Source organism: Homo sapiens, chromosome 6, assembly GCF_000001405.40.
Source record: "Homo sapiens chromosome 6, GRCh38.p14 Primary Assembly".
In the NCBI taxonomy this organism is placed as follows: domain Eukaryota; kingdom Metazoa; phylum Chordata; class Mammalia; order Primates; family Hominidae; genus Homo; species Homo sapiens.
In genome coordinates, this window is record NC_000006.12 from 54,573,566 (window position 1) to 54,844,670 (window position 271,105).

General features: G+C 36.3%; 1 long non-coding RNA gene and 4 pseudogenes across 1 annotated transcript, besides 3 other annotated features; 3 read left to right on the forward strand and 2 right to left on the reverse strand.

Annotated features, from left to right (window-relative positions):
- Positions 29,024 to 29,651, reverse strand: RPL10P10 (ribosomal protein L10 pseudogene 10; annotated as a pseudogene).
- LOC107986606 (uncharacterized) lies at positions 48,774 to 228,266 on the reverse strand. The gene is made up of 3 exons (XR_001744176.3): positions 228,172 to 228,266; positions 82,039 to 82,112; positions 48,774 to 51,663 (listed from the first exon to the last, which is right to left on the reverse strand). It is a non-coding gene; the product is annotated as an uncharacterized LOC107986606 (long non-coding RNA).
- On the forward strand, positions 50,962 to 51,958 carry RPSAP44 (ribosomal protein SA pseudogene 44; annotated as a pseudogene).
- Positions 162,902 to 163,403: an enhancer, noted in NCBI's record as "H3K4me1 hESC enhancer chr6:54601265-54601766 (GRCh37/hg19 assembly coordinates)". NCBI's record gives its function as "activates a minimal SCP1, AML or CMV promoter by ChIP-STARR-seq in naive H9 embryonic stem cells {active_cell/tissue: H9 hESC(naive)}" and the evidence as "EXISTENCE:reporter gene assay evidence [ECO:0000049][PMID:30033119]".
- On the forward strand, positions 196,909 to 202,141 carry KRASP1 (KRAS proto-oncogene, GTPase pseudogene 1; annotated as a pseudogene).
- On the forward strand, positions 212,822 to 212,927 carry RNU6-1023P (RNA, U6 small nuclear 1023, pseudogene; annotated as a pseudogene).
- Positions 250,439 to 250,939: an enhancer, noted in NCBI's record as "H3K4me1 hESC enhancer chr6:54688802-54689302 (GRCh37/hg19 assembly coordinates)". NCBI's record gives its function as "activates a minimal SCP1, AML or CMV promoter by ChIP-STARR-seq in naive H9 embryonic stem cells {active_cell/tissue: H9 hESC(naive)}" and the evidence as "EXISTENCE:reporter gene assay evidence [ECO:0000049][PMID:30033119]".
- Positions 250,940 to 251,440: an enhancer, noted in NCBI's record as "H3K4me1 hESC enhancer chr6:54689303-54689803 (GRCh37/hg19 assembly coordinates)". NCBI's record gives its function as "activates a minimal SCP1, AML or CMV promoter by ChIP-STARR-seq in naive and primed H9 embryonic stem cells {active_cell/tissue: H9 hESC(naive and primed)}" and the evidence as "EXISTENCE:reporter gene assay evidence [ECO:0000049][PMID:30033119]".

Here is a 271,105-nt window from a genome sequence, read left to right on the forward strand (position 1 = left end):
TAAGTCTTGTAAAGCATCTTTCCATAGGTCTTCAGAAGTCTGTTGGTAGATTTAGGTGTCCACACTCATTGCACACCTTTGCTGCCTTTACCACTGCTGTGTTATAATATATATTGGTTTTCATTCATGTTTCCTGGTTCATAACAGATATAGCCCTTGTTACAGTCTTTTATTACAATGTTGAGTGTGTTGGGTCTCAGGGGCAGGCCTCAAGAAACAGAATCTCCTGTTTTCCTCTCACTTGCTCCAAGGCAGGACTCTAATCTTCCCCCACCTTTCTGATTGTAAGACTTAAGATCCTTCAGAGAGGGTCCCATCCTGTACACTTAGGGAAGGAATGCTGACATCATGAAGCTTCATAAGAACCCAAGAGACTGGGTTCAGAGAGCTTCGGCATATCTGAACGTGTGGAGGTTCCTGGAGGGTGACGCACCTGGGGAGGGCATGAAAGCCCCATGTTCCTTTCCCTATCCCTTTAAAATATCCTCCTTAATAAGCCAGTAAACATAAGAAAGTGTTCCCCTGAGTTTTGTGAGCCCCTCTACCAAATTAATTGGATTCACAAAGAGGATTGTGGGAACCCCAACTTGAAGCCAGTTGGTCAGAAGTTCTGGAGGCCCAGACTTGTGACTGGGGGAAAGAAAGGGGTTCTCTTGTGAGGCTGAGCTCAACCTGTGGGATCTGACACTATCTCCAACTAGGTAGTATTGGAACTGAATTGAAGAACACCCAGTTTTTGTCTTCTGTGTGGTGTGTAGGGGACAACCTCCTATACCTTTAGTTACAGAAGTCTTCTATGTTGATAATTGTTGTGATGGTATGAGAGCAGAAGAAAAACACGGTGGGAGAGAATTTTTTCCCTACACAACTACTGATTCTCAAATTCTCGTAAGATAAAGTCAGAAATAAATTACAATAATGGATAAATCTAATGCTCATTTCTTTTAAAATATGCCATAGAGTCCTAGCATACACAGTGCCACATATCATACTTGTATCTGAACATGCAGCTTGACTGCAGGTCCTTAGATCCAGTGTAAATATCCTCCTAAGCTCAGGTGTTGTGTGACTCCAATTTCTTGCTTCATTGCTTTAAACCAGATATGTCCCAAAGCCTCAACTAGTAGGTCACAAATGTATATGGTAAAAATTTATTTTTATGGTGTATCTTTATCTTAAATATGGAATGATGGAAAACTTTATGAATAAGATAATTAGATATCTGAGGTTTAGTGAAGTTGATTGAAAAGATTTTAAAGATTTTGAGCTTTAGCCACATACTTCCAAGAGGAGTTGTAACTGCCCCATCCAGTTTTTCAAGTTCAGTGTCTTTTCTTCTTCATATTATACACATAACTTAAAAGGCGATTATTGCCAAATTTAACTTTAATGTCATTTTTCTTTTGTGTGGCAACATTAATCTTATTCCAGATTATTATTCTTATGCTTTCCTTCTGGACTTTCACATCATTCCTCTGTTATCACATTCCTTCCTAATGATCTTTTATAGGTGTCCTTTAAAAGTCTAAGCTCATCGGTCCCATGGGATTTCCCTATTTGTCTTTTTTATATGTACCCCAGTGTTTCTCTCAGATTCTTTTTTTTTTTTTTAACTGAATTATTTTTTCCTTTTTCCTTGAAGAGTTTCTTAGTCTTGAATTACTTTCCGTTTTGGTGTCTCAGGTCATGAGTTCAGATGTACTTTCTCAAGTTTTTTCCTTTTTTAAAAAAATTTTGTCTAAAGTCAGGCCCAGAGTGAGAATTAGAGTAACATTGTGCTATTTCTGTATAAAGTAAATAGAAACTGGCTGTTTTAAAGAAAGGAGCAAGATGAAGCTAGAGTAAATGTTGTCATTGCCTAATTGCCATATGTAATATTTTCTTGATTGGTTTAGCACAGGGTTTTTATAGAAAATGGTGTTTTCTCTGATTTTTAATTCTATTTGTGAAATACATTAACAGATGAAAGCAGCAACAGAATGACCTCCGATATGGAAAAATATCAGGGATTCTGGATTCCTGGGAGAGTAAGAAGTTTGAATTATTTAAGGTTTTAGGTATAATAAGCAGATTATATATACTTAGAGATTTTTGACAGCTGACTCGGGTCAAAAGATTACACAAGGAAGTTCTGGAATATTAAAGCTTGAAGGATTTCTAGAGTTCATGTAAGAACAAAATCTTCTGTAGATAGGAAAAACTAAGAGACCATTTGCAAAAATGCCAGATTAATTCCAGGTGTCAGTTTATTATAACTAGGTAGTTTGTGCCTTTCAATCAAACTCTATATTTTTATAAAATAAGGTGATTGTTATGAAATATATAATTTATGCAATTGAGTGACTTCAAGTTTACCAAAATACAGGTTGATCAAGCAAAGCTAGGTTTATTCCTACCACCATCAGAGGAACACCATTTTGACAGCCTTAAAACTTTCTCCAAAGGGGTGTAGTGGTCAAGAAGGATATTTATAGGGTGTAAAGGCCTGAGCTAGAAATTTAAAGCCCAGTTTAAAAGCAAGAGCTGATCGGGATTTAGCAGATTTTATCACATAGTAGCTTGGACTTCTGAGCACAATAAGGGAAGAGTCTTCAAATAGTAAAAGCTGTTAGTCTTGATAAATTAGCTTTTTTTTTTGGTTAGTTCACAAACATATTCTTAGTGCAAATATTCCTTGAAGTAAGTAGCTAAATTATTTTTGCTTAATTCCAGTGTTTTTTAGCATAGAAATGGTAACGTATACCCGGTCCCAATATAATTTAACACAGAGACCAAATTATATTTATTTTAGTTCTCACTACATTCTCGAGAGTTGCTGTACTCCAGTAGTTCTCAAGCTGAGCTACACATCAGAATCATGTATGCCACTCTAAATATTTACAGGTGTAAAGGCTCCCCTGAAGATATTCATTCAGTAAGAAAGGCTTCTGTATGCTTACAAATCTCCATACTTTATTCTAATAAGAAACCAGAGTTGAGAATTTCCAGATATTGCGTAAACCTTAGGCATGGCTTAGAGTTAACTCATGGGTCATGGAGGCAAACCAGCCACTATAGAGTGTGCTAGCATGGCCAAGCCCATTAGGTGCCGACATCCATAAATTTGAAGATACATTTGCAAGTAGTAAGAGAAGTACCAACACTTATCACAGTCTTATCCAACTGGCCTGGGGTTCTCCCACTGGCACAGCAAAGCCAAATGCTGACATGGAGATATCGGTAAAAATGAGGCATTTATTGCTGGGCACCAAGCAAGGGGAACCAGGCAGTTCATGCTTCAGACCTGTATTCCCAGGTAGCTTACAGGTAAGGACTTCTTTTTTTTTTTTCTTTTTTTTTTGAGATGGAGTCTCACTCACCCAGGCTGGAGTGCAGTGGCGCCATCTCGGCTCACTGCAAGCTCCGCCTCCCGGGTTCACGCCATTCTTCTGCCTCAGCCTCCCAAGTAGCGGGACTACAGGCGCCTGCCACCACGCCCGGCTAATTTTGTTTCTGTATTTTTAGTAAAGACGGGGTTTCACCGTGTTAGCCAGGATGGTCTCAATCTCCTGACCTCGTGATCCGCCCGCCTCGGCCTCCCAAAGTGCTGGGATTACCGGCGTGAGCCACTGCGCCGGGCCACAGGTGAGGATTTTTAAAGGCAGGGAGGCAGAGGCTACAGGAAAAGTTATAAATCAATACATGGAAGGTATACATTGGTTTGACCTGAAAAAGCCAGACATCTGAAAGAGAGGGCAGAAGGATGGGTCACAGATGGATTCAAAGATTTTCTGAATTGCGATTGGTTAAGGATATAAAATGTTGCCTAGAATTTGGGATCAGCAGAAAAGAATGTGAGCTCAGGCGGGTGGGCATGACCTCCTCTAGGCCCCTCAGGAGGAAATTACAAATAACCAGTGGTCAGAGTTCAGTGCTCAGTTTCCTCTTATCTGAGGTCTACGTGCCAGCGAATCTTCTGTTTGGTGGGATCCGGGTTTCTGAAGAACACGTTGGGGACTATACGTTAAGATGTTATCTTCAGTTTCTACAGGGAGCTGAAAATTTTCTGATTCTAACTTCCCTGGCTATTGTTTTAAGATACTATTTCCTTCTTGTGTATTCAGTTGTTCATTTACTTCTCAGAGCTAGCTAGGTGCCTGATATTTCCTTTGAAGGAGCTCAACATTTTTTATTTCCAGGAGACACTTCAGCTCCAGTAATATATGCTATCACTGGCATTCTTTCTTCTAAAAATTCTTTTCTGTAATGATAATGATAAATTACAGGTGGGTGCCTTCTATAATTTATTTTTTAGTAAGCATTACAGAGTTGATATTAATCTAAATATTCCTGAGCAACTATCATTTTCCCCTTTTATAACTAACATTCATCCACTTCTAACATTTTTATGAGCATCTGAAATGATATTTCAGTTTTTCTTCTTTTAGAATCTGATGTATTTCCCCATTCTTGAAGATCAACTACATAAAAATAAATAATAAATGAAATCTCCAGACTTTCAGAAACAATACATAAACTATGGTCAAATGCTTTCTTATTGTGTTATTACATATAATCGGCACCTAAAAAATCTGTTGAATTAAAGCTAAGTGACTCCGTTTAATGTCTGAAGTTCTCCATAAGCTAGCTTTTCACATCCTTTTCTTTGTCGTATGATCTACAATAGTGAGGCTGAACTTGCTGCATATAGAAACTATTTTCTGCCCATAAATGTTATCCAGGTTGGAACATGTTACACTCTCGTTGGAGGGTATAGTTTTTCAAATCTACAAAGCACTGAGATTTAATTCTGTGAATGAGGGTTGCTAACGGCCCATTCAGTTCAAATTAATTAGTAAGCATCTAGCATATCTTCTGGGAGGGGAGCTTAAGGCAATTTAGAAGCTGTCTGCCAGAGAACTTGCTGGTTGGGAAAAGACAATTACAGAATTTTCATTCAGACTAGAGGCTTCATGCTGCTGCATAATTTTTGTCTCCTGTTTTGCCAAGAGGAGGGGGAAGAAACGTGGATGTCAGGGGGAATACAGCAGGGATGCTTGGTGTTGAGCAATCTAATTTAGAATGCTAAAAAGACAACTTAATGCCTACTCTCTGATTAGGATGGAATTGATCAGCTCTCTCCCTAGAGAGAAAAAAATGAAAGAAAGCTACCTTTAAAAAGTTGGGAAGAGGTTCTGGAGTTTTGGGAAAAGGCAGGCATGGAAAACATTAAGAGATAAGAATGAGTTTTATTATAAAAGGTGTTACATTTAAATATAAAAAGAAGAATATGGTTAAAAAGAAATGAGTGAAACAGAAGCGTTCCAAGGTATAAATATTTTTACAAAATATATTTAACTTCTAAATTAATTGTTTAAAAAATTAGTAATTGTGTTTGTTTATAAATGTCTAAGTATTGTAATGAAAAAGAAAGCTAGCTTTGTTAAAGGCAAAAGAGTGATTTACTAAAGCTTTTGACACCTTATGTGGCAGACCAGGTCTCACTAATACAGGCCTTCATTACAACTGTCCCAGCGCTGACTGAGTAACTAGGTCAAACATTAAAAGCTGATTGAGCCAGTGCCCTTATACAAAGGCTGGAATGTAACAAAAAGCCCACAAAGAGTTTTGCCTAGGCTTTTCCTGGGCCTTGAAGCGTGACAAGATAACAAAGGAATTCTTAACAGCATCCTTTAAGAATTAAACAAGTTTTATTGGGGGTCTGAAGAAACTTCCCAGGCCTGCACAAACAAGTTTATTGGGGCCTAAAGGAACTCTCAAAACCTTTATGATTTAGTAGGAGAAATGATAATGGTAATCACCCCAGGATCAAGACCCATTTAGATTAAGTAAGCTTACTGAGGCTCCAGGGGAAGTTCTTCCAGACTCAGACCTCAGTTATAGGTTAAAAGAAGTTAATCATTTATGTCTTTAGACGAATGCACACTTAGACGTAGACATATAGCTTAGAAGGTATATAAGCTCTGGAGAAGTTTGTAATATTGAGTTGGTCTGGCAATAATTTCTAGGCCTTCTCCCATAACCGGTTGCAGAAAATAAAACTTTCTTCATCTGCATCTTGTTATTGGGCCACAAGAAATAGCAGCCCAGCCCTCAGTTTGGTCTGGGAACACTTGGACATTCATTGGTATCTCACTTTTCTATGAATCCCCCACGATGCCTGTTATAGAGCTTTGCACTTAGTGGAAGCTCAATACACATTCTTTCTTATGTATGTACATGTGTATGCATGTAAACTTTACATACAATAAAATGTATAGATTTAAAACACACAATTCTATGTAACCAACACTCTAATCAAGAGATAGAACAATTCCACTACCAAGTTAATTCCTTCCTGTCCCTTTCTTGTCAGTCCTCACTACCCATAGGCAGCACCACTGTTCTGAATTCTATGGTCATAGATTAATTTTGCCTGCTTTTGTATGTCATCCAAATGGAGTATAGTATGTTTGGCTTTTTTTGTTCAGCAGGTTTTTATATATATCCATGTTATTGCTTTTATTAGTTCATTGCTTCCTTTATTGCTGAATAATGTTCTGTTGAGTAAACGGACCACAATTTGTTCTTCTATTCTCTGTTAATGGAACTCAGTTCATCAGGTTGTTTCTAATTTGGGACTATTTTTAATAAAGTTCCTATAAATATTCTTGTATTATTCTTTTTATGAATGCATACTTTCACTTCCCTTGGGTAAATACTTACAATTGTAATTGCTAAGTAGTAGGGTAGATGTATGTTTATAAAAAAACTTTGAAGAGTTTGGTACTATTTTACATTCCCACTAGCAGTGCATGAGAATTCCAGTTTTTCCACATCCTTGCCAATGTTTTATGTTGTTAGCTTTTAAAATTTTGTTTCTTCTAGGGGCTATGAAATGATATCTCATTGTGGTTTCAATTTGAATACCTATGATGACCAAAGCTATTGAACATCTTTTTATGTGCTTAGAGGCCATTTAGAAAACCTTGTTTTGTGAAGTGTCTTTTTAAATCCTTTGCTTCTTTTTAATTAGGTTGTTTGTCTTCTTATTACTAACTTGAAAATATCCTTTATATGCAGGAAACAAGTCTTTCATCAAATATGTGTACTTAGAATATGTTTTTCCAATCTTTTTTTTTTTTTTTTTTGAGACGGAGTCTCGCTCTGTCGCCCAGGCTGGAGTGCAGTGGCAGGATCTCGGCTCACTGCAAGCTCCGCCTCCCAGGTTCACGCCATTCTCCTGCCTCAGCCTCCCAAGTAGCTGGGACTACAGGTGCCCGCCACTACGCCCAGCTAATTTTTTTTGTATTTTTAGTAGAGACGGGGTTTCACCGTTTTAGCCGGGATGGTCTCGATCTCCTTACCTCGTGATCCGCCTGCCTCGGCCTCCCAAAGTGCTGGGATTACAGGCGTGAGCCACCACGCCCGGCCGTTTTTCCAATATTTAGCCATTCTTTTTTTATTTTCTTAACACTGGTTTTTGATAAGCAGAGATGTTTACTTTTGATGAAGTCTAACATATTATTTTTCTTGTAGTTCTTTCTTATTTTTATTTTTTTTAGAGACAGGGTCTCATTCCATCACCCATGCTGGGGTGATATGGCACAATCATAGCTTACTGCAGCCTCAAACTCCTTAAATCAAGCATCCTCCCACCTCAGCCTCCCAAGTACCTGGGCCTACAGGTGCAAGCCACCACACTCAGCTAATTTTTTTATTTTTTGTAAAAGTAGCAGTCTCTCTTTGTTGTCCAGGCTGGTCTGGAACTCTGGGCCTTAAGCAATTCTCCCTCCTTGACCTAAGTACAGGAATTACAGGTGTGAGCCACCATGCCTGGCCTATAGTTCTTTTTGTATTCTAAGAAAATTTCACCCAACCCATAGTCACATAGTTATTGTCCTATGCTTTGTTTTAAAAGAATTACAGCTTCCACTTTTGTCTTTACATTTGTGCTTCATACTGAATCAAATTGTGGATTGTATGAGTTAGAGCTGTCTACTTGTTCTAGAACCATTTGTTGAAGAGATTAATTTATCCTCTGAATTTGGGCCAGTACCTTTGTTGAAAATCAATTGACCATCATTATTTTTTCTCTTCCATTAGTCTATATCTCCATTATTTTGCCAACATCATGCTGTTTTAGTTACTACTGATTTTCAATAAGGCTTAAAATCAGAGAACATGAGTCTTCCAACTCTATTTCTCTTTCATTAAAAGTCTTTGTTAGCCTTTTCTAAAGTTTATTTTCTCTGCTGAGATAGCTCATCTCTTTATTTATTATGTCCATTTTTTTAAGTCCTGAATATGTCTATAATAGCATTTTGAAAAATACATGTCTGCTAATTCTAACATCTGAGTCATTTCACAGTATCTCTTTATTGACAACTCTTTTCTCTAATCATGGGTCGTCTTTTCCTGGTTCTTTGCATGTCCAGTAATTTTTACTGTAGACTAAATATTGTGGCTGATTCATTGAAGGGAGTCTAGATTGTATTGCTTTTCTTTAGTGTTAAATTTTGCTCCGGCAGGCAGTTAAATCACTAGAAAATAATTTTGATTCTCTTAGTTTGGATTTACTTGTTGTTGGGGTAAGTTTGTTTCAGTGCTTCCTAGTCCTTGGGTATTGTCATTGTTTCAGTAGGTGATTCTTACTCAAGGTATGGTCTTTCCAGGTTTTCCAGTGGAATTCCCATGGTGCTCAGTAAGCTCTGTCTATCCGAGCTGGGTCAGAACTCTAACATCTCCTCATCCTACAAGACTTCTGGTATTGTTTTTAGCTCCCAGACCCACTGCAACCACACTATGCTATGTATTGTAAACCTTTGTCCTGAATGTGTGCAATTCGGTCCTCAGCCAAGGACCTACAGGGAGTCACCTGCAGACTTCTAGGGTATCTCGTGTGAAGATTCTTCCTCCTTGATTTATACTCCTACCAATTCTCTAGTAGCCTCCTCCCCAGTCCTGATCTCTGATCTGTTCTTCTCATCATGAAGTGCTCCATTCACTGTTTGAGCCTCACCTCCCATTTGGGCTGTTTGGGAAATTGATCCCAGATGAAAGCTTGAGTGAATGTGGGCTTATCTCTTTTAATTCCTTTCTCTCAGAAGGTTCTGAACTGCCCATATTCAATGCCTGAAAACAATTGCCTCATATGCTTTGTCCAGTTTTATCGTTTTTCACACTGGGAGAACAAGTCTTTTACCAGTTGCTACATCCTGGAGAGATGAAGTCAATAAACACTTTAAGCATTTTAAGGGAATCAGTGCTGTAATTGTAAATGGAAACTCCAGAAGAAAGCAACCAAACTTCTATGAGCATCCGTTGTAAGCACATTTTGTAAAATAGCTCAGTGTCTGCTGGACTTTTGTATTACTACAAAACAATATTCCGTTTCCTTAAAAATACTTCATTTATCTAAAAACTAAATTTATAATTAAAATTCACCTTTACCTCAAAGACTTAAAGCTCAAAGTTTAGCTTCTCCACAAAGGTTCTCAATACTAATCACTTATGTTGCATTATTTTTATTTTTTTTTTCTTCCTTAGATGTCAAATACTTGCTTTTTATCTCTTTGTTTTGTATATAGGTTGCTCCAATTTTTCCTCAGTTTACAAGTTCCATTAGATAAATTCTTTTTGTGTAGCCTGCACTTCATTCAAGAAGTGGCCTTGTTTAGAATATTTGTGAAAAGGGCAGCTCTAACTCTTCTTCCATGCCTATGATCAATGCAATACTTTTGAATGCTTCATTAGTCTAGAAGCAAACAGAATCAATTCCCTGTTCTTAACTAATACTGACACTTGGAAAATTCATCACATGTTTTAATCTGTAGGTCTCACCTTTCTATAGGGCTGAAGACAGATTTTTAAATATCTGCTGAGTGACTTTAACTGGATGTTCTGCTGGCACTAACTCAAAAGTCCAAAACCAAAATTTCCTCTTTCTACTCTCCAAGATTTCCTTTCTTCCTATGATTTCTATTACATCCCCATGGAAATCCAAATTAGAAACCACAGAATGTTTTTTTTTTCTCATCTTCTCACTTACTTCTCACTTGCAATATGATTTATTCATTGTATTTTGGAATTTTTTTATCCATTATCTTTTCATTCCTATTGCCATAGTCCTATTTGAGGCCTTATCACTACTTCCAGCAGGATCATAGCAGTAATTTTCTGAATAAATTTGTACCTCCCTCCTTCACATGCTGCCAGGCTATGTTTCTAAAGTAGATTTATAATATCATCTTCTTACACAAAAATTTTTGCTAGCTCACTGTCACTTGTGGGAAAAAGACCAAGTTTCTGAACATAGCATTTTCACTTTTAACATTTCACTCATACCTCTTTTTCAGGGCTCAGTTTCCACTCTGTTTGTTTTTCCTCTCTATCTGGGATGGCATGTTCTTGGCATGCCTATTATCAGTTCTAAGTTTTGCTACCCAGAACAGGTATTACCCATCACAGTGCACATTGCTGTATTCTGGGAGTCCACTATCAGTGAATTAATTTGCTGCTTCTCCTCTTACTATAAGTTGCTAACCAGGCACTTCCAACCCATTCCTCAACTCTGATTAAACTGATCAACTTAATAATACAAATGCTCTGAAATCTTTGCTATTGTACTTCTACTTCTGCTATTTTCTTATACCAGAAAAGTCTTCTTTCAATGTGTTCTTCATCCAAAACCCTCATAGTATTTTTTAATGTAACTTTTTAATGTTTTCACTGTTTTCTTCTAAAAAATATTTATTACATTAATTAGGCTTCATCTGTATGCCAGGTAATATGCTAAATGCATCATGCATTTTTATTATTTCATGAAATTCTCAAAAGAATACAAGGTACTTGATATGGTGTGGCTCTGTGTCCCTACCCAAATCTTGTCTTGAATTGTAATCTTCAAGTGTCAGAGGAGGGGCCTGGTGGGAGGTGTTTGGATCATGGCGGGGGGACTTCCCCCTTGCTGTTCTCATGATTGTGAGTTCTCAGGAGATCAGATGGTTTAAAAGTGGCACTTTCCCCTTCGCTCTCTCTCTCTCACCTGCTTCTCTGTGGTAAGACATGCTTGCCTCCCTTTCCACCACGATTAGACATTTCCTGAGGCTTCCCTAGCCATGTGGAACTGTGAGTCAATTAAACCCTTTTTCTTCATAAATTACCCAGTCTCAGGTAGTTCTTCATAGCAGTGTGATAATGAACTAATACAGTACTCTTTACTGTTTTTTATATCTTATTTAGTTAGGTAAATGTCCTATATTTACTCCTAGATTAGAGTTTCTTCCAGAGCAGGATTCAGGTCAAGTTTATTTTTTTCCCTCCCATATAACTGTGACTTGCAATATACAACTTGCTGAACTAAATTTGTCTTCCTCTTTTTCTTGCTACCTTATTGCTTTCTCTCTCTTCCCCTGTATTTTTTTCCTCTATTTCTAGTGCATTTACTGTTTGGAGATTTTTTGGGTAATTTTAACTAAAGTTTCCTGGGGTTTCACCAGTCTATGAATACAACCTGTGAAACAAGTTAATAATCACTTTTCACCAGCTGTTATCATCATCGAGTTGATGTCACAAATATCTATGTATACCCAAGGTGACTCATTAGTTTTTGAATAGTCCTCTTATGTTCTTTGTTATTCTCTGAAGTTTTTTAGGGCCATCTTCCCACTAATGATGCTCCCGGAACACATTATTTCCTGGCTCTACTCAAACTATATACCTAAAGTACACATCCTATCCCTCAATGTACTGAAAATAACTGGTATTCTGAGGAGATGAGTGGAGAATATACTTACAATACCTGTTGTGACCTACCTTGTCACTTTTGACATCAAATTAGAACTGCTTTTACTTTTGAGAAAGTGTCCTGTTAACACAATTACTGTACCTTATACTTATTACTTCTCCATAGGGCATTATTTACAGACTTTTGTGTTTGCCTTTTCCAGCCTCCATTCCACAATTCTCTCCCAATAACCCCAGTTTTTAGATGAGCATCAGTTATTTAAAAAATTTTCAATATCTTCTGTGTAGGGCTCCATACCTCTGCTACCTGCTTGAGCACCTGACTCAAGCCAAAGTCAATCTAAACTATCCAACGTTATTGTAGTCACACTATCAGTTTCACATGTTAAAATGTGACTTAAGGCAGTCTAACTGGAATAAACCTTTATATTTCCATGGGGGCTACTAGGAAAGAGGCTTGCCATTTCCAGTGGGTTTAAAACTACAAAGATGGAGTTTCTGCAGCCATTTTGGCACCAAAATGAAAGTTTTTTTTAAGAGAAGAAGTCCAAAATGAAGTGAAGCCAAGAAATGGAGAGAGAGAGAGAGAGAGAGAGAGAAAGAGAATACTAGAAATTGATGATATGATGTTAACACCTTTGTATAGCTGAATCTAAAACTGGACTTTTCTGTAATGCTGGACAATAAATACCTTTTTGCCCAAGCCAGTTTGGTCTGAATTTCTCTTACTTGTAGCAAAGGAGGCTAACTGAAATGGATTTAGGCATGAATCCACCAGGCCATTCTCTAATATGGAAATCATTGCAACCACATAGTACGAATTGAAAATGCCATATTCTTATTAATACCATTTCAGACCATCCGACCATCTACTCTCAGAAATAGACCGTTGTCTCTGAGATTGGTGCTTACCTTAAATCAGACAATTATAAAACTTTTTCCAGGATCCAAAATTGGGGCCAGAGATAATGAGGCAAAGTCACCTCTAGTAGCAATGTTTTCAGCCATGTGGCACAAGCCTGTCTGATGGAATAAAACCTAGAAGGAGAAGAGAAGCAAAGTCTAGAAACATGTGGACTTTTCAATAAATTCCTTTTCCCCAAGCCAGCTTGAGAACAGATTAAGACAAACAACAAGGAAGTGATTAAGCAAGAATTAAATCCAAGTCTGTTGGATCCCAAGGCATATTACATCATTACTTTAATACAGTGATACTTCCTTATGTTTGCTTAGTGCCTGATATGGTGCTTGGTAAAGTGAATCATTTTTGTTAGATTTGTATGCTACACTTACATTTGATAAACTGTTTTCAAAAAGATTTATCCAAAACTGTGTAGGAATCCCTGGAACAAATGTCACTTGGTTATATTTCTGTTACTCACTTCACTGGAGAAGCACCCTGGCTATAAGGATGGCATTTGTGTCTGTTTCCTTTTGGGAATACCCTTTGGGGCCATATTGCACTCCCTGAACTATAAGCTGAGATCCTGCTCTCAGGTAAAATTTCATATATTGAACAGCATCAAGTGATTCTATATTGAGAAGTAAATGCATGATAATGAAAAGGAAAAAAAAGCTTAGAATGGGAAGAGTCTACCTGCTCTTTTGCAGAAAGGCCAACAACTTTTAATAGAGCAATTTTTTAACAAATATTTTTTTCTCCTCCATAATTGAAAAAGTGTCTTTAGTCTGAACTTCCAACACTGGCAGACTCTGAATGATATGTATCATTTTTATGACCAAAACTAGGTCCAGTGATAAGGTATAATATAATTTCTGTAATTTATTTCTTATTCTACTTCAGCCTATAATGATCTGGAGAAGAAAATTAAAAAGTTGTATTTACATTAAACTTCTAGCCTTACATGGTCTATTTAAGTTCCCTGGAGAAAGAAAAAAAAGTTCCTGAAAATGAGTGATTAATGCTTCCAAGAAAGGCATATTGAGGGGTCAGCTCACAAACAGGCATTTTTATAGAGAGGGTCTGAAATAAATTTTTAGAACCTCCTTCTGTCTCAATTTAATCGTTATGGAGTGGGTAAGTAGTATACTTTGTCCAAGAGGTTTAGACCTAGTTTTTCTTCATTTTTTGTAGCAGCTTATAAAAATATCTGAAGAGGAACTGAGTTACATTTTTAAAATTCTGTATCTCCTGCCATTCTGATTAGTAATCTTCACCCATTCTTACCTCAGGGACGGGGGTGTCTCTAAGGAAATCTTACTCCCGTTTTTCTCCATAAGAAGATTAGCAATCAGAGCACAGGGTCTCTTGGGAAAGCAGGTTAAAGTGGAAAAGCTGATGAGAATCCTCTGGATGGAGTTTCCTTTTCAGTGAGCTTCTCAAACATAAATATGTTATGGTTGATAATTTGGAATAAGTATTTAATGGAGCAAAAATTATCAGGGAGGAACATTCTCTAATGAATTTCAATAGATAATACACAGATTTTTCTATTCTATTTTTTTCTGCCATATCAACTTTCAGTAGGCCTGATGCAACAGAGAGAACATGAACAAAAAAAAAATGCTAACTTAATTTCACAGAGAACCAGGATATATATATGTAGTTTTAGGGAAATGTTCTAATTTCTCATGTTTTAGCAATCAATGTTAGCTACTTATTTAGCATCCACTTTTTTTTGACTCTTGAGATATCTCTATTAGAATAACTGAAATGAAATTATAAGGAAGTAGAAGAGCCTTTGAGTGTGTTGCAGAAGCTGTCTTTATCATCATATTTTTAACAGGGAATTGGAAAATAAAGATGTGAGGATCATCTTTTATGTTCTGCAATCTGAATATCTGAATCTGAAAGCAATTAATTTTTACCTAATTGTAGTTAATTCTGGTCTAGATTGTGAAAATAAGTTTTCAAACAAATTCCTTACAATAGTCTATGTTGCAGCATACTGGCTCAATCCTAACCTCTACTATTACTATTTAATACAAAAATACGGGCTTGGCAGAAAAATTAAGACAGCATCAAAAAAACAGGCATAGAACTCTTCTTTCACAATGCCTATATCCCACTGCCCCCACTCCCACTGACTGGATTCAAGCTCTGTTTCTCTCTGGAAATGGAAGGTTAGTATAAAAATCTAAGGGCACATATTTGATTCCTTCTCTTTCACAACTCCCTGTGAGAATGCTCAGCTGAACTTTATCACAACAGTGCAAGACACAAAGGAACTAAGGGCTTCTCTGGAGCTAGAGCAGGTGAGGGGTGGGGAGCCCATCTAACTCCTCACTGCCTGCCTATTCTCCTTGTCTGGAGCTTGGTCATGAACCTTCACTGCCACCTGTTTACCTGTTAAAAATCTCTTCTGGACCCCCAGAGTCCTTTAGGAATTTACAAGGACATAAGGACATGATGAAGTCACTCGTATGTGTTAATAAGAATTCATATCAATTTCAGTCTAGAAAGAGATGTTAAATATAATAATCATAATAGCTAACCCTTGTGTCGCTATTACTGTGGGTCAAGTAGTATCCTAGCACAAAATTATACATTTTAATAATGTGTGTGGGTTGTAATTAATTATAGAGTATGACTAAGGCTGATATAGTTAGCATTTATTCTCTTTTGTGTGTCTTTCTGTGCTATGGAGTCCAGAACACTAAAATATATTTTCCATACTCTGAAGCCATGGTTTTGGATAAAAGCTAGTTTCTACCAATTAGATGTATTCATATGAGATTTTGAAAGCAAAATAAAACTGCAGCTCTATTTTTGCTGCTGCTTCTACAGGCAAACAATGTTGTAGTGATATGGCTATTCATAATAGTTTTTCCTTTGATACCTGAATTGTTGTAACAATGGTATACCCTTGAATTCAATAATTATAGTGATAGCCTCCTGATTGCTACTTCTCTAGCTCTTCAAATGATAAGACCTGTTTCTTTGCACTAAATTCCTTTCTTCTTAAAAAAATTTAGTGTAATTTCTGTTTGAGTTAGAACTTGACTAATACCATATTAGATACCATGAATGTCTTCATGCAATAGACCTGTAGGAAAGGACATCTGTAACTGGTATCTAACCTGGTAGGATCTGAAGACAATGCTAATCAGCTTGCAGTTGGAAAATAAAATATTGGCCCATAGAGTGCAAAGGCAAAAAAGTTACTTAAATTATTGTTAGTAATTGCCTGTAAGAACATTCCCATGGAAGGCAGGTTAAGTGAGGGTAAATATAGGACGTAGTGTGAATGGGGATCACAGGTACTGTGGAGTGGGTAGATTCTCACAACACTGGCAAAATAAAAAAAAATTATTTGAAGAGGATGAAAAGAAAAGTCACAGACTGGGAGAAAATATTTACAAAATATATATCTGATAAAGGACTGTCATCCAAAATATCCAAGAACATTTAAACTCCAAGAACATTAAACAATAAGGAATCAAAGAACCTGCTAAAAAATGGGCAAGAGATCTGAACAGACACCCATCTCACCAAAAAAAAATACAGATTGCAAATAAGCACATCAAAAGATGCTCTATATCATATGTCATCAGAAAACTGCAAATTAATCAGCATAATATGTCACTCTACACCTATTAGAATGACCAAAATCTAGAACACTGACACCACCAAATGCTTGTGAGGATGTGGAGCCACAGGAACTCTCATTTGTTATTGGTGGGAATGCAAATGATACAACCACTTTGGAAGACACTTTGGTAGTTTCTTACAAAGGTAAATATATTCTTACCATATGATCCAGAAATCATGTTTCTTAGTATTTACACAAAGGAGTTGAAAACATACGTTCACACAAGAAAGTCTGTATATATGTTAATAGCAGCTTTTTTCATAATTGCGAAAACTTGGAAGCAACCAATATTTCCTTCTGTAGATGAGTGAATAAATAAAGAGTGGTGTGTATCCAGACAATGGAAGAATATTCCATCCTAAAAAATTAAAAAATGAATTGTGAAAGAAAATGGAGGAAACTTAAATGCCTATTATTAAGTTAAGAAGCCAGTCTGAATACATACTATATAATTCCAGCTGAATGTCATTTTAGAGAAGGTAAAACTATGGAGACAGTAAGATAAGCAGTTGCCAGGGGTTAGGGAGGAGGGAATGATGAATAGGCAGAGAGTGGAAATTTTTTAGGGCAGTGAAACTATTCTGTATAATACCAACATGGTGGATACATGTTCTTATAGATTTTTCCAAACCCACAGAATGTACATCCCTAAGAGTGAACTCTAGTGTAAACTATGACCTTTGAGTGATAATGATGTTCCGGTGTAGGTTCATCAGTTATAACAAATGTAACACTCTGGTTTAGGATATCCATAGTGGGAAACCTACGTACCTGTGAGGATAGGGGAGCATAATGGAACTCTCTTTACTTTCTGCTCAATTTTGTAGTGAACTTAAAACTTCTCTAAAAAATAGAGTATATTTAAAAAACAAAAACAAAAAGAAAAATTCATAACTCTTTGCCTGATCAGAGGACTAGGGATTTTCTATCGATGGTCTAAAGGAATCTCACAGCTAATATTTCTGAAAATGAGACCATCAGATACAATGGATTAATGAAACAATGTAAATTGAATTAATAGCTTCACTATATATTTTATGTGAATTTTTGGATATCTATTGCGAAGGATAGAAATACTAAGAAATTGAATTTGAGTATTTTGATAAATAAGTCTGAGCACTGTTAACCAAAATGTCCTATTGAGTCATCCTTGATAACAAGAGTGTTTTTTTTTTTCTTGTTGTCTTGGTATGCTAGTCTGACCTGCATGAAGGCTCTTCAGTGACATCAATTAATATATTTTCTTGAGGAGACATGAACTTTCCTCATGCCCATGTCTTACCACTCATAGCCTCCAACATGCTCCTCTACCTCCTACTTGGCCCTGAAGACCAAATACAAGGTATGACCCAAAACAATTACAAAATTTTTCTAAATTATGCGTGTAGAAACTTGAGAAATGTGAGAATCTATTCTAAGAGTTCCAGACCTAGGAAAAAGGAACATAGGTTTCAATTAAGTTGAGTTTAATATGGGAGCACATGCCAGAGAGATTATGGATTTGTTGTACTAGCCCAAGAGGGTGAGAGTGGCTCCATATGCTTTTTGGTTGACTAAAGTCTGCATTCAGTGGTGACCTGCACTAAGTACAGCTCAAGTACGGCAAGTCCCAATAGGAGAATTATAGGGCAAGACACAGGGTCATGAAAAAAAAAGCCATGACCTCTTTTACAGATGACTATCCTGTTTTGAGAAAGAATTCCTGGCTTGACATTGGTTCCTGATAGAAGCCAAATGCCTGACCATGAGATATCAAGTGATCACATGACTAAACAGGACCACTATCTGATCCACAAAGTCACAAAGTTAGGGATCAGCAGCAGCATTCCATTTGAAAGTGAAAATTCAATTAAAAAATGGTCAAATTCAAGAAATCATACAATACCAAACAATAACAATGAAACAAGCAGTACCAACAATAACAAATTAGAAAATTTTAAAAATAAAAATATAATAGATACATAATAAAAAAAATTACAAAAGCAAATAATTTTAAAAAGAAAAAGAATAACAATCATAACAATCAAATGCCTAGGAATAAAGATAACAAGAAATGAGCTGAGCCGATATTTTAAAAAAACAATTTCTTTGGAAAAGCTTAGTATTCAAAGACATTAGTTTTAAAGAAAAAATATACAGGCAAATACTAAGGTAAACATTGAGTAAGCTATCAATTTTTGTCAAATTCAGCTATAAATTTACTAGAATACTAATATGAATACAGAAGAAAGAGAATGAGAGAGATAGCAGGGAGAGTCATAAAAGGAGGGAATTAATGTTTCAGGATGAGAAGCTTCAACACCTTAATATGTACATTGTTACCAAAGGTAAACTAAATGAATTTCTCCCAAAATGGCAGTAGATATGAGTTCCTCTTTCATCATTCTTTCTCTATTTTTTGTAATTTTTGTCTTTCTTCTTTTGAGGTAAGGGATTTGACAAAGTGGTTATTTAGGTGAAGACATTCGTTGAGTAACCAAGTTAATTGTGAGAAAGATATCAATAAATATTATAAGGTGCTAGCAAGTAAATCACTGTAGTATATTGACATAGAAATAGAAACACATTAGCAAACAAAATGTAAAGCCCAGAAACAGGTCCAATATAGATATGAGAATTTAATATTAAATATATCTGACATTACCAATAAGTGGAATAAAAATGGATTACTGAATAAATGGTTTGAGGATATTTGACTATCCACTGGGGAAAAAAGTGTCTTTTGCAAATAAAGAAGAGATAAAATGAATTTCAGATAAATTAAAAATTTAGAGAAAAAGTAGAACTGTAAATGTCATGTACTCGAACTGTAAATGTTCAAGGATATGTTTATAATCGTAGGTTAGAAATAGCCTTTTTGTTCTGACTTCAAGGTGCACATTTTTTTAAATGCTGCATTTGGTTCATATTTTTAAATTATATTTTTCAGAAGACATGAACAAAGTTGAAAAATCAATGAAGAAGTGAAAATATGTATATTTATTTTAAGTGTTACAAAATGTGACTCTCCTTAGAATATGAGGAGTCTCTACAAATTATTAGAAGAATGACAAATAGCCCAAAAGTAAAACAAAGAATTTAACTTTGAGAAGATGTTTGTCCTTTTTTTTGTACAAATGAGTAAAAATAACAGAAGTAAATATAAATATCAAATAAAACAGATGAAGGGTTGCTATTAACTATGGGAATGTAAATCAAAATAAGAAAATATGACTTTGGATAAAATTGAAAATCTTTTTCATGCCTCATATTATTAAAAGTGATGGGAAACAGACACTCATACAGTTGGGTTGGGGGTACAAATTGGCTAAAAATTACAGAAGGACAATTTTGTTAAGTGTAACAAATGTAAAATGTGACTAATCAATTATAGATCTAGGAATTTCTTAAAGGGATACTAATAGAATATGTTCAAGATGTTCAGGACTATTCATCATAACACTGATAGCAATTGTTAAAAATTTTAAATATTCATCTATGAAGAATTAAAAACGTACAATACATCCTTAATATAAAGTAGTCTTTAGCTGTGAAAAAATAAGATACAGCTGTTCCTTATATACACAAATGGAGACATGTATGCAATAATTAAGGCAAGAAAACACGGTGCAGTATAGTAAATATGTGTGTATACACATAGGTAAATTCATACACATAGGTGTCATAAATATTTTATATATATAAAATTCTCATATGATATATATTAGACTGGGAATAGTAATTTATATTACTGTTGGGATTTGAGGGGAACATGTTACTCTATTACCAATTTTTGTAAAAATCTGTTTTACATATATAATTGTAAAATTAAAACAATTAAGTATTTTAGTTATTGGGAAATGAACCTCATTCCTAACTAATCCAGTACTGTTGAGAATAATGTTAGCTAACATTTATTGATATCCAGTTGTGAAGCACTCTTGGCAAGTTTTTGTTTGTTTTTTTGTTTTTGTTTTGTTTTGTTTGTTTGAGATGGAGTCTCACTGTGTCGCCCAGGCTGAAGTTCAGTGGCGCAATCTCGGCTCACTGCCAGCTCCACCTCCTGAGGTTCACACCATTCTCCCACCTCGACCTCCCAAGTAGCTGGGACTACAGGTGCCCGCCACCACGCCTGGCTAATTTTATTTCTGTATTTTTAGTAGAGACGGGTTTCACCGTGTTAGCCAGCTTGGTCTCTATCTCCTGACTTCGTGATCCGCCCATCTCGGCCTCCCAAAGTGCTGGGATTACAGGCTTGAGCCACCGCGCCTGGCCTCTTCTCAAGTATCTTACATGCCTAATCTTATTACTCCTAACAATAGCACTGGGAGTAAACTCCCCAGATTTCAGAGAAGAAAAATGAGTCACATAATACTTTAAAAGTTTGCTTGATCGGCCGGACACGGTGGTTCATGCCTGTAATCCCAGCACTTTGGGAGGCCGATGCAGGTGTATCACGAGGTCAGGAGTTGGAGACCAGCCTGGCCAACATGGTGAAACCCCGTCTCTACTAAAAAAAAAAAAAAAAAAAAAAAATTCGCCAGGCATGGTGGCGAGCGCCTGTAATCCTAGCTACTCGGGAGGCTGAGGCAGGAAAATGGCTTGAGGTTGCAGTGAGCTGAGATCATGCCACTGCACTCTAGCCTGGGCAACAGAGCAAGACTCCATCTCAAAAAAAAAAAAAAAAAAAAATGTTTGCTTGATCAAACAACTAGGAAGCTTGGGAGCCAGGATTCAAAACTAAGCAGTTCAACCCAAGAGTTATTTTCTAAACATCTATCTTGTATTGAGGGTGAATAAAAAATATCATACTTTATTTATAAGATGGAGTTAAGAGGTGTCCTGTCCTCACCCCAAAGATGTATCTTCTTTATTTAGATGATGGCACAACCTTTGTTAGAAAATATGCAGGAAACCAGTGCCTACATAGTCACATAGACTGACATAGGCCAGGCATGGTGGCTCATGCCTGTAATCCCAACACTTTGGGAGGCCGAGGTGGGAGGATTGCTTGAGGCCATGAGTTTGAGACCAGCCTGGGTAACATAGCAAGATCCCATCCCTACAAAAATAAAAAATAAAATTAGTGGAACGTGAGTGTGTGCCTGTAATCCCAGCTACTCGAGAGACTGAGACAGAAGGATTGCTTGAGCCCAGGAGTTTGAGGTTACAGTGAGCTGTGATTGTACCACTGCATTCCAGCCTGGGCAACAGAGCAAGACTCTAATCTCTCAAAATAATTAAAATTAAAAAGAACTGACATATTTAATTGTAGTGTAAGCTAGATTCTCCCTATAGTTCTCACCTATTGATCCAAGTTCTAATGTCTAAAACAACAATGAATCGAAAATAAATATACTCCTTCTTTTATATGGTAGTCTTTCAATCTCTGGATGAATAGATAAATAGATTTCTTCTTTGTCTTTACTTCATGCTAAATAAACATATCTTTATTTCTAATATAATATTGTTTCAAAATTGTACAGCCTGGTATCCTTCCTGGATATGCCAGTTTGTCAAGTCAATAATCTGGAGGAGACAATTCCTTTCCTTTCACCAGAGTCCTTAGGCTGAACAAAATGAGTGGAATGGCAAGTAGACAGAAAAAATAAATACAATCTCAGAGTCATATAAAAATACAGTTAGCCCTTTCCACTACCAAAATGCGCAGACACCAAAATTCACTGAAACATAATCATTAAAGTAACATCTGACAGCATCGGTGCACGTGAAGATTTGCAATGGATGTTTTCTAGAATAAAGAGAGACCAGTATTAAAGGAATTCATTTGTCTAAAAGCAAGCAAGCAAACAAATGGAAGGCACCTCCTGTATAGTGCAGGGTTAGTGGAATATACAGGAAATTAGAAGCAATAAAAAGCACAGTATATATGTGATGCTAGAAAGTATTCTTGTAGAAATTACTCATGTATTCACTATACATTGATCATCTTCCATGTGCCATACACTATACCAATATCCCAAAGAGCTGATAATCTGGTGGGAGCAGATGGATGCATATGAGTAAACCAAAGTGCAATGAAAGGTGGGAATACAAGTATAGACAAAGTACTGTTGGAGCCCTGGGAAGGCACATGTACTTGCCCAAGAAGGTGGGGTTTGTTGGTAGAGAAAAAAGAACTCATAATCAAGAATTATAATTATATTGAGAAAGAAGTTGAGAAGTCATTCCCAAGTTGTGAGCAATAGGGTGATGAAATGAAAATTGCAACTCAGGAAATATTTCTACGACTGGGTATAGGGATAAGCAGAAACAGGGAGACAGCTTGCGGCCTTTTGCAAAATAAACAAATGCTCACTAGAACTTAAACTAAAACTATGTGGAGAAAAAGTATAGAGTCAAACATCAGAGTTGGGAAAACAAAGTATATTTAAACCTATTTAAATTATAACGTAGAATTTTAATCTAAATGTTTACTTAGGCAGCCAAATTACCAACTATATTGGTTTTCTTTTGCTGATGCAATAAATGACCAAGTATTTAATGGTTTAAAACAGCACAATTTTATTATCTTCTAATTATGTAGATCAGAAATTTGACATGGATCTCACTGGGCTATGATCAAGGGGTCAGTAAGGCTATGTATTTTTCTGGAGGCTTGAGAGGAAAGTCCATTTCCCTGTCTTTTCTAGCTTCTAGAGGTCACCCACTTTCTTTGGTGTATGGCCCCTTTCTCCAGCAACAACTGGTGGAGTCCTCATGCTGCCACCCTCTGATTCTTCCTCTTCTGCTTCCCGCTTCCACTTTTAAGGACTCCTGTGATTATATTGAGCTCACCTAGATAAACCAGGATAATTTTCCTACTTTAATATCAACTGATTAGCAACCTCAATCTATCTACAACCTTAATTTTTCTTTGTCAAATAACCTAACATACAGAATAGGACTTGAATATCCCTGGGGGCTGTTGTTATACTTTCCATCCCAGCAAACCAATGAATCTTAATAGCTCTAATACAGACTAAATATACAATGATAACATTTATTTAAAAACATGACTTCTTTTTGTCAAACTGAAATACAATAGTTACCCCTTATCCACAGGGAATACATTCCAGGAGCCCCAATGGATACCTGCAAACTGAGAATACTGAACTGTATATATACTATGTGTTTTTCCTACTCATACATACCTATGATAAATTTTAATTTCTAAATTAGGCACAGTAAGAGATTAGCAACAATAACTAGTAGTAAAATAGAACAATCACAAAAATATGTTAGCATCACTACTCTTGTGCTTTGGGGTCATTATTAAGTAAAATAAGGGTTATTTGAACACAAGCACTGAAATATCATTATAGTTGATCTAATGACTGAGAGGGCTACTAGGTTACTCATGGAAAGAGAAAGTCTACAATGTGGATCTGCTGGACAGATAATTCATGTCCAGAGGAGGAGAGTGCAGGATAGCCAAAATTTCATCATGCTACTCAGAGTAGCACAATTTAAAACTTGTGACTTGTTTATTTCTGTAATTTGCCATTTGATTTTTTTTTTTTTTTGGACAGTGAGTGACTGAAACCATGTAAAGTGGAACCATGGTAAAGGGAGACAACTGTTTAGGAATATTTAAAATAATAGATCAGGCTGGGTGCGGTGGCTCACGCCTCTAATCCCAGCACTTTGGAGGCCAAGGCGGGTGGATCACTTGAGGTTAGGAGTTCAAGACCAGCATGGCCAACATGGTGAAACCTCGTCTCTACTAAAAATACAAAACTTAGTAGGGCATAGTGGCGCACGCTTGTAATCCCAGCTATTTGGCAGGCTGAGACATGATAATCACTTGAACCCGGGAGGCGGAGGTTGCAGTGAGCCGAGATCATGCCACTGCACTCCAGCCTGGGTGATAGAGTGAGACTTTTTCTCAATAATAATAATAATAAATTAATAGTTCAAATAATTGCAAAAGGCAGAATGAATTAAGTGGATATACAAATAAGATCATATAAGAATTTTGGACCTCCTGAAAGAAGTTTAATGCTCTAACATCTTCATTAACCAAGCTGCTTTTATTTCAAAGATTCTAAAAGCTACACATTAAAAATTACTTAAAAGAAACAGGGAAATAAAAGTCTGTGAGCACTAGAAAAAGGAACTTTATAATGTTAAATCTATTTCTCCATCAACACTGACAACTTGTAGTTATTAGAATATGGGTTTGAAAGATTAAAGAAAACAAATTTTAGGCTGGGTGCGGTGGCTCACGCCTGTAATCCCAGCACTTTGGCAGGATGAGGCAGGTGGATCACGAGGTCAGGAGTTCCAGACCAGCCTGGCCAAGGTGGTGAAACCCCATCTCTACTATGTAAAAATACAAAAATTAGCTGGGTGTGGTGGTGGGCACCTGTAATCCCAACTACTCAAGAGGCTGAGGCAGGAGAATCATTTGAACCCAGGAGGTGGAGGTTGCAGTGAGCCGAGATGGCGCCACTGCACTCCAGCCTGGGCGACAGAGTGAGACTCCATCTCAAAAAAAAAAAAAAAAAGAAAACGGATTTAAATGTAGACACTCATTAATTGCCAGAATTTTTAAAATGTGTCTTCTGAGTCATTCATCCTATAGAAATGGCACATAATTTTATTTAGATAAAAAATAAGCAGTCCAATGAACTTGAGCTATAAAATTCATAGTAGAGCCATTTCAACAAGCTTATTTTGAAATGGTAGTGTAAGATCCAACTTTATATATTTATAAAGATAGTTATTCAATTTTTATAATTTGATATTCTATCTAACGAAACCATTTCCAAGTCAACCTCAAATGAAATGAGGCTGAAGATATATTTAACGGATTTAAATGACAAAAGGTTTTCTCCTAAGGAAAATTAAGCTGAGTGATCTTATGAAAATGAGTTCATAATTGATGTTGTAGGCCACAGCGAAAAATTATAAGATTGACATATAAATATTTTAGAATTAAAAAGCATATTAGCTAAAATCAGATGTGATAATTAAAACTTGAAAAGTAGCTCAAGATAGAGAAGAAATGCAGTGTATCCAACAGAGGAAAAAACTTAGTTGGAGGAATCCCTAAGCAGAGTATAGAGGCTGGTTTGCCTTTACGGGCATTGGGATAGCAGTTTCCATTTGATGTAAAGTGAACTCAAATCTCTGCGCACGTGCTCTCTCTCTCTCTCTCCACACACATACACGCATGCACACGTGCATGCACACACACACTTTAATTCTACCTCAAAATATTAATGACCTTGGTGAATGTGAGTCTTGAGAAGCAGCCAGCTGGATACAGAAGAGTGAAACACAGTGTGAATGAAAGACATTGAACAATGCTTTGAACCTGTGCCCAGTAAATTGAGCAATGAGTGACTGTATTTTTATAGATCATCTAATCTCTCTTCTATAAATTATTTTGCAATCTATAATAATAGGCTAAGTGTGTGCTCTGTTCTTCAGTGATCAGGTGAGAGAAGATATAATCCCAAGACACTAAATGGGAGACACATTATGAATAATTAATATTTCTAACAATATTTTGGGATTATCAGCTTGTTGGGATATTAGTATGAATTATCATAATTTCTAACTTTCTGAAGAGTTCAGATAGTGTTAGTTCTGAAATTGATAGACTTATAAACATTCCTAACACCCATAGCATTTTTCTATCGATATTTTCTATGTTTGCATAGATTTTCATGATTTTAAAATGCTTTTATAATCAGGCTCTTGAGAGAACAAATTAGCCCTGACATTTCAAACTCGTACAGCAGAAAGTTCCTGAGAAAACCAATGATGAGAAATTTCTTGGGAAGTCATGAAAGAGACTTTCAGGGAATCATATAGTAAAATCACAGTGGACCTCAAAGTCTCCCAAACAAACACGTTCTTCATTCCACAGTGATCTCAGAGTTGTGATTTATCCAACATTTGGAGGTCATGGCCTCCTTGTCTTCCTATTTCTACTCTCACTATTCCCCCATCCCTGATTGTATGTCTCCCCCTTGATTTTCTAGTATATACTCTGAAGAATATAGTGGACCATAGGTTTTGATGAGGGGTCAAGTAAAAGAGGACCCTTAAACATACTTGGTGGAAGTATAAATTGATACTATTCGGTTGGTGCAAAAGTAATCACAATTTTTTGCCATTAAAAGTAACCACTATTACTTTTGCACAAACCTAATATATTTCTGAAAGACAATGTGTCAGTACCTATTGAAAATCTTATTTATTTATTTATTTGAAACAGGGTCTCACTCTATCACCCAGGCTGGAGTGTAGTGGTGCAATCATGGCTCACTACAGCCTCTACCTCCTGGAGTCAAGTATTCCAAGTAGCTGGGACCACAGGTGCGTACCACCACATTTGGCTATTTTTTAACATTTTTTTTGTAAAGATGGAGTCTCTTCATGTTGCCCAGGCTGGTCCTGAATTCCTGGGCTCAAGCGATCCTCCTGTCTCGGCCTCCCTATGTGCTGGGATTACAGACATGAGCCACCATGCCCAGCCAAGAGGTTTTTATATATTCACCCAGGAATTGCTATTCTGAGAATTTATCCCAAGGAAATAGAAATATGGACAGAGTATAGCTACAATGGTGTTCATCACAAAATTGCTTCTAAAGCTAAATATTGGAAAGCAGCCTAAATTTCTAATACAGGACAAATTAGAAAATAAAGAAGAAACCATGGTACATTCATACAGTTCATACTATGTAGTCATTAAAATTTTGTTGTGGTATAATATTTAATAAAATGCAAAGATACTTAAGATATTATAGTAAAAAATTCAGCTTAAAAATAATATGATTCAGTGGCTCCTTAAAAAAACTGTATATATGAAAGACACGAATATAGACAGGAATATTCTTAGAAGGAAATATGGCAAAATAAGTATAGAGTTCTCCAAAGTGATGTGTCATATCATTTTAAAGTTTTCTCCATGTTAATTATCAGAATTTTTCAAATTCTTTATGAATAATAACTGTAAATCTGGCATATAAAAGTGGGTATTGAAAAGGAATATAATAGAAAACCAATTTAGAAATGATAACTTTGACAGTACCAACCAACATTTCAACTAACAAGTTCTTTGAGGTCTATCTATTGTAGGTGGAGAGACAATGTTTTTCCATAGAAATACTAATACAGTTATTCATCAGTTCACTGAAGCAGGCTGACAATAAAATCTTATAAATATTATCAAGGTAGCAAAGCCATGACCAAACAAGTATGCTCACTCTTGATTGCTGATGACAATGGTGGAGATATTGAAGAGTTTGGTGAGGGTCTGGTATAGATAAAATATGAAGTGGTATTTTTTTAGCAAATGATACATATGGCCTCAATAGCAGCTACCTATACTCTAAATAAGGAATATTTGAGCAGCACATTTATCAGCAATTACATACATTTTAGTTAAATGAAAGATAGCTCTTGAATATTATTTTATTCATAATAAACTGCAAAATAAAACAGCACACACTAAGACTAAATTCATATTTTATTCTTAAGAAAAAAATGGAATTTTCTTTTTACCACGTTTCTCAATTGTGATTCACATGTATTCAAACTAATTTAAAAATGACTTTTTATTATATTTCTATATTCAACCCATTATTGAAAACAGTTAAGACAATTCAAGTTAAATTAGTAATGAGATGTCATATTTAAGATTTATCCTCCAGAATACCCATAAAAATAAGATTGTTATATGATCCAACCACTAAAATGTTGATAAATAAAATATAAATATAAACATAAGAGTAAGGTATTATTAGAAGCCAAAAATTGATTTAAAAGATTTCTTATCATTAACATCTAAGACAATATTTCTAAACATTAAGAAATTTTTATGGTTCTAAAAATAAGATTGACCCCCTTTCATTTGCATTCTAACTTTTGTAATATGTGTGACATATTGCTGCAAACAAGTCTGTCTGCTCAGAATAATCAGGAATGAATAATTCATCACAGATGCTGCAGATGTCGAGGACATCCTCTATTGTGCCCACCCTTTAACAAAAATAAACTCCAAAGCTGTTTGACTTGCTTCCAGTTCCTTCCAAACAGAGCCCAGCGAGAAACTGCCATTGATTTTTTTTAGAGTGAGTTGTGGAGACGGATCAATGCTAGGAAGAATAAAAACTGATTTCACCTTGAAGAATTCAGAAAGTGTTAGTTCTGAAATTAATAGACTTATAAACATTCCTAACACCCATAGGCATTTTTCTTACTAATATGCTACTCATTGTATAAAGCCAACTCTGTAATAGTAATGGGAATACTTCTTTTTCCAGCCAAGGCTTAAGAGTAAAATTCCTGCTTACTCTTTCTGAAATTCTTACAGTTATCTATCCCAGCTGCTTTGCTTGATTCTGTTTCTGCTATTGATTTACTTTTGGGCTCAATATTAACATGGGTAATAGGGTTTTGGCTTTTCTTTTATCCCAGGCACTCTAGCATAAAACACTAGCATAAGACATTTATGGGATAGGTGTTAGTTCACCCTTATCTAAAAGTCTGGAGACTTTTAGATTTAAAGAAATCACAAGCCCAGCTTCACGAGGCTATTAAATGGTAGGTCTGTATTTGCTTAAATTTAAGTCTTACTTACTATTTATTTATAGGAAGTAGGATTTATTGGTGGGCAGAAAGAGGAGAGGGCACAGTGGAAAGTCTCATGAATGTAGCATCTGCCACTGGTCCAGGAGGCCACAGTTGAGGATGTATTAGGGCGGTGCAAAAGAAATTACTTTTAATGGCAAAACCCACAATGACATTTGACCCTACAGCCATCTGGGATGAGCTGCTTCTCAGCCACCATGCCTTCAAATTCATCTGACTTGAACTTGGTAAAGCCCCACTTCTTTGAGATGTGAATCATTTGCTGGTGAGGCGACTTGAACTTGGCCCTGTATAAGGCCTCAGTCACATGCTCCTTGTTCTGCAGTTTGGAGTGAATGGACATGTGAATTGGCTCATGCGAACCCTGGCCACAGTGCCCTGAGGCTTTCCAAAGGCATCTTTCATACCCATCTGGAGCCTGTCAGCTCTAGCGCAGGACAACATCTTACTGTTCTGCATGACTTGGAAGGAGTAGAACCACACTTGGATATGAAAGCCAATTTTGCTGCAAGTTTTTATCATGTATCTGTTGGCCCAAATGTGGGCATCCTCCAGGACTTCAGAGAAGAACTGCTCATATTCATCTGACACCATGTGGCCTCAGAGTGGATACTCATCCATTTTTGCTTTCTTCTGTCCCAGGTCAAAAATGCAAATCTTGGCATCAGGGACACCTCTGCAGAAGCCAGACTTTGGGTATGTTTTGTTTTTACAATATCAGTAATACCTAGTGGAGTGTTCCATGGAGATACCAGAATTTTAAGTGGCATGCCAAATGAAAAGTGAGGAAGTCTTATTTAATATACACTTTTTAATTTTATTTGTGGCATCAATATATTTTATACACTTGAATTTACATAGTGTATAAAATAAGCCTTTTTGGGTATCATCTCTTTCTACCAATCTGCCAAATAGCAGAGGTATAGGTTGATTCAGTTAAGAACAGAATAACCTTGGTTAATAGGTGGTTGGTGGTATCATAGATTTGTATATTTCTCATGATGCCAGTATTTCTCTATTTTTTATTAACTACAATAATTAGAAAATACAGATTTTTGAGAAAATCCTAATTACTCTATGGATAAAGCTTGAAATAGAATCCTCTAAATAATGTAAACATAAACAAATTATTTTAAGTCCATTATTTAAGCAAGAATATCTCCTTTTAAAAATCATTAGTTTTCATTATTATTTTTAGAGAGAGGATTTTGTTCTGTTGCCGAGGCTGGAGTCGGTGATGCTATCATAGCTCACTGTAACCTCAAACTCCTGGATTTAAGAAATCCTCCTGTCCCAGCCTCCTGAGTAACTAGGACTGCAACAGGTGGACTGATGCATTCCTTTTGCCTGGCTTCCCAAAGTGCTAGGATTGCAGACATGAGCCACCTTACCCAGCCCGCTTTTTAAAAATTGATTTTATCTTTAGAGTAGTTTTAGGTTTACAGCAAAATTGAGCAGAAGTCACAGAAATTTCCTGTATAACCCCTGCCTTGACACATAAGCAGTCTTTTCCATTACAGCATCAACATCCCCTATCAGAGTGGCACATTTATTACAACTGATGAACCTACACTGACACATCTTTGTTACCAAACCATAATTTATATTAATTAGGGTTAACTCAGTGTTGTACATTCTATGGGTTTGGGAAAATGTATAAGGACAGGAATTCACCATTATAATATTATACAGAGTAATTTCACTGCCCTAAAAATGTTCTGTGTTCCACCTATTCATTCCTTCCACCCGTCTAGCCACTGGCAACCACTAATCTTTTTACTATCTTTATAGTCTTGCCTTTTCCAAAATGTCACATAGTTGGAATCATAGAGTATGTAGCCTTTACCTATTGGCTTCTTTTACTTAGCAATATGCATTCATTTCTTTCATGTCTTTTCATGGCTTGATAACTCATTTTCTTTCAGTGTTGAATCACATTCCATTGTCTTTATGGGCCACACTTTACTTATCCTTTAATCTACTGAAAGATGTCTTGGTTGCTTCCATGTTTTAGCAACTACGAAAAAAGCTGTTAGAAATGTTCATGTGTAGGTTTTTGTGTGGACATATGTTTTCAACTCTTTTGAGTAAATATTTCTAAGTATTGAGAAATTATTGTATAATTTCTTAATAATAATTAGCAAGGAGCATGATTGCAGGGTCATATGGTAAGAGTATATTTAGTTTTGTAAGAAGCTGCCAAACTGTCTTCCAAAGTGGCTGTAGCATTTGCATTCCCACCAGCAGTAAATGAGCGTTCTTACTGCTCCACATCCTCACCAGCATTTGGTGGTGTCAGTTTTCTGGATTTTGGTCTTTCTAATAGATATCTCATTGGTTATTTAATTTGCAGTTTTCTGATGACATATGATGTAGAGCATCTTCTAATGTGCTTATTTGTCATCTGTATATTTTCTTTGGTGAGGTGGGTGTCTGTTCAGATCTTGTGCCCTTTTCTGTTTGTTTTTTTCTGTCTGTCTGTCTCTCTCTCTCTCTCTCTCTCTATATATATATTATATTATATATATATAATATATATTATATATATATTATATTATATATATATAATATATATAATATATATATTATATTATATATATATAATATATATATAATATAATATATATATTATATTATATATATATAATATATATATATAATATATATAATATATATATATTATATTATATATATATAATATATATTATATATATATTATATTATATATATATAATATATATAATATATATATTATATTATATATAAATATATATTATATATATTATATATATATAATATAATATATATATATATTTAAGTTCTGGGACACATGTGCAGAACGTGCAGGTTTGGTATGTAGGTATATGTGTACCATGGTGGTTTGCTGCACCTATTGACCCATTATCTAAGTTCCTCCCGTTTCCCTCCAGCCCCCAACAGGCCCCAGTATGTGTCGTTCCCTTCCCTGTGTCCATGTGTTCTCATTGTCCAACTCCCACTTATAAGTCAGAATATGCAGTGTTTGGTTTTCTGTTCCTGTGTTAGTTTCCTGAGGATGATGGCTTCCAGCTCCTTCCATGTCCCTGCAAAGAACATGATCTCATTCCTTTTTATGGCTGCATAGTATTCCATGGGGTACATGTGCCACATTTTCTTTATCCAGTCTATCATTGATAGGCATTGGGGTTGGTTCCATGTCTTTGCTATTGTAAATAGTGCTGCAATAAACATACATGTGCATGTGACTTTATAGTAGAATGATTTATATTCCTTTGGGTATATGCCCAGTAATGAGATTGCTGGGTCAAATGGTATTTCTGGTTCTAGATCCTCGAGGAATCACCACACTGTCTTCCACAATGGTTGAACTGATTTACATTCCCACCAGCAGTGTAAAAGCATTCCTATTTCTCCACAGCCTTGCCAGCATCTATTGTTTCCTGACTTTTTAATAAGTGCTATTCTGACTGGCATGAGGTGGTGTCTCATTGTGGTTTTGATTTGCATTTCTCTGATGATCAGTGGTGTTGAGCTTTTTTTTCATGTGTTTGTTGGCTACATAAATGTCTTCTTTTGCGAAGTGTCTGTTCATATACTTTGCCTGCTTTTCAATGGGTTTGTTTATTTTTTTCTTGTAAATTTAAGTTCCTCGTAGATTCTGGATATTAAACCTCTGTCAGATGGGTAGATTGCAAAAATTTTCTCCCATTCTGTAGGTTGCCTGTTCACTCTGATGACAGTTTCTTTGGCTGTACAGAAGCTCTTTAGTTTAATGAGATCCCATCAATCTGGCTTTTGTTGCAGTTGCTTTTGGCATTTTCATCATGAAGTCTCTGCCCATTCCTACATCCTGAATGGTATTGCCTAGGTTTTCTTCTAGACCAGTGGAACAGAAAAGAGACCTCAGAAATATCCTCACACTTCTACAACGATCTGATCTTGAACAAATCTCACAAAAACAATCAATGGAGAAAGGATTTTATATTCAATAAATGGTGCTGGGAAAACTGGCTAGCTATATGCAGAAAACTGAAACTGGACCCCTTTCTTATGCCTTATACAAAAATTAACTCAAGATGAATTAAAGACTTAAATGTAAAACCCAATCATAAAACTTTTGCCCATTTCTTAAGCAGGTTCTTTGTTTTCTTATTGTTGAGTTTAAGTGTTCTTGGATATTTTGGATAACAGTCCTTTATCAGATATAGCTTCTGAAAATATTTTCTCCCAGTCTGTAGCTTGTTTTTTCATTCTCTTGACAGTGTATATTTCATAGAACATAAATTTTTAATTTTACTAAAATTTAACTTTTTCATGGATCATGCCTTTGGTGTTGTGTCTAAAAAGTCATCTCCATACCCAAAGTTATCTACATTTTCTCCTATATTATCATCTAGGGGTTTTATAGGTTTACATTTGTTGAAAAAAAAAACTATCTTTGCTATGTTGTTGGCAAAGATCAGTTGATTGTGTTTATATGGGTCTATTTCTGTGTTTTCTACTTTGCTCCATTGGTCTATTTGTCTATTCTTTAGCCAATATCACACTGTCTTTATTACTAGAACTTCATAATAAGTTTTGAAGTTGGGTAGTGTCAATTCACTAGGTTTGTTCTTCTCCTTCAATAGTGTGCTAGCTAATCTGGGTCTTTTGCCTCTCCACATAAATTTTAGAACCAGTTTGTCAATATCCCCAAAATAACTGCTGGGATTTTGATCGAGATTGCATTGAATCTATAAATCAAGTTGGGAAGAACTGACATTTTGACAATACTGAGTCTTCATACCCATGAACATGGACTATCTCTCCATTCATTTAGTTCAGTTTTCTGCATGTAGATCTTGTATGTATTTTGTTAGATTTATACCTAAGTATTTTACTTTTGTGCATACTAATGTAAATAGTATTGTATTTTGAATTTAAAATCCCACTTGTTCATTGCCGGTATACATAAAAGTGATTGACTTTTGTATATTAACTTTGTATCCTACAACCTATTTTAACTGTTTGTTATTTCCAGGAGTTTTTCTGGTCAATTCTTTTAGATTTTCTACATAGACAATAATGTCATGTGTGAACAAAGACAGTTTTATTTTTTTCCCCAATCTGTATACCTTTTATTTTCTTTCCTTTTCTATTTCATTAACTATCACTTTTAGTACAGTGTTGAAAGGAGTAATGAGAGGAAACATCCTTGCCTTTTTCCTGATCTTGTGGGAAGGATTCTAGTTTCTTACCATTAAGTATGACGTTAGCTGTATATTTTTTGTAGATACTCTGCATCAATTTAAGGAAGTTCCCCTCTGTTCCTAGTTTAATGAGAGTTTTTTTTTCTTTTTTATTATAAAAGTCATGAATGGGTGTTGAAAATATTATTTTAACAATTCTCTTTTCTCAAGACTTCAGTAGAAATGTCCAGACCTTAGCAACTAAAGTGTAGTCCACAAACCAGCACCATCAGCATCACCTGGAAGCCCATGAAAAAATGCAGAATCTCAAGCTTCACCTCAGACCTACTTAATCAGACCTGCATTTTAATAAAATGCTGCAGGTGATTAATATGCATATTACAGTATGAGGGGCACTGGCCTTGGTCATTTTCTTAATCTTACTGTCTAGATCGTTAGTCACCTTTCTTTATCCTCTGCTTTTTCAGTGGAAGGATCATTGACATGGAGCCATACTGACATTGAATTAGGAACCCAGCACTTGCCAATTACATAAGCTTTAACAATTAACTCATTTTTTCCAAGCCACGATGCCTCCCTTGTAGAATGAGAACAATACCTATGTTTCACAATTATTGTGTGAATTAAATGGTGTTATGTATGTAAAAATTCAATATAGTTAGTATTTGACAAATGTTACTTTCCTTTCTATCTGTCCATCATGTCTCTTATGCTAGAGAGACATTGTTTTATAAAGGTTTTGACTCTTTCATGACAATCTTTTATTCTTCCTTGTCCTTCTCTCCTAATTTTAGTTTACTAGTCTTTCCTTGTATGGTGTTTTGTGTATACTTTTTCTTTTGTTATGCAGGGTTTTGCATCGTCTTTCCCTACCTATTCCAGCCTCCAAAAGTAGACAGCTCTGAACACACTCCGATCTTTTCTGCTTCAGAATTTTCTCCAAATCTTGGCAAGACTGCTTAACACAACCTGCAGCATAGCCTGGGACTACAGCGAAGTTAATATCTGAAGGGGTAATGCTCATGGGGTATGGGAGTCAATGGGCTAAGTATTCTTGTCTTCTGTACTTTAGAGGGAAAATATACATGCATTCTACACATTTTGTCAGAGTCATAAATGAGATTGCCTCATTATGTACCACAGTAACCAGCTCCGTAGCTTCCCTTCTTTCCTTTCTTTTCTGACTCTACTCAATCACCTTGGTTGCTGGAATCACTTTCCATTAAACTATCTACATCGAAGTCCTTGCTTCGTGCTCTGCAGTTAGGAAGATCTAAACTAAAATAAATCATGGTTTTTTTGCTCTCAGCATATACAAAAAGGGGAATACTTGTCCATCAAAGTATTTGTGTTGGCTCTACCATAATACAAAAGTGTGATTTGGAAAGGCTGCTCAGCCAGGGATTAAATTTCATAGCACTTTCCTCAACTTGCATGTAGGTGGAGCCAAGAGGATTAAACCCAAGAGGGTTAAAAAAGAAACTCTGCAGCCGGGTTCAGTGGCTCATGCCTGTAATCCTAGCACTTTGGAGGCCAAGGCGGGTGGATTGTCTGAGCTCAGGAGTTTGAGACCAGCCTGGGGAACACAGTGAAACCCAGTCTCTACTAAAATACAAAATAAATTAGCTGGGCGTGGTGGCATGCACCTGCAGTCCCAGCTACTCGGGAGGCTGAGGCAGGATAATTGCTTGAACCCAGGAGGTGGAGTTTGCAGTGAGCCAAGATGGCGCCACTGCACTTTATCGTGGGCAACAGAGCAAGACTCTGTCTCCACAGACACAACAACAACAACAACAACAACAACAACAACACGAAAGAAAGAAAGAAGGTTTGCTTTCTCTACACTTTTGTTTTAACCATTTCTTCTGAATTTTTACAAATAAGCATAAACTCATGCCTGTAACCCCAGCACTTTAAGAGGCCAAGGCAGGAAGATCACTTGAGGCCAAGAATTCAAGACCAGCCTGGTTAGCATGGTGAGACTCCATCTTAAAAACAAAACAAAACAAAACAAAATAAGCATAGAGAACTTGTAAACTGTGTGGTAAACATGGCAGAGTCACAAAAGGCAAGGAAAGAACACCATTGGGAGAGGAGCTAGCTGCCTGTTAGGTACAGCTGTTTTGAATATTCCATTATTAAGAAATAAACATTTATTATGTTTAAAGCAGTATACATCTGGGAATTTGGGTCTGTTTATTACAACAGCTGTCATTATTCTGATTTGGTCATTAACATATTTTTATGCTCCAAACCATTTATAACTGCTTTAGTGGATGCTTATCACTAAGGGTATCTATCCACTCACTTTTCATAGTACTCCACACAGTGCTCTTTGCTGGATCTGTTATTTGCTTAAGAGTGAAAATTGTGTGGAATAGTTTCAAATTTCTGTTTTTACCAAAGCTAAACAAAGTCTTCTTCACTTCAACTAAAAAGAATAGGCTTTGTGACAGAGTTACCAGGAGCTCCACTTGACATCAGACAAAATGAGCCTTGATCCCTCCATTCATTCATGCATGCTTCATTCTATAAATAGAAATTGAGAATCTCTTGTATGCCAAGTATTCTACTATGCTCTGAACTCAAAAAATAAATAAGACATGGTTGGGTGTGGTGGCTCATGCTTATAATCCCAGTGTTTTGGGAGACTAAGATGGGAGAATCACTTGAGTCCAGGAGTTCAAGACCAGCCTGAACAACATAGTGAGACCTGTCTCTACAATCAACCAGTCAATCAATCAATCAATGTTGCTGGAAATAATAGTGTCCATCTGTAGTCCCAGATACTTGGGAGGCTGAGTGAGAAGATGGCTTGAACCCAGAAAATCGAAGCTGCAGTGAGCTGTGATCATTCCACTGCACTGTATCCTAGGTGACAGAGCAAGCCTCGGTCTAAAAAAAAAATTAAATTAAAATTAATTAAAGAATAAGACATGGTCCTTCCCTCAGAGAGCCTAAAACCTAGTATTTAAAGAGAACAATTATAATAAAGAGTTCTGGGGAGCCAGCACTATGAGTTGTCTAGTCAAAATGACTGAGTGTTATTTTTGGCTCCCTGATGTATTCACAGAGTGATTTTAGTAAAGTTATGTCTTTTCTGTGCCTTTTTGTTTAATACGTAAAAGGGAGATAATGTCCCTTTTAACATTTTGTGAGGACTGACTGAGATTTTGTAGAGTTCTTAGAATAGTTCTTAGTAACTTGCTACATATCAATAAATGTTAGCTTATTATTAAATATTGGGACCAATATACATGCAGGACCAGATCTTATAGGGTAGTGCACATCAAACATTAGGGTTTATATGAGTTACCTGGAAATCTTATCAAAGTTCAAATTTTTACTTAGTATCTCTGTAGTAGGACCCAAGATTCTACATTTCTAGCAAGGCCCAGGTGATGCTGAAGCTTCTGGTCTTGAGAGCACATTTTGTGTAGCAAAGACAGTGCTGCCCAATAAAACTTTGTGTGACGGTAAAATGTTTATATCTGCTATTCTAATATGGCATCTTCTAACCACATGTGGTAACTGAAATGTGGCTAGTGCAACAGAGGTACTAATTTTTTTAAAAATGTATTTAATGTTAATAAACATAAATTTAATTGGACACATGAGGCTAGTAGCTACTTGTATTCAACCTCATGGTTCTAGACCAGTAGCTTTTAAGACTGGTCACACGTTCAAGCAAGGATCAGTAACCCAGAATAATACTGAATATTGGGTTACATCATCAACATAATGAAAATATCTCTAGAAGTTTGAAATTGGATTGAAGACTACGAGGATAACTATTGTTCTTTAGAGGTTCCATTTACACTAGTTTTGCTTTAATAGTGGACAAGGTTAAAACCAGCTATATTCAATGTCAAACTATATCAGTTCAGCTCAAGGTAATTGAAAACCCAAACTGATGTGGCTTGAACACCACTCATCTCAAATAACAAGCATTTTAGAGGCTGACAAGTGATGATGCTTGGTCCAGCAGCTCAGCGGCCAGGTACTATGTTTTCTTCTCCAACATTCCTAGCCTGTTAGCTATTGTCTTCAACCTTCTAAGATTCAAGGCCCAAGAACACTGAATATGCTTGTGGTGTACGTATTCAAGAGAAGGTTGAGAGGGCCAATCAACCCGCATGTGTACTCTTTTATCGTACTACAAATATCTTATTATCTCAGAAAGTTGAAAAAAAAAATATTTAGCTGGGTACATCGCCATCCCAAACAAAACGAAAATTTTGGTGGCAAGTTAGAAGATAAAATAGATAATGGTTAGGTAGCCAAGAATGTCTGACACACAAACCTAATTATCATTCACATGTGAAGAAAAAGAAATACATTTTTCCAAATAAGCAAAACCTCAGTAAGATACATCAATCATTCATATTCAATATGAATTTAAAATATAAACTCATGAATAATAAAATTATGGCACAAAAGGATTGGCAGTGAGCACTGACTCCATTTGAATGATAGATATAAATAAATGAAATTATTATGTTATTACATTGAATACAAATGCTAAATTTTGTTGTGAAAAGCCTCGTGATATCAAATGATAATCACTATTAATATAATGGGTATAAAATTACAACCAGTTAATATCAGAATATTGGTAGAGTGGTGGTAGGCAGGAGAAATGTAGCTTGCTATTATGTTATGGTGAGAAATGTAGTTTATGTATTTAAGTAATTATTTTAAAGGAATAAAAGTAAATACAAGTAGAATTTAAACAGATTATGTACCTTCGAGATTATTGCAGGGACAGAGGGGTCTAATTTCAGAGATCAAGAAAATGAATCCAATTTTTAAAAAATAAATTAAGCAAGACAAAAAGAAATTAAGGAAGCATTTAGCAGAATGTTTGAAATAGAATGATAATATGCCAAGTATATCTGTTACAGCAATAAATATAAAAGGAAAATGACCACTGGAAAAAAACTCAGTTGAGTTTAAAAATGGAAACTCTATTGTATGTTATATGTAATAATCATATCACACACAGAAAATTATTTAAATATGTAGACAATAAAAAATAAGCAGAGAAATGCCTAGCAAACCTATACACAAAATAAGAAATAATACCGGTAAAATAATTTATAATATATAATAATATATAATATATACTATAATAAAATATTAACTAGGAGAAAGCTATTTTATAATTCTGAGATGACTTTGCAAACATTACAATAATACTGAAGATTTATGTGTCCTTTAGCATCACACTGAAATATAGATGAAAAACTACTAGAAATACAAGGAACTGTCCTTGCATCCCAGGAATAAACCCCACTTGATCATGGTGGATGATCCTCTTAATGCATTGAATTTAGTTTGCTAGTATTTTGTTGAGAATTTTTGCATCTATATTGAATAAGGATATGGGCCTGTAATTTTCTTTTCTTGTAATGTCCTTGCCTGACTTTGGTATGAGGGCAATGCTGGTCTCATAAAAAAAAAAAAGTTTGAAAATATTCTCTCCTCTTTGATCTTTTATGAAAGTGATTGAGGAAGATTGATATTAGTTATTCTTTATATGTTTGGTAGAAGTCAGCAATGAAGCCATCACATCCTAGGCTTTTCTTTAATGTGAGACATTTATTAATATTACTAATTCAGTCTCCTTACTTGTCATTGGTCTGTTCAGATTTTCCTATGTCTTCATAATTCTGGGTAGGGCATATTTATCTAGGAATTTATCCTTTTCTTCTGGGTTATCCAATTTGTTGGCATATAATTGTACATAGCAGTCTCTTATGGTCCTTTGTATTTCTTGGTACAAGCTTTCTTTTTCATTTTTTATTTTATTTATTTGTCTTCCCTCTTGGCAACATTTTTAAAGGACCACAGTTCACATTTTCTGCTCTCCACTATCGCATCAAATGCTGAGCCCAGACAAATTCTGTTGAGACTATTTCCAACCTTTTAAGCATTTCAACTATCGTGTATGTTTCTAATGCTATTTACACTTTTACAATTTCAAGTAAAATAAGGAATATTTTCTTTTGTTTGTTGAGTACTAAATAACACTAAGAAAACATCTAATGAAGGGATGGAACAATCGTAGCAGGGCACTATTTATCTAAATACATAGTTGATTTGTATGCAAACAGTTATTGCTGTGGTCAAATATGCCTGGGAAATACTGGCATGAACAGATTTCCTTACTGTAGAACCACTTAGAGATCTGAAATATTTTAACAGGTGTGGGGAATCCTCAACAGAGGGCTTTTATTGCTTGTCCTCATCACAAAACTTAAAAAATAATTTTTTAAAAAAGCAAGATCTTTTTTCCCCCTTAGATTCTCTGTGGCCTGGCTTTTCACTGAATAAGTGTTGAAAAATTATATACCAGGAATAAAAAGCCTGGAATACCTGGTGAATTCGTGTCTCAGCTAATTTGGTGTAACTTTAAGAGGACACAAGCAGATAAACAAATAAAAAGAAATAATGTCTTTAGGCAAGAAAAATACTCTTCAGTTCTTTACAGCCTTGACTGCTCTTGTTTACATAATACTCAGCCTTTTCACAAATTTGTTACCTAATTTGCTCTGAAATATGTGAATTTATAATTCTGACTAAAAACAAACATCATGGTTGATTAAAATGAAATATGATGCATGCTATTATCAAATGAACTACATGAAAGAACAGCTCATTATGACCTAATGGGTTTCATTCCAAGAATGTATACTGTAGTTCAAAATTGGAAATTGTACTGATAAAATGCATTTGCACTGTCTTTATAAGGGAAGAAAATTATTTCAATAGCCCTCAAAAAACTTTTGATAAAGTTTAACACCTAAAAAAAAAACTAAATAAACCCATGATTAAAATACAAATAAAAAGATGCATGCCATGGGTTGGGGGGGCCAGGGCCAAGACAGCTGACTAGAAGCAGCACCGTTTCGAGGCTTCCACCGAAAAAAACCATAATAAGCATGTGAAGCCTTCACCGGCAGCCAGGGTATCCAGATTCTCTCATCAAAATTGACTAGAAGGCTGGTGTGACCCACAGAGAGAAGGAAGAACAATGTGGTGTGGCAACCCACCTGAGAGCGACACAGGGAAGGGGAACCCCTCCCGACAGCCAAGGGAGGCAGTGACTGAGCACACTACCCAGCCAGGGAAACCGTGCTTTTTCCACAGAACTGTGCAACCGATGGATCAGAAGATCCCACTCACAAACCCACACCAACAGGGCCTGGAATCCCAATCCCAGAATGTCCACATTCTTACTGACTCTCAGCTGGAATCTGCTTAAGCCTACCAAACTCCCCAGGGGGAGGGGTGACCAGCACCTGCTGCCCCTGTCTGCTGTCTAAGCCTTTTGAGCTCCTTGTGGGAGGGACAGCAGCCAGCACTGGGACTAGCAACTGCCTGACACACTAAGCTTCCTGGGCAGGGGAAGGTTGGCACCCATTTCTGTAACTCTAGGCTGCACTTTCCCAATGCTGGAGCCAGGGAGGCTGGACTGCTTGGTCCCAAGACTTTTCCCCACAGCTCAACGCACTGGCTGTGGCAGTCTGCAGCCAGAGTGCCTCTTCAGGTCTAACCCTGACCCATCCTTCCTCAGTGGGTGGGGCTTCCCTGAAGGATCTCCAATAACTCCAACCAGAGGCTCAGAGAGAGAATTCAGATCTCCTTGGGCCTGAGCCCATTGGGGAGGGGTGGCCACAGTCTCTGCAGACCAGCAGACTTAGCCTCTCCTCCTGGTATTTCTGAGAAATCCAGGCAGCCCAGAGGAGTGGTTTTGCCCCAAGCAAAACACACTCTCTTCACCAAGGGACAAAGTGGTTCGTTAAATGGGTCCTGCTCTTCATGCCACCCAACTGAGTGAGACCCCCAACAGGGATAGTCAGACACTCTCTACAGGAGCAATCCTACTGGCATTAGGTTGGTGCCCCTTGAGGTCAGAGGTCTCAGAAGAAGTAGCAGGTACCCATCTTTGCTGTTCTCTAGCCTCCTTTAGTGACATCTCCAGGCACGGGAGCAAATCAGATGAATAAGACCTGAAGTGAACCCCCAGCAAACTGCAGCAGGCCTACAGAAGAGGGACCTAATGAAAGAAAAACAGACAAGCAGAAAGCATCAGCAACAGCAAAAACATCAACAACAACAAAAGCCCCCACAAAAACCCCATCCAAGGGTCAGCAGCTTCAAAGACCGAAACTAGACAAACTCATGAAGACAAGAAAGAATCAATGAAAAAATGCTGAAAACCCAAAAGGCCAGAGTGCCTGTTCTCCTCCATATGATCACCATGTCTCATCATTGAGGGCACAGAATGGAACGGAGAATTAGACGAGTTGACAGAAGCAGGCTTCAGGAGATGGGTAATAAAAAACTATGATGAGCTAAAGGAGCATGTACTAACTCAATGCAAAGAAGCTAAGAACATTGATAAAAGGTTAGATGAATTGCTAACTAGAATAACCAGTTTAGAGAGGAATATAAACGATCTGACGGAGCTGAAAAACACAGCATGAGAACCTTGTGAAGCCAAATCGACAAAGTGGAAGAAAGGATATCAGAGTTTGAAAACCACCTTACTGAAATAAGACATGCAGACAAGAACAGAGAAAAAAAGAATGAAAAGGAATGAACAAAGCCTCCAAGAAATATGGGACTTAATAAAAAGACTGAACCTATGATTGATTGGAGTGCCAGAAGGAGACAGGGAGAATGAACAAGCTGGAAAACACAGTTCAGGATATTATCCAGGAGAACTTTCCCAACCTAGCAAGGCAGGCCAACATGCAAATTCAGGAAATACAGAGAACACCATTAAGATACTCCACGAGGAGATCAACCCCAAGACACATAATCGTCAGATTCTCCAAGGTAGAAATGAAGGAAAACCTGTTAAGGGCAGCCAGAGAGAAAAGCCAGGTCACCTACAAAGGGAAGCCCATCAGGCTAACAGCAGACCTCTCACCAGAAGCTCTACAAGCTGGAAGAGATTGGGGACCAATATTCAACATTCTTAAATCAAATAATTTTCAACCCAGAATCTGAAGTTTGAAGACACTTTGAAAGACACTTTTAAGAAAGTGAAAGGCAAGCCACAAACTGGGTGAAAATATTGCCAAATATATATATATCCAGCAAAAGACTTGCATTTAAAATATATAAATAATTCTTACAATCCAGTAAGAAAAACATATTAACTTTGAAAATGGACAGAAGATTTGATGGGCCTTTTGTAAAGTATAATTTTAAAATGACTAAGAAAACAAGAAAATGAGCTCAGTACACAGTAGTTTTTAAAATGCAAGTTAAAAGCGGAATTAGATACTGCTATTCATCTACCAGAACGAGTAAAAGAACTAACGATATCAGATATTGGCAGGAATTTGAAGGAACTGGTATTCTTTTCTATTGCTGGTGGATTTATAAAATGATACACCAACTTTGCCACACAGTTTGGCAGTGCTTTAGAAAGTCAAACATATAGGTACTATATGATCTTGCAATTCCACTCATGGCCATTTATCTAAAAGAAATGTTCACAAAAAGACTCATGCCTGGACGTTCATAGCAGCTTTATTTATAATAGTCAAATTCTGGGGAAAACCTAAATGTCTATCAACAAGAATATGCAAACTGTTATATATTCGTATGGAATTCCTCAGCAATATATAAAGGAACAAACCACTGATACATGCAAAAACATGGGTGAGTCTCAAAAATATCATGTTGAGAAAAAAGTCAGATGCAAAAGAGTACATTCTGTATAATTCCATTTATAAAAAGTTCTGGTTTGCATAAAACTAATATATAGTGGTAAAAATCAGATAATCAGTTCTTTGGGGATGGTGATTAGAGTGGATTAATTGGAAAGAGCTATGAGAGAACATTTTAGGGTGATGAAAGTATTCGAGATGAGAATTGGGTTAGTGATTACACAGGTGTGTATACATTTGCCTTGGAATTTCAGTTGGGAGTTAGATGGCAGAAAGGTGGGCCTGACACTGCTGGGAAGATCGTGACTAGAAATAGTGGGTTTGTGCAAATATAGGTTCCATTGATTTACAGGTAATAGTAGAAAGTGAAGGAATAAATATTGCTGAAGCAAAACATAAAGAATGAGAACAGGGCCAAAGACAGAAGGCCCAGGAGCACCTCCATGTGAGAAGAAGGGGAAAAAAAATAGAGCCAGCAAACAAGAAAGAACCAAAGGTCAAGGAATTCTACTTCCCAAAGCGAGTAATCTTTCTTATCCCCTAGGATGAATCATTGTTTGAAGAATTTAAATTAGAATGCCTTTACTAAGTAACTTAGTAATCAGAACCATATTTGGCATGGAAAAAGAGCACAGGCCAGAACTCTGTTCTGCTTTTGTGATTCTGTATGAGCTATATCCAACATTTTTATCATAGTTAACAATCATCAGTAATTTGTTTCTGCTATTAGTAATTACAGCAGAAAAATCAGTGATGGAGATGTCACAGCTGGTGGGACAAGGGGATTCTTTTCCTGATGATTTTCTTCATCTGTCATGGAAAGAAGGATACAGAGTGATTCAGAAATAAATGGTGCTTTAAACATGATAAAGCTCTTTTTAAGTGTAGTAAAAAGTCATCTCACACAGGTGTCTCCATGAAGTTCTAATGAGTTCCATGAGAACAAAGAGAGTGTGCTTCATTCATCTTTGCCATCCTCTTAATAACTAGTATTGAAAACCTACTATGGGCCAGTGTTCTGATAGGTATTCAGCTAAAAAGATGAATAAAATGGTACCAAGTCTTCCATTGCTCCAAGTGTGAAAATCCAAAAACCCATCCAAATATGCCAGGACAATTTTTTACGATGGGAATAGTGCCAAAAATGTATAAAATATTGAGAAAATATTTCATTGTATATTCTTCTACACGACAATTTAGCCAGAAAGAAGACCCAAAATGATAAAAACCATTCTCTTCCTTCCTCTTATAGCAAAGAGATATATAAAAGTATTAGATTTGGTGAGATTTTCTTCTTGTTTGTATAGGTTGGAGAGGATTTCTAGAATTGTGGATGTCACATAAGATTTCATAAAGCAATTCTCAGTTATTCTATGCTTCAAAATAGAGCATGCAGTCATCACAAACTTAAGTAAATACCAAATTGTTGTTTCAGGAAAGATTTATTACTCTAGTTCACTGTAGCTGTTATTGTGACTTGTGATGCATAGCAGAGAAGTCTGCAGCCCAGTCCCCAGCAGACCATAATTGTTGCCTGTGCACCCATATGGGACATTAACATTAAGAAATAGCTCTGTCCTTCATAACACCTGCTATCATCTAATGATGAACATGCCACAGCAAAATTTTCCTTTACCAATACAACTTTATGAATTTTCATTGTTTTGAATTTTAATAAAAGATGCTTTTTTCACTGATTTTGAGCAAAATTTGTTCAATACTTTGGAATCTCTTGAATTGATCTTACAAATGAATTGCAGCAAACAACATGCATGCTAATTGATAATGTTGAGAAAATGACAATCAAAATGATTAAGTGAATAAAATGAAATTGTTTCATGTTTTTGTGATTAACATTTGACATATGTCAGTTGAGATATCTGATATATGTCAACAAAACAATCATTAGACTCCTCTCAGCAAAGTAATGCCACAAAGTACATCATGCTATTATAATTCTGCCAATGTATTCAGTGTGATTTCTAAATATAGAACACTCTATAGGGCACTTGCTGTTCAAATCACTATGTAGCTTCCTTTGGTTCTGTATCCAGAGGTCAACACATGGTGGAACGAAGAAACCCAGTTTCTAATTCCAAGCTTCCATTTACTCCCTGGGAAAGTCTATTTAGAACACACAAGTAGACTTTTCCCAAACTATGGCCCTAGCACATGCCCCACCGATTTCATATTTATCCTTGGGAAAGCCACATTATCCGTCTTTGTGATATTGCCTGTGTTAGTAACTGGAGTTCATAACTATTGTCAGTGTATGTGTATTAGTAAAGTAATTTGTTTGTTGCTGTGCGCAGGCAAGTTCAGCTCTTTGGGATGAATATGCTGCAAAGCTGTGTTCTATGGACAAGTATTTCTATTAATATACATTTTTCCAGTAATCCAATATGAAAAAATTAACACTATTTATTTGTATTCATGTTCCCAAACAGACTTGATTTTTGTAAGTGATATGGGGTTTAATCACAATGTAGGAGAAAAACCATCAAGTCTAATGTCAGAAGTCTGAATTCAGCCTCAATTCCACCAATTAGTTCTGTGAACTTTCATGAACTGTTAAGCAGTTTGGGCCTCATTTTCTTTATATATAGTAACTAAGTAATACTGTTAACCTTCTTATTTCTTTATTACATATTGGATTTTTTAAATGTAATATGGTATACAAAATTTTAGGAATTATTATTGCCATTGTTGCTTTCGTTGGTAATAGCAGTAGAAACTATTGATGGCAGAACACTGGTATTGAATGTTTTGTTTTGTCCAAATAAGACTATGCTGTTAAAAAATCTCAGCCTAGTTCTGTATAGAATATAACACTGAGGTAAATTAGATTTTAATATCACTGTTTCACAATCTTTTTGGGTCTTACCTATAGAATTAACAGTCCAGCCTGCTTGAAATGAAGCTTTTCAGCCTGAGAGAAATGATTATTACTCAAACTAAGGATTTTTTTTTTATCAGGAGTGAGTGTTCTACATTAGTTGCTGGATCTTTTCTCACCTAGGCTGAGAGATTACTGGCAGTGGTGTGAAACAGGTGGAGGAAGTGAAATGAGGGAGTAAAGTGGGTGCTCTTGGCTGTGCTTTGAATCAAATGTTCCTTAAAGTCTTTTAAAAAGCAGAGAGGAGCTGGTTTGCAGCTTGAGTTCTCTGCAGAACAAACTCTGAGTTGGAGTTTAACTAAAAGTTGTTTATCAAAGTATCCTTTGGATCAGTCTCTGTAGAACAGAGAGAGGAAAGCAGCATTGAACAGAGCAAGACATTGAGTTGTGATGCAGGCCTAATGAACTTAGGTTAAAAAAAAACTTATGATAAACTTATTATAAAAGAACACAGATGAGTTTGGGAGCCAATCCTATCAAGGTTTTAATACTGACTGCTTTTGCAGTCTCCCCTCTTGTGGTGGATTGGGTACTGGTTAATGATGTGAATTCTGCACTAAAGCCACCTTTCTTTGTCCACCTTCTAGCTGTGTGATTTAGTGAAGGCTAGCTTGCTTCTCTGGACTTCAATTTTCTCATCTGTAGAATAAAAGTAACCACCTGCACACATAGAGTGTGCCTCAGAGACCCCACAGAGAAGCTCTGGATTTAGAATGACCCTTCAGAGTGACAAGGATGTGGGCAGAGATGGCCCAGCCTCTGCATGCAAGGAGTGATCTGTCATTTAGAAGTGGACTGCCCTGGGAAAGGGTCTGACTTTTATTAAAGCAGTTGGCAGTATCCAACGCAATCGCTGGAGGGGCTGGCAGCTGAAGGCTCTCTACCAATGCACAACCATAGCAGGGGCAACAGGTGTCTTCCTGAGAGGTAGTCTAGGCACAGTGCATGGCCCACAACAAGCCCCTCCGAGCTGAAAACTTTCATAGCTGGAGGGAAGGCAAAGGAGAAGTAAAGGAGTGGGGAAAAAAGAAAATGAATGCTTATTTAATATTTGTTATGTTCCACACACTGGACTAGGCACTCTCTTGGTTATCCCATTTAATTCTTAAAACTCTCTCTGTGTGCAGGTGGTTACTTTTATTCTACAGATGAGAAAATTGAAGTACAGAAAGCAAGTTAGTCTTCACTAAATCACACAGCTAGAAGGTGGCCAAAGAAAGGTGACTTTAGGGCAGAATTCACATCATTAACCAGTACCCAATCCTGCCACAAGAGGGGAGACTGCAAAAGCAGTCAGTATTCAAGTCTGAACAGGATTGGCTCCCAAACTCATCTGTGTTCTTTTATCTTAATATAACCTAATGCCCTATCTGATCTATTTGACATGAAGATTATCATTGAATATTGAACAAATGTTTAATGGCCATCCAGCTCAACATGCATTCTAGAGTAGCTTTAGTGTTTTGTTTTGTTTTCTTATAGTAGTTGTTGTTTTTCTCTGTCTGTTTACAGTGCAGAGAATTTCTAAAAATGTGAAAACACTTATCAGAGAAATGTTGTATTGTGTTACAAATCAGGATAAATACCTTGGTTTTTTGAGTAATTCAAGCAAAATCTAATGGAAAAATGATGGAGAAGAGAGTTCATTCAAATACTCCCAGTCCAAAAGCCAATTAACATTGTTATCCTGATATTATTCACTGTTTAATACAGCAGAACAGTTTTATATTTCTGAGTGAAGTTATGTTTTGTGAAATGAAAAAGATTCTTATCAGTTAAATCAAATGAGTTCCAAATTGCAAGCTGCTGATATTATGGCTTTCATAATATGTCTTCAATAACACAAGGAAATAGGAGAGGCAAATATTTCCATGTGAAAATTGCAGTAATGTTCAGCAACTTGTAATAATTAACTCTCTCAAAATCTGGTGCTGTGCCAGATAAATTATTTCAAAACCACACTTTCTTTTTTCATTTATTTTATTTAAACTTATCATTTATCACGTTAATAAAGCATTTTCACTGAGGCTGTTCTTTAAAACACTAAAACAAAGATTATTAACCCAAATTGTCCAAATGATAGATTTTAAAACATGTCCTGAAAGCAGACAAAAATAAATAAAAATAAAAGCACCTCTTCAAGATTTTAATAAGGAAAAAAAAGGAATGTTCTCAATATTTCTACAGCAATTCTACAAACTTAGAAATAGGACAAAACCAGCACATTATCTAGGTAATAAAATGTAGCATCTTTACATTCATTGCATGAAATAGTGACATGCATTGATGTACAAAACACATGTGTTTCAAGGTAAGTCAACTCTGATTAATGAAAATGTAACTGAACTTGAAATTCAAAGTTAAGGGCTCTATACCAAGCTATGCCACTTACTAGTTATATGACCTGACTGGATAAGGCATCTCTCTAAACTCTAGGTTTTTTATTTTTAAAATGAGAATATAAAATAACTAATTCTTGTGGTGTTGGTAGTATAAATTTAGGCAATATATGTAAAATACACTTTATAAACATTCAACATTAAATCCTAATGCCTGTGTGATATTATGATTCATTTCCATCTGTGGTTCCTAGTTCGTAACTTTCATAATCATTGTCACAATCTTGGTTATAATGTTGGAGAAATTTAGGGCTCAGAAGCAAGCCTGAGGAAACAAAAGCTTTCTCTCTGAACTTCTGTCTTCCTTTTACCCACCCGAGATAGGACTATAGTCCAATTATAGGTCATAAAACCCTCATTCTAGAGAGGGTCCTGCCCCCTACTCCAGAGGAAGGAATGCTGTACAGAGAGATCAAGAAGAATCTGAATGGACAAGGCTTGCTGAGTTTAGGCCACATCCTTTTTGTCCAATCACATTTTGACATAGTTGTCCATGCTTTAATCATTGACAACCAATGAATTCTCCATAAAAGGCCCAAAGGATGGAGTTCCAGGAGCTTCTGGAGAGCTGAACACATTGAGCATGACAGGAAGGTGAAAAACTCTTTCACATGCCAGGAAGTTGGTGCACCCCAACTCTACAGGGACAGAAGCTGCTGCACTTACAAATCCTCCCAGACCTCACCCCATGTATCTCTTCATCTGGCTGTTTATTTGTATCTTGGAAAATATGCTTGATAGTAAGCCAGTAAATATGATTCCCTGAGTTCTGTGAGCTGCTCTAACAAATAAATCAATCTCAAAGATGGGATCGTGGGAGCGCCAACTTGAAGCCAATTGGTCAGAAGTTCCAGAGGCCTGGAATTGCGACTTCAGGGAAGGAGAGGATGATCTTATGGTGTTGAGTATTAACCTGTGGGATCTGACACTGTCTCTGGGTATATAGTATTGGTACTGAATAGGAGGACACCCAGCTGTTGTCCACTGCTTGTTGTATGGTTAAAAACCCCTCACTTTTGGTCAGAGAAGTCTTCTTCTGTGTTGATTATTATTGTGGTGGTGTGAGAGCAGAAGAAAAACCCATTTAAGAGAGTACTTCCCAAAGCACTGTGTATACAGTAAACTGTGGTCCAATGGGAAAATACAAATTAATATAGCCAATAACAGTGTATGAGAAGCTCTTTCTCCCAAAACTCTTGCCAACACAGTACATAGCCAAAAATCATCTTTTTATTTGATAGAAGTATGACATATTTTGTTTTAATTCATATTTCAATAATTTTGAGTGAAATTGGACAACTTTATACACCTTTAAAATATCTTTCTGTTATGAACTGCCTGCTCTTCACCTTTGCTGGATCGATGTATTTTACATATTAATTTATAAGAGCTCTTTAAAAAATAAGGACATTAATATATTTAATATGTCCGACAAATATTTTAGACATTTTTTTCTCTTCTCATTTGACATTATTATTGTCATGTAGTTATTTTATGTTTTATGGAGTCAAGCTTTCTTTATGACATCAAGCTTTCAACTATCACTTAGAAACAATTTCTCTTATTCTGTTTTTACAAAATATGTTCTACATTTCTGTCTAGTACTTTTATTGTTCCCCTTTTTAAACTTATATTATTGACAATATCAAGGATTGGCAAAGATTTTAAAAAACTGGTCTGCTCATATATTTCTGGTGGATTTATAAAATGGTACATCAACTTAGTAACACAGTCTGACAGTGCCTTATAAAGTGAAACACATACTTTCTAAGTGATCTAAAATTCCACTCCTGGTCATTTACCCAAGATAAATGAAAGCCTATGTTCACAAAAAGACTTATGCATGGATGTTCATAGCAGTTTTACTCATAATAGCCAAATCCTGGAAACAACCCAAATATCTATCAACTAGAGAATGGGCTTTTTTGTGCTACCCAGAGAGGGGTCCATATGGCGATGTTCTAGATTCCTGTTGTAACTTAAAGGGAAACTTTTACAGTGTACAGAGCCCTTGATGTCCTGCAAATGGAGGAGGAGGATGTCCTTAAGTTCCTTGCAGCAGGAATCCACTTAGGTGGCACCAACCTTGACTTCCAAATGAAACAATACATTTATAAAAAGAAATGTGACGGCGTCTATATCATAAATCTGAAGAGGACCTGGGAGAAGCTTCTGTTGGCAGCTTGTGCCATTGTTGCCATTGAAAACCCTGCTGATGTCCGCGTCATATCCTCCAGGAATACTGGCCAGAGGGCCATACTGAAGTTTGCTGCTGCCACTGGAGCCACTCCAATTGCTGGCCGCTTCACTCCTGGAATCTTCACTAACCAGATCCAGGCAACCTTCCAGGAGCCACAGCATCTTTTCTTTACTGATTCCAGGGCTGACCACTGCCTCTCACAGAGGCATCTTATGTTAACTTACATACCATTGCTCCACGTAATACAGATTCTCCGCTGTGCTATGTGGACATTGCCATCCCATGCAAGAAGGGAGCTCACTCAGTGGGTTTGATGTGGTGGATGCTGGCCTGGAAACTTCTGCACATGTGTGGCACCATTTCCTGTGAACACCTGTGGGAGGGGATGCCTGATCTCTTCTTCTACAGAGATCCTGAAGAGACTGAAAAAGAAGAGTAAGCTGCTGCTGAAAAGGCTCTGACCAAGGAGGAATTTCAGGGTGAATGGACTTCTCCATCTCCTGAGTTCACCGCTACTCAGCCTGAAGTTGCAGACTGGTATGAAGGCATGCAGGTGCCCTCTGTGCCTATTCAGCAGTTTCCTTCTGAAGCCTGGAGTGCTCAGCCTGCCACAGAAGACTGATGTGTGGCTCCCACCGCTCAGGCCACTGAACAGGTAGGAGCAACCACTGAATGGTCTTAAGCTGTACTTGCACCGGCTCTTAAGCAATATGGAAATAAACATTAATTTTTTTAAAAAAGAGAGAGAATGGATATGCAAACTGTGACACATTCACACAATGGAATTACTCAGCAGTATAAAGGAACAAAACGCTGTTATATGCAAGAACATGGGTGAATCTCAAAAACATGAGAGAAAAAAAGACACAAAGGAGTACCTCCTGTATAGTCCCATTTATATGAAATTCTGGGATGGGTAAAAACTAATATAAAGTGGTAAAAATCTGACTTCTGTTGACACCCAAGATAAAGGAAGCTCTCTATAGCCTTTCTCTCTCACCAATGGTCACCAAAAACTCTAGAGAGGATACAGAAAACAGCTACTTAAAGACTGAAGTAAGCCCAATGGGAAGGGAGTAAAATCTTGAAAACCAACTGGTATCATGGGGAATTTCCTGAATTCTTGTTTCCTCTTTTATCTTCTGGCTATGATGTGAGGGCAGGTGGGGTCCTAGAACTGTGCAGCCAGCATACAGAGTAAAAATGGGAATAAATACCTTGCATCAAGCAAAAATAAACAGCATGGCAGACATCTAAATATAAAGTACAGTTAGCCCTTGAATAATACTGGTTTGAACTGTGCTGGTCCACTAATATATGGATATTTTTTAATAAATATATTGAAATTTATTTTCAAGATTTGCAATAATTTAAGATAACTCACAGACAAACCATGTAGCCCAGAAACATAAAAAAAAGTGGTGTAAAAGTTAGGTATGTTATCAATGTGTAAAATATATGTAGGTACTAGCCTATTTTATTTACTATAAAATATACACAACTCCATGATAAAAAGTTAAAATGTATCAAAATTTACACAAACACAGACCATATATGGCACTATTTGCTGTTGAGAGAAATGTAAACATAAAAATGCAGTATACAATTATAACTGGATAAAATTACAGCACATACCATACTACTGTAATAATTTTATAGCTACCTCCTATTGCTATCGCAGTGAGCTCTAGTGTTGCGAGTTTCCACTTAAAATGCTGTGTGATGCTAGTCATCTCCACATGAGCAGTTTGTCTCTCCAATAAATTGTGTATCACACTAAAAAGTGATCTCTTGTGGTTCTTGTGTATTTTTCATGTTTACTGCAATACTGTAAACCTTGAATAACACCATGAGACCTATACAGAGTGTCACTAGTGATGCTAAAAGTGCTCCCAAGAAGCAGAGGAAAAGTTGTAATATTACAAGAAAAAGCTGAATTGCTTGATATGTACCACAGATTGAGGTCAACAGCTGCAGTTGTCCACCATTTCAAGGTAAGTGAATCCAGTGTAAAAACAATTGTTTAAAAAATTTTAATTTTAAAAAAAGGAAGTTTGTGAAACCATCCCTGCAGCTACACCAGCAGGTATGAAAACATAGCACTTTTTGTGAAATATATTTTATCTCGTATTGAAAATATAGCTTTTATGTGGGTGCAGGATTGTTATAAGGCATACCTATAAACTCTAATATGATTTGAGAGCAAGTAAAGTCATTATATGACTACTTAAAGCAAAAGGAAGGTGAAGGATCTAAAGCTGTAGAATTGAATGCCAGTGAAGGGTGGTTTGATAATTTTAGAAAGAGGTTTGGCTTTTAAAATGTCAAAATAAAAGGAGAAGAAGCAACTAATGACCAAGAGGCTCCCTGGAAACCAGGGAGTTTCCAGATGCCATTAAGAAAAATCATTGAGGAGAAAGGATATCTGCCTGAGCAGGTTTTCAATGCAGATGAAAGATAATGCTCTATTCTATGGGGAAAAAATGCCACAAAGGACATCATTTATTAGTAAGGAAGAGGAGTGATCACCAGGACTTCAGGCAGGAAAGGACAGGCTAACTCCACTGTTTTGTGGAAATGTAGTCAGGTTCATGATCAGGATTGTCCTTATCTACAAAGCTGCTAACCCCCAAGCCTTGAAGGGAGAAAATAAACACTAGGCAACAGGAACACTTCTTCTGGATGGGATACATCGATGCTTTGTCCCTGAAGTCAGGAAGTGCCTTGCCAGTAGGTGACTGCCTTTTAAGTTCTTATTTGGCAAAAATACCAATAAATTGATAATGAACAATGCCCCCGGACACCCAGAGTGTCATGAGTTCAACAGCAAAGACGTCAACTGTTCTGCTTGCCCCCAAACACAACGTTATCTAATTCAGCCTCTAGATCAGGAGGTCATAAGGACCTTTAAGGCTCATTACACACAGTATTTTATGGAAATGATTGTCAATGCTATGGAACAGAATCCTGACAGAATATCATAAAAATTGTGAAGAATTACACCAGTCAAGATGGCATCATCTTTATGGAAAAAGCTGTAAAAGCCCGTTAAGCCCAAAACAATAAATTCCTCCTGGAGAAAACTGTATCCAGATGTTGTACATTACTTAACAGGACATACAACAGAGCCAATCAAAGAAATCATGTAAGAGATTGTGGATGTGGGAAAAATGATGGTGGGTGGAGAGGAGACAAAGTGTTGTCTCATATATGAATCTTGGAGCTAATAGATAACCATACCAGAGGAATTAACAGAAGATAATTTGGTGAAGATGAGCACTTCAGAACCAGTGCCAGAGGATGAGGAAGAAGACATAGAAGAAGCAGTGCCAGAAAACAAATTGATATCAGGTAATCTGGAAGATGGGTTTGAATTACTCAGCACTGCTTTTTATTTCTTATATGATATTGAATACTGCATAGTATTTTTAGAGAAATTTTGAAAAAGCAAAAAAGTCAGTTAGAAATTATAGTGTAGTTCCATAAAATTATACTGAATATGCCTGCCTCTCTTGCCTCCCCTTCTACCTCCCCCAGTTCTTTGGCCTCTGCCACCCATGATACAGCAAGACCAACTCCTCCTCTTCCTTATCCTCCTCCTCAACCTCCTCCTCAACCTACTCAACATGAAGATGTTGAGGACAAAGACCTTTATGATGATCCACTTCCACTTAATGAATAGTATATTTTCTCTTTCTTATGATATTCTTAATGGCATTATCTTTTCTCTAGCTCACTTTATTATAAGAATACAAAATATATAATATAGCATACAAAATATGTGCTAATCAACTGTTTATGTTATCATTAAGGCTTCTGGTCAACTGAAGGCTATTGACAGTTAAGGTTTGGGGGAATCAAATGTTATACACAGATTTTTGATGTATGGGGGTTGGTGTCCATAAACCCCACATTGTTCAACTATACAAATTTTAAAAATACATCTCAAGATATAATCTTTGTGACCTTGGGCAAGACAAACATTTGAGCTCTAATGAGCAAACTCATTCAAAATCAATGGAATGATTCATAAATAAAATGAATAAACTGGACTTCATCACAATTAAAAAGCTCTGCTCTTTGAAGAGTTTTAAGAACTTTTAAAATACATTAATTTTTAAGCCACATCGGAAGAAAATATTTCTGAATTAAGTAGCTAGTTAAGGACATGTGTTGAGAATATGTAAGTGACTCCCAAAATTAATAATAAGAAAACTTAAAACCCAATTGAAAACTGGGAACAGTTTGAGCAGACATTTTACCAAAGAAAATTCAAGAATGGCTAATAAGCCCATGAAAAGGAGTTTAACAGCATTTGTCATTAAGGAAATGCAGCTCAAAAACACAATGAGATATCACTACATACCTCTTACAATGGAAATAAAAACATCCAACAATACCAAATTCTAGTGATGATGCACAGCTACTGGTACTCTCATACATTGCTGGTGGGAATGCAAGATACTACAGTCGCTTTTGAAAACAGTTTTACAGTCTTATAAATTAAATACATCCTTACTATATGACTCAGCAATCCTACTCCCAGATATTGGTCCAAGAGCAAAAAAAAAAAAATATTCACACTAGGAAAACTATATGTAAATGTTTATAGTAGCTTTGTAGCATAATCATAACAAAATTCAAACAGCCCAAAGGTTCTTTTGCTGCCAGATTGATAAACAGATGATGGTACATTCATTCATACAATAGAATACTATTCAGCCACACAAAAGAATACATTATTTATAACTCACAATAGGAATGAATCTCAAGTACATTACTTTCAATCAAAGAGTCTGGACTCATAAGGTTACATACTGTGTGATTCTATCTACATCACTTTCTGCAACAGCCAAAACTATAGCAATAAAGAAGAGATCACTGGTTATCAGGAGTTAGCAATGGGAAAAGTGGCTACAAAGGGCAACCTGAAGGAATTGGTAGGATAATAAGATTTGTTGATTGTGATGTTGGGTGAATATGGGCTTACATGACTCCGCATTAATCAAAGCTCATTGAACAATACATCACAAAGTAATTATTTTGGTATAGATTAATAAGCTAGTGATCCAAGTTAATTTCTTCCCCTATGACTATCAAATCTCAAAAAGAACAAATGGTCTGGGCATGGTGGCTCATGCCTGTAATCCCAAGACTTTGAAAGGCGGAGACAGGTGGATCACTTGAGATCAGGAGTTCGAGACTAGCCTGGCCAACATGGCGAAAGCCTGTTCCTACTAAAAATACAAAAAAAGCCGGACATGGTGGCACACTCCTGTAATCCCAGCTACTTGGGAGGCTGAAGCAGGAGAATCAATTGAGCCCAGGAGGCAGAGGTTGAAGTGAGCTGAGATCGTGCAACTGCCCTCCAGTCTGGGCAACAGAGGGAGACCCTGTCTCAAAAAAAAATCATAAATGAAATAATTATATGTAAATTCTTCAAACGTAAATTTAGAAAAAAGTTAATTATTTTACATACTGTGTACTACAGCTTTAAGCAATGCTTGTATTTCTTTTTAATGAGATGAGGTCTCACTCTGTCACCTAGGCTGATAACAGCTCACTATAACCTCGAACTCTGGGGATCAAGCAATCCTCCCACCTTAGCCTCCCAAAGTGCTGGGATTACAAGTGTGAGCCACTGTGTCCACGTATAGAATGCATTTTTTACCTATATATTTTTTTTTATGTTTTCGATTTTGGAATAAAATGTTTTTCAAATGTGTCATTGACTGAGCTAAGGGATGCTCAGATAGCTGGTAGAACATTTCTGGATTTCTGGGGTGTGTCTGTGAGGGTGTTTCTGGAAGAGCCTAGCATTTGAATCAGTAGACTGTCAAAAAGATCACTCTCACTTTACTGGCATCATTCAATCTCTTGAGGTTCCAAATAGAACAAAAAGGAGTAGGAAGGGCAAATTTGCTCTACTTTTTTGAGCTGGGACATTCATCTTCTTCTACCCTTTGACATTGGAGCTCCTTATTCTCAGGCCTTCGGACTCCAGTAGTGCATCCCTCCTGCTCTTGTTCTCAGACCTTCTCCCTTGGACCTAGAGTTACACCAATAGGATATGAATCTATTTATATAACTAACACACACACACACACACACACATAAACTGAATTATGTGTGTATATATATATATTTTCCATTGGTTCAATTTCTCTGGAGAACCCTAATTAATATAAATTAGTCTCAGGGCTCAAAGAAAATAAATCATTATGAAATAGAGAAATGAAATAGAGTAAGATGTAAAATTGTACGTATGTGTATGAATCACATATATTATTAAAAAGTTCTTGTTAACTTTATAGATTGGTATATTAAGAGCAGGGGGAATAGTCACTGAAGAACATAAGATCGATATAGCTTGCATATTTCTCACCATCCAAATCTCATGTTGAATTCTAATCCCATTGTTGAAGGTGGTGCCTAGTGGGAAATGATTGAATTATGAGGGTGGATTTCTCATGAATGGTTTAGCACCATCTCCTTTGTGCTCTTCTCATGATAGTGAGTGAATTCTTGTGAGATCTGGTAATTTAAAAGTGTACAGTGCGCCCCCTTTGCTCCCACTCTGCCTTGTGAGACACCTGTGCTCCCTTCACTTTCCACCATGACTGGAAGCTTCCTCAGGCCTCCGCAGAAGCAGATGCCATTATGCTTCCTGTACAGCCTGCAGAACCATGAGCCAATTAAACCTCTTTTCTTATAAATTACCTAGTCTCGGGTATTTCTTTACAGCAATGCAAGAACAGCCTAATACATATACTGAGTTTTAGAATATATATTATGTATATAAATATGTACCATTTACTTCTTGGGCAATACTTCTTGACATTAAGAAAGTATCTTGGTTATGCATCAGAAAGGCCTGATATGACATGAGGAAGGTAGACAATAAAGTCTACCTTGAGAACAGGGCATTACCATTTCTTAGATGTTCAGGGCTATCCAAAGCAAAATAGTAGGATAATTTCTATGTTTTGTGTAGTCCTTGGCATATTACTACATTGTAGAAATATGAAAATGTTTTGTAGTAATCTAGTTTATCCATCCCAAGTGGAATATTTTAAATTTCTCTGTTTATAAAAGGATTGTAAACTGACTTTATTTGCAAACATTTGTGGGAAAATAAAGCCAGATCTTCTCTTGTGTTGGAGAAAACTCCTGATTGTCATTGAAAAGGTGACCCTACTTAATACACAGTGTTCCGTTCAGCTCAAACAGGCTCTCAGAAAGGTAACTTTGGGTCAGGAATTTAAAAAAAGTCACATCATTTATATTAGTGCTCTTCTTTTTAGAAGAACTTACTGGCATGTCTTCTCATTGTTTGCTGTGGGTGAGGTTTAATATTTAGAATTTCAAGATATAACTATGCCATATCATATATATATATATCATCATACACTTTATATATACACACATATATATATAGCATCATACATTTTACAAAATGTAAAGATTAGTTTTTCAACACCCAAATCCCATGTAAAATACATACTGCACTGAACACTCAAGGAATTAATTGTTGAGTAATTAAATTCTCAGTTCCTTTATTTTCCATCCAGAACTCTTTCTCCCCATTTAGTTTGCAATTTCTAATATATTATGAACTAGGAAATTAGAAAGCAAAGCTTAATAAAATTTTTGATAAAATAAGAATAGATAGTCTCTGAACGCTGATCTAAATGAACTATTCTATAAGTGAAACACACATGTATTTAAGACATCTATTATCTGCGCAGAGGAATTTCAGCACTATTTTCAGATTCCCTGGATAGGTTCTTTGTGGTTTTACCCTGCTACAGGACAAACACAATTTGTGCTTGAATATTTGATTGTAACTATTGTTTAGCATTTTCTTGCCCTTAAAGTCATTTTTTCCAGCATATAAAAAAATTAATTTTGTGGTAATAGCTATACTTCATTTTGTACCTGATTCTATACTGTTCAGCTATAATTTAAGGGGTGACTACTATGCCTAATCTTATTCTAACACTCACAATAATTCTGCAAAATAAAAATATTTTCCTCTCTTAATACATAAGAAAACTGAAGTTAAATTATTGAGTAATTTTTCAAACAGGATACAACTAGGAAGTGGCATTGTTGAGATTCATACCCTCTGTCCAATCCAAAATTCACAGATTTCTTAGCATTTAGCGCCGTGCTGTCTGACTGTTTCTTCTGTATTTGGAGAGAATGCTGTAGTCTTTAATCAGCCTCCTTTTTGTCAGTATCTACTAACTGAGCAACATTTCTAGGGAAATCTTTAGAGAGCCTATTCTCATTTTCCCTTCAAAGGAGAAAGAAGGGAGGATAGAACATCCCCAGTGCTGGCCAAGGCTGCAGTCTGCATTCTGTGCTACCAGACCTGGAGTTGCACATTCTTGCTGAGACAACCTAGGAAGCTCAGAATAAGAGTGACAGACAAGTTGGTTGGATCACAAGGTTCAAATACCACTGATGCAAAGTACTATTACTAGATTAGGCAACATAAACCATGAATCTAGTGGGTAGCTCAGGATCAAGAAAATGAAACCAATAAAGAGATTAGGTGAGGGCAGATACGGTCAACACTGAGTAGGAGTGGGATTCGGGGTATTATTAGTGCAATCACAGGCATTTGCAACTGGCAGTAAGATCCTAGAGGGAAGAGATTATGTCTCATTTTTTCATAGACTCCTCAGCACCCAAGAGAGTGTCTTTTTTGTTAATTGCTGTATTTAAGGGTAATCATGGAATTGGACTGGACTGCAAACATGCAGCAAAGGTCTACTCGTCTTAAAATAGATAAGATAAGAACTAGAATTCCTGTGCAGGGGTGGAGTGGGATGAGAACACACGGCTAAGACATTTCCTTCCATTTTTAGGCTGTCACCCTCGGAAAACCTGGCAAGGACTCTGTCACAGTGACACTCGCAGTAACTTACATACCAACTCTTGGTAGCCCTGATCAGACATTTTAAATCCTCCCCATTTCGTCATACCTAGTTTCTCAATGAATATTGATTTTTTTTTTGTTTGCTTTTGTTTAGTTTTGCTTGTTCTTGATGGACAAATACAGTAATTAGATGTCTAGAGGCTCTGCAAAGGTTTGCCTGTGCATGCAGTAGAAAGAACAAGTGGAGAGCTTTTTTCTCACTGCAGTGCTGGTGCCTTTGGCTATCATTTTTATTTCTGCTAAGACTATCATAATTCTTTTTTATTTTCTCATCTTAGCCCTGGACTCTCAGGCCTTTTATGATATATGTAACTCAATGGGATAGTATGAAACAAATGCATCTGCATGAAGTCACTCAGCTTTGGTTCTAGTATTCTATTCTACCTGGAGTAATTTGCTGAAGTGTAGAATTATTAACAAATTTGTGAGAGCTAACAAATATGATTCCCCAGATTCAGAGTCAAACACTTCTTCACCGTAAACCAATTCTTCACGTAGGTCCTGGGCCAGTGTACTTTTGCAAGATGTTCAAGGTATAAGATGTCATTTTTGATAGCACATGTTGATAGTTAGCAATGGTCAAAAATAATTGTCTCCCTCAAAGCACAACTATTGTAATGTACATGCACCTTTTTCTGTCAACTATAAATTTGAAAACAAAATTACACTGCTTTGCAAGTGTTGAAGCTCTTTACGTTGCACTTTAAATAAATGATATTTTATGAGGAGAAACTGGATGTTTTCTTATCATACTGAATGAGTTACCAGGGTGTTCCCTTGTCACTTATTATATCCCCTATACAGTGATGATATGAATCGTCATCATTATAATTTTATTTTAGTTTTTATAGGTTTTAAAATTAATTTCCCTTAATTTGTATTTTTCTTTTAAAAATATAATTAGTTTTCTACATGAATTTGTTCATATCTTAAAATGCTAAGAATGCCTATAAATGAAGCAAAGTAAACTTTCTCTAGTCTGCCATACTAACCTGAAGACTTTATCTAAATTTACAAAGAAGAATGCTGTTTCCTTCCAAAATCAATCACATCATTAGGGTGAAGAAAGAAAACCTGGAAAGGTTTTTCTACAATTGTATCATTAGTACCACATGGAACTAAAATAGTTGTGAGAAAGCTGCTTCTCTCTGCTAGAGGAGGAAACAGATGTGAGATTTAAGAGGACAAAGGAAAAAGAGGTAGGTGCTCTGTGCATTAGGTGTGATTGCTTCTGTATTAGATCTCTAACGCTTCATAACAAATTACTACAAACTCAGTGGCTTATAAAAATACTCATATATTATCTCATTGTTTCCCTGAGTCAAGAGTTTGGTGTTTTAGCTAGGTCCTCTGTTCAGTGTCTCTCAAGACAAAGTAAAGATGATGGCTGTCTTCATCTGCATTGGGAGACTTGACTAAGGGAAGATCCACTTCAAAGATTTCTCAAGTTGTTGGCAGAATTTGTTTCCTGTAGATGTATGACTGAGGTCCTGTTATCTTGCTGACTTGCTGCCAGGGATTAGGATTACTCTCACCACCCACAGACCTCTATCAGGTCCTTGCCATGTGGCTCTCTAACATGGCAGATTGGCTCCTTTGAGGCAAGCAGGAGAGTTTCTCTCATCCTTTGAATCACTTCTTTCAGCAATGCCCCTGCTCTCTTTTAAAGGATCACTTCATTAGATTAGGCCCACCTAGGATAATCTCCCTTTTAATGAACTCAAAGTTAACCGATTTAGGACCTTAATTATATCCAAAAAATCTCTTAGCCTTTGTCATAAAGTGTGACCTAATCGTGGGAATGAAATTCATTGTATTCAGAGTCCTGTCCTCACTCAGAGAGGGGATGATACAGAGAATGGACATCAGGAGGCAGGAATCATGGATGTCATCTCAGATTCAGCTCACCACAGCCTCTTTAATTTAATGCTTGTTCTAAAAAGAGCAGTATGCATTCTGCTGATTGCTATCCTTGAAGCACATAAGTTTTTTTTCCTAGAAATCAGGGCTGCTACTTCAAAGCTGAAGTAAATGTGTGAGATAAAGGACAAATGAGAAATAGCACTGTGGAAACAAATTATCATTTTACTTCCAGTTGTATGGTGACCCTGGCTAACCCTCTAACTCCCCCAAAAAATAATACCTAAAAATGCACAGCATTTAAAAATACCTCTAATGCATGAATTAGCTATCAATTTAATAAGAAATACTTAAAGGCTTAAAGCTAAATGAAAACACACTCCCATGATGGTAAGCTAGGCATTGACATTGGTGTTTATTTGCAGATTGTTGAACCCAGAGACTGAATGTACTTGAAAGCAAGGAGACAATGAATGCCCAGGAGCTTCAAAATGGAAAGTCAAATAGAAGACCCTTCACATAAAGCTAGAATCCCGCCATGTAAGAAGCTTTTTTTTTTCTTTTGTTGGAATTCTTCAGAGAAACAGAACCAACAGGATAAGAGCAGAAAGAGAACTAGAGAGGGCGAGAGTTATCTTAAGGAATTGGCTCATGTGATTGTAGAAGTCTGACAAGTCCAAAATCTGCAGGGTAGACTGGAAGGCTGGAGACCCAGGTAAGAACAGCAATGTGAGTTCAAAGGCAGTCTACTGGCAGAATTTCTTCCTACTTAGAAGAGGTTAGTCTTCATTAACACCTTCTACTGCTGTGAGGCCCACCCACATTATGAAATGTAATTTGCTTTATTAAAACTTCATTGATTTAAATGTTAATTTCATCTAAAAATACCTTCCCAGAAAAATCTAGAATAATGTTTGACAAAATATCCAATTGCTGTGGCCTAGCCAAATTGACACGCAAAAAGTTAACCATCATGTCCCTTCAGGTTTGTGGGAACTAGAATTAAACATGCCAACTTAAGGGAGACAAAAAAAAATTGTCTCCAATTCTGTCACAGAATAGAAAAAAGACAAAACATTTGAGTATAAGATAATTCATAGGCAGGTTTGTAGTCTGTATTAGTCCGTTCTCACATTGCAATAAAGAACTACCTGAGACTGGGTCATTTATAAAGAAAAGAGGTTTAATTGGCTCTCCTGGTTCTGTAGGAGGTACAGGAAGCATGGCTGGGGAGGTCTCAGTAAACTTACATTTATGGCTGAAGGTGAAGAAAAAGAAGCCACATCTTACTTGGCCAGAGCAGCAGGAAGAGAGAATGAAGGGGAAGGTGCTACACACTTTTAAACAACCAGATCTCATGAGAACTCACTCACTGTGATGAGAACAGCAAAGGAGAAATCTGCTGCCATGATCCAATCACCTCCCACCAGGCCCCTCCACTACATTGGGGATCACAATTCGACATGAGATTTGGGTGTGGACACAAATCCAAAACATATCTTAGTCCAACCAAATTTACCCTAGCTTGGTGTACTGAAAATAACTCAAAAGTTTAAAGCAACCCCAGGTACCTGATAGAAACGAATACAAACCATCCCCCTACTCTTCAAAGTAAGAAGAGTACCTTCACATAGGCCTCAAAGTATATTACATAATATTCCCCAAAATATGAGTTCACCATCGCAAATCACACACACACATGCATGTACCAAGAAGACATCATGAAGAAGAGTGAGCAGAAAAAAAACCCAAAGTAAAATAAGAGTTTCTGGCCATCACTGTAAGAGGAGTAACTGAAATAAAACAGGTACAGTTTGGAAAGAAGAATCACAGCTTTCATTATTTTGGGTTATATGATTGTCTATATAAAGTACCCCAAAGAGTCCACAGATAAATTTTCAGCACCCATAGAAGAATATAACGAGTTTGCTGGACACGTTATCACTGCAGAAAATTAATTGAATTCCAACTGAATTTCCTGTCAACAAAAAGGTAGAAAATATAATCATAAAAATGCGTTACTTACATTACCATAAAAATATACATATCTAGGAGTAAATCTAAAAAGATGTATAAGACCTTCATGAAAAAATATAATACTATAATAAAATATATTAAAGTCTAATAGCAAGATATAACAAGTTCATACATTCAAAAATTAATGCTGAAAGATTTCAATTCTTATCGATTCAATGAAATTACAGTAAAAATTCTAACATTCTTAGAGTTACTTTAATAAGATAGTAATTAAGACTGTGGAGTATATGTGCAGAGATTTAAGTTATAAATGAAAACAGACTGGAGAGTCTCAAAACAGTGCCCCAAAATATACAGAAACTTGACTTATGATAGAACTATACTGTAGATCAGTGATGGAAATATTTATATGAAATTAAAAAATAAATTGATCTCTAGCTACTTACCCCCAAACGAATTCATGAGTGATTAAAATCTAATGTAAAAGGTGAAACCATAAAACTTTCTCAGCAGGAATATAGGAAAATAATTTTGCTATAGGAGACATATCTTACAAAAGATATAAATATATAAACCATAAGGAATACTTAAGAATCTTCTGCTCTTCAAGACTCCAGAAAGAGAATGAGAAGTCTACCAACCTATGGGAAGAAGATGACTGCAATGCAAATAATTTACAGAGGACTATTATCCAGGATAAACAAAGAACTCACATAACTCTACAAGAAAAAGATAAGCAATAAAGGTAAGCAAAATATATGGATTGACATTTAACAGAAGAAGCACCTGAGTGATCAATAAACATGTAAGATGATATTTAAAATCACTGGTAACCAGGGAACTACAAATTTAAAATGCACACCTCCAAGATTTATAAAAATTTAAAACCATCCAAGTGCTGGCAGAGATTTGGAACAAGTACATTTGAACTTTGCTGCTCGGAGTGGAGTGTAAATTGGAAAACAATTAGGCATTGTCATTTAAAGATTATGTTCATGTCGTTTAACCCAGAATTTCTATTTCTAAATACATACTGTAGCACAATGCTTCCCAGGTTTTCAAATTATGACACATGTAAACAATGAGAGTATGCAAATAATGTATACTGGTGTAAACTTTAGGGATTATGAGAGCACTCATAATGAGGCACAGATTTTAAAAGGCTATTAGGTTCTCTTTGGATTATACAATTAATATTTTTAAAGTAAATTTTTAAATATATGGAATTCAATATTAAATTTATCTGAAAGTTCTAAATATGATTTAAAATATTTGAGAATGTTCAACTTTTTCATGATTATAACTTTATCAGACTTATACTTGAAATTGCCATATGCAATCTTTTATCATGACTCCTGCATAATGAACACTATACATACTCAAAAACCAGCATCAGCAATAATTCACTCAAATAGGTGGTAAAAAGTTTAAAATTAATTTCTCAAAATCAATAAACATGCACAACAGTTCTAACTATATTTAGAGTATAAAACAGATCTTCCTTTTCTTCCAAGGTAAAGTTGCAAATAATTCAAAAATGTGAACATATTTTGAATTCAATTGGTCTTTTTCATGTCAACAATTTCAAAATCATACAGAAGTATGAATATGTATAAAGCCAATTGTAGCAAGCCCTTTTTCTTAATAGAAGTGCACATTTGTCATAATTAAACAGAATTATCTGTTATATTTGAAGGCAGGAATTCAGGAATAACATCTGGTGGCCCCAAAACCCAAGTCTTGACCAGTCTCACCTCTGCTTTTTTGGCTGTGTTTTTTAGGCTGTGCTTTTTGGCCATCTGGAACACAAGCTCTCAGCAGTTCCTAGGGCCCCTTATCCACCATGGGCAATGGTTCACTTTGAAGCCAACGTTTAAAATAGATGTCCATGTGACAAGCATTTTAGCATCTCAGGACACTTAGTGTGCTCACAACTGAAGGAGAACATGGAGTACCATATCTGACTCCATTTTGCTCTGGTAATCCTCTGAGAAGAGTGTAATGAAGCAGCCAGTGTTTGGAGCAACTTGTCCAGGGATTCTAGCTAACCCAGGCCTCACTAGATAATCTCAGGATGGAGACCACTATTTTGTAGCACAATCTGTAACTTAACATGGCACAACTCTTGAAAAGCTCTATTATAGAAAAACTCTTTCACATGTCATCAAGCATGTGTACCAAAATGTTCACTGAAGTAGTAAAAGCAAAAATTATAGGAAACAAACCAAATGTCAAACAAAGTAAAAAATATGAGACAATGGAATAGTTTACTCCATTGAAAATGAACATATTCTAACCACATGCAATAGCATAAGCCAAGAGTATAATGCAGAGCAAAGAAGCAAGTTAAAAATATAGACAAATTAAGCAATATATTATAGACATTTACTTGGATTTTATAATACAATATACATAGTACATGTTATAAGTAAGAATAAATTTTAAAAGAAAAAAACACAAAAATTTATGATCATGATTCATTCGAGAATGGAATGGGAAAGAATCAGAAAGTGACACAAGAGGGACTTCAAAGTTAACCATAACGTTCTTCTGTCCCCACAAAATGGAGGGTGGCTACTCAAGTGATCATTGTGTTCTTTATGTCTTACTATTTATGTCTTTATGTCTTACTATGTCTATTGTGCTTTGTCTTACTGTATTTTATGTTATTTTATTCATAATCTAATAAAAACAAACAATGATAAGACATATCCTGGATATTTTTAAATCTAAGTGGTTCCTAATATGAAAGCAATTATGTAAGTAAATGCAGCCATTACACTTAAAATCTCTACTATTTATTATAACTGGAATACAGAACTGTACAGAATGTTGTTTTGTTCTTCTCAAGACGGTAATATCTCTAATTCTTATGAAGAAAATGCTATTTTTTAATTTTTGTATAAAAGTATCTTCTCTATTATTGTATCCTAATGCTTGGATGTCCACACTCACATTGCTAATTAAGACTGGATCTGTCACACTGGAGTAAATGTACCCCCAAGATGTAAAAAAAATAGGCCAGGGAGCACTCAAATCCATAGGCCCAACATTTATCTATTTCTTCATTAACTTTATGATTGACTAATATTAGCTTATCATGAGGCCAAAAGAGGTGACCAAATCTAACAAGATCTCAGCCTTAGGAGAGCTCATATTCCAAAGGAGGGAGAAAGCATAAACAAACATTGTGCATAGGAGTGAGCTCCTATCTACACAGTAGACCCTGTAAAACAAAAAGGGCTTCACTCTTAAAATCTTGAAAGTCTACATAAGAGTTGTGTAGCCCCCAGATGAGGAATCAGATAGCTGGAAGGAAATTACAGACCACCAGGAACTCTTGGTGAAAAAGGTGTAGCTCAAAAGCAGTTGGACACTCAGGTTTGTACTGTATGTGGATGTGAGATCCAATTTTATAATACTTACGAAATGTGGGAACCCTAAGACAAGAAATTCATATAGGAATATATGAAATCAATGAAGCTCTAGGAACTCTGCCATGCAGAGCTGAAAGGGAGATTGCCCTGTGGCTATGTTTCCTAGCACAGAGTGTGTGGGATTCTCATGAAAAGTATGATAAACTTACAAGGATTACAAAAGATTCAAGGAATAAAGCTTTATAAAGAGGAGCTGTAATATGGTAACAAACAGAATTTGAACACAAGGAAATAGAAAATGAGCTTAATAGGTAAGTTTAAAATGCTCAAAGAAATTTAAAAAGAGGATTTTTAAAAAATAAAAAGGAAAAACATAACAAAAAAGAAGCTAGATTTTTTAGAGTTGTATGACATGAGTTGATCAGAAAGACTTGTTTGAGGCATTGTTAAAAACTAAAAGAAAATGTTGATGGTAAAGTAAATAATCACATAATTTAACTTTCTTTATTATAAAGTTCCTTTGGAAAGAATTTTGCTAAAATGGTAAAGGAAATCCAGAGAATCTTCTAGGCTGCTGAGGAAATCAAATGATTCTACCTCACTACAAAGTAATGCATTTACTAACATTTTCACCAATATCACCTTAAAAAATTGCAACACATTTTTTCTTTTGGTATTTAGAGAATCCCTCTTCTGTGGGTCATAAGTTATAAAGCAACTAAGCTACCACTGGTACTTGCATGTTGGTCTGAGTGTGTGTTCATTTAATATTGTGACACCAATACAAATCTCCAGAATGCTAAATGTCAACTGCATTGTTACTCTTTTCAATTTATTATGCTTCTCTGAAGCTGTTATTAATTATTGCTACCATATTTTAGTATGGCTTGACTATCAGGAAATGAGATAAATACTTTACATTAATCACTTTATTTAAATCTCCTACAGTGCAAAAAGCAAGTATGATTCTCATTTCACAGATGAGACGACACTGAGAAGTTAGTAACTTGCCCAGACAGCTGGAAAGAGGTAGGGTCAGATTCAAACCTGTAAATTTTATGTCCTGCATCCTAACACTATAAAGCAAGAGGATCTCGATCTCTCTCTCCCCCTCCCTCCCTCTCTCTCTGTCTGTCTGTCTGTCTGTCTTTTAAATTGAGACAGGGACTTGCTCTGTCACCCACGGTGGAGTACAGTGGTGCAAGGCTCACTGCAGCCTCAAATTCCAGGGCTCAAGCAATCCTACCATTTCTGCCCGTCAAGTGGCTGGGACCAAAGGAGCATGCTACCATGCCCACATAATTTTTAAAAATTTTTTTGTAGAGATGGGGTCTCACTACGTTACTCAGGCTGATCTCAAACTCCTGGGCTCAAGCAATCTTCTCATCTCAGCCTCCTAAAGTGTTGGGATTGCAGACCTGAGCCACTGCACCTCCCAAATGATCTTTCTCATCAACCCCCGTGACTTATTTCAATAGTATTATTCTCATTGTCTGATTAAAATCTTTTGTTTTTATTTTTCCCTCTCTTTAAGTAACTTAAAACATTTTTCTGTTGACATAGCATGGATGCAGTACGAAGCAGAATACAAATTTGCATCATTTAAAAAATAATTCACGGGTCTTCTAAAGAATGTTGGGTCTTTGGGAAACTGCCTTGCACTATGTCCCCAGGCAGCTGGAGGAGAAGTGCCATTCACTCTCCTTTGGCCTCGGTTGTCTTCAGAGGAAGCTTGAGGATTCCCATGCTGCGGTGTTTCCTACAGTCCTGTGCATGTAGTGCTGTAGGCATTATGGTCTATCAGCTAACATAGGAGGACAGGTGAGTTTATTTCTTTACGTTGCCATTCAACATCCCCTCAGAATAAACATGGTGGGCTCTGAAGAAGGCATTTTAACCAATGAGTCCGCAGCACTATGAATCCTTGTGAGTTAAGACAGACCTAAGACTGAGGAGTCCCAAAGTGGAATGTGGAGAGTTACTGAAAAACAAACAAAAAAAAACCATCTGTCTACCTCACTCTTTTGATTAGCAGTTTCTGATGGAAAAAGGTCATTTTATTTTTTTCTTCAACAGTGGGTATATTGTGGCCAAAGAAAGAGGTGGACAGTTTTTGTTTTGTTTTTTTATACATTCTCACTGTGTAAATCAGGCTTGTCCACTTACCTTGCTACTAACTCCTAAACTCAGAGTCCTTATTTATTTTTATTCCCTTTTATATTTATATTTAATTTTATAAATTTATTTAAATTTGAATATTTTCTGTTGGAATAAGACAGTAAAACTATTCCCCCTGTGGATATTGTGTGGGGGTAAAATTAATATTTAATGCAAAACAATATTGAGAGAACACTCTTGAATGTAAAAACACCACTTAAATGAAATTCAATTTCCATTCTCTTTCATTTGTAAGTGTCTTTAAGTAAGACATTAGATTGTTTTCTTCTCTTAAATTTATTTATCTTAAAATTATTCTAATAAAAGTTCTTCAAGGGTTAGCCTCTTTATATACTCTTGGTGATTTTATTTCTTTGTTATAAATACTCACTTTTAGACTACAAAATATGTAATAGTTTAAGAAGATAAGTGAAAATTGCCCATAATGCTCAATAAGAAATAATACTATTTATGGTTTCTTTCATGCCATTTGTAATTTTGTATATACTACATATGTACACATATGCTTTTACAAAAATATTTTCAACATCAATAAACATAGTTACAGCACCATCTTAAATGACTACCTATATTCCAGTATATAGATAGGCTTTGCTCCCAAATTTGTATTATTATAAATGTTTTGATAAATACATGTATATAACATATGCATGTATATATATTTATCACATTATTTATATAATAACATAAATGTTCCAGAAAGCATAAATAATTATTTGACAAATAAGATATTTCATAGCTAAGATAATAAGAAAAGTTTGTGGGCTAAGCAAGCGACTGGATGTCTAGCAGTGCTAAATGTGTGTTTCAGTTGGGAATTAGCCTACCTTTTATAGTAGAGTTGGGTAACCATGTCAGTATGCTTCATAGATTCTTTAACAGGATTACTTTTTTCTAATAACTGTAAAACATTAACTTATGCCATGCAAGCCATAGACTTTATTATTATTATTATTATTATTATTATTATTAATATACTTTAAGTTTTAGGGTACATGTGCACAATGTGCAGGTTTGTTACATATGTATACATGTGCCATGTTGGTGTGCTGCAGCCATTAACTCATCATTTGGCATCATAGTCTTATGCTACTTACCTGTGAGCCCTTCAAAAAAAGGTAGCAAACATGTAATGTATTCTCATTATACATCTGCAAGAAAAATAGGACATAGCAATCATAGTCCTTGATTTTCCTGCCTAAAGTTGACAGCTGATTATGTGAAAATTTAACTTTGGGCTTAGCATTCTTGATGTTTGCATCTAGAAGAGTAAGATTATGGTTGAGACATGAGCTATTTATAAGAAGCTTCTCAGAAACCTGACATTGGACCCCTCCTTCTATTCCCATCTTGTTTACAATCAAATACATTTGCTTCAGGAGAAGTCTAGGCAAAATGCTAAGGAAGGTGAAGTTCTGGCCTTCTGCATTCTGAGCTTTTCCTAAGGCCCTTAGGAAAGGCCTTTGGGGTCATTGTATGGGATAACTAATAACAAACTTATCCCATACAATGACCCCAAACAATCATACTCTTGCCTCAGAAGCCAAGGCCTCCCCCAGCAACTCTGAGAGAATATGTGGCTGTTCAATCAATTAATCCATGAGAGTGTGCAGAGGGAAAAGTCCTAGGAGCTGTAGCTTATTTGCAAAGAAAGGTAAATTTTAATGGTGGTTTTCTAAAACAAACAAACAACAACAACAAAACACATCCAACCAGGAGGTAAGGCCTTTTACATGGCCCACCAGAGTACAGAAGGAAATAGATTCAGCCCACTTGAGTTATGTCATACAGAAACCATCTCCTTCACCTAAGGCTTCTTGAAGATACATCTGTGGGCCTAGCTGCTTCTGACAGAACCAACATTTTGATTGAGTGTATCTGAGTGCTTTTGACTCTATTCCAGGAGTATCAGCTGTGGGACTTCAAGCATGATTCTAACCCCACTGCTTTACTACGTCTTAGTCTCTCCTTTCAGCTCTCTTTGGTGATTAGCACAATAACTAACATGTCATAAGCAGTGTTGAACATTGAGAGCTTTCTGGGATTCTTCTTTTCCCAACCCCTTCTATTTTTAATTAAAATAACTCTGATTGTATGTGTTCAGGCTAAAAATGGTATTTCTAAGCCATCCTTGCAGCCATAGGTGGATATGTTACATCATTCCAGCCAATGAGATATAAGTAGGCACTTGCTGAGGACTTCTGAGAAAGTTTTACTTTCTAAAGAAAAGCATCATCCTTTTGTCTTTATTATTACCCTCCTCTTCCCTGAAGGTAAAGTGGCTATACTGGAACCATGACTGTGAAAGCTACATGCTAAAGGTAGAAATAGGAGCCTAGGTCTCTCATATTACTTTGGCACAAGCCCTGATCTATAAATCATACATATTTCTTATTGCCTGGAAAACACACATACACACACACACATGCACACACACTTGGTTAAGCCATTGGAGTTGTTTTTCTGTTTCATGAAGCCAAATGCAATTCTCTTGCTTAGAACACTTACCCAAGGCAATTGAGATGCATGATTCTCCAGACTCTGCACACTCAGGAAATACAAGATAAAATTTCGTAGTTGCTTAATCAAGAAAATTTAGGAGGTAAGCCTCTTTCTAAATTAAACACATGCATTCCAAAAACAAGTTATTTTATTTTTTGCATTTTCTGTTTCAATCTCCTTCAGCAGAGAAGATAACATTTAGTTAGCTCTGAAATCTCAAATATATAATTTGTACAACATTTGAAAACTGAAGTTACATTTGATGCTGCATGAAGAAGCATTAAATTATAAGCCAATCACAATTTGAAGTGGTGTGTGATTCTCTTAGAATATTTGATTAAAAAATAGATGCAGGTGTAATCAATAATGCATGTATATTCAATCAGGAATCTTGATTTTTACTCAGTTATTTAATTAAAATTTCAGAAATTAACACATTTTTAAGTTCTGCTATGCTAAGAAACTGGTTATTTCTCCATAGATACCTATTTTTAATGTCCCTGAAAATGTTCTCCTAAGAAGAGAAACGTTAAAAAAAGTTTACCCTTTTTAAATATCCATGTCTCTGGGCTATAGCAATGGAGTGACGGCAAAACTGAATGTTCTGTTTGTTCTCTGCCTCTAGTGTTAGTCATGTTATTCAAGGGACAAGAAGCAAATATAACTAGAATGTAAAAGAGAAAAATACTCAGGCAAGAGAAAACTCAAGAGCACATAAAACCAATATTGGTAGAAAAGGCTTACACTCAATTTTCAGGTCAATTACCATATAGTTGATACTTACACAAAGTGAAGTGTGATGGATGGAAAATCTCTATTCTTTCCCATACTATAAATGCAGTCTATTTTAAGGAACTATTCCCTCCACATTCTATCCCTGCAATTTTGTTAAAAGAGGCCAATCACAATACTCTGCCCTCTGGTCTCTGGCTTGTGTAAATGTGAAAACTGGGTCACTTGAAGTTTCCAGCTTCTATTTTTTAACTACAGCTCAAGGAAAACAGATCCATTATTTTCTTTCTTTCATAAGGTTGTGATTCTAGAGATGTTTGTGGTAAGGTCTAGGCCCCTAGGAATAGCCATCTTGAGAAAAGAACCACAGAAAGGACAACAGAAAAGAAAGAAAGATATGTTCAAACTGAAAAAGAATGGTTGGCTTTTCATGAATAATGACGATCTGAATTCACATTCCTGACCCCACCCCAACCCCTCCTTTCTTTGCCAGGACGTTGCTTTTTTTGCCAGGACATTTCAACACATAAAATAACCCCATTAAATGAATCTATAGGAAATCCCTTTGCTGCCAAGACTTGAGCTCCTGAGAAGTAAAAGAAAAAAAAAAAGGCTTTCATTATTTGTGAGGATAGCAGAACCTGGAGTGAAGACCAAAAATTACACTACTTCCCTAAAATCGGTTAGATAAAAGGGGAGCTGTGCCTTCCCACCTGTCAAGTCCTGGAGGAGGTTGCACAATATTCTTGGTGCCAGTGGCCCAGGAAAGAGTCTCCCCTAGTGGGCTACACAGATAGTCCGTGTGGTTGGAAGAAGATAGTTCTCCCCAAGAGCACTTAGAAAAGTCTAAAACACTAAGCAGTCTCCATCACGTGCATACAGTCTTCATCACATGCATGCTTCAGTAAAAGGGGTCCCAATTTTTCAGCTGACTCTATACATTGTCTCATAAGGAAATGACTCCTATCTTCCAGTTCCTGCAGTTTTGCCAGTGACTAAAATACCCCCACATCCTAGCCCTATGCTAGGATGTGGGGTTATCTTAGGCATTAGCCAACAGGTACTGGTCAGTGACCAGTTGGGAACCAGGCTACACAGCAGGAAGTGAGTGACCGACGAGTGAAGCTGAGCTCAGCTTCCTGTTAGATGAGTGGGGTCATTAGATTCTCATAGGAGCCCGAACTGTATTATGAACCACTTATGCAAGCGGTCTAGGTTGCGCACTCCTTATGAGAATATAATGATAAATATAGTGTGCTTGAATCATCCTGAAACCATCCCTCCACCTCCCCGCTGTCCGTGGAAAAATTGTCTTCCATAAAACTGGCTCCTGGTGCCAAAAAGTTTGGGTACCGCTGTCCTAGCATATAGGGCAGTAGAGATAACTTAAACTCATAAGAAGGCAAAGAGAAGCAGTGATCCATTTTGAAAAACACTCACTAAAAAGAGGGAAAGAGACTTAATTGAATAATAAGAACAGGAAGTTTCTATTAAGGTAAAATAAATGAAAAAGATAAAAGCTTGAACAAAAAATACAGCTTTTCAAGAGGGTGCAATTAAAGCACAAAAAGAGCTTTCTGGAACCAAGGAAACATTATATTTGAATTACAAAATTTAGTACAGCAATAGAAAAACAGAACACTTGCTTTAGTTTTCTGAAAAAATAATGGAATAACTATCTAACAGGCCAACAACAGCAACAAAATGTGGAACTCACAAGGGAAAAGATCTAGAGTAGGGAAGAGAATTCTAATGCCTATAGGATCTTGGCATATAATATAATTTTGTGGATTAGTTTAGTAATAAGACAATAGGAAGGGGTATAGACTGTGACTGAAATGGAGACCCAATACCCTACTTAAGAGATATTTAAGTTTTTTTTTTTTTAAGCACTCAACTGGCCAAAAGTATAATTGTCTCCTGGTAAAAATCTGTAAAGTATATCACATTTTAAGACCAGTAATATAGAAGATTTAAATAAGTACAGTTCACACACACACAGAGTACTGTGTTTATATATATAGAACATATACTCATTATTTATAAAAATATTCATATATGTTTATATGTACTTAAAAGCATACATTTGAAACTATATTCTATATTGTCTAACCAAATCCAATAAACTGGAAATTAACAAACAAAAGTACTAAAAAAAAATTGAACAGCTTGAAAACACCCAGCCTAAGTTGAACCATATGAAACTGCTGATATTTGACATTTTAATCTATGTAAATAGTAATTCATATGGATCAACCTGATAAAACCCTTCATCAAGAAGGTAGGACATTCCCTTGTTTGACTTCAATTGGGAACATATGTGTTGGGTGGCCCAAATTTTACCTTGACAGTACTCTGTTTTTTAGGGTTGTAAATAAATATTAGTGAGTAAGCTCATACACACAGTCAAACCTCCTTATTTGTGGATTTTGTGGATTTTGGATATATATAGAGAGAGGGAGTAATGTTTATATCTTAATTAAATCAAGTTTATTTGTGTTCAAATCTTCTATGTAAATCACATTACTAACAGAACATTTTTTAAAACTACCATTATGATGATAAATTTATCTATTTTCTTATTTAATTTTGTCAATTTGTTCCTTATATAATTTGAAGGTGTGTTATTAGGTCCATACAAAACAGGTTTGTTATATCTTCCTGGTGAGATAACTCACAGTTATACTAAAAGCGGTCTCTATCTCTCTTGCCTAATGTTTACTTCGCTTATTCTGAGGCACATAAAACCAAAGGCATGATCTATGAAAAGAAGAATTGATAATCTATACCTCATTAAAATTAAAAATTTCTGCTCTGTGAAATACACTGTCCAGAGAATAAAAAGACAAACCACAGACTGGGAGAAAATATTTACAAAAGTTATAACTGATATGAATTGTTATCTGAAATATATCAAGAACACTTAAAACTCAGAAATAAGAAAACAAAAAACTTGAATAAAAAATGGGCCAAATACCTTTGGTAAGGGTAACAGACAGAAAGCCTGAGTGTTTACCAGGGCCTTTTATTCTGGGTAGATGCTGATTTTCAATATTTTTCCCAAACAATAAGCTGCTATAAACTTTGCTCCACTTCTCAGCTTCTCAACCATTGCTCTAGAATTGGCAAATGTCTCAAAATCTGACATTTCTGGGACATCCTTTCTCTATGAGATTTTATACTCTCCAGTCCTTGACACCTTTGTAACTATCTGATTTCATCAAATAGGATATTTTAAAATATTGTAGTTTTTAGAGTAATTTTAGATTCACAGAAAAATTAAGTAGGAAGTACAGACATTTCTCACATAGCCCCTAAACCCTCACATATATAGCCTCTCCCATTATGAACATTCCCCACTAGAGTGGCATATTTGTTACCATTGTGAACCTACATGGCACAGTATTATCATCCAAAGTTCATAGTTTACATCAGGGTTTATCCTTAGTGTTATTCATTCTATGGGTTTGGACCATGTAAAATGACATGTATCCACTACTATGATTATCATACCAAATATTTTCACTGCTCTAAAATGCTCTGTGTACCACCTCGCTCTTTCTCACCCTCAGCCACTACTTTCTCAGTAGTTCTGCCTTTTCCAGAATGTCATATGATTTAAATCATACAGATGTAGCCTTTTCATATTGACTTCTTTTCACTCAGTAATAACATTTAAGTTTTCTCCGTATCTTCTCATGGCTTGATAACTGATTTGCTTTTAGCTCTGATTAATATTCCATTGTCTATATTTACCGCATTTTATTTACACATTCACCCACTGAAGGACATCTTTGTTGCTTCCAAATTTTGGCAATATGAAGAAAGCTGCTATAAACATCCATGTGCATATTACTGTGTGGACATAAATTTTCAACCCCTTTGAGTAAATACTAAGGATCATGATTGCCAGATCATATAATAAGAATATATTTAGTTTTGTAAGAAACTGCCAAACTGTGTACTAAAGTGGCTGCATCATTTTTGCATTTCCACCAGGAATAAATGAGAGTTCTTATTGCTCCACATCTTCATCAGCATTTGGTGGTGTCAGTGTTCTGGATTTAGCCATCTTAATCGGTGTGTAGTGGCTTCTTATTGTTGTTTCAATTTCCATTTCCCTGGTGACATAAGATGCAAAATATTTATTCATGTGCTTATTTACCATCTATGTGCTTCTTTGGTAAGGTGTCTGTTACCCTTACCAAAGGTATTTGGCCCATTTTTTATTCAAGTTTTTTGTTTTCTTATTTCTGAATTTTAAGTGTTCTTGATATATTTTGGATAACAGTTCATATCAGTTATAATTTTTGTAAATATTTTCTCCCAGTCTTTGGTTTGTCTTTTTATTCTCTGGACAGTGTATTTCACAGAGCAGAAATTTTTAATTTTAATGAAGTACAGATTATCAATTCTTCTTTTCATAGATCATGCCTTTGGTTTTATATCTCAAAAGTCATTGTCAAACCCAACGTCACCTATATATTCTCCTATGCTATCTTCTAGGAGGCTTATAAGTTTGTGTTTTATGTTTAGGTCTGTAATCCATTTTGAGTTAATTTTTGTGAAGAGCATAAAAACATAGATTTATGTTTTTGCATGTCGATGCCCAGTTGTTCCAGCACCATTGTTAAAAAAATCTATCCTTATTCTATTGTATTATTCCCTTTGCTCCTTTATTGGAGATTGATTAGCTATGTTTAGTGGCTTTCTATTCCATTGATCTCTGTCTATTTTCTTCACGTATACCACGCTGTGTTGATTACTGCAGCTTTTTAGAAAGACTTGAAGTTGAGTAGTGTCAGTCCTCCAGCTTTGGTCTTCTCTTCTCTTTCAATATTGTGTTGGCTAATCTGGGTTTTCTACCTCTCCATATAAACTTTAGGATTAGATTTTTTATATCTACAAAAGTATTTGCTAAAGTTTTGATTGGAATTTCACTGAATCTACCATTCAGATCAAGTTGGAAAGAACTGAAATCTTGAAAGTATTGAATCTTCATATCCATGATTGTGGAATATTTCTTCATTTATTTAGTTTTTTTTTTATTTCTTTTAACAGAGTTTTGTAGTTTTCCTTATATAAATCTTGTACATATTTTGTTAGATTTATACCTAAGTATCTCATTTTTGTGGATGCTAATGTAAATAGTATTGTATTTTTAATTTCAAATTCCACTTGTTCAGGATAGACTGGATTAAGAAAATGTGGCACATATACACCATGGAATACTATGCAGCCATAAAAAATGATGAGTTCATGTCCTTTGCAGGGACATGGATGAAGCTGGAAACGATCAGTCTCAGCAAACTATCACAAGGACAAAAAACCAAACACAGCATGTTCTCACTCATAGGTGGGAATTGAACAATGAGAACACATGGACACAGGAGGGGGAACATCACACTCTGGGGACTGTTGTGGGGTGGCGGGAGGGGGAGGGATAGCATTAGGAGATATACCTAATGTTAAATAACGAGTTAATGGGTGCAGCACACCAACATGGCACATGTATACATATGTAACTAACTTGCATGTTGTGTACATGTACCCTAAAACTTAAAGTATAATAAAAAAAATTCCACTTGTTCATTACTGATATATAGAAAAGAGGTTGACTTTTGTATATTAGCCTTGTATCTATCCTGCATCCTTGCTATAATCATTTATTAGTTCCAGTAAGTTTTTTGTTGTTGTTGTTGATTCTTTTGAATTTCTACATAGACAATCATCAAATAGGTTTTAAAAAAATTGGGCCAGGTGCAGTGGCTTACACCTGTATAGGAATATTTAAAACAATAGGTTAGGCTGGGCACGGTGGCTCATGACTGTAATCCCAGCACTTTGGGAGGCCAAGGCAGGTGGATCACCTGAGGTCAGGAGTTCAAGACTAGCCTGGTCAACATGGTGAAACCCCGTCTCTACTAAAAATACAAAAAATTAGCTGGGCATGGTGGCAGGCACCTGTAATCCCAGCTACTGGGGAGGCTGAGGCAGAAGAATCGCTTGAACCTGGGAAGCAGAGGTTGCAATGAACCGAGATCATGCCATTGCACCTCCAGCCTGGGTGACAAGAGCAAAACTCCATCTCAAAAAAAAAATAAAAAAATTATTTTTTAACCTCCAGTTCTCAGTGGGAGATTTTCTCTGATATGAACCAATGACCAGAGCTGGGAATAGAAAGCCATTTTCAAGATATATTTGCCTAATTAATTTGTAGCATGAATTAAAGAAGATAATGGACATAAAATTCTCAGTGTAAACTTGGCTATGATACTCACTAAATAGCTGGTATCTTTTTCAAAATTATTCTTTCAGAACTTTGATTAAGATGAAAAGGAGAATAGCTGCATACCAGGGAAGGGGATTCAGTGGAGAGTTTTTAAGAGTCAAGGATACATGAATAATTGTATGTCCTCAAGATAAAATAACTTTATAGAAGGACAAAATGAAGTTACAAAGAGATATGTAGGAAATGTATGAAAGTTCTGAATCACAGAGATGAAATTTTAAAAATATATGTAACACCAGTTATATCTTAGAGTTCTGTCAATGGAAACTCAGACTGCCCATAAATAACTTTTATATCTGGAGAAAACTGGCTGATTATTATCTCTGAAGGGGTCAGGAAGAGTTATAATCTTGAGTAAAAATGAAGAAGTGTAGTTTTAGAAAGAACTGTGCATACTTCTTATACTGAAATAGGTAGGAGAAGTGCTTAACCTAAATAAATAAATAATAAATAGCTGAATTCCAGTTAATTTCTTGGACAATAACTTGATTGAACAAACAGTATAATCTTTACTCATTTACTTGCCAAAAAAAGGGACACAAGGAAATAGAGTAGTGTTTAGAAGCTTAACCTTTAGAAATACCAAGACCTGAGATTGAAACACAGGCAAATTTCTTACTTTTTCTATATCTCATTTTTTTCATTATTAGGGAGGAAAAAAAGTAGTATTCTTTACAAAAAAGAGTAGTATTCTTTACAGTGTACATTCTAGAATTGCTCTGAGAATTTCTCTGTGCCCTAGGATTTAATTTCCTGAACTATCCTACTTCAGTTTCTTTTTCTAATTCATTCCACAGCTTGTCCTCTCTCATTGAAATTATACTCTCATATCCCTTAGGTCTTTTCTGGTTTTCTCACTGTTTCAGGGCTAGAGTGTTCATGGAATCCACTGGGAAATATCCATTCTTGTCATGTCTCCTCAAACTTGATTCCAAGGACACTTCTATCTTTGAGTTTCTTTTGTGGGTGTTCTCACCCCAACCCAGTTTGGCCTGAGTATCTGTGTGGGTCACATATAACCAATATTCCTTTATTTATCTATCTTTGTCAGTTTTATCTTTTAAAATGTTTTGTCTATATCATATTTCTAGACTAATAATTCATGTATTAATAAAAGACAACTAATTAATAATCAGTATTTGTAATTACCATGAGACAAATAGCATAAAAGCATTCAAGTGGTGTAATCCTAATCAAAAGAAAGGAAACAAGGTGCTTGGTTTAAACTAGTAAGGCTCATAATATGGGTAGATAACTTAAGTTTGGAGCTTAAGTTTGGAGCTCTCCGTGGTAAAATACAGTCTTTATACTTGGAATTATTGGAATAGATGACCATAAAAAAAACTCTCACAAGTCTAAAAAGTGGGTATTTAATACTTATGATAACAATACCAAAAGAAAAAAAAATACAGATAGCACTACGATTTTATTGTTTGATCCTTGCCTTTCAGAAAGGCTTATAATATACTTGAAGTGACTAGATCTACAGAAAGATACATATTACATTGCTATAAAAACTTTTATGTCAAAAAGAGTATAAGACAAGTGTATTTAGAAAAACTATCCAGCAGGGGATCATGTAGCAGGTGAAGTGAGTATTGAAAGTGAGCTGAAATTAGGATAAGCAAAAACAGAGGGAAAATACAGTTATTTAAGGAGAAAAAGTGATGCCAGAAATAAATGAGCAAAACAAGGATTAGGATCTGACTAGGGGTCATTTTAAGACTGAGTTGTGCAAATATATTTGACCAGTGGATTTGCTACATAGAAATCACTCATTTAGTATTTGCCAAATGAACATGGAATGAATAAAATGCATTTCATTAGACTATCTGTTACTCCTCCTTACTGAAAGTTATTTATTAATTTTTTTATTGTTGTTATTGTTGGTTGCTCCCCTTCAAGTACTTGACTTCATGACTCACTGGCTTCTTTTCAATCCTTTTCTCATCTCTTTTTTTCTATTAAATCACTAGGTGAGCTCCTGCAGACTCCTGGCTTTAGATACCATCTTTATGCTGATGACTTCCAAATATTATTTCCAATCTGACCTCTTTGTCTCTCTCTGTCTGTGTGTGTGTGTGTGTGTGTGTGTGTGTTTACTACCTCCTTAGCATCTCCACTTGGATATCTGATATAGACTTTAAATTTGACATGTTCAAAAGAGAACTCTTGATTTTCATTTATCATTCCCACAAAAATTTTTTTCTCCCCCAGTCTTCTCCATTAGTAGAGAGTACTGCCATTCATCCAGCTGACAAATCCAAAAACCAAGGGGTTGTATTCAATACCTAATTCCCTTAAACTCCACAATCAATTTATTAGTGAATTCTGTTGACTCAATTTTCAACATGTATATAGAATCTGATAGTTTCTCATCATTTCCAACACTATTTTTCTATCTTCTCTAGACTAGAAGATTGCAGTAAACTTCCTAAATACTCTCTCTGTTTCTATTCGTATATGCTTCAGTCTCTATTTCTTATTTTACACATTATAGCCACAGTGATCCTTTTGCAATTAGAAGCAGATCAGTTCACTTCTGTAGCTCAAAACTTTTAATGGTTTTCCGTCTACTTAGGATAAAACTCAAACTCATTTTCTTGGCCTTAACCAAACAAAAGCCTGGCATGATCTGGCTCCTCTCCACCTTACAACTTTCCCCTTGCTTACTCAGTTCAGGTTCACTGGCCCTATCATGTTTTACTAACATACCACAAGTTGTTTACACACCTCTCATCTGCATCTTTAAATAGCATGCTCCTTTCACATGCTGGTCAAATCACTCCCTATTCAGGTATCCCTTTCCAAAGCAAATGATCTGAAACAGGACCCCTTATTGCTATGCATGTTCTCTACCTTCTTGCTGTGTTTATTTTTTGAACTATTATATAAACTTGTATTATCCCTTTTTATTTCATTTACTTATTACCTGTGTATCAAACCCTCATGGAGACTCTATCAAGGTCGGTGCTTCTGCTTTGCTCTCAACTGTGTTCCCAGCGTCTAGAACAGAACAATGTAAGTGCTTAGTAGATACATGTTCAATACATGAATAAGACTAAATATTGCTTATTTTCTTGTATATTATCTCCTTTGGTAAGTTGGGTAAGAGAGCTTTATCTGTAAAGCAATAAAGTAGGGTTAGTATAATCATTGAAATTGTATGCCCTAGAGTCCAACTGCTTGGATTTAAACAAATCCAAGCTCCTTCAGATGTGATCTTACATTATCTTGAATACTTGCTTAAGTTGCCTATGCCTTAGTTTTATTTCAATGTAAAAAAAAAGGACTAATAATGATGCCTGTATACAGAGTTGTAAGAATTAAATGAGGAACACATCCAAAGCATTTAGAACAGTGTCTGACATGCAGAAGCATTAAGTAGATGCTAGGTTTTATTTCCCCTTAATTTGTTTTATTCTAATTTGACATCCTCAAAGGTATGGTTACAGATATTCAGTATTTTTTTTTCAGATAGGGGACTCACTCTGTTGTCCAGACTGGAGTACAGTGGCACCACCACAGCTCACTGCAGCCTCAACATCCCCGGGCTCAAGCGATCCAACTGCCTCATCCTCCCAAGTAGCTGGGACTACAGACACACAACAGTACACCTGATTAATTTTTATTTTTAGTTTTTGTAGAGATGGGGTCTTCCTACATTGCCCAGACTGTTCTTGAACTCCTGGGCTCAAGCAATCCTTGCATCTCGGCTTCCCAAAGTGCTGGGATAACAGGTGTGAGCCACCATGCCTGGCCCATCATGCATATTAAAATCCCTCATTGAAAGGGAAGAGCACGTTTTTTTCTCTTTTTCCCTGACTTTTTCTCTGGCTGGGCCACTACTAAGCAATTATCACTGAAGTTATAACTCCTGCTCTTCCTATGAGGACATTCAGTGGATCCCTTGATTTGATACTTTATCCTTTTATTCACTTGGTTATGATATAAGTACATTAGAAGAATCTGGCTTCCTTTTTGCTAAATCCTGTTCTTCAGTTCATCTTATTATTTGGCCTTCATGAAGGTAATTTAATTCATAAGACAATTTGACAGGGCCAATACACATTCTTTTATCACATCCAACAGATTCAGATAATTGAATGCATTAAGCAAGGCTTTATCCTTAGAGTCAAGATTAATCCAATCCTCATACAGAAACTTTGTGATAGCAAAAACTTGCAAATCAGGTTAATTAAATTAGTAAAGTTTTAGAACCACAGCACTTTCTGTAGCATGTCAATCTACTAAAAATATTAAAAATTACTGGTTAACGGCTGGGCACGGTGGCTCACGCCTGTAATCCCAGCACTTTGGGAGGCCTAGGCGGGCAGATCACGAGGTCAGGAGATGGAGACCATCCTGGCTAATACCATGAAACCCCGTCTCTACTAAAACTACAAAAAAATTAGCCGGGCGTGGTGGTGGGCTCCTGTAGTCCCAGCTGCTCGGGAGGCTGAGGCAGGAGAATGGCGTGAACCTGGGAGGCAGAGCTTGCCGTGAGCCGAGATTGCACCACTGCACTCCAGCCTGGGTGACAGATTGAGACTCCATCTCAAAAAAAAAAAAAAAAAAAAAAAATTACTGGTTAACACATAGGACAATTTGAATAATTCATTAAGCATTGTGAAGGAAATGAAGATAAATAGGTTTATGAAATTTTTCTTCAAATACTTAACCTCTAGAAGGGAAAATATATAACTACATTTACAATAAAAGATAGAAAAAAATAGATACTTAAAGGAAATGTCTACAAAGTACTATAGGAGGTGAGCTGAAGCAACAATTATTTCTGAATGATTGCATTATGGGAAATTTCATTGATAGGTAATGTTTAAGGAGGTCCTTGAAGGAAAAATTATTTTGAGACATGAGAACATGATCTGGGAGAAGGAATAACATTCCAATATGGAGGAGCATCATAAGCAAACCCATCAAGGCTGAAAATTTTGGTACATATGTGAGGCAAAGGAAGAAGTTATTTGGACTGTAGCCTTTAAATGGATTCCTAAATAAATTTGGAAAAGTATGTTGGTATATATTATAGCATATTAGGAGGAAAGTTTTGGTTTCATAGTCAAAAGAAAATGACTGCAGTTGAGGAAAATTGGTCAAGAATAATACGTAAGGTGCTTGTATGTGGGAAAGACAGGAGGCAGAGTGACCAGAGAAGGGAGTATTCCTATCCCTAAGACAAAAGAGTTTGAACTAGGATTTAAGCAGTGACGATAGAAAACAAAGGAAATAGAAGTAAAATCAGTGAGTCTTAGAAACTGCTAACTTCTGTAGGGTGGGCTAAAGGAAAAGATGCAGTGATCCTGAGGGCTTAAGGCTGGGAAATGGAGTGTTGGCAAGGACACTTAAAGAGCGGCCATTTGGACAGGCGAGTGAAGAGTTGTTTTTTTACAGCCTGGGTTTGGGCATCAAGCATTCATCTAGACATACTTAATTGGTAGTAAGCTTCTGAGTCTGGTAACATAAAGCAATGGTTAAAGCTGAAGGGTCTTGAAGTCTGTAGGCAGTAAGAGCTGAATTAAGGATGAAAGTGATTCTCAAGGGAATGTGGAGAAGAAAAGCTAGAGACAATCCACAAGAAGCAACCACATATATGAAGCAATGGAGGAAGAGAAGACAAAGAAAGTAGTCAGATTATTTAGAGACAGAGAATACAGCCATTAGTTTTGTAAGTAACAATCGTCTGATTTCCACCTATGAGACATGTAGGAATCCTGTACCAATGGGGATTGGTGTGTGGAGCCAGAATGAACAATTCAAAACAAATCCTAGAAGGCCAATCTAGTTAGTCTTCTATCCAATCTGATGGGGTGAAACAGAAAATTATAATAGAAGGTAAGAGAAAATTGAAACCAATGACATCCAGTGAATACAGGAGGGCTCAGAGCCAGGTGATTAGTCTAGAAGCAGAGGTTTGTTTTAAAGGGAGTTTTACCATGAGCTTGGGCAAGAGGAAAATCCCTAAGTACATAGTCCTGATCTGGATGGTGGTGAATAATCTGATTATAGATAGAGAATACCACCATTTTAATCACATTTTTTTCCACTTGTGACCTCAGCTTCAGCCCAGGGTTTGTCTAAGGCCAAGTACATGGCTGGGAAATCAGGAGATGTGATGAGGTGGTCCAATAAAAAAACATTTGAATGAGGGTTCAAACACTTTCTGAAGAACATCCCAAACTGCATTAACTGCAGGAGTTCATATGGAAACAAGTATGCTTGGAAAATTATTGGCCCGAGGGAAGACTTTCTGCAAGACTGAGGAGCCTTCTGGGGAAGAACTCACCCCAAGTGAAGAAGCAGCCTATAAATAGATGCTATACACTTTAGTGGTTGAAGGCAAGTCGTGATTCAAAGCACAAAATCATAAATAAAAGAGTGATTTTACAAAAATCTCTTAAAATAGTCAAGCTCAATAAATACTTTAAAGGACTATGCCCAAAGTGAAGGAAGGAATTGCCTTCCACCTCTTAGATACATAAAGTGGGCAGCATGACAGCTCTAGCACATCAGAGCTGGTGCTCTGTAGGGGTGATACTGGGTCAGAGGAGAGGTTGTGGAGCACTGTGGGCCAGTGGCAGTAATTGCAGTTCCTATAGGAGCAGCAAGGGTTCAATGGAAGTGGGTTTATTTGTGAATACATGTGCAACACTTGTACAATATTCAATACTAAAAGCTGCCCTCCCCCAATCCCAAATTCTAATGTGTATATGTGTATGTGCATGCTCACACACATGTGATCTCATGGGTTTATTACATAATCATTTCAAAAATAGATACAGATGCAGCTTCATGTAGTAGAATCGATACATCAGTGAAATTTGAATTATTTCCATTAATGTGCCGGGTTTGCCACACAGATTGGTAAATTACATGTACAATTAAATAAATGTTCTCAGATTTTCCAACAACTCCTGATACACAGTGGAACTAGGTTATAAATGATGATAACTGCCTTTTAAAAAATATATGAACTATAGCTGCAGCTGCTGTAAGGATTCTGGAGGGGTTTGCAACTACCCACTCATTTCCTAAACTAACTATTTGGCTAAAGTTTCAAATTCAGAGAGTTTGCTCTAGCTGTCATCTTGAGTTTGTCTCTGATATTGCATTATCTTTAGTTCAATGAAACCTCTAAATCACAATCCTTTTTGCTTAGATCAAATTGGACTTCCAGGAATTATGTGTAAAACAGACATAGCATATAAGCATTATATAACTATAAATTATGATTCAATGCATGTATTTATTACATACACAATTCAATACATGGCACACAAATAAAAATAATTTGAGAACCTCCTGATATCTTCAGGCCACTGGCAGTCCTACTCCTAAAAATAAAAATAGATTATTTTTAGGGAAAGAGGTTAGAACAGCTACAGGAAGTAATTTATGAAGAAAATAGTTTAAAGTGGAGTGGACTACCTCCAGAAGGCAATTAAGCATTTGTTCAGTGACTTTTGAAGTGACCTGCTTGTTTTGCCCTTTTTCAGATGAGAAGAGAACAGCAATCACACTATCCACTACATCCTTTGTAAACTTTTCTGTGGTTGGCTTTGTAAAAGTTATCTGGCCTGTGTAAAGAATCAGGAGGCCAGGCATGGTGGCACACCTGAAGTCCCAGCTACTTGGGGGTGCTGAGGTGAGAGGATCACTTGAGCCCAGGAGTTCAAGACCAGTCTGGGTAATATAGCAAGACCCTCGACAATATAACCAAGAGGACATAAAACTAAGAAAGTATGAATCTAAGTTAATGTGTCCCTATGTGTATCCCTGAGAACACTAGTGTCAGATGCTAATTTGGATATTCTTGCAAATCGGTTTCATGGTCAAATATATGTGAGAAATAAAGTGAGTCATATTTATTTACTGAAGCTTTTTTTCAGAGTCTTTCATATGCTAATTGTTAATAGACTTTAAGGGTACAATATGGAGAGTTCCAAAGCTTTGGCAATTTCAATCTTTGTTTTATAAATTGTAAATTAACAAAATATAGTTGTATATGTTTATGGGGTACAAAGTGATATTATGTTTATGAATGCAATATGGAATAATTAAATCAAGCTAATTAACGTATTTGTTACCTTAATTTTTTTTTTTCGTGAGAAAAAGTACTCTCTCAGCAGCTGGAATGTGCAATCTAACATATACACCATGGAATACTATGCAGTCATAAAAAAATGAGTTCATGTCCTTTGCAGGGACATGGATGAAGGTCAAAGCCATCATTCTCAGCAAACTAATGCAGGAACAGAAAACCAAACACTGCATGTTCTCACTCATAAGTGAGAGTTGAACAATGAGAACACTTAGACACAGGGAGGGGAACATCACATACCGAAGCCTGTCGGGAAGAGGTGGGAGGCAACAGGAGGGAGAGCATTAGGACAAATACCTAAAGTATGAGAGGCTTAAAACCTAGATGATGGCTTGATAGGTGCAGCAAACCACCATGGCACATACATACTTATGTAACAAACCTGCACATTCTGCAAATGTGTCCCAAAACTTAAAGAAAAAAAAAGAAATATACCTTTGTAAAACAAAAAATGTGCAATCCACTATGATTTACTACATTCACCCCCACTGCATAATATGTCTCAAAGAAAAATTTTATTCTTTCTGTCTAATTGAAGTTGTGTATCCTTTGGCTATAATTTCCCCATTCCCACCACTCCTCCCACTCCCCCATTGCCCGCCTCTGGTAACCACCTTTCTGCTTTCTGCTTACTCTAAGTGCTACTGCTTTAGATACCACATATAAGTGAGAACATATTTGTCTTTCTGTTCCTGGTTTTTTTCACTTAGCATAATGTTCTCCAATTTTATCCATGTTCTTGCAAAGGACAGAATTTATTTCTTTTTAAGATTGAATGGTATTCCACTTTGTATATATGGTACTTTTTTATATTTATCTGCTGATGGACATTTAGGTTGATTCCATATCTTGACAGTTGTGATTAATGCTACAGTGAACATGAGAGTACAAACATCTCTTTGACACTCTGATCTCAAATCTTTTGGGTTAAGACCCAGAAATGGGGTTGCTAGATCATATAGTATATCTATTTTTAGTTTTTTGAAAAACCTTCATACAGTTTCCTATAATGGCTATACTAATTTACATTCCCACCAGCAGTGTGCAAAAGCTCCCTTTCTCCACATTCTTGCCAACACTTTGCCTTTTGTCTTTTTAACAATAGCCATTCTGACAGGTATGAGATGATATATCATTGTGGTTTTAATTCTCATTTTTCTAATCATTAGTGACTTTGAGCATTTTTTCATATATTTGTTAGCCATTTGCATATCTTCTTTTGAGTAAGATCTATTCTGGTCCTTTACCCATTTTTAAATCAGGTTATTTGTTTTCTTCCTCTGAAGAGTTCAGTTCCAATGAGAACACATGGACATAGGGAGGGGAACAACACACACTGGGGCCTGTTGTGGGGGATGTGGGGAGGGAGAGCATAAAGATAAATACCTAATGCATGTGGGTCTTAATACCTAGGTGATGGGTTGATAGGTGCAGCAAACCACCATGGCACACGTTTACCTATGTAACAAACTTGCACGGTCCTGCACGTGTATCCCAGAACTTAACATAAAATTAAATTAAAATTTTTTATAGAAGAGTTGAATTCCTTATATGTTTTGGATACTAACCCCTTATCAGATAAATATAGCTTACAAATATTTTCTCACAAATATATCTGTTCACTCTGTTGAGTGTTTCCTTTGTTGTGCAGAAGTTTTTTATCTTGATATAATCTTGTCTATTTTTACTATTGTTGCCTGCACTTTTGCTATCAAATTCCAAAAAATAATTTCCCAGACCAATACGTAGTTTTTCCCCTATGTTTTCTTCCAGTAGTTTTACAGTTTCTGATCTTACATTTAAGTTTTAAATCCATTTTGAGTTGATTATTGTACACGATGTGAGGTAAAGGTCCAATTTTATTCTTCTGCATATGGATATCCAGTTTTTCCAGCATGATTTATTGAACGGACTGGCCTTTTCTCATTGTGTATTCTTGGTACCCTTGTCAAAAATCAGCTAGCCATACACGTGTGTACATGCACCTACATGACCATACATGCCTGACAGTGCTGGTTTAATTACTATATCTTTGTAGCATATTTTGAAGTCATGTAATATGATGTCTCCAACTTTGTTCTTTTTGCTCATGGTTGCCTTGGCAATTTGCTTCTTTTGCGGTTCCATATAAATACTAGGATTGTTTTTCTATTTCTCTGAAAAATGACATTGAAATTCTAATAGGAATTACAATGAATCTGTAGATTATTTTGTGTTGTATTGGCATTTTAGCAAAATTAATTTTTTCTAATTCATGAACATGAGCTATCTGTCCATTTATTAGTGTCGTCTTCAATGTCTTTCATTAAACACATTATAGCTTTTAGTGTACAGGTCTTTCACCTCCTTGGTTTATAGAACATTTCAAGGAACTAGTTTTCCACAGAATAGTTTGAGAAATGTTCCTCTAATTAGATGTAAATTACCTTGCAGAGAAGGCTGCCTGCTGTTCTTTAATTCCACCCCCCAAAAATCTTTAATCAGAGTGCAAGAGTGGAGAATGGTAGGAAGATAGAAAATTTTACAAAGTAAAATGGGTAACATTGAAATTTAACTAAAAGAGAGCACTAAAATTCAGGAATGTTCAGAGATGAAGAAATTTACTATAAATAGATGCCATATACACAGTAGGTATGCAATAATACTTGTTGATAGAATATATAAAATTGTACAATGCTCAAATATTGTTTATAGGATCTTATTCATTGGAACTTGTAAATATTATTTCTGTTGTCTATTTATAGAAAAAGTAGAATTAAATATCCAATTTACAGATTGTAAAATTAAGACTGATAAAAAGCTGTGTAGATCATGAATCAAAATGAATTATGAATGAACACAGTGGCAGATAATGTTATTGAGTATTCTTGAAAATGGGTTTTATGGTAAACAGAGACAGAATAAAAAAGAGTTTTCTCCTTCTGATAACTTTATTTTATAGGGCTTTCCAATCTCTTCATATTGGTTGTTCACATTCTCCTCTGAGAGATAGCTTCATTATTTTCCAATGAACTAGCTTATATAAATTGGATGTTTTTGTTACCTGCAACCAGAATATCTTTAATTAAGACAGAGCTGTGATGGATAAACATGTCACCTCCTTTTCTTATTAAGAAAGGTCTCTTAAGGACACAGCTGAATGACTATAGTTGTTGCTTTCCAGGCACTGTAGCAGACTGGCAGGAGGGCATCTTGAGGCTTTTCGAATTTCACTGTGTAGGCAGCTGTCTTTTCCGTTTCCACCTAAGTCTGCTGAGGATTATAAAGAATCAGATCCAGGCAGTCCTCAAGCTGCATAAAGGGCATATAGGGTAAACATGACCAAATATGCCCTTCCAGAACTCAGATTACATATGTGAGCCTATAACATCCATATTTTTTATGGTCCTTCTGTCTTCCTCTGCACAGCTTACAGAGCCCCTGAAATTGTGATCTCATCCCCAAAGCTAAGACAGTCTCCTGTGCTGAAGTGTATTTTAAAATATTTTAAGCATAACTACTAATTGTTGAGGAAATGGTTAGGCAAGAGATGCCATGGGCATCTCAGGAGACTCAGGATTCTAGAAAACAATGGATCCAAGGAAACCTCAGGCGTGGGCAGGAGACAGAGAGTAATCTGGATGTATACGTAAAGCGCCCACACTTCAGGACTTCCAGTTATTTTCTGTTGGGTACTTCCATGAGGATGGAGGTCATTCACTGGTGTCTATTGAGGCCAGGGCCCTAGATTTGCAGGCCACATCATGGACTTTTCTTCCTTCTGAAGTCCAGAATTGAATGCCCTAATCAATGATGCGTACTGCCTCCTGACATCTCTGTATTGTACTTTACTTCTGTATGTAGGCTTATTTAGCTTCCTGTACATAGGCTTATTCTCTCAGAATCAAATTATGAGAAGAAAATGTGTTCATCAAGTTTCTTTTAAGAGATAATCGGGTCAGAATTTTGTCCCAGGCTACTGATCAATTAGATATTAAATGTTTTAATATATTAAAATAATATAACACATAACTTACCTCATGCACATTTTAAGTGCTATCCTGTCTCCAAAATTATTGCTTCCCCTTTTTTCGCCCTCTCACACCCATGTTCTCCCCTTATTCAGCCTCAGATACCCCTGAGAAGCTCACCTGTTGCCAAAGGCCATTTGGTAAGAGAGATTAAAGAAAACATGGCCACACAGGGGGTCCCTGCGCCTCTCTTTCTCCCTTCATCTGTGGATTTGGGAAGTATTTTATGAACTCTTAATTTTATTTTTTTTCTTTTTAGTATTAGATACCTTGTTTGGTACTTTATTAATGTTAATCAGAGACTCTGACAGATTGTTATTAGATCCTCCTTGGTGCCAAGCACTGAGTTAGCACGTGAACAAATAACTGAACCCAGAAGTATTACAAAGGAACAGAGAGAAATATGTTACAAAGTAAAATTGAGCATCGTTATTAACATTGTCTCTTGCACAGAAATAATTTATACACTTTTTATTTCATTGACAGGGAAAACAAGAGAAGGGGAAGAGAGCAGAGTTTAAAAGCAATTTTATATCTTTAGACAAATGGTATCTTTTCTTTCAGAATCATCTGACCTCTGCCCTGTTTTCTCTGTCTCAACAATGAAATTGCTTTGCACTTCTCTTTAGCCAGATGCCACAGAAAGGAACTAATTCAATAGTCATTGCAAAGGGAAAGGATTTGCACTACTTAGCTTGACAGCCAGTTACATGTAAATAGGTCAGAAAACTTCAGCAAAACTTGAGCAAGCCCCAAACATCAATGGACATATCACTGTGCTGGGAGGAAATGAAGACTGTGGGGTGTTGGGAGGAGAGAGTTCCAGAAAGGGAATGTAGCCTGATAATTTAATTCAGAACTGCATTTTTCATGGCAGTTCATGAATGAAGCAAATGTAAGGCAGTGCTGGGCATGTCAGAAGGAGATAGCAGTAAGAAAGTATAAGAGAAGGAGCATTTATTGAATATCAAGGCTCTTCAAGAAAATCTTAACTGAAGTTTGTCACCTAAGCTGTGAAACTCTGATGAAGAAAACAGAATTTAAACCCTCTGAAATGGTAACTTTTTTTCCAATAGAATATTATGAATGTTGAAAGAGAAAGTAGCCAATGAAAATGTTTTAAATAAATGATGAATTTTCAGCATATGTGATAAAATGCTTTAGAATTTTTTTATTTTAGAATAGAGGGCTACTTATCAAAGCCTGCTTTTTATGGTCCAGCAAGTTCATTGCATCAAAATGGAGGAAAGTGATTTAATAATCCTAGATTTAATCATTTTGTTCCCTTTTAATTTGCTTTGACCCATTTTGGAATTCTTTGACTATTTTCATCAAACTCCTATTTTATGTTGTAATATAAGGAAGCTCTAAGCACGTAATCCTACTGGGTAGAAAAATAAGTGAGTGAAGAAGAAAAGACAGTAATAATTTCAAGAGAGAAAAAAATTGAAGGAGTAAACAGGTAGGAAATTGCTCCAAAGGCTGGTAACTTTATGTGATGTTCAAGCATTGTGTGAAGAGTTTGAGAACAATATTGAAGAATGCAACATGAGAAATACAGAAGTCAAGTTATCTGCCTCTGGCAGTGGGAGAGTTATAGAACCTTGGACTGAAAACATCTTTACAAAAATTACAATTGAGAAGATTATTACAGTGAAAGAGATCTGATCTAACCAACCCCCAACTTGCCTTTAACCTCCAGATTGCCTTTGGTCATTCCTGGGCTTGGGCCAAGCTAACGTGGGAGAAAATTTAGCCTATACTTTAAATGATAATAGCCCTTCCCCAAAACTAAACCACTTTTATAAAACTAATGAAAGGCCACCAGATTAGGAGGATGAGAGGAGCCTGAATTCTGCTAATATATAGCATAGATAAATGATTACCAGCCATTATTCTAGAGGTAACAAGATTTGGAACTTCCCTAATTCACTATTGTAGAACTTAAGATTGGCCTTTTGAGATGCCTTCTCAGGCTTTTGCATTTCTGACAATCAGATGGCCCTACCTGGACTCTCAACCAGTCCTGTGGCCCCCAGTTGGAAGCAAACTCACTGTATGAGGGCCATTTTCCCCACACCATGATGGCATCCCCTACCAATCAGCAGTACCCATTTCCCTGGCTTCTGCCCACCAAACTAGCCTCAAAAAACCCTGGCCTCCAAATTTTCAGGGAGATCAATTTGAGTAATAACTTTATATCTCCCACATCTCAATTAAACTCTTTCTTTATTATGATGCCATGGTCTCAGTAAATTGGTTTTGTCTGTGCAGTGGACAGGAAGAACTCATCAGTGATTACAGCACTTGTTAAAAATCAATTAGATCAGAGGCTATAGCTGGCTGTCTACAGATATGTTGAATTTAATCCTCAGATATCTTTGACGTTTTTCTGAATGTGAATGTCTCTAGACAGAATAGATGTGCTCCAATTCCAGCCCCACCAGCACTTACAATTCCATACCTAGCTGGCTGTTTCACTTACTTTTATAACCTGTTCTCTGAAGACATTTGAATTTGTGATTCTTGATCTATCCCAACCCTGTCATTTTTAAATTGAAATAAACAATGGCTAGTGAGAACAAGTGCTTCTCAAGATTGCCCAAATGGAAGCAACATGAGAAGTAGACAACTAGTGACCTAACTTTCTGTGTACTTGGGTGTGAGTATAACAGGTCCACAATCCTCCTTCAACAATTCTTTAAACTTTTTTTTTTCTTTTTTTTTTGTAACACACTTAGGATAGCAACAGGAAGCAGCCAAATGCCTAGGCAGATAGGGGTGGGTCCCCTGTGAAACACCACCTTCAAACCAAAAAAACAGCCTGAAGGCAGAAAGAATGGACTACTGGTCCCAGATGAAACCCACGACACAGAATGAGAACTTCTGTTCCTGTTTGCCTGCCCTTCTCCTATTCTGAGCCCATAAAAGCCCTGGACTCAGCCATATTATGGGGACTTTCCCACCTTTGGGTGGGGGACCACCCCCATGTCCCCTCTCTGCTGAAAGCTGTTTTATCACTCAATAAAACTCCTGCCTTGATCACTTTTTGATTGTCAGTGCATCCTCATTCTTCTTGGGTGTGGGACAAGAACTCAGGAACGGTGCATAGGCCAGACTTGGCCTGGGTGGGCTGATTGGGCAAGGCACCTCCTGCGGCCAGTAGCATACCCCAAGCAAGGCCAGAGGTCCCCAACTGGCAAAGGGACCGAGAAAAATCCTGCATCATTTAGACACAAACCTATCTTGAACAGATGCTGCCTATTAGTGAAAATACTCATATCTCACTGCAAAAATTTATATATAATGAATTTTGGGAGTAGGTATGCTTAAATATAATATTGATGGTGTTATACTTTTCTAAAATCTTTAAGTGATGTACTTTTGAAGTAATTCTAGCACCAAAGTTTAAAGTAGAAGGCTTGCACTAGACACACAACACAGAAAATTGAAAGCCAAAGGGATGAGTTAAAATTCATTTTTTCCCCAAAACTGTAAGGATAGATTCAGCAACTAATATATATCATATATTCTACTAGGCTCTAGACTGGGTGAAGAACTCATTTGTAAATTATTTTTGTTGGCTTAAGAAGTTACTTAAGTTCATGGTTTGAATACAGAGGTATAATGATTGACCAAACTTTTTACCTGTAGTTATTTAAAATATGAAATTTAAATTTTGAGTTACTTTTCCATCACCGTTAGATTTTTCTCAGAAAAATAAAAATTAGAAAAATTTCTGAGTACAATATGATATTAGATGGCATACGCAAGAGTGATTATTAGCTGTCAAGATCTCCCATAGACCTAAGATGATTTTCTGCCACAGGTGGAAGTTGTATAAATCATTACCAACATTTATATGTCACATAATAGTTAAACTTCTATTGCTTCTGTGAAGTATATTCAAAAAATGAAACAAGAAACAAGTACAAATAAAAAGCTCTGGAGATCTGGATGGAAAGAGGGCTTTTGTATATCTAGTGATAAGTGGGCTGGGCCATTTCCAGTTTGTGGAAAGAGTATTTTCTGGTAGCTTGGAAAGGCGAATATGATGTGTCACTAATCAGTGGCCTCTGCGATTGAGGATAACAGATGCCTGAAATAGAGGAACTGTGGTAACAGAGTAAGAGACAGAATGATACATGGAAAAATCTATTTCTCTCTTTTTCTTGATTACACAGAAGTAGTTCTTGATCATACAGCTCTTGAAACTTAAAAAAGGACATCATCAGAATAACCAAACGGGTGTTACTGATTTGGTCATTGATGGGCCAAGAAGTGAATGTGGGGATTCAATCCAAGGATGAGCAGTTTGTTTTTTTGTTTTGTTTTGTTTTTTTTGTTTTTTGTTATTTTTTTTTTTTTGAGACCGAGTCTCACCCTGTTGCCCAGGCTGGAGTGCAGTGGCGCGATCTCAGCTCACTGCAAGGTCCACTTCCCGGGTTCAGGCCATTCTCCTGCCTCAGCCTTACGAGTAGCCGGGACTACAGGCGTCCGCAGGATGAGCAGCTTTTTTTCATATATGGTTGAGAGTTTCAGAATCTTTTGACAGCTCCATGGAGAAAAAATCAGAAAAGAGGCCAGGCTCATGGCTGTAATCCCAGCACTTTGGGAGGCCTAGGTGGGCGGATCACCTGAGGTCAGGAGCTGAAGACCAGCCTGGCTAACCTGATGAAACCCCGTCTCTACTAAAAATACAAAACTTAGCTGGGCATGGTGGTGCATGCCTGTAGTCCCAGCTACTTGGGAGGCTGAAGCAGAAGAATAGCTTGACCCGGGAGGTGGAGGTTACAGTGAGCTGAGATTGTGCCTCTGCACTCCAGTCTGGGTGAGACTCTGTTTCAAAAAAAACAAAAAAAAAAAAACAAAAAAAAAACGGGCCAGGCACGGTGGCTCACGCCTGTAACCCCAGCACTTTGAGAGGTTGAGGAGGGTGAATCATGAAGTCAGGAGCTCAAAACAAGCCTGGCCAACAACGTGAAAACCCGTCTCTACTAAAAATGCAAAAATTGGCCGGGTGCAGTGGCTCACGCCTGTAATCCCAGCACTTTGGGAGGCCGAGGCGGGCGGATCACGAGATCAAGAGATCGAGACCATCCTCGCTAACACTGTGAAACCCCGTCTCCACTAAAAATACAAAAAAAAAAATTAGCCGGGCATGGTGGCAGGTGCCTGTAGTCCCATCTACTAGGGAGGGTGAGGCAGGAGAATGGCATGAACCCGGGAGGCGGAGCTTGCAGTGAGCCGAGATCACACCACTGTACTCCAGCCTGGGCGACAGAGCGACACTCCGTCTCAAAAAAAAAAAAAAAAATGCAAGAATTAGCCAGGTGTGGTGGTGGACGACTGTAATCCCAGCTACTCAGGAGGCTGAGGCAGGAGAATTGCTTGAACCTGGGCAGCAGAGGTTGCAGTGAGCTGAGATTGTGCCACTGTACTCCAACCTTGGCGACAAAGTGAGACTCCGTCTTAAAAAAAAAAAAAAAAAAAAAAAAAATTCAGAAAAGAAAGCAGAGCCACTAATTCAATCATTCAACACGTGTGTGTGTGTGTGTGCGTGTGTGTGTGTGCATGTGTGTGTGTGTGTGTGTGTCTGTGTGTGTGTGTGTACCAGGGGGTTACCTGCTATGTGCCAGGCCATCATGAAGTCTCATTTTCACAGTGATCCTAGTTGGCTACAGTTTTCAATTTCAGACAAGAGATATGTGGAAGCAAGAGAAATTATGGTGAATATCAAGTTATTAATCTTCTTTTATAGCAATTAATTACATATGGAATATGCATTTCCCAGAACCCAGAAGCAGGGCATTATATGCCATTTGTGAGAAATAGTTTAAAATTAAAAACTCAATAGAGCTGTTACCCTTAGTATGAAAACTTTACTAATAAAATTGATTTTTGAGATTCTTATGAAGAGATAATGGGTAGTTTTCCTTAAATAAGCAAATGAGTATAATTTTCCTTTCCAACTAATTTTTCAAGAAGTAGAACTTTAATGCATTTGTAGAAGACTTTAAAGTTATACTTTATAAGTTAAAAAAGAAAAAAAACTGATGCCATTAGGATGCTGATTATTTTATCAATAGTACTATAAATTCTGCCCTCCTGAGGAGAATTAAAATAGTCATTCCAGATTGCCCTTTTAGGAAATCATAATATATGTTCCCTATGGAGCTAGGGAAAGATGTCCAACCCCATGAAAATCCCCTAGAATTAAAAATATTTTTTCCTAGTGGCATATTGCTTTTAATATGTTATGGCCTTTGGAGTGGAGTAGCAGAAGTATCTTTCTTTCCTTCCTTGCTTTTTGTTATTGTTGTTTCTAGATAGTAATGAGTCTACTTAAATGAAACAAAGACATAAAATAGAAATCATTATTCACAGAAGCAACACTGTGTAAATTTAATGCATATCTTTTTTAAAAGGAATTTAATATGGACTCTAAAAAATTCCCTAGAGATAAACAGAACTCTGTCTTTTCCCCATTCTAGCTGTCAGAAAGAGCAGTAGGTGAAAGCAGACTGATTTCAGTTTAATTTGCTGTGTCCTCTGCAGGATAATGGTAGTCATTTGCAATTAGAAAGACCACTGATATTTTCTACTCTACTAACTCTAAAAGGTGAGCCTGGCTAGAATTAATATAATTTCATTGAGAGAAGCTTGTATCAAATTATTGACATAAATAGCAGATAGAGGTTACAAAGTTTCTAATTAGGACTAGAAAGGACTTGGCCAGGTGTGGTGGCCCATACCTATAATTCCAGCACTTTGGGAGGCCGAGGTGAGTAGATCACTTGAGGCCAGGTGTTCAAAACCAGCCTGGCCAACATGGGGAAACCCTGTCTCTACTAAAAATACAAAAATTAGCCAGGCTTGGTGGCGTGTGTCTCTAGTCCCAGCTACTCAAGGGGCTGAGGCATGAGAATCGCTTGAACCTGGGAGGCAGAGGTTGCAGTGAGCCAAGATCGCACCACAGAACTCCAGCCTGGGTGACAGGGTGAGACCCTGTCTCATAAGAAAAAAAAGAAAGAAAAAAAGAAAAGACTCTGTCATTTTACCCATGTAGAATTTCCTTCTGCTGTGTTTCTATCAGATAATGGTACAGATTCAATCAATTTATTCAATATATGAATGCACACTTTTTTGGGAGCGTGGGAACACTGTTGAGTGCTAGAAAGTTCTTCCTGTATTGAACTGAAATGTCATTTTTAATAACATGTTCCATTTCTGGTTTTGGAAGAAAGCAGAGCAAGTCACACTCTTCTGAGAATACTTGAAAATGGCAATCAAACAACGCTCAGTTCTTTCCTTCTTTATGCTAAACTGCCTTATTTGTTTACATTTTCCTTACAGTATCCGGGTCTCAAAGCCTCCTCACCTTCCTTGGTTTCCTTCTGGATTTACATTAATTAGTGTGTCATAATAATGGGAGACTTTAACACCCCACTGTCAACATAAGACAGATCAACGAGACAGAAAGTTTACAAGGATACACAGCAATTGAACTCAGCTCTGCACCAAGCAGACCTAATAGACATCTACAGAACTCTCCACCCCAAATCAACAGAATATACATTCTTTTCAGCACCACACCGCACCTACCCCAAAATTGACCACATAGTTGGAAGTAAAGCACTCCTCAGCAAATGTAAGAGAACAGAAATTATAACAAACTGTCTGTCAGACCACAGTGCAATCAAACTAGAACTCAGGATTAAGAAACTCACTCAAAACCGCTCAACTACATGGAAACTGAACAACCTGCTCCTGAATGACTACTGGGTAAATAATGAAATGAAGGCAGAAATAAAGATGTTCTTTGAAACCAACGAGAACAAAGACACAACATACCAGAATCTCTGGGACACATTCAAAGCAGTGTATAGAGGGAAATTTACAGCACTAAATGCCCACAAGAGAAAGCAGGAAAGATCCAAAATTGACACCCTAACATCACAATTAAAAGAACTAGAAAAGCAAGAGCAAACACATTTAAAAGCTAGCAGAAGGCAAGAAATAACTAAGATCAGAGCAGAACTGAAGGAAATAGAGACACAAAAAACCCTTCAAAAAATTAATGAATCCAGGAGCTGGTTTTTTGAAAAGATCAACAAAATTGATAGACCACTAGCAAGACTAATAAAGAAGAAAGGAGAGAAGAATCAAATAGACGCAATACAAAATGATAAAGGGGATATCACCACTGATCCCACAGAAATACAAACTACCATCAGAGAATACTATAAACACCTCTACGCAAATAAACTAGAAAATCTAGAAGAAATGGATAAATTCCTCGACACAAACATCCTCCCAAGACTAAACCAGGAAGATGTTGATTCTCTGAATAGACCAATAACAGGCTCTGAAATTGAGACAATAATCAATAGCTTACCAATCAAAAAAAGTCCAGGACCAGATGGATTCACAGCCGAATTCTACCAGAGGTACAAAGAGGAGCTGGTACCATTCCTTCTGAAACTATTCCAATCAATAGAAAAAGAGGGAATCCTGCCTAACTCATTTTATGAGGCCAGCATCATCCTCATACCAAAGCCTGGCAAAGACATAACCAAAAAAGAGAATTTTAGACCACTATCCTTGATGAATAATCGATGGAAAAATCCTCAATAAAATACTGGCAAACCGAATGCAGCAGCACATCAAAAAGCTTATCCATCATGATCAAGTGGGCTTCATCCCTGGGATGCAAGCTGGTTCAACATACACAAATCAATAAATGTAATCCAGCATATAAACAGAACCAAAGAAAAAAACCACATGATTATCTCAATAGATGCAGAAAAGGCCTCTGACAAAATTCAACAACGCTTCATGCTAAAAACTCTCAATAAATTAGGTATTGATGGGGCGTATCTCAAAATAATAAGAGCTATCTATGACAAACCCACAGCCAATATCATACTGAATGGGCAAAAACTGGAAGCATTCCCTTTGAAAACTGGCACAAGACAGGGATGCCCTCTCTCACCACTCCTATTCAACATAGTGTTGGAAGTTCTGGCCAGGGCAATCAGGCAGGAGAAGGAAATAAAGGGTATTCAATTAGGAAAAGAGGAAGTCAAATTGTCCCTGTTTGCAGATGACATGATTGTATATCTAGAAAACCCCATTGTCTCAGCCCAAAATCTCCTCAAGCTGATAAGCAACTTCAGCAAAATCTCAGAATACAAAATCAATGTACAAAATTACATTAATTAGTGTGTCAGGGCCTCATCTAAATCATTTAATGTTTCTCTTAAGTTGAAAATAATTTCAGTTCTGGCATGATAAGATCTTCTTGCATGTACATGTCTATGTGTGCAAAATATTTTAAGTGACTAAATCCTTTAGGAAACAAAGTTGAATATGACGAAATAGAGACATAGCACTGTGGTTTGAATGTATTTTCCTTCAAAAACTTATGTTGAAATTTTATTGCCATTGTTAGAGTATTAAGAGGTGGAATTTTAGAGAGGTAATTAGGCCATGAGGCCTCCACCCTCATGGGTAGGATTAATGACATTATAAAAAGGGAAGTTTGGCCCCATTTTGCCTCTTTGCCTATCTGCCTTCTGCCATGTGATGATGCAGCAAGAAGGCCCTGACCAGATGCTGATGCCTTGATTCTGGACTTCCCAGTCCCCAGAACTTTGAGAAAATAACTTTCAGTTCTTTACAAATTACCCAGTCTCATGTGTTCTGTTGTAAATGCACAACATGGACTAAGACATATAGACACACAGATAGGCAGATATAACACGCATTTTATTAGCATAAAATATTCTTTGGAAAAGCATTCGACTCCCCAGAAGGATAAAAGCTTGCATATAACTCTAATATGTTGCAACATATCCTGAGGAATAAATAGAAGTTCATTGCATTGGACCAGAGTTTAGAAAGCAAAAACATAGGCCAGGCGTGGTGGCTCATGCCTGTAATCCCAGCACTTTGGGAGGCTGAGGTGGATGGATCATGAGGTCAGGAGTTCAAGATCAGCCTGGCCAAGATGGTGAAATCCTGCCTCTACTAAAAATACAAAAAATTAGCCAGCCTGGTGTTGGGCGCCTGTAATCCCAGCTACTCGGGAGGCTGAGGCAGAGAATTGCTTGAACCAGGGAGGTGGAGGTTGCAGTGAGCTGAGATCGTGAAACTGCATTCCAGCCTGGGTGACAGAGCAAAACTCCATCTCAAAAAAGAAAGAAAGGAAGGAAGGAAGGAAGGAAGGAAAGAAAGAAAATAACATATATTCTTTAATTCTCAAATATTGTACATAGCTCCAAAATATTATTATACAAAATAAATTTTTAGACTATATCAAGGGCTCCATACTAATAATCAACAATAAGATCATCTGTGTTTGAATACCTTATCTTTTACAAGAAATTATTTCTATAATTCTTCTTTATTAAAATGATTAATCACAAGTACTAAGGTAGTTTGAATACCTTATCTTTTACAAGAAATTATTTATATAATTCTTTATTAAAATGATTAATCACAAGTACTAAGAATACACATAGAAAAATTGGTCATTCGCCTTTTATTATGCTGCCTCTGTTTTATGTCAGCCATGTACCCAGTTGTTGGCATTAACTGATGCAAGACAGTAGGTCTCGGTTCAAACAGTCTCAGTGCTAACCTTTCAATACAAATATTTTCTCACACCTTCTTTATCTTAAAATGAGAATTGCCTACTCATTTATTCAGAAAAAATTGATATAATGCTTTAACTGTAATGCAAAGGATAAAATAATGTGATTTTTAATACTACAATATAGGGTTCAATACGTAAATGTTCAGTCTCAACTAACCTAGAGACGTACTCAAGTAACTAAATTGTTATGCTATTTTAAAATGAATAAATTCAAATTTAAGAGAAGTTAGAAGATGAGAAGCCATTCCATACAAGCAAACTTGTAACTTAAAGCAAAACTATTGTTAAGATAAGTGATAATGGGTGGGTAGCAATTTTTATTATACATAATTTTCTGTACAAATGTCTAGGAGGATATTAGAATGTCTTGCAGAACTCTCAAAAATTCTTCCTTATGAAGGATTATTTTGTGTATGACTTTTAGCATCTTTCACCTTCCCCTACCCTTGCTTACTAATGCCTGTAATTCTATCAAATCATCAAAACAGTTTTTTTAAAAAAAGAAAAGCTTCTTCAAATTTCTGAAAGGGTTATTCTGCTTTTGCTGAGATTCATTGATCTAAACTAGTCAAGGTTAATTTAATCCCTTATAAAGGGGAATTAAATCAAGCATCCCAGTCTAAATCCATGGGTATGTGAATTCTCATGCCACAAGGATGATGGTGCTGAGTCAGTGCTATCTTCAGAATTTTGTTAGCCTGCTCTCTCTTCTTCTGATTGGCCAGTATATGTAGCCTGGAACAAATGCAGACAGTTTGCTATCATTAATGAAGGCATTCTAAATTTGAAGCACATTCACATGATAACAGATTAAAAAATATTGCAAAAAAACCAGATATAAAGTCAAATATGCCTGATCTACCCTACCTATAATAATCTTGATTCTTGAGAAAAAAATTCTTTATCATTTAAACTTGTTGGAGTTTGGTTTTCAGTCATTTTCAGTCATCCTCACTGATACTGAAAATATTATTTTACAGTCCAAAATCATGGTTATTAACCAAGTTCAGATCACATTAATGATTTTTGGGTAAACTTCCGAGCTCATAATTGTCTACATCATCATCTTATTGTTATCAACCCCTTATATCTAAAGAACAATCTATTCTTCTTATCAGTTATTCTTACCATATTAATTTGATGTGCCTTTTCCCATTTTATACTAAATTAAAGTTGTTGGTAAAGTTTAGTGTTAATTCTTTATTAACAAATGCTGTCATTCTGGTAGTAATAGCGTATTATAGCTTCATAGTGCTTTATAGGTTATAGATCACTTGAATATGCAGTAGCTCATTTAAACTTCATAAATTTTATATGTGGTATCATCTAATTATTAGTAACTAGAAACAGGGTCATAAAAGTTAATTTTCTGGATCAATGTCACACTGCTGGATAAGAAGCAATTCTCCTGATTCTGAGTTCTGTAATCTTTCCACAGTTGCTCCACTGAGTCTGCTGTTCCTGTAGCTTTTTCCCCTAATGTGTTCCCTAAAGGGTATTAAAACCTGCTTGATATTTCATGCCCCTCTTCCAGAGATCTTTTAAGTGAGCTGATTGGCTTTAACAACATTTCTTTCCCCATTATCTTTAGTAATCCATCTATATTGTTCTATCATGCTACTTTTGCCTTCCATCTGAGGGAAAGAGCTTACACAGAAGATTTGCACTAAGATATGTGGAAAAACAAGATGCCTAGTGAGCTATTCCTTATTGATCAACTTTTTTTCTTATAATCATAATTTCTCCATCAGTAATATAATTTTAGCACTTCATATTCTACTTCTTTTTCAACACATGAAACACCTCCTAACAGAAGTAGATGATATGGATATTTAATGTTTGGCAAAAGAAGAAATAAGCAATAAACAAAAAGGCAAATCTATTCCCATGACTCAGTTTTTTAAGCTCCAGATTAAAAAGGTTAAACTACATTATTTTATAGCAATGTCATAGGTCTCTGGGGAAGACCAATGGCTGTGATAAAGTATTATGTTTCTGAAGTTTGGAAATATATTTAGGCCAACCAATAATGCAATAATAAAAAGTGAAAATAAAGACATCTAAAATCTATTCTTTTTTTTTTTTTTTTTTTTTTTTTTGAGACAGTCTCACTCTGTCGCCCAGGCTGGAGTACAGTGGTGCGAACTTGGGTCACTGCAACCTCCACCTCCGGGATTCAAGCGATTCTCCTACCTCAGCCTCCTGAGTAGCTGGGATTACAGGCACCCACCACCATGCCCAGCTAATTTTTGTATTTTTAGTAGAGACTAGGGTTCTTCCATGTTGGCCAGGCTAGTCTCGAACTCCTGACCTCAGGTGATCTGCCCACCTCGGCTTCCTAAGGTGCTGGGATTGCAGACATGAGCCACTGTGCCTGCCCTCAAAATATTCTTAATTAAAGGTAAGACATTTTAAATAAGGTATTCTTAATTGAAATTCTTTTAAAAATCAACTTTTTATGAATAAATGTATGTAACCATTAAGTGATTCAAGTTTAAAATTTTAAGGTGCTATTTGTTTACAGGAATTAGAGGGCCCCTTTTGGCATGCATACAGGACTTCACCAATAGAATGATGTTAGTATTCAGAATATCTGACCACAAAATATCAAAGTGCATTTAATAACTCAAGATGAGTTCATTTGATATGAAAACTAATATCCAATGAATAAGCTAAATTAAAATGTAACACCACTAAATATAAAAGGCTATGATATTAAACAGACACAATGCAAGAGTAAAATCAATAAGATAACATTGCAGTTGGTTAAACATGACTCAAAATCTCCTCAGAAGCTACAGAATACATTGCCCAAATCATCTATGACTACAATATTGTTATTCTGAGATCATAAATTAATAGTGTCAAAACCTATGTAAATGAAATTGGTGTCTGATGTCAAATGAGAATAGCAGTTTTAGATGCCAAATACATTTGTGTCATTTGTCAATGTTGTTGTTAGCTGTGTAAAACTAAAAAAAAAAGATTGACACTATCCTCAAGATAATTGCTTCAACTGTTAATATCAATCTAATTAGAAGTAAACAAGATCGAAGTAAGGCAATCAAAAGATACTGAATGACTGGGGCGCTGATATGAAGAAGAATGGCAAAGAGCCATCGGTGCAAATCACTGAATAGTCTAATAGTCTGATTAGTTAAAATGTGCAAACTGCAGAGGAGCCACAGCAAGCAATGAATAATAGAAACAACTTGTGTAGCTGGATCAAGAAAATATGAATGATCCCTGCTGAGTGTGTACCCAAGTACCTTAGGAAGCAGCTTGTTATTTTAGAAAGAACATGGAATTTATAGTCACTAGTTATTAATATTGACATTTCCACCTACTACCTGTGTGACCTTGGAAAAATTATCTTACCTCCATAAGACACATTTTTATCAATTTTATACTGGACATAGTGATATCAGCTGTTCATAGGGTAACTCAGAAGAGATCACATATGTCAAAACAGTGTGAAATCTGTAAGGTGACACTCAAATGATGGTTTATTATTATTTCTTTGCAAGTGTTCTACATGATTCAGACATTACCTTTGTCCTAACTAGGGGAAGTACAGCGTTGGAATCCTGTCAACCAGCATTGAAATCCCTACTCAGTTCTTTAGCCACTACGCAGCATACATGTCTTTCTTAGACAGAGAGGAACTCTGAGAACTATAAATCATTCTTCTATAATTTGATAATTACTGGACTTCTTCGTTGCTATAATAGAAAAATCAAGTAGCCATTTCTTCCACAATGCATAGACATCATCTCTAGGTCAGTTAGTTCAGTGCATGTACTAATAATTATTGTGCCTTGTACAAGGGGCTAATTTAGAAAGGAGGGAATTAATTGTTTTTTGAATGTTCCTTTTTTATGCCTCATCACGAATTCCTAAGGTTTAGGATTAATGTGTGTAAATTCCAAGCGTAAATAAACCATTGACAGCCTTAAAAACATAATTTAAAAACTTTTTTTCCTAAAACATGAATTGTGAAATGGCCAAATAAAACCCAATGTTTTCTTAATTCTACCATGAGGTTTACTTAATATTCGTTCTTTTTCTTTACCAATAATAACACTTTACTTATTCTTATGGTAAATTCCTAGTTTATTATGTAGAAGTACTTTATTTGATATTCTAGCATATATAATTTTTTCATTAAGTGACTCTTTTCATTAAGTGATTCTTTTTTACAATAGCAGTCCCTTCATGAAAATTGCTGTTGTGAATTATCCCATATAATGTGTTTCTATATTGAATTCAACTAAAGAAAATGTTGTCAATTTAATTAGTAGAAATAAACAACGAGGTCCCACCAATAAAATGATCCAAGAGATTAAATCCTGAGGGGAATAGGTAGCATAAAAATTAATAACTATTTATATTCATTAACCAGAGGATTGTCTAAAAGTAATTGTTTAGAGATCATCTAGTAGACAAAAGAAAACTACATTTTAAAAACAAAATGGTATATTTACCATTTGAATAAAAAATATTTCTCAAAAATAAAATTTATCTTTACTTCCCCTAACTCTCTAGGTCAAATTATTTTCAATCAACCGATATTTATGAACGCTTGTGTGTGGCAATAAATTAGAAATTTTAAAGACACACCTCTGCCTTCAGATAACTAATACTCTAACTAGAGAAGCATGACATAGATGGATAATATCTTAAAAGTTAAGTACGTTCATAATAATGTAGTATCTTTGCACAGTGCTTAATCTCAAAACTCTCTGTGAATATAATTATTTTATTTGACCATTGCAGTCTGCAATTATTACTAGATAAATGTTCAATACCAGTAAGGATATGCTATGATTCAGAAAAGAATCTCTTGCCAAATGAATGATATTGGCAAATGGTGCTTTAAGCCAAAGGAAGGTATTAAAATGATAGTGTCTACCACAGAAATGAAGAAGCAACCTGTGTCAACTGGTTTTAGGGAAGATGAATTCACATTTAGACATGATGAGATTGAGTTGACAATAGAACATATAATAGAAAACATGCAGCAGGTAATACTATGCATTCATTTACAATAATATGGATGAACCCAAAGAACATATGTGAAATAAACCAAGAACAGAACGACAAATACCTCATGATCTCACTCATATGTGGAATCTAAAAAGTTAAACTCAGAGAAGTGGAGAGTAGAATAGTGGTTAACAGGAGTTGAGGGAGGAGGTTGGGGAGATGTTGAACAAAAATACAAAATTTCAGTATTAACTATCAATTTAATTAACTATTAATTTAATTTAATTTAATTAATTTCAGAATTAACTCTGTCTCACAAAATTAGGTGAGACAAATGGTAAATTATTTATAAAAATTAGAAATGAGGAAGGATACAGGAAAGGGCCCATTTTCGGTGGCAGAGGACTGTTGCTTGATGAACACATTGATGGAGCTCATTCCCAGTTATATGAGCTTTTATTTGGACTTTCTTTAGAGTATTTCTTTCCTCCAAAATAACAACTGCAAAAAAAACAAGTATAGTGACAATAATAGTTTGATCTGATTATCAGTCTGAAAGCTGAATTTAGAGTACATGAGGAGTCTACTGTGAAAACCCCTAATTACCTTAAGCAACTATATTGACAAAAGAATCTATTATTTCATTTAGAATTCATCGAGTGCTCAAATCCTTTCAAAAATATTTTATTCACTGCAGCACTAGTGTTGTAGAAATTTTAGCATTTCCTCAAACATTGCTATATTCATCTTTAAACTTTTTAAAAACATTAATTGAATTTTATATATAATGTGTATAAAACCTGCACATTATATGGTAGTCATATAATTTTTACTAATAAATTTAGTTTATTTAGTTTACACAAATACCTTCTGACAATACCATTTTTTTTAAATTAGCCAGCATTGAGGGTTACACTGGGCCTGAAGAGTACGATGGCTATTTAGTAAATCTATCCTTTTCTTTTGAAAGCTGAAAGGTGGACAAAGAACTTGTATTTCATTTGTTGTTGTTGGAACTGTAGAGAACTATTCACAATCTTAGTTATACTTTCGTTTTCATTTCTGCTCATGCTTTTAAGTAAGAAAATAATATACATATATGGTTTTAGAATGATTGGTAAACATCTTTTGGTGTTTGGAGAAAAGACACAGAAAGCCCTAGACAACCTCTTTATTTCTAGGTAGAGAATAGCTCACTACAATGAAACAATAAGAAATTTCCTCAACCTCCAGCCTCCTAGGTTCTTTGAAATGTGTCGTATGTCAGCTAATGTGATGAATAAAATGTACTTTTGACAAATGAGTAAATTTTTGCTATTAACAGCATCACAAACTTTAAAACGAGTGGTGATTTATTGGAAAGTGGGTATATTTGTAAAAGCTGAGTATTGTTGGAGAAAGAATGGCAGAGTCAAAATCTGTAGGACCCCTACCAACTCTGTAGCACTGCGGTTTTAAAAAGTTACAGGACTTTTTAAATCTCTAAGATTCTTTGAATATGTAACAATTTAGTATTATTCTCTTGAGGAAACTCATTGAACTTTTTTGTTAGAATTACAGTAGTCCCCCTTATCTAAGGTCTTGCTTTACTCAGTTTCAGTTACCTGCAGTCAACCACAGTCTAAAAATATTAAATGGAAAATTCCATGAATAAACAATTCATAAGTTTTAAATTGCTTGCCATTCCGAGTAGTGATGAAATCTCACGCCCTCCTGCTCTGTCCAGTCCAGGCCATGAATCACCTCTGTGTCCGGCATATCCATGTTGCAAATGCTACCACACTATTAGTCACTTAGTAGCCCTCTTTGTTATCAAATTTAAAAACACAGTGTATATATGGTTCGGTACTATCTGCAATTCCAGGCTTCCACTGGGAGGCTTGAAAGATATCCCCTAAGGAAAAGGGAAGATTATTGTACTTTTCACCTTTCTTTCACTCAATTTCCCTTAAACTGAAAAAGTTTATTTTATAGCTGTCTTTATGGTGAGAATTAAGTGAATTGTAATACATAAAGCATCTAAAATAGTGCCTGGCACACAGTAGGTACTATATTGGTGCTTATTTTCTGTATAAACTGTACGAGAGGAGAGACTTTATTTTATATATCACCATGTTCCAAATCTAGAGCAGTACTTCTAGAAATACATGAATTGGGCCCAGAGAAGCTCATGCTTTCCTATATTGGTTCATTCACAGGTGGCATCTTGATGCAGTGTATAAAATGGTCATCATTCAACTGAGTATTATTAAAGACTTTCTTACTTAACTATGAATTGCCCATGAAATTATTTAAGTCACTTAGCAGGCCCAGGACTCAATTTACTTGTGTGTAAAATTAGTTGACTAAATTAGATAATCTGTAATGTCTCTTGCAGCTCTACATTTGTTTTGAGATATAAATTGTATTTTCAGAGAAAATTTTTAGTGAGGACAGAGGACATACTAGAAATTTTGTCTTATAAATAAAGCTTCAGACTTAAAATATTTGTATCATGTCTGCCATCAGTTTTCCTGTGAGCTTAATATTGTCTGCAGGGTATTATTTCATCTTTAGGCCCTGATTGACAGATACTTCATTCTTTGATGTTGGCAAAGTCCAGGCAATTGCCATGAAAGAGTGACTAACTTTGGATGGGAGGAACTAACAATTATCTTTGTGTTTCTAGGTCTCTGTGGCCTTTTGATTCATCTTTAGTGACTCTGAATTTCCTGTGAGTTTTAATGGGTCGTAGCAAGATATTGGTGTCACATCCAAGGTGGCCTTAAGAATAACAAGCTGATGGATTCTCAGAAGTGCAGTCACTCCTTAAATTCTTGGCACACTTGTGATTTCTGTTAAGAAGATTCTATTTTTCATTAAGATCCATTTTAATGTGTCTAAGAGCTTCAATGAGGGAGTAAAAATACAACTGAGAATCATGAGGAGACAAAAAAGAAAATAAAGGTGTCAAAATTTTTTTCTTTTAGCAATCTATTTGGAAAATCTTAAGCTAAAAAATCTATGTATAATTTAAACTCTGCACATCTATATACTCTTACATGAGTTTTTTTTAAATTCCAAAGTTGTGTCTAGCAATGAATTAAAGAGAGAAAGATAACTTGTTAGCTCAGAGAAAGGGTCAGCAAACTATTTCCTGAGGGCCACATATAGCCCACCACTTGTTTTGGTAAATAAAGTTTTATTGAAATGCAGCCATGTATTGCCTGCAGCTGCTTTTGCCCACAAAAGCAGTGTTGAATAATTGTGACAGACTGTACAGCCAACAAAACCTGAAATATTCTTTATCTGACCCTTACCAGAAAGAGTTTGTTGTCCATTGGCTCAGAACATTGCTTTTGTTTTATAGCATGAGCTTGGAGGGCTTAGTGCTACATCCAGATACATGCAAAATTCCAAGGAATCTTATTTTTTCCAAGGCTGCTAAAATTATTAATAAAATTATTGTTAATTATTAGTGAAGAAACTCTAACCTTTTCTATTTTAATTATAATGTAGAAATAAAATATAGTAGAATTTTTTTGTATCAAATAGGACATTAAGATATTAATGAGTTATTCAAAATCCCTAAAAAAAGGTGTAAGATGGTATTTTAAAGTATTAATGGATTGCTTTTCTCTAATATTTGTTTTTCTTCCATGGCCTTTTCTGGTACTCAGTCTACCAAGGTATTCTATAATTCTGCATATTTGCTTTATTCTTTGACCTTCCAAAGAAGTTTCAATCCTCCTATATTTTATATCATAAAGGTATCACTTTTTCCCACTCAAGAGAGAAAGCTCTTGTTCGCTCTTCATTAACTCCCTCTCATTTTTGCCTGTTGGTTTCCATCAAATTCATTTCTCCACCCTTTTACTCTCTTTGTTTTGGTCAGGTCTCCAGGCTAGTCTCGGGGTAAATCTTCTCCAAAGTTGCTAAAATTTTCTTCCTAAAGCTTAGATCTGATCATTAATTGTCTATTTAGAAATATCAATGGTTCCTCGATGGTTATAAAATAAAATATATGCTTTTTTTTTTTTTTTTTTTTTTGAGACAGAGTCTTGCTCTGTTGCCCATACTGGAGTGCAGTGGCGCAATCTTGGCTCACTGCAATCTCTGGCTCCTGGGTTCAAGTGATTATCCTGCCTCATCCTCCCAAGTATCTGGGACTATAAGCACCTGCCACCATGCCCAGCTAATTTTTGTCTTTTTAGTAGAGGCGGGTTTCACTATGTTGGCCAGGCTGGTCTGGAACTCCTGACCTCGTGATCCACCCACCTTGGCCTCCCAAAGTGCTGGGATTACAATTACAAGCGTGAGCCACTGCACCCGGCCAAATCTATCCTTTTTATTGTGATTTTTTGTTTTAACTTCAATAACTGGATCTCTGTCTGAAATGTTATTTCCTTTTTCTTGGCCCTATTAATTTCTTCTTATAACACATGTCAGGCATCAGTTTTCCTTGGGAATTTTTTTCCGGTCACTTGTCCTCATCTAAACCTGCATTAGGCATCCTTATTTTCTATTCTCCTATAACACTTCACACACCCCCTGCTTATGCAGCCCGTTGCTGTGGGAGCACTCTAAGCTCCAGTGGAATAACAGCAGGAAACAAAGCACTCTCGGAACCAAATTTGTCATCTCATGGGGAGTCTCATGTGACAGTCAACAGACACAACTTGTGAGAAGTGTGAGAAATGTCCCTCAACTCCACAGTGTTTAGAGGAGAAGGTGGGAACAATAATCTGAAAGTTACTCAGAGACCAGACGCCAGGGACCTAAGTTTGAGTTTTGATGCTAAGGAGGTCATGGTCACCTTTATACCTACAAGTCGAAGGGGCCTAAGAACATTCAGTTTACATTTATATCCCACACTTCATACCTCATCTAAAAATGCTACATTTAAATTAGCAATCTGGCTTCAAACTACCTTTCATCTTCACCTCCCATTCACCCCACCTTTTTTTCTCCCTGTGCCCTGACCATTCAAAATCACATTGAATGACTTCCGTAATGCACAATTTCATGCCTCTGTGCTTTTGGTCCAATCTAACCTCTCCTGTAATACTTGACTTCCATTTTTTTACCTCTCAAAACCTTAGTTGCTTTATAAAGCTTAAATAGTTCAAATGTCATTTATTCTCTTATTCTTGAAGAAAATGGCCTACTCCTCTGCATTTATTGGCCACTTAATCCTTTCCTGGACAAATCAATTAACAGGTAGTATTTTAAATCATTATAGTCTCATTTTAAATCATCATAAGTAACACATCACATGATGATGTGTTACAGATATTACCCCAGTGACTGGCACAGTGCTTGATATATAATATAAGCTCAATAAATAATATATTATGTTATGTTATTAAACTGAACTCTACTAAGTGTAACTTAGTACTCACACAGCACTTATAGGTAGTGTCATTTTTCCCAACTACTTCAAGTCATTTTTGTTGCTTTGTTTTGTTATTTTTTAACTGGAGAGATTGTAAATTTGCTGTAGTTTTCCTGTATGTACTCTTCAATTTCCTGTCATAGTTTTTCTGTGCATTATCTTTCAAATGAATCACAACATAGCAGCCCTGACAATATAGCAGTCCTCTGAGTGACTGAGACCAAATGGGTGTTTTCATGTGCTCACAGAGAAGTGCTTCGCTTTGGCTTACTACCGACAGTAAACTCATTCAACGCTTTTGTAAAAGGTACTCAAGTTTTATATCTCGGTAAGTTATTTTCCTTTCAGAAATATTTATTATAAGTGCCCAAAATATTAGTGGATGCTGTATATGGCTTAATTAATATCATTTTATAAGCTGCTTATTTTCAGCAGGAAATAATGTTGGTGATATTTAACTGATTTTAAGTTCCTAATACAAAGCATATTCTCACAAGTCTAGTGAGAAAAAAAAAAAATTGGACGTGATCTTACCAAGCATCCTTCTTTCTGGATAGTTGTGGCATAGAAGTTGTACCTGCTATCTAAATTCACCTTGTTTTTCTAATGATTTATTGCTTGTGTGTTATGTCTGTAATTAAAGCTTGAGATGACCTTCTCTACAAAGCAGCTCCATGTGATTGCCAAATGAAATGCAGTGCAGATTAACAAGATTAGTTCTGAATTCTCTAGCTGATATAGATTGGATATTTATTCCTCCAAATTTCATGTCGAAATTAGATCTTCAGTGTTGGAAGTGGGGCCTAGTGGGAGGTGTTTGGATCATGAGGGTGGATCCCTTATTAGTAGTTTGGTGCCATACTTGCAGCAATGAGTGAGTTCTCACTCTATTAGTTCTCTCCAGCTGGTTGTTAGAAAAAGAGCCTGGCACATTCCTCCTCTCTTGCTTTCTTCCTCTCTCACCATGTGATGCCTGCTCCCCTTCACCTTCCACAATGAGTGGAAGCTCCTTGAAGCTCTCACCAGAAGCAGACACTAGCACAATGCTTCTTGTATAGCCTGCAGAACCGTGAGCCAAATAAACTTCTTTTCTTTATAAATTATCCAGCCTCCAATATTCCTTTATGGCAACACAAAATGGACTAAAACACTGGCTTTCTTGTATCTGCCAAGACTGATTTTGACACGTATTCAATTTGCCTTTTAAAATTTGGGTCTTCCCTTTGTACATTTTCAATTTCAAAAAAAAAATTCACACAAATCTGTTAGAAATGAGCCTTTTTGAAGTTTCTGTTAACAGCTGCCAGGAGCAGCTGTGCCCATGGGCAAGTTAGAATATGCACATCACCTTGATTTCTTTTGACCTTGAAAGCTGACTTGGCTTTATAACTTTCAACAGTCACGATCAGAGTTAAAATAGAATGGATCTAATTCAGTTTTTTAAATGTGAAATACCTCCATTCATTTTATCATTCACTCATTTATTCATTCACTTAGTATGTCTATAAGATAGAATGATAACAAATGCCAACTATAAATATGGCATTAAGATAAATAAGAAAACAGTATCAGTTTGGGTGGTTGAAAAAGGATAGGTTTCATTGAGGAGCTGAATCTTGAAAATTGGCCAATTTTCACCCATTCAAAAAAGGAAAGTTGGGCATGATCAGGTATGCCTATAGTCCCAGCTACTCAGGGGGCTGAGGCAGGAGGATAGCTTGAGTCCAGAAGGTGGAATCCAGCCGTGTAAACATAGTAAGGCCCCATCTCTAAAAGAAAAAAGGAAATAATTGAACACTTATTTCAAGAAATATTTATACATGAGTAACAGGATGCCTCTTGTTGTATATATATGCCACTTTATTTTAAGCCACGACATTCATTTTACTATTTTTTTTTAGCTATATGAGTATTCAAGACATTATTTTTCTTCTATAGAAACTGAAGTATCCCTTACATTGTTAATACATTATGATAAGAAGAAATGCTTTCTTTATATGGGCTTACAAAGTGTTTAAGGAGTTCAATATTTTAGATTAAATTGCACATGTCCAGGAAGGGAATTTGACTTCAATATTGACAAAAGCTAAGTAACCATTTGCAGACTTAATGAAGGGTGTTTTTGCCTGATGTAAATACTAAGATTGAGACTATCATGTTTAATAGGCATACAAGATTATAAATGATTTATTGGGAAATTAATGGAGGCAATTCCATAAAAACAACCATTTAATCTTGCGGACTTCAGCTATTCATGAAGTGAATTATTTCTGAATACACAACTTGAAAGGGGATACATTCGTTTGACATGGAAACAAAACACACTAAAATGCAGAATACTTATTTTTCTAGTCTTATGCTAAAGGCTATAAAATGAGTAAAGATAGGGGAAAGCATCTCTTCTTCTGGGCTTTGTAGAATCCAGAGGGATCAGAGACAATGAATAATGATGTTTCAGGCATGACATTGTATGAACCATTATTAGAGAGATAAAAATATATACATTAATTAGGATAAAATAGGATCAATGTTATAATGGCAGTGCTAAATAGACAAAGGGAGTATTTAGACAAGTAAGGGGGAAAGAAAATTAGGACACACAAAGTGTGTGAATGAAAACCTGGAGTTCAAGCATAAGCATGATGTGTTTGAAAATCAGTAAAGAAGAGTTGGGTTTGAGCTGAACAATTATGCTGATGTGAACTATACAGGACGATCAAGTTAGCTTAGGATGGTGTCAAACTATGGAACAAGTTTTTCTTACAGTTCTTAAAATCGATGATCAATTTTGAACAAGGGTGGTTATATGTGAAGATCACTTAGGGGAGTAGAAGTGTAGAGATTAAAATAAAATGGGAAATGGGAAAATAAATAAAATGTATAAGCTGTTAGAACCCCAAAAAACACTTTAAGCCTTGAGAGAGATGTGACTGTGATCTAAGTCGTGTAACAATTCTGCTTCTTAGATTATAGCTTAACTCTCTTTCTTATTGTTCTTGTTCTATAAATGACTAGGAAAGATGAGAGACCAGAACTCTCCCATTTCAACCACTGATCTTTGTTATAGATTAACAGCATCCTTTATTGTCCTGTAACTAACTCAAAGCAGATGGAACCCCAACAGGGATGCCATGAAAGTTACAACTTCAGTGTGGAATGTTAAATATACCTTTCCTGAAAGAAAAAGACCACCTTAACTAATCAAATCATTGTAACTATGCACTAAGCCTTACATAGAAAGATGTTGAAATTCTGTTTAACTTCCTTAACTTTGTATAAATGATCCTAAACTTCTACACTTTGGAACACTAACTTAAGTTCTTTGGAATCTGTGCTTCCCGGGCAGGTTGTCCTTAACTTTGTGCTTGAATAAACTGTCTTTAAACTAGATTCTGACATTTTTTATTATTTTAGATTGACAGAAGGACATGTAAATAAAATACCAAGTTAGTACACAGTTATATACTCTAGGCAAGAAGTAAGGCTTTAGCTGTGGTAGTAAGCTGAAAGAAAGAAGAAAAAGTGCAAGGGAACAATTGATAATTTAGTGTAGATTGAACATGGAGAGTGAAAGAAAGCTGTTTCAAAAATGACTCTGAAATTTCAAGCTTGAGTAATTGGAAATAAAGAAAAAATATGAATAGAAATAAAAAAATCAAAAGTGGGGAATCTGGATTGGAGATAAAATGGTAAACTTGAATTTTCAGGTATCTCATTTGATATAATGGAGACACACTCAGGGAGTGATACTATGGAAAAAGCATGTGTAAGAACAAATATAAATTAAAAATAAGAGGCCTAATTATCTCTGTTGAAAATATGGAAGACATTTTCCTCCTTTTTTTTTTTTAGAGCATCTATCTTAGCAAACTTAACGTTGTAAATACTTTCTTATCTCTTTAAAATGTATATAAGCCTTTTCTAAAACTAAATAGGTGCTTTGTCAGTTTTAGGACCCAAGCTTGTCCTTCTCAAGTACTTGGGAGCCATCTCTTTTAAATGCAAACACCAAGGGTGATAACACCACTATCTCCCAGTTTCTATAGGGAGGTAGGAGCCTAACATGCAAAACTGCCTTGTGTAATAAAGAGATGAGAATAAAGTAAATTCGCTAATACAGAGGGACATCTCAATCACCAGGCAAATTTAGGATGATTTATGTGTGACAAATGGTGCTGTCAAGTCCTCTTATTTGAGGGCTGGTTACTGTTTATCTTAAAAACATGTATGTAATGAATTATATCTGCTTGCCTGTATAAAAAGGTGAATTTTTTTTTTTTGGTCTTTGCAACTGCTTATCAGATTGCCTGTCATGCACATCATGTTCTGGTTTAATACTTACTTATTAAGAATTTTTTTTTTCCCTCTTCTACCTTCACGGAAAGGTTTCTGGGTTGGGAGATTTTTGCTTTTAGGTGTGTTTTTCTAATGAATGATATAGGCAAAAGGTCAGAGTTGAAGAAAAGAGTTATCTTCACAGAGACAATTAAAAATGATGAGAGTAAGAAGAGTTAACTAAGAAAAGTTAAAATAAGAACAGCTAGGACCACATTTTACATACAGTAGGGCTACAGGGTTAAAAGAAGTGAAGGGAGTAGGAATGGAAACCTTCAGTGAGATAGTAGTAGAACTTTTCTGTACAGTGCAGTTATGAAGAGGAGAAACATTTTATGGAATAAATATTTAACTGTTCATTCTCCCAAGACATCAATGGTAATCATACATTGAGAGTCTGCTTGTTTTGATCTCAGTGATATTCCCCTTCCTGTACTCTCCTTTCTCCACTTCCTTCACTAAGATAAGCACTCCTCATTTTCTAAGGCTAAGTGTAGACGTCTTATCTTCTAGGAGGTCTGCCCTAACACCTCCCTCTTAACTAGGCTGGATGGAGCATGAGTCTTGAGTGCCCCATAAAACCCTATGAAGCTTTCATTTACAATATTTTATGTGATTTTTACGATTACCTTTTTTCGTGTAAATGCATCTGTCAATACTGTCAACTCCTTTAAAAAAGAAAGTAATGATGGCTTATCTATGTATGCACTATCGGTATTCAACACAGGGCCTATTGCATTAAAATGTTTGTATAATTAACCAATTAACTACGGAAGTATCAAGAGGTCCTAATGAAATGTGTTGGGGATTTTTGTTTATTTGTTTTTACTTTTTTTTCTCTCTCTCTCTTTTTTAAAGACAAGGTCTCGCTCTGTCACCCAGGCTGGAGTGCAGGGGCATGATCATAGCTTATTGCAGCCTCTGCCTCCTGGGCTCAAGTCATTCTTCAGTCTCAGCCTCTGCTGTAGCTGGGACTGCAGGCGTGTACCACCAGGCCCAGCTAACTTTTATATTTGTTGTAGAGACACGGTTTCTCCATGTTGTCCAAGCTGGTCTCGATCTCCCGGCCTCAAGCAATCTGCCCACCTTGACCTCCCAAATTGTTGGGATTATAGGAGTGAGCCACCACACACCCAGCTGGGATGTGTTTTTGAAGGACAATTTAATCTAAATCTGTACTGTTCAATATAGAAGCAACTAGCCACATGTGGCTATTGAGCACTTGAAATGGGCCTATTCTAAATTGAGATGGACTACATGTATAAAATATACATGGCTTACTGAGAAGAAAAAATGTTATATATCTCAATAATAATTTTATATTAATCACATGTTGACAAATGTAACATGATGAAATGCTATTCTGGATATATTGGTCTAAATAAGCATTAATTTTTTTAACTTTTTAAATATGGTCACAAAAAATGTAAAATTACATATGTGGCTCATATTATATTTCTATTGGACAGTGTTAGTCTGAATAAAAGAATGTCCCAGGGCCGGGCGCGGTGGCTCACGCCTGTAATCCCAGCACTTTGGGAGGCCGAGGCGGGCGGATCACGAGGTCAGGAGATCGAGACCATCCTGGCTAACAAGGTGAAACCCCGTCTCTACTAAAAATACAAAAAATTAGCCGGGCGTAGTGGCGGGCGCCTGTAGTCCCAGCTACTTGGGAGGCTGAGGCAGGAGAATGGCGTGAACCCGGGAGGCGGAGCTTGCAGTGAGCCGAGATCCCGCCACTGCACTCCAGCCTGGGCGACAGAGCGAGACTCCGTCTCAAAAAAAAAAAAAAAAAAAAAAAAAAAAAAAAAAAAAAAAAAAGAATGTCCCAAAATACATTCAAATATGAAATCATTAAAATCAATATGCTTAAGTCTCCTCCACCCCAAAATCTAACAATGTTTTCTGATACGTCTAATTCTACAGATAGTGGCTCCTGTGTCAAAACTCAGGTTTTCATTGGGTATTTAGAATGAAATGTCTGGAATAACAATTTGCTTCCTGAGGAAATTTTATAGAAGCCATTTGCTAGAATAAATAGGCTTAATCTTTCCCCTTCAATAGCCTACAAGAGTTCCCAGCATACTCAGTGTATGGGTTGTTCTAATAACCTCTTCCCATCATCCCATTGCCTTCCAAATGTGCTAAGGATATATAAAGCAGAATCAAGTTCATTCGTGTACATTAATTTGAATGTTTCTATGTACCATGTGCTGCTAGAAAGCAGAGAATACCAAATGAAAAAAAACAAGATCTCTACTCTCATGTAGCTGACAGTTTAAAGGACAGAATATAAAAAAGAACCATGTACACAAATGAATAAATAAGATCATTTTACATTTCTTTGAGAATTGTTTTTAGCCACAAATAACAGAATACCAAAACAACAGTGACTTAAACCATAAGGATGGTTTCAGAATAAAGAATCTAGAGAAATGCAGCTTCAGGTATCTTCAGGCAATCAAACAATGATCTCAGAGCTCAGCTTTGTTGCTGTTTTGTCTCTTTCCACATCTGTCCTTGGTATAATACCTTTTAGTTTTTATGCTTTTTATTTTCAGGTGTTAAGATGAATGCTACACCTCTAGACATCTCATCTGAGATCGAGGGAGCTCTTTGCTTGTAAGTTTACTTTTAGCAGAAAGTTAAACGAGCCCTCAGCACCCTCCTACTTACTGGACAGAATTGGGTCACAGGGACATGTTTAGCCGAAAGGGAGTCTGGAAAAGGTAGTAGTCAACCCTCAGTATCCACGGGGAATTGGTTCTAAGACCCTGGAGGATACCAAAACCCACCAATGCTTAAGTTCCTTATATAAAATGGTGTAGTTCCTTAATATATTTTATATATTATATAATTATATAATATTTTAATATTTATATTATATTATATTTAAATATAATTATGTAATTTTATATATTATATAATATATAAGTATTAAATAATATTTAATATAAATACATAAGTTCCTTATATATAAATGGTGTATTTGCATATAACCTATACACATCTTGTTGTATACTTTAAATAATATATAGAGTATTTGTAATATCTAATACAATGTAAATGCTATTTTTAAAATTTCAACAGGAGTTTGGTTGTATATGTACTTTTATTATTTTTTGTTGTATTGTTATTATTTTTTATTATTTGCAATTTACGTTTAGTTGAATCTGGAAGTGTGGAACCACAGATACTGAAGGCTAATTGTATCTATTATCCAGGCGCTGTGGTGAGGCAATAAGAGAGAAGGGGATTAAATACAAGCTACAGTGTTGTTTTTCTTTCTCTTTTGATAACATTTCAGATAGGTCTTATGAAGAAAATACAACAAAGTAATGGGATAGAGAACAACTGGTATGTAGGGCATATTTATGGAAGGTAATTTGAAAGGACCTTGGTAAGGAGGTGATATTTGAGCAAATAATTCAGTGGCCTGGTGCGGTGGCTCACACCTGCAATCCCAGCATTTTGGGAGGCTGGGGTGGGTGGATCAGCTGAGGTCAGGAGTTCGAGACCAGGCTGGCTAACATGGTGAAACCCCATTTCTACTAAAAAAAAAAAAAAAAAAAATACAAAAAATTAGCTGGGTGTGGTAGCACACGCCCATAATCCCAGCTACTCAGGAGGCTGAGGCAGGAGAATCACTTGAACTCAGGAGGCGGAGGTTGCAGTGAACCAAGATCACGCCATTGCACTCCAGCTAGGGCAACAAAAGCAAAACTCCACCCCCCCAAAAAAAAAGAATTGAATGACAAGAAGATCACCATGTAAACATTTCGGAAAGGAGCTCCTGTCTTACTCATGTGGATATCGTCAGGTCATGAGCAAATTCAACACTTCTTGTTCACAAAGAGAATTCTATATTATTTTATATTTATCCTTTATATCAGCCATGGCTTTGCAGAGAAGCTGAATTTGGCCTCTGTATCAGTCATTATTTTCCCTATCTCTATGTGTATGTATGTCCATATATAGATAGATAGAGAGGGAGAGAGACATACATACAGAGACAGCTATTTCAAGGAATTGGCTTACACAATGATGGTGGCTGGCAAGTATGAAATACATAGGGCAAGCCAGGTGGCTGGAAGCTCTCAGGCAGGAGTTGATGTAGTAGTCTTGAGGCCGAATTTCTCCTGTAAAAAACCTCAGTTTTTGCTTTTAAAACCTTTCAGATGATTGAATGTAGCCCACCCACATTGTTGATGTTAACCAAATCTGCAAAATACCTTCATAGCAACACCTGGATTTGTGTTTGACTGATATTAAATATTAAATATTTAGGTACTATCACCTAGCCAAGTTGACACACAAAGCTAACTGTCGTAGCCTCCATAGCTAAACTCCTAGAGAGCCTTGTTAAGTACAACTAACAGCGTTATGTCTGCTACATGCACAACTTACAATGATTTGAAGATATTATATTTGGTTCTGTTTTATATTATCATAAGTACATAATAATCTCAATTTTTCCCAATCAAAAAATACCTTAAATGTCACAATTTTAGAAGGCAAAACCCTAGTTAAATAAAATTGAAAATGTTAATTTAGACTATTTAAATGGCTTATCTGAATGCCTTACACTGGGGTTGGGCACAGTGGCTCACGTCTCTAATCCCAGCACTTTGGGAGGCCGAGGTGGGTGGATCACCTAAAGTCAGCAGTTTGAGACCAGCCTGGCCAAAATGGCAAAACCCTACCGCTACTAAAAACACAAAAATTGGCTGGGCCTGGTGGCAGGCACCTGTAATCACAGCTACTTGGGAGGCAGAGGTTGCAGTGAGCTGAGATCACACCATTGCACTGAGTATGTGTTCACACCATCCAAAAAAGTGAATTTCTTATTTATTTAATACAATAGTCTAATGCAAAAGAAAAATCTGAGGCACAATAAAATTTTATAGTTTGAGCAAATAGCACTCATGAATTGGGAATCACCAAACTGAAAGAGGTTTCCTGCTCTGATGATGAAGCATTAGAAACAAATATTTATAGGGTGAGTATGAAAGTGAAATAAAGAAATTATTTGATTGGTTGCAGTTATAAAAATGCCCCTAGTCATATAACCATATGTTAGTTGAGTACTTATGACTGGCTAATGTTAAGTTTTGTTTGTTTGTTTGTTTGTCTAACACAAGTGTTTACCAGAAATGACTCAAGTTTTGCTTATGTTTGCATTTAAGCAAGATTAAGGCAATTGCTTAATGCCTAGTTAGTTTTGTTTGCTCAGGAATTTTTCAGGCCTGGTCTTTATTTTAATTTTACTTCAACGCTAGAAACCTATATGAATAGTTTTCACGTAACAAATTCTATATTGCTATGGTAGTATATATGGTTGAAAAATGATTTCTTAACACGCTCCTCACAAAACTTTTTGACACTATACTAGTTCTTTTATTTCTTTAAAAACAAGAACATTTCAAGCTTTACCAATATTTTTAAATGAATAATTCAACGATCATTTATTTCAACAATATTCCAGCTAATATTTAAAAAAAAAGCAAAGGCTATTCCTAAATAAGACATTAAATTGACATAATTCTAAACAGAGAGTTGGAAATATAAAAAGAGCACCTGACACTTCACTTTCAAACCATATTGATACTAAAACAGTGAAACATGAGTAAAAATACTAGAAGTCATTAAGCAAAAATACTAGAAGTCATTACGTGACATTTGACGTCATCATCATGACAATGCTGGAAAGGAACATATTTGGTAGGCTGAATATAAAAATATAAGTTAAATGGAAAATATAATTGAAAAGACTGTCAGCTTTGCAAATTTCTGGTCAAAAAGTATTTTCTTCTTTTCCCTACTTCCTCTTCCTCTTTCTAGAAACCCTCATTCGTTTCTAGTTCCCTCCATAAAGAGTCTCCAAACATCTAAGTGTAACAAAAACATTCAGTAACACATATTCCCATCAAACAGAAAGGCACAAAGAAGCAGTAGATAGTATAGTTCTTGTATCATAGAAAGTAGGTGCCTGATTTATTGTACAATTGCTGTAGGCTCCAAATAGTAAGTGGATCAAAAAGACAAAAGCAGCTGTGATGAGAAAAGGGAAGTCAAACACAAAATGAACATTAAAAAAGACATAAACCTGAGCTTGCTGAAATATTACACTAACACTAAATTGAGAGTTAAGAAGGGCCAGTAGTAAAGTATTAAATGATTTATGCTTTGCTTCAGTTTCAAGTTAAAATATTATCTACATCAGAATAATCAAGATAGTAATAATTAAGATCAATAACTATAATTAGAATTTAGATATTTGTCATTGAATATTCAATTTTACTTTAAAAATTATATATATAATATATAAATTACAGATATACTTTTTATTGTACTAGGCACTGATAAGTCACAAATCTACTGATTTGTTTGCAATCAAAGAGATTATAATCTGATTGGGAGGTTGAGAGTAAGGGCCATGATGATAGACAAAGAACAAAAACTACAGCAATATAATACATGCTCTAAAAGAAATATACCCAAAGTGCTAAGAGATTTCCAACATGGTGAAACCCCATCTCTACTAAAAATACAAAAATTAGCCAGGCATGGTGGGGGGTGCCTGTAATACCAGCTATTCAGGAGGCTGAGGCAGGAGAATCGCTTGCACCCAGGAGACAGAGGTTTCTGTGAGCGAAGATCACACCACTCCATTCCAGCTTGGGCGACAGAGTGCTAAGTTTTTTCACATAAGGGATCAAGTAATGTTTTACACAGCCAGTATCATTTCTATTGCATTCTTAAGGATGGTGAAGTTATTAAATATACTCTAGGTTGATTAACTCCATATACATTTCCACATCATTTTTGCAATGTCACTTTCCCAAACTCCCTTGCATCTAGATGTGGCCAGCAACACAATTATGGTCAATGAAACATAAATAGAACTCTAATGGGGATTTTTGAGAAAGTCTGCTGTCATATTTAAGGCTCTATCCTCTTTTCCACTTTGGCTTATTTATACATCTTTTTGCCTGGACTGTGGAAGGGGTGGCCAACATGCACCAGTCATCTTGGCTAAAGGAGAGAAATTCACTTTGACACCTCAGATCTCTAAGGAACACCAGCAACTACCTATCTGATTTAGTCTTGTTGCATGAGAAGAAGTAAACCCCTACTTAGCCAAGCTCCTGAACTTTGTTAGGTCTTTTTCCTTGCAGATGAACATTGCTAACTACTGCATAGGAGTACATGAGCTCACTTATCAAGGATATGTTGTGAATGTAAAAATAAAATCAGCCATAGGGAATCCACAAATTAAAGTCCATAAGGCCAGAGCTGGTAGTAGAATCTGAGAAGTCCACAGGTAGATTGAAAGGGGAAATATTTGAGAGCAGTTTTTTGGACAACAAAAAAGAAATGGCTTTTCAAGAAATAAATGTTCTCATCTGTCAATTGCTCTGAAATGTGGGTAAAAGTAGACTCTATTGAATTTGACCATTAGAGGGCATTGGCGTTTTGGAGAGAGCAGATTTCGTGAAGTGTTGACAATGCAAGCCAAATTGCAGTGGGAAGGGAGCAAGCAGATGTTGAAAACAATGAAAACAGAATGATGAGGGTACACTTTTAAAACGGCAGAAAGAGACAGGATAGTGGTTTAGAGAGAGAAGCAATGTTGAGGGAAAATTTTTTTTCACTTTAGGATAGAGCAAACTTTAGAAGAAAGCTTCAATGGAGAAATAATAAAATTTTAGGGACACGAGGTCATGGAGGGAGTGGAAGACAAATAATGGCCAAAGGTTCTATGGGACAACCAGAGGAATATTCCCATAAAAGAGGGATATCCATGTCCTTTGGAGAGAAAAGAATGACTATGGATATAGGTGTGTGGAGATAGGAAAAAGGGACACAGACAGAAACTACTACTAATAGTCTTTGTGAGTTTTTTTTTTTTTATTGTTGTTAAAATGTTCAGTCAGCTTCTCTGGTAAGTGGGTGGATGTAAGGTATAAGATTTTAGGAATAGATAAGGGTTTAGAGCAACCAAATGAAGAATAAAATTGGACAAGGAGTCCTGGAGGACCCAGGAAAGTCTTGCAAAGGTGAGCTGAGCAGCCAGCTAAGACTGTGACCTATTGGTTCTTCAATTATCCCTAGCTTCCAGAGACTGACAGTTCCTCTTTCTACACAGGTGTGGGCATGGGGCAGATTATTACATGTGGCTTCTCCTTGTTTGCACCCAACTGAAATTTTTATAAAATGAAACAGTTACAATAAATATCAAGGGAAATTTGGAAGAAGAAGTTAGAAAAGAAAACAGAGAGCCTGAGCGGGTTGGAGTGTGGCAGGTAGAGGAAGTCGTTCCTGTCTGTTTTGCCTTATCGAGGGAGTGATTGTGGATGGATGATACAGACTTCCCACCGTTTTGGGCTCTAGATCTTGCTGTTCTTATGTCTCCCTACCGCTTCTTCAGAGTCACACAATCCAGTGCTTAACTTTACAGTATCTCTAGAAACATAATACCATGATTGTAACCTCAGATTTTCTCTCTTAGGCATTTGTAGATGTTGCCAAAGTTGTATAGATTCTAAATAAATAGCACTTTCATCCACATCTGCTTATATGACACACATATCTATATGCGCATTGTATTTTTTTTCTAATTTATGATTTCATCATATTGTAGAGAAAAAATGATTCTAAAGTGAGATTGGCACTGAGATTTTAATTTTCAAGGGAATCTTTGAAATATTATCAAAGTGAAAAATAAAAATAAATATTTCAGCCTCAGAAAGATATTCAGAAAGTATTCAGAGTCCATGATAAGTAAGGAAATTCTTTCTTTTAGTCAAATATGTTCTTAAAATGCTATGCCATCACAGCTTTTGAATCTCCCTCTAGGATTCCCCGAGGCAGATGATTATTCTGCTGAGACAGAGTATCAGCATTTTGCTGTGGGTTTCCCCTCAGTGAATAGCAGGGGACTTTTTTCAAAGACAAAAAGACCTCTGAACTGTCTCCCCAAAGCTGTGATTCTATCAGACGTGGGCAGGGTAGGAATTTCCTTTGCTCAACTCAGAATGAGTGAGACAGCTGTCAAACCTGCTATACCTGCCTACATTCTCATGCTTAGGGCGTCCTTACTTCATCATTCCACCCTCTTAAAAAAAAATCTTCCAAAAAAGCAAGCAAGCATGTGACTAAAGCCACATTCAGCAGCACTAGAGGTTTTGCTATCAGCCCAGGAAAAAATTATTATAAATTCTCAAAGTATCAACCTCAAATAAAGTCTTGAGTTGCCATTATGTGAAAGGTTCTACGTTTCCTTAGAGGAGTGACTTTGGAATGATTGAAGAATGTTAAAAGAAGGTTAATTCAGGCACATAATAAAAAACATGCTTTCTTTCTTCTAATGAGAACTTTTTAGCTGTGGAAGGGCATGTGTCTACGTGCCTTTAAAAGCAGAAGCTGATTAAACTCCTGTGAAAGAATCCTATAGTAGTAGAAGTTTGAACTAACACAATTCTAAATTTCTGTTCAATTTGGAGTCAATAAGTAAATATATTGTCCAACATTTCTCAAGTTTTATTTCTGTGAGAAGTTAATAGGTGTGATTATAGAAAAACAGTTCTCTGGTCAATTTATGTTAGGAAAACACAGCAAACTATATTTACTTTTTTAGGTATATTGTTTACATTAATATATTAGATCTTTGAGTAGGTTCATATTTTAACCAAACGCTTTACAAGTGTTTCTAACTACAGAACTGGCTTTGTTTTGTTTTGTTTTCCAGGTTTTTAGAAGAAAGTTTTGTTTTGTTTCACTTTGAATTCTGGCTAATTTGACACCAGGCACATAATGCATAACATAAAGGCTTTAACATGATATATTGCCTTAATAATATATATATTTTAAGCCATATGCCAAATTTTGTATCCAGTATTCAGAAAACAAAAGATCTGCTCTTGAAGTATGTTTTTAAAAAGAATATCAAGTTATTATGACTTATGTGAGAATTAGATCTCACATAATATTTATCTTCTAAGCTATGATACATAATTCAAAATTCTTTACCGTAAAGCCTGTAACTACTTGAGGGCTGATGTGTGGCTTAACTAAATAATTTGCTCAGAGGAAGGGTGATGCTGTTGCCTGCCCAGAATCATTGCACCTGAGAGAAGGGAGGGGTCATTATCTCAGAGTAACCACACACCCTAATATTGTCAATGCTACACATGAGTGCTGGTGAAAATCATTTCCGTCATAAGGCAGAAATAATGATTAACTTCATTTTAAAAATCCTATGCTGATGTAGCTTTCATGAGTCAGCTACTTCCTTAAAAATAACTCTCTAAAAGCAATGTGGTATCCTGGATTGGATCCTGGAACAGATCAAAGATATGAGTGGAAAAAAATAGATATAATCCAATTAAAATCTGTTTTTGTTGTTGTTGTTTTGAGACAGAGTCTCACTCTGTCACCCAGGCTGGAGTGCAATGGCATGATCTCGGCTCACTGCAACCTCCCCCTCCTGGGTTCAAGCGATTCTTCTGCCTCAGCCTCCTGAGTAGCTGGGATTATAGGCGCGCCCCACCATGCCCAGCTAATTTTTGTGTTTTTAGTAGAGACAGGGTTTCACCATGTTGGTCAGGCTGGTCTCGTTTAGTTAATATATTGTAATAATGTTGCTTTCTTAGTTTTGACAAATATGCCATGGCCAGGCGAGACGTTAGCATTAAAAGAAGCCAGTCAAAGAGTATATATGAACTCTAACATCGCTGCAGCTTTTCTGTTAATTAAAATTATTCCAAAGTAAAATATAATTTTTAAGCATTTTAATAGGAGAAAAGAAGTGTTACTTTCCTTTTAGTGATCCTAAGAATCATGGTTTCTGCTTTTGAAGCTGAAAGATGAGCATGCATGCTCTATGGATTAAATATGAGAAAGTATACTATATTTAAAAAACACCTAAAAAATTACCTGAATGAAGTGTAATTTTTAAATCTTATAGATGGGGAAAGGTAGGTAATTTTGTCCTTGACACCAGAATATCTTTTAGGGAGAGTACTCTCTTTATTTAAAAGTATAACTTGTTAGGCTTTGTAGGAGAGACCCTAGGAGCAAAATCAAGGCAACAAAAATGAATTAAATGACTCTGCATGGCATTAGTTTTTGGTTCTTAAAGGAGGGGGAAAAAAAACAGAGAGATAAGAAACAGAGAAAGGAAGAAGGAATGAAACGATCCAGTGATACAGCTTGGGGCAGCAATTTTGAACAGCCATTTAGGTGTCTTTATTTTCACCAGAAAATATGCTGTGCTAAATTAATATAGGCTTGACTGCTGATCTTAATAATCTTTCTTATAATGAATTAGATTTTATAGTGATTTAGAGTAAGGCATTTTTTTTCATATTATTCACAAAGGACAGAAAAGAGCCAATCATATGTGACCAACCAACATGATTTCTTTCGCTTACATAGCATTTTAAAATAATTTGAATTGGTTTTCAAAAATGGAGAAATAATACTTTTACTATTAAGATCTTAATTTCTTGCTTCCCTTGAAAAATCAGAAGGGCAGCAATATTGAGCCCATAATTCCAGGTGCCGACATAGGCTGAGACTGTATGAAGGATTCTGCCTTAGGACTAGGCAGGCAAGTGCTTTCCAGCTCTCAACCATCTGCACCACTCCCTATAATCTGCACTGAGGCCCACTTCACTCATTGTCCTGCCTACCGAATGTCAACTAGCAAACATAGCTGTATTGTAGTAACTCTTCCAGTGAAGCAAACAAATATTATATTAACAATTTGCACATGGTTCTGTACTTAGAAGGATATATTGCATTATCTAGAAACCCTATCATAGAAAAAAAGAAATTGGTTTTAGATTTAGACAGATCTTGATATCGAAATCTTCCACTTACAGTAATTTATTATTTTATTTTATTTTATTTTTATTTTTTGAGACAGGGTCTTATTCTGTCACGCAGGCTGGAGTGCAGTGGCGCAATCTTGACTCACTGCAGCCTCAACCTTCCCAGGCTCAGGAGATCCTCCCAGCTCAGCCTCCCAAATAGCTGAGACTACAGGCACACACCACCATGCCTGGCTAATTTTCGTATTTTTTGTACAGACTGGGTTTTGACGTTTTGCCCAGGCTGTGTTCAAACTCCTGAGCTCAAGCAATCTACCCACCTTGGCCTCCCAAAGTGCTAGAATTACAGGTGTGAGTCACCATGCCTGGTCCACAGATCCTTTTTCTACGCATTACACACACATACACACACACATGTGTGCATGCGTGTCTAAATTATGAATATACTGAATACACAGTTTTGCATTTTATTATTTTACTTATATAATTTGCATAAACCCCCATTTTCTTATCTGTATGTAAAAGGGGATAATAAGCCCAACTTTGTAGTGCTTTTACAAGGATTAAATAAGATTCTGTATGTGAAGTCATTGACACATAGTAAGTACTTGGCATGTAATCCCCTATCGTTAGTTTTCATTACTGTCAGCTACAATGACATATGTGCTCTATTTTGGTCAATGGTTTTAAAAACAGACCAATATGGAGGAATATTTTCAATGTAACTGAATTATGATGTTTTCCTATATTTTAAAACTGACATTTAAATTCCTCTGATAGGTGAAGTTTCAAATAACCTGAGTCATTATTACATTGCAATCTAATGCAAGTGACCCGAATTCATGACAAAATTATTTGTTTGAGTGCTGGTCCAGTTTAAAAATCTTCAGTCTCAACCACGTTGGTTGAGGAAAGAGAAAGAAGTCAGTGGGGAAAGAGGATGTTGCAAAGGATTAAATAAGTTAATGCTGACTAGTCATTCCTACTGACGCTAACCATCACATTTCTTTAGTTTAGCTTTATTCTGCTATTCTTCTGTGGCCAGAAAGGAACAGTTAGTTAACTGGCTTTCTTTTCTTAATCCCTTAAAGACTTTTGCTGGTTTATGCAATAAGAACATATTAGATATGCACAATGTGGTGAGATCCCATCTCTCCAAAAATAAAAATAAATAAGCCAGGGACAGTGGTGTGTACCTGTGGTCCCAGTTACTTGGGAGGCGGAGGTGGGAGGATTGTTTGAGCCTGGGAGGTTGAGCTGCAGTGAGCCGTGTTCACACCACTGCATTCCAGCCTGTGCGACACTTGAGACCCTGTCAGAAAAAAAAAAAAAAAAAAAAAAATAGATATAAAGGTAAAAGTGAAGGAAAACATTCCCACATTCCTAATTGCTTTTCTTAAAGTGTGGTGGGATAATAGAAGAGATATTTAAAAAAAGAAGAGATATTCCAAATGGAAATTACATGAGTAAATAATTATTCAGTGAACAGTTTTTGATATGTTCTCTGTGTAAGACACTGCATAAGAGGCGCAGACAATTTAACATTCAATAAGACAGATCACAAGGTCAGGAGATCGAGACCATCCTGGCTAACATGGTGAAACCTTTTCTCCACTAAAAATACAAAAAATTAGCCAGGCGAGGTGGTGGGAGCCTGTAGTCCCAGCTACTCCAGAGGCTGAGGCAGGAGAATGGCATGAACTCGGGAGGCGGAGCTTGCAGTGAGCCAAGATGGCGCCACTGCACTTCAACCTGAGTGACAGAGCGAGACTCCGTCTTAAAAAAAAAAAAAAAAAAAAAAAAAGACATGCTCTTTGCCCTCCAGGAGCTTATGTTCTAGTAGATCAAAGTACACAAATAAGTGTAGTGTAGGAAATATACAATACAGATCACACATGAGGTGTGAAGAAACAGAAGAGAGAACTTCCAGCAGAAGGGATCACAAAATACCACAGAAGAGGTGGCATTCAAGTCAAGTTTATGTTTTGCTGATTGTAAAGGCAATGTGTGTTTATTAGATAAAATTTGGAGAATGCATAAAAATATTTTTAAAGTAATTTAAAATAATTGTTATACTCAGAGACAACTATTGCTGACATTTTTCAGCTTTGTATTTTTCCTTTATAAATTTTTTTCAGAGTAATGAACCTATAGAACACACAGTTTTACATTTTTAAAATTTACTTAAAACTATACTCTGAGCATTTTTCATTACCATTAAGTTTCTATAACATGTTATTTTGAATCTCCAGTAAGACATATCCACATCCTTTACCTGCTTAACCTCAATCTTATCACAAGGGAACATCAGACAGACCTTAACTGAGAGATAGTATTATATCCTAATCGATTAGGATATAATACTAATAATATATAGTATACACACACACACACACATTTGGCAAATATTCTTCAAAATGTCTAGTCAAAAACAAAGAAAGACTGGCATTAGCAGTACAATTGGTGAAATTTGAATATGGTCTGTAGATTGGTTAGTTTCCTGGTTTAGATAATAGTACCATAGTAATGTAAACTGTAAACATTAAAGGAAGCTGAGCTAAAGGTATATAGAAATGCCATGTGATGTTTTTACAACTTTTTTAAAAGTCTAAATTATTTCAAAACAAAAAGTAAAAATGAAAAAGACAGAAAAGAGTGAATAAAGCATGCACCTTTAAAGAAAAGATGATTTTATGGCTAGATAATATTTTCTGTTATGGGTAGGCCTTAATTCAATTAATTCTCATATTGGCATTGATTTTCTTTTTCCTTTTTTGTTATCATAAGTAGTAATAAGATATCCTTTCTTATACATAAATCTTTGCCTAAATGAAAGATATTCCAATAACAAAAAAGTGATGTAGATGAGAAAGTAAATTTATACGTGGAAAATAAGTAGACTGAGAAAATGTGTGAAGAAGAAGCAACCCAGGCATGACCAAAGCATTATGTGAAGTCAGGTTTAACAAAAGAATAGGGTCGTCTCAGGAGAGAAGTTCTAGATCAGGTCAAAGTGGGAAGATGGGATCATGCTGCAGTGGGCCTCAAGATTGAACAGTCACACTTCAGTTGACAGTTGCTGGGTTGAAGGTTTGCCTACAGATATTCTTTTTTTCTGCATGACTCCTCGAATATCTAGCATACTATTTGTGATTTTATTTTCAAGTGGATGTTTGGAGGAGGGGTTAGGAATGCAAAAATGTTTATGAAAATAGTAACATAAAAGAAACTCTGACTCAAGACCATTTACTAGGATTGTGCAAAAACTAGCAGCTACCCATTTTGATTTAGAATGGTAAATGTTTGAAAATTTTGACCTTTAGCAAGCTGAGAACCAGCTGAAAGTAAGGGACAGAAATAGATCTGCAATCATTTGACATTGACAGCAAGTCCTGAAAATTACACACTTTTTACAATAATTGAATGTAGATAGATGAAAGGATAATAGACAAATGCTCTTTACATAGATGAGATAGGTTTCATAATATTACTTATCTTTGGCCAACACCTTACACATGATAGATCATAAATTTGAAATGTAACCCAAATTTTAAAGAGAAATAAGCTCCGTGGCAGCTATTTTCAAGCCTATTACTCTAAAAGCTTAACCTTTAGTTAAAATTCTTTGAGCCTAGTTTCAAATCATTAAAGAGAATTATATCTATTATATAAATATTACATAAATTACATTATCTCTTTCACTGGGTTACTCTTCATTGAATTTCTTAATATTACAACTTGATTTCCTAGTCAATATCAACTTCTGAAAGATAAAACAGGAAATTAGTCTATTAGTATTCATTATAGAGTTAAAACTTCAACAGTAAAAAATATGAAATCTCTATATTTAAATTTAATTACTAGTTCCCCAATACATACATTTACCTTTAGCTGAGCAGTATTCTGTGTATAGGTTGTTTGAAAATCTAATTAAAACAGAAATTAGGTGAACACCTCATGTATCTTTCCTAAAGTTACCTCACCTTTTTCTTCAGAAAGACTTAATATTTAAAGGCGTGATTATCTTCAAGAACAAATAAATTAGATGAGTGCCTACTTAGCTAGTTTTGAAGGCCTCTGTGTAAAACTGCTGCCACAGAACTATTCCCATCATTAATAAAAAATAACCTTTAAATATCTATCAGCAAACAGTAAACTGAGGGATAAAAAGGAATTTTAGCCTGATATCAGTGTTAAAATCCTCCAGACAAAGAGTATAACAGTGTGTGTGTTCTCCCTTAGTGCCACAAGTACCAATAAACTCAACTATGTTGACTTAAAGGGGGTGGGTGCTCCTATTGCCTTTGATTAGTGGGCATATGCTTCTGCTAGTAATTTATCAGCGATTAGTTGACTCGCAGTCTAGACTTACAGAGACAGATAGAGAGTGAGGGGAAATGGGAAACCCAAGTTAAACTTCAATATAACTTGGCCTATGGCTGTCCTCGTATAAAGAGGATTCCTGAGAAAGAGAGAAAATAAAGGAGCTGTAACTCTGACTTGGATTGGGATATAAAACACATTGTGCTAAATTAAGTTGTGGCAATGTTTGAGAAATGTTTAAAACAATCACATCATGGTTCTCCAGACATTCCTCTGCAACCCAAAAAATCTGATTTAGCATGATTGCATGGTATTAGTACAACGTCATTGTATATAAGCAGAAACAAGTCACCGTCAGTCTGCCAATGGCAAATGGCATAGAAAAATAAAAAGACACTAGCTTGGGATTCAGAAGAAAGTGATTTTATTTCAGTCTTTGATATCAACTATTATGACTTATATAACTTGGGGCTAGCAAATTTCCCCCTCTCAACTTCTCTTCTATATAAAGGGGTAAGAAATTGATCTTTACTTTTCTTATTAGTAACAAGGTTTCTTCCCTCTAAATATTACATATGGGGTGGCAATGCACAAAGATGCAATTTTAAATAGCAACTTCATGGAATACAAAAGACAAGAACCACCTATTGATATTCTTCCTTTTCAAGTCTGAGGCAGAAGGAGAATTGAGTGCTGAAACAAAGGATTCTCTTCTCATGCTACTCAATGTGTGGTCATTGACATGGAAAGTTTCTTCAAAATCTAGAATCTCTGGGCCTTCCCTAGACTTCTGGAATCAGATTCTGCATTCTAACAATATCCCCAGGTGATTTTTGTACAGAATAATATTTCAGAAGCACTGTCCTAAATCACAGCTAGCATAGAAAACTCACAAATATCACCTCAACCTATCATCGTTCTTCATTTTCAGTGCCTGATCCATTGTAGGGAGGCTGTCCAGTGCAGGGAAAAGAGGTCGCAGCAGCTGATGCATCACAGCAGCAGTTCATAGCCGATGCATCATCCCCATTTCTGATGTTTCTCTCCATATGGAAATGTGATTCTTCTGATTTCTTTCTCACTTACTCCTCGCCAGGAGTGACATAATCTCATTGGTTAAATTAAAAACAAAACAAAACTGGGAATTTTTAGTTTAGTTTCTGCCTTTTTTCCTTTTGAAAGTTAACTGCTCACAGCAAGCATACATTGATCACTGTCCTTCAAGGTAAAGTGACCAGGCTCATCTCTCTTGTAGGAAGGTCTGCTCTGGTCCAGCATCACCTGTACCTCTGACTAGCTGTTTCAGACCACCCAATTCTGGGATAACTTATGCAGCCCTTCTTGGTAAGCTATATTCTCCAACTTAGCCATTAACGGTAATAAAGATGATACTGTTTGTCTTGTTTTACATTTTGTTCAGAAACCAAGTGTGGAAAAGATGATGTTATTATTTGGATCCCCTCAGGAAACCTAATAGTTGTCAACAGACCTAAATCAAATCATGGTGGTTCAGATTTTTATTTACTGGAACTCAATTTCTTCCTCTGTAAAGGGAGATGGTTGGATGGTTCCCAAACCTGAATGAGCTTTGGAATTACTCATGGTTTTGAAAGTGCCTTTTTTTTTTTTTTTTTTTTTTTTTGAGATGGAGTCTTGCTCTGTCACCCAAGCTAGAGTGCAGTGGCGTGATCTCAGCTCACTGTAACCTCCACCTCTGCCTCCTGGGTTCAAGCTGTTCTCCTGCCTCAGCATCCCTGGTAGCTGGGATTACTGGGGCATGCCACCATGGCTAGCTAATTTTTGTATTTTTAGTAGAGACGGGGTTTCATCATGTTGGCCAGGCTGGTCTCAAACTCTTGACCTCAAGTTATCCACTTGCCTCGGCCTCCCAAAGTGCTGGGATTACAGGTGTGAGCCACTGTGCCTGGCCTGAAAGCGCCACTTCTGATTTAAAATCTCTAGCAGTGGGGACTACAAATCCACATTATCCAAAAGTGACTCAGGTGTTGCCAATCTGAAGACTCTTTTTAGAATCCCCTGCCCTTGCTACTGAAAGTCTGGTCCACCTTCCAGCACCACAGGCACTGTTTGAGAGCTTCCTGGAAATGTAGAATTCTTGACCCTGCCCCAGAAGAACGGAATCAGGATTTGAATTTTTACAAAATTCCAGGCTTTTTCGTATGCACATTAAATACTAGGAAGCCTTTCCTTGGACTATGTTATCTCAACAGTATTTCCCAAGCTGAAACTGCTATGATTCTATTTCTTTTTCATTGTTCTATCTCTGGCATATAGCAAGATGCTCAATAAATATTTATTGAGCTAATTAATCCATTCTCTGCTCTGTTCAGTGGAATGTGACAATGGCTTAAACGTTTGGTCACAATCCCTGCATTTATCCCTTAATAAACAGAGCAGAGGCACATATCTATCTCTCTGGTTACTGATAGTTACTCAGAACAAGCATGGATCTAAAATCTGTCTGTTTATATGCTCCCCACCTTTTTCTGAATTCTGATAGTAATTTGGTGAGAAAAATCTTTTAGGAAGTTAAGTTACTCACTTTATAATTATCTCCCTTTTTGTTCTCCTGCCAAATTCAAAGGGCTTCTCTCAGGTTGGTACTCCCTGGTCTCATTGATCTCCCTGGTGTTTAACAGTATTCATTACTCTCTCTTTTTGGAAGCTTTCTTCATTTGAGTTTCAGGATATATTATTTCTTAATTCTGCTTATGATCACTTCTTCTCTTGTTGTTTTACACTCTCTTCTTCTCAATCTATTCTTAAGAATAACTAACCATCCTTGGCTGGGCGTGGTGGCTTATGACTGTAATCTGGTGAATATTAGATTAGATTCACCAGAATCTAATATTCAGAGGGGAGGGGCTGGGAGGGCAAAGGATAGGGAAGGGAAGGGGGAGGGGGGAGGAGAGGGGAGGAGAGGAGGGGAGAAGAGGAGAGGGGAGGGGAGAAGAGGAGAGGGGAGGGGAGAAGAGGAGAGGGGAGGCGAGGAGAAAAACTAACCATCCTTTATGGCACAGCTTAATTATCACTTCCAGAATTAAGTTCTGAAGTTTTACCATCTCTAACTAAATTAAGGGCAAACCATTATTTAGTTTTTATTTATTCATTTTTATGAGTTAGACAAGACCAAAATGAAACCATCTTACATTCTATGACCATTGGTTTTACAGGTCTAGCACAATTTAAAAGACATAGTCAATGTTTCATTAATAAATATTTATGTAATTGGGCTATCATTGTTACATGGGAGGGGGAGTTTGTCACTAGGGATGGCTTAAGGCAGGGAGTTACCCCAATGGGGCATTAAAGAAACTCCAGATTACTGAGCTCCTGCTGCAGATATTAATTCTGCAGGTCTGAGAATGAGAACCTCAAATTTATATTTAAAAAGAAAATATTCCTCAAGTGAGTCTAAAGCATAGCAGTGGTAGTAGCCACTGAAATATGCAATTTTGTAGATACAAATGTCTGTCCATACAGGACAGATTTAAAAGCCTATCTAAAGGCCATTACTGAGAAATATTTTCTATCTTACCCTGTTAGTCAAGCATTGGACAACCAAACATAATATCTGATATTTTGTCAGAAAGAGGAAAAATTAGAAAGATTCAAAGCTGACAAAAATTATGGAGGCACAGTCCAATGACAGGCTAATAACTCATATGGCAAACAATACATGAACCAGCGCTTGATAGCACAAGTATTGGCTGTCCCTTTGCACTGATCAGAAATGAAATTTGCATTAAAAAGTTGGCCTGGCCTGAAATAAGTAAGTTAAAGACGTTTCTGCCATTTTTGGAGATAATTAAACTGTTGTAGTATGTAATAGGTGTCGTGAATGAAAATAGAATTTTCCTCCAAGTGAAAAAGGTAAGAAAATGCCTTAAACCTCATAAAAAAAATCTTCAGTTGGATTATTAGACTTTATTTCCGAAACAATGTCAAGTCATATCATTAATCAGAATCAGTCTCAGCACATTATTAAATATTAATCACATGAGATAACTGGAGCTTAAAGCTGATGTCTCCACTTGTCTGCAGAGGCCAGTGAATTTATAAGGCTCAAGCCAGGTGTCCTATTTAATTTCAGCAAGCATTCTCAAACTTCCTTTTTCAAATTTCTTATCAAATAGGATATCTTTGTAATGTCAATTTGTATACAAGAACTGATACTGTTGTTCCTTGTGTTTGAAGAAGCAGTGGGCACCACTGCTTGGCATGTGTAGGAGAATGAAATGTTTTGTGATAATTGCTGCAGGACAAGTTGTGCCTCTTTACTGAAAGGCCAGTGTAATGTCCTGGCACTCAACCAATCCTTATTGACTATCTTCCCAGCTGTTTGTTCCCACTGAGTTTCACTGTAAGAAATCATGCCTCATTGTGTCCTTCTGTTCATGTCAAACTATATTGTTCCACTTCTGCACTTAATTCAATATTCTGTGGGTCAACCCCATGTCATAACAATAGCTCTGAGGGAAAAGCCAAACTCGAGTATACGTTCTATCTGTGATGAGCCTTTAGTTCAGTTAACTATAACATGATGTCAGAAGAAAGGATTGACCCTTCCATGAGCCAGCCAGCATTGCATAGAGCAAAGGCTCTCAAAAAGTGCTCCTGGACCAGCAGCATCAGTGTAACTTGGGAACGTGTTAGAGATGCAAATTGTTGAGTCTCACACCAGATATACTAAATCATAAACTCTGAGAGTAGAGTTTGATGATGCCAAAAGAAAGGATTGACTCTTCCACGAACCAGCCAGCATTGCATAGAGTAAGGGCTCTCAAAAAGTGCTCCTGGACCAGCAGCATCAGTGTAACTTGGGAACTTGTTAGAGACATAAATTGTTGAGCCTCATACCAGATATACTGAATCATAAACTCTGACAGTAGGGTTTAAATCAGTGATCTGTGATTTAACAAGCCTCCAAGTAATTCTAATGAACACTCTAGTGTGAGGACCATCAACAGAGAGAAATATTTCTTGACCCATTCTTCTGATCATTCTTCTTCTTTTTTTTTTTTTCTTTTTTTTTTTAGATGGAGTCTCACTCTGTCACCCAGGCTGGAGTACAGTGGTGTGATCTTGGCTCACTGCAACCTCCACCTCCTGGGTTCCAGCGATTCTCCTGTCTCAGTCTCCCGAGTAGCTGCAATTACAGGTGCATGCCACTATGCCCAGCTAATTTTTGTATTTTTAGTAGAGATGGAGTTTCTCCATGTTGGCCAGGCTGGTCTTGAACTCCTGACCTCAGGTGATCCGCCTGCCTCAGCCTCCCAAAGTACTGGGATTACAGGCGTGAGCCACCGTGCCCGGCCTGATCATTCATTAATGCACATTTTTAAATTCATATTAAAAGTCAGGTACTGCCAGGGGCATCAAGATGCTGGAGACAGAAAGGGAGTAAAACAAAATCCCTCAATAGTTATTCTAGGTCCCAAGGCTTCTACACTGATGCCAACCCTTCCCTCTGAACTAGAGCTGGCAACCAAAAAAAGTGAGAGAATTTGTTAGTATGACTGGCTAAAGACAAAAATTTTTCCACTATAACATTTGACCCAAAAGTATTATTTTCCAGGAAGGAGAACAAAATGCTTTTCTAAATTTTGGTGGGAAAAAGTAATGTCCAAGTGGTCATATGTAAGATTACATTGCACATAGTTTTGTCAATAAAAATACATGACGGTTAATATTTTTGTTAAGAGGGCTGTCTTTCATTTTATAACAGTTTCAAACCATACGTGTGTGTGTGTGTGTATGTATAGAATATATACACACATATATTCTACTTTTACATATGAGGCACAGAGAGAATTCAGAGGCCTGTTGCCTTGGGTTACACATTGATGATAAATCAGGCTCTGGAAAAGCACTGCAACTTAGGAGTTATTCCTAGAAGATTAGTGCTTTTTAAACAATGTGCCTCTCCATCTTAACATCCAAGCCAATGGAATTACATCCATAGACAAGGAAATAGTCAGGCCCCCAAAATAAAGATATAAATGACCCAAGGAACTTGTATCAGTTTTATGAATTGAGGTTCTAAGATAATGTTTTATTTGATACTTTTCTTTCTGCTCAAAAGTTAAAACCTCACACCATCATACTGCCTTGATTTGGGAAGATTTCTACCTGCCATGGTTTGAAATTAATTTTGGCATAGACTATTAAAAAATAATAAAACTACAATCACAAGTATGAAAATTCATGCACAAAGACAATATTTAAAATAAGACTTGAAGGGAGTACATGTTATTCTGCTATCTCTTTTCATTGCCCTATATGACTTTGGAATGAATTGTGCTGTGGTTGTCTCACGTGCTGTTCACACAGCTCTCAAAATAGTGACAATTGCTTTTAAAAAAACTTGTTAATCTTTTGCTCTAAGTGCTGCAACTTTGAACATTTAAGCAATTACCTTGGCTTTAAGTAAATCCCAAAACTTAAGAGGGCTCCTTACAATTTTTACAATCTTTGTAAGTCTGCATGAAACCTTTACAATTATTTCCACTTATTTAGTTTTCAATTCATAATGAACACATTTCTGTTGCAAGTTCTGTATGTGTGGTAGAGTGCTCTGTGTTAGGACTAATAAAAGCTAAATTTAGTGAGCACATGAGAGTATAAACTCTCCAGAGGCAATATCATTTAACCACCAGAACAAGACTACAATATCTATGTTCCATTTTACAGATGAGCAAACCAAGATTCTTAGAGTTTATTAAGTTTAGTAACTCTCCCAAGGTGAAATATTTTATAAGTGACCAAGCTCTCTGAAACCAAGTTTGTTTCATACAATTATGTACACTTAACAATTGTTATATTATTCATTTTAGATTCTGTTGAGTGATACAATTTGAAAGATCAGTAATCTAGGGAATAACATGGGTGAATGACAGTTTTCCCACCATTCATTATTGTAATGTAATCAGGATGTCTCAGGCACTTACTGTGTAACAACAACAACAATAAAAATGGGAGACTCAAGGACAAACAAGGGCCCATCCCTCAAGATGCTTTTAATCTAATGCAGAGTTGTCCAATATAACCACCAGTCACCTGGGGCTACCTAAGTTTATGTTTAAATAAATTAAAATTAAACAAAATTTCAGTTCCTCAGTCAGACTAGCCACATTTAAGTTGTTCAATAGTGACATGTGGGGGCTACCATGAACAGTACAGACAGAGCATTTCCATCAGTCAGAACTCTGTGTAATTAACTATAGGAGTAAAACTATGGCAAATGGTGCAATGATTTCTGATTTGACGCAACTGATGAGAGACATTCGCTCTGTTATACTGAAATTTCTTTATGTTTGTTAACGCTTCAAAGTCCATACAGTAGCAGAGAACATCATTATTAAATGTACTCTGCTCAAAAGAAGATATAGATATGCACTAGAATTCAGATGCAGGCCATTAATATTGCAATTCAAATTTTCATAGTAAAATTACAGTGAAGAAAAAAAGTAATACCTACCATACATTTCAATTCGGGGGGGGCACAATCTCCTTTGTAGAAGTTTATAAAAAAATGGTTCATCTCAAAGTATTGTAAATTAAGGACGTTACTCTAAACTAATCTTAAACAGCTATATGAGGGCTAAACAAGGAAAACACAGCCAGGAGCTATTTAACTTTCACAGTTCCTTATTTAGGAAACCAAGGAGCATAAAATCAAGTTAAAATGTATCATGTCTGCCACTATTGCTTTCAGTGCCATGCTTTCTGAAACTTTCTTTAAGCCTGACTTTTATTGCTTCTTTGTGCATAATAACCAGTTCATTTAACCAGAGGTTAATTTTAAGGCATATTTTGTAAGGTGCATTTTATTTATTTATTTATTTCCCCCAATCAGTATGTAAAATATAAAAAACGTGCTACATGAAGCAGATATATCTATTATAATGAGTGGCTTTTTGTTGTTGTTGTTGTTATTTCTGCTACTAATGAACTGCAAATTTGGCTGAAATAAGAGTGAAAAAGGCTAGAGCTAGGGAAAGCTTACCGAAATTGGAGATACCCTGTTCACTTTTTTTTTTTTTTTTTTTTTTGAGATGGAGTCTCGCTCTGTTACCCAGGCTGGAGTGCAGTGGCGTGATCTCTGCTCACTGCAAGCTCCGCCTCCCGGGTTCACGCCATTCTCCTGCCTCAGCCTCCGGAGTAGCTGGGACTACAGGCGCCCGCCACCATGCCTGGCTAATTTTTTGTATTTTTAGTAGACACGGGGTTTCACCGTGTTAACCAGGATGGTCTCCATCTCCTGACCTCGTGATGTGCCCGCCTCGGCCTCCCAAAGTGGTGAGATTACAGGCGTGAGCCACCGAGCCCGGCCACTTTCTTTAATTGTTAACAGGTTACTAAGTAAATACTGGGAAGAGTAGTGTCAACTCTGCATTAAAATGTGTACACATAAGCAAAATAAAGTCTCCTAAATATGCTTACGGTTTCAACTTATGATGAAATGGGCCTGCCTAGAAACAAGAAAGTGCTTTCACTATGTTTCTTTCTATTCAGGTTGCCAATTCATGTCAGCCCTTCTCCATTAGGTAGTTCAGGTTACTGACAGACTAGGCCAGTGTTAGCATTTAGCAAACAGATCAATTTAGATTTTAACTCTGGTAGTAACATCAGAATAGGAGCCACCGTTATCTAGCCAAGTAGGCCACCGCTATGTCTGTTCTGCTAGTTTTTTTTTTTTTTTTCCTTTTTTTTGGTTAGGCCAGTAGTTTCCTGTTGTTGCTCCTGCTTTGCTTGTGGAAATCTGCTTTTGATCGATGTGAATACCTTTTGCAGGGATGGGCTCTTCGAACAGTTATTTTTCCCTTCATTGCCATCATTTTCACACCCAGCCACTTCATGCATTTATTTGTACAACTTACCAAGCCTCTGAAACATTTTGAGTTTTCAACCCTCGAATTAGATGTTTCTTCACATGAAAATAGTTAGGAGTCTTACACAGAGATTTATGAGAAAAACATATTTGCTTGAAAATAATAATCTTTTAAGTATGTATAACAATTAAATTAAAAATCCTAAGAATGGAAAATATTCTGTATAAGTATGTATATTATCATTAAACATATTAACAATTTAAAATTATAATTTAAAAATACAAATTCATGAGAATTAGGTTTAAAACAACAATCTCTGAGTTAGCCATGTCTCTAGATGAGAATGATTAGCTGTCTCTAATTTACTATTTTTATCATTGTTTCTTGTCTATCATCCTTTTTAAAGATGCATTAGGCCTGGCGCAGTGGCTCAGGCCTGTAATCTCAACACTTTGGGAGGCTGAGGCGGGTGGATAACCTGAGATCAGGAGTTCAAAACCAGCCTGGCCAAAATAGCAAAGCCCCGTCTGTACTAAAAATAAAAAAAAATTAGCCAGGCATGGTGGTGGGCACCTGAGTCCCAGCTACTCGGGAGGCTGAGGCAGGGAGAATCACTTGAACTCAGGAGGCAGAGGTTGCAGTAAGCCAAGATTGCACCACTGCACTCCAGTCTAGGCAACAGAGCCAGACTCCATTTCAAAAAAAAAAAAAAAAAAGATGCATTAGATTCTTCCTCCTTCCTTTTTAATCAGTGTCAAACAACTAGTATTTCTATAAAGATTTTGCTGTTCTCTCTGCAAATCTTTATAATTTCCCTTCTTTGAGCCCTTTTCTTAGTTCTGTTTTCATGGCCACATCACTTCACACTGCTTGGTGCTTCCCTCCCTTCCAGTTTCAGCTTTTCTTGCTTGCTACACTTGTTCTATTCTCATCCTGCCCACACTTCTCAATCTTCACACACATTTTCTGCTGTACCTGTCACTATCCCTGAGTTCACTCTCTGCAGTTGCCCTCAAGCTAAGTGGACTGGTTTCAAAGTTCTCTCTTTCACTATTTTTTTTTTTAGACGGAATCTTGCTCTGTCTCCAGGCCGGAGTGCAATGGTGCAATCCCAGCTCACAGCAACCTCCACCTCCTGGGTTCAAGCGATTCTCCTGTCTCAGTCTCCCGAGTAGTTGGAATTACAGGCGCCTGCCACAGTGCCCAGCTAATTTTTGTAATTTTTAGTAGATACGGGGTTTTGCCATGTTGAACAGACTGGTCTCGAATTCCTGACCTCAGGTGATCCACCTGCCTTGGCCTCCCAAAGTGCTGGGATTACAGGTGTGAGCCACCACGCCCGGCCCTTAACTCTTTACAAAGCCTGGGAGAAGGTGTTTATCCATCCCTCCATCTGAATAGCCATCACTTTCCCTATTCCCTCTTCTTTAGCCTCCAAGGAATATAAAACAGCTGGTGTAGGCCGGGTGCAGTGGCTCACACCTGTAATCTCAGCACTTTGGGAGGCTGAGGTGGGTGGATCACGTGAGGTCAGGACTTTGAGACCAGCCTGGCCAATATGGTGAAACCCCATCTCTACTAAAATTACAAAAATTAGCCAGGTGTGGTGGCGTACGCCAGTAGTCCCAGCTACTCAGGAGGCTGAGGCAGGAGAATTGCTTGAACCTGGGAGGCAGAGGTTGCAGTGAGCCGAGATCATGTCGCTACACTCCAGCCTGAGCGACAGAGAGAGACTGCGTCTCAACAACAAGAACAACAACAACAACAAACAACAAAAACAGCTGATATTTTTAGTCCTAGAAGCAAGTTGTCCATATGACTGAGGAGAAGAATAAGGAGAGTGAATACAAAGCATATGAGTAATGTAGTGAAACAGCAACATATGGTCTCTATCTGTGCAGAGCATTGCATATAATAGTTCAACTCTTCTCACCAGTAAGAATTTGGAAATTTTCCAATTCTGCATGCCTAATAAACGTAGCTAGTAGTTGATTTAAAAAGTAATACAATAAAGAGAAAGATGAAATTTATTTTTTTGTTGTACATATACATTCTGTAGTTCCTGGTTGTTTAATTCTTCAGTGCTTATATTTTGTAGTAGGTAATATACTATTCCTAAATTGTTAATAAGAGATGCTTACTCAAGATCATAATCATTTCAGCAGCTGAAATATTTTAAGTCTCTTGACTATCTCCTTTCATATTTTTACAATTTTGGATTAAATTGCCTTATGCTACACAGTCATATTCCCTATGTGTTTTTTTGTTTTGTTTTTTTGTTTTTGTTTTTTCTTTTTGCTAGAATATAGCACGAAGCAATATTAGTGTTAAGGTAATTTCAGGTTGTGTTTATAATTCTGAGACTAGATAAAGAATAAACATGTGACTAATATGTATCGGGGGAACCAGCCCCCAATATTTCAACGTAGGTTCTTTTCTATTTTCCCTAAGTGTTGGCCGGTCTGAGAAATAAACAAATGTCCATGACATCTTCACAATTTATGTTCTTCTGCCGTGGCTTCAGCCGGTCTCTCCGTTCGGGGTCCCTGACTTCCCACAACAAACATGTTAACTCTCAATCTAATTTTTACAGTTTATTCTATTTAATTATAGCTATTGTCTTAACACAGATTTATTTGTAATTTCAACATAATGACCAGGAAAGAGGTAAAGAAATTGTTGTACGGATCCAAGTAGATACCATTTCAAGTTAGTCATTTCTTCATAACGATTGTTGTTTCTGACCTATACTTATAAGCTCATCATAGTCATCCCTGTGAATTAGCTCAGAGGTTCATTGCAGACTCTTCTCAGGAATGTGCAGTCTACCTGTACACATCCCATACATAGCTGCAGTACAGGCATTCCAACACCAGGTGGCACTAGTAGTAATTTATAGCTGGTTAGTCTTGGGTCGCGCAGGTACCCTTAATAAATTCAAAGTATTAGTCAAAAAGTATCTCTTTATTTAGGGCACCATGGGATACTAATCATTTTCTTCTAATTTTATTATTTTCACAAATAATATTTTCTCATGTAAATTTTTAAATGATTTACATTATATAATTCACAGTGTCCATATTTCCCTTTGTTTAGACGTTTGCATCTCTTTGTGTCTTTCTGCTATGCTTCCTAGCCTTACTCCATGAAAACTAGCCTTACTCCATGAAAACATGTTAGGAACACAGCTAGAACTGTTTTTAAATTAATAAAATTGAGCCATCTTCTTCTACTTTTTGAGTTAGCACATTCTTAGCCATTTCTTTCTTACAACTCTGCTTTCTCCCCCTACCTTAATTTCACATCCAATCTTTAATTAACTGAACCAAACTGATTACAAAACAATCATTACTTTCTCTTTTTACACTCGAATGGTCCAAACAGAAGAAGCTTTTGAGCAAGATTCCCAACTGACTAGAAGAAGCCTGGGCAGTTTAACGGGCTTATTGAGAACACAATGGGATAATTGTTTAATAAGCCTTACCACTGGGCAATCAAAAGCTGTCAGTTAACTTAGCTTTCATAGATAATATTGAAATCTAGTTCTCTAAAACTCTCTAAACATTAACTAAGATAAGCAACCTGTTTTAATATAATGTAGTCTCTAAGAGGCCGGGCCATGGGAAAACGATCAGACTTTCCCAGGTCTTACACATCCAGGCAAAATATAGCAAAGAGAACAGAGCAGCGGAGGGGGTTGGCTCTTAAATTCATATCCACTACTATATACTCAACGCTTAATTGCAGTCATAGTGATTCATAAGCACTTTAATTGTAAGGGTTAAGTTACAGCAAACAAACACAGACGGTGGTAGCTGAAGACACACATTGGTTTGTTCCTTCACATGAAGACTAGCTTGTTCCTTCTACACAGGTTGAATGAAGAAGAAAGGTGCACAGAGATAAACAACAATAGGTTAATAAAATACAATCCATTTTGAAGGTAACTAGATTCTCTCTCTCTCTTTTTCTCTGTTCTTCATTTTTCCTGCCTCTTTTTTCCATTCCATGCTTGTCAGGAGGATAACCTCAAATATTCAATTTATAGGAGAGTGTGTTTTTAAATATCACAGGGAAATCCATATTTGTTTTGGCTGACACTCAATAGCTAATTAGTCTTAAACAATCTGGTAAGAGCTTGAACAGAGACCATCTGTCCTTGAAATTCCCTCTGTGGCTTTTCCAAAAGACCCAGCTTTTCCAAAAGACCCAGCTTTTCCAAAAAACTTTGGACAAATTTACAGTAGTTTTAGACTCCAAGACATGGAGCCAAATGCTTTCTTTTTTTTTCCTATTTGCATTGAACTGTGCTAAAAATTGTATCTGATTTATACCATTCAATATGATAAAATAATGATAGCTGGCATTTATTGATGACTTCCTATATGTTAAACCTTTATTCTCAGCTCTTCATTTAAGTTATCTCATTTAATATTCACAAAACCCTGATATTATGTTTATTTTTACAGTTGACAAAATTGAGACAGAAACAGTTGAGTAAATAGTAGACTAAATACAGTATGTGGCAGCAGTTTGTATTTCTATTAAGTTAGACAAAGCACAATCAGAATGGAGGGTTTAAGCTCTGATTGATTTGTAGTGAACACATGCTTTACTTGGGGAAATAAAAAAGCTTGATTCCCTGGAGAGACAGCGTTCACATAAACAGACACTCTGACCTCACAGCATGTAGAAGACTATGCTAATCCTCTGAAATGTAAAGAAGTGGCTTTGATGTTTTTTATGATTCACAACTAAAAATTAAAACAATTTTCATCATGACAAAAGTCACACAAATACACACATGTTCCTAAATATTTTCATTTAATGATATTCTTACTGCATATAATAAAAACTGACATTTCTTGTTATGCTATTTTTTGTGTGGTAGAGACTCATAAATTGATTCCTTGAACCACCAATGGGTTATAACCTGCATGTTGAGAAAAAAGCTGGTTTGTAAAACAAAACAATAAAGAATATCAAAATCCAAATAGATGAAGAGTCGCCTTACACTTTACCACACTATTTGACATCTTCTACGTATGATTAAATAAAGAAAATCCTCTATAATAATATTTCTTAGCTGGATATGAATTTTCCTGTGGAAATGTAAAAATGTGATCATGTGTTCCTTTTGGTAATGGGCAGCACAAAACTATGAAAGCCTGGCTGCTGGTGCTAAAAAATAGACACAAAAGGCACAGAGCATCCAAACATTAGAATGGCAAGAGAGACAGAATAATCAAATTAAAAAGAGAAGTGAGTTGGGGTAAAGGCCATCAAAAGGCACATGGGAATTTCAGACTTAGGTCAGCAGAAGCTTTGACAGCATGGACTAGTGGGAAGAAAGGAGAAGGCAGGGCTGGCCAGAAGGGTCAGTGGGTTGACGGCAAGATTATAGATAACATAGAAGAGCACAGATAATTTAGGATTGATTTTAATGAGTGTTCAGATCCAGAATCCAAGGGATCATGCTGATGGATCCCAGTAGAGAGACTTCAGACACTGGTGATGTTCAATGTTAGACAAACCATGGAATTGTGGCTCTGAGGTAATGGTTTTCAAACTGTAGAATATATGTGAATTGCATGATGTATTTGCTTAAAATTCAGATTCCTGAGTGTCACCCTCAAAAATTCTGAATATGTGGAAACCCAGGACTCTCCATTGTAACAAAAGTATAGCCATGCCTTGAGAAATAACCTCTTTAGTATTTGGAGAAGGATCTAAATGGAGCTGGGGAAATGGTGCCAGTGGATTCCTGTAGGGACTTGGCCGGTTCTGTCTTTGAAAAGACTAAAGTTTAGTGGGAACTCATGTTCAAGCCTTACCAGGCAGATGGGATGCTAGGCTTGAGTTGCAAAGTTGACCCTACAGAATGCTGCCTTGAAGGCCAAGAACAATCCTGCCTAATATAGGGGTCAGAACTGCCTCTGAAAATTGTTGTCTTGCTAGGTGATAGATATTGGTGGCTACATGGGCCAGAACCATAAGCAAACATAAATGAGTCTTCTGAAAACTAGTAAGAATGATTTTCTGAGGGCATAGAATGAAATTTAGAGAAAATTCTAGATGAGGTCAAAGGTGGAAATAGAAAAAAATTTGGCCTCTTTGGGGCCAGCAGGGAAAGGACATCAGATAGAACAAAGGTTCTCTAAGATAGGCGTAAGTTCCCTAATGAACTAATTCTGCCATGTCTCATGTGTATATGTTTTGTCTTTGTAAATTCTCATCTTGACATTACCAGTAATCACCATCAACAAGTATACATGAAATGCTTTGTTTTATTCTATTATTAGTAGTTAAAATTTAGCAAATGTCTTTGATTTCCCTTAACCACAAAGCTCTTATAAGGTTACTGGTTGATAACATGGAATTTGGAATGACCCTTAACTTTAAATTCTCACTCATTCATTTTCAACTATTTGACCTTGAGCAGGTTACGTGGTCTGGACAGGTCTTAATTATTGAACATGTGAAATTAGATGAGATAAAAACATGTATTTCTCTTTTTATATATCATCTCTAATTCTCATAATAACATGGCAAAGTGAATTATTGATTCTATCCTTCAGGTGAAGAAATGGAGGCTTCATAGGTTAAGTAACTTGAAGCCATCGAGCTGGTAATAAGTTGACCCACAACATATTAACAGCAATATCTACCCCAAAGTTTAGCATTTTCTTACTAAGTCACACTTCTACCTTCACTGTCCTCTAATATGGCGACTTCACCTTTGTTTTATTTCTTGCCCTAGCATCTACATGATCTGAGATATCAGTAGAGGAAAATTTATCCTCATTCCTTTCACTAGTTGAGACAAAGTGAAGAGGGAGAAACTGCCTTCTCTTTCCCTCAAAACATGTATTTTATAAGAATGAGAATGGTTCAACAAAACCCACCTAATGGTTAACCATTTAAAGTTATTTCCATAAATTCAATAAAGCATCTCTTAAGTATGAAGGTATGGAGAATGTTGATACAATTAGAAAGAATCTCTGCAGGTAGATAAATTCCCAAAGGAGTCATAATATAAATTGCCACACCTATTCTACATGGGATTTGGGGGCATTACTATAAACAAGAACAACAACGACAACAACAAACTTTATCTGTTTTGTTGTTGGGAAGGCAGAATCAGGACTTTAAATCCAATCTTTGGAAGGTTTGCCTCCACCTGACCTGGGATACTTGAAGTTCAGAGCAACATGATATACTTAAGTGGGAATGTGGAATTCCACTCTTTGATTCATTTGAGCACAATATCGGAGCCAACATTTTCTTTTCTCTTTTCAAGTTCTTCTCTACATGACTGAACAAGTGATCTAGGTGTGGTTTTGATGATTATTTCTGGAGCTCGGAGCCAAGATAGAGAGAAACATAGCATTGCAGTTTGGCTTTCTTGCCTGTCTATAAAGGAATGCAGGAAAGGTGCCAATTTCATTGAGTTTAAGCCCAAGGACTCTTGCAAAACAACACTTTATAAATGTCTGCCTTTTAAAGAATATCATGTGTGGCCAGGTGCGGTGGCTCACACCTGTAATCCCAGCACTTTGGGAGGCCAAAGTGGGCAGATCATGAGGTCAGGAGTTTAAGACCAGCCTGACTAACATGGTGACACCCTGTCTCTACTAAAAATACAAAAATTATCCGGGAATAGTGGCATGCATCTGTAATCCCAACTACTCAGGAGGCTGAGACAGGAGAATCGCTTGAACCCGGGAGGTGGAAGTTGCAGTGAGCCGAGATCTCACCACTGCACTCCAGCCTGGGTGACAAGAGCAAGACTCAGTCTCAAAAAAAAAAAAAAAAAAAAAAAGAAAGAAAAAAAAAGAGCATTATTTGTAGAATATGCCATCATGTTAATGTCATAGTTTGATAAATTTAGGAAAACTAAACTTACTTTTTTCTGAAATGTTATGGAAATTTAGAATTGAATATTTTTAAAAGACAACATTTTCAGGTTAGTCATTTATTCTAAACCTAAGAAAATTATCCATTATTAAATGTTCTTATATTCTACGTATCTTGATGTTGAATTGAAATTGGGTAGATATTTTTATCACAGGATTCTCTGCACCCCTAATTGGAGGAATGGATATGTTTTATATGAGAATGACAGAGTGTCTTATTATTGCTTTTTTCATGGGTGAATGAAACCATAGCAGGGTACCAGTCCAGAATACATTTTTGCTTTCTCCCCTTTCCTCTCAGTTTAAAATTGAACTTGGGACATGAATAGAAAACAGCAACTACATTAAACTCTTTAAAAAGCTTTTTCACATCTCTTGAATCAAAATGCTGTTTTTCACAAGCCAAGTAGGATGATTGTGGCTGGCATTAAATCGATCTATTGAATGCTAAAGTTATTTTTCCATAACACAAACCCAGCGTGTATAGCTGTGGCTAAGCCTCCATCACCCTCCCCTACTGAGGAGCCTCAAACCAAATTCACAGGGAACCTCCTTTAGCAATTTCTGAGTTTTTATATTCACATAATTTTTAGACTTTCATCCTTGATCATCAGAAAGATATTTTTGTCAGTTATGGAAACTTGTGTTTTAAACATACAAAGAAAATGAACTACAGCATTTTGCCCAGACAACTGCTGACAGAACATCTGCTAAACAATAATACTTTTGATTCCCACTGACCTAAGTCAGAACATACATTGGCAACCTGCTTCAGACTTAAGATTTCCTAGCTATTTTAATAAAAGTCCATTAATCAATTCCAACCTGTTTCTCATAATAGAGAGTAACCTCAGGAGAAAATGATATGACACCGAACAAATAATTCCTATTTGTAAAATTGTTTAGACAAGTATTCACATGAGAGATTCTTGACCCAGAGGGATTTATATTATGTAGGTTCATTTCTTTAAGGGCAAATAATTACTTTTCAAGATAAGCATTAATAATAAAGATTTGCAAAGACATGTTTAGAGTTTTATCTTAAATGCATCAAGACCAGTCCTTCTCCTGTTGCATCAAATTATTCTTCTTTGACAGAACTTTTTACCTAGTTCTAAGGGAGCTTACTTGCTTTGTCCAGTTGCAACCCGGCAATTGCATATAAAATTGAAAATATGCTCTAAGGACACCATGTAAAAAAAATAGAAAACCCTTAACTCCATACGTTACTGTTAATAAACTGTAGGTTGTGGCCTTTTCATTAGCCAAAGTTTCTAGAGGGGATTTAAAAATAGTGTTATGTTTTTATATAATTTTTATTTTTTATTTTTATTTTATTTCATTTTTTAAATTTTTTCATACAATTTCATTGATGGAAATTCAAGATCTGAGTAGACTTGAGATTTTTGGAGTTAGGAATATATGTTCAAAATCTTTAGTTTGACAATGGGTCTCAATTTATTATTTATATGACCTTGGGTTGTCATATAACCTAAGTTTAATTTTTCTTTTCTGTCAAGTGCAATTTATAATAATTTTATTTACCTCAGAGTTATGACGGATAACCTATGATATAATGTTTCTAAAATATTTAGAAATGGCAAAGTTCTGAAAGTATTGGAAGGGTCAAACCCCTCACCTTAGACATGAGAAAAATAAAGCCCAGAAAAATTGGTAGGAAGGGCTAAGACTAAAACCTGAGACTCTTAATGAGATTGAGGAACCAGAAGAATATATGTTTCCAAATCTAGACTTTGAGTTTATTATAACCTATTGGATTTCATGCAATAAATAATGCACAGAATGCATCATATATTACTGACATACAATAGTCCCACAAAGAGTGACCAAGACCCTGAGAGACCTGCCGGGCTTGGATATGAGTGATATAAATCTGTGGCTTGTTTTTGAGTGATATTCCCAAACTGTGTATGAGAATGGCTACCCAACAAATTCCTTGAGGATGAAGAAACTGCAGATCCCTGGAAGTTCTCTCTAATGCAAGACTTATTGGAGAGCCAGCCAGTGAAAGAGAACTATTCAATATTATATCTGAGGCCAGTGGGGGAAGAAGGTTCCGTCATTGTGGAGTATATGGTTTTAAGCTCTTTGAAGTGAGAAAATTTGAAGAGGGGCCATGTTATTAAAATAAGTGGGCATTGTCAAATCAAGGATGGCTTTGGGTAGGAAGTTATAAAATTCAAGAGTGTTAATAAGAGATATAATGCTGTAATATGGGGGAGCACATGGACTTTGGAGTTAGTTCTGGGTTTGAACGTCAGCTTTGTGAATTTCACAAGTAATATAATTTCTTTCTGGGTCTTAGTTTTTATAAATAGAAACTGGAGATAATGTTATTTGTTTCTTAGGACTATTAGCAAAACAAAAGAGAAAATATTCGTGCAATCATTTGCATATACTAAGGTCTTTAATAAATGCTACTTCCCTTGAGATCTATTTATCTTCCTAATTATCTGTGTTTGTATATTCATTGGATTACTTCTATTCATCATCTTTTGTTCTTGGTTCCTTACAATGACCACAGGTTTATTGATAAATTAGGTTAAATTTTTTATTGTTCTATTTTAATGAATTTTATGTTACTTCTGCAATAATTATTGTTGATACATCATGATGTTATTTAGTAATTTTAGAGCAGTTTTAAAGTAAATGCGTTTTATTTTTCTTTGAAATTTTCCAAAATTTAAAATTAAAATGATTCTACTAATCAGTGAAAAAGAAAAGTAAGTAATAAAAGTACAAGGTATTTTCTATTTTATCTCATATTTTAGGTAATATTTTTCATGTTTTCTGAGTATCTATAACAACTATTTCTACCCAAGTGAGATTGTGCTACTAAGTGACCATATGGCATTTGAAAAGTACTTAGGTTTTTCATTGCCTCAGTTTTCTGGGTATCTATAACAACTATTTCTACCCAAGTGAGATTGTGCTACTAAGTGACCATGTGGCATTTGAAAAGTACTTAGGCTTTTCATTGCCTCAATTTCTTCAGCTGTAAAGTAAGGATAATAATTTTCCTACCTGCCTTCTAGGGTTGTTGACGATCAGATGAAATAATAGTTGTGAAAGTGTTTTAAACATCTTCATGTATTACACATTTAAGGAAAGTTTTTATGCTAAAGTGCCTCTATCTTTAGGAAATTCCACTCTCTTGCTTAATGTTTTGTAATTTATTAACAAGAGCAAAAATATCTCTATTGTGGTATTTTAATATCTTCTCTGAACGTCTTGAAGATTTTCACTACTTTTTTTAAACAATTTTTAATTTCTGTGAAAAATTTTAACACTACCAAAATGAGAGCCTTCTAGAATGAAAGATTATGATGCTAAGATTTCTACTTATTTTATCCTACTAATAGGAAGAATTAGTCTCTTAGAGATATTCACGATATGAACTAGTCTGTAAAAATTTTAAGTGAAATATGTTCAAAGTTACTCACTCAAATACAAGTGGCAAATATAAGGTGTAAAGAGTTGTGTTTCTGCATGATAACATCAAGGGAATGTAAAGTGCCAGTTATGGCAAGTGAAGAACTATAATTAAATTTCTCACTATGTTAAAAAATTATGTTAAAAACATGTTAAAAAAATACCTCTCCTTGTAAAGTTCGTGTAGATGGGAGTTTCTTCTAAGACTGTGGCTATCCAAACAACTCTAGTTCCCTACCATGTGCCCACTATCTTTAATCAGATGCTTATATAATGGAGTGCTATACTGGTATTAAGTCCAAAGTGATCATCAAGCCACTTCCTGATTATTTTCTTTCTCTTTTTACTTTCTTTGACACAATGAATTTCAACTCTAAGAGTTGTTTTATGTATTCATTCAGTAAATATCTACCATGTAACTACTATACAAGTATTTCTCAAGAAGTTTAACATTGAATAGAGAAGGTATATATAAAAAAGAAATAATGGATTATAAATATCACAAGAAAATTACAAAGTAATAAAGTAGGCTAGGGAAGTATACATAACCTTAATAATTTTACTGTGGGACTATATTAAGGGAGTATACTTAACCTCATAATTTTACTAAGAGGATCATAATCTAAACCACATGTATTTGATGAAAGACCTGACCTCTTTGTTGTTCAGAGTTGGTAGCATTTGCATTTGGCCTCATAGATGGATGAGACCTTGATAAGTAAAGATGAAGGAAAATTATTATAGATGTTTAGCAAAACACACATGAAGGTATAGAAAAAAAGAGGAGGATAGTGTTGTTTCTGCAATTAAAAAACAAAAACAAACAAACAAAAAACCCTCATCAAGTCTAGCCAGAGCACACACAGTAACATGGAGCAGGGTACAAGGACATACCTCTGGCCAGTTGAGTCTGTAATTGTAGAAGGTCTTGAATGTAAGCCAATCAGTTTGCCTATGAATTTGAATAAAATGGAGAGCCACTGAAATTGTTTAATCATAGTATTGAGATAACCAAACTATAGCATCTCCAAAGATTAGAGAGATTAATTTAACAGATGTTTACAGGCTTGGGCCTGCTTCCTATTTCCACAGTGGGAAGATATTAGGTAGGGTGAGCAGAAAACTCACAGATAATTTTACTATGAGGAGCAAAATCCAAACTGTATGTACGTGATGAAAGCCCTGAACTCCCTGTTGCTATATGGTGAAAGTGACTTGCTGACAGTGAACCCATAGCCTACTTGGACTCGAAGGCCATATACAAATTTTTGTCAGATGAATAACATGAAAAACAATTCAGCAGGAAATAAAAGCATTCCTTATTTTTAAAAACAGGGATTCTCAAAGAGAACAAAGTAGGAAAAGAGGCAAAGGACTGGTGATATTTATATAAATAAAAACCTTCATCTGTTATTTATGATACATCCCCACTTTCAACCCACTTTTGTTTAAGAATAATTGATGTACCACACATCTACAACCATCTGATCTTTGAGAAACCTGACAAAAACAAGAAATGGGGAAAGGATTCCCTATTTCATAAATGGTGCTGGGAAAACTGGCCAGCCATATGTAGAAAGCTGAAACTGGATCCCTTCCTTACACCTTATACAAAAATTAATTCAAGATGGATTAAAGACTTAAATGTTAGACCTAAAACCATAAAAACCCTAGAAGAAAACCTAGGCAATACCATTCAGGACATAGGCATGGGCAAGGACTTCATGTCTAAAACACCAAAAGCAATGGCAACCAAAGCCAAAATTGACAAATGGGATCTAATTAAACTAAAGAGCTTCTGCACAGCAAAAGAAACTACCATCAGAGTGAACAGGCAACCTACAGAATGGGAGAAAATTTTTACAATCTGCCCATCTGACAAAGGGCTAAGATCCAGAATCTACAAAGAACTTAAAACAAATTTACAAGAAAAAAATCAAACAACCCCCTCAAAATGTGGGCAAAGTATATGAACAGACACTTCTCAAAAGAAGACATTTATGCAGCCAACAGACACATGAAAAAATGCTCATCATCACTGGCCATCAGAGAAATGTAAATCAAAACCACGATGAGATACCATCTCATGCCAGTTAGAATGGCGATCATTAAAAAGTCAGGAAACAACAGGTGCTGGAGAGGATGTGGAGAAATAGAAACACTTTTACACTGTTGGTGGGAACTGTAAACTAGTTCAACCATTGTGGAAGACAGTGTGGCGATTCCTCAAGGATCTAGAACTAGAAATACCATTTGACCCAGCCATCCCATTACAGGGTATATACCCAAAGGATTATAAATCATGCTGCTATAAAGACACATGCACACATATGTTTATTGAGGCACTGTTCACAATAGCAAAGACTTTGAACCAACCCAAATGTCCATCAATGATGGACTGGATTAAGAAAATGTGGCACATATACACCATGGAATACTATGCAGCCATAATAAAGGATGAGTTCATGTCCTTTGTAGGGACATGGATGAAGCTGGAAACCATCATTCTCAGCAAACTATTGCAAGGACAGAAAACCAAACACCGCGTGTTCTCACTTATAGGTGGGAATTCAACAATGAGAACACTTGGACACAGGAAGGGGAACATCACACACTGGGGCCTGTCCTGGCTTCGGGGGTAGGGGTTAGGGATAGCATTAGGAGATATACCTAATGTAAATGAGGAGTTAATGGGTGCAGCACACCAACATGGCACATGTATACATATGTAACAAACCTGCACGTTGTGCACATGTACCCTAGAACTTAAAGTATAATAAAAAAGAAATAAAATAATAAAATTTTTCGAAAAGAAGAATTGATATAAAAGCAAATGCTCTCATAACAGAAAACTCAATGCAGTTCTAATCACAACACCAGAGAGATATATCAAAGTAGAAGAAAACAGTTTCCATAGAGGACAGATAAATATATGAGTGAAAGGGACTTTTAAAAATTGACAATCTTAGATAACGAAGGATTTTTTTAAAAAGGCATTTGCTTAACCTTACCAAATTATGAAGGATATGGATAACATGCCTAAAGATTTGTTCACTTGGCATACCAGAATCATTACATGGAGTGCTCTTCCAAAAGCTTATAATGGAAGGATCAGGGCAATTATTTCAAAGAGAGCTCTCTACACCCTCATAGTAATACAGACTGACAATATTAGGAGCCATGTGAAGGCTATTAAATAAATTTTATAGGTTACAGAACAACAATACACTACTAATCAAAGCGAAGATGTTTTTAGTAAGAGAGCCATAACCTTCTAATCTTTCTTGGAATCACTGTTAATAGAGGGAAGGGAAGAATGTATATCCTGTGAGAAGAAAAAGAACATAACAAGACAAGATGATTCTGTGCTTGTTGTGGCTTGTGCATTCTACTAGGTGGTTTCACAGAGTCATTTCATGTACTCCTCACAGTAACTGTTGCAGAGGTAAAATATGAAAATAAGTAACTTTTTCAAGTAAACACAAGATGAAGAAATAGATCTAAGATCTATAGATGTCAACGCTTTTTTTTCCTTTTACTATGCCGAAGTATTTATTCAATGACTACTCATTGAGCACCTACCAAGTGTGCCTTGCACTGAGAACACACTAGTGAACAGGTAACAATTTTCCTGACATTGTAGGGTTTATGTGTTAGACATAAGTAAATCTATAGTCAAATAGGAGTTAGGGTAAATTTCTGTGAAGAAATATAAAACTGCTGTGAAGAAAGCAGGGTGAAACAAACAGCAACAAGATAGAGGATGTGGTGGAGGTACTATGGTATGCAATCAAGGCTTCTGTGAGAAAGGGATGTTTCAGAGATCTGAGCAAAGTGAGGAAATGAGACACAGGACTCTGCCAAAAATTCATTCCAAGCAGAATGAACAGTAAGTGCAAAGGTAAGTGGGCAGAAATGAAGAGTGATCTTGATGTCTTCAAGAAACAAGAATGTGACTAGAGAAGAGCAAGCAAACTGGGTTTGTTAGCAGTCCAAGTTTTCTACAGCGTCAAAAAATAATTGAAGCCATGGGTTTAATTATCTATAAAAGGCGGGACTTGAATATTTAAAGGACATGCAAAGGAGGGTATGCTGGGAACAGAGATTGAAAGAAGTCAGAGATGTGGGAGTAAAACCAGCAGAGGATGAAGAAAGAACAATGGAGCATTTCGGGAAGAACAACAGGAGCAATCATTTTACATGCAGCTGAGAGGTAGGATGAAGACCAAAAGATGCCCACTGTGTTGCTCGACATGGAGATTCTGACTGTGGTGATTTGCCAGCAATTCAAAAGAGGAAGAATAGCCTTTTCAACAAACAGTGCTGGAACAATTGGGCAGCCATAGGAAAAAAAAAAACAAAAAACAAAAAAAACCTGACTGGACCTAAGGCTCACACCTTCTATAAAAATTAACTCAAAGTTAATCATAAACTTAAATATAGCACATAAAACTATAAAACTTATAGAAAAAACATAGAATATATTTGGGGTCTGGAGATAAGTAAAGAGTTCTTAGATGTTACACTAAAAGCCCAACTCATAAAAGAAAAAATTGACAGATTGGACCTCATCAAAATAAAAAATTTTGTTATTTCAAAGACCCCAGACTGGGTGCGGTGGCTCACACCTGTAATCCCAGCACTTCGAATCACACCTTCGATAAAAATTAACTCAAAGTTAATCATAAACTTAAATATAACACATAAAACTATAAAACTTGTAGAAAAAAGCATACAATAGAATATATTTGGGATCTGGAGATAAGCAAAGAGTTCTTAGATGTTACACTAAAAGTCCGACTCATAAAAGAAAAAATTGATAGATTGGGCCTCATAAAAATAAAAATTTTTGTCATTTGAAATACCCCAGGCTGGGAGCGGTGACTCACACCTGTAATCTTTCTTGGAATCACTGTTAATAGAGGCCGAGGCAGGTGGATTGCTTGAGGTCAGGAGTTCAAGAATAGCCTGATCAATATGGGAAAACCCCGTCTCTACAAAAAATACAAAAATTAGCTGGGCGTGGTGGTAGCACCTGTAATCCCAGCTACTCAGGAGGTTGAGGCAGGAGAATTGCTTGAAGCAAGGAGGCAGAGGATGCAGTAAGCCGAGACTGTGCCACTGCACTCCAGCCTGGGCAACAGGGCAAGACTCCATCTCCAAAAAAAAAAAAAAACAAACAAAAACAAAAAAAACAAAAGAAGCCAGGCATGGTGGCTTATGCCTGTAATCCCAGCACTTTGGGAGGGCAAGGTGGGTGGATCACCTGAGATCAGGAGTTCGAGACCAGCCTGGACAACATGGTGTAACCGCATCTCTACTAAAAATACAAAAATTAGCCAGGTGTGGTGGCACATACCTGTAATCCCAGCTACTTGGGAGGCTGAGACAGGAGAATCGATTGAACCCGGGAGGCGGAGGTTGCAGTGATCGGTGGTCATGCCACTGCACTCCAGCCTGTGCAAGAGGGAGACTCCATTGCCCTCGACCCACCCCCCCCGCCGCAAAAAGAAAGACCACATTCACAGGATGAAAACACAAACTAACTATACGCTGGAGAAAATATTTCTGAGTCATGTATCTAACAGAGTATACGTAGAGGATTCTTAAAACTCAAAAACTAAAAAAAAAAAAAAAAAGTTCAACTTTTTCTTTTTTCCAGAAAGAGCTAGAATGTAGTGGCACAATCTCAGCTCACTGCAGCCTGTCTCCTACCTCAGCTTCCCAAGTAGCTGGGGACTACAGGTGTGTACCACCACACCCAGCTAATTCTTTTCTGTATTTAATTTATTTTTTTTTGTAGAGATGGGTTTCCTCCATGCATCCCAGGCTGGTCTCAAACTCCTAGGCTCAGGCAACCTGCCCACCTCAGCCTCCCAAGGTGCTGGGATTACAAGCATTAGCCAGTGCATCTGGCCAACAGCTCAATTTAATAATGGACAAAACCTCATTTCACCAAGAAGGAGAGATGGATGGTAGATAAGGAGATAAGCACATGAAAATATATTAATTATTATTAGCCATCAGAAAAATACAAGTAAAATCCACAATGAGATGTCACTACACACCTATTGAAACAGCTAAATTTTTTTAAAATCTTACTTTGGTTCTTACCAGGTATTCAGTAAGCATCAAGTGTTTATTAGTATCAATATTTATTGACAGGTTTTTTTAAGATATAAACATGGTTATAAAAATGAATTTTGATATTTGTATACATTATATTTAGTATTATTTTTAAGTCAAACATTTAGTATAAACTGTCTTATTTGGCAAGTAACCACTACATAAATCACATTTTGTGAAAAGAAATGTAAAAGTGGCAATTTAGAAATGTTTTAAGATACTTAGAGCTTCATGTGAAATTATGTTTTAAACATTGTTTCCCTAGTTAAAAAGATGGGAAGCAAGCATTAAAACAAATCAATAGTCTAATATAATTAAGCTATTCAAGAATATTGTTTTTTTTTTTTTCATTTGCTAATGCCTCCTATACCATGTATACAAACTGTAGACAATTCTACCAGGGTATACTCAGTGATCCAACCTATGACAGAATGAAGAGTTCTGTTGTAATTTAAAAATGAAAACGTTTGATTATGTTGTGCCGAAATATCCTGTGATACTGTGTTACTATATATAGAAAGCACATCTGTATTAGTCTGTTCTTGCATTGCTATAAAGAACTACCTGAGACTGGGTAATTCATGAAGAAAAGAGTTTTTATGGACCAATAGTTCTGCAGACTGCACAGGAAACATGGCTGGAAGGGCCTCAGGAAACTTAAAATCATGGTGGAAGGTGAAGGGGAAGCAGGCATATCTTACATGGCCTGAGAAGGAGGAAGAGAGTGAAGGGAAAGGTGCTAAACACTTTTAAACCACCAGATCTCATGAGAAACAGCAAGAGGAAGGTCCACCCCCATGATCCAATCATGTCCCACCAGGCCCCTCTCCAACATTGGGGATTACAATTTGACATGAGATTTGGGTAGGGATTTGAAGTTTGCCATTACTATGCATACTTTTGTAAATGTATTCTATATATATCTTACTACACATACTTTTGTAAATTTATTCTATATGTATATTTCTCTAAACTAAATATAATAATTTTTGGAACAATGCTTTTGCATGCTTTTGAACTATATTTACAGTGATAAGACTGTATATATTGCATAAGACTCTTTTGTGAAAAAATTAACTTTGTAATTTATCTATTGTTGTAAATGTCACTAATTTCTAGCAATCTGCTAGATCTTTATTTCAATCGTCTCCTGTTTTTTTCTTTATTAGTCTAGCTAGTGGCCTACCAATATTATTTATTCTTTCAATGAAGCAATACCTGGTTTTGTTGAATCTTTTGTATAGTTTTTCACATCTCAATTTCATTCAGTTCAGCTCTAATTTTGGTTATTTTTTGTCTTCTGCTAGTTTTGGGGTTGGTTGGCTCTTGTTTTTCTCATTCTTCTAGGTGTGGTATTAGGTTGTTAATCTGAGATCTTTCTAACTTTTTGATGTGGGCATTTAGTGCTATACATTTCCCTCTTAATGCTGTCTTAGCTGTTTCCCAGAGATTCTGGTATGTTGTTTCTTTGCTCTTTTTTTTTTGAGATGGAGTCTTGCTCTGTCACCCAGGCTAGAGTGCAGTGGCGTGATCTCAGCTCACTGCAACCTCTGCTGCCTCCTGGGTTCAAGCGATTCTCCTGTCTCAGCCTCCTGAGTAGCTGAGATTACAGACACACACCACCATGCCCAACTAATTTTTGTATTTTTAGTAGAGATGGGGTTTCGCCATGTTGGTGAGGCTGGTCTCAAACTCCTAACCTCAGGTGATCTGCCTGCCTCAGCCTCCCAAAGTGCTGGGATTATAGGTGTGAGCCACTGCACCTGGCCTGTTCTTATTAGTTTCAAATAACTTTTTGATTTGTGCTTTAATTTCATTGTTTACCCAAGAGTCATTCAGAAGCAGGGTGTTTAATTTCCATGTAATTGTATTGTTTTGAGTGATTTTCTTGGCCTTAATTTCTACTTTTATTACATTGTGGTCCAAGAATGTCATTCATATAATTTTAGTATTTTGAATTTGCTGAGAAGTGTTTTATGGTTAATAGCATGTTCGATTTTAATGTATGTGCCCTGTGCAAATGAGAAGAATGTATATTCTGTTGTTTTTGGGTGGAGTTCTATAGATATTTGTTAGGACCATTTGGTCAAGTGTAGAGTTCAGTTCCAAAATATCTTTGTTTGTTTTCTACCTCAATGATTTGTCTAGAATGTTGTAGAATGTTGTAAAATGTTGAAGTCTCCTACTATTATTGTGTCGTTATCTAAATCTCTTCGAAAGTCTATAAAAACTTGCTTTATGAATCTGGGTGCTACTATGTCAGGTTCATATTTGTTTAGAATAGTTAACTCTTCTTGTTGAATTGAACTCTTTACCATTACATAATGTTCTTATTTGTCTTTTTTGATCATTGTTGGTTTAAAAATCTGTTTTGTCTGAAATAAGAATAGCAATCCTTGCTTTTTGTTTTTGTTTTGTTTCTTTGTTTGCTGGGTAGATTTTTCTCCATCTCTTTACTTTGAGCCTAAGGGTGTTATTGCATGTGAGATGAGTTTCTTGAAGACAGCATCTAGTTGTGTCTTCCTTCTTTATCCAATTTGCCACTTGTGCCTTTTAATTGGGGCATTTAACCTGTTTACATTCAATGTTAATATCAATATGTGTGGATTTGATTTTGTCATGGTAGTGTTGGCTGGTTGTATATAGACCTGATTGTATAGTTACTTTATAGCGTCAGTGGTCTATGTGATTGTGTTTTTGTAGTGACTGTTGACAGTCTTTTGTTTCCATATTTAGGACTCCCTTAAGGACCTCTTGTAAGGCAGGTCTGGTGGTAACAAATTCCTTTAGCATTCACTTGTCTGAAAAGGATCTTATTTCTCCTTTGCATATGAAGCTTAGTTTGGCTGGATATAAAATTATTGTTTGGAGTTTGTTTTTCTTTAAGGATGCCTAATATAAGGGGATAGAGATTATCCCCTAATCTCTTCTGGCTTGTAGGGTTTCTGTTGAAAGGTCCACTGTTAGCCTGATGGGGTTCCCTTGGTAGGTGACCTGCCCCTTCTCTCTTGCTGCCTTTAAAATTTTTTTTTTCATGTTGACCTTGTGAAATCTGATAACTGTGTGCTTGGGGATGGTCATCTTGTATAGTATCTTGCAGGGGTCTCTGCATTTCCTGAATTTGAATGTTGGTTTCTCCAGTGAGGTTGGGATAATTTTCATGGGTGATATCCTCAAATGTATTTTCCAAGTTGCTTACTTTTTCACCCTCTCTTTCAAGGACACCAGTGAGTTGCTGATTTGGTTTCTTTACATAATCCCATATTTCTTGGAGATTTTGGTTATTATTTTTCATTCTTTTTAAAATTTTTGTCTGATTGTGTTATTTTGGAGAGCCAGTTTTCAAGCTCTGAGATTCTTTCTTCAGCTTGGTGTATTTTGCTGTTAATATTTGTGATTGTGTTATGAAATTCTTGTAGTGAATTTGTTATCTCTATCAGGTCAGTTTCTTTCTTAAAATGGCCATTTTGTGTTTCAGCTCCTGTACCTTAGGTTCTTTAGTTTGGGTTTCAATTTTCTCCTCAATCTCAATGATTTTCATTCTTATCTATATTCTGAATTCTATGCCTGTTTTTTTTTTTTTTTTTTTTTCAGCCATTTCAGCCTGATTAAGAAGCATTGTTGGTTCTAGTGTGGGAACTAGTGTGGTTGTATATAGGTGAGAAGACACTCTGGCTTTTTAAGTTGCCAGAGATCTTGTGCTGGTTCTTTTTCATCTGTGTGGGCTGATATTCCTTTGGTATGCGTTTTGTTTTATGTTTTTTTGTTTTTTTGTTTTTTTGGCAGAGTCTTACTCTGTCGCCAGGCTGGAGTGTGGTGGCACCATGTTGGCTCACTGCAACCTCCGACTCCCTGGTTCAAGCGATTCTCCTGCTTCAGCTGCAGTTGGAAGACAGGCCATATCCTTGATGTATAGGCCTTGCAGTGGGAGGCACACCCCACTCCTCCATTGGCCTGAGAACACGGGAGTCTTACCTGTCTCAGTTATCTGAGAGTGAGGGGTCCTCCCTGCTTGGGCACCACCTGAGCCAGCAAGTCCCTCTTGACTAGGAGCTCTGGGGTGTGTGGGGTCACCTAATTGGCTGTCCGGGTGCTTTCCCGGGGACCATGGGGTTGCACCTGCCACAGAGCTCAGGCAGAAGAGGGAAAGCTGGGCTGGAATCAATAGCAGGTGTGGCCCCTCTGGCTATGGGAGGCGAAAGTGGGTGGAGCTGCCCACTGAATTCAGGCCGAAGAAGTACTGCTGGGCTGGACGTTCTTGCAGTAGCGGCCCACCCAGCTACCAGCATTGGGGGGTCGGTGCAGTTGCCTGACCTGCCATTCAAGTATTTCCCAGGACAACAGGGAGGCTGCACACACCAGCTGAGCTCAGGCAGAGGCGGGACTGCTGGGCCAGCTTCCGGCCCCAAGCCTTGTCTCGTGAGGGGGAGTGGAGGAATCTTACTGCTTCCAGGTACCCCAACCACAGCTTCTGTTAGGGCTATGGTGCTGATGCCAGTGTGTTCTGGGGTCCAAGACTTGTTGAGGTCCCCTTGGACTTGGGAGTTGCCTCTGTAAAATATCCGGTGGCTCTCTGCCTCTGTTTAGAAATGCATGGGGTTGGGGGGTTGGGGGATGGGTGCGTAGGCACAGGGAGTCTCCCATGCTCAGTCTTGCACTGGTCCCTGTGGAGAGCATGACTTCCCCTGGGGGCTCTCACTCACTCACCCTTTCTCGTGTCAGGCAGCTTCTCCTGGCTTCATGTTGATCCCAGAGAGGCAGCTGCCTAGCTTGGCTCCTCTCTGCGCCCCCTGGAGGCCTGGATGGATGCTGACATGGTTTCTTAGGTGATCAGCTTGGAAGGTTATTATTCAGTAGACCTTTTGGTTCCTCTCTGTGAGAATGGCACATATGAGCTGCTTCTAGTCTGCAATCTTGACTCAGTCTCCTAAATTTTAAATATAGCCCTAACTAATTATTTTTACTTTTCATGGCAGTAAGCAAGGCTACATAACTATGCAGAATTACTTGTGGGACAGGTCCCTAACATATACAAATTGGGGGTTTACAAATCTTCACATTTATGAGGTACTGTTTCAAAGTGAGTCAACCAATTAACAGCCCCACTAATGGCATTTGAGAGTTCCAATTTCTTCACATCCTCACCAAGATGGGTATTGTGAAACCACCTAATTTTTGCTAATCCAATGGATGTATACTGACATTTTATTATTGTTTTCATTTGTTTTTCTTATATTTTTATATATTAATATGTTGAGAAGAAAAAATATGATTAGCCATTCCATTACTGGCCAATCATATTTCCCCTTCTCTGAAATGCCTGTTCATATTTTTGCCTGTATTCTTATTGTGATATTTATCTTTTTTAAACTGAGTTTTTGGAGCTTTTTTATGTTTTCTAAATATGATTTTTATGTTAAATAAAAGATCATGGCTTATTTTTAGATGTTATGACATTTTTAATATGTAAAAATTTTTCTTAATTGTAATTTCAAATGTAACAATTTTTTAAAAATATGGTATATTTAATGTGCTTTGTTTAATAATTTTTTTGCTTCATTAAGGTCACAAGGATATATTTTTCAAGTTTTAAAATCTTGCTTTTTACATTTAAGTCTTTGATCCACATGGAATTGATTTGTTTTGGCATGATGTAATGTTCAAATCTAATTTTATATTTTTCTCTAGGATAACCTGCTTTCTTAATACCATTTTTTAAATAGCCCAACATTACTCAATTCTGACATCTATCAAACTCTCAAATATAAGAAGAGATTCTGCCATATCAGTTGAAATAGTATCATGCCACTGAGGATTTTGGTATCTCATTTCTGTATTCTGTATTGATTTCTTTCTTTTTTTTTTTTTGAGACAGAGTCTTGCTGTGTCACCCAGGCTGGAGTGCAGTGGCGCTATCTCACCTCACTGCAATGTCCACCACTCGGGTTAAGAGATTATCCTGCCTCAGCCTCCTGAGTAGCTGGGATTATAGGCACCCACCACCAAGACCAGCTAATTTTTGTATTTTTAGTAGAGACGGGGTATGACCATGTTGGTCAGGCCGGTCTCAAACTCCTGACCTCGTGATCTGCCCCCCTCGACCTCCCAAAGTGCTGGGATTACAGGCATGAGCCACTGCGCCTGGCTGTATTCTGTTTTCAATACCCACTACATTAATCACTGTAGTTTTATAATACGAAGTGATTATCTGATAGCTTAACTCCTGTTGTCTGTTTTATTTTGTTTTGTTTTTCCCAAACTGTCTGTTTTGGGCTCTTCCCTATGAATTTTACTATCAACTTGTTATAACCTCCCACTCCTATCCCCAAAATGCCTTATTGACATATTGATTTATTACTTATTTTATAGATGAATTTTGGAAGAAGTATAATATTACATTTTTCAATTCATTTACTCAATTTTTTGTAATCTTCAACATATTTCAATTTTTTGTATAAAAAGTCTGAAGCATTTTTATATATTTATTGTACAGTTTTTAAAGTATAATACTTTATATGCTATTATAAATGAAATTTTTCTACTATATTTTTAATTAAACTTTGATTTTGAAATAATTCCAGATTCATATGCAGTTATTACATGTAATCTAGACAAATCCATGTAAACTTTCCATGTGTTATAAAAGTAGATTCATAAGGTATGTAACTACTTGGAATTGGCTTTTTTTTTACTCAGCATAATTCTCTAGAAATTAATCTAGATTGTTGCAAATGTCAATAGTTTCTTTTTATTTTGGAGTAGTATTACATGATATGAATGAAGCAAAGTTTATTGAACAATTCACCTATTGAAGGACACATGGGTGGTCTCCAGTTTTTGGTTATTACAAGATGCTGTAAATATTTTCATATATGTTTGTGGGAACGCAAGTCTTCATTTCTTTAGAATAAATGCCCAGAAGTGCCATTACTGGATTGTATGGTATTTGTATGTTTAGTTTTTAGAGAAACTCCAAACTATTTTTCCACTATGGATGTGCCATTTTATATTCACACAAGAAATGTATGCGAGAGCTAGCTACTCTGCATCCCCAGTATTTTGTGCTGTCACTTTTAAAAAAAAAAAAAAAACAGTTTAGCAACTCTGGTTGATGTGTAATGATACTCATGTGGTTTTGATTTGCATGTTCCTAATAAATAATGATGTTAAACATCTTTCCATGTCTTTATTTGCCATCTGTATATCCTCTTCATCTCATGATATGGTTTGGCTGTGTCCTCACCCAAATTTCATATTGAATTGTAGCTCCTATAATCCCCACGTGTCATGGGCAGGACCTGGTAGGAGGTAATTGGATCATGGGTGTGGGTTTTTCCCATGTTGTTCTCCTGATAAGGAATAAGTCACATGAGAACTGGTGGTTTTATAAAAGGACAGTTCCCCTGCACACACTCTCTTGCCTGCCACCATGTAAGACATCCCTTTGCTTTTCCTTCATCTTCTGCCATGATTGTGAGGCCTCCCCAGCCATGTGGAACTGTGAGTCCATTAAACTTCTTTCCCTCATAAATTATCCAGTCTTGGGTATGTCTTTATTAGCAGCATGAGAACAGACTAATGCATCTCATTTGGCCATTTTCTAGTTGTATCATTTGTTTGTTACTGTTGAGTTTTGAGAGTTCTTTATATATTCTAGATAGTCATCTTCTGTTGGATATGTTGTTTGAAAATATTTTCTCCTAGTCTGCAGCTTATCTTTGTCTTCATAATGAGGCCTTTCACAGAGCAAGAGTTTTTAATTTTAATGAAATCCAATGTATTTTTTTTTCTTTTACGGCTCACACTTTTAGTGTCATATTTAAGAACTCTTTGCCAAGCTCTAGATTTCAAAGAATTTCTTCTGTTTTTTCTAAACATTTTATAGTTTCATGTTTTACATTTAAGTGAATGGTCCATTTCAAGTTAGTTTTTGTAGGTGTGATGTTATTATAGACCAAGTTGTAATTTTTTGTCTATGGTTGGTCTATTTTGTTTTAGTTTTTGTGAAGGGTATGTGTGGGTCTAGATTCATTTTTTTTTGCATGTGGATATACAGTTTTTCTACCACCATTTCTCCAAAAGCCTACCTTTGCGCCATTGAATTGCTTTTGCTCCTTTAACAAAGATCGGTTGACTATGTTTATATGGATTTATTTCTGGGCTTTCTGTTCTCTTCCATTTATCTGTTTGTCCTTTCATCAATACCAAAATATATTGATCAGTTTTATAGTATGTCTTGAAGTCTGGTAGTGTCAGTCCTCTAATTTTGTTCTCCTTCAATGTCACGTTGGCTATTCTGGATATTTTGCCTGTCCATATAAACTTTAGAATATGGTTGTTGATATCCACAAATTAATTTGCCAGGATTTTGACTGGCATTCCACTGAATCTATAGATCAAGTTGGAAAGAACTGATATCTTGACAATATTGATCTTTATATCCATTAATATGAAATATCTCTTTATTTAGTCCTTTGATTTCTTTTATGAGAGTTTTGTCATTTTCCTCATCTAAATCTTGTACCCACTTGTTAGATTTATAGCTAAGTACTTCATTTGGGGAGTGCTAATGTAAAAAATATTTTGTATTTAATTTCAAATCCCACTCATTCATTGCTGGCATATAGGAATTGATGGGCTTTTGTATGTTAACTTTGTATCTTGAAACCTTGTTATAATTGTATATTAGATCGAGAAGGGTTTTCTGGATGATTTGGTTAATACTCTACAAAGATGATCATGTCATCTGTGGACAAAAGCAATTTTACTTTTTACTTCTTAATCTGTATACCTTTGATTTTTTTCCAGTTTTTTTTTGCAGATCTTGGTTGGAAAGCTAGTTCCTCACCATTATATATCATGTTACTTGTAGGTATTTTGTCTATATTCTTTCTCAAGTTGAGGAAAATTTCTCTCTAATCTTAGTTTGCTGAGAATTTTTAGCATAATTAGGTTTTAGTATCTGTCAAATACTTCTCCTGCATCTATTGTTATGTTCATATATTTTTCTTCTTGAGGCTGCTAATGTGATGGATTACATTAATTGATTTTAAATGTTCAACCAGCCTTACATACCTTAGATAAATCTCACTTGTTCATGGTAAATAATTCCTTGTACACATTGTTATATTCAATTTGCTAATATTCTGTTATGGATTTTTTTGCATTTACATTCATGAGAGATACTGGTCTGTAGTTTTCTTTTCTTGAAATTTCTTTGTCTCATTTTGGTATTAGGGTAATGCTGAACTCACAGAATTAATTAGAAAGTATTCCCTCTGCTTCTATCTTCTGAAAGAAGTTGCATAAAATTAGTATAATTTTTTCCTGAAGTGTTTAATAACTTCATCAATAAACTTATTTAAGCCTTATTAAGTTATTTAAATAACTTATTTAAAGAGCTATTACTACAGGCCCTGCAGATATCTAAAGGATAATAAGAGAACAAATACTATGAACAATTCTAACACGTAAATTTGACAACTTAAATGAAATGTGCCAATTCCTTAAAAAACACAAATTACCACAACTCACCCAAAATGAAATAGACTTTTAAATAATAATTTTAACTATTAAGGAAATTAAATTTATAGTTTTTAAATTAAAAAAAATCTTATTCTGTTGCCTAATTGCTCTGACTGGGACTTCGAGTATTATGTTGAATAAAAATGGTGAAAGTGGGCATCCTTGTCTTGCTCTAGGTTTCAGAAGGAAAAATGTCAATATTTCCCCCATTTAGTATGATGTTAGCTGGGGGTTTGTCGTATGCAGCCTTTGTGGCATTGAGGTATGTTTTTTCTATACCTAATTTGTTGAGTGTTTTTATTATAAAGGGATATTGAATTTTATCAAATACTTTATCTGTGTCTATTGAGATGATCATGTGGTTTTTGTCCTTGGTTCTGTGAATGTGATGCATCACATTTATTAATTTGCATATGTTAAACCTTCCTAGTATCTTTGGAATGAATCTCGCTTGATCATGGTGAATGACCTTTTTAATGTGCTGTTGAATTTTGTTTGCTACTATTTTATTGAGGATTTTTGCATCAATTTTCACCAGGGATATTGGCCTGTAGTTTTTTTATGTTGTGTCCTTGTCTGGCTTGGGTATAAGGGTGATAATGGCTTCATAGGATGAGTCTGGAAGAATTTTATTCTCTTTGATTTTTTTGGAATAGTTTGAAAAAATTGGTATTAGTTCTTAAATGTTTGATAGAAGTCAACAGGGAAGCCGTCAGGTCCTGGGCCTTTCTTTGATGGGAAATTTTTAATTGCTTATTCAATTTTCTTCTTATTGTTCTGCTCAGATTTTCTATTTCTTCCTGGTTTGATTTGGTAAGTTGTATGTGTCCAGGAGCTTATTCATTTCTTTTAGGTTTTCTGATTTGTTGGCATAAAGTTGTTCATAATAGTCTCTTATGATCTTCTATATCTCTATGGTATCAATTGTAATGTCTCAATTTTCATTCCTAATATTATTTATTTGAATCTGCTCTCTTTTTTTCTTAGTCTAGATAAGGGTTTGTCAATTTGTGTCATCTTTTCAAAAAAAACTAACTCATCCTTTCATTGATCTTTTGGGTTTTTTATCTCTATTTCATTTATTTCTGCTCTGATCTTTATTACTTTTACTCATTTTGGGTTTAGTTTATTCTTACTTTTCTAATTTCTTGATGTGCAACATTAGGTTGTTTATTTGAGATGTTTCTATTTTTTACATATAGTTGTTTATTGCTATGAACTCCCTTTTAGAACTGATTTTGCTGTATCCTGTAGGTTTTGGTATTGTTGTCTTTCCATTTTTTTTAATCTCAAAAATTTTTTAATTCTATTTTTAATTTTTTAATTTATCCTTTCATTGCTCAGAAGTATGTTGTTTAATTTTCATGTATTTGTATAGTTTTTAAAGATTCTCCTGTAAATGATTTCTAGTTTTATTCCATTGTGGTCATAAAAGATACTTGATATAATTTCAATTTTTAAAAATTTGTTGAGACTTTTTTTGTGGCCTAACATATGGTCTATCATGGGGAAAGTTTCATCTGTTGATGACTATGTACTGTGAAGCTTTTGGGTGGAATATTCTGTAAGTGTCTATTAGTTCCATTCAATCTAGAGTCTAGCTTAAATCCATGTTTCTTTACTTATTTTCTGTCTGAATGATATATCCATTGCTGAAGGTGGAATGTTGAAGACACTTGCTATTATTATTGTATTGTTTTCTATCTCCCCCTTCAGATCAAATAATATTAGCTTTATATATTCAGATGCTCTGGTGTTGGGCACACTTATATTTATAATTGTTATATCCCTTTGCTGAATTAACCCCTTTATCAGTATGTAATGACCATCTTTGTCTGTTTTTACAGTTTCTGATTCAAATTCTATTTTGTCTGCTTTCTTTTGGTTTCCATTTTCATGGAATATTATTGCCCATCCCTTTACTTTCAGTCTGTGTGTGTCCTTACAGGTAAAATGAGTGTAACGCAGGCAGCATATAGTTGGGTCTTGTTTTCTTATTTTGTTTTTGTTTTTATCCATTCAGCCACTCAGTATGTTTTAATTAGAGAATTTAATCCATTTACATTCAAGGTTATTATTGATAAGTAAGAACTTATTCCTGCCATTCTGTTAATTGTTTTCTTTTAATTTGTTACTTTCTTTTATCTTGTTGTTTACCCTTGTGGCTTGGTTATTTTCTGTACTGATAAGCTTTGATTCTTTCCCTCTCTCCTTTGTGTTTCTGTTATAATTTTCTGTTGTGACTACTCTGGGACTAATATTTAAAAACCTATGGGTTATAGAAGGCTATTTTAAGCTGACAACTTAACTTTGGTTGCATACAAATATTCTAGACTTTTACCCTCCCACCATTTATAATTTTAAAAATTTTTTGCCTAAATGTATGTATTTTATATCGTCTAGTCCTTAACAACTTATTGTAGCTAAGGTTTTTGTTGACCATTTTGACTTTTAATCTTCATACTAGAGATTTTAAAGATTATATACCACCATTGTGGTAATGGAGTATTCTGAATTTGATTATAAGTTTACCTCACCAGTGAATTTTATACTTTCATGTGATTTCACGGTAGTAATTAATGTCCTTTCACTTCCAGTTGAAGCACTCTCTTAAGCATTTCTTGTAAGGCTAGTCTAGTGATTATGAATTCCCTCAAATTTTGTTAGGCTGGAAAATCCTTTATTTCTCCTTCATTTCTAAAGAATAGCTTTGCTTGGTATAGTATTCTTGGTTGAGAGGTTTTTGTTTTGTTTTGTTTTGTTTTTGTTTGTTTTTTTTCTTTTGTTACTTTGAATATATCATCTCTTTGTCTCCTGGCCTGCAAAGTGTCTTCTGAGAAATCTGCTGATAGTCTAATGGGGAATTTCTTATGTGTAACTTGATGTTTTTCTCCTGCTGCTTTTAGATTTCTCTCTTTGTCTTTGAATTTTGACAGTTTGATTTTAGTGTGCCTTAGAGAAGACTTCTTTGGGTTACGTGTAAATGAAATCCTTTGAGCTTTATGGACCTGGATGTCCATATCTTTGGGAAACTTTTAGCTATTATTTTCTTAAGTAGGCTTTCTTAGCCTTTCTCCACCTCTTCTACCTCTGAAACTTATAATGTGAACATGTGTTTGCTTAATGGTGTTCCATAGATTTTATAAACTTTCTTTGCTTTTTTTCATTTTCTTCCCTCTGACTGAGTTATTTTAAGAGACTTGCCTCAAGGTCAGAAATTCTTCTGCTTGATCTAGTGTGCTGTTGAAGTTCTCAATTATATTTTTAATTTTATTCAATGAGGTCTTCAGCTCCAAGATTTGTTTGTTTTTGTTATATGATATGTAGCTCTTTGTTAAACTTCTCAGATTATAAATTGTTTTTTTGATTTCGATGAATTGTCTATATAATCTTACATCTCACTGAGTTTTATTAAGATCATTATTATAAATTTTTTAAGGTGATTTGTAAATTTGCTTTTTCAGGCTCAGTTACTGGAAGTTCATTGTGGGGTTTTTTTTGGCAATTTCATATTTTCCTGCTTTTCAAATGTTTCTTGTTTTCCTGTGTTGAAATTTGTGCATCTGCTGGAATGGTTACCTCTTCCAATTTTGTAGAGTAGCTTTAATAGAAAAAAGTTTTCATCTGTAGATATGTTCTAGGGTGTTGGTTAGGTATGGAGCATTGGTTTTGGTTCTGGGTGGTCATAGTCTCCCCACTGAGTGTCAGGTCACTGGGCTGTTCTATGCACTAAGAATGAATCAGTGCTGCTTAACCACCAGATTGGGTATGGCCTCACTACTGGGAGCTTGTTCCCAGAGGGCAGGGTGCCTCATGGGCTTAGACAGTGGGATTATGGTCATTCTGCTGGGTTTAGGCTTTTGTATAGCCAGGACTAGGGCACTATAGCCACTGGGATGGTGAAACAGATTATTTTGAGTTGTTTATTCCCAGGGGGTAGAGAACTACAGCTGTTCAACTAGGAAATAATGTTCTAGCATGTGTGAGCACAGTAAGTGGTGGTGAAACGTCAAGGATGGGGAAATGCCGTGGGGCATTTTGCTTTTTTTTCTATGTGTCCTGCCTGAGTCTCCATGCCCTACATGGTCTTTACCGTGAATCTACTGTACTCCAGTGCTCTCCTTCCAATACTCTTGTTGAAATGTGGTAGCCTACTCATTGTTTTGGTCGTTTTATGTGAGGGTGATGAGTATTAGGTACCTCTAGTCTGTCATCTTGCTCATTGTTTTTTTTTTTCTTTCTCTTCTTTTTTTTTTTTTGGACACAGAGTCTCACTTTTTCACCCTGGCTGGAGTGCTCACTGCAAGCTCCAGCTTATGGGTTTAAGCAATTTTTGTGCCTCAGTCTCCACAAATAGCTGGAACTACAGGCATGCACCACCATGTCTGGCTAATTTTTTGTATTTTAATGAAGATGGAGTTTCATTGTGTTGCCCATGGTGGTCTTGAACTCCTGAGCTCAGGCAATCCACCCACCTCGGCCTCTCAAAGTGCTAGGATTACAGGCATGAGCCACCAAGCCCAGCCTGTTTCTTTAAATTTGTTCTTGAGGCTGGACGCAGTGGCTCACGCCTGTAATCCCAGCACTTTGGGAGGCCAAGGTGGGCTGATCACGAGGTCAGGAGTTTGAGACCAGCCTGACAAATATGGTGAAACACCATCTCTACTAAAAATACAAAAATTAGCTGGGCATGGTGCCATGCACCTGTAATCCCAGCTACTCAGGAGGCTGAAGCAGGAGAATCGCTTCAACCCGGGGCAGAGGTTGCAGTGAGCCGAGATCATGCCACTGCACCGTAGCCTGAGTGACACAGCGAGACTCCATCTCAAAAAAAAAAATGTTCTTGATTTCATTTCTCACATTTGTTACTCCATGTATTTATTGAGGATGTATTGGTCTGTGGATAAACGTCATAATTCCTCCATATTATTTCATCATTGTCTGCTTTACTAATTTAAAAACATTTACCGTATTCCTTTTAGTTATGTTTTGGAATGTACTTTGGTATAAAATGGGTATAACCACATCAACTTTGTTTTTATTTTTCTAGGTTACAGATCTTTGACCTTTACTGTTTTATGTTGTGCTGTTTTATGTAACTCTTTTTGTCAGAAGACAATTAAATTAGATAGTTTTATTTTTAATGTTATATGGATATCTTTACAGTTGCATAGGGTGTCTACCCTTATGCACATAAGTCACTCCCTTTGCAGATGCATTTGCTATAGTCTGTCTTTTATTCATTTATACTTTGCTTTAGGTTACTTTTTGTTATTGGTAATAGTGATTTTAAAAAATGTCTGTCTATCTTACCCTTCATCCTTTTTTTTTCTCTTAGGAACTTTTTACCCCCAGTTTCTGCCTATTTAAATATAAATAATATTTTTTGCTGTGGTGGTATTTTTTTAATCTTCCCTAACAATTAATTATGAATAAGTATGTTTGATAACTCTGCTACAATACTCTACATGTTTCTGGAAGGATCCTCTAGGATAGAATAACCTGTTAAACAATTGAGTTGCCTTTGTGACTTAACTTCACCCAGATACTCATATGACATGTAGGATGAGAAACGTTGCATGTAGAATATTTTACAACTTTCCCTCACGATTAACTAACTTCCAACTCTTTGTTAGTACAGTTTGGTTTATAAGTTCCAGATTACACTTAAATTATTATATTCTTGACCTCAAAGTATTCTGTTTTAGTAGTACTATCAGTATTTCTCAAAATTATTCAGTTTGCTTTGTTCTTTACTCAGCTCAATAGAATTCCTTTTGTATCATATTATACCATTCTAAAGCTGTAAATTTAATCAGCTAGATGTTATTTTTATATTAGTTTTGAGTTATTTTAAGTAATATATAAGTATATATATATAAAACAACTCATGAAGCATAAATGCACAGCTCACAGGGCAAAAACCCAAATAAACACAAGGTAAGAAGGAAAACATTGCCACTCCCCAGGAAACCCCCATTATGTCTCATCCCCAAAATATTCACTCTATTCCTCATAACACACACTATCGCCCCAACACTCCTTCTCAACACAATATATTGATTAAATTTGTTTTAAAATTTAGTTTCTATAAGTGGAATCAAACAGCATATATTATTTTGAAACTGGCTTCTTTTACTGCACATTGTATTTGTAAAATTTATTATGATTATTGTATGCACTTGTAGCTTATATGTTTTCATTCCTGTTTTCATTCTTGTATGCGATTTAAACATACCACAAATTATTTATTCATTTTACTATTAACAGACATTTAGGTTCATTTTAATTTGGAGCTATCAAGAATAATGCTGCTAGGAATATCTTTGTATATGTCTTTTTGTGCTTTATTTGCATGCATTATTTTGGCTGGATGGTGCTATTCATATATATGTAAATTATATACACAGCTAAAAAATTACCAACAGAGATTGATATTTCTATTTGCCTCACTGCCTCAGCAATATTGTTTAAATCACCTTTTTCAATTTTGACCAATCCAAAGGTATATAATGCTATTTCATTGCAGCGTATTTGACATTTCATAATGACTAATGAAGTTAATCAGCCTTTTGTATATTATTGGCCAATATAATAGATATCTTCTTTTTTGAATTATCTATTTTAAGTCTTTAATCCAATTTTCTATTAAGTTTCTGTCTTTTTCCCAGTGGTTTGTATAGTTCTCATATATTCCAGACACAGTCTTTTGTCAGCTATATGTTTTGAAAGTATTTTATCCCACTCTGTGGCTTCCTTTATATACTTTGATAAACAGAGATTCCCTTGATAAACAGAAATTTTTTATTTTAATGTATTCCAAATAAATTTGTTACGGTTGAGGCTTTCAGGAACTTTATAAACATAAAGAGGCTATGCCATTCAAGGCTTACATTTAATCTGAGAAAGCATTAATGACATACTTGTAAGAATATCATATATAAATAAATTGTGCATGGCATTAAAGTTCAGTCATTACATAAGGCCAATGAGAAAACAAGAAAACCCAGTGTGTTGACATATGATGCAAGAGATGAGTTTTTACTTCCCTTTGAAGAAAATGTAAAATTTGGTTTTATAAAAAGAGAGGGCAGAATATTCAGGAATATTACATAAAAATGTGACGAGATGCATAAAGTAAGTAGACATAGAAGAAGGGAGTATGTAGACACCAGAACCACACTACTTGGACTAAAATTCTTGCTGTGCTATTCCCTGTGACCTTGGGCATATTACATAACTTTTGTTAGCTCAGTTTCCCAGTGTATAAAGTAGGAAGGGAAGATTATCTATTACCTACTTTTTGACAGGATCAAAATCGGAAGTAAATTTGAGTACCTATTAAATTGTCAAGAAATATTTGTCATTATCATTAGGAAAAATCATATATGTGCAGTGGTCAGTATGAAAAATTAGAATCAACTATTAACTGAATACTTATATCTCAAATATCCTAATGACTTTCTATAATAATACTCATCCCATTTGATGCTCACAGCAACATTATAAGGATAAATAATTATTTTAAAGATGAGGCCATCAACTTTATTGAAGAACTGTGTAGAGAAAAATATCATAAATAATCCTAGCTCTTTTTGGAATGCCATTTAAGGACAGACCTTGAGTACCAGAATGAAGAATTTGGCTATGATCCATGCTGTGCTTAAGGATTCACTAGAGGTAATGTAGTGATTAATGAAAATAATATTTTAGGAAAATTTAATCTAGCAATAGTTTACAGGATGGTCAGGAGTGTGGAGTTGCTGGAGGGAGATACAGAAGGTATGAAACCTTTTAAGTTGAATAAGCCTGACTTTACCTATGGTTTTTGGTTCAATGAGAAAACAATTTAATAAAAGATATCATATATGACCCAAATTTCCTATCTAGCCCATCATATATAGTAGTGCTCGTGTCACTTAAACCAAGCTAAATAAAAACGAATGTAAGGCCTATCCAGTGAGGCCTTTTTTCAGTGCCTTTGTCTGCTTTGGCTACTATGACAAAATATCATAGACTGGGTGGCTCAAACAACAGATATTTCTTTCTCATAGTTATGGAGGTGGAAAAGTCCAGAATCAGTGTGCTGCCTGATTTGGTCCCTCGTGAGGGACCTCTTCCTGGCTAGTAGAGGAATGCTTTTTCTCTGTGTCCTTATGCAGCAGGGAAACAGGGCTCTGGTTTCTTTCCCTTCTTATAAGGGCACTAGCCCTATTGGATTAGGGCCTCACCCTCATTTAATCTTAGTTACGTCCTTATAGGCCTTATTTCTAAATACAGTCACATTGGAAGTTAGGCTTTTGAATTTTGAATTTTGAAGGAACAAAATCGAGTCCATCAAAGTCAAGATAGCTTGGGATTGAACTCTTTACATGAAATCCTGAGGAAGCTCAAAAAACAAGAAATTAAAATCTTCTGAGGCTGATATGCTGCCCATAAGTCACTATTTGTGCTTCCTAGGGAAGACATTAATATTTGTGAGTATAGAGGAAGAATCAAAGTTTTGAGACAATGGTCAAGGTTACAACAGAGGCAAAACTGCCTCGCATTATTTTGTAGCTCAACCGTTCTAGGATTTATTTCCAAGGGGCCCAGAGAGAGGAGCTGTAATGAAGAGCAACTTACGAACTCTGTTACTGGAAAAATAAGAGAAAATTAACATCTCAAGGTAATATATAATTTTGGCTTTAATGATAATAACCATAACCACCATTTATGTAGCACTTACTATTTGCAAGAATGGGTCATGATGTTATTGTTTCATTTAATTTTTATCAATTTTATGGAGTTATGTTTACATCTCAACGTTTTAGACTTGGAGAAGTTATATAATTTGCCTGAGGTTTAATAGTAATGATGGAGTAAGTTTAGTTCTAGGTATGTTTGATATTCTTGGTCTTAATTCCTGTTCTGTGTTGCCCCAACAAGTGGGTGAGCACAACAGGCAGGAAAGAACATTATATTCATGGAAGTGTGGTAATGATTAGAAGGGATGAAATGAAGGAGAATCTATAATGACACCAACATTGTCAATTGCCTGCCGGATCAGTAGCTAGCACTAGCATCCATGACAAATCCAAGAGTTACATCTTGTGGTCAATGGTTTAAATGGAAAAAGAAATGAGAAAAATATATTTGGTATTCCAAGGGCACCAGCGAGACAGCTCAACAACTCACTTTGAACTAGAGGAAACCTCTTTGCTTTAAGATCCATGAATTATGCTAAGCATGAAAGTATTTTAGTAACCTTGTTATTTCTACCAGCTGGTTGTACCTAAGTCAAAAGTGGCCACATGTAATTGACCTGATGGTTCTCTCCATTATTATCTCATTTTAAAAAAGGATATGAGTTGTTTATTTACCTATGTCAGATTTCAATAACATGAAAATAAAACACTACTTTGTACTCAATAAATATTTTTGATATTTTAAATACAATTTATTTGATCTACAAATTCAGGTATTACTAAAAAACTGATTAAATAACCGATTTTATTGAAATTTAATTTTATTACTGATTTATATAGTAAATGCTATGTAGATATCCATCCAGCTGTATTTTTATATTCTAATTTAAGGGTAAGCAGTAGGTGTAGTTAGAATAAGAATGCAGTCTTCTCATACACATGGTTAATAAAATCAATATGAAAATTTAAAACACATGTCGCAAATGACCTGGATGCTGATGAACTTTGAGTCATAATTATATTCCAATAAAAGTTTACTTCATGATAATAAATAGCACTGCCACCTGTAGTTCACCCAAATCTGAAGTTCCCATCAAATAATTTTGAATACCAATCAACTGCTGATTTATATTTGATTTCAGGAACTTCCTGTAGAAAAGTTTTAAAAATAACTGCCTAGATATAAATATTAAATGAACCAAATGATGTTGTATAATCCACTAATCTTTCTTTAGAAAAACTCTGTTTTTACTAATTTAGATTTGGTTTATTTCATTGCTTTTTTAGACTAGTTGTATATATTGCTGTTCAAAATACATAAAAATAAGTGAAAATAAGCTGGTCTTGGTAGGATGTGCCTGTGTTCCAGCTACTTGTGAGGATGAGGTGAAAAAATTGCTTCAGCTTGACAGTTCAAGACCAGCATGGGGAACATAGTGAGACATCATCTGAAAAAAAAATTATCAAAAATATTTTGTGGTTTAGGTATTTATATGTAATGGTAATGTATGCATTCTAAATATGCTCTGTTTTTTTCGTATTTTAATAAAGGATTCATGAAGTCAGTAGTTACTTCTCAGTTTTTCATAAGGTTATATGAAAGTATGTATAACAGAAATTTTTCATGTATGGCTTAATAAACATTAAGGCATTCATATTATACTAAACAAAGCAAAGAATAAATGAAGCCTTTTATTAAATATAATGAGAAAACTTGAAAATCTATTCTTACATGACCACTTCCTTAACTACAGGATTGACATCCCTATAGTCAATAATAGTGGTGTTACAGGTAATTTTCACACGGTTGTCAATAAGACAATGGATTGTTTTCTATCTGAGCCTATCATGTTACTCTTCATTTTTAATTAATCTGAATATTATTTAACTTCAGGAATTTCCAGTTTGATTCCCAGGAAAGTAAATCTAAATAAGGGTTATCTAAAAAACAAAAGAAGGCAACTTTGTTCTTTTTACCCCACAACTTAATGCATAGATGCAAACTGAATTTTTCTAAACTTTGTATCCATTAGCTCAGTGTGGCTCATCACAAGACACAAGTTTACTGTCATTTAAATATATCAAATATGCAATAAAGATTTTAAGATAAAGAAGTCACCAGTAGGGAACCTAAGATTTCTTACCTCATACAAAGTATCTCCACAAATGTATTCCCCTAGGGAAGTAGTTTACAAAAGTTAATAAGCTTTGGAATATTTTTACCAAATGAGATCTCAAGTGTAAGTTCAATGTATAAAGCAAATATAGTAAAGTTGCTCTAACTGCTTATTGTTTGCCCTACTCCACTCTCCTCTGAGGAAGTCATCAAGGCTTGGAAGAGGACTTTCTCTACAGCCTAAAGTGAAACACCTCTGCTTTAACTTGAAACATTCAAATAGCATAATACTACACTTCTAACTGGCAATGCTTCCACAGATATAAGTCCTTAGAGCATCAGTGGCTATTGAGGAAGGAAAATAATAGTCCCTGAATTGATTATTAATTCAGAGTCAGAGAATTAGGGCAAAAGTGCCATCCCTTCTCTGCCAAAACTTGTCCTAGGTGTTAACTTCTCTATTGCATTTTATATATGTCCCTTCATCTATAAATGAAGAAATTGGTATCAGAGCACTTGACTGTGAAATAGGAAACATCCCTGTATAATCTACATGTAAAATAAAAAGAAGTACTCTCTGAGATAGTGTATCATATTGAAACTGAAAGCAATAAATATTTTGTTCAAGGGAATTTGATAGAAATTAATTAATTTTATTAACTGAAAGTATTTTTCCTGCTCACAGTCCAGTGTTCCGTTATCAATTTCTTCATTAATTTGGTGTTATAACTGAATACTCACAAGCCTAAACAATTAATGGATTTATTCTCTTTCTTGATATATAAAGACAATAAATGTATATATTTGTTATATCTTTGTTGCATATATTATGTATTATATATAAAATATAATATAATATTATATATAAATACATACAGTTGACTTTTGAACAACCTGAGAATTAGGGGTACAGATCCCCAACATGGAAAAAATCTACTTGTAACTTTTGGCTCCCCAAAAGTTAACTAGTAATAACCTACTCTTGACCAGAAGCCTTACCTATAACATACACAGTAGATTAACACATATTTTATGCATTCGTGACATAACTAACTTTTCAGTTTTTTCAATGTTTCTAGGCTACCCAGTTTGTGAGGTTTTCCAAATTGTCACTAATGTGCGAAAACTTTTCCAAAATATTTATTGAAAAAAATCCTTGTATGAGTAGACTTGCACCGTTCAACTGTGTTGTTCAAGGATGTACGGAGAGAAAGAGAAATAGAGAGAATAAATCTGTTAATTGTTTAAGCTTGTGAGTATCTAGTTGTAACACCAAAATAAATTTACAAATTAAAAACAGAATTTACAAACTAGCAAAAGTCAATGTACAAAAATGATTTAATACAATTACTGTTGTTTTCATGATATTATATTTCTGTTCACAGTGCAAACATGGTATTTCCTGTACAATGCAAGTTCTACTGTGTTTTACCTGTGTACACGTTATGTGCTAGGGGACACCTCAGTATTCCCTCTGTTACTCTCCCTTTGAGCTGCAATAAAAATATCCATTTGTACAACATACCTTAATGACACTTGGCCTTCATTTAGTGGTAATATATTATTTATTCTTCTTTATTCTGGGGGGCCATTGGAAACAAAGACTAATTGATGACATAGCAGTTATAACTAGCAACAGAAACAATAGCAGTGATGTCACACAACAGTGCTTGTTCAAGGCTAATGTATAAATAATGCAGAATATGTTCACTTGTTTTTTTACCAAAATTAAATTCTCCTAGAAAACTCTTGGAGCTGTAAAATTTATTTCCACATCCAAGTTTGGGAAGAACTGAGGTAAGCTGCCTGGGTAGTGTAATGTCCTCATTAGATGTCAAACACTTGTACTACTTTAGGGCACTGTACTGAGCCAAAATATCAGGGTTCTAACCCCTAGCTCAGTGGGTCTCCTTGAGGGAGAAAATGAGTCATTGTTAGCCCCTATGAAAGATTAGTTTTTTCCTCTGTTTCTTCATGGCATAAAATGAGAATAATACCTACTTCTAGGCTGTTTTAAAGATGAAAAGGGATAATGCATGTAAAAGTATCTTATAAATGGTAAAGTGCAATAAAATACAAGATATCATTAGTGCCTAGTAGCTTACCACGTTCAAAAGAGAGAACTTAGAGAAAAGAAAATACTTTTTAAAAAGAGGTAAGTTTTAGTTTCAAAGACTGTGTATTGTAGAAACACTTTCAGATCATTTTTTCCCTATTTTTACCTAATTAAAACATGTTTACCTAAGTGTTGCATTAATGCTACGAAGAGCATTAAAAAGTTTTTTTTAACAGAAATTGTGTTTTGAAGTAGCGTCAAAAATTAGTTTAAATAAATTTATGAAAATTTATCTATGCCCATGCAAACACCTACTCGTATTCCTTTTCTCAGAAAGAAATTTAATTATATGCTTTTAAACTTAAAAAAGACTTGAAACATAATTTGCTAGGACTACTTCATAGAAAAAATTTTTAAGTTATCAAATAACTTTTAGGATACCAACAGATAAATTTGAGTCAGTATATATATTTTAAGAAATTTTCTGTAACTAACATGCTTCTTTTACTAAGATTGTGGCAAAAGTTTTATTCTCTGTCTCAAGACTAGTCATTCTTACTCACTTTCAAATTCTGCCTTAATTATTATAGGATTTCCTTTAATAATAAGTTTTTCTCTGAAAATTACATGCACAAAATTTTGCATTTAAAAGTAAATATTTAATTCTCCTACCTTGACTGTATGCCACACCAGTTAATTAAAAATAGATTGACTATTATTTGCCCACATAATAAATTAGGTTCAAATTCCAATAAAACTTTACTCCCTACTTAGTGACTTTCAGGTCAAGTCACATCCTTTTAGACCTTTTGCCAGCATGGAGGGTCATCGTACTCCATTTAGAAAATGAATCATGAAATAAAAAGTATTTTATTTATTATTCTGAGTTAATATACTTTTTCAGAACAACATATTGCAGATAATTTTCACGTGGTATTCTCAGGCCACATAGTTACAAATTATGTCAAATTTTATTTATAAAATAAATGTTATTAACTTACATATGTATTACATGGTACCTTAAAAAATTTTAATAGAAATGGAATTTAAATGCTTCCTTGTAATTTGGAATGATGTCACATCTATATGAATTCCGTTTACATTTTAACTATTTAAGGAAGTGGAAAAAGCACAGAAAACAAAAGCCAATGCAATAGGGGAGATATTGTTTATGAGGCAAACATTTGAAGAAGGAGAGTTGGACACATGTCAGTGATTTGATGGAACTACTAGGGAAATTGAAAGTGTCTTTGGTCCCTTCATTAGATACTTGGCTCTAATTGGGATAGGGCATATCTGGCTTACTGTGTTTAGCTCCAGGAATCATTTATTTTAATTATTTATTATTTTTATTTTTTAAGTTTTATTTTAAGTACATTCAGGGCTACATGTGCAGGTTAGCTACATAGACAAACTTGTGTCATGGGGGTTTGCTATACAGAATACTTTGGCACCTAAATATTAAGCCTAGTCCCCATTAGTTATTTTTCCAGATCCTCTTCCTCCTCCCACCCTCCATCCTCTGATAGGCTTCAGTGTCTGTTGTTCTCCTTGTGTCCATGTGTTCTCATTATTTAGCTCCCATTTACAAGTGAGAACATATGATATTTAGTTTTCTGTTCCTGCATTAATTTGCTAAGGATAATGGCCTCCAGCTTCATCCATGTTCCTGCAAAAGACATGATCTCATTCTTTTTTTATGGCTGCATAGTATTCCATGGTGTATATATACCACATTTTCTTTATCCAGTCTAACACTGAGGGGCATTTAGGTTGATTCCCTGTCTTTGCTATTGTGAATAGTGCTGCAATGAACATATGCATGTATGTGACTTTATAATAGAATGATTTATCATTCTATCATTGGTGGGTCAAATGGTATTTCTGTTTTTGGGTCGTGCAGGAATCACCACACTGTTTTCCCCAATGGGTGAACTAATTTACACTTCCATCAACAGTGTATAAGCATTTCTTTTTCTCTGCAACCTTACCAGCAGTTGTTATTTTTTGACTTTTTAGTAATAGCCATTCTGACTGGTATGAGATGGTATCTCATTGTGGTTTTGATTGCATGTCTCTAATAATCAGTGCTATTAAGCTTTTTTCCATATACTTATTGGCCATATGTCTATCTTCTGCTTATGATTCCTCAAGGCCCTGGGGCTCTACAACCAGCAAGTGGCAAAGCCAGCTAGGCCTGTCTTCTTCCCTTCAGGATAGTGAGTTTCCCGAGGCCAGGTGTGAGTCCAGAGTGCCTTCCAGGAGTCAGGGGCTAGAGTTAAATACCTTAGAAGTCTACCTGGTATTCTATTGTATTGCAGCAGATCTGGCACTCACACCACAAGAAGTAATCCTTCCCACTCTTTCCTCTCCTTTCCAAAGGCAGAGGAGACTCACCCATAGCCACCACCACTCCAGGCCACAAGGAATAGTTCCAGACTACCTTCAATGTTTCCTTAAGGCCCAAGGTCTCTTAAATCACCTTGTCATGAATGCTGCCTGGCCTGGGACTCACCCTTCAGGGCAGTGGACTCCCTTCTGGCCCAGTGTAGGTCCAAGAGTGCCATCCATGAGTCAAGTCCTGGAATTGGGGACCCAAGAGACTGCTTGGTGCTTTGCCCCATGGTGGCTGCTCTGGTACAAGACAGAGTCCCCTTTACTTTTCTCTCTGCTTTTCTCAAGCAGAAGTTTTGCCCCATGGACACCATAGCTAGTAATGTGCTGAGTCTCACCTGAGGTCAGTATATCTCAGAGGCTCACCCAAGGCACTTGATGTAGTACCTGAGTATTGCTGCCGTTTGTTCAGGACCCAAGGACTCTTCAGTTAGCACGTGATGAATCCTGCCAGGATTGGGTTGTTTCCTTCAAAGTAGCAGGTTCCCTTCTGTCCCAGGGTGTGTCTAGAAAAGTCATCTGGGAGCCTCTGGAATGAGGGACTGGATCTGGAATGGGGTCTTAACGGGGGCCTCACAACTCTGATCAGTGACCTAACCTGCTATGGCTGAGCTGGTGTCCTAGATGCAAATCCTCCTCACTCTTTCCTCTCCTCACCTCAAGTAGAAGGAAGAGGTCACTTTTGGAGCCCTGAGCTGTGCAGCCTGGGGTTAAGGGAGGGGTGATGCCAGCACTCCTTTGGGTGCTCCAGTTGGTGTTTCAGTATGTCATGTGCCAGCCCAGTCCACTGTCCCTGGGCCTAGTTTAGCACTAGGACTCACTTAAGAGATGCAGTCCTCATGGCCTTGACTGCCCTTGAAGTTTACTTGGAGACACAGAGTGCTGTAGCCCTCAGCGGTGAGGTTTGCAATCACTCAACTTTGGACTGCTGGATTGGTGATTCCCATCTAGCTAGGGCTGGTTGAAATACTCTTTCCATGGCTGGGCTTCAGTTAAGTTCGATCCAGTTTTCTTTTGTGCTCTAACAGGACAGCAGTGAGTTAAATGCCTCACAGTTGCTGTGTTCTCCCTCCTCCAGTGCCCAGAGACTCTGCACCAGCCTGTGCTTCAGGGGATGGGGGAGGGGTGATGTCAGTGATTCAGGACTGTTTTCTCTATCTCTTCACTGCCTCTTTCAGCAATATGAAGTGCAAACCAGGCACTACGAGTACTCACCTGATTTTTGGTTCTTATGAAGGTGTTTTCTCTGTGTAGATAGTTGTTAACTTGGTGTCCTTGCAGGGGATGGGGTGGGGGACAATCAGTGAAGCTTTCTATTCCACCGTCTTGCTCCCATATGGTAAATTTTTTTAAAAGGAGGTCCCTTACATATTTTCTGAATTGTCTCAGGACCTAATTTTATTCATAACATCACTCAGTAGATGTTCTATGCAAGAAATAATACATATTTGGGTTGTAATAAAATTGCTTTGGGTGAGTGTTGCTTGAGTAACTGACTGCAGGCTTTTGCCTGCCACAACGTGGAATTTCAAAGTGTTCAAAAAATAAACAAATCTCCCTTGATATGATCTCCCTTGGAGCTTCCTAGCAAGTAGAAGAGGCCACACAATTATGGTTGAACATTCGTGTTTCTACTTTGGAGTCAGAAGCCAAGAGAATAAATGAATGTTATGATGAAGTTAAGATTTTCTAGCCCTTTAGTAAGAACTGTTATTACTGATGTAAAGGTAGTGATAAAGCAATAAGCCAAACACAGAGACATATGAACCACAGTTATAAGAAAAGAAAGATTAAACAGAGAAATGTGTTCTGAGAATTAGTACTCTCTACAGGGATAAATCTGGCTTTTATTTGAAAGGTATTTTTTTCTTTTCTGGTATTAAAGCTAGACCAGACTATAAAGTATCATGTAGAATAGCCACATTGATAATGCTGATGAAATATGCAGGTGTGATATCAGTTAGCATTTTTTCTCTATCTCCTTTTTAGATTTTATTTTATTTTTTGGCTAACCAAACACAATTATTAGAACCAATATTGTTTAAAATAATGTATTACCACATACTCAAAACATTTCTTTAGAAAAAATAAAGTACATGCATATTATGGAATAGAATTTTTCTACAGCATTTTAATATAGAATCCTGGAGGAAATTGAATGAGGATTATTTAGATGATCTTGTGTTTCTTAAAATTCAGATACTTTAAAAATTTTTATTTCTGCTATTATTTAACTGTTGGTTTTTGTTAGAGAAAAATCATTGCAAGCTAGGAATAACAAAAAATGATAAAAATGCAAAACAAACTGAGTTAAGGTAAACATTTTAGAGTACCTGAAGAAGTCAAATCCAAGAAGTACTAACATTAAAAATCCACCAGGAGTTTTTAGGTAATGGCAATGCAATGATTACATCTCAATTGTTTGAAAAAACTGTCTGACTCCATGACTTTCAAATATAGATTTTTTGGAGTAAAATAATCAAGTAAGGCTTCTAGAGGAAAAAAAGAAAGGGTTTATTACTGATGGGACTATAAATCATATCTCTATAGAATTAAATCAAATTTTTCATTTTTTGATGAGGAATATTCTATTGCTTGATGAATAAAATGATCCTTTGAGTTGTATCATTTTTCCTTCAACAAACAATTCTGCATTATAACTTATTACTTTAACTGGATATATTAGTCATTAGTACTTTCCTCATTTTTCTTTCTCTAGTCTAGTAGGCACAATAATGCTTCCCCACACTCTGGAAGTTAGGCATGGCTATAAGGCTGGGACTAGAGCGGAGGGAAAGAGATCTTCATTTCTGGTGCAAAATTTAAGGAGGTGCCAAAACACAGTAATCAAAAAAAAATGTTCAATGCAATATCTTAAAGAATCAAAATTAATGCAAAAAAATTCCAGTATGATCAAAATATCTAAATGTTAATAATGGTATGATGAATAATAATGATTTCTCTTTTTGTCTTTGGCTGCAACATGGCAGGGTTGGCTCTGTACTGATTCATGATTGAGTGGTATCTAAACATAATAACATGAATTTAAAACCATGCTCATGGGAGGATTCAATTATTGGACATACATATGTAACAAAAATTATTAAAATAATAGAATCACACTATCAATCAAATGTATTCAAACAACATCTTTTTTTTTTTTTTTTTTGAGACGGGGTCTTTTTCTGTCACCCAGGCTAGAGTGCAGTAGCCTGATCTCGGCTCACTGTAGCCTCCACCTCTTGCATTCACGTTCATTGTTTCTCTTGCCTCAGCCTCCCAAGTATCTGAGATTGCAGGCACCCACCACCACTCCTGGCTAATTTTTGTATTTTTGGTAGAGACAGGGTTTCGCCATGTTGGCCAGGCTGGTCTCAAACTCCTGACGTCAAGTGATCCACTTGTCTTGGCCTCCCAAAGTGCTGGGATTACAGGCGTGAACCACCGTGTCTGGCCATCAAACATCTAATTCCATTGAATAGTAATTCAATGGGTTGGCAATTTAATGGATCACTACCTTACTGCTAAATCTTTATGTAATTATTTGCAAATAGAGAGTTTTATAAAGAAAATATGTTTAAAAAGCAGGAAATTCTTCTCACATACAGATCTGATCAGAAAGTTATTTAATCAGACTTTGTTGATTTATTTAATGAATTAGTAATTAAGCATCTCATGCTTAATTGAAAGTTTTCTAAATATATAATGGGAGTGCAAGAAAAGTCCTTGTCTTTAAAAGACTCACAATCTTACTGAACAAACCAATACCCTCAACATCTTATCCCCAGAAGACTGAGTTATAAGAATTTAAGTCAATTGTTTGGGACTTAAAGTGCATTTTCCTCAAGAAACACAATTAGAAAAATAGTTGGTTTCTGAAGCTCTATTTTAAATCCTACTAAACCAAAGCAGTCTACTGGGGAAATTATTAGTGCACACTCACATTTAATTCTTCTCTCTCTCTCTCCTGAGCACATAGGAAGACTAGATACCTTATATCTCTTGTAACAGTGTGAGACCATGTGACAAGTTTAGATCAATGGAATGTGAGAGAAGTGATGTATGAAGAGTAGTGGGACCTCATGTATGGTACACTTACCATTTGTATTACCTGGAAGAAAGGGATCTCTCTGATAAGAAATGGAGTGGGCGCAATAAGACCTGAAAGCCCTGTAGAAAAAGTCTTCTTGGTCAAAATTACCAATAACAGCTCTTAGAGCTTGGATGATAAGATGGTGCCCACATAGAGGCAGACTGGAACTCAGGAAGCAAGTAACTCAGACAGGTTGCCTACCAAGTTATCTGTACTTTGAATACTGATATGGCTGTTTCAAGACTGAATTTAAAAATATGGCAAAACCAACAACTCTAAGGAGCAAATTTGTTGAGAAGTATCAGAAATATGTGCTGTGAAAGTCTTCCTATGTTTATATGTTTTCTAATTACCAAGTTTATCCTTTTAAAAAAGTTAGCAGCTAGTTAAAGCTTTTAAAGTTTCTAATCTATTTTACCTGTCCTACATGAAATCAGAGGGAGAACATATGCTAATGATTAGGCCACAGTGTTAAAAGGAAAATAGTATGTGCCTGTCTGTAGTAAGAATTTTGTTGCCTCTGGTAACTGAAGCAAGGGAAAGTACAACTCAGAGATCCTTGGGGATACCATGAGAAGACTCTCCTTGGAGAGAAAAACCTTGAAGTCTCTGCGTTCTTTTACTAGAGTGAGCATATTTCCTGGTTGGACAATGCTGAATTAAGGAGAAGGCTGAGTCAGAGCAGATTATAATATTTTAACCCTAAATGGCAAGAAAAATAACACCTTTGACAGGAACAGAAGATTGGAGAACATTAGGTGGAAGCTGAAGAATTCTGGTTTGGATTTATTGAGTCGGAAATGATGGCAGAATAGCTTATTAAGTGCCGATTATGTGCCAGATTTGCTTGTGCTCTGTGTCCAGATTTCCTAAGCAAATTCTGGGTTAAAAGATAGAAATCATGTTTAAATAATTATCGTATTTAATAACATGGGCAATTTTCCATGGTGGCAGAGAGGAGAAAATGGATAACTTTGAGGGTCTCATATGCTTCACTGATAATAGAATATTTTGAGTTTTATCTAAAATGATGAGCATAAACTTGCCAGATAAACTAGCAAAGAAGAGGTAAAGGCAAAGATAATCACAGAGAGGAAACAGGTAGGCTCTAACTGTATAAAATCACATAATATATTTGGCTCACTAAAAATAATTTTTATGGGGTGAGAAGAAGAAAGAGCATAATAAAAGGTGACTCGGAGAACATGGCTTGCAACATCATAAAGAATAGGCCATGAAATGAAGTTTAGATTTTATTTTGTAAGCATTGTGAAGCCATTACAAGTTTGTTTATTTGTTTCTGTTTTAGACATGGTTTTGCTCTGTTGCCCAGGCTGGAGTGCTGTGTCTTGATCACAGCTCACTGCAGCCTTGACTTCCCAGGATCAAGCAATCCTCCTACCTCAGCCTCCCAAGTAGCTGGGACTATACCAAGCCTGGCTTTTTTTTTTTTTTTTTTTTTTTTGGTAGAAACGGGGTTTCCTCATGTTGCTCAGGCTGGTCTTGAACTCCTGGGCTCAAGTGATCCTCTAGCCTCAGCCTCCCCAAATGCTGGAATTATGTAATTATTTATGTAAGCATCAGCCCCTGTGCTCTGCCCCACTACTGCACGTTTTTAAGAAGAGGAGTGACTGATCAAATTCATAGTTTAGAAAGATCAATCTGACAAAGCAGTATGACAAATGGATTATATAAGGACAATATAAGGTGTATAGGGATTTATGAGGCCTTTAAGATATTTCAGGTGAAAAATGATGAGAACCTAAAAAGTATCAGTGTCTATAAAAAGGAGAGAATGAACACCAAACTTACACTTGCAATATAAAGCCAATCTATTTTGACGACATCATAGATGTAGTGTCCACTAATTGGGGATGGTTTAGGTTGGATTGGGATGAGAATGGAATGATGCAGTTATTGAGGCAAAGGAAAATATGTAAGATGACAGTCAGTTTTCTAGCTTGGTAGTCATTCTTTTTCACTAGTCATTATGGGGTCAAATGGAGTGCCTACTGATCCATAAGATGTGCTAATTGTTACCATCGACTACAGTTAACTTGAATTCCATGTGTCTAGTCTGCCTCTACTCAACAATTACAAGAGTTTCTTGGAGCTTCAGAATTGGTAGGGAACATGTTAGTTTTGTTGTAATTAATAAAAGTACCAAAAAGCCCAAGAGATCTGAACAAGAAGGTCTTTGTCTGAAAGAACACAGGGGTTTCCCTTTAGTCCATGCTTCTAAAAACAAGTACATTGGTACCAATCTAGTGTTGCTGTGGAGAAATTAGGGTCTATCTTTGTTGTTCCACTTTGCTTCAAAACATGCACCTGAGAGGGACACAGCTCTTCCTCCAGTGTGTGGTTGCCCAGGATCTAAGGTCTGTCTGGTTTATCCTAGTTATTTCCCTTTCTCTTGTGTTTTCTTTTCATTATTCAGAATTAAAGCAATGATCTCATCTTAGTTTTCCAAAAACAAAAAGAGAATTTATTAGATCAACAAAAATTCAGTAAAATAGTAAGAAAATACCCATGCATTATAAGACAATAAAACCTCTATTGCTTTTCTTATTTAATAGGCTACTGGGCTTGTTCTTCTTAGAGACTTCTTTGAGAAAATAAAGAATATGAAATATTTTGTTCATGTGAAATCCTAGTTCTGTTTTTAGTAACATGGCTTTAAACAGGGTATCTACAGATTTGTTAATGCCAATGGAATAATACTTTAAATCTGGTGACCCAGAATAAAATTTCTGCAAAATTTCATTTATATGTCCAATAATAAGAGATCAAAAGCCCTGATACTCTTGAACACTTTGACCTGTGAAAACCTACAGGCTACTTTCCCACAGGTACAGAAGCTTCTTATCAGGCTCCACAGATACTATAGGCTGGGTCTGCAACCAAAAAGAGCATTCAAAGTTTTGGAAAAGAATAGAGAATAGTAGCTGGTAAGAAATCATGGAAGTAATACAAGGAGGTGTAAAGTAAAAAGGATCACAGTAATACAAGGAAGTAAAAAGTAAAAAATGATACCACAAATGAGGAAGAGAGATACCAAGAAGTTAGGGAAGTTGATTATAGTTTCAAGCTGAAAAAAATGAAGAGGGTCAGAATTCACATACTCTCTTAATAAATTTCAAACAGCCATTCTCCCATTACATTCATGCTGGTTTTTGTACAAAACCAGTTTTCATAATTATGACTGGTTTTTTTGTTTAGTGGAGCCAAACTGTAATGTGTGCCAGTTAAGAATGGTGGGGCAGACATTCATGGAGAGGATAGTATTCCCTTATAAATTCAATAAATTGTGTGTGCCACTTAGAGTAAAACAGTATGTTTAGTTTAAGTTTGACATATTGAAGGCTTTTTTGGCTTTAATAGCAATATTATTACATTATTTATTAGGCATTTAATGGTGCCATTTCATATAATTCTCATTCTGCTCTCCTCTGTCCTTCTGCTTTTTCTCCTCCTTCTCCCTCACCTTCTTCTGTTACTCATATCTCCTAAAAGTCATCTGAAGACAAATTAGACTTAGAACATTCACCATAATGCTTCGGGAAGGTTGTCACAGATATCCCCTCACCAGACATTTCAACAAGTTGATTGTATCACATACCATTTAGCCACAGTTTTTAAAATTTATTCACTTATTTTTGGATGCATAATAAATGTACATAGTTTTGGGGTAGACATATTGAGTTTTAAGTGTCTGTAAAATATTGATGGGAATATCTGACAGAGAGTGGTAGAAATTTCTGAGGCTTAAGAGAAACAAATACTAAGAAGAACATAGGGTAAGAATGTTGCTGTTCAAATCAAGGGAGAAATGCATCTTAAGGATAATTGAGTACTCAACAGCTTGAACACCAAAATGAGGTCCTTATCTCAACACCAGCCCATTGGCTGGTGGGCTTTTCCACCACTACCCAACTCAGGTCTTCTCTGCTCATTTTATTTTTAAGAGCTGACTCTTATATCTGTATTTTCAGACACTTATTAATGCATGGCACTATAAGTATATATCCAAAGATAATAACTATTTACATCATTCCCAAATATTGCCTGTTACTTGAATTCACTAATCGTATGCCCTTCTAACAACAGTCAGTACCTACTTTTAACGATGGTTGTAGGCATGAAGAAAGAGTTTAACATTCCGTTACGTCTCTATGACCCATTTAATTTCTTTGCAGAGCCAGTATTTATATTCTGATTATAATTCCAAGAATCGGGCTTTTCTTGATGGGGGTAGAGATTATACCCATTATCCAAAAATTTGTCCTCTTTTAATAGATAGTTGAGCTCTATCTGTGATGTATTATATATTTTTGATAGCAGTTACCTTTATCTTAATCTTATCTGACCAATCTACTGCATTTGGCACAGTGAAAATTGTCTACTTCTTGCATCTCCTGTGCAAATTTATTCTCTATTTCAGCCATAAAATATCTTGGTCCTTCAACCTTTAATCATACTCCTTTCTTTATTACTACTTCCCTATACTCTTTCTCCCAGGCAATAAGAAACAAGCATAAGGCATAGTAGCACTATTGACTACCACTATAATCTAGAAAAATCACCTAGTCTACATTTTCACTATCAAAATCACATCAAATTCAATGTGCCCAAAGGTAAATCCATGGTATGCACTTTTCCAGCCAGGTCTGACCTGGTCTTGGTCATGAACTGAAGTCTGAAAGAGTTACGACATAAGGTTATGTGTATATCAGATAAAGCTTACATGTTTATATACCTATTATTCATTAATTTATGAAAATTATTTATTAATTTCCAGCATTTATCATCTCATTAAGTGGCACCAGGATCCACGGAGTTACATCTATGATAACTAAGCATCTTCAAGTATCTCTTTTTCACAAAACTCATAACCATCCCATAACCAAGACCTATTATTTTTCTCCTTAAGCATCTCTTTAATCCACCCATTATTATTTTTAAAATTTTCACTGCCATCAAAGTCCAAAACACAGCCAAGTCTTACCTGGACCATTGTAGTAGCCATTGAACTATTTTTTTCTCATTCACTCTGCCTTCCCCCAACCCAGTGTACATACTACAATCAGAGTGATCTTTAAAAAGACAAATATGATGTCATCTTCACTGAAACTCTTCAGAAATCTCTCATTGCTTCTAGGATTAAAAAAAAATTGACTTGGCATACAAGGTCCTAATTCTCCAACCTCATCTTGCAATTTTTTTTGTTTTTTTGTTTTTTTAGACGGAGTCTCAGTCTGTCACCCAGGCTGGAGTCCAGTGGCACGATCTCGGATCACTGGAACCTCCACCTCCCAGGTTTAAGCAATTCTCCTGCCCCAGCCTCCTGAGGAGCTGGGATTACAGACGCAATCCACCATGCCCAGTTAATTTTTTCATTTTTAGTAGAGACGGGGTTTCACCATGTTTATCAGGCTGGTTTCAAACTCCTGACCTCATGATCTGCCCGCCTTGGCTTCCCAAAGTGCTGCGATTACAGGCCTGAGCCACCATGTCCGGCCTCATTTTGCAATATTCTATCCCTTCTCTCTGCACTCTAGCCATACCAGCTCTCTTTAAATTTCCTGAACTTGTCACATGGCTTTTGTACATATTGTCTACAAATGTATATTTGTACATATGCACACATATACTGTCCATATGTATAAAATGTTAAATACATAGTTCCACCTCCTCTCATTCCTCTCTGTGAGTGCCGTGGACTGCAGTTGCTTCTAATTTGCTATCTTGGCCTCTCCTCAACTAAAATATTTTTTAACTTCCAATGGGTTTATCAAGACATAACCCCATTGTAAGACAAGAATATCTGTACTGTACTCAAGAATTTACTGTTTATATCTTCCTTATGTTCATACAAAAAGATATAAAACCCAAAACTGATTACTGATTTTTAGCACATGATCCATAATGCTATCTTATAAAAAGGAGTAAAAATGTAATTAATTTGAACTAAATTTGTTCAATAATAGCCCAACCACAATACATGTTAATTTATTATAATCTAGGAACCCGTAATTTATATACACTGAGGTAATTGCTACTGTTTCTCTAACCAAATCAATAAACCGTCCTCCACTGTTAGGCCTATGTCCTGGAAACTAATCAACTGGAGTTACGTGTTAGTCTGTTTCTTTCTATGTTTATTTGAATATCTGGTGCATATAAAGATGACATGGTTACAAATTTTCCCATTTGAGATATCAATAGCTAGAACTGTTTTTTTCTTTTATCTTACAGTCAAGCTTTGAGCATTATTTTCTAGGTTCTTTACAACTCTTGTATTAGTTAACAAATAAAAAGAATCCAGTAAAATGCCTGAGACATTGAAGGTGCTCAATAAATGTTATTTACCCAACTAACCTTACAAGCAATTTTAATTTACCTTAATGTTTTCTCAAATTTTCCCATTATTATCCTTGTCTTATTAAAAATATAAAAAATCACAAGTGCCTTTATTTTCTTTTAAAATTTTTTAAATGCTTATTTTTCTTTGAAGTAATCTACAGAGAAAAATAACTTGCCAATTTGAATAACTCTGACAAAGATCTTAAGCCCCATCTTTAGGAGCCAAACAACAGTGGCAGAAAGAGACATGAAGTAAACAATGACAAAAATACTACAATAAAATTATGCTCTGTGACCAGAAAGATCAATAAAGTTTTCTTATTTAGGAGGGTTAGCAAAGTGGTATTTATGTTATTTACAGGAAGACAAGGGGGGTAAAAAGAGATACCAGGAATATGCACAAAGAATGTGACATATTCCAGAATATTTAAGCACCTGACCCAGATGGAGTTTAGAATGAATGGCAGGGGTAGATGGGATGAGGCTGGGTAGGCAGGCACATGCTAGATCAGGGAAGTCTGTGTATTTGCCTTAAAGGAGCAGAAAAACATCAAAGGATTTAAAGGATACAAGCAATGTGATGAGATTTGGCTTTTTGAAACCTCACTGTAGTTGCGGCAGCATGGTGCTTTCATTTAATAAGGCCTCTCCAAAGAGAAAATGAGGGCAGTTTAAGAGCTATATAATTTACAGTAAGTCATATGACAGCTATCACTAACAGTGTATCAATTTACTGCTTTTTACAATAGAGGAAGAGAGCAAGCCTTGGATTAGTACACTAATGAAAACTAACCTTTTCCCCCATAAATGTGAAGATTGCATAGAGAACAATTATGTCAGACTAATACAATTTATTTCTATGATGTCATCTATCTGGGCTTGAGTAAGGACTGATCCAGTTCCAGATGGAAATCAAAATAACAAGCTAGACTGATACAATCTAGAACACTCCACCACTGAGAGAAAGAACATGAAATTAGAGGAAGGGTTGATTATTTCTGTTTGGAAACAGAGGGTAGTGGGTGGGTGATCTGCCTATAGCTACTGTTGTTTAGTATCTTTATTCATCAATGTTTGAGTGCTTACCTATTAATTTTTCATATGATAAAAACTTTGTTGAACTTGACTACTTGAAAAAGCAAACATCTTTACATTTTTAATGCATATTATATAGATGAAAGTACAATGTAAACAAATGAAAAGCAATATGTGAAGAAGAAAACAAACTCTAAGTAAAGAAAAATTGTATCAGAAAAGTTTAATGTGTTCCTGGGGCCATGAAGATCCTCAGGTATATACATGCGTTCATGAATTAAGTTATGCTGGTAGTTTAACATGCACGTATTTTGCTGCAATGTGCAAATAAAAGTATGTAAGAAATTTAAATGATTCCTCTTAAAGGAGCATTTCATCCTACTCAGGGAAACAAATTTATTTTGACCTCATATTTCAACAATAATACTGTCATAAACCCTTACACTTACTAAATTAATCCTCATAATAACCCTATAATACAGGTACTACTGTATCTCATTTTAAAGATGAGGAAGCTGTTGGCCGGGCATGGTGGCTCATGCCTGTAATCCCAGCACTTTGGGAGGCCACGGTGGGTGGAACATTTGAGATCAGGAGTTGAGACCAGCCTGGCCAACATGGTGAAACCCTGCCTCTACTAAAAATACAAAAATTAGCCGGACGTGGCAGGGGGCTCCTGTAATCCCAGCTACTTGGAAGGCTAAGGCAGGAGAATTGCTTGAACCTGGGAGGCGAATGTTGCCATGAGCCGAGATCGCGCCACTGCACTCCAGCCTGGGCGACAGAGTGAGACTCCATCTCAAAAAACATAATAAATAAATAAATAAAAAAGATGAGGTATTTAAGTGACTTATCATAGTCACTAGTAAATTGTGGAGTAATTTCAAGATCTAGAGAAAAAATTTTAGCAGATAAAGATTTAAAGCAAACTAAAATTATTAGAAATAGGTCCGGGACATTATTTATTGCCACATTTAAATACTCACTACGAGAATACAATAGCATTAGACATGTCAGGAATTTTATAAAGCATGATCAAAATTTGATTTGATGTAATGCACAGTAACATGTCAAACATATCAGAAATATTGTTTAACAGTGACCTAGTAAGGATGATTTTGACCCAAGTTGTTATTTGAAGAGAAAACTGGAGACTATTTCTAGCAGCATATTCTTTTTCCTCTGGAGACCTTTCACATGCCAACAACCTGACAGATGATGAAGAATGCATTATGACAAAACTGACCTAAAACTTTCAATAAGATTCACAATGTCATTCTTATTTGCAATGCTTTTTAGGTACTACATTGCAATTTAGAAAACAATGACTCCAGGGAGAAGCATGGTCTACTATTTAGTGCATTGTGTAACATTAAGATCTACTGAAATTTGCTGGTTCTTTGAAATAAAATGAATCTTTAGTGTTTGACATTATCCTGCATCATAAATTCCTAAGGAATGGAATGAGCTTTGACTGCCTTACCTTGAGAATAAGCATATTCACGTAAAGTATATAAGACAAATACTGGTTTAGATGAAGCTGGGCCAGTACTCCCGGCCTCCGCCATTTCGGACTGGGAGCTCCGTGGCGCAGGCACTGAAGGCGGCGGCAGGGCCAGAGGCTCAGCGGCTCCCAGACCTGCTGAAAATGACTGAATATAAACTTGCGGTAGTTGGAGCTGGTGGCGTAAGCAAAAGTGTCTTGACGATACAGCTAATTCAGAATCATTTTGTGGACCAATATGATCCAACAATAGAGAATTCCTACAGGAAGCAAGTAGTAATTGATGGAGAAACCTGTCTCTTGGATATTCTTGACACAACAGGTCAAGAAGAGTACAATGCAATGAGGACCAGTACATGAGGACTGGGCGGGGGGGGGGGGGGGGCTTTCTTTGTGTATTTGCCATAAATAATATTAAATCATTTGAAGATATGCACAATTATAGAAAACAAATTAAAAGATTTAAGGACTCTGAAGATGTGCCTATGGTCCTAGTAGGAAATAAATGTGATTTGCCTTCTAGAACAGTAGACACAAAAGGCTCAGGACTTAGCAAGGAGTTAGGGAATTCCCTTTATTGAAACCAGCAAAGACAGGGTGTTAATGATGCCTTCTATACATTAGTTTGAGAAATAAAAGATGAGCAAAGATGGTAAGAAGAAGAAAAGTCAATGACAAAGTGTGTAATTATGTAAATACAATTAGTACTTTTTTCTTAAGGCATACTTAAGTAAAACTGGTAATTTTTATACATTACACTAAACTATTAGCATTGTTTTAGCATTACCTAATTTTTTTCCTGCTCCATGCAAACTGTTAGCTTTTACCTTAAATGCTTATTTTAAAATGACAGTGCAAACTTTTTTCCCCTAAGTGCCAGTATTACCAGAGTTTTGGTTTTCAAACTAGCAATGCCTGTGAAAAAGAAACTGAATACCTTTGATTTCTGTCTTGGGGTTTTTGGTGCATGCAGTTGATTACTTCTTATTTTTCTTACCAGTTGTGAACATCGGTGAGAAACAAATTAATGAAGCTTGTGAATCATCCCTATTCTGTGTTTTATCTAGTCACATAAATGGATTAATTACTAATTATAATTTCAGTTGAGGCTTTATAATTGGTTTTACTGAAACATTGAGGGAACACAAATTTATGGGATTTCTGATGATTCTTCTTCTAGGCATCATGTCCTGTAGTTTGTCATCCCCGGTGAATGTAAAGTTACACTGTTCACAAAGGTTTTGCCCCACTTTCCACTGCTACTAGTCACGGTCACTCTCTCAAAAATATTATATTTTTTCTATAAAAAAATGGAAAAAAATTACAAGGCAATGGAAACTATTATAAGGCCATTTCCTTTTCACATTAGATAAATTATTATAAGAACTCCTAATAGTTTTTTCGGTTAAGGGAGACCCAGTATGAAATGGGAATTATAGCAACCATTTTCGGGCTATATTTACATGGTACTAAATTTTTATAATAATTGAAAGAATTTTAACAGGTATAAAACATTCTCACAGGAATTAAATGTAGTCTCCCTGTGTCAGATTTCTCTTTCGTAGTATAACTTTAAATCTTTTATTCAACTTCAGTCTTTGAAGATAGTTTTAATTCTGCTTGTGTTATTAAAGATTATTTGGGCCAGTCATAGCTTAGTAAGTGTTGAAGAGACCAAGTTTGCAAGGCCAGGCCCTGTGTGAACCTTTGAGCTTTCATAGAGAGTTTCACAGCATGGACTGTGTCCCCATGGTCATCCAGCGTTGTCATGCATTGGTTGGTCAAAATGGGGAGGGATTAGGACAGTTTGGAAAGCTCAACAAATACATTCTCACTCTGTGGCAGTCCTGCTGACAAATCAAGAGCATCGCTTTTGTTTTTAAGAAAACAAAATCTTTTTTAAAAATTACTTTTAAATATTAACTCAAAAGTTGAGATTTTGGGGTGGTGGTGTGCAAAGACATTAATTTTTTTAAACAATGAAGTGAAAAAGCTTTAAAATCTCTAGGTTTGGCTAGTTCTCTTAACACGGGTTAAATTAACATTTCATAAACACTTTTCAAGTCTGATGCATATTTAAGATTAATGCTTTAAAAATAAATATTAATAAAATAATCCTATTAATACACTTAAAATGTTACTTATTTTAAAATATATGAAGTGAGATGGTGTGGTGAGGTGAAAATATCACTGGACTAGAAGGAAGGTGACTTAGGTTCTAGATATGTGTCTTTTAGGACTCTGATTTTGAGGAAATCACTTACTATCCATTTCTTCATGTTAAAAGAAGTCATCTCAAACTCATTGCTTTTTTACAACTATATAATTTATATTCCGTTTACATAGGATACACTTATTTGTCAAGCTCAGCACAATCTGTAACTTTTTAACCTATGTTACCATCTTCAGTGACAGTGACAATCTTGGGCAAAATTGTGCAAGAGGTAAAGTTTATATTTGAATATCCATTCTCGTTTTAGGACTCTCCTTCTGTATTAGTGTCATCTTGCCTGCCTGCCTTCCACATGCCCCATGATTTGATGTAATTTTAATACTTCTAATTCCCCTAACCATAAGATTTACTGCTGCTGTGGATATCTCCATGAAGGTTTCCCATTAAGTCACATCAAAATCCCTTACATCTTATTTCCTCAGGTCTCAAAAGAATCTGACAGATATCATAATGGGATTTGACCTAATAGCTAATTTTCAGGTGGTGGCTGATTCTTTGAACACCTCTTTGCTGCCCAATTCATTAGTGATAGTAGGAATTTTCAAACCTGGTATGAACAGACAGAACCCTATCCAGTGGAAGGAGATTTTAATAACGATACTGCTGAAAGAATTTCTTAGGTAATCTACAATTAGGACTACCCCTGGTAACAGTAATACATTCCAATGTTTTAATAACCAGAAATCTTCTTACAATGAAAAATACTTTAATTCATAAAGCTTACTGGTTTTGTTTGTTTGTTTGTTTTTAGGCGGGGTCAGAGTCTCACTCTGTCACCCAGGCTGGAATGCAGTGGCGCCATCTTGTCTTACTGTCTCACTGTAACCTCCATCTCCCAGGTTCAAGCGATTCTCATGCCTCAGCCTCCCGAGTAGCTGGGATTACAGGCGTGTGCCACCATGCTCAGCTAATTTTTGTATTTTTAGTAGAGACAGGGTTTCACCCTATTGGCCAGGCTGGTCTCAAATTCCTGACCTCAAGTGATTCGCCCGCCTCGGCCCCATAAAGCTTACTGTTTTGCAGAACTCATTTACTCAGTAAATATATACTGAGTGCCTACCAGATGCCAGTCACTGCCTAAGGCACTGGGTATATGGTATCCCCAAACAAGAGGCATAATCCCAGTCCTTAGGTAGTGCTAGCATGGTCTGTAATATCTTAGTAAGGCCTTCGGCATATGACCCAGAGATAACACAACGTGTATTTTAGTTTTGCAAAGAAGGGGTTTGGTCTCTAAGGTTTCTTCCAGTTCTATAATTGTTTTGCTGTGATTCCAGTGCAACTCTTTGATCTAGCTACTTTATGTAAATCACTTCATTATTTTAAAGGAATAAACTTGATTATATTGTGTTTTATTTGGCATAACTATATGATTCTGTTGGGCCAATTACTGTACCCATTAAGGTATATGTCAGATACTCACAAAATTCCCAAATGTGTAGTATTCCAGTTTTCTCTGCATAAGTAATTAAAATAGACTTAAAAATTAAATATTTACTTCTAAAATAGTTTTATCTGGATGCAAATAAACAGGCGCCTGAACTAGTTCATAGACAATGAAACTTCTATGTAAAAATCAGTATGATTTCTGAAATACTATGCTAAACTACAGATCTGTGGAACATTGTTTAGGTAGGGTGTTATACAGTACCTCTTGTTTCTACACAGAGAAAGAAATGGTTATACTTCAGGAACTGCAGAGCTTATGAGGGGATATTTAGGCCTCTTGAATTTTTTATGTAGATGGACATTTTTTAAGGTAATGATAATTACCTTTTATTATGTGAACTTTGAATGGTTTAACAAAAGGTTTGTTATTGTAGCGATTTTTAAAGTGGGAGAATTCTAGAAAGAAATGTTATCTAATTATTACAGCCTTAAAGATAAAAATCCTTGTTGAAGTTTTTCCAAAAAGTGCTAAATTACATAGTCTTAGGCATTAACATGTTTGTGGAAGAATAGAGCAGACATATATTGTATGATTTGAGTGAATATTTCCACTTAGGCATTCTAGGCTCTATTTTAACTGAGTCACACTGCCTAGGAATTTAGAACCTAACTTTTATAGGTTATCAAAACTGTTGCCACCATTGCATAATTTTGTCCTAATATATATATGGAAACTTTGTGGGGCATGTTAAGTTACAGTTTGCACAAGTTCATCTCATTTGTATTCCAGTGATTTTTTTTTTAATCCAACCATTATTTCTTCAGTGTATATACATTTAGGGGATATTTCTTTAGACACAAAAACTATCTGAAGATTTCCATTTGTTAAAAAGTCATGATATCTTGATAATTATGTAGTAATTTTTTTTAGAACAAAGCAGTTACTTTAAGGCTGAATTTATATTTAATAACTTCTGTGTTAATACTGGATAGCATGAATTCTGCGTTGAGCAATTGAACAGCATACTACTGATAGCTGTCTGTCAAAAATGAAAATTTCTTTCTAAAGATACTCACATGAGTTCTTGAAGAATAGTCATAACTAGACTAAGATTTGTGTTTTAGTTTAATAGTTTGAAGTGCCTGTTTGGGATAATGATAGGTAATTTAGATGAATTTAGGGGGAAAAAAGTTATCTGCAGAAATGTTGAGGGCTCATCCCCACCCAGCAAATAGAGCTAACTGGGTTACAATGTTTTATCCGAAAGTTTCCAATTCCACTGTCCTGTGTTTTCACGTTGAAAATACTTTTGCATTTTTTCTTTGAGTGCCAATTTCTTACTAGTACTATTTCTTAATGTAACATATTTACCTGGAATGTATTTTGTGTAAACTGAAACATGCACATTTTGTACATTGTGCTTTCTTTTGTGGGACATATGCAGTGTGATCCAGTTGTTTTCCATCATTTGGTTGCGCTGACCTAGGAATGCTGGTCATATCAAACATTAAAAATTACCACTCTTTTAATTGAAATTAACTTTTAAATGTTTATAGGAGTATGTGCTGTGATCTGAAATTTGTAATATTTTTGTCATGAACTGTATAGCTCCTAATTATTACAATGTAATAAAAATAGTTACAGTAAAAAAAATTGAGAATTCTGATTCAGTAGTTCTGGGATGTGGCCAAAGTTTCTGCATTTCTCACATTCTTCCAAGTGATAATGATGATACTGCTGCAAGGGGTCCAAGCTACACATGTTGAGGAGCAAAACTATATAGATACTCATGTGACGTATCAAAGACAACACCATGTCCAACACACATGCACACATACACATACACACACACACACACACACACACCCATTTATTCCTGAGGAATTATTACCTGCATGAAGTACATAATTCATTTGTTCTTGTAACTTTACACAGATTATTTTCTTTTTTCCTCTGGTATAATAATCTTTCTCTTTCTTATCAACTAATACATTCCTGGCCACAGCACACTTTATGCAAGTTCTTTTAAATAATAAACACTGAATCATAATTCTCTGAGACAGGAATTGGGTTTTTATTGTTATCCACATTACTGAGATATTTTTGTTTAATGAATATGAGTTGCTGCCCACAGGGGTCTTCCAATCCAGTTGGAGAGACAAAAATAATTGTCTTAATATACTATGAAGATTAGGAACAGAAACATAGAAACTCTTAAAATTGTGTTCCTAAGATAATAGTTTTACAAATATGGAATTTAATGGTTTCAAGTTCATAGACCTGTGTTAAAAACCCCAATGTCTTATCAAGAGAAAGGAGAAAGAAATGGAGGACAGTATGCTCTGTTAATGAAAAAAGCCGAACTCTGTAAAATATTGAAAGAGGCTTAGTCTGAGCCAAATATGAGTGACCATGGCCTGGAATAGAGTCTAAAGCTGTCTTGAGAACATATGCCCAAGTCAATCTGGTTAAACTTGGTTTTATACATTTTAGGGAGACAGAGATTACAAGCCAAGGCATACGTTAATACATGTAAGGTATATATTGGTTTGGCCCAGAAAGGCAGGACATCTCAAAACCAGGGACTTACAGGTCATAAATGGATTCAAAAATTTTCTCATTAGCAATTGGTTGAAAGGATTAAGCTTAGGCCAGGTGCGATGGCTCATGCCTGTAATCCCAGCACTTTGGGAGGCTGAGACGGGCGGATCACCTGAGGTTAGGAGTTCAAGACCAGTCTGGCCAACATGGTGAAACCCTATCTCTACTAAAAAAAAGAAATTACAAAAAATTAGCCAGGCAAGGGGGTGGGCACCTGTAATCTCAGCTACTTGGGAGGCTGAGGCAAGAGAATCGCTTGAACCCAGGGGTCAGAGTTTAGAGTCAGCCAAGATCATGCCACTGCACTCCAGCTTGGGCAACAGAGCACTCCTTCTCAAAAAAAAAAAAAAAAAGAATTAAGCTTTGCCTAAAGAGTTGAATCAGCAGAAAGAAATGCTTGAATTAAGATAAGGAGGGTTATGGAAGCCAATGTTCTTGTTATGTAAATGAAGCCTCTAAGTAGCAAGCTTCAGAGACAATAGATCATAAATGTCTCTTTCAGGGCATTAAAAGGTGTCAAAGTCTTAGTTAAATGTCTCCTGAATCTGGAAAAGACCTGGAAAGGGAAGGAGACTCTCTACAGGATGCAAATTTTCCCCACAAGAGACAACTTTGCAAGTCTATTTCAAAATATGTCAAAGAAATATATTTTAGGGTAGAACACTTCGATTTTCTTCAGGGTCTTCTCCCTGTCATGTGATGCTATACCAGAGACAGGTTGGAATTTGACACTTTATTGTTACAAAGAGTGTTTTGTCAATCTTATGATCCCTATTTTAATGTTAATGCTGATTAGTTAAACTGGGGGTATATGTTAGAGAAGGGGTATAATGGAGCATGTCCAACCCTCTTCCTGTCATGAACTGAACTAGGTCTTCAGGTTCCCTTAGCCAAAGATTGGGAGTCCTTTCGGTTGGTTAGGGGACTTAGAATTTTAGTTTTGATTTATATGTCCAAATATAATAGATTCTCATGGGAGTCAGAATGATAGTGGTGAAAGGGCAGAACTCCACTTGTTTACCGTAAAAGAGAGGAGAGAGAGAATAGACAATACATGAAAGACAACAATAGACATTATCCATGGTCCATCTTTTTGTGTAGGGTAAGCAATGAAGAATATATGGAAATTAGCATGACCAAAATGAAGGTGCAGTGCTGGAATTATCAGCGGGAAAGTGGATAGGCCTGAAAATGAAGAAGCCTGAATGCAATGTTTAGTCACTGGGCATGAGAGGGCAGCGAGCAGGACATTAATGTTTCTGAGTAAGACAAGTGCCATAACGAAATGTATTTAAGAATTTGTATTTTAAAAAACAAAATTTAAATAGAATATTGTGTTAATCAGATTTAAATACAGCATGATCTGCTCACAAAATTATTCCTTCAACATGTGTCATAAAATATTTGAAAAAGAAAATATTCTATGTGACATTTTGATTTACCTTTCCTATTATTGTAACCACAGGACCAACCTATAGTGGGCCTACTCTGTTGATAAGATAATGTCAGGTTACCTTGTAGGTATAACAGAGCCTAAACTGGAAGTTATGTAGCCCCACCACATGTAATAGAAAAAGATTTGACCTCTAACAACACCCGGAACCAAGGATTCCTCCCCACAGAACCAAAAAGGCTGGGACATGATAAATACTGGAATCCTTTCAAAGGTGAGGGATCTTTTGACCCAGAAGATTCAGAATGTATTAGTCCATTCTTACATTGCTATAAAGAACTACCTGATACTGGATAATTTATTTTAAAAAGAGGTTTGATTGACTTGTGGTTCTACAGGCTGTACAGGAAGCATGGCAGGAGAGACCTCAGGAAACTCACAATCATGGTGGAAAGTGAAGAGGAAGGTGTCACGTCTTACATGGCTGGAGCAGGAGGAAGAGAGAGAAGCGGGTGGTACTACAAACTAAACAACCAGATCTCATGAGAACTCACTCACTATCATGAGAACAGCAAAGGGGACGTTTACCCCATGATCAAATCACCTCCCACTGGACCCCTCCTCCAACATTGAGGATCACATGAGATTTGGCAGGGACACAAATTCAAACCATATAACATGGCTGAAATCCACCTCAGCATACCTTATTCAAATGGTCAAATCAGACCCTGACAAGCCAACATTCCCAAATTCTTCCCCTTGCCCTCTGACCCTTTAAAACTTACCCAGACCCCAAATTGGGTAGACAGATTTGAGCTGCATCTCTTGTCTCCTTGCTGGCTGGCCTTACAATAAAGCCTTTCTTTTCTCAAAAGCCAGTGCCATTGTATTGGCTTCTATGCTTGTCAGGCAGTGAGCACATTTGCTTGGTAAGATTATATTAAATGACCTAGCCACAGTTATCCAAATTCATGATTTAAAAAGAAACAAAATTAGATCTTTATTATTTTTTTCAAGTGTAGAACTAGTTTTTAATTTCAAAATGCTTCAGGGAAGGGTGTGAATGTTAGTGCTTTTAGGATATTAAAGCACGTCTAGACTCAGTACTTGAGTCCGTTTTATAAAAATATATACAAAATAAGAAGTGGTTTTACTAGAAGACAATAAAACAGTTTCAGGATGATTTACAATTACTCATTCCCATTCCTGGTATATTTAACACAGAATAGGGATATGGTGTTATTTCCATTGGGTAAAAATATAATAGTGTGAAATAAATATCCACAATCAGAACAATCTATGTTCGTTGTAGTATTCTTATTTTGTGTCTTCAAAAAAGTTTGTAGAATACATTTGACAGTCACACTGAAACAAGAAGACATCTAAGATGTCAGATAAGGAAAAACAAAACTAGAAAATGGTTGAATCTTGGCTGAGCATGGTGGCTCATGCTTGTAATTTCAGCACCTCGGGAGGCAGAGGCAGGGGTATCGTTTGAGGCCAGGAGTTCAAGACCAGCCTGGCCAACATGGCAAAATCCTGTCTCTACTAAAAATTAGTCAGGCATGGTGGCATGTGCCTGTAATCAAAGCTACTCAGGAGGCTGAGGTATGAGAATCGCTTGAACCTGGGAGGCCAAGGTTACAATTAGCTGCAATGGCGCCACTGCATTCCAGTCTGGGGGACACAGCAACGCTCTGCCTCAAAAATAAATAAATAAATAAACAAACAAACAAACTAGAAAATAGTTGAAGCTTTTCCCAATGATTCACCTTTCTTTCAGTTTGAACACTTTCTCTTGATCAGGAGCCTCAGCTTCCTTTTGTATGCATACTGATTACTATAAATTTGGAGCCAGAAAACTAAGTAACTGGAAATTAAAGACAGTGTAATATAAATAATAAATTACATTGATTCTACTATATATATTTTATTCTACTTTTGGATGAAAATCTCAAACATTTTTGCCTGCTGTATACAATTATAAATCCTCTCGCAATATTAATTTCATCAAAATTAATCCTCAAAATATGCTTATTATAGTGTAAAACTTACTGTGAGCACACAAGAATGATATTTTTAGTCCCTAAATTACACTACAGTTTATGTTAAATTATTAACATGAAGGCAGTATGTAAATAAAGCAACTTGGCTAAATGCAAATTTCATTATCACTAAAAATGCAGCAGTATTTATGTCTTCCACAGCAAGGAAAAACCAGCTCCTCAACTGAAAAATTTATGTATGAAAACTTTCTTCTCTGAGTAAAAGTTAGGTAATAAAATATGTTTACTTCCAGGATTTCCAAATGCTTTACATAGCAATTGGTGTTGAATATGCCCTCTTCCTGGGCATATAACCCTGATTTATGCCACATAACACACTTATTAGTTGTGCAAAAGTCAATGACATGAATCATGCTAAGAACACAAAAAATTATTGTTTTTTGTGGATATTATGTCCTTATTTTTATTTATGAGGAAAGTAGTACAGAGTTAAGAATTTAAATGGTTTAAATATCTTTGAATACTTAAAAGGAGATATCAAAATGTTAGTAAGCATATATACTTGGAATTTTGGTTTTAAAAATTAACCCTTAAACCACGAACAATTTAGACTCAATCAATTATGTGTTGATTTAATGTAGAATCAGTTAACAATAGAGTTTAAGAATTGAGTCCAGGCCTAGCGCAGTGGCTCACACCTATAATCTCAGCACTTTGGGAGGCCAAGGTGGGCAGATCACCTGAGGTCCGGAGTTTGAGACCAGGCTGACCAACATGGAGAAACCCTGTCTTTACTAAAAATAAAAAATTAGCCAGTTGTGATGGCACATGCCTGTAATCACAACTACTTGGGAGGTTGAGGTAGGAGAATCGCTTGAACCTGGGAGACAGAGGTTGTGCTAAGCCGAGATCATGCCACTGCACTCCAGCCTGGGCAACAAGAGTGAAACTCCATCTCAAAAAAAAAAAAAAAAAAAGAAGAAGAAGAATTGAGTCCATTAGGATTTGAGAGAATTTGCTTAAAAAAAAAAAAAGAATTGAGTCCAATCATAGAACCATTACTTATTAGCTAGGTGCAATTGGTTAAGTTTCTTAACCTCTTTAAACCATAGCACTCTCAGTTCTAAAATACTATTACTAAAACAACCATCCAACAATACTAAAATTTATATGAAACACAAAAGACCTCGAACAGCCAAAGTAATCTGAGGGAAAAAAAAAATGCTGGGGATACTATACTAACTGATTTCAAAATTACTACAAAGCTATAGTAATCAAAATAGCATCATAGTGGTATAAAAACAGATACGTAGACTAATGGAACAGAGTGTCAGAAATAAACCCACATATTTATGGTCAAATGATTTTTGACAAAGGTGCTGAGAGGACACAATGGGTAAAGAACAGTCAGTTTAAAAGTAGTATTGGGAAAAACGAGATATCCATATGCAGAAGAATGAAACTGGACTCTCATCTCACACCATAAACAAAAATCAACTCAAAATGGATTAAAGACTAAATTTAAGACCTGATGCGGTAAAAACACTGGAAGAAAACAACAAATTTATGACACTGTTTTGGACAATGATCTTTTGAATATAACCCAAAAGGCACAGGTAACAAAAACAAATGCAGACAAATGGGATCATATCAAATTAAGAAGCTTCTACACACAAAAGGAAACAATCAACAAGGTGAAGAGACAACCTACACAGTGGGAGAAAATATTTGCAAATCATGAATTTCATAAGGGGTTAATGCCCAAAATCTATAAGGAACTAAAACAACTCAATAGCAGGAAAACAAATGACCCAATTTAAAAAACAGTAAAGGACTTGAAGAAACGTTTATTAAAAGAAGACACATAAGTGGCCAACGGATATATGAAAAGTCACTCATTGTTACTAATTATCAGAGCAATGCAAATTAAAATCACAGTGAGATATCACCTCATATCTGTTAGAATGGCTATTACCAAAAAGGTAAAAAATAAGTGTTGGCAAGGATATTGAGAAAGAGATACCTTTGTGCACTTCATGGAAATGTAAATTACTATAGCTATTATAAAGAACAGTATGGAGGTTCCAAAAAAAAAATTACAAATAGCACTACCATATGATCCAGCAATCCCACTACTGGGCGTATATCCAAAGGAAATGAAATTAGTATGTCAAAGAGATATCTGCACTCCATATTTACTGCGACACTATTCACAATAGCCAAGGAACGGTATCCACCTAAGTGTCCATCAACAGATAAATGGATGAAGAAAATGTGTATATATACACAATTGAATTGTTTTCAGCATTAAAAAGAGGGTTATTTGCCACAACATGGATAAATCTGGAGGATCTTTTGCTACCTGAAATAAGCCAGGCATGTAAAGGCAAATACTGCATGATCTCCCTCACCTGTGAAATCTAAAAAAGCTGATTCATACAAATAGAGTAGAATGGTAGTTACCAGAGGCTAAGTGTTGGGAGGGTGGAGGAGTAGGGAGATGTTGATCAAAGAGTTTAAAGTTGGCAGGGCACGGTGGTTCACACCTGTAATCCCAGCACTTTGGGAGGCTGAGGTGGAAGTATCACGAGGTCAAGAGATCGAGACCAACCTGGCCAACATGGTGAAACCCTGTCTCTATTAAAAAAACAACAACAAAAATTAGCTGGGCATGGTGGTGCACGCCTGTAGTCCCGGCTACTCCGGAGGCTGAGGCAGGAGAATGGCGTGAACCTAGGAGGCGGAGCTTGCAGTGAGCTGAGATCGTGCCACTGCACTCCAGCCTGGGCGACAGAGGGAGACTCTGTCTCAAAAAAAATAAATAAATAAATAAAAAAGGTATAAAGTTTCAGTTAGACAAAAAGAATGAGTTTTCCAGATCTACTGCATAGCATAGTCATCATAGTTCATAATAATGTATATTACATTTCAAATATATGTTAAATATTCATTTTGCTGAAAGAATATATTTTGAATGTTCTGACTACAAGAAAATAAGTATATTAATGTATATTAGTTAGCTCAATATGATCTTTCCACAATTTATACATATATCTAAACATCACATTGTAACCCATAAGTATATACAATTATTGTCAATTTAAAATTTACACTAAAAAAATTTTAAAACACAAATAGAAGAATTGGCTATATTGGATAAAATAAATTACTAAAATTATAAAATTAACACAATTTTTGCTATTTGAAGATCAAATGGCATTTTCCATTTAAAGCATTTAGCGCAGTGTCAATCACAAAGTAACAACTCAATAATTAACAACACAGATTTTTGTTTTTATTGCATTATTGTTAATATTATTTTAAAGTTAAAGAGAAAGGGTTCCACAGATTTTTTTCAAAAATCTTCAAATATATATCAAAGAAGCATTAAGTTATTGGGCGCAAGTTTTTTTTTTTTTATTTAACCATTATAATATCTCTTGAATTACCATATACTTTCTATCTGCAGTGGTACATTTCACCACATCTTAGCTCTTGAATATTATGATAGTTCTTTAGTTGGATGCTAGCTTTACTAACAATCAGCTCACTCTCTACACAACTACCAAAATGATGTTTTTAAAGAAGAATAAGAGTCCAGACATAATTTTGTAGAGTAATTTTACCCTGCTCTTATCTGCTAAGTAAAACTATAATCTCTTAGGGGGGAGAAAATACAAAATGAAGTCAAACAATAACTCTAAAAAATAGAAATACAAAGGCACACTGGTTAGGAACCCTGGGAGTGGAAAAGCAACATAAGGACAGGGCATCTTACTATCCTTCACTCAGAAGAAGAAAGCAACCCTGGCCAATGCCTAGGAGGTTCATTCTCTCTTGGATCAAATATGAGTTCTCTCAGCAATACCAGGCAAGTCCAGTACCACTGGTAAAGAGGGTTGATCTGGAGCCACACTAAGAATAAATAGCCAGGGGAAGCATGGTCCTTCCCTGAGATGCTAGAGACTACCCTCCCTCACTGAGAGTAGCCAAGTGAACCCGTCACAACAAGCTGCCAGACCTGGAACATGACCTCTGTCCTTATAGGCAAGAAAAGCTTTTTCTTTGCCTTGAGGCACTAGGTGATGCAGCATAAGGCAACCCCTCTTGCCCCATTGAGAAGGACCAGCAAAGACCAGGGAGAGCTTCAGCCTCACTAAATAAATCAAGCAGACCAAAACAGCGAGGCAAAACTCTAAAAATGAAACTATCTTTGAAACCACAGCCAAAAAAAAGTGCTGTGGAACTGCATGTTACAACTATACAGGGAGCTGCTTACTATAATAAAATATTTAAATAGGGCCTAAAATCTTCTAATATAATAGCTAAATGTTCAGGACATAATAAAAAAAGAAAAAAAAATCTCGACACAGCAAGAACCAGGAATATTATAACTTGAATGAGATAAGCAATTTATTGTCGCTGACACTTAGTGAATCAGATGTTGGAATTATATGGCAAGAATTTCAAAGCAGTCATCAAAAATTTTTCTAGAAGCAATTACAAATCTCCTTGCAACAACAACAAAAAATACTTACTAATCTCAGCAAAGAGATAGAGGTTATGAAAAAGAACCAAATGTAAATAATAGAACTGAAAGATCTGATATAAAAATCTAAAAAACTTGCTGGATAGGTTCAGTAGTAGGTCATAGATAACAGAGGATAGGATCAGTTAACTTGAAAACAATCAATAGAACTTACACAATTTTCACAACAGAGGGGGAAAAGAGAGAGAGAGAGCACGCAAGAGAGAGCGTGCACAAGAAAGGATGGAAAAATAGAAGAAATAAAATTGCCCCTACTTGCAGATGTCATGATTGTCTTTGTAGAAAACCCATGGCATCTATAAAAATGCTTCTAGAATGAATACATGAGTTCAGTGTACTTGCAAAATACAAGATCAATACACAAAATTCAATCATATTACTTGTATAATACCAATGAACTTCAGTAGTCCGAAATTAAAAACATAATACTATTTATAATCAGTCCAGTGAAAATGAAATACTTAGTGAGGTATATACTTACTGAAACATGTACAGAGTCTATACGTGGAAACTTATTAAATGCTGTTGAAAGAAATCAAAGAAAACCTAAACAAATATAGAAACATAATATGTTCATAGATTTGAAAATTCAACATTGAAAAAAATGTTAATTCTCCCCAGATAGTTCTGTGGGTTCAATGACAATTACTATCAATATTCCAGTAAGAATTTTTTTTTTTTTGAGACAGGGTCTTGCTCTGTTGCCCAGGCTGGAGTACAGTGGCATGATATTGGCTCAATGCAACCTCTATCTCCCGGGTTCAAGTGATTCTCCTGCCTCAGCCTCCCGAGTAGCTAGGATTACAGGCGCCTGCCACCGCACCTGGCTAATTTTTGTATTTTTAGTAGAGACGGGGTTTCACCATATTGGCCAGGCTGGTCTTGAACTACTGACCTCATGATCCACCTGCCTTGGCCTCCCAAAGTGCTGGAGTTACAAGCATGAGCCACCGTGCCCGGCACCCAGTAAGAATTTTTACAGCATAGACAAGCTCATTATAAAATATATACAGAATAAAACACAGATCTAGAATAGCTTTTTAAAAAATCTTTGTACAGAAGAATAAAACGTGAAATCACTCTATTTGATATAAAATCTTATTATAAAGTGACAGTAAACAAGGCAGTGTGATACTGGCAGAGGGATTATAGATTAATGGAACAAAATAGAGAACCCAGAAATACACCTACGTAAATATACTTAACTAATTTTAGACAAAGGTGCAAAAGCAATTCCAAGAAGGAAATATACCCTTTTCAACAAATAGTACTGAAGCAGCTGGACATCCATAGGCAAGAAAATAAGCCTTGACCTAAATCTCAAACCTTATACAAAAACTTATTCAAAATCAATCATAGATGTTAGTATAAAAGTATAAAACTTTTAGAAAAAAACACAGGAGACACTCTTTAAAGTCTAAAGCTAGTGAAGAGTTGTTAGACTTGACATTAAGAGATGATCCATAAAAGGCAAAATTGATAACATGGACCCCATCAAAATTAAAAATTTTTGCTTTGTGAGAGCTTGCATGAAGAGGATGAAAAGACAAGCTACACAATGGAAGAAAATACAAACCACATGTCTGAAAAAGGGCTGCTATTTAGAAGACAGAACGAACTCTCCAAACTCAACAATGAAAAACAATTTAATTAGAAAATGGGCACAAAACATGGATAGACACTTCACCTAAGAATATGTACAGATGGCATATATGCACATGAAAAGATATGCAATGTCATCAGCCATTAAGGAAATGCAAATTTAAACCACAGTGAGTGCTTGCTTTAGTAACACATATGCTAAAATACTATACAACATAGGAGATTAGTATGGCTCCTGCACAAGGATGAAACACAAAGTCATAAAGTGTCCCATATTTTGCGTTCCTTTTCTAATGTTTACAGATAGGAAAACTGAGGCTCCAATAAGTAAAATGACTTCCGCAACTAAGAGTCATTTCAGCTTTAAACTATTTCCAATTCCTCTTCCTCTAACAAACAAACAAAAACCACAATGAGGTATCACTAAGTAACTATCAGAATAGATATGATTAAAATACTGGTAATGATGTGTGACTATGATTTAATTCTATTTCTATTCCCTTTTTTTTTTTTTTTTGAGATGGAGTCTCACTCTTTTGCCTAGGCTGCAGTGCAATGGCACAATATCAGCTCACTGTAACCTCTGCCTCCTGGGTTCAAGCGATTCTCCTGCCTCAGCCTCCCGACTAGCTGGGATTACAGGCACCCACCATGCCCGGCTAAGTTTTGTGTTTTCAGTAGAGACAGGGTTTCCCCATGTTGACCAGGCTGGTCTCGAACACCTGACCCCAGGTGATCCGCCTACCTCGGCCTCTCAAACTGCTGGGATTACGGGCATGAGCCACCGCACCTGGCCATAATTCTATTTCTACAACATTTTGAAATAACATTTTTGAAATGGAGGAAATATTAGTAATTCTCAGAGGTATGAACAGGGGATGATGATGGGGCAGAGGTGTAGGAACAAGATGAGTGTGGTTATGAAAGCACAACACAAGGGATCTTTGTGGTGTTGGTAAGTATGTTGACTGTAGCCGTATGTAAGCAAACCTGCGTAAGTATAGTAAAATTGCATAAAACTAAATACATGTTCTTACACATGTGAGTGCAAATAAAACTGGGATAATTTGAATAATATTGCTCTCAGTGTCCATCCCCTAATTGTGATATTATACTGCAGTTTCTGCAGTATGTTACCATTGGGGGGAAACATTGTAAAGCGTACATAAGATCTACTTGTATTATTTCTTACAACTAGATGTGAGTCTAAAATTATATCAAAATTTAAAAGTTAAATTTTAAAAATTTTACAATGGAATGGAATATTACTGAGCCTTAAAAAAATGAAGGAAATCCTGTCATTTGCTACAACAGGAATGAACCTGGAGGACATTATGTTAACTTAAATAGCCAGACACAGGATCACACATACTGTGTGATCTCACTTATATGTGGAAACTAAGCAGAGAGTAGAATGGTGGTTACCCAGGGCTGAGTGGGGGAAGGGAAAAGATGCTGGTCAAAGGGTACAATTTTCTGTTAGGAGGAGTAAGTTCAGGAGACCTATCATAGAACATGGTGACTACAGTTAATAACAATGTACTGTATTCCCCCAAAATAACTATTGCATTTTCCATATATGTATTTAAAGAAAATAAGTAATGTATAATAATATAGTCATTAGTTAATGACACATTAAAATATATTTCAATTGAAAGAGAGAGAGACATAAAGACAGAGTAATAGTCTTGTCATTAATAGCTCAGCACTATTTTCAGTGGATCTCTGGCATACACAGCAGTTCTCTACCTTTTAACACATCATAAAACATTTAGAAAATGATATTTATGTGCCACATGAAAGTATACAGAAAGTTACAGCCTAAGGCAACCAGCCATTCTCCTCTAGAAACCTCAATTCCCACCCATCGCAGACTGAAGAGATTATTATCTAACATACTTGTAATTTTGCATAACCTGAGAAGTTCTCATATAGGCTGAAATTTAAGATCTTTATTTTCTCTCTGGATGAGAAGCTCCTTACATCTGTGGTCTTCCTACAAGTCCAGCTATACTTTCTTCTTTCTATTTTATGCCTCATACTGGGAGCTCAAATCATAAGAATTTCTTGTAGTTCTCCAACCCATTAAGCCTCTTGAGTCCTTTCTATTTCTATGCATATTAATTCCTGCCTGGAAGTCTCCTCCTGCCTAGTTCATCTAGCACATCCCTTTCATCTCTCTGCTAATGGGATGATGAAAAGTTTTAAAGAGTAAAGTTATGCTTCAAGTCTATGCTTAAACATAATTTCATTTGTCAGATCAGTGTTTTATACAAACTTCAAATTTAACAAATTAGGAAAAGAGGAAGACAAATTGTCCCTGTTTGCAGATGACATGATTGTATATCTAGAAAACCCCATTGTCTCAGCCCAAAATCTCCTTAAGCTGATAAGCAACTTCAGCAAAGTCTCAGGATACAAAATCAATGTGCAAAAATCACAAGCACTTATACACCAATAACAGACAAACAGAGCCAAATCATGAGTGAACTCCCATTCATGATTGCTTCAAAGAGAATAAAATACCTACGAATCCAACTTAGAAGGGATGTGAAGGAACTCTTCAAGGAGAACTACAAACCACTGCTCAATGAACTAGAAGAGGACACAAACAAATGGAAGAACATTCCATGCTCATAGATAGGAAGAGTTAATACCGTGAAAATGGCCATACTGCCCAAGGTAATTTATAGATTTAATGCCATCCCCATCAAGCTACCAATGACTTTCTTCACAGAATTGGAAAAAACTACTTTAAAGTTCATATGGAACCAAAAAAGAGCCTGCATTGCCAAGTCAATCCTAAGCCAAAAGAACAAAGCTGGCGGCATCATGCTACCTGACTTCAAACTATACTATAAGGCTACAGTAACCAAAACAGCATGGTACTGGTACCAAAACAGAGATATAGACCAATGGAACAGAACAGAGCCCTCAGAAATAATACCACACATCTATAACCGTCTGATGTTTGACAAACCTGACAAAAACAAGCAATGGGGAAAGGATTCCCTATTGAATAAATGGTGCTGGGAAAACTGGCTAGCCATATGTAGAAAGCTGAAATTGGATCCCTTCCTTACACCTTATACAAAAATTAATTCAAGATGGATTAAAGATTTAAATGTTAGACCTAAAACCATAAAAACCCTAGAAGAAAACCTAGGCAATACCACTCAGGCCATAGGTATGGGCAAGGACTTCATGACTAGAGCACCAAAAGCAATGGCAACAAAAGCCAAAATTGACAAATGGGATCTAATTAAACTAAAGAGCTTCTGCACAGCAAAAGAAACTACCATCAGAGTGAACAGACAACCTACAGAATGGGAGAAAATTTTTGCAACCTCCTCATCTGACAAAGGGCTAATATCCAGAATCTACAAAGAACTTAAACAAACTTACAAGAAAAAAACAAACAACCCCAACAAAAAGTGGACGAAGGATAGAAACAGACACTTCTCAAAAGAAGACATTTATGCAGTCAACAGGCACATGAAAAAATGCTCATCATCACTGGGCATCAGAGAAATGGAAATCAAAACCACAATGAGATACCATCTCATGCCAGTTAGAATGGCAATCATTAAAAAGTCAGGAAACAACAGGTGCTGGAGAGGATGTGGAGAAATAGAAACACTTTTACACTGTTGGTGGGACTGTAAACTGGTTCAACCATTGTGGAAGACAGTGTGGCAATTCCTCAAGGATCTAGAACTAGAAATACCATTTGACCCAGCCATCCTATTACTGGGTATATACCCAAAGGATTATAAATCATGCTGCTATAAAGACACATGCACACGTATGTTTATTGTGGCACTATGCACAATAGCAAAGACTTGGAACCAACCCAAATGTCCATCAATGATAGACTGGATTAAGAAAATGTGGCACATATACACCATGGAATACTATATAGCCATAAAAAAGGATGAGTTCATGTCCTTTGTAGGGACATGGATGAAGCTGGAAACCATCATTCTGAGCAAACTATTGCAAGGACAAAAAACCAAACACCACATGTTCTCACTCATAGGTGGGAATTGAACAATGAGAACACTTGGACACAGGAAGGGGAACATCACACACTGGGGCCTGTAGTGGGGTGCGGGGAGGAGGGAGGGATAGCATTAGGAGATATACCTAATGTAAATGACGAGTTAATGGGTGCAGCACACCAACATGGCACATGTATACATATGTAACAAACCTGCACGTTGTGCACATGTACCCTAGAACTTAAAGTATAATAAAAAAATTTTTTTTCCACTGTATTCATTTATTTACTTGACAATATCCTGACTGAACTGCAACACTCTTGGATGAAAGAAATACGTATTTTTAATCTTTTTTATCAGAATTTATAAGATATAACATAGTAGATAGTCAATACATATTTGTTAAATAAATTCATAAATACTTGGAAGGTATCCAGAAGGATAACATCTTTATAATATTTTTGTTTAATATGTAGACCTCTTCATTACTGAATGAGAATTGTAAATTGTCTCCACAGAAAATAATGCTTTCATGTAAAATTTGCACACAATTACCTCATTCACGGATTCTCCATTTTATCACCTAATGGGCCACCAACTGCTCAAGACTAGACTGTACAAAAAGATCTCCTAAAATGGAAACTGGTTTTCAGTCTGTTGGACAAACTACTAGTATGATTTGATATTTACAGATATTTTTACCATGCACTAGTAATGAATAAACTAATACTTTCAGAATTTAGTGGTTGTTTTACACTTAATGTATGAAGATAACATCGTACCAAATTATGCATTATGCATTGAGGAAAACGAAGTCAACCAATATCCAATAAATTAAAAATGTTTCATATTCCAAAATAATCCAATATGTTACATTTTGAATGTGCAAACTGTCAAAATATTGTCTCAAGGTGTTTCTTTTATCTCAGATTGATTTTACTCATTTTTATGCTCTGAATATTTTGTTTTCAATATACTAAAAAAGGATAGTACACCATTATTTTTCATTTTAATCATGTGTATGCCTATGTCATGAGCTGGATATAAAAGACATTTTAAGAATTACTAGAAGATGTTACAAAAGTAATTTGAACATCATTGAAATTTATTTCTACTTTTGATATCAAAGGCCCAGTTGTAAATATCTCATTTTCGCTTCATATTTATGAGGCAACTGTGGACAAATTTCAGTTCTTCACCCACAATAGTAAAAAGATTTAGATAAAAGATCTCATTTTTCTCCATGGTTATTTGTTCATTAAATTTTTACTAGTTGATTTTACTTTTTAGAGCAGTTTTAGATGTGAAGAAAAATGAAATAGAAAGTACAGAGTTCCCATATACCCCCTGATAGCTCCCGTCATACATAGTTTCTCCTATTATTAACGTTTAGTATTAGTGTAGTACATTTGGTACAATTGATGGGCTAATATTCATGGTAGTTACTAATCAAAATCCATAGTTTATATTAGAATTCACTCTGTGTTGTCAACTCATGGGTTTTGGCAAATGTATGATACATATTCACCATTACAGTATTATACAGAATAGTTTCACTGCCTTAAAAATCCTCTGTACTTCACCTGTTAACCTCTCCTTTCCTTTCATCTCAACCCTTAGAAACCATTGATCTTTTTACTGCCCTCCATAGTTTTATCGTTCCACAACGTCATAAGTTTGGAATTATATAGTATGCAGCCTCTTCAGATTGACTACTTTTTTTTTTTTTTTTTTTTTTTTTGAGACGGAGTTTCACTCTTGTTGCCCAGGCTGGAGTGCAAAGTTGCGGTCTCGGCTCACTGCAACCTCCGCCTCCTGGGTTCAAGTGATTCTCCTGCCTCAGCTTCACAAGTAACTAAGATTACAGGCACTCACCACCACGCCTGGTTTAATTTTTGTATTTTTAGTAGAAATGGGGTTTCACCATTTTGGCCAGGCTGGTCTCAAACTCTTGACCTCAGCTGATCTGCCCACCTTGGCCTCCCAAAATGCTGGGATTGCAGGCATGAGCCATAGCACCCTGCAGATTGACTACTTTCAATTATTAATTTGCTTATATGGTTTCTTAATTTCTTTCAATGGCTTGATAGCTCATTGACATGTATCGCTAAATAATATTTCATTATATAGATATACCACAGTTTGTTTATCCATTATTTGTGTCTTTTACAAAGCATAAACTTTTCATTTTCATGAAGTTCATCTTATAATTTTTCCTTTAATTGATGATACTTTTGGTGTTGTACTTACAAAGTCATCTCCAAACCCAAGATCCTCTATATGTTCCCCTATTTTTTTTCTCTAGGAGTTTTATAGTTTTGCATTTTACTTTTAGGTATATGATTCATTTTGAGTTAATTTTTGTGAAAAGTATAGGGTTTGTGTCTAGATTTATTCTTCTGCATAAGGATATCCAGTTGTTTAACCATCATTTGTTGAAAAGATTATCCTTTTTCTATTGAATTACTTATGCTTTTTTGTCAAAGATCAACTGACTATAATTGCACGGGTCTGTTAATGGACTCTATTCTATTCTGTGGCTCTATTTGCCTATTTTTTCACTAATACCACTCTGACTTGAATACCGTAGCTTTACCGTAAGTCTTGAAGTCTGGTTGTGTTAGTCTTTTCACTGTTCTTAGTTGTCTATTCTAAGTCCTCTGCCATTTCATATAAACTTTAGAATGAGTTTGTGGGATCCAAAAAATAACTTGCTGTGATTTGTTCATTTGATTTTTGGTATGATTAACCCCTTAGATTTTATTCTATTTTTTTAATCTTCAATTTTAAAACTATCACTATACAAAGATCCAAATTATTTTCTCCAATACAGGATTAATCTTAACCTTTAAGCAGTTCATTTTATATATTGAGGCCACAATTTGTTTTGAACATCAATTAAATATACTGCCTAATAATTTATTTTCTATTACCTCCAGCCTAAAATAAAGAATAACATTTTGTCTTTTTTGTTTAATAAATCAGTATTAAAATTGGAACTGGGTTGAGAAGAATTCACAAAGAAACAAACAACAACAAAACATCTTCACAGTAGGAAATAGTAATATGGCAGAGACGGAAGCAGACTCCATCAAAAAATCCTTGAAGTTTTTTTTCTTTGTTTTGTTTTGTTTTGAGACAGAGTCTCATTCTGTCACCAGGCTGGAGTGCAATGGCATGATCTTGGCTCACTGCAACCTCTGCCTCCCAGGTTCAAATGATTCTCCTGCCTCAGCCTCCTGAGTAGCTGGGATTACAGGCGCCTGCCACCAAGCCCAGCTAATTTTTGTATTTTTAGTAGAGAAGGGGTTTCACCATGTTGGCCAGGCTGGTCTCAAACTCTTGACCTCGTGATCTGCCCGTCTCAGCCTCCCAAAGTGCTAGGATTACAGGCGTGAGCCATCGCCTTCGGCCGATCCTTAAAGTTTTTATTATTTATTTGAATTTGATTTATTTTTATAGACACTGATTAATTTATATACAAATTTTAAAGCATGTTATTAATCAGGACATAAAACCCAGACTAGAAAATGAAACTAGAAGCATTCACATTATCATTTCAGTTAATTAGGTACCCATCCACTGTGGTGTCAAGTTAATTATGTGAAGGTCTACAAAAATATTTATGGGGTTGTAAAATGTTGGGAGACTAATAATATATCTAAATTTCTGACATAGTATATATCTTTTAAGACTATAGAAAATATTGACTCAGTATATATATTTTGTGCTTGGGTTTGTATTCAGTCTTAAATCAGTTATTGCAATAAAAGTCACCTTTACAAAAAAAGTTCCAAGTTACTTATTCTAAGCAATGTTTTATACAGCAAACTCTCAATATTTTGTAGCCTTTGGATTGCCTGGGGAGTTCATATGCAGAACATTTTACCTGTATTGGAAATCATATTTAGATCAATGTACTTGTGAAATACATACTTATTGATTTTCTTTTTTTTTAGGTTGACAAAAGTAATAATTTATACTGACTACAAGCTCAGGGCCCTTTCCTTCCATTACCTTATCTTATTCTCCTAACATCCACATGGAGTGGGTGGTACAAATGGTGTTGCACCTGCTTCACCCATGAAGAAATAAAAGAAGAAGAACCATAAATAAATTGCCCAAGTTTAGACTAGCAGTTATCTGAATTAAACCAAAGTAAATGTGATTCCAAGTAGAATGTTTTTTCTGTAACACCATAACCAGAGATGAAGAAAGAATAAAGAAGGGCCGGGCACAGCAGCTCACATCTGTAATCCCAGCACTTTGAAGGCAGAGGTGTGTGGATCATCTGAGGTCAGGAGTTCCAGATCAGCCTGGGCAACATGGTGAAAGCCTGTCTCTACTAAAAATACAAAATTAGCTGGGCATGGTGGCACGAGCCTGTAGTCCCAGCTACTTGGGAGGCTGAGTCAGGAGAATCCCTTGAATCTGGAAAGCAGACAGCTGAGATCACGCCATTGCACTCCAGCCTGGGCAACAAGAGTGAAACTCCATCTCAATAAATGAATAAATAAATAATAAAACTCTGAGCTGGGCACGGTGGCTCATGCCTGTAATCCCAGCACTTTGGAAGGCCAAGGCAGGTGGATTGCTTGAGGTCAGGAGTTGAAGACCAACCTGATCAACACAGTGAAACCCCATCTCTACTAAAAATATATTTTAAAAAATTAGCTGGGCATGGTGACAGGCACCTGTAATCCCAGCTACTCAGGAGGCTGAGGCAGGAGAATCCCTTGAACCCAGGAGGCAGAGGTGCAGATCGTGCCACTGCACTCCAGCCTGGGTAACAGGCAAGACTCTGTCTAAAAAAAAAAAAAAAAAAAAAAAAAAACAGAAAAACTTTGAAGGGAGAAAGTCTTCTGTGGTTTTTGCTTCTCTTTAAAGCAGAGAACTGCTAGCATATATTTGACAATGTGTTTACTATGAATACTCTTAATGTATATATCTATATATACACACTTAAATAGGCTACAAATAACATCAGAATTAATTGATATTCTTCATATGGTTTGGGTCTGTGTCCATGCCCAAATGTCATGTTGAATTATAATATCCGGTGTTGGAGATGGGGCCTCCTAGAAGGTGATTGGATCCTGGGGTGGATTTCTCATGAATGGTTTAGCATCACGACCCTTTGGTGCCATTCTCATGATAGTGAGTGAGTTCTCAGGAGATCTGGTCATTTAAAAGTTTGTAGCACTTCCCACCTCGCTCTCTTTTGCTCCTGCTCCTGCTCTAGCCATGTGAAGTGCCTGCACTCCTTTCACCTTCTGCCATAATTGTAAGTTTCCTGAGGCCTCCCCAGAAGCCAAGGAGATGCCAGCACTATGCTTTCTGTACAGCCTGCGAACTGTGAGCCAATTAAACCTCTTTTCTTTATTAATTCCCCAGTCCTAGATATCTCTTATAGCAATGTGAGATGGTACCAATATAACTCTCCTTACTTCTCTACAGAAGTCCACAGGGGAAAAAATACTTTCCTTCTCTCAGGTGGGTTCAAAAAGATAATATTCTGCATTGGTGGTAACCAGATATACTTTTTTTGTGAATATTTATTAATTCTAGTGACATTCTCAACAGGAGATTTGCTATTGTTGTATGATCAGCTAAGCATTCATGTTCAATATAATGTTGTTGGAAGCCCTCAGGGTACATGCCATTGGAAAAATATCAACCTGGGTTGCAGTGTGTATTAGTCTGTTCTCACACTGCTAATAAAGACATACCTGGGACTGGGTAATTTATAAAGAAAAAGAAGTTTAATGGACTCACAGTTTCACATGGCTGGAGAGGCCTCACAATCATGGCAGAAGGCGAGGAGGAGCAAAGTCATGTCTTATGTGGCAGCAGGCAAGAGAGAATGAGAACCAAGCAAAAGAGGAAAACCCTTGATATGGTTTGGCTGTGTCCCCACCAAAATCTCAACTTGAATTGTACCTCCCAGAATTCCCAGTGTTGTGGGAGGTACCCAGGCGGAGGTAACTGAATCATGGGGACTGGTCTTTCCCATGCTATTCTCATGATAGTGACTAAGTCTCACAAGATCTGATGGGTTTATCAGGAGTTTCGATTTTTGGTTTTTCCTCATTTTCTCTTGCCACCACCATGTAGGTAGTGCCTTTCACCTTCCACGATGACTATGAGACCTCTCCAGCCATGTGGAATTGTAAGTTAAGTTAAACTTCCTTTTCTTCCCAGTCTCGGGTATGTCTTTATCAGCAGCATAAAAACAGAATAATACAGTAAATTGGTACCAGTAGAGTGATGTGTTGCTGAAAAGATACCCGAAAATGTGGAAACGACTTTGGAACTGGATAACAGACTGAGGATGGAACAGCTTGGAGGGCTCAGAAGAAGACAGCAAAATGTGGGAAAGTTTGGAAGCTCCTAGAGATTTGTTGAATGGCTTTGACAGAAATGGTGATAGTGATATGAACAATAAGGGCCAGGCTGAGGTGGTCTCAGATGGAGATGAGGAACTTGCTGGGGACTGGAGCAAAGGTGACTCTTGTTGTGTTTTAGCAAAGAGACAGGTGGCATTTTGCCCCTGCCCTAGAAATTTGTGGAACTTTGAACTTAAGAGCAATGATTTAGGGTACCTGGTGGAAGAAATTTCTAAACAACAAAGCATTCAAGAGGTGACTTTGGTACTGTTAAAGGCACTTAGTTTTACAGGGGAAGCAGAGCACAAAAGTTTGGAACATTTGCAGCCTGACTATGTGATAGAAAAGAAAAACCCATCTTCTGGGGAGAAATTCAAGCCAGCTGCAGAAATTTGCATAAGTAGCAAGGAGCCTAATGTTAATCTCCAAGACCATGGGAAAATGTAACCAGGCCATGTCAGAGACCTTCATGGCAGCCCCTCCCATCACAGGCCTGGAGGCCTAGGAGGAAAAAGTGGTTTTGTGGGCTGGGCCCAGGGTCCCCATGCTGTGTGCAGCCTAGGGATTTGGTGCCCTGTGTCCCAGCTGCTCCAGCCATGGTTGAAAGGGGCCAACATAGAGCTTGGGCTGTGGCTTCAGAGGGTGGAAGCTCCAAGCCTTGGCAGCTTCCAAGTGGTGCTGAGCCTGTGGGTACATAGAAGTCAAGAATTGAGGTTTGGGAACCTCTACCTAGGTTTCAAGATGTATAGAAATGCCTGGATGCCCAGGCAAAAGTTTACTGCAGGAGCAGGGCCCTCATGGAGAACCTCTGCTAGTGCAGTGTGGAAGGGAAATGTGGGGTCAGAGCCCCCACAGAGAATCCCTACTGGAGCACTGCCTAGTGTAGCTGTGAGAAGAGAGCCACTGTCCTTCAGACCCCAGAATGGTAGACCCACCAACAGCTTGCACCAATGCACCTGGAAAAGCCACAGACACTTAATGCCAGCCTATTAAGGCAGCCAGGAGGGAGGCTGTACCATGCAAAACCAAAGGGACGGAGCTGCCCAAGACCATGAGAATCCACCTCTTGCATCAGTGTGACCTGGATGTGAGACCTACAGTCAAAGGAGTTCATTTTGGAGCTTTAAAATTTGACTGCTGTACTGGATTTCAGATTTGCATGGGCCCTGTAACCACTTTGTTTTGGCCAATTTCTCCCATTTGGAATGGCTGAATTTACCCAATACCTGTACCCCCATCGTATCTAGAGAGTAACCAGCTTGCTTTTGATTTTACAGGCTCATAGGTGGAAGAGACTTGCCTTGTCTCGGATGAGACTTTGGACTGTGGACTTTGAGTTCATGCTGAAATGAGTTAAAGACTTTGGGGGACTGTTGCAAAGGCATGATTGGTTTTGAAAAGTGAGGAGATGAGATTTGGAGGGGTTAGAGGTGGAATTATATGGTTTGGCTGTGTCCCTACTAAAACCTCAACTTAAATTATATCTCCCAGAATTCCTACATGTTGTGGGAGGGATCCAGGGGAAGGTAATTGAATCATGGGGGCTAGTCTTTCCCGTGCCAATCTTGCAATAGTGAATAAGTCTTACAAGATCTGATGGGTTTGTCAGGGGTTTCCACTTTTGCTTCTTCCTCATTTTCTCTTGCTGCCACCATGTAAGATGTGCCTTTCACCCTCTGCTATGATTATGAGACCTCCCCAGCCATGTAGAACTGTAAGTCAAATTAAACCTCCTTTTCTTCCCAGTCTCAGGTATGTCTTTATCAGCAGCATAAAAACGGACTAATACACCGCTTATAAAACCATCAAATCTCATGAGACTTATTGACTACTGGGAGAACAGTATGGAGGAAACCACGCTCATGATTCAATTAACTTCCAATCGGGTCCCTCCCACAACACATAGGAATTATGGGAGCTACAATTCAAGATGAGGTTTGGGTGGGGACACAGACAAACCATATCAGAGAAATATGCTGCAATGTCATAGGGATCCTGTAATCATGTTGAGTCAACACCTTTAGTAAAATATTCTCACATTATTAGGGAGATGGCACTATATATACATAAAAGCTTCTGAAAAGCCAAATTGTTGAATTCTTACTTATCTCTTTCATATCAAAGATAGCATTTTATCATGTGCCTAATTTAGAATAATGTGTTGAATCCCTAAATCAGCTTTCCTCTGGAATTAATACCTGAAATCTATTTTTTTTAAGATGCTACATAGTGTTCTATCAGTGCTAGTACCTAACCTGTCAATTCTTATCCAATCAGGTGTATAATAAATTTCTTCTGTATGCCATAGTTCATTAGGGTTCTGCTAGATCATTGTACCTTTTTGCCACTCATATATAAAGGATATTAACATCATACGGCTGAGCATTTGAATGAAAGCAGGATGAACCCCCAATAAACCTGAGCTGATAATGATCAGGAGAGAAGAGATTAGTCCCTTTTTATCTTCTGATAGAACAGAGAGAAAGCACTAGAGACAGCTTTTGATTGGCCTTGCTAACAAATAAGGAGCAGTGGCATCCAAGCAGCAGCAGTCCATGGGCAGCCCTCAATGTTGCCCTTCCACTAACCCAGGCTCACATCCTTCGTGGTTGGTGTGCCTGTTCTGTCAATCCCAGTCCTGGATTATCCCAATCTTGTTTCCTTCCACTTCTGCTCTGGCCCCTAAATGGTATTAGACCAAATGCAGAAATGACTGGTCAAACTTCCACTGGATTCTTTTATACTCCTGTGCAATTATTTCATATATCATCTGCTAATTTCACACCGTAGTGATTTCCCAGAACAACTGCTTCCTTGAGTCTCTGGTCTTACTCTCATTTTAGTCCTCTGTCTGAGCTAATGCCTTTAAAATCCATCTGGAGAAAACTTCCAAGTTTCTCTCACTTCTATCCATCATAATTTTGTTTCTATATTTACCTTTCCCTTTGGACTGAGAAAGATTCCTCATGTTGTTTAAAGCTACCTCACTTGTAATAAACACTGATTTATTCCTCTCTCCCTTCTTAGATAACTTGTTTTCTCATCACTCCTTCCGTTTTAATTAGTAAAGTTCCTTTCTCTTTGGCATGCAGAGGTCTCTCCTAACTTAATAACAACAATGAAACCCCTCACTTAATTTACTTGTCTTTTCTATTTAACTATCTTATTTTATTATAAAATGCCTGAAATAGCTACATGGTAGAGCTTATTGGGCCTGGACCATAGATCTAAAATCTGAAAAGCCTAAGTTTAAGAATTTATATCATTAATGTAATTATGTTTGCAAATAGTTTTTGAGAAGGAAGAAGAAAATGTTTATATGTGTAAATATAAACACATACACATTTATACACATATCTTCATACATGTATATGTGTAAACATATACAAGTGTAAACACATGCACATTTATACACATATAAACATTTTCTTCTTCCTTCTCCTCTTCTTAATCTTTGTTCTTCTTCCTAATCTCCCTTGTTCATAAGAAGTGATGTATAAATGCTCATTAATCCATTAATTGGCATCAAAATACTATAAAACTTTTTCTCAATTGGACAGTGTGGCTGCTAGTTAGAAGAAAATGACTCTCAGAGGAGCAAACTCCACTCCTACGCTAGCCAGATGGTATGGCAATGAGGTGATGGGTTCCTTTTCTCCTGGGTGGAAGAAAGGACTGCACGTATGAACATGATGCAAAGCAAATAATCTAGAGGTGACTGAAGCATGACATCACAGTGAGCCTATAAAGCCACATATACAGTTTGCTCAATGGGACAAAGTCTTTATTAATACAATTATAATTTAATAAATATAACATTGTTTTATTACTCTTTTGATTATCATTTACTGATGGTATCTGGAACACGGAATTTGACATATGAACACTCAATATACATATGACAAAGACAAAAGTACAAGGAAGAAAATGAAGAAATAACACCGGCATGATGCCAATGATATGGGAATTTATTATCAGAGTCAATAAGTCAATTCTCTTTATCTTTAGGACCTGAACTTGGACAATATTCAGGTTCATAGATAGATGCAACATTTACTATGTTATTCAAAGTGGGAAATTTTATGAGCAAAAGTAGCAAAAGATTTAAACAAAAACTGTGTTATAAAAATTGTCACTCAACTTAGAGCATTAGTGCTAACTGTGCAGGCACTAAGAACATAGGAGCCTGTTGATATTTTTCTCATCTTTTACTGCAGATTTAAAAGTAAAATATTCAAACATTCAAATAACAACAATAAGTAAGTTCCAATATTTACTAGTCAGTTTCTAGCATGTAGTAAACCATAGAGACCCTACTAGCTGAATAACTTGGAATGGACTACTTTCCTGCTCTACCAACAAGGGCCTTGTTAGTGTGGCTATTCACAAAGATGGGGAATATATTTTTCTTTTCAATTTATATTTTTAAATATGCACATATGCCAGACACTGAGCTATATCCTAGAGATATACTCAATAAGGCAGAATCTGCCCTTGAAGATTTACAGTGGTGCAGAATATGAGACAGGCTATTCTTCAGTTTCAGTCTTATGCACTAATATATACATATACATTTTAAAAATTATCTCATTTAAATTATTCATCACATCATTTCCCTCCATTGGTGCAGAAAATTAATCAAAGAGATTGAGGAAGAGAGAAACAGATTTAAAGCCAGATTTTATTAGATACAACTTAAAAATTATTAAAATATTGATTTACTCATCATTAAAAATATCTCTTTCCAGGAAATCCAAAGTCTTGCACTGTAACAAAGGAATTGCCTCATCTGTCAGTCAATTACACTCAACTCATTGAGAACATATGCCAATCATATCCCCATGCATAACAATCAATCAATCAACTAAAAAGTAACTGTACAGTGCATACAATGTAGGCAAAATGCCAAAACTCTCTTTTTTTATTGGCATTATTGGAGGTATTTGAATTTTTAAATGGAAAGTTACCAGTATGTAACCCTTTTTGGAATGTTAGCTGTCAGCCATCATGAAACAAATACAGCACAAGAGCTAGAAAGACCACACTGTTATCATAATCTCCATTAAAAGCAAAATGATAGTTCCTTCAGCATTGAATCATTACCTTATATGGCTTACAGTCAGTAAACTCTACTCACCAATATAATATTTCATGTATCTCCAGGCTTTTGTTGAAAGCCTTGCAACTGCGATGTCCTATCCATCTTACCCTGAAAATGTTAATTATGAAATTAGAGCTTACAAAGCTATGCCTGCCAGTAGAGTCATGTGATATCATGATGTCACATACCAGTAACTGAGCTTTGGTGTTTATGACTCATACAAGTAATCCATAATAAATCAGGCAGGCAGGGCTATTTGTGAGTCATTTAGCTATAAGATTTCCTTCTTGCTTGCTGAATGTTCCTGAAGAATTTGCATCTCATATATGTTGTACATGGTTCACATTAATAAATTCATTGATTTAAAAATCTATGTTGCTAAGCAAAACCTTATATCAATCAGTGGTTGATTGAACTTGAGGACTGAGTTCCTTTTTTCCTTTTAAATATATGCAATAAAGGAAAGCAATAATATTAGTCCCAGAAAAATTTGTAGTCTTTCCTTAAAATTTGTGAATAACAACAGAAGTAAACCTGAATTATAAGAAGACATAAATTTTAATCTGAATTAGAATGTATCAATCATGTTCTAGAAACATATTATTCTGGAAGATGAGATAAATGGATCACTACAGGAATGTGTAATAGCCAACTTAATACTTGGCAATGTTACTTCATTCAAACATTCCATTGACCTCATACACAATACATGATTTTTCTTTAAGTACAGACTGCTCACCTAGATTTACCAACAGATTTAGATCTATTATTTATTCAAAGAAAACACAACGACCACAAAGATTACATGAAATTATTTTAATTCTACTGTTCTCTGTGATCTTTCTGTAAGACTAAACAATAAGTCAATAAAATTTGTCTGTGGTAAAACAAGGTTAATAATATGGCACTGCCTAATAGAAATGCTTGAGAATTAGCTAACTACTTGCCTTAAAGTACACATAATATTTTAAATAAAAAGACTATGACCTTAATGTAGTTTAGAAACCACAGGAAAAGTACTAGCTACATATATTTATACATAATTATTAAGATCATTATCTTCTATTCTGTCTTACTTGACAAGGGATTGAAGAAGGAAAATTCAATTCCACTATGCAATTTTTGTGATATTAGATTGGCAAAATTCTAACACTCAAGACAACTCTGTCCTTGGTGCTTCACTAGTGCCTCCTTCCTCAATCTTCAGCACTGCTGAGATATGCTTTTTCCTTTCTCCACTTACTTTCAAAAGCCAAGAGTCTGAGTCATTGCAGCAGGACTCGTGGTAAGGGCTGAATATGTATTGTGATTTTAGGGGGTTGAAAAGTCCTGCTGTCAGAATTCTGTACCTTTACAGTGCCATAAATGCTAGCATCCAGGTCACCTCTGTGAATCAAACCCTCTCTCTAATTGGCTTCTAGTAAAATGCATGCAAGTTGATATGGTGAAGATGAGGCGCCTGGAGAAAAAGTACTCATTAGCACACACCTCGACCACACCTTTGAAAAAAGAGCAGAAGCTTGAGTGCACATAATACAGAAGAACTACAATTGGATGACCTGTGCTTGGAGTGCCACTTAGGGAAGGCAAGACAGATAAGGCAAAAATGAGGTTGGCTATTGGCATGATAGGGAGGAACTAAACCATTCAGATAAGGCCCTGGAAAGAGAACTGCCTAGGAAGTTGACTGGAGAATTGTGGCCAACTCGTATACCACACGTCTAAATCAAGTTCTCACTTCTAAAGGGTGTAAAGCTCACCCAGGAATCTCTTAATTAGAATGCATGTAATTGAATTCCAACAAAGAAAGGGTGTTGCCATTTGAATAGGAATCAGTGTAAACTGACTTAGGTAGCAAATGTCACAGCATTTTTAGGATTCTTTCAGGCATTTATAATACTCTTGAGTTTTACATAGTTAAACTTAATATATAAATATGAAGATGAAACTAATTTGCTCTAAATTATTATTTTATAAGTTAAAAGTAAACTACATCAAACACAGCAAAATAATAATAGAAGTGGATGAATTCAGGACAAAGCAGGTCAAAAGAGATAAGGTGACCTAGTACTACAGAGTCAAGCAGACCAGGAATTGAATCCTAGTAACTCATCCTACTTGAAGTCTTAGTTTACTAACCTGTAAAATAGGTAAAATAAGATCTACCCATTAGGGTTATACATGAATTGACTAGCAAAGTGCTCAGTGAAATAGTAACCATCATTAGACAATTATTATTATTGTTGTTGCTACTACTGTAACCAGTATATACAATAAGGGCAAGACGTTTTCAAAGAAAGTATACAATTCTGTGAACTTTGGCACTCCGACACAGTTTTGAGGAAGAGACTGGGGTTGTGCTGTTGTTTGAATTTTGAGTAGATTATATGCGAAGAGAGGATTCTGTTAGTGGGAGGAGGTTTCATTTCATGAAAGAGGAAATGGTATAGTAGTTGAGCAGGCAGAAATAGCTCTGACTTTTTTTTTTTTTTTTTTTTTTTGAAACAGAGTCTCTCTCTGTTACCCAGGCTGGAGTGCAGTGGCATGATCTCAGCTCACTGCAAACTCCGCCTCCCGGGTTCAAGCAATTTCTGGCTAACTTTTGTATTTTTAGTAGAGGTGGGGTTTCACCATGTTGGCCAGGCTGGTCTTGAACTCCTGATCTCAAGTGATCCGTCTGCCTTGGCCTCCCAAAGTGCTGGGATTACAGGCACGAGCCACCGTGCCTGGCCTCTCTGACATGATTTAAAGAGATAGTGAGTAGACTGATTTAATAAGAAAACAATTTTAAGTAGGCATGGGTAATATGGGAGAAAGGGTAAGTTGGGGCCTGATTTTAAATGATTCTGATTATCTATAAATGATCCTGAATATCTGCCAGCCCTTAGGCTTTTTTCTATGGACAATTGATAATGGCTTGGGTTATGATTAATAGGCCAGAGTGAGATGCTTGGTCATAGTCTGTTGGGCTATTCTCAATGCTGACATTTTAAATGGGTTATCAAAGACCTAGCCTACATAAGTAGCCAAAGAGTTACTCCAGAGCCAGAGAATTGAGAGTTCCATTCTATTCTTCACTGCGCAGATCACACTGGAAGCAGGGGACATGTTCACAAACGATTAAACATGATAATTAGAAAACTAGAAACTTTGTCATCAAAAGGTCTGTGGAAAGGGCTGGGTGTTGTCAAACAAAAAGCTTATAGGCACTTTTTGATATCTGACAGAAAGGTTTTATTTCTGCCTATGAGCATAGGACAAATTGCAAAAGAATTCACTTTTCAGAATAACTGGTGTTCCAAAATAAAAAGAGGAGTTATTTATACTCTATTACATAGCATAAATATTGTATCTTGTGTTTTCTGTAGCTAATAGTATATTATATTCTAGTAATTCTACTCTGTATTTATATTTCAAATAATTATTTAAAGTAAAAAATGTTAATTGGATAACATTTCAGTCATTTTGATATAGACCAGGCATTTCTGTGCTTGATAATAAGAGAAAGGAATTTTCTGGTATGTAGCATGATTCAAAGCTATCTGAGTCTGTTTGTAAACTGTGTCTTTAAGGAATGTAAGACATTTAGAAATACAAATCCTTCTGAGCTATGGAATGTGACAGGCTCAATGTCCAACCAGGGATGGGCTAAGCTAATAGCAAAACATCGATGTTTTCTTTTTTTTCAAATTCTATATGTTTAGCTTGGGAAGTGAATATTTAGGAAGGCCATGTTTAGCAAATGTTCAAGTAATTAACAGGCTGTCATGTGGAAAAGGATAGACTTATCCTTTGTAGTGTCACAGAGTAGAACTAGTTCTGTGGGTAAAAGACACAAAAAGACCAATTTTAGCTTTGCATAAAAAAATTGTATAAAATTGGCTGAAAATAGCTTAGCTTGCTTCGTGAAGATGGGAATATTAATGCCAAATGTGGGTGATCAGTAATTTGTGAAGCAGGAAGGAGCTATCAATTAACTAATTCAGTAATTTTCATTCTGCTTGCATATTAGCATTACCAGAAAGGTTTTTGTAAAGCTACACTGACACCAGGGTCCCACCTCAGATCAATTCAGCAGAACCCCTGGTGTAAAGTCTATTGATATTGATGGCTTTATTAAGCAGCAGGGGTGTGAATCGAGACATTAGCTAAGGTAAGTCTATATGGTCCTACAGCATCCACCCTGTCTGTGCCATGAAGAAAGAGAGTATCACACAGAATCACTATTAGAAAAGTCAATCATAAAATGCTATGCAGAATGGATTGGGGGTAATCATGTTCATAGGCAACAAAAACAAGGTATGCTGTGAATCCAGCTGCCAGATGCTGGAGACTGCTACAAAGAATATGCATTGCTTTTATAATACAAAAAATAAGTTATTTTAAATTAGCAGTAAATGATAAGAAAAATAAATGAAAATTTGAGACTATTCCAGACTTATCTTCAGTCCCACCTTTGCTCCCACCTCTACCCTTATTCCTATCACATGCACTTATATTCTGGCCACAATCGGTTTCTCAAGATTCTGCAAATATTTTAAATAGTTTCACGCTCCTCTAATTTCAGTTATTGAAATCAATCTCCTAAGTTGTTACTTGGGAGGTTACTAAGAGTAAGCAAAGTTACTCTTAGGAGGTTTACTCTAGAGAGAGTTAAACTCTCAAGGATGGCTTTATGTATTGGGTCAACCAGTTCACTTAGTAAACATAAGTGCTTCATATACTAATTAGATAACAATCTGAAAATGAAGACCTGGCATTGTTGATCTGGTAACTCAGGATTTGTTTCTCTTTCTGGGCATACAAGATTAAATATATTTTTGGAAAAACAAACTTTATTTCCATCTATTCTCCTACACAACATTTATACTATTACAACATTATATCACTCATTATTCTTAAACAGCTCCCTAGGTTTTTGTATATTCACTCCATTCCCTATCAAATATCTGCTCCATTTCTGCATGCCAAAAACTATAAATTTAGTCATAGCATTATTTATTATATTAAAACATTAAAAACAACATAGAAGTCAATCACAGAGACTATTATAGTCCACTCTTTGTTCTCCACTTTGTACCTGAGACTAGAACTCATCATTTTTACCTGTGTCTTGATTACTTGATATAAAGTCCACTTTTATCAATTCTCTTATAGCTAGTCATGGCTATGTGACTAAGTTCTACTCTTTGGATATAAATAAAATGGTGTGTGCAACTCGTGAAAATGCCCTTCCCCATATTTACTTGACTCCAACCTCCTGAACCATGAGAAAGAGATAGCCTGGGCCTGGGATTCTACATTATGTGGTATCATACCAGCCCAGAGCTTCTTTTATTCATGTAAGAAATAAACTTTTGCCTTGTTTAATCCACTCAGTTTTGTTTTTCTCCCACTTGCAGCCCAAGTTGAAACTAAAAACATACAGCTTTCTACTTGAGGGAACAGGTTAAAAAAATTATTCAGACATTAAAAAGAAGTATCCAAATAGAAATATAATCACAATCTATTGAGTGTAAATACCAGATTACAAAATAACATTTACAGTATAATCTCATTATTATAAAAACATCTGAAAGCATAGAAAACACTGTATTAGCTATTGACAAAATTGTCCTTCATAACAAACCACCCCAAAACTCAGTGGATTAAAACAGTGATTTATTCTTGATCACATGCTGTTGGTTGTTTGATGATTATTGGCTAATCTAGGCTAGACTTTTTTGAAATTGGCTTCAAGGTGTTGACAGGATTCAGGCCTTCTTTGTAAGTCTGTATCCTTTTTGGATTAGGAAGTAGCTTATTTTTTTCATGGCAGAAATGTAAGAAAGCAGTCACATTTCAAGCCACTGCTTGTGTCACGTCTGCTAATATCACACTGACCAAAGCAAGTCACATGGATAATTCAGAAATCAAGACACAGGAAAGAATACACAACCTTTAGTTGGAGGGAATGCATGTCACCTAACAAATACCATAGATATATGGGAGGGATAAAAAATTGGAATCAGTAATTCAATCCTCCACAAACAAAACATTGATATTGACCTCAGGCTTATAGATGATTTTATTTCCTTCTATTTGAAGCTTATTTTGTCTAATTTATGAGAAATAAATAGGTTTATTTATAGAATAAGTTCATAAAATTAAGTTTTAAAACATAATACCCATGCTTCAAGGCTCATCTCAATGCTACTTTCTTTTTATAGCCTTTTTAGAGACTCCAACAAGTGCTAACTAACATTTTTCTCCTCTGAACTACGATTTATTTCTACTTATATCCTATATATAGAACTTGTCAGATATTTTTTGAAATATTATTGGTATTTACTTCCCATTGGACTGTAGGGAAGAGATTATGCCTTGTTTAGAAATAGATCTAGCCTGGGCGTGGTGGTTCATGCCTGTAATTGTAGTACTTTGGGAGGCTGAGGCGAGCAGATCACCTGAGGTCAGGAGTTTGAGACAAGCCTGGCCAAAATAGCAAAACACCATCTCTACTACAAATACAAAAACTAGCCAGGCGTGGTGGTGCACGCCTGTAATCCCAGCTGCTCGGGAGGCTGAGGCAGGAGAATCACTTGAACCAGGGAGGCGGAGGTTGCAGTGAGCAGAGATCATGCCACTGCACTCTGGCCTGGGTGACAGAGTGAGACTCCATCCCCCCCCTCAAAAAAAAAGAAGAAGAAGAAAATAATAAAAAAAAGAAATAGATCTACTTAGACCAAATTTTTCACATAGAAGTTACTGAAAAAATATTTTTGAAAATGAATGAATTGGTAAAGTATAATCAAATTTTTTAAATACGACACTTTGTATAGGAAAAATATTTACAAATTATTCACAAAACAGATATTGACAGGTCATACACAAAAATATGGAGCCCATGCAAAAATAGTATTCATTAGGAAAGATTCTCATGAGAAATGCTGTTTACCTGATTTGCCCACTCTGATCACCTGAATCTTGACTCTTGCAAACAGACAGGGATACATCCATTTTTGAATAGCCAATTTTTTTACCTTAGGGCATTATGAATACCACAAAAAAGTTAAATGCAAATGACTGTGTGGAATATGAGCCATCCTCTGGGAACTCTCATGAATAACTTGAAGAAACTTAAATGGTGGGATTGAGATTCTGCTCTTATAAAGGTGGGGAATATATTTTGCATGCAATATTAATATGCCCTTATTCATTTCCATTGGCAGGTAAGGAAAGGCTTACATACATACAGTCAAATCTACTGGATATAGAGTGGGTTGTTATCAATCTCTAGGGCTTTCTTATTTTTGACTTTGGGAAAAGCCTCATTTAAGGGAATAGCTATATCAGGTCCAATTCTCTCTTCCAGATGTCTCCTGTAATTCTTCCTTTATGCCGCTTGGTCTATGCAAGGTATATCAGATCTTTCTTTCACACTCTGCTGTTTACATTTTAATGGACTTTTGAAAAGTACTACTACTCATTAACAGGTTTCCTCAGAAGTCTTATCTCTCCAAAGTGGTCTGATAGATGCTGGGCATGACCATGAGTGCCATAGCTCTCTATATCTCTGAGAGGAGGACTCTTGACTTGTGTTCTACGATGTGAGATAAGGAAGACGCAGTGTGAAAGAAAGTTTAATAATCTCTTTTTGGCTGGCTGATTCCCGTCCTGGTGGAAGTGATACCTGAGAATTTGAAAACAAATGTGCAACTATACAAAACCAAGAGGCCACAGACACTATATCAGACTATTAAAACACAATGATTTATTGTGAATTAAACACAGCAAGCTCATCTTGGTTGACCAAGATGGGTCAAACCATCGAGATTGGTTTTACTTCTCGTTGCTATGGGCCCTTTAAGAAGTAAGAGTTATTCTCCTCCAGCTTCTCAAAGGGGCAGCTGGTTTGTATTTGTAAAGCATAAATTTTCCTTCTTTGGATAAGAATGTCCTGGGAAAAAGAAAATAGTCTTTATATGTTTTAGCCCTGAAAAGAAGTTGCAAGCATAAATGCAAACCCTGATGGGAGCTCTTTAATCTTTGGGGCAAGCAATGTATCTGGAAAGAAAAAGTGATGGCAGCTTTAAATTTGGAGTTGAGTTGTGTATGTGGGGAAGGGCATAGGAAGAGGAGACTCCCAGGGACATGGGAGTTCTGTGAGGGGTAAAGGGGCCCGAGAGAGCTAACTTTCAACATCTTTCTTAGGAGTCAAGATCTCAAAGAAAAGAAAGCAAGCAAGCAAGAAAGAAAGAAAGAAAGAAAGAAAGAAAGAAAGAAAGAAAGAAAGAAAGAAAGAAAAGAAAGAGCACAACTTCCTAGGTGCCTGTGAGCACTAGGGGCCCTAAGAAAACAGTACAGCCTGGGAGCCCAAGCAATGGGCCCTCAAGATAGAACCTGGGCCTAAGGGATAAGAAGCACAAGCAGAGTTGCCCAATTGAATAAGTTCCACTGGTTTTGGTAGGAAACTGGGAAAAACTCCCCATTAGATGCAACTTTAGTGTTGAAAAGAGACAAGAGCTTAGAGCCTCTCAAGATATTCTGTATCCACTAAAAACTAAGGTTGCTATGGAAACCATGAACATTTTTTTTCTAAACCAAATAAATACATAAGTCTACATGACTGTCCAAATGCAAGGATAGAAAAGGAGTTTCCAGAAAAGCATTTATAGAGATAGCTCTGTCTGCATAAACTTGAATTGGGCAATCTAAAACCCCATGACATCATTTTTTTTTAAACTGTGGTCAGAACCCTTATCATGAGATCTACCTTCTTAACAAAATTTTAAATATACAATATTTTAAACTATAGGCACAATGTTGTAGAGCAGATCTCTAGAACTTTCCCATCTTACATAACTGAAACATTAGACTTGTTGGATAATAGCCCATTTTCTTCTTCCCTCACTTCCTGGGAACCACCATTCTCCCTGCTTCTATGTATTTGAATATTTTATATACCTCATATAAGTGGTATCATGCCATATTTGTTCTTTTGTGACTGACTTATATCACTTAGCTTGATGTCCTCCTGGTCATTCATGTGGTCGCATATGGCAGGATTTCCTTTTTTTTTTTTTTTCTTTTTTTTTTTTGAGTTGGGGTCTCACTCTGTTACCCAGGCTGGAGTGCATAGTGCAATCTCAGCTCACTGCAGCCTCCTCCCCTCGGGTTCAAACGATTCTCATGCCTCAGCCTCCCCAGTAGCTGGGATTACACGTGGGCACCACCACAGCTGGCTAATTTTTGTATTTTTAGTAGAGATGGGGTTTCACCATTTTGGCCAGGCTGGTCTCGATCTCAGATGATCCACCCACCTCAGCCTCCTGAAGTGTTGGGATTACAGGCATGAGCCACCGTGCCCAGCAGGATTTCCTTTTTTAAGGCTGAGTAACATTCTATTGTATGTCTGTGTCATACTTTATTTATTTATCCATCAATGAACATTTAAATTGTTTCCACATCTTATCTATTGTGAATAATGCTACAATAAACATGGGAGTGCAAATATCTCTTTGAGATCTTGATTTCACTTCTTTTTGATAAATAGCTAGAATGGGATTACTGGATTATATGATATTTTTACTTTTAATTTTTTGAGGAACCTCTGTAGCAACTGTACTATTTTTCATTCCCACAGATAGTGGAAACAGGTTCCAATTTCTGCATGCCTCTCCAACAGTCATTACCATTTTTTTTTTACCATAGCTATCCTACAGGTATGAAGTGATATTTTGTTGTGATTAAGATTTCCATTTTTATAATAATTAGTAATTTTTAGCATCTTTTCATACACCTATTGGCCATTTGTATGTCTTCTCTGGAGAAATGTCTATTCAAGTCCTTTGCCCATTGTCTTAATCAGGTTATTTGCATTTGTGGGTGTGTGTGAGAGAGTCTGTGTGTTTTGTTTTTGTTTTTTGTTTTTATTTTTGTTCTGCTATTAAGTTGAAGGAATTTCTTATTTATTTTGAATATTAACCCCTTATCAGATATGCAGTTTGCAAGTATTTTCTCCCATTCCATAGACTGCCTCTTCATGTGGTTGATTCGTTCCTTTGTTGTGCAGAAGCTTTTTAGTTTGATGTAGTCGTACTTGTTCCTTTTTTTCTGTTGCTTGTGCTTTTGATGTCATATCCAAAAAAGTATTTCCAAAACCAATCTCATGAAGTGTTTCCCCTATGTTTATTTCTAGTAGTTTTACAGCTTCACATTTTCTGACTAAGCCTTTAATCCATTTCCAGTTGATTTTTAAAAGATAGGGGTTCAATTTTATTATTTTGCAATTGGGTGGCCAGTTTTCTTAATACCATTTGTTGAAGATACCAGCCTTTCCCCATGTGTATTCTTGGCACCTTTGTTGAAGATCAATTGATCTTCATGTATAAGTGTATTTCTAGGCTGTCTATTCTGTTCAATTGGTCTATATGTCTATCTTTATGCCTGTACTATATTATTTTAATTACTGTAACTTTAAAATATTTTGAAGTTATAAATAATAATACCTGCAACTTTGTTCTTTTTTCTCAATATTGATTTGGCTATTTGTAGTCTTTCTGGTTCCCTATGAATCTTAGGATTCCTTTTTTTTCCTATCTCTGTAAAACAAATTCCATTGGAATTTTAATAGGATTACACTGAATCTGTAAACCACTTTGGGTAGTACAGATATTCTAACAATATATTAAGTCTTCTAATCCATGAACATGGGATGACTTTCCATTTATTTCTTTGTACTATAATTTTATCCATCAATATTTTCTAGTTTTCAGTGTAGAAGTTTCTCACCTTCTTAGTTTATTTCTATTTTTCTTCTTGATGCTATTGTAAATAATTTTTTAAAAAAAATTTATTCTCAGATAATTTGTTCTTAGTGTATGGAATTACAACTGATTTTTTTGTATGTTGATTTGTATCCTTCAATTTTATTGAATTTGTTTATTAGTTTGAATATTTTGTGTTTGTGTGTGTGTGTGGAGTCTTTGTGATTTTCTACATATAAGATCCTGTCACTTGCAAACAGAGATAATTTTACTTATTCTTTTCTGATTTGGATGCCTCTTAACTTTTTTTTTTTTTTTTGCCTAATTTACCAAACTGAATTCAATAGCACATTAAAGGGAGCATACACTAAGTCCTAGTGGCATTTGTTCCTGGAATGCAAAGATGGTTCAACATCTACAAATCAATTAGTGTGACATAACACATTAACAGAATGAAGGATATAAATGACATGATCATCTCAACACATGAAGAGAAGGCATTTGACAAAACTCAACACCATTTCATGACAAGACTCAACAAATTAGAAAAATAGAAGAAAATAAACTTAACATAATAAAGGCCATATAAAAATGTCCAAATAAAAAGGCCATATATTAAAAGTCCACATAAAAGGCCATATATAATAAATTTCATCATTGTCAATATGAAAAACAGAGCTTTATCCTCTATGATGAAGAACAAGGCAAGGGTGCCCACTCTTGCCACTTCTATTTAACATTAATACTGGAGGTCTTAGCCAGAACAACTAGACAAGAAAAAGAAATAAAATTGAAATTGCTTTTGTATTCTGAGTATGCTATGGTGGAGCAAATGACAACTACTACACTAACAATATTGCCATATCATTAATAATTTAGAATATTTCTATTTAATTTTCTTGCCCAATAATGGATGAAGCTTTATTTAAAATATAGTGCCCAGTGAGTTTGATATATAAAACAGATAATTAAATTGTGGTACAGAATTTTTAGCTATTCAGTTTGAAAATAAATATTACACTATTGGTTTTCTTAAACGCATTGGAATAACATCCCTGATATTTTAGTTTTACAGGTTAGAAGTATATTAATCAAGGTCAGGTTGTATGAAAGATATTCTTATAATAATAAATTAACTTCTAATTCTCTTATATGAAAATATTCTCAAGTGATTGGCAATAGGACAGGTGTACAGGTAGAAAATGTATGTGCCTGACTGCATAAGTTTTTAGATTATGATTTTTCATGTTTTATTAGTCTGAAATTTTTATTATATTATTCCATTTATTATTCCTGATATTGTATAATAGTTATAACAGTTATATTTCCCCCTACACTCCCATCAGAGATACTGAGATGCTTCTTAATTGAATATATATATGTATATATACATATATACATAGAGAGAGAGAGACAGAGAGAGAGAGAGAAAGAGAGAAATTAAACATTGGTCTCTCTGTGCTGTTAAGTATTTGTACCACATGTCTGTCTGAGATAAGACCCTATTGACTTAATCGGCAATTTGGCCTAGGAGCAGCTTTATGCAATAGCTAAAAGTCTCTTACATTAATTACGAGAAGTATTTAGATGGAGGTTTAATTGCTGTACATAATCCATGCATTGTCTATTGTGAGAGCTTTCCATGATTTAGTGAAGCTAACGTGACTAATGACATAAATATTAAAAGCTCTTCTTTCTTTGTAATATGCTTAGGTCTGAGAACAAGAAGCCTGGAAATGTTCCAGAGATAAGTAAGGCTCTCTACATCATGCTGAACACAGGCTAGACCCTCTTGAACATTTCCTATGAGTTTTAAGGCTTAGGAATATTATTGATTCTGTTAGTAATACCTCGTGGTATAAAAATGGAGTTAAAATGCTGCTAAGCAGATAGACAAAAGTACAACAAACAGAGCCCTGAGAGCCTGCTATGACCATGGTTGGTTTTTGGCTTTTTCTAATCTAGTAAATTCCTTCTGTCTTTCTTGCCCCCTTGTAAAATTGAGATAATAATGCTCACTCATGTTTATAGACTGTGGTTTGGGATGCTCAGATGAAATATGTTATTAGATTTATAGAACATTTTACAGATATAATCTAATTAACCAGACATAATCTGGCTTACAGACATCATCTAAATAACTGCACTTCTTGAACTAAATTATCTCTAATTATTTTTAAGTGAATATAGAATCTAAGAAATAATGAGATTAAGTGATGTGCTCAAAGTAATATTGTAAATTAGGGACAGTGCTAGAAATATAGCCTAATGTTTATAAAACTTATTGGTATAGATCTGAATAATGTCAAAGAAACTCACTGGCTATTTATTTTAGGTAAGATTTTCCTGACTGGCTTGGTAAGTTTCAATAAGAAAGCTACTATAATGTAATAAAGAATCATCTTTTAAAACATTTTTTCTCCTGAAGTTCTTTATATTTTATACTCATGGACATTATAGTCATGCCAATCTGTGAAAATTCTAGAGATAGCATGAGCTAATGATCTTAGAATGAAGTTAAAATGAAAATGCTACAAGAGCTAATTGGAGCAATTAGTATAATGTAAATTCCTTTGGTGAGGAATATTATGAATCTGATAAATCCTTAGTCAAAACATTTGTTCTCCATCATTTTAATCTCCTGAACTTTCTGAGGATCCAAAACTACTTCTTAAACTTTACTCTGTACATATTTTGTGATATCTCTTGTAACTATTATGTCCATTTTCTATTGCTGCTATAACGAATTACCACAAATTTAGTGACTTAAAACAACACGAACTTATTATCTTACAGTGCTGGAGCTCAGGAGTCAAAAACGTGTTCCATGGGCTAAACTAACATCAAGGTGCCAGCAGAGCTGTGTTTCTTTTGAAAGCTCTAAGGAAGAATTAGTTTCCTTGCTTTTTTCAGCTTCTAGAGTCTGCCCACATTCCTTTGGCTCATGGTCCCCTTATGTCTTCAAATCCAGCAATGGCCCATCTAGTCTTTCTCACACTGTCATAGCTCTGCTTCTCCTTCTTTGGCTTCTCTGTTAGATTAGTCCTTCTGATTTTATTGCACCCCACCCCCAATAATCCAGGGTAAACTCCCCATCAAGAAGTCAGATGATTAGCAATCTTAATTCCATCTGCTGCTTTATTACTTCTTTGCCATGTAAGGTAACATATTCTCAGGTTCTGGGGATTTAGACGTGGACACCCTAGGACGGCCATTATTCCACTGACTACAGATGCAAAGAAGTAAAGCCTCTGAAATTAAAAGCAGTCTCATGAAAATATGTTGCCAACATAACGTTGTTAATCTCAAAAGTTGTAACCTACTTTACTAGGTTTAAATACTATTTTAATTCTTTAATTAGACATTTTTTTCAAAACGCAAAGCTTTTAAATCTTAATATTTTTCTTTTTTAAAAAAATTATTTTTATTTATTTATTTACTTATTTATTTTGGAAACAGGGTCTGGCTCTGTCCCCGAGGCTGGAATACAGTGGAATGATCTTCGCTCACAGCAGCCTCTGCCTCCCAGGCTCAAGCTATCCTCCTACCTCAGCCTTCTGAGTAGGTGGGACCAGAGGCACATGCCACCATGCCAGGTTAATTTTTTAAAATATCTTTTTGTAGAGATGGGGTCTCACTCTGTTGCCCAGGCTGTTCTCAAACTCCTGAGGTCAAGCAATCCACTCTCCTCAGCCTCCCAAAGTGCTGGGATTACAAGTGTGAACGACTGTGCCCAGCTTTAAATTTTTTTCTCATAATTAATGAAGATCAAAATATTCTTGGCTGATAACTATTTGAAAACATACATTAAATTATGTAATTACACATGACCAGTAACAATATTATTCAATCAGCCCAAACACATGGAATTTTTTTTTTTTTTAGACAGGGTCTTTCTCTGTTGCCCAGGCTGGAGTGTGGTGGCATGATCTCGGCTCACTGCAACCTCTATCTCCCAGGCTCAAACAATTCTCCTTCCTCAGTCTCCCAAGTAGCTGGGATTACAGGTGCCCACCACCATGCCCAACTAATTATTTCTGTATTTTTAGTAGAGATGGGTTTTCACCCTGTTGGCCAGGCCGGTCTTGAACTCCTGACCTCAGGTGATCCGCCTGCCTGGACCTCCCAAAGTGCTGAGATTATAGGCATGAGCCACTGTGCCCAGCCCCTTGAGAGTTTTTTCTTTTTCAAAATAATAAACCTCGGCATGAAAGTCACTGAAATAAGTATATTTTCAAAAGAATTTGCCAAATGTTTCTTTTAAATATATGGATTATTTTTCAACTTCCTTATTATTAAGAACACCACTATTCTTCTAGTCACTCAGCATTATAATTTATATACTTTTATTCATCTAGATATCAAATTCTATTATTCTTTTGAAAGAATATTCTAACTGTTGCCTACTAAAAATCCTGATTAATTCATATGAATATTACTATGAGAATATATTTTAAGGATTAGTCTACATTGATTTGTTTATTTAAAAGTTAATGGAGAAATATCAACTCACATTTATTGAACAACTTACTATGTCCTAAGCAGCATTGCAAACACTTTAAAATGTAAAATTTAATTAATTCTTACCTTGACACTCTGTGTTAGGTATTATTAACCTAGTTTCACAGATGAGAAAATGAGAATGGAGAAGTTAAATAATTTGCCCAAGGGCTGACAAATAAAACTAGTGAAGCCAGGATGGAGAGTTTACACCAAACTGCTCCCTATGCTACCTGAACGGTTTTATGAGAACCAAATTAACTACGTTTGTGTCTTCTGGGGTTTGGGTGACCCACTATACTAATTCTAATAAATTCTTGCTCTGATAAATTCCACAGGGAAATGAAGGACGTATTTGGTAGAGAAAAGGAACCACCGAATGTGAGGGCCTCTATTACCAAAGTAAGAAAGAGGAGGAACAAGTCCTACCACCTTCAGATAGAAACTAGCAGAGTCCTGTTTCCCTAGTCCTGCCTTGTCATCCTTCTTCCAGTCTAGCTAGACAAAGCTGCCAGGTAATTTGTTCAATAGCACCCCTTACATCATGTTATCTTCTTACCCAAGAACTAAAGTGACTTTGTAATGCTTGCAGAAGCAAGTCCAAACTACTCTAGTTGATACTGAATATACTTTTATTTAGCTCCATTGTATTTATCTTTCACTTCTGCCAAACACAAATCTTCTATTCCCAAACCTTGCAGTCATCCTTGAGTTCTCTAACACCTCATAGCCAATCTATCAGCAAATCTCACTGACTCTAACTTCAAAACATATCCTGAATCCAATTATTTCTCAAAACCTTTGCTGCTACCACCTAGATCATGTGATTATCAACCATTTTTTGGACCACTAACGTAGCTGCCTAATTGGTTCAGCTGTTTCCTCCTTACCAGTCTACAGAATCTTCCAAACACTGCAGCCAAAGTATCGTTTTAATATAAATTACTCCTTTGCTAAAATCCCTCTGGTATCTCTCCATATGATGCAGGATAAAAGTCCAAAGGCTTTACCAGAGATTACAAGGCACTACATAATTTGGCCCCAGCAATCTCTCTGACTTTATTGCTGTCCTTTCCCCCTCTTGTTCACCTTGTACTAGCCACATTGGTACATGTTATTCTTTGTAGATGTATATTTAGAAGTAATTTCTAAAAATATAAATAGTTTCCATGTATCACTTCCTGGAGCATAAAGATAGAATTAGATAGAAACTCTGCCTGGGTGCAGTGGCTTATGCCTGTAACCCCGTTGTTTTGGGAGGCCAAGGTAGGAGGATGGCTTGAGCTCAGTAGTTCGAGACCAGCCTAGGGAAAATAGTGAGACGCTATCACTACAAAAATTTTAAAAATTAGCCAACTGTGATGGTGTCTGCCTATGGTCCCAGCTAGTGGCGTGGGGGTGGACTGAGGTGAGAGGATCGCTGGAGCCTGGAAGAGTGAGGCTGCAGTGAACTGTGATCGTGCCACTGCACTCTTGCCTTGGCGACAGAGTGAGTCCTTCTCCACCCCCCACAAAAAAAAGAAAAAAGAAAAGAAAGAAAACTGAGTTTTCTACAAAAATATTGGCTGAAATTCCTGCGGATAAAAACAATAGTCATTATAATTGAAATTGTAGTCTCTGGAGAAATACAGTTTTTTTATACCTGCTTATACTTGAAAAATACAGTGATTAAATGTCACCCTTAAATTCTCTTAAGGATTTTGAAAAAATTTATTTAACCTATACATAACATACCATTGATAAAAACATAACACCAAAGACATTAATAAATTGATATTTTCTAAATAGAAACAGCTTATGAATATAAAATACTAACCTTGAATGTCTTTTAGTAACATTATCCAGTTTGAATTTTGGTAGTACATAGCAAAAATTGAGCTTGAGATGCAGTCTATTCTTCTCCTTTCTTGAAGTAAAATCATTGTCAAAACTAATAAAAGTGGATTTTACTTTATCTTCTGTTTAAATATAAACTTCATCAAAGTCTTTATAAAGGATTTTTTTAGCCCTTTAAAAATATTCCATTTTAATGCTGAACAAAATATTATAAAACTGAGGAGACAATTTTTTTTTTAACTTTAAGTTCTGAGATATATGTGCAGAACATACAGGTTTGTTACATAGGTATACATGTGTCACAGTGTTTTGCTGCACCTATCCACCTATCATCCAGCCAACATGCATTAGGTTTTAAGCCCAACATGCATTAGGTATTTGTCCTAATGAGCTCCCTTCACTTCCCCCCACTTCCCCTGAAAGGCCCTGGTGTGTGATGTTACCCTCCCTGTGTCCATGTGTTTTCATGGTCCAACTCCTGTTTATGAGTGAGAAGATGTGGTGTTTGGTTTTCTGTTCCTGTGTTAGTTTGCTGAGAATGATGGCTTCCAGCTTCAACCATGTCCCTGAAAAGGACATGAACTAATTTTTTTATGGCTGCATAGTATTCCATGATGTGTATATGTGCCACATTTTCTTTATCCAGTCTATCATTGATGGTCATTTTGGTTAGGTCTAAGTCTTTGCTACTGTAAACAGTGCTGCAATAAACATATGTGTGCATGTGTCTTTATAGTAGAATGATTTATAATCCTTTGGGTATATACCCAGTAATGAGATTGCTGGGTCAAATGGCATTTCTGGTTCCAGATCCTTGAGGAATAACCATTCTGTCTTCCACAATGGTTGAAGTAATTTACACTCCCACCAACAGTGTAAAAGTGTTCCTGTTTCTCCACATCCTTGCATCATGTGTTGTTTCCTGACTTTTTAATGATTGCCATTCTAACTGGCATGAAATTGTATCTCATTGTGGTTTTGATTTGCATTTCTCTAATGACCAGTGATGATGAGCTTTTTTTCATATGTTTGTTGGCCGTATAAATGTCTTCTTTTGAGAAGTGTATGTTCATATCCTTTGCCCACTTTTTGATGGGTTGGTTTGTTTGTTTTTCTTGTAAATTTGTTTAAGTTCCTAGTAGATTCTGGATATTAGCCCTTTGTCAGATAGATAGATTGCAAAATTTTTCTCCCATTCTGTAGGTTGCCTGTTCGCTCTATTGATAGTTTCTTTTGCTGTGCAGAAGCTCTTTAATTTAGTTAGAACCCATTTGTTAATTTTGGCTTTTGTTGAAATTGCTTTTGGTGTTTTAGTCATGAAGTCTTTGCCCATGCCTATGTCCTGAATGGTATTGCCCAGGTTTTCTTCTAACTTTTTCATGCTTTTAGGTTTTATGTGTAAGTTTTTAATCCATCTTGAGTTAATTTTTGTATAAGGTGTAAGGAAGGGGTTCAATTTCAGTTTTCTGCATATGGGATTTCCTTTTTCACTATACTGATTCTTCCTATCCGTAAGCATGGAATTTTTTTCCATTTGTTTGTGTCCTCCCTTATTTCTTTGAGCAGTGGTTTGTAGTTCTTGAAGAGGTCCTTCACATCCCTTGCAAGTTGGATTCCTAGGTATTTTATTCTCTTTGTAACAATTGTGAATGAAATTTCAGTCATGTTTTGGCTCTCTGCTTGTGTATTGCTGGTGTATAGGAATGCTTGTGATTTTTGCACATTTATTTTGTATCCTGAGACTTTGCTGAAGTTGCTTATGAGCTTAAGGAGTTTTGGGGCTGAGACGATGGGATTTTCTAAATATACAATCATGCCATCTACAAACAGGGACAATTTGACATCCTCTCTTCCTGTTCGAATACCCTTTATTTCTTTCTCTTGCTTGATTGCCCTGGCCAGAACTTCGAATACTATGTTGAATAGGAGTGGTGAGAGAGGACATCCTTGTCTTTGCCGGTTTTCAAAGGGAATGCTTCCAGCTTTTGCCATTCATTATGATATTGGCTATGGGTTCGTCATAAATAGCTCTTATTATTTTGAGATACGTTCCATCAATACCTAGTTTATTGAGAGTTTTTAGCATGAAAGGGTGTTGAATTTTATCAAAAGCCTTTTCTGCATCTATAGAGATAATCATGTGGTTTTTGTCATTGGTCAATTTATGTTATGGATTACATTTATTGATTTGCATATGTTGAACCAGCCTTGCATCCCAGGGATGATGCCAACTTGATCATGGTAGATAAGCTTTTTCGATGTGCTGCTGGATTCCGTTTGCCAGTATTTTATTGAGGATTTTTGCATCAATGTTCATCAAGGATATTGGCCTGAATTTTTTGTTGTTGTTGTGTCTCTGCCAGGTTTTGGTATCAGGATGATGTTAGCCTCATAACATGAGTTAGGCAGGAATCCCTCTTTTTTTATTTTTTGGAATAATTTCAGAAGGAATGGTGCCAGCTCCTCTTTGTACCTCTGGTAGAATTCGGCTGTGAATCCATCTGGTCCTGAACTTTTTTTGGTTGGTAGGCTATTAATTGCTGTCTCAATTTCAGAACTTGTTATTGGTTTTTTCAGGGATTCGACTTCTTCCTGGTTATTCTTGGGAAGGTGTATGTGCCCAGGAATTCATCTATTTCTTCTAGATTTTCTAGTTTATTTGCATAGAGGTGTTTATAGTATTCTCTGATTGTAGTTTGTATTTCTGTGGGATCAGTGGTGCTATCCCCTTTATCATTTTTTATTGTGTCTATTTGATTCTTCTCTCTTTTCTTCTTTATTAGTTTGACTAGTGGTCTATCTATTTTGTTAATCTTTTCAGATAATCAGCTCCTGGATTCACTGAGTTTTTGAAGGGTTTTTTGTGTCTCTATCTCTTTCAGTTCTGTTCTGATCTTAGTTATTTCTTGTCTTCTGCTAGCTTTTGAATTTGTTTGCTCTTGCTTTTTTAGTTATTTGAATTGTGATATTAGGGTGTTGATTTTAGATCTTTCCTGCTTTCTGATGTGGGCATTCAGTGCTATAAATTTCCCTCTTAACACTGCTTTAGCTAAGTCCCAGAGATTCTAGTACTTTGCCTTTTTTTTCTCATTGGTTTCAAAGAACTTATTTATTTCTGCCTTAATTTCATTATTTACCCAGTAGTCATTCAGGACCAGGTTGTTCAATTTCCATGTAGTTGTGTAGTTTTGAGTGAATTTCTTAATCCTGAATTCTAATTTGATTGCACTGTGTTCTGAGAGACTGTTTGTTATGATAGCCATTCTTTTGCATTTGCTGAGGAATGTTTTACTTCCAATTGTGTGGTTGATTTTAGAATAAGTGCCATGTGGCAGTGAGAAGAATGTATATTCTGTTGATTTGGGGTGGAAAGTCCTGTAGATGTCTATTAGGTCCACTTAGTCCAGAGCTGAGTTCAAGAGCTGGATATCCTTGTTAATTTTCTGTCTCGTTGATCTGTCTAATATTGACAGTGGGTTGTCAAAGTCTCCCACTTCTATTGTGTGGGAGTTTAAGTCTCTTTGTAAGTCTCTAAGAACTTTTTTTATGAATCTGGGTGCTCCTCTATTGGGTGCATATATATTTAGGATAATTAGCTCTTCTTATTGCATCGATCCCTTTACCATTATGTAACGCCCTTCTATGTCTTTTTTGATATTTGTTGGTTTAACATCTTTTTTATCAGAGACTAAAATTGCAACCCCTGTATTTTCTTGCTTTTCATTTGCTTGATAAATAGTCCTCCATCCCTTTATTTTGAGCCTATGTGCATCTTTGCACATGAGATAGGTGTCTTGAATATAGCACACCAATAGGTCTTGAGTCTTTTTGCAATTTGCCAGTATGTGTCTTTTAATTGGGACATTTAGCCCATTTAAGGTTAATATTGTTATGTGTGAATTTGATCCTGTCATCATGATTCTAGCTGGTTATTTTGCACATTAGTTGATGCTATTTCTTCACAGTGTCATTGGTCTTTATATTTTGGTGTGTTTTTGTAGTGGCTGGTACCATTTTTTGTTGTTGTTGTTGTTTTGTTTTTTTCCATATCTAGTGCTTCCTTCAGGAGCTCTTGTAAGGCATGCCTGGTGGTGACAAAATCGCTCAGCATTTGCTTGTCTGGAAAGGATTTTATTTCTCCTTCACTTATGAAGCTTAGTTTGGCTGGATATGAAATTGTGGGTTGCAAATTCTTTTCTTTAAGAATGTTGAATATTGGCTCCCACTCTCTTCTGACTTGGAGGGTTTCTGCAGAGAGAGCCACTGTTAGTCTGATGGGCTTCTCTTTGTAGGTAATCTGACCTTTCTTTCTGGCTGCCCTTAACATTTTTTCCTTCATTTCAACCTTGGAGAATCTGATGATTATGTATCTTGGGGTTGCTCTTCTCAAGGAGTATATTAGTCTGTATTTCCTGAATTTGAATGTTGGCCTGTCTTGCTAGGTTGGGGAAGTTCTCCTGGATAATATCCTGAAGTGTGTTTTCCAACTTGGTTCCATTCTCCCTGTCATTTTCAGGTACACCAATCAATCATAGGTTTGGTCTTTTCGCATAGTCCCATATTTCTTGGAAGCTTTACTTGCTCCTTTTTATTCTTTTTTTTTTTTTTTTTTTTTTTTTTGAGACAGAGTCTTGCTCTGTTGCCCAGGCTGGAGTGCAGTGGCATGATCTCAGCTCACTGCAAGCTTCGCCTTCCAGGTTCACACCATTCTCCTGCCCCAGCCTCCCAAGTAGCTGGGACTACAGGCACCCACCACCACACCTGGCTAATTTTTTGTATTTTTAGTAAAGACGAGGTTTCACTGTGGTCTCCATCTCCTGACTTCATGATCTGCTAGCCTCAGCCTCCCAAAGTGCTGGGATTACAGGCGTGAGCCACTGCACCTGGCCTTTTATTCTTTTTTCTCTAGTCTTGTCTTCACGCCTTATTTCAGTAAGTTGATCTTCAATCTCTGATATCCTTTCTTCCACTTGATCAATTTGGCCATTGATACTTGTGTATATTTCATGAAGTTCTTGTGCTGTGTTTTTCAGCTCCATCAGGTCATTAATATTCTTCTCTAAACTGGTTTTTCTAGTTAGCAGTTCCTGTAACCTTTTATGAAGGTTCTTAGCTTTCTTGCATTGGTTTAGAACATGCTCCTTTAGCTCAGAGGAGTTTGTTATTACCCCCCTTCTGAAGCCTACTTCTATCAATTCATCAAACTCATTCTCCATCCAGTTTTGAGCCCTTGCTGGAGAGGAGTTGCGATCATTTGGAGAAGAAAAGGCATTCTGGTTTTTGGAATTTTCAGCACTTTTGCACTGGTTTTCCCTCATCTTCGTGGTTTTATCTACCTTTGATCTTTGAGGCTGATGACCTTTCGATGGGGTTTTTGTGTGGGGGTCCTTTTTGTTGATGTTGATGTTATTGCTTTCTGTTTGTTAGTTTTTCTTCTAACAGTCAGGTCCCTCTGCTGCAGGTCTGCTGGAGTTTGTTGGAGGTCCACTCCAGACCCTGTTTGCCTGGGTATCACCAGCGGAGGCTGCAGAACAGGAAAGACTGCTGCATGGTCCTTCCTCTGGAAGCTTTGTCCCAGAGGGGCACCGGCCTGATGCTAGCCAGAGTTCTTCTGTATGAGGTAGCTGTCAACCCCTGCTGGGAGGTCTCTCCCCGTCAGGAGCCACGGGGGTCAGGAACCCACCTGAAGAGGCAGTCTGTCCCTTAGCAGAGCTCGAGCGCTGTGCTGGAAGAATCCTCCTTGTCAGGACCTGCTGCTGTCTTCAGAGCTGGCAGGCAGGAAGGTTTAATTCCACTGAAGCTGAGTCCACAGCCTCCCCTTCCCCCAGGTGCTCTGTCCCAGAGAGATGGGAGTTTTATCTCTAAGCCCCTGACTGGGGCTGCTGTGTTTCTTTCAGACATGCCCTGCCTAGAGAGGAGGAATCTAGAGAGGCAGTCTGGCCGCAGCCACTTTGCTGCACTGTGTTGAGCTCCACCCAGTCTGAACTTCCCGGCCTCCTTAGCATTGTCAGGGGAAAACCGCCTACTCAAGCCTCAGTAATGGCTGACGCCCCTTCCCCCCGACCAAGATGGGTCATCTCAGGTTGACTTCAGACTGCTGTGCTGGCAGTGAGAATTTCAAGCCAGTGGTTCTTAGCTTGATGGGCTTCATGGGAGTGGGACACACTGAGTGGGACACACTGAGTGAGACCACTTGGCTCCCTGGCTTCAACCCCCTTTCCAGGGGAGTGAACGGTTCTCTCTTGCTGGAGTTCCAGGTACCACTTAGTTGGTAATGCAGAAATCACTCACCTTCTGTGGTGGTCTCACTGGGAGCTACAGACAGGAGCTGTTCCTATTCGGCCATCTTGACAGATCCCCGATAAATGTCTTTATATAAAATTTTTTTATTTAAAATTTACCTGGTTTCTGCAATTGACCAATGGATCCAATATTAAAATTTATAAAATGAAATGGTAAAAGTACTAGATGATGATATTCTACTATTTGCAAACACCACCTTTCGTTTATCCATTCATCTGTAATAGACATTTCAATTGTTTCACCTTCCGGCCACTGTGAATAATGCTGTTATGAACATCAACAAATAAATATGTGTTTGAGTCCTTGCTTTTAATTCCTTTGTGTATATACTTAAAAATTGAATTGTTGGATCATAATATGGTTGGTTGTATGTTTAATTTTTTGAGGAACTGCCATCCTGTTTTCCACAGTGGCTGTACATCTTACATTTCCACTGGCAATGCCCACTGTTTCCAGTTTCTACACATCCTCTCTAATACTTATTATTCACTGTTTTTTGTTTTGTGTTCAGGACTCACACATAAATGGAATTTCTAATGTTCAAGGTTATTCACTGAAGCATTGTTTCTCTCAGGGACAAACAAATATAACACAATTGTCCATTAATGGTAGATTACTTAAATAAGTGGTTAGAATGTGTGTGCCCAATAATGTAGTTGTGGATCTGATACATTTATAATGTCAATGATTGACAAGGGGAAAGTAGCAAAAAATGAAAATGAAATTGGTTCTTAAATTATCTTAAGCTAATGCTAGAAACAAGAAATATGGAGAATTAGATATTTCTTTGAAAAAAATGTAAGAATTATAGATATTGTCTACAGTAGTGGCTACTCATTAGTCGAATGTAGACTTTCAGGAAGACTCCTTAAAGGGTGGGAGCAGCCTTGTTCTTGCATTCTCCTCTCTCGCTCGACAGAATGTAGATGGGTGCCTGGGCTAGAGCAGATATCTTAGATTGTGAAGCAATTCTCTTAGTATGATGAACCAGTGATATAGGAGGAGCCTAGGTCCCTGCTGATTATAGAATTTCCTGGAAATTTCTATGTTCTTCATGCCACTACTGTGTATTCTTTTTAAATATGGTGGAACAAAAGCTAAAAGAATATAGGAGCAAAGGTGAAAGCAGATTGACAGTTAGGAGGCCTATACAATAGTTCAAGTAAGAAGCAGCAACCAGGATTAAGAGGTAGTGGAATAACAATAGATGGTGAGATTCAGAGTATACTTTAAAGAACAATACAACAGAACTGGCTGGTGGATTGAATGCATACTAATTATTGAGATAGGAATGAAGCATACATCTCTATTTTTAGCTAGAATGAAGTTACTATTTACTAAGTTGGGAAAAATTGCATTTGGTGAAGCAGTGTTTTTTGTCTGCTTTTTTTAATTTTTGAAGGTCGGACCTAATCAAGACTATTTCGAGTATGTTAATTTTAGATGCTGTTATATTTTCATATTGAAATATGGTGGGGGCATTTGATAAATGATTCTGCATTTCGAGGGACAGAACTGGGCTGGAGATATATAATTATGGACTCATCAGATGTCAGGTAGGAAATATGTATAGATAAAGAAGAAATAAAAAGACTGAGCTGATGGGCACTCTGAAGTTTGCAAATTCAGAAGATAAGGAATCAGCAAAGAAAACTGAGAAGCAGCAGCCAGTGAGGTGTTTTAGCAGCAAAAGACTTGTTTCAAGAAGAATGGAGTGATCATTTGTGATAAATCCTGCTTTTAGGTCCAGTTAAATTAAATTAAAAAATTCAGGATTGGATTTGGCAATGTGAATGACAAGGATAGTCTTGTCAAGTGCTGTTTAAATAGAATAGTGATGAAAAGGACCTTACTGGAGTGGATTCAAGAAAGAGTGAGGAGATAGACATTAGAGATTCCTGGTACAGACAACTCTTTTTAGAGCCTTTGTTGTAAAGAGAAGCACAGAAATGAAGAGTTAGCTTTTTATCACTTTATTTTAGATAGGAAATACTATAACATATTTATGTGTTCGTGGGACAGATTCAGTAGAAAAGACCAGTAGAAAGCAAAAAAACAAGAGGGAGAAAAATCCATGTCCTATCTTTGAGTAGGTGACAAGGGACAGAATCCAGTACATAGATGGAGAGGCTGGCCTTTTGCATGAGTAAAAATAGTTCAACCAAAGGTTAGAGCAAACGTTTTTGCTTCAGAATTCATATCTTGTTGTTGGAGTGTTGGGACATTTTCTCCTAATTTCTTCAGTTTTTCAGTAAAATAATAGACAAAGTCATCAGTTGAGAGTGGGAGGATGGAGGAGATGTTAGAGGCTTGGGGATACACAAGAAGAACGTAAATAGAGAAAACAGTGTGAAGAGTGAATTGAACAAGATAAAATTAGTAGGAGGGTTGAAAGTTAGTAATCGTAAATGTAAGCTGGGACCAGTCAGCACTGTGGTGGGGTTTTTCTCCAGCTATATTCTCTCCTTGGGTGTAGGTGCAGAAAAGGTGGAGGGTTATATTTACCCAGGCTGGGAAACTTGGCCATGAGGATACAATGGAGGAAAGAAGAAAGAGGGAGTTACTAGTATATATAAGGAAATGGTTGTAATGATGAGCCATGGAATCTAAGTCAGGTAGAAGAGAAGTAAGGAATGAAAGAGGCAAAAAGGAGTAAAAAGGCATTAGAGTGAATGAATTGGAGGTTCGGTGGGGTTGCGGTTTTTAGATGTCAGAGATCTAGTGGGAACAAATTGAGAAGAGTAAAAGTGGTGGTCAGAGTGTGTGATGTTAAAAATTAATATTATAGAGAGGGTATTGCTATTGGTAATGGCAAAGTCCAGAGTACCACCAGAGAGTGGTTACCTGAGGCAGGTTGAAGCTAAGATTATTGGAGAAGAGGAAAAAAACCTAGTGGCCACAGTATTGGAAAAATGATCTATGTGGATATTGCAGTCACTTCTTGGTGACTGCAATTAGAGAGCAAACCAGGTGCCTAGAATATTTGTATTGGTCCATTCTCACACTGCTATAAAGAAATACCTGAGACTGGTAATTTATTAAAAAAGAGGTTTAGGGCTGGGCACAGTGGCTCACACCTGTAATCCCAGCACTTTGGGAGGCCGAGGTGGGTGAATCACCTGAGGTCGGAAGTTCAAGACCAGCCTGCCCAACATGGTGAAACCCCATCTCTACTGAAAGCACAAAATTTGTCGGGCATGGTGGTGCATGCCTGTACTCCCAGCTGCTCGGGAGGTTGAGGCAGGAGAATAACTTCAGCCTGGGAGGCGGAGGTTGCAGTGAGCCAAGATCATGCCATTGCACTCCAGCCTGGGCAACAAGAGCAAAACTCCATCTCAAAATAAACAAAAAGAAGAAAAAAAAAAAAGAAAAGAGGTTTAATTGGTTCACAGTCCTGTAGGCTGTATAGGAAGCATGGCAGCATGTGCTCAGCTTCAATCATGGCAGAAGGCAAAGGAGAAGCCAGTACTTCACATGGCGGGAGCAGGGGGGCGGAGAGAGAGCAGAGAGGTGCTACACACTTTTAAACAACTAGATCTCATGAGAACTCTATCACAACAGCAGCACTAGAAGGATGGTTTCTAAACCATTAGGAACCGCCCCCATGATCCAATTCCTCCCACCAGGCCCATCTCCAACATTGGAATTACAATTGAACATGAGATTTGGGTGGGGGAACAGATCCAAATCATATCAATATGCAAGTAGTTACAGAGTGATGTAGAAGTCATAGATGTCAAACTTCTCATTAATTCCTTAAAAATTGAACTGTCTTAGGTATGTGAATACACTGGAAACTTGAGACGATTTTATGTTTGATATAATATTAGTTGACTTTCCCTGTTTTTATTAAATGCTAACAAAATACTAGGCACTGAAGAAAGAAATATGTATAAGGATGGCACAGCCTCTGATATTAAGGAAATGACTCAATAGAGGCAACAAACTTGCAAACAAATGGCAATTCAGTGAAAATGCATTTCAACAATCTGAGAAACAATAACAACAAAAAATTATGTTGGTTATGAATTGCTGAAATGAAAGCCTCCTTGATCATATACAAGTCATCCCTGGATGCAGTTCCATTTTACACTGATTTTCTCAAAAATATCTAGTGAGTACTACATAAGACTGTACAAAGTGTGGTGGAAGATAGAATTATATATTAAATTCTAACTCTGTCTTTACATTGAATTATATTACGGTAGGTGTTGTCATACGTTAAATTCTCTGTCGTTAATTTTTTTTTCCAGACAATTTATTCAGGCAGTGCATGAGCTCGGATCACCTAGGGGCAAAGTTATTCTTTCATGTTACATCAAATTATCTGAGTCATGTAAGCATTTGTTTAAAGTCAGAGCTTCAGCTAAGAAAAATATCAAGGGAAAACAAAACTGGATACTGGATGCTGAAGACAGAGGATATTATCTAATATTCAGATTTTCTCTGAGAACTTAAAACAGGGTCAGTGTCAGTGGGATGTTGTTTTGTTTTTGTTTTGGGTGACTTTTTTTTTTGATCAAATAGTATTATCTGTCAGGGCATCTAATAATGTCTCTGGATGGCTGGTATTTACCTCCCTGTAACGATCATGACATGCTAGTGAATAACCAATTTCAAGAAGAGAACTTGCAGACTTTCTGAGAATATTTATCTCTCATCTTTTTGGTTGGAAGTTTATTATAATATCGCAGTTTACTTAAAGGAACTCAGTATCTACTGATTCTTTAATTCGTAGTAATAACTTGCTTGAATGATTTTTTTCACCTAAACATGTAACAATATATGTTAATATATTGAGTTGGGGATAATAATAGCACCTATCTCACTAGTTTATAGTGAACATTACGTAATTCATGTATAGCTGTGAAAAATGCTTAATATAAACTAACATTATTGTTATTATTGCCATCATAATTATTATTTTGACTACATAGCTGTTTTGTTTTGAAACGTCTAGTTGCAAGTAAATGGAACCCAACTAAGAGTAGTGCAAGCATGCAATGAAGCTTAATTGAATTTACAGAGACAGTGGAGTGACATAAGGGCTGGAATGGTATTAGGACTCAGAAGACAATGGGATTAGAATGAGGAGAACCATTAAAACTCCATTTAAGCATCTCTTTTTTTATTTCTGCACACCTGCATCTTTTTTTTTTTTTTTGGTCTCTACATAATGGCTGAAAGCAGAAATCTCTGCTTTTCATCCCTAAGGTGGAATGGCATTGCCATAGCCCCCGAATTTACTTGTTGAAGGTCCAGACACATGCAGGACTAACTAGCTGACTCTGAATTCCATTTCTACATAGTGGGGAAAGTGTAGTCAGTCCAATTTTGCTTAGTAATCATCTTCTGACCTTGTTAGGATTGAGGAGAAATTGATACAAGTTAAGAATGGTGGCCACCTCATCCTCATGATGCTTGGGCAGAAGAAAGATTATTATTAGTATGGCAAAAAAAGATCTACAACATACTCTTAATTTCTCAACACATATGTAAGTCTTTCTTTCTACCCAAAGGTATCCTATCCATGATCCAACTAACTTACGCATAACAACAAACTACTCAACGACTTCATAACTGGAGGAAACTGATCTTGTTTTGATCATAGGCCCACATAGGTCCAATTGCTCTACTTAAGATAAATGGAGATTTATCTGTGTCCAGAGATGTGTCAGGCTGGGACAAATAGATAGGGGTAAAGACATACTGTATGATTGACAGCCCCACTGGAATCACATGAATGGGGAAGGGATGGCTCCACAAAGGTAGAGTGTTTATAAGATATTTTCGAAGCCACTGCTATATTCCAACCCTAGCTGCCCAGCATTCACATTATGAGAAATTATTATATGTCTCCACCTAATAAGCTATAATAATTCCAAATACCACCAAATATATACTCAGTTCTTAAGGGAAATAAATCAGTATCATCTCCAGATAACATATCTACTGATCAGGTCCAGATGCAATCCTCTATGATGCATTTAACCACCCTAACACTTAAAACCCACCATGAAGGAAGGCAGAAAATCAAAAAAAAAAAAAAGGTAACTGCAATAGCTGTCTTATTTGTGAAGCAGAGAAGGAAAAATAACAAATAGCCATCCCTGAATCCTAGCATAAATCATATTCTATAGGAAGGGGTAGTAAGGATCCCTACCTTTGGCCATGGAGTAATTTCCAGGTTACATATCTGCCTCCTTTTCCTATGACTGCCAGGAGGATTGCCAGGGTTCATTTTCCTCCGTGGTCATAATCCAAAGCAGCATATGATAAGATTTCATCTGTAGAACTATAGTCTCTTAGTCCACCTATTTTCTGTGGATATGATTATAATAAACTGAGTGTTGAATTAATGGTTGAGCAAAAATAGATCTTTTTCAGGCTTGAGCGTTCTCTGACAATTACATTTTCTGAAGTACCCACTCTTTTGCTTGTTAATTTACTTCTGAAATCCCCAAAGGATAATAATCAGCATTAGAAATCTTGGATCTAGAGCACTGAATCTTAACCCCACAGGTGTATGTCTCAGTAATTGCCGTTAGTGCTCTGCTAGTCTCCTGAGGCCTCTGCTCACCGGCTTCCACTGTGCCCTCAGCTGAAGGTGGTGAAGGTGAACCGGTCTGTACCCTGTCCCGGTGCATCCCAGTAGAGAGTGCTTTACACTATCTACTACCTGAAGAGAGAGACTATTACCTCTGTCAGTCTGGGAACAAATATTAAGATGTGTTTGGAAGATAAAATATATGACTTAAGCTACTCCTGGATAGCAATCTTATTTTCTTTTTCTTTTTTTCTTTTCTTTTCTTTTCTTTTCTTTCTTTCTTTCTTCTTTCTTTCTTTCTTTCTTTCTTTCTTTCTTTCTTTCTTTCTTTCTTTCTTTCTTTCTTTCTTTTTTTAGATGGAGTCTTACTCTATTACCCAGGCTGGAGTGCAATGGCATGATCTCTGCTCAGTGCAACCTCCACCTCCCGGGTTCAACCGATTCTCCTGCCTCAGCCTCCAAAGTAACTGGGACTACAGGCAAATGCCACCATGCCCAGCTAATTTTTTGTATTTTTAGTAGAGACGGGGTTTCACCATGTTAGTCAGGATGATCTCAATCTCCTGACCTTGTGATCCGCCCGCCTCAGCCTCCCAAAGTGCTGGGATTACAGGCATGAGCCACCGTGCCTGGCCAGCAATCTTATTTTCTTACCTCCCTGATTTTGTCTGTTCTAACTTTTGCTTAGAAGCAAATGAGTTATTTTCTTTCAAAATTCACAAAGCACTGCTTTTCTGACTCTCAGCCATCTCAGATTCCTGTGTTGTGCTTTATTAACAAAGCTCTATATTGCTGTCTTTCTAATGGCAGATAACTGGCTTAAGAACCTCAGCATGACCACTTCTTGCAGGATCTTACTGGAAGCTGCTGAAAGTGAACAGTATTTGCCAACATTCTCATCTATTTCTTTTAGGTTCTCCAAAGTTCCACCTGAAGAAGGCATATCAGAAACATAACAAGCATTTCCAATCTCCAGTGCAGAGATACAGGGATCATTGCTGCCTACAAAGAAATCGGGACTCAGATAATTTCTCATTTCAAGATTTGTATCTGCAGTTTTACTTTTCAATATACCAATTTATACATTGAACTCTTTGGTTTACAGGGACAAAACCCAACTCATATCAGATTCCATTTATATATATATATATATATATATATATATTTTTTTTTTTTTTTTTTTTTTTTTTTTTTGAGACAGAGTCTCACTCTGTCACCCAGGCTGGAGTGCAGTGGTGCCGTCTTGCTCACTGTAACCTCCACCTCCCAGTTTCAAGTGATTCTCGTGCCTCAGCCTGCCCGGTAGCTGGGATTACAGGCATGAGCCACTGCACCTGGCCAGATTAAATTTAAAATGGGAACTGGGTTGATAGTTTTAGACTTGGCTCTATTCAAGACTCAATCAATGTAGTAAATTTTTTGTTCTCTCTCTCCCTTCTTTCCGCCCCCACCTTCCCCTCGCCCCATGGCCTATTTTTTTTAATAAGCTGGCTTCATTTTCTTTTTCTTTACACATTTTTCCTACATGCAGTTAAGAAAGATGGAAGCCAAGACTCCAGGCTACTAACCCCAGTTTAACAATCTTAGCAGAAAGACAGCCTCTAACTTCTTGAATTACAGTATGATATATTGATACAGTTTTTAAAAATTATCCATTTGTAAAATTAACAATTTTTTGTAATTGTACACATGTATGGCATACAATTTGATGTTTCAGTGCAAACATTGCATGATCTTAGTTATATGTGGAATCTAAAAAATAACAACTGATATCATAGAAGCAGAGAGTAGAACAACTGATATCATAGAAGCAGAGAGTAACCAGTCACTGGAGAGAGGAGGGGGAAAAGGAGGAGGAGGGAAGGATGAAGAGAGGTTGGCCAATGTGTGCAAAGTTGTAATTAGATAGAAGGAATAAATATGGTGTTCTATTGCACAGTAGGGTGACTACAGTTAACAGTAAAACATTGATATCATTTTAAACTCCACAAAATAATACTATATATTCTTTTTTGTTTGTTTGTTTTTTGAGACGGAGTCTTGCTCTGTCACCCAGGCTGGAGAGCAGTGGTGCGATCTCAGCTCACTGCAACTTCCGCCTTCTGGGTTCAAGCGATTCTTCTGCCTTAGCCTCCCAAGTAGCTGGGACTACAGGTGTGCACCACCACGCCTGGCTAATTTTTGTGTTTTTAGTAGAGACGGGGTTTCACCATATTGGCCAGGCTGGTCTCGAACTCTTGACCTCATGATCTGCCCACCTCAGCCTTCCAAAGTGCTGGGATTACAGGTGTGAGCCACCACACCCAGCCAATACTATATATTCTTTATGAATGTCTTCATATGTTAAAAAAAGTTTCATAACTGACATGGGAATAATAAACATTAAATTGAGCAGAGTGATTACTTCTGCAGGACCATAGGTGAGTGAGCTGCAGTGGGGTACATAGGAAGCTTAGCTGTGTTGGTAATATTTTATTTCTTAAACTAGTTGGTGGTTATATGGATTCTTGTTACATGATTTTTTGTACATTTAAGTATGGCCAAAATATTTTATAAGTTTAAAAAAGAAAAAAACCCAATTGTTATTAATGTTGGGATTTGGATTCCAGAGACAATCTCAGATTGGCCCTGTCTGGATGATTCAAGCATCCTAATCCTTTATTTCTTCCCAGTAAAACGTGAATGGCTAGGTCATGCGCTGATCACTGTGGCTGTGGGACGGTTAAGGACATATTGTGGTTTCCAGCTCCATTACATACAAAAGGAATAGGAAAATATTACTTTTTAAAGACAGGGATGTTGGCTACAAAAAACCAACTGAGGGCCATTTTAGTCTGGGTTAATTTTCCCTAAGCGAAGCTCGTTCCTTTCTCCAGTTTATTCTCAATCTGTCCAGGTATAGACTCTTACCACATTGTAAACTGTGCCCTAAAATTTTAAATGTAACCATGGCCAACGCACCTGATAAACAATGGTGGTGAAAAAAAAATGCTTTTTATTTTTTTGGAGACAGAGTCTCACTCTGTCGCCCAGGCTGGAGTGCAGTGGCACAATTTCGGCTCACTGCAAGCTCAGCCTTCTGGGTTCACGCCATTCTCCTGCCTCAGCCTCCCGAGTATCTGGGACTACAGGGGCCCGCCACCATGCCCGGCTAACTTTTTTTTGTGTTTTTAGTAGAGACAGGGTTTCACCTTGTTAGCCAGGATGGTCTCGATCTCCTGACCTTGTGATCCGCCCGCCTCGGCCTCCCAAAGTGCTGGGATTACAGGCGTGAGCCACTGCGCCCGGCCTGCTTTTTTTTTAAATGACATACATCTCAGTCTTTTCCTTGGGTGGTGCTGTTCAAAGCTCCTCCCAAGAGGAGCATGAGGAAGGTTTCTGTGAGTGGGGGTGTGTGTTTGCACACACACATAGGTATGAAAACACCACTTACTTCTTAGTAGTGTTTAAATTTGGATCTGAGGGTAACCCAAGTGGCTAACACTTCCCTTACTATTTATTACCATGGGTCACTATTCTTTAGAATTTCACACCATCTTAAAGCTCTTGTGTTTGCTGTGTTTTGATTTCATTTTGGGGGACTTGGTTTGCTAAAAACAAACAAACAAACCAACAAACAAAACATTTCCGTAAGACACTGTCTGTAAAGACACTCCCCAACCCTTATTCTACCATGAAAACTCCCTGCTTGTGATGATGAGCTATGGAGAGTACTCAACCATCCTCATATTTTTCTGTTGATTAAGCTCAGCCACAGACCACAGATAGGTAACAATGACCATAGGTGGGTAACAATGGGATGAGGAAGGAGCCTTGCTTACCATGACCTTGTCCTGGCTCTTTCTCCTGACAATGTAGTGATGGGATGAGTTTCACAAGGTAATGAAGAAATTATTATTACTGGGAGCAAATGTTAGAGGATTGTTCTAAAGACATTCAGGTTGGAGGTAGGAAGGATGGTCAAGTTTGATATGTATACATCCAATATTAAGATTCTGTAGTTTTTCAGTCAGCATCAATCTTATCCATAGTTCCAGTTGAATCTACCTGCTGCAATTCATTTGATTCATGATTATTATTATTATTATTATTATTATTATTATTATTTTTGCCTGGACCTCAAATATTTTAAATCAGTGACACAGCTATTTTTATTTTTTATTTTTATTTATTTATTTTTTTAAATTACAATTGAGCACAGGATTGGAGCACATTCTAGGCTAAAATGAAATATATCAGGGCGCAAACAACACACTCTCACATTTGCAGATATTTGCTACTATTTCTACAAAAGTTTCATCATTGGTAAGCATTCAGCCTAAGTATTAAGAACGAACAGATAAAAGCTTATTCAAAAACATCACTGTATAGTAGACTACCAATTTCTCCCCTGGAGTGGGAAAACCTTTCTGCACCTGAACCTTGCCTAATTTAGCCAGTTCCATATTTTCTGAGGGTCTATTATTCTCAGCACTTCACATGATACTAAAATAGGTTATTAGCTAGAATTCTTTCGAACACAAGTAACAGACACCCATTTGTGTTTACAAATATAGGAATGGAAAAATGTGTTATGAGGATGTATGCATATCTCATCTCCCAGAGCCTACGGACAGGATCACATCCAAGCCTCATGCAGAACCTGGAGCTACAAAATGAAAAGCAATTAGGACTCGGTTTCATTTTTTGTCTTTTCTTTGCCCTGTGCCTTTGTGTCCTTGTCCTCTTTTCAGATCAGTGTTCTTTGCTTTTCTATCTGCATGACTACATATAGTTACTGCACAGTTTGATTTTATAGCTTCAGACACATGCTGAAGTTGTCTCCAAATTCCAAGGGAAAATCTGATTGGCTTAATTGAACATAAATACCTTCACCTTGTCCACAGGTTGTGCTAAGTGAAAACTTAATTTGGGGGGAATTATTTTGAAATATCAGCTGGTCTCTTTAGAACATGGTCATTCAAGATAAACCATTATAAAGGAATTTTTGCCACTTAGAGAAAAAAGACTATGTTTCTGTCTAATTCATCTTAGAGCTGATCTTGGCTTCAATGTTTGAAATAGGTGTGGAATGTCTGCAGTAATGATAACCATAGTAATACTGGACTTTTGTATGATAATTGCAGGTTTTACAAGCTACCCAACATCTTTTTGAGGTTAGTCAGTATTATTATAATTATGCTAGATTTAGGGATATGGATATGGAGACATAGAAATTGAAGTTGCTATGCTAAATGGTCATAACAAATCTCAAAAAACTCAGAATTTAAATTAAAATCAACTGGCTCTAAAACTTGGGCTCAAATTTAGTAATGGTATTGGAGTTCAAGTTCTATTCCATCTGGATTTTAATTTTCTTCTTACCATTTCTCATTCCAAATGCTCTAATGGCCCAGCCAATTTTCATAATAGATTCTTTTTTTTTTTTTTTCTGAGACGGAGTCTCGCTCTGTCACCCAGGCTGGAGTGCAGTGGCGTGATCTCGGCTCACTGCAACCTCTGCCTCCCGGGTTCACGCCATTCTCCTGCCTCAGCCTCCCAAGTAACTGGGACTACAGGTGCCCACCACCACGCTTGGCTAATTTTTTTTGTATTTTTAGTAGAGACGGGGTTTCACCATGTTAGCCAGGATGGTCTCGATCTCCTGACTTCGTGATCCGCCCGCCTTGGCCTCCCAAAGTGCTGGGATTACAGGTGTGAGCCACTGCACCCGGCCCTCAGTAATTTTTATAGCAACACAAAGAATGGCCTAACACTTTAGGAAGAAAAAGTACGTAGAAGCTTGTAAACCTAGAATTGAGAGTCTAAGAAACCAGGAGGCTTTCCTGTGAGATAGTTAAGCTAAACTGTGAAGGAAGAGTTCATAGTAGATTTTTTTTTAATATACAAGGATGTTGATGGCAATATTGTGAATAGTAGAAAAAATAATCTGGATATAAAATTCTAATCAATTAGACAGTGTGCTACATATATAATATATCCTCACCAAGGGGTATTATGCACCCATTCAAATAAACAATTAGAACTCTGTCTTTTGACATGGAGGGATTTCCATGAAGTAATGAGAAGTGAGAAAAGAAGCATGCATTTTAAAAAGCACAGGAATAGTTCCAGAGAGAGCATTCCTCAAGAAAAAGAGAGAGGAAGTAGTGTAAAGATGAGCTTCCTAGGCATAAGGAACAGCATGTGCAAATGCCCCAAGGAAGAAGATGGCCTGGTGAAATACAGTAATTGAAAGGAGAGTAAAGAGGCTGGAGCTCAGAAAATGAGGTCAGGGGCTATAGGACAAGGAGAGGTGGGAGGGATACCAGGTGAAATAGAGAAGTAGATAGGTCAGAGCATATATTTGAGAAAGCCATATCAAGAACTTTGTTGTTATCCTTCAGTAAATGTTTTATACCTTGAACTATTGCCTTTTCTAACACTTAGTGATTGCACGTCATTTAACACTTAGTGATTGCTGGGAGAGCTCTGCAGAGTATTCACTATATTTTAGAATCAATGACACTATACCTGGCACAAAGGAAATTCTTTTTTTTTTTTTTTTTTATTATACTCTAAGTTTTAGGGTACATGTGCACATTGTGCAGGTTAGTTACATACGTATACATGTGCCATGCTGGTGCGCTGCACCCACTAATGTGTCATCTAGCATTAGGTATATATCCCAATGCTATCCCTCCCCCCTCCCCCGACCCCACCACAGTCCCCAGAGTGTGATATTCCCCTTCCTGTGTCCATGTGATCTCATTGTTCAATTCCCACCTATGAGTGAGAATATGCGGTGTTTGGTTTTTTGTTCTTGCGATAGTTTACTGAAAATGATGGTTTCCAATTTCATCCATGTCCCTACAAAGGATATGAACTCATCATTTTTTATGGCTGCATAGTATTCCATGGTGTATATGTGCCACATTTTCTTAATCCAGTCTATCATTGTTGGACATTTGGGTTGGTTCCAAGTCTTTGCTATTGTGAATAGTGCCGCAATAAACATACGTGTGCATGTGTCTTTATAGCAGCATGATTTATAGTCCTTTGGGTATATACCCAGTAATGGGATGGCTGGGTCAAATGGTATTTCTAGTTCTAGATCCCTGAGGAATCACCACACTGACTTCCACAATGGTTGAACTAGTTTACAGTGCCACCAACAGTGTAAAAGTGTTCCTATTTCTCCACATCCTCTCCAGCACCTGTTGTTTCCTGACTTTTTAATGATTGCCATTCTAACTGGTGTGAGATGATATCTCATAGTGGTTTTGATTTGCATTTCTCTGATGGCCAGTGATGATGAGCATTTCTTCATGTGTTTTTTGGCTGCATAAATGTCTTCTTTTGAGAAGTGTCTGTTCATGTCCTTCGCCCACTTTTTGATGGGTTTGTTTGTTTTTTTCTTGTAAATTTGTTTGAGTTCATTGTAGATTCTGGATATTAGCCCTTTGTCAGATGAGTAGGTTGCGAAAATTTTCTCCCATGTTGTAGGTTGCCTGTTCACTCTGATGGTAGTTTCTTTTGCTGTGCAGAAGCTCTTTAGTTTAATTAGATCCCATTTGTCAATTTTGGCTTTTGTTGCCATTGCTTTTGGTGTTTTGGACATGAAGTCCTTGCCCACGCCTATGTCCTGAATGGTAATGCCTAGGTTTTCTTCTAGGGTTTTTATGGTTTTAGGTCTAACGTTTAAAGTTCATATGGAACCAAAAAAGAGCCCGCATTGCCAAGTCAATCCTAAGCCAAAAGAACAAAGCTGGAGGCATCACACTACCTGACTTCAAACTATACTACAAGGCTACAGTAACCAAAACAGCATGGTACTGGTACCAAAACAGAGATATAGATCAATGGAACAGAACAGAGCCCTCAGAAATAATGCCGCATATCTACAACTATCTGATCTTTGACAAACCTGAGAAAAACAAGCAATGGGGAAAGGATTCCCTATTTAATAAATGGTGCTGGGAAAACTGGCTAGCCATATGTAGAAAGCTGAAACTGGATCCCTTCCTTACACCTTATACAAAAATCAATTCAAGATGGATTAAAGGAAATTCTTAATACATTCTAGTTTTCCACTTCACCTTGTCCCCTTTCCAGTCGTTTTCTCCCATGAATGCATACAATATGGTTCTATAGTTCTCAACTCCCAGGCTCAATGCCCCTTCTTGGTTTTAAAGAAATATTTTGTAACATTGTCTTGCTACACTAAAACAATGAAATTTATTAATAATGTAATTTAACCTACATATAACTTTTAAAAGTAATGTTATGTCCTGATTATAAAGTAAATAAAAGGAATTTATAAAAATGCTATTTGTTGTAGTATATAAACATTCATACACAAATATACCAGAAGGCAGAAGAAGCTGTGAGATGTGAGATGACTGACCTACAGATGCTAAGGAAGACTGATGAGTTTTATTATATCTCTGAAGCAGTTACGTAGTGCTGTGATCTACAAAATGATGAATAATTCTTAGCAGATGTCTATGTTAAGCAAAATATATTGTAATTGGATTCCTATAATTCAGTATACATTAAAACTGTGCCAAACATTTCTTGTACTTGTATGTAAAACAGAGAGAAGCTCTGAACTTAGGCAATTATAAATGAATTTTTCACCTTCATTTTGTCTGGCAGGACTGCTGTTATTTGCCCAAGACATCAGATAATTTTCCATTATGATGGATACATCACAGGACATTGTCATTCCCTGCCCACCAAATACCAGTACAGCCCTCAATCATCGTAACATTTTCCAAATGTTCCTTATCAGTTGGTCCACTGAGAGCCACTGATCTGATTGGAAAACAAGACGCTGGAAATGTCACATTGTACCAGGAGACTTCAATAACAGCTGAAAAAAAAACAATAAAAGGGATGTTATAAAGTCACATGTAGATGGCAGAAAAAATACTAAAGGGATTAAGTCTTAGGCATTTTAAGTAGCCCACACCAGTCAAAGCTGGAATAAGACAATGTGGAAATAGATTTTGAACAATGACTAACCTGAAGTGAGACAGAGGAACAAGGGAGGCATTTTAGGCTGGAGGTCCACTGAGCAGAGGTGGGCAAAGGTGTGATGTACAAATAAACATGATATGTCTGGGAGCCAGTGATACAGAATTTCAGACATCTTCAAATTAGGCCTTCCAGAAAGGCAGTTGGAGTTGGCAGTTTACTCTTGCTTCATTTTTGTTGTTGTTTTCTCTTTTTCTCTGTCTTAATTATAAAAAATACAAGTTATATCCCAGACCTCAGTTGAAGTTTGTGAAATCCAGTCCAGATAGTGACTCTAAGGACACCAAAAATGATTACTACTGATGTGTGTTTTTAATAATTCCTACAACATATAGTAGCAATGGATGTCTATGATTATGTTAGCAATGTTGGTGATAAAGACCTTTCCATATTGCTATGATAAAATACTTTTGAAGATGGCTATTCATATTCATCCATAACAATGATAAGTAACGAATGACTTCAGAAGTTACATTTAATATTTTCAAAGATGTTAAATATGGACAATTCTCATGTCTTAACAAATACTAATAACAAAAGATGAATGAATATTTTAAAAATTGAATAATTAAAATAATCAGTACTTTGTATCAAATAGATTCTATTAGCTCACGCTATGTTCTGTTTTTACACCTAATGGCATGATTATGCAATTTACCAGTAAATACCAGCATGGTTTTTAACGTTATTTATGTGTATTATGAAAAATGTAAGCAACCTAATATTTTCATGTGTTTGATCTGCCCAAGAGAAAGAGGAAATGCATTCATCAGAGAATAGGATCTAATGAGTTTAGCAATTTAAAAATTAAGAACCATGATTTTCTGCTATTTTAATTAAGTCATTTTATATCTCTTTAACTCATTCTCTAAAATAATTTGTTACAATTATCTAACCTTTTACAAATATTTGCAAATTAAAAGAAATAATTACCCAGTACTACACCATAATTTTGAAGAATGGATGAAGCACACAGTATGATAATGTGTTTTTCATCCTTCTAAAGGAACTTGGTGATGACCAAAACAGGAAAAAATTCTTAATCTACAAATCTATTGAATTTTATTACATTTGTTTCCACACCTCTTTTCACAAATGTTTGTACCATCTTTTTGAACTTTAACTGGTCTTTAATTAGTTCTCTATACACCAATGAACACACAAACACAAGTCAAGGAATCAAATTAACACAGGATTCCTAGTTATATTACCTGCTATGCTTTATTAGTCTTTCTATCCTCTGCCCCAACCAATGCTTGGCACAATGCCTTTTCTTTAGAAAGCCCTCAATAAATGTATTTATGACACTTACATAATACTTTATGTAACAATTTAAATGTGAGAGATATATAAAATGATTATGAAGTTCATTTCAATAATTTTCACAGTAGTCTTACATGAAATGTCATAAGACAATTAAACTAATGTGATGATTCATCTGGCCATAGGTTTAGCCAACACTGACAGAAATTTTGCTTGGTAACTTCCCCAAAGTACTTGGGGAAAATATTTTTTGTTGTTGTTGCTTTTTATTTTTTTCTTGAGACGAAGTCTCACTCTATTGCCCAGGCGCCCAGGCTCCCAGGCTGGAGTGCAATGGTGCGATCTCAGCTCACTGTAACCTTTGCTTCCCGGGCTCAAGCGATTCTCCTGCCTCAGCCTCCTCAGCAGCTGGGATTACAGGCACGTTCTACCACTTCTGGCTAATTTTTAGTAGAGATAGGGTTTCACCATGTCTGCCAGGCTGGTCTCGAACTCCAACACTTGGCCTCCCAAAGTGTTGGGATTACAGGCGTGAGCCACCACACTCGGCTGTGAAAATGTTTTTGAGAGACACATCCATTTTCTTATTGTTAGATATGACATTCTTTCTGTAGTAAAGGCTTTATCTGCCTGAAAACCATTGTCTTGAACTGAACATACATCCTAAAGCTCTTGAAGGAACTAGAATCTTAGTGCTCTTTTTGTGTACAAATAATGACTGAGACCTGGTAACTAACTGAAATAGCTTCACATACTTCTCATACTTATCATACTTCTAAGGATTTTTGAAGAACATCTTTGTTAAAAACAAATCAACAATTGAAAAGAAACATGTCATTCAGAGTATGATTTCCTTCTTTCCCAATAAAATTAGTTGCTTCTTCTCTTCTATAACTCCTGTCTGTTTCATTGTTATCTATATTTATGTGTATATATATTATTTTCTGGATTATTGTACTTCACATATATTTTATCTTATCAATTAAATTGTAAGTACTGGCCGGGCATGGTGGCTCATACCTGTAATCCAAGCACTTTGGGAGGCTGAGGCGGGTGGATCACAAGGTCAGGAGTTTGAGACCATCCGAGCCAATATGGTGAAATCCTGTCGCTACTAAAAATATAAAAATTAGCCAGGCGTGGTGGTGCATGCCTGTAGTCCCAGCTACTCAGGAGGCTGAGGCAGAAGAATCACTTGAACCCGGGAGGCGGAGGTTGCAGTGAGCTGAGACCGTGCCACTGCACTCCAACCTGGGCAACAGTGAGACTCCCCCTCAACAAAAAAAAAAAAAAAAAAAAAAGAATTATAAGTACTTTGAGGGCAGGAAAAAATACCTGATTGCTTTTGAACCCCCTTGTATATTTGAACTCAATATGGGAGGCAAATACATGCCTGTTAAGTGTAACTTCGTATTTCCACTGATTTGTTTAGACTTTAGATTAAATATTATAGAATGAGGGTAAAGATGCAAATGAAGATTGAGTTGACTTGTAGTTTTTAAAAGCCTTTTTTTTTTTTTTTTTTCTTAAAGACGGAATCTCGCTCTGTCTCCAGGCTGGAGTGCAGTGGCACGGTCTGAGCTCACTGCAATCTCCACCTCCCGGGTTCAAGTGATTCTCTTGCCTCAGCCCCCCAAGTAGCTGGGATTACAGGTGTGCACCACCACACCCAGCTAATTTTTGTATTTTTAGTACAGATGAGGTTTCACTATATTAGCCAGGATGGTCTCAATCACCTGACCTCGTGATCCTGCCACGGCCTCCCAAAGTGCTGGGATTACAGGTGTGAGCCATTAGTGTAATCTTCCCATCCATCCTGTTAGCTACTTTTAAAGTATTAACTGTAAAAGTCTAGTTTTAGTTTCTGTCTTAAATATAACCTATCCATTTAAAAAATAATACAGTTGAGAATTTATTAGGCATACTTATCATATGGAGAGACTGAGGTTTTATATCTCCCTTCCCATATCATCTGGACCTTGTTCATTACCCATTATTCTTTCTATTCTCTGCTATTTCCTTTCCAACACATTTACAGAAAGATTCCCAACAACTTGAAAACAACCTTTCACATGATCCTGCTCCTGCCTCTTCCTACTTTTCACATACATGGCCATTTTATTTCTTTCTTTCCCTCTACTGATGACTTTTGGCAGCTTGAAAACACTTAGGTTATAACTTGGGCAACATGGTGAAACCCTGTCTCTATTAAAAAAAATACAAAAATTAGCTGGGTTTGGTGGTATGCACCTGTAATCCCAGCTACTAGGGAGGCTGAGGTGGGAGAGTTGCTTGAGCTGAAAAGTTGGATGTTGCAGTGAGTTGAGACACTACACTCCAGCCTAGGGGGCAGAGCAAGATCCTGTTTCAAAAAAAGGAAAGAAAGAAAAGAAAACCTAGTTATTTCTTTCACTTTCAATTCTACATCCATTCTATCTGATGCAAATCATATTGATTTTCTATTTCATTGGCTCTCAAATCGGTTTCCTCCTTTTCATTTTCACTATTCCTTCCCTTGTCATACTATTCACATGACAGCTAGGCATAACTACTCTTCCTGACTCCCTAGAATTTATACCAAAGTCACCAACTGTTAGATTAGTCAACATATCACCAGCAAGAGACACAAGTCCATATTTTTCAGCTTGCAATCAGAGTTCTTCCCAATCTGATTCCCAGTATAATTAATAGTAATGCACTTACGGGCTTACCACAGATCAAGAGCTGGGATGTTTTCCACATACCATATCTAATT